Below are 275036 nucleotides of genomic sequence, written 5' to 3'. Positions count from 1 at the left end.
TGTCAGAGCTGACAGAGGCTTGGTGATAGAGGTATTGCCCTAACCCTGACACAGCACATTCTGATTTCATATGCTCATACAGTGCAGCAGGACATTAAAAAGATGGATAGGCAAAGTTGATTTCACAAAACAAACACAAAGCAATGTTTATTACAGTACCAATCAAAAGTTTGGACACACCTACTCATTCAATGTTTTTTCTTTATTTTACTATTTTCTACATTGTAGAATAATAGTGAAGACATCAACACTATGAAATAACACATATAGAATTGTGTAGTAACCAAAGAAGTGTTAAACAAATCAAAACGTATTTAAAATTAAAGATTCTTCAAAGTAGCCACCCGTTGCCTTGATGACAGCTTTGCACACTCTTGGCATTCTCTCAACCAGGTTCCTGAGGTAGTCACCTGGAATACATTTCAATTAACAGGTGTGCCTTGCTAATAGTTATTTTGTGGATTTTTTTTCCTTCCTAATGTGTTTGAGCCAAACAATTGTGTTGTGACAAGGTAGCGGTGGTATACAAAAGATAGCCCTATTTGGTAAAAGACAAAGTCCATATTATGGCAAGAACAGCTCAAATAAGCAAAGAGAAACAACAGTCCATTATTACTTTAAGACATGAAGGTCAGTCAATCATGAACATTTCAAGAACTTTGAAAGTTTTTTGCAGTGCAGTCGCAAAAAAGCATAAAGCGCTATGATGAAGTTGGCTCTCATGAGGACCGCCACAGGTGTCACGTCCTGACCTTAGAAAGCTGTTATTTTCTATGGTAGAATAGGTCAGGGCGTGACAGGGGGTTTTCTAGTTTAGTTTTTCTATGTTGTCAGGTTCTAGTTTTGTATTTCTATGTTGGGTTTGTTTGGGATGATCTCCAATTAGAGAAAGCTGGTCCTTGTTGTCTCTAATTGGAGATCATACTTAAGTAAGGTTTTTTTCCACCTGGGTTTGTGGGCGATTATATTTCTGAGTTAGTGTATGTTTCTGCCCTGCGTCATGGTTTGTTGTTTTTGTTCGTTCAGTTTAGTTGTGTATGTATTGCAAAGTTTCACAGTGAAAATAAAATGTGGAACGACACATGCTGCACTTTGATCCGCTTCTCCTTACGACAACCTTGACAACAGGAAAGGAAAACCCAGACTTATATCTGCTGCAGAGGATACGTTCATTAGAGTTACCAGCCTCAGAAATTGCAGCCTAAATAAATCCTTTACAGAGTTCAAGTAACAGAAACTTCTCAACATCAACTGTTCAGAGGAGACTGCGTGAATCAGGCCTTCATGGTCGAATTGCTGCAAAGAAACCACTACTAAAGGAAACCAAATAAGATGAGACTTGCTTGTGCCAAGAAACATGAGCAATGGACATTAGACAGGTGGAAATCTGTCCTTTGGTCTGATGGGTCCAAATTTGAGATTTTTGGTTCCAACCGCCATGTCTTTGTGAGACGCAGAGTAGGTGAACAGATTATCTCTGCATGTGTGGTTCCCACCATGAGGCATGGAGGAGGAGTTGTGATGGTGCGAGGGTGCATTGCTTGTGACACTGTCAGTGACTTATTTAGAATTCTAGGCACACTTAACCAGCATGGCTACCACAGCATTCTGCAGCGATACACCATCCCATTTGGTTTGCGCTTAGTGCAGGTGTGGGCAATTCCTGACTGGTGTCACAATTTTCCCCAGTCCCAGCTAACACACCTGACTCCAATAATCACCTAATCATGATCTTCAGTTTAGAATGCAATTTGATTAAAACCTCTTGAGCGTCTCGTCCCGTAAGCGGGATCAACATCCAGCGAAAAACTCCTAGCGACATTAGCATAACGAAATGTAATATATATTTTTTTCACATATAGGACTGTCTCATATCGTTTTATAGATACACCTCTCGTGAATCGACCCACGTCGTCCGATTTCAAAAAGGTTTTACAGGAAAAGCAAAACATTAGATTATGTTAGAGGAGTACATGGTAAAAGTAGCAACATAGCCATTTTCCGACCAACCACATGCATCACAAATAACCAAAAAAAAAAACAGTTAAAATGCAGCACTAACCTTTTACAAACTTCATCAGATGACACACCTAGGACAAAATGTTACACAATGCATGCATTCTTTTGTTCAATAAAGTTCATTTATATATAAAAACAGCATTTTACATCGGCGTCTGACGTTGACTAACTATTTTCCCTCAAATGCATCCCGGGAAAGAGTGCTACAATTTACTGAATTACTATTCGAAAACATTTTAACCTGTTAGGGCTAGGGGGCAGCATTGACACGGCTGGATAAAAAACATACCCGATTTAATCTGGTTACCACTCCTACTCAGTAACTAGAATATGCATATACTTATTACATATGGATAGAAAACACCCTAAATTTTCTAAAACTGTTTGAATGGTGTCTGTGAGTATAACAGAACTCAAATGGCAGGTCAAAACCTGAGAGATTCCTTTACAGGAAGTGGCCTGTCTGACCATTTCTGGAACTTCTTTGCCATCTCTATCATTTACTAAGGATCTCTGCTCTAACGTGACACTTCCCACGTCGTCCATAGGCTCTCAGAGCCCGGGAAAAAAGAGAATGTCGTCATTCCAGCCCCAGGCTGAAACACATTATCGCCTTTCTCAAGTGGCCCATCAAGAGACACTAGTTTATGCGCGTGACCCCGACCGCCCCCGCCTTTGGGATTTTTTCCTCTGTTTGCCGAAAAGGAGATTCCCTGTCGGAATTTTAGCGCTTTTCTACGAGAAAAATTACGTAAAAATTGATTTTAAACAGCGGTTGACATGCTTCGACGTACGGCAATTGAATACTTTGAATTTTATTGTCAGGAATTGCGCCAAGCGCGCGACACTTCTTTACTATTTCGGATAGTGTCTGGAACGCACGAACAAAACGCCGCTATTCGGATATAACGATGGATTATTTTGGACCAAACCAACATTTGTTATTGAAGTAGACGTCCTGGGTGTGCATTCTGACGAAGACAACAAAAGGTAATGACATTTTTGTAATAGTAAATATGATTATGGTGAGTGCTAAACTTGCCGGGTGTCTAAATAGCGAGCCCGTGATGCCTGGGTTATGTACTTAGAATATTGCAAAATGTGCTTTCACCAAAAAGCTATTTTAAAATCGGACATATCGAGTGCATAGAGGAGGTCTGTATCTATAATTCTTAAAATAATTGTTATGCTTTTTGTGAACGTTTATCGTGAGTAATTTAGTAAAATGTTAGCGAATTCCCCGTAAGTTTGCGGGGGGTATGCTAGTTCTGAACGTCACATGCTAATGTAAAAAGCTGGTTTTTGATATAAATATGAACTTGATTGAACAAAACATGCATGTATTGTATAACATAATGTCCTAGGGTTGTCATCTGATGAAGATCATCAAAGGTGAGTGCTGCATTTAGCTGTCTTCTGGGTTTTGGTGACATTATATGCTGGCTTGAAAAATGGGTGTCTGATTATTTCTGGCTTGGTACTCTGCTGACATAATCTAATGTTTTGCTTTCGTTGTAAAGCCTTTTTGAAATCGGACAGTGTGGTTAGATTAATGAGAGTCTTATCTTTAAATGGCTGTAAAATAGTCATATGTTTGAGAAATTGAAGTAATATGATTTTGAAGATTTTGAAAATCGCGCCACAGGATGGCAGTGGCTGTTACGTAGGTGGGACGAATTCGTCCCGCCGGTCCCATAGAGGTTAAAAATGTAATATTGTCATTCTAAGATTTATAGATGAATATCTCTTGAAAGCACCTGTCATACCAGATTTAAAAATAACTTTACTGGGTAATCACACTTTGCGATTAACCTGTTAGGGCTAGGGGGCAGTATTTGCACGGCTGGATAAAAAAAATGTACCCGATTTAATCTGGTTACTAATCCTACCCAGTAACTAGAATATGCATATACTTATTATATATGGATAGAAAACACTCTAAAGTTTCTAAAACTGTTTGAATGGTGTCTGTGAGTATAACAGAACTCATTTGGCAGGCAAAACCCTGAGACATTTTCTGACAGGAAGTGGATACCTGATGTGTTGTATTACCTTTAAACCTATCCCATTGAAAAACACAGGGGCTGAGGAATATTTTGGCACTTCCTATTGCTTCCACTAGATGTCACCAGCCTTTACAAAGTGTTTTGAGTCTTCTGGAGGAAGATCTGACCGAACAAGAGCCATGGAACGATGATGGCCCATTAGACACCTGGCGCGCGAGTTCATGTTGGGTACCCTCGTTCCAATACGTTATAAAAGAGTATGCATTCGTCCACCTTGAATATTATTCATGTTCTGGTTAAAAAAGGCCCTAATGATTTATGCTATACAACGTTTGACATGTTTGAACGAACGTAAATATATTTTTTCCCCTCGTTCATGACGAGAAGTCCGGCTGGCTTAGATCATGTGCTAACAAGACGGAGATTTTTGGACATAAATGATGAGCTTTTTTGAACAAAACTACATTCGTTATGGACCTGTGATACCTGGAAGTGACATCTGATGAAGAGAATCAAAGGTAATGGATTATTTACATAGTATTTTCGATTTTAGATCTCCCCAACATGACGTCTAGTCTGTATCGCAACGCGTATTTTTCTGGGCGCAGTGCTCAGATTATTGCAAAGTGTGATTTCCCAGTAAGGTTATTTTTAAATCTGGCAAGTTGATTGCGTTCAAGAGATGTAAATCTATAATTCTTTAAATGACAATATAATATTTTACCAATGTTTTCTAATTTTAATTATTTAATTTGTGGTGTTGACTTGACTGCCGGTTATTGGAGGGAAACGATTTCCTCAACATCAATGCCATAGTAAAACGCTGTTTTTGGATATAAATATGAACTTGATAGAACTAAAAATGCATGCATTGTCTAACATAATGTCCTAGGAGTGTCATCTGATGGAGATTGTAAAAGGTTAGTGCATCATTTTAGCTGGTTTTGGTGACCCTGTCTTTGAATTGACAAAACATTACACACAACTCTTGTAAATGTACTGTCCTAACATACTCTAAATTTATGCTTTCGCCGTAAAACCTTTTTGAAATCGTAAAACGTGGTTAGATTAAGGAGATGTTTATCTTTCAAAGGGTGTAAAATAGTTGTATATTTGAAAAATTTGAATTTTGACATTTATTTGGATTCAAATTTGCCGCTCTTGAAATGCACCTGCTGTTGATGGAGTGCACCACGGGGGGGACGCTAGCGTCCCACCTAGCCCATAGAGGTTAAAAGGGGATGCGATACTCAGAAAATTTGCTAGTAATTCCAGCTCGGCGCCATCTTGGAACAATCACATATCACATCTAATCTTGTATACTATTGTCAATAATCCCTTACCTTTAGTTGTCTTCATCAGAAAGCACTTCCAGGAATCCCAGGTCCACAACAAATGTATTTTCGGTCGAAAAAGTCCATCCTTTATGTTCCATTAGCTTGCTGTTGTTAGCGCGTCTGAAGGCTGTATCCAAATGCTCCGTCGGGCGCGGGACAGCGGTTTCGAAAAATAACATTTTTCCCCCCCATTTAGGTTCGTTCAAACATGTCAAACGTTGTATAACATAAATCTTCAGGGCCTGTTTCAACAAGAGAGCCAATAAGATTCGAGGGGGACGATTGTATTGTGTTTCAAAACGTTTCGAAAGGAGGGGGTAGACAGGGCCGCCGGCGTCATAATGGTGATGGCCCTCCCCCTGTGACCAATTTCCACAGCGTCTCATTCATTCAGTTTCGACAGTAGAAGGCTCAAACCACTGTGTAAAGACTGGGGACATCTAGTGGAAGCAATAGAAAGTGCTCAATGAACGATAGCTCACGGTGTGATTAATAGGGAAAGATGTGAAGTTGAGTCCACAATTCAGAATTCCACTTCCTGTTTCAATCGGTCTCGGGGTTTTGACTGCCATATGAGTTCAGACAGGGCACTTCCTGTATGGAATCTTCTCAGGTTTTGGCCTGCCATATGAGTTCTGTTATACTCACAGACACCATTCAAACAGTTTTAGAAACTTTAGGGTGTTTTCTATCCACAGGTATTAATTATATGCATATCCTAGCTTCTGAGTTTGATTAGTAGGCCATTGAAAATGGGCACACATTTTTTTCTAAATGCGCTGTGGCGTCCCCAATCCTAGGGTGAGCCCAAAAGGTTAATCAGCTGTGTTTGCTAGGGATGGAAAAAAGTGTGACACCAATCAGGCCTCTGAGGACTGGAGTTTCCCACCCCTGGCTTTAAGTAATTGTCCTTGTTTTTCAACAGGACAATGACCCAAAAGACATCTCCGGGCTGTTTAAGGGCTATTTGACCAAGAAGGAGGGTGATGGAGTGCTGTATCAGATGACCTGGCCCCCACAATCACCTGACCTCAACCCAATTGAGATTGTTTGGATGAGTTGGACCGCAGAGTGAAGGAAAAGCAGCCAACAAGTGCTCAGCATATGTGGGAACTCCTTCAAGACTGTTGGAAAAGGATTCCAGGTGAAGCTGATTGAGAGAATGCCAAGAGTGTGCAAAGCTGTCATCAAGGCAAAGGGTGGCTACTTTGAAGAATCTCAAATATAAAATATATTTTCATTTGTTTAACACTTTTCTGCTAACTACATGATGCCATATGTGTTATTTCATAGTTTTGATGTCTTCACTAAATGTTCAAACATTTTGAAAATAGGAAAAAGAAAGAAAAACCCTTGAATCAGTAGGTGTGTCCAACATTTTGACTGGTACTAATATATATATAGTGGCAAATCTCTTCAAAGTTAGGAGCGTTTGTCACAAATTAAGTGGGAAACTGTCACCAAAGTCAGCCCAGAATGAAAGTTCTTTCGAACATGACAGTACCTGTGTGTTTGTTTCGCTGTCCTGGTCCACACAGGCCGCAGGTAAGGTCAAGGATAGCAGGGTTCGGTACACAAATCTGGTTCTCGGTAGGTCCAGGTCTAAACGCCAACAGGTAAGTCCAAAACAGTCCAGCTCGTACACGGTAAATCCAGCCAATTTGGATTGTCTCTTTCTCTATGGTTCATAGATCCTTCCCGCCCTCTCTCTCTCTTCCTGGTTTTTCTTGACCTTTTATCTGTGGGTCGGCTCCACCTTCTGAGGGTTCCCCTTGCTTCTGGAAATTGTAGTTTTGGCAGTCGGCCATTTTGTGATCTGTAGTTCTGATCGGGGTGGCCATTTTAGTGATCGGGCAGAGCCCGTTTATTAGTTCTGCCCTCACATATCTGCCATTTATCACTCGACCCCCTTCTTTGCCACAATATATATACACTACCATTCAAAAGTTTGGGGTCACTTAGAAATGTCATTGTTTTCCATGAAAACATACATGAAATGAGTTGCAAAATGGATAGGAAATACTCAAGGAATTGACAAGGTTATAAATAATGATTTTTAAATGAAATAATAATTGTGTCCTTCAAACTTTGCTTTTATCAAAGAATCCTCATTTTGCAGCAATTACAGTCTCGCAGACCTTTGACATTCTAGTTGTCAATTTGTTGAGGTAATCTGAAGAGATTTCACCCCATGCTTCCTGAAGCACCTCCCACAAGTTAGATTGGCTTGATTCTTACGTACCATACGGTCAAGCTGCTCCCACAACCGCTCAACAGTGTTGAGGTACGGTGACTGTGCTGGCCACTCCATTATAGATAGAATATCAGCTGACTGCTTCTTTCCTAAATAGTTCTTGCATAGTTTGGTGCATTGTGCTTTGGGTAATTGTGCTGTTGTAGGAGGAAATTGTCTCCAATTAAACGCTCTCCACAGGGTATGGCATTGCATTGCAAAATGGAGTGATAGCCTTCCTTCTTCAAGATACCTTTAACTTTGTACAAATCTCCCACTTTACCACCAAAGCACCCCCAGACCATCACATTGCCTCCACCATTCTTGACAGATGGCGTCAAGCACTCCTCCCACATCTTTTCATTTTTTCTGAATCTCACGAATGTTCTTCTTTGTGATCCAAACACCTCAAACTTAACACTTTTTTCCAATCTTCCTATGTCCAGTGTCTGTTCTTTTGCCCATCTTAATCTTTTCTTTTTATTGGCCAGTCTGAGATATGGCTTTTTCTTTCCAACTCTGCCTAGAAGGCCAGCATCCCGGAGTTACCTCTTCACTGTTGACGATGAGACTGGTGTTTTACGGGTACTATATAATGAATGCCAGTTGGGGACTTGTGAGGCGTCTGTTTCTCAAACTAGACACTCTAACGTACTTGTTCTCTTGCTCAGTTGTGCACTGGGACCTCCCACTCTTTCTATTCTGGTTAGAGCCAGTTTGCACTGTTCTGTGAAGGGAGTAGTACAGTGTTGTACAAGATCTTCAGTTTCTTGGTAATTTCTCGCATGGAATAGCATTCATTTCTCAGAACAAGATTAGACTGACGAGTTTCAGAAGAAAGTCTTTGTTTCTGGACATTTTGAGCCTGTAATCGAACCCACAAATGCTGATGCTCCAGATACTCAACTAGTCTAAAGGCCAGTTGTATTGCTTCTTTAATCAGGACAACAGTTTTGAGCTGCGCTAACATAATTGCAAAAGGGTTTTCTAATGATCAATTAGCCTTTTAAAAAGATAAACTTGGATTAGCTAACACAATGTGCCATTGGAACACAGGAGCCATGGTTGCTGATAATGGGCCTCTGTATGCCTATGTAGATATTCCATAAAAAAATCTGACGTTTCCAGCTACAATAGTCATTTACAACATTAACAATGTCTACACTGTATTTCTGATCAATTTGCTAATATTTTAATGGACAAAAATGTGCTTTTCTTTCAAAAACAAGGACAATTCTATGTGACCCCAAACTTTTGAACAGTAGTATACATAACATAAATTATTTCAATGAATGTTTCATCCAAATTAACCAGATTTCCTGCATTTCATACATGATATTCACGTTGAATGTTTAATGAATAATGCACATTTTTTGTGGAACTTATGCAGATGTGCACAGCCTGATGGTCACATGAATAAATGCTGGGTGAGGCTGGGGCAAGGCCACAAGGCTAGAGCTACAGTGTAAGGGACAATTTGTGAAACTATTAGTATTCAACCCCTGTATGGTCGCATCATCCCGGGATGGAAGGGCTATCAGTTTACAGACTGCAGCAAGTAGATTGTGTTTTTGTGGTGACATTTTGTAAGTATGTTTGTGTGTATGTGTGTAATCTTGTCTGTGTGCATACGTGTGTGTATTGTAGGCCTTGCTCTGACTCACCCTCCACTATCAGCCTATGAGATTGTCAGTGCGCCCCACTGCAGCTCTTTCACGCAACTCTGGTCACATTTGTTCCTCCAGCTCTATAACTGGGAAAAGAGGCAGAAATAGAACAACTGACTGTGGTTAAAATCACCATCAGCAATAAACTTCCCACCAGTGAAAAGCCCATTCTTTACACTGTGATTAATTTGAATGTTTATGTAGATGTTTTTATAAAAGTGATAATGTATCTTTGCTGAGTATCTACAATACCTACAAAAAGTATTCACACCCCATGACATTTTCCATATTTTGTTGTTACAGCCTGAATTTAAAATGTTGTAAATTGAGATTTTGGGTCACTGATCTACACACAATACTCCATAATGTCAAAGTGGAATTATGTTTTTAGAAATGTTTAGAAATTAATAAAAAATGAATAGCTGAAGTGTCTTGAGTTAGTAAGTACTCAACCCTTTTGTTATGGCAAGCCTAAATCATTTCAAGAGTAAAAATTTGCTTAACAAGACACATAATAAGTTGCGCTCTGTATGCAATAATTGTGTTTAACATGATTTTTAAATGACTATCGCATCTCTGTACCCCACACGTGCAATTATCTGTATCCTTAAGTCGAGCAGTAAATTTCAAGCACAGATTCAATCATAAAGAACAAGGAGGTTTTCCTACGGTTCACAAAGAAGGGTACCTATTGGTAGATGGGTCAAAAAAAGCAAACAATGAACATCTCTTTGAGCATGGTGCAGTTATTATTTTTACACTTTGGATAGTGTATCAATACATTCAGTCACGAAAAAGATACAGGTGCCCTTCCTAAATCAGTTGCCAGAGAGTAAGGACATCGCTCAGGGATTTCACCATGAGGCCAATGGTGATTTTAAAACAGTTCCATAGTTTAATGGCTGTGATAGGAGATAACTAAGGATGGATCAACAACATTGTAGTTACTAATCTAATTGACAAAGTGAAAAGAAAGATGCTCTAAATTAGTACTGCAAAAACTGTGGCAAAGAAATTAACTTTTAATGTTTGGGGTAAATCCAACAAAACATATCACTGAGTATAACTCTATATATTTTCATGAATGGTGGTGGATCCATCATCGGCAAGGATTAGGGAGTCTCTAGGGGAAAAATAAATGGATTTGAGCTAAGCACAAGCAAATTACTAGAGGAAATCCTGGTTCAGTTCACCTTTCAGCAGGACATTAACTCAAAACATAATGTCAAATATAGACTGGAATTTAATGGTCCTGAGTGTCCTAGTTACAGTTTTGAGTTAAATCGACTTGAAAATATATGGCAAGACTGTAAAATGGCTGTCTAGCAATGATCAACAACCAACTTGACAGAGCTTGACACATTTTTTTAAAAGAATAATTGGCAGATCTTGTACAATCCAGGTGTGCAAAGCTCTTAGAGACTTACCCAGAAACACTCACAGCTGTAATCACTGTGAAAGTTAATCCTAACATGTATTGACTCAGGGGGTTGAATACTGATCTAATCGCAATGTAATAGTGTTTTGTTTTCCATTAATACAAAACAAATCTTCCACTTTGACATTACACGCTATTTTGTGTCGATCGTTGACAAAAATGTTGAAATAAATCAGTTTTAATCCCACTTTGTAATACATCAAAATGTGGAAAAAGTTAAGGGATGTGAATCTATTCTGAAAACATTATATATAGTGTTGTGTGACTTGCTCATTAGATGTGCTTGCTGAAAACAAGAACAACTCTAGAAATTATTCATACGTCTTAGTTGCTTTGCTGCGCCACCTGTAGCACCAAAACCTTAAAAGCTACCAACACCAAAACAACTTTTAAACATGCAGATTGGCACTGGTACTGTTGAATGAATAAACTTTTTAGATACTACTTATACTTTCACACTACAGCCATATTTGCATTAATCATAATTAATTTCAATGGCTATAGACTTGAATTATAAAAATGTCCATCTTAACTTCTGTTTTTTTCAATTTACTAAAGTTAGAAATACCATTCAAACTTTAAAACAGGTAAACCTGATCTGTTTCACCGGTCCTTGTCTCCACCCCCCTCCCGGTGTATCTTATTATCCCCAGTGTATTTATCCTTGTGTTTCCTGTCTCTCTGTGCCAGTTCGTCTTGTTTTGCCAAGTCAACCAGCATTTTTCCTAGCTCCTATTTTTCCCAGTCTCTGTTTTTTCCTAGCCCTGCTGGTTTTGACCTTTGTCTGTCCTGATGCCGAACCCGCCTGCTTGACCACTCTGCCTGTTCTTACCTCGAGCCTGCCTATCCCCTTGTACTGTTTGGACTATGACCTGATCACTGAACCCCTGCCTGTCCTGACCTCAAGCCTGCCTTTCGCCTGGTACTGTTTGGACTCAAACCTGGTTTATGAACTCTTGCCTGTCCCAGACCTGCCTTTTGCCTACCCCTTTTGTTATAATAAATATCAGAGCTCAACCATCTGCCTCCTGTGTCTGCATTTGGGCCTCGCTTTGTGCCCTTATACCGGTCTGGGATACGTTGCTTGTATGCAGCTTTTTGACACCATTTATACCTTTTGAATTAAACACATTTAAAATGTGCATAAACACTCCATAGGCTACAAAGGAACATTTTTGGGATTTGCCACTGTTCTTGAACCTGTAAAGATATAAACATCAAATTATTATTGACATGTACAGACTAACTCAACTTAGTTGATTCATACTTCATGAATTATAATGCTTGTTATATCCTCATTCATTTCAATGGTGGAATGCAGGCTTCAACATTCTAAACTGAAATAACTGCCACAAAACCTTCAGTGTTCAAACTAAATCATTATGAGAAAATAGGTCACTTCAACCCATAGCTTATGAAAACCCTATCACTACCATTAATACTACTACCATTATTACTGCCATCACTACCACTACTACTAATGTATTTCACAACCATACATACTTCTGGACTAGCAAGCACACACATTTACTTCAGGAAATGTCCTTTTCTAGATGTCATTGTTTATTTCCTACACATTCCAATATAAAGGTATAATTCATGGGTATGAGGGTTATTTCAGAATAGACAAGAGGCAATAGCCAAATTTCATCAGATAGCACATCATGCACAGAGAATGACTCCCGTGGCATCCATTGAAATGTGTGGCCTTTTCGTAGCTTTCTTTTGCTAATTACTATGAATTAACTGACTTATTTCCTAAATCTTGTCAATAATAAACATCTTATTAAAACCCAGTAAGGTCGATGTCCGTGTCCCTGCGGAAATCTAAGTAGCATAATAAAAACATCCCCATAAATATCTGTCAGTTTAAGCTAGAGATATCAGTTTTTTTTCTTTAGATGCATCTCAATCTCCGGCATCTGCCTATGTTGCACTTCCGCATCTGCAGTGACAGGTGACAGAGCTAGAGCGGTGTTTGTCAGACCATGAGACATCCTGAAAATCGGTCTTCTACAATGACCGCTCTATGGAAAGACTCTCATGAACACGACACCCACTAGCATGTTGGGACTCGTCTGAAGTCGATACAGCCAATCTGTCAACTTCTGTCTGTAGCATCTGAACAGTTTGGGCTACACAAGGTTGCTAATATGACCCATCTGTGGAAAGGTGAGACTCTCATGTTGGTTTTGCTCTAGGACCTCACAAGACTCGTCTGAAGGTCCCCCGGTACCAGTTGAAAATATGAACGGAAGCATATATCAAGTCTGTTTAGTGACAAAAATAAGGTGTCAAATACATGTACAGTATTGTTTTTCCTGATCTTTCTTATATCTCTCAGATATAGGACAGACACTTCAGAACAAACTTCCTTCAGATTTTTTGGGGGACTATCTGTTGTTCCATGTAGTGAATCTGTTACGCAATGCATTTCTATTGGCTAATAGCACTATAGCTATTTTTATATACTTTAAGGGGTCTTAAAACTCTAAATCAAATAGCAAAATCATCCTTGGTATGACCTTAAAACAATTCTATATAGCTAAGTAGAACCCCCTCTCCCTCAGCTTAGACAGGGCTTAGACTCTTATCGAACAGCTAGAATTTTCCATACACAATTCAACTGTGGGAACATGGTGGCTCTCAACAGCAGACAACAGAGAGAGCTAGCCTCTACTATACGAGAGATTGTTAATGAGTAGATTACCTCAGCATTCGACTTACAAGTGAATCATTGAATCATTGGCAGTGCTCACTGTTAAAGTCTTGAGAAGACATCCAATGTGACAGAGGTGCAACTCTATGATCTGGAAACAACACAGGCTAAATTGTAAGGGATAATCAAACTCCTAAAAGACAAAATGGAATCATTAGAACATAATTCCTGTAAATGCAATGTGCGGGTCACAGGACTTGAAACTGATGTGGAAGCGGGCAAACCAACTTCCTTTATGAGCAATCTTTTCTATGAACTGTTTGTGCAGGAGATGCTGGGTCCCATGCCACTGATTAACAATGCGCACAGCACGGGTCAACTCCGCAATGGCTCTCACTGTATGATTGTATGGATCCACAGCTTTGAAGTCAAGCGGTGAATTGTTTGTCTTGCAGCTGAATCCAGGGGTCTGACCTATGCAGGGAATAGGATGAGTATCTACCCAGACCTGAGTGCCGAATTGCTAAAATAGAGGGAAACCTACAATGAGGTGAGATCTCAGCTACGCTAGCTAAATCTGAGATACGGCTTCATGCACACTGCAAAACTCATCTTGACTTGCCAGCACACAACACAAACATGTTCCACTGCAAAGGAAGCTCAAGTGTTCTTCGAGAAGCACATCAAAGTCAACACAAAAGGGGACAAGCCGACAAATGGAACCCAATGACTGGCTCATTATTCAGGTATTCTATCCATGCACAATCATGCAGTCAAGCCTATGGCTATGACGCTATCCTCAGCATAAGACAACGAGGACACCCCTCATGTTTAGGTACAAGAACAATCATACTATTATTGCTGAGCAATGAACTTATTATAATTATATTGCCTATGGTCCAGGACATTTACACAGTGATGACACCATGCTAATTAATGAACAAAGGACAATATATGGATCCTACATCTATCTTAGTTGACTGTTTCGGCATTAGGCTTGCATGTCTGTCATATCTTCTTTTTTTGTTTTCATGTTTGTTTTTTTGTTTTCATTACCCACCCTTACTCGTCAAATTAATTGTAAATGTCTGAATTGGTTACTTATTTTGTTTTACTTTATTATTATAAAAATGTTTAATACATTAAGACCAAATATATGCTGCTTCAGAGATTTCATATGTAAGGCTGCCACTCGCCATTATGCTGCAACTCTGTAATTGGAGAAATGGGGGCAGGGAAGGGTGGAGGGGGAATAGTTTATAGAGAGGGTCTTCAGAGTGGGGAGTGACCAATGGGTGGGTTTCCCTGTGGGTCCTGCTTTTTATTTTACATACATGGGCTTATAAACACTAAAGATAACAATTACATTTTAGAACAACAATGGCAACACTAGCTGTTCTCTCATGGAATTTGAAAGAACTTAATATTCCTTTCAAACTTTCCAGCTGTCTTGATATTCTAGCAGGAAATCATATTGATATAGCAGTGTTCCTCAAGCTTGGTCCTGGGTACCCAATGGGGATCACATTTTGGTTTTTGCCCTAGCACTGTACAGCTGATTTCAATAATCAAAGCTTCATTTTTTAATTTTATTTCACCTTTATTTAACCAGGTAGGCAAGTTGAGAACAAGTTCTCATTTACAATTGCGACCTGGCCAAGATAAAGCAAAGCAGTTCGACACATACAACAACACAGAGATACACATGGAGTAAAACAAACATACAGTCAATAATATAGTCGAAAAATAAGTCTATATACAATGTGAGCAAATGAGGTGAGATAAGGGAGGTAAAGGCAAAAAAGGCCATGGTGGCAAAGTAAATACAATATAGCAAGTAAAACACTGGAATGGTAGATTTGTAGTGGAAGAAAGTGCAAAGTAGAAATATAAATAATGGGAATAATGGGGTGCAAAGGAGCAAAATAAATAAATGAATAAATACAGTAGGGGAAGAGGTAGTTGTTTGGGCTAAATTATAGATGGGCTATGTACAGGTGCAGTGATCTGTGAGCTGCTCTGACAGCTGGCGCTTACAGCTAGTGAGGGAGATAAGTGTTTCCAGTTTCAGAGATTTTTGTAGTTCGTTTCAGTCATTGGCAGCAGAGAACTGGAAGGAGAAACGGCCAAAGGAGGAATTGGCTTTGGGGGTGACCAGAGAGATATACCTGCTGGAGCGCGTGCTACAGGTGGGTGCTGCTATGGTGACCAGTGAGCGGAGATAAGGTGGGACTTTACCTAGCAGGGTCTTGTAAATGACCTGGAGCCAGTGGGTTTGCCGACGAGTATGAAGCGAGGGCCAACCAACGAGAGCGTACAGGTCGCAGTGGTGGGTAGTATATGGGGCTTTGGTGACAAAACGGATGGCACTTTGATAGACTGCATCCAGTTTATTGAGTATGGTATTGGAGGCTATTTTGTAAATGACATTGCCGAAGTCGAGGATCGGTAGGATAGTCAGTTTTACGAGGGTATGTTTGGCAGCATGAGTGAAGGATGCTTTGTTGCGAAATAGGAAGCCAATTCTAGATTTACCTTTGGATTGGAGATGTTTAATGTGAGTCTGGAAGGAGAGTTTACAGTCTAACCAGACACTTAGGTATTTGTAGTTGTTCACATATTCTAAGTCAGAACCGTCCAGAGTAGTGATGCTGGACGGGCGGGCAGGTGCAGGCAGCGATCGGTTGAAGAGCATGCATTTGGTTTTACTTGTATTTAAGAGCAGTTGGAGGCCACGGAAGGAGAGTTGTATGGCATTGAAGCTCATCTGGAGGGTTGTTAATTAACACAGTATCCAAAGAAGGGCCAGAAGTATACAGAATAGTGTTGTCTGCGTAGAGGTGGATCAGAGACTCACCAGCAGCAAGAGCGACATCATTGATGTATACAGAGAAAAGAGTTGGCCCAAGAATTGAACCCTGTGGCACCCCCATAGAGACTGCCAGAGGCCCGGACAACAGGCCATCTGATTTGACACATTGAACTCTATCAGAGAAGTAGTTGGTGAACCAGGCGCGGCAATCATTTGAGAAACCAAGGCTATTGAGTCTGCCGATGAGGATGTGGTGATTGACAGAGTCGAAAGCCTTGGCCAGGTCAATGAATACGGCAGCACAGTATTGTTTCTTATCGATGGCGGTTACGATATCATTTAGGACCTTGAGCGTGGCTGAGGTGCACCCATGACCAGCTCTGAAACCAGATTGCATAGCGGAGAAGGTGCGGTGGGATTCGAAATGAGGAGTTGATTATTTGAATCAGCTGTGTAGTTATAGGAAAGAAAAAAAGTGCACCCCTTGGGGTCCCCAGGACCGAGTTTGGGAAACAAGTTATATAGCAATGCTCCAAGAAACACACCTGTTCCAAATGGATGTACATAGAATAGAGAATAATTTGTACAAACTGTCTGCTTTTTCATCAGCCCCAAATAAAGCTAAGGGTGTAACGATAATGATAGATAAGAAACTCAAAATCACCTTCCTTGTTAAAAGTGAAGATCAAGAATGCAGGATTAAACATAATGGCAAGAAAACCACCTTTATTGTGTATGCACCAAATTCATATGATCCTACGTTTTTTGATTCTCCGAATAGCATATAGTTAGAATTAACTGTACATCTAATAAGACCAACTACAATCCACAGGCAACCAAGGTTCTTCAACATATACTCTCTGATTACAACCTCATTGATGCCAGGTTAGCTTAGAGCCACAAAATGGCGCTTAGATGTTTCCTTACAGCAAAATCATATTTTCTGTGAACAATTTGAAACTGAATTGAATTCATTCATAATGATCATCAACAATTCCGTTGATGATCCCCAGATTTTATTGGTTGCCATTAAAGGTTTTACTAAATACAATGCAACTGAATTAGCATCTGGGCTGAATAAATCACAATTAAAGAAGATATCAGATTTTTAAAAGTTGTAAATGACGTTAGAGTGTTATCAACAAACACATTTTTCAGACTGGGTAGCGTCTATTCTCTTAAACATTTTCAGGATTGGTGGGTCCCCTGTGGGACGGTTGAGCTAACGTAGGCTAATGTGATTAGCATGAGGTTGTAAGGAACAAGAACGTTTCCCAGGACATAGACATATCTGATATTGGCAGAAAGCTTAAATTCTTGTTAATCTAACTGCACTGTTCAATTTACAGTAACTATTACAGTGAAATACCATGCTATTGTTTGAGGAGAGTGCACAGTTTTGAACATGAAAAGTTATTAAACAAATTAGGCACATTTGGGCAGTCTTGATACAAAATTAGCATGTCATCCCATCTAAAATAGGCATAAACATGATTATTTTTCCCCGTTGCTGAGATAAATAAATCCAGAATAACAGCAAAGTAACTGCATTTATATTTGTTTAAGCTGTTTTCTAGTGACATTTATTTAGTACCAACATAACAATTAGATAATGATGCGCGATTTCGCCTGGTATAGAAAATGTGGTCACTAGTCAGGACACTGTTGTTCAGAAAAGATAGCCAACAACACAGCTAACACAATCACTTCAAACTGAAGCTGGAAAGACTGCAAACTAGCTGCACTTCATTTCGTTCTTACCTTTTTCAATTGACATTTATTTGTGTATATCCATAAAATGATGCCAGCTGATTCATGATTTCGAACTGGCTGAGAAATGCTACCTGCCTGCCTGTCTGTCTCATCCCGAGTCCTGACATGTTGATTACTATGGATCAGCTGAAGATCAAATTTGAATCTTGAAACAATGTTGTAAATGTCGGAGAGACAGACAGAAAAGTTTATTCAAATCTCCGCTGTTGAAAACTAAACGTTAGTCTAATAGAAATGTGAGATAATGTCAAGATGTTTTTTATAGTTGTTAGGGCTGTCGAAAGGAGGGGACCAAAATGCAGCGTGGTGAGTGTTCATGATAATTATTTAATAATACGAAAAACTTTAACAAAAGAAACAAAACGAAAGCCAACAGTTCTGTCAGGTCACATAATACAAAACAGAAAACAACTACCCACAAAAACCAGGTGGGAAAAGGCTGCCTAAGTATGGCTCCCAATCAGAGACAACGATAGACAGCTGCCTCTGATTGGAAACCATACCCGGCCAAAACATAGAAATAAAATACATAGAATGCCCACCCCATATCACACACTGACCTAACTAAACAGAGAAAAACGGCTCTCTCAGGTCAGGGCGTGACAATAGTGGAGATAAAGTTTATAAATTGCTTGGCTGGGCTGATGAGACAGTGAATTTCGCAGTCAGATGGAACAGAGTAAATAGATATTTTAACATCATAGATTTAGCCAGGGAAATTGTTTAAGATGAAATTGGCTCACGGTATCCCCTAAATCAGGTAGGCACAAATCTACATATGTGGGAGATCCCCGCAGTTAAATGCTTCTGGGACAAAGTTACACAATTCATTTTAAAGTGCATAAATTTAAATATTCAGTGTGTTGCATCTACTATGTTACTTAACAATAATAGCTCCTTGAATCTCTCAATCAGTCAGACGATTACTACTGGCAGGAGGCACTGCGCTAAATAAATATATGTTGGTTCTTAGATGGCAATCCACCCCACTCTCTCCCATGCAGGGGGTTGGATTGAGACATGTTGGGCTGGGGGGAATGGAATGGGGAGTTTGTTTATCTTTTCTATATACTCCAATTTTATTATTACTAAATCCTTTGTGATCAATATGATAATTTCTCTGTATGTATTTTTTGTTTGTTAAAGTGGCAGCCTACGGGCACATATATAAAGTAATTGTGTAAATATTGTACCTGTAAACCCCCCCGCCCCCCCCTCCCCATTTAAAAATAATAATAAACGGCAAAGCAAGTCAAAACTTTCTGAGAAAAAGAAAAAAGAAAAGAGAGAATGACTGGGTACTGTATTACACTGCAAAACAGTCCCTACATCTAGGGCCAAGTGGTGGCAGCTGAGAGATAAAAAGAGAATCATCATCATTATTTTGAAAATCAGGCCAAAGGCACTTGGTGTGTCCCCTAATCCTCTTGTGTAAATCTGAGTTATACATCCCCTCTCAAAGTTAATATTATGCCTTTGTTGAGCCCATAAAGCTCTAGTGAAAATGCTGGATGTGGTTAGGCCAACTCTATAAACAAGTACAATGGCTAACCTGTGTGGCTGGGAGGCCCTGTGTTTGTTGAGGTAATTAGCATGGTGGAATATGACAGCTCGGAAAGGGCATAGAACAGGATTTAAACAGCAAAGCTGGCAGGACTGTGAACTCTAATGTGCCTGACTCGTTTGTCCTGGGGGTTTCATAAGGGATCGTATTCCAGAGTGGGCCTACTGTTTCACTTCCCGTGTTCTATTTACCTTAAAGCTCCAATGCAGCCGTTTTTATCTCAATATCAAATCATTGCTGGGAAAATCATTGCTGGGTAACAATTAAGTACCTTACTGTGATTTTTTTGTTGACAAAGGAGAGGATCGTGGAAATAGCAGAGGGAGCACCCCCCTATCCACATCAATGGGACAGCAGTGGAGAAGGTGGAAGATTTTAAGTTCCTCAGAATACACATCACGGACAAACTGAAATGGTCCACCCACACAGACAGTGTGGTGAAGAAGGCACAACAGAAATTTAGTGTGTCACCTAAAACCTTCAAACTTTTACAGATGCACAATTGAGAGCATCCTGTCGGGCTGTATCACCAGCTGGTACGTCAACTGCACCACCCACAACCGCAAGGCTCTCCAGATTGTGGTGCGGTCTGTACAACGCATCACCGTGTAGGTGTCCTGCCTTCCAGGACACCTACAGCACCCTATGTCACAAGAAGGCCAAAAAGATCATCAAGGACAACAACCACCTGAGCCACTGCCTGTTCACCTCACCACCACCAAGAAGGCGAGGTCAGTACAGGTGCATCAAATCTGGGACCGAGAGACTGAAAAACAGCTTCAATCTCAAGGCCATCAGATCATTAAACAGCCATCACTAACACGGAGAGGCTGCTGCCTAGATACAGACTTGAAATCATTGGCCACTTTAATTAATGATCACTAGTCACTTTAATAATGCCACTTTAATAATGTTTACATATCTTGCATTACTCATCTCATTTTATACCATCTATTGCAACTTGCCTATGCCGCTCAGTCATCGCTCATCCATATATTTATATTTACAGTGGGGGGAAAAAGTATTTGATCCTCTGCTGATTTTGTACATTTGCCCACTTACAAAGAAATGATAAGTCTATAATTTTAATAGTAAGTTTATTTGAACAGTGAGAGACAGAATAACAAAACAAAAAACAGAAAAACACATCAGAAATGTTATAAAATGATTTGCATTTTAATGAGGGAAATAAGTATTTGACCCCTCTGCAAAACATGACTTAGTACTTGGTGGCAAAACCCTTGTTGGCAATCACAGAGGTCAGACGTTTCTTGTAGTTGGCCACCAGGTTTGCACACATCTCAGGAGGGATTTTGTCCCACTCCTCTTTGCAGATCTTCTCCAAGTCATTAAGGTTTTGAGGCTGACGTTTGGCAACTCGAGCCTTCAGCTCCCTCCACAGATTTTCTATGGGATTAAGGTCTGGAGACTGGCTAGGTGTTTCTTCCATTTGCGAATAATCGCACCAAATGTTGTCACCTTCTCACCAAGCTGCTTGGCGATGTTCTTGTAGCCCATTCCAGCCCTGTGTAGGTCTACAATCTTGTCCCTGATATCCTTGGAGAGCTCTTTGGTCTTGGCCATGGTGGAGAGTTTGGAATCTGATTGATTGATTGCTTCTGTGGACAGGTGTCTTTTTTACAGGTAACAAGCTGCGGTTAGGAGCACTCCCTTTAAGAGTGTGATCCTAATCTCAGCTTGTTACCTGTATAAAAGACACCTGGGAGCCAGAAATCTTTCTGATTGAGAGGGGGTCAAATACTTATTTCCCTCATTAAAATGCAAATCAATTTATAACATTTTTTACATGCGTTTTTCTGGATATTTTTGTCGTTATTCTGTCTCTCACTTTTCAAATAAACCTACCATTAAAATTATAGATTGATCCTTTCTTTGTCAGTGGGCAAACGTACAAAATCAGCAGGGGATCAAATACTTTTTTCCCCCACTGCATATAGTCTTATTCCATCCCTTTACTTAAATTTGTGTGTATTATGTATGTAGTTGTGGAATTGTTAGATTACTTGTTAAATATTACTGCACTGTCGGAACTAGAAGCACAAGCATTTCGCTACACTCATAATTTTATCTGCTAACCATGTGTATGTGACCATTACAATTTGATTTGAATGGATTGTTTTCAATACGGTAAGAAAAAAATGCTTCTTAGCAAAGGACAATTTCTCAAGCAATAATTTTGCTAGGACTGTCTATTTGGGGAGGGGAAAACTGAATATTAGTTGAGGTTTGGAACTCTTTTTCTTTTGGTCTATTAAAGGTGCAATATGCAGAAATCTCTCTGCAAAACAAGCAATGTATAATGTAGAGAATCATTATCCCATCTAAACAGCTGTGAAATATATTTTCAATAACCACAAATATCATTTTCAGATGTTTGAAGCTGGTGTACAAAACCAGAAGTAAAAGACACTTAAACAAAACTTAAGAATGCAAGCAAAGAAATACCACACATAGAACCGATATACTGCTTCTTAGACTTGCTTTTAATGAGAATGACAGATCTAGAACTCATATTTCTATGTGAATTTGGTCGGGTTGCCCGTAAAGTTACATACGCTGTATTGCAGCTTTGACTAATTTACCGCACGGTAGAGCTCTGCTATCCGAGCTGAGCACCACTGGCCCTGACATTATACATCAGGTTAGGGCCAGGTAGGGCCTGTTTTTTCATCAATAACTAGGGTACGGGCAGAGCTTGGGTATCACTAAATTGTCATTTACATTTTGAAGCTAAGCCATTTGCTCGTGCTCTGCTGTGCAGTACAGTAATACTTGACTAAGATCATAACACTGTGTCAGCAGTGGCGATTTTAGCATGTAAATCTTAGTGGGGCAAACTCAACACTTTTTTGTTGTTGTTGATGCATGCCAGGAAAACACAACACAACACCCCCTAAAGAACACATTAATTGCACTATAACGGTGAGAAACGGTGCCCACAAACTGTTCGGGCATACATAAAGTTGTCCCAACACCAGCGACTTCTTTTCAGCACCATGGAGTGAATCCTTACCTCCACTACACCTGGCTATCAGCAGAGCCTTGTCTAGGAGCGAAACAGTTCATTCAGCCTCATTTACTGCCTTATGGCTGACTTGCTTGAACAAATGTGGTTTCTACTGACAATTGATATGCACAAACTTTGGCATAAAGGAAAAATGAGTGGATTAGAGACAATACATCATTTTGATTAAGACAACGAGCGAGCTAAAACAGATGTAGTCAATATAACTATTTGTTCAGCACTTTAGAAATGTACAGTACAGCGACAGAATTCAGAACATGGGCCGTTCTTACAGTATTCTCCCTGTACACCAAGTCAGAACCGTCAGATAAATAAAGGAGGCATTTAAGCAGACAATGAAAGCTCTTACAATATTCGATTTTGACATTTCTCTAAAGCAGGCTATAGGCTACATGTGCACCTCCAAGTCAGAACAGTAGACTAAGTTATGAGGGGGAAAGGGACAAAATTATTAGGGTGAGGCACATGGGCTACTAACAGCTTACTACAAAACATAGACTTAGTATCACTTTCTTAGCTACATTATAAATATCTCCCTGGCATATTACATCATTTATTTGCAATTTCCAACTTGTTGTGTAATGTTTATGTCCAAAGGCCAATGAGCACCGATACGTTTTATCTATAATTTATGTTCATATGACAAGGATTGAAAAGGATTTGCCAGTAGATTGTGACTTGATTCATGAGGATGACTGCTTGTCTAGCTTGCTAGCTAAGATTTTGAAAGTATGATGTTGACATGATTAGTCCATTCAAAGCTACGGTAGATATAACGTGATTTGACGTCATTATATCTGTTGGCAATGTCCTTGAGCCTTCTTGGATGGGCACTTCTAATGTAAATCTATGGAAGCACCCAAGGGGCTTGAATTCTCGAGCTAACCCTGTAGATTTTGCGGTGATGTAGTATCCCCATAAGTGACAGAACACTGAGCCAATCATGGCACAAGTAGAGAACATTACCAACCCATACGCTCTGTATTTTCCGCTGGATGCCCACCACCACAGATAGAGCTAGCCTGAAACACCTGCATTTTGGAGCTGCCTTACTCAAGAAAACAAAACATATTTTTTTGCTGCTTTATATACTCAATTATATATATATTTTTACATTGTTTGCAAAATGATATGTGACATATTAATGACAAAATAACATGCAAAACAGGCTCTGCCCCATCTTTCCTGAATGATGGGTTACCACTGTGTGTCAGAACTGCTTCAATCTCATCAAATATAAAACAGGAGAGATTATTTCACAGAAAATAATAATGTACCTTCAGTTTTGTTGGAGTTTAGAGTGACGAGTAGCTAACAGCTAACTGCTCTCTAAAATATCGTCATTGAGCAGACCAGCCCAAGCTGGGCCATTGCTATGTATACTCACAGACCTAAAGCCGCCATGAGCAGAGCACATGCAGAGCACAGGAGCGAGTGACAGAAAGAGGAGCAGCTAATGGATTTACTAACAGAGGAAGTTATTTCAGATTTTGGGTTTCAGGCAGGGCAGGGCCGGGCCCCAGTCTCTATGGGGGTGCCACAGGGTTCAATTCTCGGGCCGACTCTCTTCTCTGTATACATCAATGATGTCGCCCTTGCTGCTGGTGATTCTCTGATCCACCTCTACGCAGACGACACCATTCTGTATACTTCTGGCCCCTCTTTGGACACTGTGTTAACTAACCTCCAGACGAGCTTCAATGCCATACAACTCTCCTTCCGTGGCCTCCAACTGCTCTTAAACGCAGGTAAAACTAAATGCATGCTATTCAATCGATCACTGCTCGCACCTGCTCGCCCGTCCAGCATCACTACTCTGGACGGCTCTGACTTAGAATACGTGGACAACTACAAATACCTGGGTGTCTGGTTAGACTGTAAACTCACCTTCCAGACTCACATTAAGCATCTCCAATCCAAAATTAAATCTAGAATCGGCTTCCTATATCGCAACAAAGCATCCTTCACTCATGCTGCCAAACACACCCTCGTAAAACTGACCATCTTACCGATCCTCGACTTTGGTGATGTCATCTATAAAATAGCCTCCAACACTCTACTCAACAAACTGGATGCAGTCTATCACAGTGCCATCCGTTTTGTCACCAAAACCCCATATATCACCCACCATTGTGACCTGTACGCTCCAATCCAAAATTAAATCTAGAATCGGCTTCCTATATCGCAACAAAGCATCCTTCACACTCGTCGCCAAACCCACTGGCTACAGATTATCTACAAGTCTCTGCTAGGTAAAGCCCCACCTTATCTCAGCTCACTGGTCACCATAGCAGCACCCACTCGTAGCATGCGCTCCAGCAGGTATATCTCACTGGTCACCCCCAAAGCCAATTCCTCCTTTGGTCATCTTTCCTTCCACTTCTCTGCTGCCAATGACTGGAAGGAACTGCAAAAATCTCTGAAGCTGGAGACTCATGTCTCCCTCACTAGCTTTACGCACCAGCTGTCAGAGCAGCTCACAGATCACTGCACCTGTACATAGCCCATCTGTAAACAGCCCATCTATCTACCTACCTCATCCCCATACTGTATTTATTTATTTATTTATTTATCTTGCTCCTTTGCACTCCAGTATCTCTACTTGCACATTAATCTTTTGCACATCTACCATTCCAGTGTTTAATTGCTATATTGTAATTACTTCGCCACCATGGCCTATTTATTGCCTTAACTTACCTCATTTGCACTCACTGTATATAGACTTTTTGTTTTCTTTTGTTCTACTGTATTATTGACTGTATGTTTTGTTTATTCCACGTGTAACTCTGTCTTGTTGTTTGTGTCGAATTTCTACGCTTTATCTTGGCCAGGTCGCAGTTGCAAATGAGAACTTGTTCTCAACTAGCCTACCTGGTTAAATAAAGGTGAAATAAAAAAAATATATATATATATATTTGGTAGAAGAAATCGGGCCTGTGTAGGGTAGGACTAGGGCTTAAAATACATGCCCGTGCAGGGCTCCACCACATGGTGATGTCACCAATGAAGGCCAAAACTCCAACTCACCAACAACAGCTCTTACACATAGCTCTTTTCCCAGTACTGTAGAAATATATATAAAACACAGAAAAATCTAGTTTTTAACTGCACTGGGCCTTTAACTCTTCTTCCTGTACACAAATACCAACTAAGACTTATTTTAAGTTATCTTTTCTTTTGTTCAGGTACTGCTTTGGTCACCATGAAATGGTAAGAACAAAACTATTTGGAGTACAATAACTACTGAACTTTTACATAATTACAAAAGTGACACATACTTTAATTCCTCCACTAATCTCCCACATCCTTTAATTTGACGTGTGTGACAGAGTTGAACTTCAGGTTGACCTACAGAAGCGGCCTGCAGATTGGGGGGTGTTACTGCGACAGTGACACCTGTCAACCACACGTATAAATGATTTAAAGGCCACAGATAATGCAGTGATATGGGAGGCTGAGGCTGCAGTAGCAGTGGCAGGGTAGTCAGAGTGTGTTGTTGGAATCAGAGCAGTAGCACGGTAGTCAGTGTGTTGGGATCAGAGCAGTAGCAGGTTAGTCAGTGTGTTGTTGTGTTCGGAGGGAGCAGTGTGCTCTCTGTCACATGACGCCAGACCTCAGAGCTGAGTGATGCACTATGACAAACTCAGGGAGGAGAGATGCTCACAGAGAAATAGCAACACAGTTTGTCACCCCACTCTCAACACCCACTGTCTGAGGCTGAGGCTGCATGGGGTGAGTCTAGAGTCTGTCATAGGGCATGCAGTACACTGTTTTATAACCTCTGAATTTCAAATCCATTTCCTGTGCTGAATTACTAGGAACATCTGAGTGCCTTTAATAATGTGCTTATGTCGTCTATAGATACACTATATATAAACAAGTTATGTTCATGTCTATGATGACCTCAGTGTAGCTGTTTGTGCTCTTACTTGCAAGTGTCTAGATAATGGCACTTATCAGAGTTGTATTGCTTTTCAGAGATGCATGTTTCTCTATGGCCATCATCCAACAATAAATGACCCATATCTAAACCATGTTGTTATTAACCATGAAGAAAAAACAGCACAGTTGTTGATGTTGTGAGAGAGAGCAAATACTCAGTCCTCCTTTGTTTTTCACATGTAGGAATCAACATGAGTTTGTGAGTTCATTTAAATTCATACCTGTCATGGCAGTTGATGGTTCTAGAGGCAAAATAAATGCACACCTATTTAGGCGAGGTGCTGGCTAGCGGAGTAGAACACTTGAAAAATGTGAGGAGAGCCGCACACTCTAGGAGCTCAGATGCAATCATTTAATAACCTAATATCCAACGTTTCGACAGACAACCTGTCTTCATCAGCGTATAAATGACAAACACTGCCAGGTGACTAGTTTATATACTGTCAAAGGACACACATAGGTGTCTGTAATCAAGGCTGGGTGTGGCCTGATATTATTGGTTAATTCTCAGATATAAAAATAACATACCAAAAACATGAATGGATAGCATACGATCATAGATACAATTTGGCTACATAGGCCTACAAACATGTACAATAGCAAAATCACAATAATCACAAGAATGGCTTCAGATCAAAGGCTACATTGAGACCGAAAAGAGCAAAGGTCTTTAAATTAAAGATCCAGGCAGCCTCTCGTTTTAACAATACATTGTCGAGGTCACCCCTTCACCCCTTAGTCCGTATCTCAGCTCCGCTGGCTGGTCCTAATTCTCAGGCCGGGGGTATTGGGGCTTGTAGCCAGAGGCTCTTTATCTTATCATTCATTTCATGCTTTTTTCATCCCTCCATTTCCATCTATCTGCAGCTGGAGACAAAGAAAGAGACATGATTGACTTGTTGTGACACACAGTCAAAAGGCCGGTTTCAGGTGTCACATAATTTTGGGGATCGTGTACTTCACTGAGGGCAGTATCAATGTCCAAGTGCACATACTGGAGGAAGCAAAGAGTAAGCCTATATGCCACACAAAAGGGAAATGGATTTTAGAAAAAGTGATTGATGGTGATTGATGTGATTGATGGAGATGAAAATGTTGATATTTTGTGTCACAGTTAAGGAGAAAATATACAGACACTAACAGTACAGACTGACTCTCACCAATTCATCTGTACAGTGTATCAGCCATTAAAACATGATCTTTGCTCTTTTGCTCACTTGTGATTTGCCCACTAGTCTACAATATGTGACCTTTCTCATCTAACAACATGGGGCATGAGATTGGGAAGAGACCCGTCTGTGCTGCCAACACTAACGAAGGGAAATGTGTGTGTGTGTGTGTGTGTGTGTGTGTGTGTGTGTGTGTGTGTGTGTGTGTGTGTGTGTGTGTGTGTGTGTGTGGCACAGTTACTGTGTCTGTTTAGGAGGGAGGGAAAGGTAGAGAGAGGTGAAATGGAAAGGCAGAGAGAGGGAGAGACAATTGGTGAGTTTGTCATATGATACAGACATTGTGTGTGTGTGCCAACCTGCCATGGGGTAGAGAGGGATAAGTTGGAATTGAAATGCTGGTTTGCTGTAGGGACCATATATACCATTCAAAAATATAATATAAAATATAATCAGTCAATTGAAATAAATGTATTAGGCCCTAATCTATGGATTTCACATGACTGGGCAGGGGCGCAGCCATAGGTGGTCCACCCACTTGGGAGCCAGGTCAACACACGAGGGATCCAGGCTCAGCCAATCGGAATTAATTTTTCCCCACAAAGGGCTTTATTACAGACAGAAATACTCCTCCGGTTTTTGTGCGTATGGAACATTGGGATGTTTTATTTCAACTTATGAAACATTGGACCAGCACTTTACATGTTGAGTTTATATTTTTGTTCAGTTTAGATTAGTCAAGAGTGCGGGGCTAGTGAATCCTTCAGGGGGATCTTCTATCCTCTGCATGTTCCTCTCCAGCCAGGAGTGAGACTGGGAGGGATTAGTTATGAGTGGGAAAGGAAGGCTTTAATGGAAGGCAGAGTTTTTGGAGCAAAGATTATGACAGTTGGCTGGGTTAGTGCCCTGTGCCGTGGATGCAGGGTCTTTCTAAGCAATCCCAGTAAGAGGCAGTGGCGCTGGGGTTCAGAAATTGGCCTGCGGTATGGTATTGCGTGCCGATGTATGTCATTGCCTGGTTATCACCCAAAACATAGGATTATCATGAGACCTGGGAGCATGGCTGCTGCTTGCTGACTTCTGTCCATCCTTCCTTCTCTGTCACTTTTTCTCTTGCTCCCTCTCTCACACATAATTGTTCTATCTAAGCACAAACACATCTTATCCCTTCCTATTGGTTGTGAAGTGCATTTGAGGTCACTGTTAGAGCTTGGGGTGGGTTAACATGATTAGTTCTCTGTGACCGCTTTCATGTCTGACACACAAGCTGCCACACACAAAGCTTTTTATTACTCGGACAGGAATATTCCACAGTTATTTGATTATATAGCTATGTTGCATATTCATTTTCTGCGCTAGTAATCATGGACTCATTAACCACCTCCAACTAAAAATCTACACTGAGTACACAAAACATTAAGAACACCTGCTCTTTCCATGACACAGACTGACCAGGTGAATCCAGGTGAAAGCTATGATCCCTTATTGATGTCACTTACTACATCCACTTCCATCAGTGTAGATGAAGGGAAAGAGACAGCTTAAAGAAGGATTTTTATGTCTTGAGACAAGTGAGACATGGATTGTGCATGTGTGCTATTCCGAGGGTGAATGGGCAAGACAAAATATTTAAGTCCCCTTGAACAGGGTTTTGGTAGTTTTTGTCAAGAACTGCAACACTGGTGGAGTTTTTCACGTGCAACAGTTTCCCATGTGTATCAAGAATGGTCCACCACCCAAAAGGCATCCAGTCAACTTGACACAAATATGGGAAGCATTGGAGTTAACATGGACCATCAACCCATGTTTGGGGGTGCTGCAATTACTTTGCAGAATTATTATTTAGCCCATGCTACAGATGGCTATATTGATCCACTATGGGACTAGTAAAGGCCCAGTGCACAAATTATTATTTCCCCAAAAAATATTATTTTGAATTATAAATGTTTTATTTAGATTTTTCAGGGGTGCTGCAGCAACCCTACTTGCCTTGCTTTCCCAATGTTTGGTGCACTCAGTGTAAGGTAGCAGGTAGCCTAGCGGTTTAAGAGCGTTGGGCCAGTAACTGAAAGGTTGCTCATTCGAAACCCAGAGCTGACCAGATAAAAAAAATCTGTTGATGTGCCCTTGAGCAAGGCACGTAACCCTAATTGCTCTTGTAAGCCGCTCTGGATAAGAGTGTCTACTAAAATGTAAATTCCTACTGAAACCATGCAATTATTCAAAGCAGAAAAGCAGTCATTTATGGTGGGTGGGGGGGGGGGGTTGTAAGTGCTGCATAAACATTAAAGCATCTATAAAGGTTGGGTGGTAAACATAGCTCAGTGAGCAGGGTTATACAGAACCACAGTGGACCACTGACCCACAACAAAAAGGAATCATGCTATCATGGTCACCTGTGCTCTTTGTGTGTTGACCCTCTTTGAACCATTTTGTGAAATATTCAAAGTGACACACTATCTGACTCACATAACCAGGGCCAGACTACCGCATTTGGGGCCCCGGGGCACATTTTTTGTGGGAGAAAACTACTAACTACCTGCATTCAAACACATCCTGTGTTGAAAAAAAATTAGAGGCTAAGAGAACATTTTAATTTCCTGAAATTCTACATATTTTGCCATGGGTCGGAGAGAAAGATGTGCTGTTTTATGCTCATCTCATGTTTACATTTTGCCATGAGTCTGAGAGACAATGTTGCAGTTTTAAAGCCAATTTCCTGCTATTTTACAAATTTTGTCATAAGGCTGAGAGAGAATTTTGCCATTTTAATGCTAATTTCCTGCAATTCTACACGTTGCTATCATATGATATCATTTGAAGATCAGGAATTTGGTTTTAGCTTGATATGATGCTCATCACTGGATACCACAGCCACAAAATCATAATTATGGCTAAACCCCGCATAGTTCTATAATTTATCTTCTTAAAATCTGATTTTAAACATAACCCATATCTTCACCCTAACCTTAACCACATTACTAACATTAAACCTAACCTTAAATTAAGACCAAAAAGCATTTTTTACAATATGGACACTTTGTGGATGTGGTAACTAGCGACAACCTGCTAAAATGGCGTCTGATGGGATTCTCAAGACATAACATGCACAGTTTGAGCTACTCCAGGAAGTGGTGTTGCAGGCTACAACCAGGAGAGAACGATGGCCCCTTCTCATTGAGGATCTCAAGTTAAAAGCCGATCGGGGTACTACAGGCTGCTGGTAGCAACTAAATTATTCTTATAACTTCTTCTGTGTGTGATCTAAAAAGTATTATGATTCTCTTCAGATTTGTATTTTACTTACATCAATAAATACCAGCACACGACTGGGAAAAATCCCCTTTAATGCCCCTCCAGCTGGTAATTACTAGTGGGAATCTTGTCTATCATCTCTGTGCTCAGACTTCTCCCACATGCTGAACTCTGACGTCACATACTAAGAAAATAAAGAAAATAACAGCATTTTTGGCAGTTAAAGGTTGTGTTCCCCTGGTTGCGTGTCACATCATCAACTGTGCGATCAGGCACAAGATTTCTGTAGCATATTATGGGGTTAACTGACACTTAAAATAACTATCCAGGCGTTGTAAGATCTGGCATGTGTCAGCAACTTCTGAGCATAGGAACAACACAACAACAAAACATGATCTAGGAAAAACAATCTATTAATATGGTTTCTGAACACTATAATTTGTTTGCGAGCATGATAGCTGTAATTTTTGTTTTTGGTTGACGCAGCTTGTTTGCTATTAGCCAATCAGCTTTCTCAACGAGTTCGAAGCACATGAATGCACACAGCTCCTTGAACCCCAGTTTACAAGTAGTATTTTCCGGGGTTTCCCACTTCTTATGAACGCAGCATTAGAAGTTTACCTCAAAGCATAAATCAGTACAATGGATTTCACAAAATAGCTTGTAATTTTTTAAATAGTGATTTGGAAAAGTTATCTACTCCGATAAACTAATGCAATTGAAAGGTTGCAACACACTCTTAAAAGGAGGGGAAAGAATGCATTAACTCTTTACTGTAGCTAATGATCATTTCTAAATGATAATGCAATTGAGTATTGACATGATTCTGAAAAAATGTATTAAGGTCTACAAATTTGACTTTGAGAAAAAGCTTACAGTGCATTCGGAAAGTATTCATACCCTTTGACTTTTTTCACATTTTGTTACGCTACAGTCTTATTCTGGATTAAATAAAACAATGTCCTCGTCAATCTACACACAATACCCCATCACGACAAAGCGAAAACAGCTTTTTTGAAATTTTTGCAAATGTATAAAAAAATCTAAAACAAAAACACCTTATTTACGTAAGTATTCAGACCCTTTGCTAGGAGAATCGAAATTGAGCTCAGATGCATCCTGTTTCCATTGATCGTCCTTGAGATGTTTCTACAACTTGATTGGAGTCCACCTGCGGTAAATTCAATTGATTGGACATGATTTGGAAAGGCACACTCCTGTCCATATAAGGTCCCACAGTTGACAATACGTATCAGAGCAAAAACCAAGCCATGAGGTTGAAGGAGCTCAGAGATAGGATTGTGTCGAGGCACAGATCTGGGGAAAGGTACCAAAAAATGTCTGCATCATTGAAGGTCCCCAAGTACGCAGTGGCCTCCATCATTCTTAAATGGAAGAAGTTTGAAACCACCAAGACTCTTCCTAGAGCTGGCCGCCCGGCCAAACTGAGCAATCGGGGGAGAAGGGCCTTGGCTAGGGAGGTGACCAAGAACCCGAAAGAACTCCAGAGTTCCTCTGTGGAGATGGGAGAACTTTCCAGAAGGACAACCATCAGTGCAGCACTCCACCAATCAGGCCTTTATGGTAGAGTGGACAGACAGAAGCCGCTCCTTAGTTAAAGGCACATGACAGCCCACTTGGAGTTGCCAAAAGGCACCTAAAGACTCTCAAACAATGATAAATAAGACTGTCTGGTCTAAGGAAACCAAGATTGAACTCTATGGCCTGAATGCCAAGCGTCATATGTGGAGGAAATCTGGCACCATCCTTACAGTGTAGCCTGGTGGTGGCAGCATCATTCTGTGGGGATGTTTTTCAGCAGCAGGGATTGGCAGACTAGTCAGGATCAATGGAAAAATGAACGGAGCAAAGTACAGAGAGATCCTTGATTAAAACCTGCTCCAGAGTGCTCAGGACCTCAGACTGGGGCGAAGGTTCACCTTCCAACAGGACAATGACCCTAAGCACACAGCCAAGACAATGCAGGAGTGGCTTCAGGACAATTCTCTGAATGTCCTTGAGTGGCCCAGCCAGAGCCTGGACTTGAACCTGATCAAACATCTCTGGAGAGATCTGAAAATAGCTGTGCAGCAACGCTCCCCATCCATCCTTACAGAGCTTGAGAGGATCTGCAGAAAAGAATGGGAGGAACTCCCCAAATACAGGTGTGGCAAGCGTGTAGCGTCATAACCAAAAGGACTCAAGGCTGTAATCGCTGCCAAAGGTGCTTCAACAAAGTAATGAGTAAAGGGTCTGAATACTTTTTTTTAAACATTTGCACAAATTTTTTAAAAGCTGGTTTTGCTTTGTCATTATGGGGTATTCTGTGGAGATGGATGAGGGAGAACAGCTATTTAATCAATTTTAGAATAAGGCTGTAATGTAAAAAAATGTTGAAAAAGTCAAGGGTTCTTAATACTTTCCGAATGCACTGTATGTAAGCACAGAAAATACTGTAGCCTACAAATCAACGATCCAAATAGCCAAGTCTTTGTTTCCAAGTAAGTGTGCATTGTTTCCTTTATGTAGGTGTGGGCTCAAAACACCATTCATGTATTGTTTATCGACATAGCACAATATGCTACATGCCCAACTAGAACTTAACAAACGTTTGCTAAAAATATTTTTTTAAATCCAGTAATGAGGCAGTCCTACAATAATGATAGGCTTTGGAAGGAATTATCTACATTTTCATTTTGATTGACTGTTCGTACAGAAATTCAGTAGCTTCAGCTTCAATTTAAGGAAATGTTTACTATCACACTGATTTTGAAAAAGTACAGGGATTAGCTAAGTTGTGGAACTATAGAATTTTGAACAAGGATATAACAAGGACCTTCTCAGTGAGGCAGACACAGCAAATAGCTCCGGTTGAAAAGTAGTTGCAATTCAGTATGATTGTGGTTACAGAACTGCTAAAATAGCACCCAGTTTCCACTCTGCACTTTCCACTTTGCATCTGTTCCCACTCCACACTTTTGCTAAATATTTTTCTGGCACAAGGTTGTGTTTACCCGACCTACTCTATGCCTCTCCCAAGCAGAAATGCAGGGTTCTAATATAGATTTTTTATTTATACTGTGAGTGGCCAGAGATCAAGTGTCTTTCTGCCAGCAGCTTTTTTCTCTGGCAATTTAGCTAGTGATGCAGCTCTTAAACTGATGCTAAAAGAGAAATGACTAAAAGCTATCTCTGCATTTCATGCTATGCACTGGACAATGTCCATGGCATTTCAGGGAGAGCTTGAGCCCTCAGCCTAGACTTCAATAATATCTCCCACATATGCAAACTTCACAGCTGTAATGTGTTTTTTATTTGACTGATGATTATTACTACAGGGGGGTTTTGTAGGATGTGTTGATGTTATCGGCCACTGTCTTTTTGATACAGTATTTTCACAAGAAACTATTGGCAATATATTGGCAATGACAGAGCTTTTGAATAGGGCATACGAATGTGCAGTTCATAGACTATTATGAGTTCTGAAATGTAATATCAGTGAAAGGAAGACAAATGAAAGGGAAATATATATTCTATGTCTCAATCTCTTTTATTAACAACCAGTGTCATGCACCGTGTCGTGAGCGTCCAGTTGACTTAGAGTTGTCAGACGGTGCTGAGAATACAGTCTCTCTCCAGTGCGGAGGAAGGACAGGGTCAAGGGCAGGTGGACTCAACAAAGATGATTTCATATGGCGGGCCAGAGGATCTAGGAGGGACAATGATAACCATTACACACTCACAGCCACAGCACTCCCATACCTAGGTGTCTGGTTAGACTGTAAACTCTCCTTCCAGACTCATATTAAACATCTCCAATCCAAAATCAAATCTAGAATCGGCTTTCTATTTCGCAACAAAGCCTCCTTCACTCACGCCGCCAAACTTACCCTAGTAAAACTGACTATCCTACCGATCCTAGACTTCGGCGATGTCATCTACAACATTTACATGTACATTTTAGTCATTTAGCAGACGCTCTTATCCAGAGCGACTTACAGTAGTGAATGCATACATTTCATACATTTTTTTTTTTTTTCCTGTGCTGGCCCCCCGTACAAAATAGCTTCCAATACTCTACTCAGCAAACTGGATGCAGTCCATCACAGTGCCATCCGTTTTGTTACCAAATCACCTTATACCACCCACCACTGCGACCTATATGCTCTAGTCGGCTGGCCCTCGCTACATATTCATCACCAGACCCACTGGCTCCAGGTCATCTATAAGTCTATGCTTGGTAAAGCTCCACCTTATCTCAATTCACTGGTCACGATAACAACACTCACCCGTAGCACACGTTCCAGCAGGTATATCTCACTAATCATCCCCAAAGCCAACACCTCATTTGGCCGCCTTTCCTTCCAGTTCTCTGCTGCCAGTGACTGGAACAAATTGCAAAAATCGCTGAAGTTGGAGACTTTTATTTCCCTCACCAACTTTAAACATCAGCTATCTGAGCAGCTAACCGATCGCTGCAGTTGTACATAGTCCATCTGTAAATTGCCCACCCAATCTACCTACCTCATCCCCATACTGTTTTTATTTCATTTACTTTTCTGCTCTTTTGCACACCAGTATCTCTACATGCACATCATCATATGCTCATTTATTACTCCAGTGTTAATCTGCTAAATTGTAATTATTCGCTCCTATGGCCTATTTATTGCCTACCTCCTCATGCGTTTTGCACACACTGTATATAGACTTTCTTTTTTCTACTGTATCATTGGCTTGTTTATTGTTTACTCCATGTGTAACTCTGTGTTGTTGTCTGTGTCACACTGCTTTGCTTTATCTTGGCCAGGTCGCAGTTGTAAATGAGAACTTGTTCTCAACTTGCCTACCTGGTTAAATAAAGGTGAAATAAAAAATAAATAACATAAAAAACGAGGTGGTGAAGAACATTGTTGTGACATATGCAATACCATCATGTCATTCCATAGGATGTTCACTAACAATTGATTCCCCGGGCCATCCGCTGAACACATCTTTAGGACAATAAATGAATGATCTGCTGGATCCTAACAATATTCCTTTCTATTACATTAAGTCTATAATTTCAAGTATACTCATCCTAAAATAATCCAACATTCAGCAATCAAGAGGCGCTAACTTCCAAAGAATTCCATTATTGCATGGCCTGATAGCTAATTAGCAGGTCAAAACTGTGAAATTTCATCATTTCTATTAATCAAATTTGATTGGAATGTTGAAAATGCACATGTTCCCAGTTAACATAATTACTGTAGTAAGGTTAGAGTTAAATGACTTTCATGGCCATTCCACTGTGTTTAATGGTTATGTGAAGTCACATTTGGCACCCACTTCATTCTTCACCTCTAGACTAATCCCTCTAAGAAATGTTACCTTGCTCATCATCTGTGGTCCTGGGGAATATATAGTTATGAATGTCATCAGTTGCCAGTCATTGACTCCTTAACTAGACTGTCAAACTACCTTTCTCTGGGAAGGATGAAAGTAATCATGACTTGTGTGATGTCTCTAAGTGGTTTGCCATACCTTTTCAAATGGGAACTCGATCTCTGTCATGTTCTGAACCCCACTCTTCTAATTTGACCCACACATGACTTAGTGTTGTTTCTACATTGAATCAGGAGAGATATTTCTATTCTAGTCACTTCAAGCCAACTCTTGAATATCCTTGGGGTTCTTATGATGCCAGCAGTAGAAAACTGAATGCATTTTTACGGAAACATGTATTGTAAAGGATGATTCTACAGACTGTCATACTGCAGTAACTCCCGACTTCGCTACTTTCTCAAGGTGTAAATATTGTACTAACTGTATTGCACAGTGTAAGTGTAACCATCGCACTAACACACACCTCTCAGTACCTCATTAAATGGCATAGCACGCTGTCTCCCATGAGCTTTCAGCTTCAACACATGTCCTCATGAGACAATGCCAATGTTCCTACCAAATGCAGAATCAAACATGCACTCTTCCAAACCATTATCTCTTCTGTAAGGTCTGTTCTTTTGCAAGGCTGTGTTCTTCTCAGAACCATGTATCTTTAATAGTTTCTCTCTTTGTGTTCCATGGCAGGGTCAATGAGGATGGAGGGCTGCTCACTCCACTGCCAACACGTCTGAACAGACACTGCTACACAGAGGATAAGAAAGGGTATCGCCATCCATCTCACAGAGGCCACAAATCTGCTACTCCACTCCTCACGACTGAATAGGTAGGCCATTATTTGGAGCGCTGCTTGGTTTTACCACAGTCAGAGACGCAGCCAAGGGAGAAAACAGGCCCAGATCTGAGTTTAGGCCATTCGAAGTCCTCTGTGATAGGGGATTACAAGGTTTTACTCCATGCTTAAAGAACCGTACCCTGATGTTAAGTCAAGATATAGAGCTTCAGTTTATGTGCTAGTATAGAGCATTAGCGTATCCCCTAACGTTACAAAACCACATGAAAACACGTGGTTTTCGGACACGTGTGAAGTTCATGTGTTTTCCCCTCATGTAAAAAAAATATTACATTTTAATTTCACCACTTCCAGCTACATCTGGTCTCCTGTCCAGGGACCAGCAGCGGGATGCAGGGTTGTATGTTGCTGGAATGAATGTGACAAAACTTGCAACTGCAAAAAAAGGCAGTGAAAGCAAAGGCCAGGTTTTATAGGAAAGAGGGAGGTATTTTATTTAATTGCGTTATCATCAAAACATTAAAATAATAATTCATCCATTTGCAAAACAAATTGGGGGGTGTTTTTTTTACATTATTTTCTTGCAATATTTAGTTTTGCTATCAATACTTTTGGGTTTATGTTTTGCTTTCAATATCATTATTTTTGTATGCTATACTAAGAATTGTGTTCTCAACTTCCTTGATATTTAACAGGCATTAACCTTTATACAGCAGAACAATGTCACCATTTGAACAAGATCCATTAACCTGCTCCCAAAAATATTATTCTGTCCACGGTTCCATCAATGTCTTGCAAAAGCGTTCCCTTGTCCTGCATTTGGGCTTTTTAGATGTGGTCACCCTAATTCCACCGGTGAAAACATTGCTACTGCAACATGTGAGGAGAATAATATTATTTCAATCTGCAATTCCACATGTGAAAGTGAGATTTACAAGTGGAGTGTTTTGGTACATGTCAAACGACAAATGTGATTTTCACCAGATTTTCTTTTACGTGAAAATGCAATTTCACATGTACACATGTGAAAGTGAGATTTTCCCAAGTGAATGTTTTTCAAATGTTAAACTGCATATCCAATTTTCACATGTGATACTGCAATTCACATGGGGGGGTGAAAACATGTTATTCTGCTCATGTGAAAAGGTGGTGTTAACATGTGAACTCTAAATTTAATACATGTAAATATATATTATGGTTTCACATGTGAAATGTAAGTTCAACATATGATAACAGCTGTTTCACATGTGAAAATGTATGGATTTCACATGTGAAACTGCTAAGTTGACCTGTTTTTTGTGAGGGTCTGCTTACTTAATATAATGTCTGAGTGATTTCACCCTTTTTCCCTTATAGGATGGCCCTCAGGTAGCATGACCCTAATTTGAACTCACCATTCAGTAGACATTTAAAACTGAATTCCTATTGTATTAGTAGAACTCGGTTATCTAAAATACTGCAAATACACACTCTACATATTTTAATTTGATATTAATTGAAAACCAATTCCAGTCTACAAATTTCCATTCAGTATTTGTGCATAATTTTGTGTAACAGACATACCAAAACACTTCACACAATAGAATGGGTGAATGAATATGAGTGCCCATTACAGACTGAGGAGAAATGGTAGAGAATTACTGGTGGTTTCTCATGCATAATCTCCTTCTCCGGGTTTTTGTTCACCTGCAGAAGAAACAGCTGGCTCTGTTTGACTCACAACATCTGAGCACAATACAGGGTGATATATCCTTTGAGAATTGCTTGCCTGGTGCCATTGAGGTTTTTCTGACTGAGGAAGTTGTGATAAATAGGACGGAAGAGCAATATCCCTGAGAGCTGTGCAAAAGGCAATGTTAGAGCCAGGGTTCCATGAGGACAAACCATAATATGTACCACTATAATTTCAAAACAACTATTCCTCCCCTCATCATCCCAAATGACGAATTCACAATTAGAGGGAACATTTGTTTTATAAGAGACTGTATTGTTTAGATTTAATGAGAGTAACTGTTGCTGTGTTGGTTGGTTTTTATTTGTTTATTTGTTCCATATTTTGTCATTTGAGGAAATCAAAAGAATGGGCTGGATCATAATTTTTTAAAGTGGACCCACTTTTAAAAAAAAGGTTGAACATTTTAAATAAAAAATAAAAAATGGTTGAATGGTTGATAAATTAGTCACATAGTAAAACTGTGTCACATAGTAGTTCCTCTTTATCTCACAGAAGAAGGCTTCCCAGTTTTCTATTTAATTAATTCAAAATACCTACACAAGGCCAAATAACAATTTTTACGCATTTTAGGACATGCCCAGCATCTTGAACCACTTGACAGAGTAGACTACACAGTGTGCCCCCACTACCTAGTCCACTTCAGAGCCTCTCTGTTAGTGATGGCATAATGTCACTGGCACAGTGCGGAACAGGGTACAGATATGCACTTTCCCTCATTGGAAGTATCAAATGTAATCTTCCAATTAGTGAACACTTCCCTAAAAATGGAGTTGACTCCAGTCCCCTAATACATGCATATTGTATAAGTGCAGACTCTGTTTCAGTTCAGTGCCGTTCTTTAACTCCACTTATAATGAATGACTTCTTCTTGATGGAGACTTATACATGCTCCATGCATGCATTCAAGTACCAAGTGATTGCATATCATCAGGAGTTGTCAGTCCTACATTATGTGGGCAACATAGTGATTGTACTAAGATGAGATTGCTGTGTTTTTATGTGTATTCTCCTGTTTGTTACTAATGGTAGTGCTTCCGCCTGTGGGCCTGCTGCTGCTGCTGCTGCTGAGGATGAATAATAAGGATGAATGTGATGATAGTGATTATGGTTATCATGATCATCATACATCCTGTCATCTGTCCATGTACATTATACTGCCCTTCTCCTTTCTCCTTACTGCAGCCAAAATCCAATAACCCTGCCAGTCATTAAGCCCTCCTTTACCTATCATATAGTGAAATTGAAGCAAGGTGGAGGATGTTATTAGGGTGGGCCCGGCTTTAAATTATTTAAATGTGGCCAGATGAAGGGGTGGAATAGAGGAATCAAGGCAGCGACGGGTGGCTACTGGCAGTGAGTTAAGAATTAGGAGTGTGCTGCTGCTCTTCGATCATGAGCCCTTTGGGCCAAAAGAATCCTTGGATGACGACTACAGTGAGAGATAAGTGTGGATCAAAGTGGAGATTAAACAGGATGGCAAATACATTGATGCGCCTAATTATAAATGATTTGAAATTTGCTGAACCCCTATAAATCGCAAAGATGCCGCTGAGTTGTTTGTGGGGATTTTACTCATTGAGTTTTCCACTATTTTGTATGGCAACATGTTTTTCCCCGCTCTGGGGAAGTACAGTGCATACAATATGTATCACCAGAGTCCTTGTTGTGCTGCTAGCTAATATTAGGTTGGAGGAACTAAAAGCATTACTGTAGCAGACAAGAGGAGCTGTCAAATGCTACCTTTCTCAACAACTGTGGCTTAACATTTACTGTTAGATTTACTGTTAGACAAGGCAGTGAAAACAAAGTGAAACAAAGGATGATAGATCAAAGAGAGAAAAACAGAGAGAGGAGATGAGTGAGAGAGGTATGCCCCTCACCACTGTAATCCCAGCTGCCACCAGGCCTGCTGGAGCAAATTTGAAGCCAATGACGAGTGGCACTCTCAGAGAGACACAAATTCAGGCTCTTGCCTCTCAACAGATGCCTCTTCATGTCCCACATTATTCTATTTGTCTCCGAGTCCCAGGAGGAATAGAGAAGTGGCGCTACTGCATAACCTCCAAAAACAACACCATAAATAATGAGAGCAAAGAACGTCGACTCCAGCAGCAATTTTTAGAGCCATTCAAGGGTGTTGTTTTGGAGGGAGATGTGGAAGTGGGACAAGTCAAGAGATGCACATACTCTGTTAGAGCCATGTCCAGTACGTGCTTCTGTACCAAGCATTTTCCTGTTTGCTGTGGCTTGCCTCATATTATTGTGCAGGTTAATCTCAGATTAAGGTCCCGCCTGACCATGAGACCAATTTTGTCAAAACAGACATGACATCATCGACAACAGTAATTTGAGCAATGTTCAAGTGAAGAGAGTCAGCTAGACCTACAGAAACATGGAATGAACAATAATTTGATGATTATTTTTCCTTCAGTATATATCTTCTTTAATAATGCTAGCTTATACTGTCTGGCATCACGTAACAATAATCACACAGCTGGAAGTTTGTATACTTTGATCACTCTTAATGGGAACTCAATATCATCCCCATATTTTGTACAATTTTCTTCCACCAAAAGAGGATGTTGAGCAGAGCAGATAAAGCTGAGCAATGTGTAGCACATTGCTTTTGATCGTTGACTGAATCATATGTGATATCCCCACCATGATTATTACATTATCTAATTCTAACATCCCAACACATTTTTTATTCAAGGCCTGACAATGCAATAGTCCCAGGGAGAGGAAGAGGGCTATGCGCCTTAAGCACTTTCTGAATACTGTCTTACTGTGATCATCTTCTCCCCTGTCATAACAATGTATTTTCTGAGCTGACTATCTAAAGGGACAATAAATAATGTGCGGCAGTGGAAGATTTTTTTTTTCTCCAGCCAACGCAGATGTTTAGTGTAATTTAATTAGCCTATATGTCATTGATGTGTTTACTGTACTGCCTGTATGTGTCTTACCCTTTTCTTAGCATGGTACAGTATGATCAATAATACATATACTAAGATTCAATAACATAACAATAAACCTACTTAAAGTTAATCTTGGCTTTGTGTATTTCACCTAACCTGAAACTATAATGTTACTTTTGAAGACACTTTACACTCATTCTGAGTATCCTAATATCCTAACATACACCAACACATCCTAACACACGCCAACACAACAAACTATCCTGATACATACTAACAGTCTTGAAGAAGGCACGACAACACCTCTTCCCCCTCAGGAGACTGAACTGATTCGGCATGGGTCCTCAAATCCTCAAAAAGTTCTACAACTGCACCACTGAGAGCATCTTGACTGGTTGCCTCGCCGCTTGGTATGGCAACTGCCTGGCATCCGACTGCAAGGCGCTACAGAGGGTAGTGTGTACGGAACCAGTACATCACTTGGGCCGAGCTCCCTGCCATCCAGAACTTTTATACCAGGCAGTGTCAGAGGAAGGCCCTAAAATTGGCAAAGACTCCAGCCACCCAAGTCATAGACTGTTATCTCTGCTACCGCACAGCAAGTGGTACCGATTTACCAAGTCTGGAACCAACAGGACCCTGAACAGCTTCTACACCCCACTTTATTCTTACCTATATGTACATACAGTATCTACCTCATACCCGTGCACATCGACTCAGTACTGGTACCCCGTGTATAGAGCCAAGTTATTGTTACTCATTGTGTATTTATTCAATATTATTATATATTTTTTATCTTTTCTCTCTCTGCATCATTGGGAAGGGCCCGTAAGTAAGCATTTCACTGTTAGTCTACACCTGTTGTTTACAAAGTATGTGACAAATACAATTTGATTTGAATTGTATTTGATTCTAATGATGATCCCAAGGGAGCGGGTCTTGCCCTTTCAGAGTACAAGGACACATAGTTCACAGAAATAAGACAAGACCCCTTTTAGAAGTGGTCACCAGAGAATCACAGGAGAGTAGTAAAATGAAAGCCTTAAATCCGAACTATTAGGCATGGCTGTTATAACATGACTGTTATTATTGCAGAGTGCTCAATGAAAGTGAATTGAAAAATACATGTGAACACCATGAATCTGCTGTGCGGGGGCAAGGGAGAGATTATTGGAAAAGGTTACTACTTTGCCTCGGTGGAGAGTGGCTGGCTGTAGCTGTGTGCAATTGTAATAGGTTACATTTGCACAGTCATTCTGAGAGAATGAATGTGCAGTATATGTGTGTGGAGGGATGAGAAAGACGGTGAGAGAGAGAGAGACCCTTTAATGTCAAACAATTAAAATGACTCAATCATAGGCAAAGAATGCAGGATGGCAGCAGTGTACGTTGAGAGATGAATGGTCAACAACTGGAGGCATGATGACAGTTATGAAGACTGATGAATGATGCAACACTTTCACCGTTGAGGGAGATGTGATGAAACGTTGACAGCTGGACAGACCTTGGTCTGGCATTTTAAAAGGACCAGGCAAGTGAAATGCTTCATCAACTCTCATATAAGCAAATAGTTATATCCATATTATAATGTCCAGTTTTAGCACAATTCTAGTCAGCATATTCAGTTGAAGTCGGAAGTTTACATACACTTAGGTTGGAGTCATTAAAACTAGTTTTTCAACCACTCCACAAATGTTCTTGTTAACAAACTATAGTTTTGGAAAGTTGGTTAGGACATCTGCTTTGTGCATGACACAAGTAATTTTTCCAACAATTGTTTATAGACAGATTACTTCACGTATAATTCACTGTATCACAATTCCAGTGGGTCAGAAGTTTACATACACTAAGTTGACTGCACCTTTAACACAGCTTGGAAAAATTCCAGAAAATGATGTCATGGCATTAGAAGCTTCTGATAGGCTGATTGACATCATTTGAGTCAATTGGAGGTGTACCTGTGGATGTATTTCAAGGCCTACCTTCAAACACAGTGCCTCTTTGTTTGACATCATGGGAAAATAAAAAAAAATCAGCCAAGACCTCAGAAAAATAATTGTAGTCCTCCACAAGTCTGGTTCATCCTTGGGAGCAATTTCCAAATGCCTGAAGGTACCTCGTTCATCTGTAAAAACAATAGTACGCAAGTATAAACACCATGGGACCACACAGCCGTCATACCGCTCAGGAAGGAGACGCGTTCTGTCTCCTAGAGATAAACGTACTTAGATGCGAAAAGTGCAAATCAATCCCAGAACAACAGCAAAAGACCTTGTGAAGATGCTGGAGGAAACAGGTACAAAAGTATCTATATCCACAGTAAAACGGGTCGTGTATCGACATAACCTGAAAGGCCACTCAGCAAGGAAGAAGCTACTGCTCAAAAACCGCCATAAAAAAAGCCAGACTACGGTTTGCAACTGCACATGGTCACAAAGATCATACTTTTTGGAGCAATGTCCTCTGGTCTGATGAAACAAAAATAGAACTGTTTGGCCATAATGACCATCGTTATGTTTGGAGGAAAAAGGGGGAGGCTTGCAAGCCGAAAAACACCATCCCAACCGTGAAGCATGGGGGTGGCAGCATCATGTTGTGGGGGTACTTTGCTGCAGGAGGGCATGGTGCACTTCACAAAATAGATGGCATCATGAGGATGGAAAATTATGTGGATATAATCAGGAGGAATGTGCCAAAATTCACCCAACTTATTGTGGGAAGCTTGTGGAAGGCTACACGAAATGTTTGACCCAAGTTAAACAATCTAAAGGCAATGCTACCAAATACTAATTGAGTGTATGTAAACTTCTGAACCACTGGGAATGTGATGAAAGAAATAAATGCTGAAATAAATCATTCTCTCTACTATTATTCTGACATTTCACATTCTTAAAATAAAGTGGTGATCCTAACTAACCCAAGACAGGGACATTTTTACTAGGATTAAATGTCAGGAATTGTGAAAAACTGAGTTGAAATGTATTTGGCTAAGGTGTATGCAAACTTCCGACTTCAACTGTACTGTATGCCACTCACTGCTGCTTATTGTTGCCCCTGTCAAACTCTCATATTCAGTTTATTGTTTAAGTAGTCCTATGTGTAGCAGAGGTAGTTCGGTGGGCTACAGTCATATGATGAGTAATCTTGTCTGAGACCTGAGGAGTCATAGCAAATGCATATTTTATATAATCATATAAAGCAATCCCAGAGGACCTAGAATACTTTCAGTATTATCAGTTGATTAGATTTTGGATTTTTTTACCTTCATTTAACTAGGCGAGCCAGTTAAGAACAAATTCTTACTTTCAATGACCGCCTAGGAACAGTGGGTTAACTGCCTTGTTCAGGGGCAGAACAAAATATTTGAACCTTGTCAGCTCAGGGATTCGAACTTGCAAACTTTCAGTCACTAGTCCAACGCTCTAACAACTAGGCTACGCTGCCGCCCCAATATTGTATCATAATTGCCATACATGTTAAACAATTATCTAGGCCTTCTGTTTGTTCTGCACTGTATTGACTGTAATTCCATTCTAGTGTTGAGAAATCACCCTGACACCCACTGCCTGATGATGAAGTGCATAATATTGAGTGAACTAGACAAAAGCGCTGGTTAACAGTCATTGCAATGATGATTTCTTATAATTCGGTACCTTAGTTCCCCGTTCATTGAATGTTTCCAAACAGTTGCGCATCCCAATGTGAATGGAATTGTAGACGCACTGAGGCCCAAATTATGGACTGTCTATTCAAGTGTAGCTAGCTGGTCAGATGCCTCAAATATTGTGAGTGTGTTAGTTTTGATGACTCCACTTTGCTGAATTATGTTTGCTAAAATGGGTTTGATCTTGAGTCGTGTCTGTTTGCATAATATGCAATAATATTGCTATAACCATGCAGGACATTCAGATGGCGAAATTCTTGCTTCCAAAAATGGACCCGTAGTCTACCCGGCTGCCCGTGGCTCTGATGGTGTCATAGAGGGGGAGGGGGAGTCGGTAGGTGGCAGTCGTGTCCCATCTCCCTCCCTCCTTCCCTCTTTCTTGCTCTCTAACACACACACAGACACAAATTCCTAAGTCTTACACGCACTGGAGCACAAGCGCGCTTACACGCACCCATATTACCCCCAGACGCATCGCTCCTTATGACATCAACTGATAATGCAATTGACCAATCAGTGGGTAGATGATGGCAGGAAACGTGATAATTGTATTTTACCCATCAAAAGTAAGAACGGGTGCGAGGGGAAAATATAGGGGGACGCCACACATGAATGCGCTTTAAAGGAGATATGTTGAGCCAGTATAGAGGGAGTATTTCTGGCATTAACTGCAGCATCCGCGCCTCTGATAGCAGCATCAATCCACCAGCACTGACTGGCGGAATACTGATGGTCTTGTTCTGAGTTAGGGAGGAAGCCAGTCCAGTGTGGGTGTGAGTCTGTCATCTCGCTGCAATTTAAGAAAACAATACTTCCCAGCACTGCACACTGTCTAGTGTCTAGCTCCGAACTTGAGCATGCATATGATTTATATGAGCGTTCACAAATGCATTGCGTATTTGAATTTGAGGTTGGAGTTTGGTGGATGTAAACGTATTCTTAGCCTGGTGATTTGTGGTCAGTATTGCCCATCATCTTAAACGCGCAATTTGAGTTCCTGAGGAGCGCGCGCCGAGGATCATCACCAGGTGGATCTTCGTTTCCTCTTGTGAGATATCAGTGAATTGGCTGTACTGGGGAGTCTCTGAGATGTGTATAGAGCCTGAGCGCAGAGAGAGGAGTCGATGATTGCTGTGGATGAAAACTGACAGGTGTAGCTTGTGGAACAAACGGCTCTCGAGATGCGATGAGAAGTCGGGACACGAAACCTTTGGAACTATAAGAATACTATAGCGTATGCTATGACATTTTGCATTTGATTGAAGAGTCACAGATCAAGGAAGGATGTTTTCGTGGTGAACAAGGCTTTAACGCATCTATGTGGTCTTTATAGGCTCCTTCTATAAGGAGACCTGCTGGATTTCCCACCTGACGCGCAGCAGTAGTTCCTACATCAAACATACAGTAGCCTATGGAAATCGATAGAGGAATCTATCAGAAGACAAAGATAAGCCTGACGACTTTATCATTCTTCGCCTCATCCACCTGACGAATTCATATGCTAGCATCTCTGAGATCCAATCCTACGACAATCAATACGGAGGCAAAGAGAAATAAGAATATTGAAATCCGCACTGGGTTGTGAGTTGAAATCTAATCAGATTCCTGGGGGGTTGCAAAGTAGCAAGGGACTGAAGAGGGAGAAAAAAGTTCTAGCTAAAAGTGTGACACCGGAATGACAACCATCAGCCACTTCATGTTTGCTCAATATGTGGATGAGCCGTAGATTATGACGAGGTTTCAGGATGTTATCAATCTGGGGGTCCACGGCTGCGTGAGACTGTGTCGTTAGTAGTCTGGCTCTGAAGAGGTTGGTTGTTTGTTTTATTGAAAATTAAAACATGAAGGGTGGATCTGGGAAGAGTTCAGATTTCTCCTAAATTCCTCACTGATAAACGAAATGGCACCGGACTGTGACAGATATATATATCGCTCTGCATTTAACCATTAGTTTCAACGGTGGCCCTTGTGGGTGCCTTCGTATATTTGCGTCTTGAAACATTTGAATGGGAATGGATAAATTGACTCTATCGTTGTTGTGCAAGTCCGAACACTCAACCGATTGATACTAATTGATGGATTAAACGCTACATCGTTTACAATGTGGGGACCGGATAAACTGTGTGAAAGTATCACAACGGAGTCTGACAAATTGCTTGAGAATTGCGGATGTAGCCTATTTTCGATGCAGTTTTCGAGGGCAAGGAGCTGAAGAGGGAACTGTCGTTGTTTGAATCATATCTGCTAACATCAGCATCTTTGGTGACAAGTAAGTTATATGTGTTTATTTGTTTAAATGAATTGATTCCTAAATGGCACCGACACCTTGCCCACAGTGTTTTACGGTTCTAGCTGAAGTCTATTGGTAACCTTATAGACTATTTCAAATCAGTGTTCCTTTGCTGCTCTATCCCACTTTGCCTTATTGTCTTACTACAAGCAACCAATAGCACTTCATCAACGAGGGCATAGCCTGAAAGCTTCATCTGACGTCATCGGACAAAACAGCTCATTTTTGTGTGATGTGATGAATGGACCATTCGATTTGGCGTGTGTGTGTGCGTGTGTGGAGGGCGCATAGAACTGCTTGTCGATTCAGCCTTTATTTTACTAACCTTGAAGATAAAGACTGCAATATCTGTTCATGCGATGCTGATACGATGCTGACAGGCTACTGATCATAATGTGTGAAGCGGCTGGTTGACTCCGTCGTAGTGGTGATGCAGTCTGTTGCAGCATCCCATGCTGTATTCGGACCGTTGCACTTCAGCATCTATACCTAAGGCCTAATAACATCCATAATGTTTAATATTTTTTTGCCGATTAGAATATTTATGGTAGGAAGCCCACCAAAGCTATTTGCAGAGCACATTGCAGTGCAATGGACTTTAAACTGTTGTATTTCTAAGGCTCACCGCATGCGCCCTGGAGAAAAGCCCAACGTATGAGCACCGCCATATATTTGAGAATTATGTTGCAAGAACACTATAGGGCTGCAGCTTATGCACTTTAATTTAGACCTAACCATGGAGGTGTAATGTATTTTTTAATGCTGAGGTGCTGCGCTCTAATGTATGCTCGAGTAAAGACTAGTTGGCTCGCTTTTGCCGACCGCGTTGCAGTTCGCTCAGTGCTGGCATTGAGGGAGCTGAAATTACAAGCTTTGTCTGCTCCTTGAGGCCGCTATGCAGTCTGTTGGCAAGAAAGAAAGTAGCATAATGTGTGGTATACACTGTGTACAAAACATTAACAACACCTGCTCTTTCCATGACATAGACTGACCAGGTGTATCCAGGTGAAAGTTATGATCCCTTATTGAAGTCACTTGTTAAATCCACTTCAATCAGTGTAGATAAAGGGGAGGAGACAGGTTAATTCCTTAGAGTCTAAGACGTTGCGGGGGGGGGGTACTAAACTGACATGTTGAATTGTTTGTAGATGGTCATACTATGGATCATTCGGCTATTTGACTTTGAATTTTAGGACAAATTTCGGTCTAAAAACAATATTTATTTTGGCCTTTTCTACTAAAGCCCATAGATACGCATTGGATAACACATTCATAAATTGAAAAAAGGACGGTTTAATGAGAAACACGGTTTTGAAGTGTATGTCCTAAATGTAGGAGATTTTTAAAAAACTCTAGAAATATATTTATTTTTTACACATTTAACCTCCCTTTTTTTGGAGGTAGGAACAAAATGACCTTCATATTTCCATAAGTTTTTTTAAACCAGTATTTTTTTAAACCGGTATTCTGGTGACACTTGTGGGGTTTGTAGCAAAACGGAGAACACCATTGTGTTCCTGAGAATCGCTCCTTTCCACAGTGGGGTCCCATTAGTTTGTAGCCCAAACGGTTCCGATGCTACCAGACAGACGTTGGCCCATCAACAGTACCAACTTCAGATGAGTCTCCTGACACTTGTGGGGGTCATAGAGCAAAACAGAGTGTGTAGGTCAAACCGTTCGGAGGCTACAGACGTTTTCGTGAGAAGCCCAATTTCCGTGATGTCTCATGGTCTGACAAAAATCGCTCTAGCTCTTCCACCTTTCACTGCAGATGCGGAAGTGCGATACTCCCCCCCCCCCCCCCAAAAAAAAAAGTATATCTCTAGCTTAAACTGACGGATTTTGATGGGGATTCTTTTATGTCTCAAAACAAATGTAAATGTTGAATTACTCTGCCATTTTTAAAGTAATGTCCCCCTCGTCCTTGACTTTTCCGAAATAAGTCTATATAACACTGTTGTTATTAGAATCTAAATATCACAAACAGAATTGGAGTTATAACCAGTTTTAGAAGGGGATGTAATTGCTTGAATGATTTTCCCCAGTCTGCTCCGCTCCTTCTCCCATAGTTGAATGTGACATTCCCAGTTGATAAACACCCCGATAATTGCCTCGAAACTGTACCTAAACTATACTGAAACAAATTTTACACATATACTGATACACCAGAATAAATAAATTAAGTATAGTATGATGGGGAGAATGGGTGAGTTGATGAGTGAGGGGAAGCGAACAATGCATAATTATGTAATCATCAATTGTGAATGAAGAACAGGGTGGGTCTTTCTATTGTATTCATCTATTCTAATTATAATCTGAAAACGGTGTAGCCGATATCAGTCCACCGAATCTAAGCAGATGTATTTGTCTACTTTAGGCCTACTTGGAGTAGGCTACACAGTGAGAGTGTGCATCATTTACAATGGCAAGACCAAGACGAATGGATACACATGCTGCGTAAGCGTTGTTACAAGATCTGAATGAAAACGACTCAAATGGCGGGGAAGAAATGGATCATGACATATGTATTATTCTGATTCATGCTGAACGGCTTTCCATATCTGGGAAAGGATCAATATCGGACAGCAGGTGAGCGAGTGTCGGATAATGGCTGTGCTAGGTGAAATGAGGAACTCGCCGCTGGCCTGTTGCTGTGTTCTACAACATGCTTGACTTGGCTGCTATCAACGCATGTGTTTTTCAAGCAGTGCATGAATAACACCCATGAGCAGAAGAGACTGCATCATGAGTCTGGCACACGGGCTACGTGAGAGACATATGAGGGCCAAGGCAGCAGCAAAGATTCCACGTGAGCTATTGCGCGAGCCAAATTGCGCACAGCTACCAGGATGGAGAAGCTGCAAGGTGGGCAGATGCAATCGGAACAGAAACCGGACACCTGTTTCAGCTCCAAGTCACTTGTTTGTTGGAAGTGTTGAAATGAAGTGAAAGTGACAAAGATTTGTTGTGACTGCTAGGACAAGGGATAACAGCATAATGAAATCAATTATTGTGTGAAGACGCACACCATACTGCAATCACAATCGACACTTATATTCATTGTAATGTCATTATTGGTTTTTGTTGATTTTCACTATTCACAAGCATGCTTGGCGCCTATACTGATATTTAGGCTACTGATATTTTCTTCATTCAATCAAACAAATGTATTTATAAAGCCCTTTTTACATCTGTAGATGTCACAAAGTGCTATACAGAATCCCAGCCAAAAACCCCAAACAGCAAGCAATGCAGATGTTGAAGCATGGTGGCATCTACAGATGTAAAAAGGGCTCGGAAAAACTCCCTGGAAAGGCAAGAACCTAGGAAGAAACCTAGAGCTGAACCAGGCTCTGAGAGGTGCCCAGTCCTCTTCTGGCTGTGCTGGGTGGAGATTCTAAGAGTACATGGCCATTTAAGGCCAAATTGTTCTTCAAGCTGTTCAAAACTTCATAGATGACCAGCAGGGTCAAATAATAATTGACCGCGTGTCTTGCGGTTTGGGTATTTTGTTGTGTTTCAATGCACAATTCATAGTTGTAACAAAGGCACTCCACAAATACAAAATTCTATTTTCAGTGATTTTTCAGTTTTACATATAGCCTACAGTAACATAAACACATGAATAGTGTGTTATGTTCTTTCCAATATTGACATTTGATATTCTAATGTTTCCAAAGACCTTCATAAACACTACCAAATACATTAGCACAAGTTCTAAGCCTGGCCTTTGTAACCTCATTTTTGTGAAAATGGCCTTTGAATTATTTGGTACCTACTGGAGAGCCCCTCTTTGTCTTCACCCATTCAGCATCGTTCACACCCTCTTAACCTTAACCTCTTACATCTAGACGTTCCGCTAGCGGAACACCTGCTCCAATATCCAATGATAGGCGTGGCGCGAATTACAAATTCCTCAAAAATACAAAAACTTCAATTTTTCAAACATATGACTATTTCACAGCATTTTAAAGACAAGACTCTCCTTTATCTAACCACACTGTCCGATTTCAAAAAGGCTTTACAGCGAAAGCAAAACATTAGATTATGTCAGAAGAGTACCCAGCCAGAAATAATCAGACACCCATTTTTCAAGCTAGCATATAATGTCACAAAAACCCAGAAGACAGCTAAATGCAGCACTAACCTTTGAGGATCTTCATCAGATGACACACCTAGGACATTATGTTATACAATACATGCATGTTTTGTTCAATCAAGTTCATATTTATATCAAAAAACTGCTTTTTATATTAGCATGTGACGTTCAGACCTAGCAAACTTCCGGGGAATTTACTAACAATTTACTAAATTACTCACGATAAACCTTCACAAAAAGCATAACAATTATTTTAAGAATTATAGATACAGAACTCCTCTATGCACTCGATATGTCCGATTTTAAAATAGCTTTTTGGTGAAAGCATATTTTGCAATATTCTAAGTACATAGCCCAGCCATCACAGGCTAGCTATTTAGACACCCGCCAAGTTTAGCCTTCACCAAAATCAGATTTACTATTACAAAAGTTTGATTACCTTTTGTTGTCTTCGTCAGAATGCATTCCCAGGACTGCTACTTCAATAACAAATGTTGGTTTGGTCCAAAATAATCCATCGTTATATCCGAATAGCGGCGTTTTGTTTGTGCGTTCCAGAAACTATCCGAAATGGTAAATCAGGGTCGCGCACATGGCGCATTTCGTGACAAAAAAATTCTAAATATTCCATTACCGTACTTCGAAGCATGTCAACCGCTGTTTAAAATCAATTTTTATGCAATTTATCTCGTAAAAAAGCGATAATATTCCGACCGGGAATCTCCTTTTCGGCAAACAGAGGAAAAAACACAAAGACGGGGGCGGCCAGTGCACGCGCCTAAGCCCACAGTCCCTTGATCGGCCACTTGAGAAAGGCGATAATGTGTTTCAGCCTGGGGCTGGAATGACGACATTCAGGTTTTTCCCGGGCTCTGAGAGCCTATTGGAGCTGTCGGAAGTGTCACGTTACCACCGAGATCCTTTGTAATTGAATGAGATGTCAAAGAAAGACAATAAATGGTCAGACAGGCCACTTCCTGTAAAGGAATCTCTCAGGTTTTGACCTGCCATTTGAGTTCTGTTATACTCACAGACACCATTCAAACAGTTTTAGAAACTTTGGAGTGTTTTCTATCCAAAGCCAATAATTATATGCATATTCTAGTTACTGGGCAGGAGTAGTAACCAGATTAAATCGGGTACGTTTTTTATCCAGCCGTGAAAATACTGCCCCCTAGCCATAACAGGTTAAGCCCCACTTATCACTTGATCCGAGCGTTCTGTCCTGACAACAGCAGTCAAGCACCCAAGTTATCTTGATCTTAGCTTGCTAGCTACTTCTAGACACAAATGAGAAAACAGCTCCCTGACCATTTTACTCGACCTAGCAGAGCTGGATAGGCTGTTTTTATATTATCCAGAGCGTTGGTGACTGCAACGGTGCTGCTGGCAACAATTTACGCTTTTTTTGCCAACGTTTACTGGCACCGGCCATATTCAACGGGTGTTGAGCGTTCCTAAATTCGTCAGTTATTCTGCGCTCTGGCACACTAAGACAAGAGTGCCCTGAAATTGGGGTAGATAGCCAGAGCAAATTTACCAGCTACATCAATCAACAGTTGTCGCAGTAACATTCTATTGAAATGTTTACTTGCATAGTAGAGTCTTTTGTTAATGCATGTAGCTAGCTAGCTAGGTAGACAATGAACCATAATCCAAACTCATGACATTACTACACTGCATTCATCTGCAGCTAGCTAACCAACCAGGTTTAATGTTAGCTAGCTAACGTTAGGCTAGAACGAGCAAAGCAAATGGCTCTGAGATACAAATAATATTACTACACAGATCATACAAGTAACGGTAGCTAGCAAGCCAGCCAGCTAACGTTAGCTAGCAAGCCAGCCAGCTAACGTTAGCTAGCCAGCTAACTGTAAACTTTAAATTGAAATTAAAATGACTTTCTGTCAAAATTAGAAACGTGTGATATCTGAAAATGTAACTATTTTAGACTTTCTTACCTGTACACATCATGGATGGATGCTTCTCCCTGTCACAGATGCCATGGTTGCCCTTAGTTTGATTGAAGATGGAGAAAACACCTGTTTCTGGATTACATCTCCTTAGCTATCATACTCTAATTCCACTGATTTCAAAACTCGGTCCTCCAGAATCTCATCTTTCGGCATGTCCGACACACTCATTATCTCAGACAATTATGGCTAGCGGGAAGGTTGTTTGCTTTTTCTGTGGCTAAACCAACTAGGCTCATAATTTAACAATTTTATTCGTATTTACAGATGGCATAACATTTTGTTATTAAAACCTCTTACAACACCAATCCCATTAGCGGGATTGAGTTTGACAATAGCCAGTGAAAAATCAGAGCGCCATATTCAAAACCACAAATCTAATAATTTCTATTTCTCAAACATAGGACTATTTTACACCATTTTATAGATACACTTCTCCTGAATCGAACCACGTTATCTGATTTCAAAAAGGCTTTACAGGGAAAGCAAAACATTAGATTATGTTAGGAGAGTACATCGACACAAATAACCACACAACCATTTTCAAAGCAACTACATGCATCACAAATACCCAAAACACAGCTAAATGCAGCACTAACCTTTGACGATCTTCATCAGATGACACTCCTAGTACATCATGTTACACAATTCATACATTTTTTTGTTCGATAAAGTTCATATTTATATACAAAAACAGCATTTTGGCGCGTGACGTTCAGAAAATATTTTCCCTCAAATCCTGCCGGTGAATCAGCGCCACAATTTACAAAAATACTTGTCATAAACATTGATAAAATATTAAATTGTCATTCAAAGAATTCTAGATGAACATCTCCTTTATGCTAACGCTGTGAAAGATTTCAAAAAAGCTTCACGAGGAAAGCACTCTTTGCAATAATCTGAGTACTGAGCTCAGAAAAATACACTAGGCTATATAGATAGCCGCCATTTTGGAGTCATCTAAAATCATAAATTGCATTAAAAATATTCCCTTACCTTTGATGATCTTCATCAGAAGGCACTTCCAGGAATCCCAGGTCCACAATAAATGTTGTTTTGTTGGAAAAAGTTCATAATTTATGTCCAAATAACTCCTTGTTGTTCGCGCGTTCAGTTCAGCTACTCCAAATGTAGGAAGCTCACGGACAATGTCACGACGAAAAGTAAAAAAAAGTTGTATTTACGTTCGTTCAAACATGTCAAACGTTGTAAAACATCAATCTTTAGGGCCTTTAGAACGTGAAGATTCAGTAATATTTCAACCAGACGGTTCCTGTGTCTTGAAAAAAGTTTTGGAACAGAGGATCCTCCCTCGTGAACGCGCACCAATGAAGTGATGTCCTTCCCTGGGTGACCAACTTCCCAGCCTTCTCATTCGGTCTCTGTTCATCGTAGACGCCTCAAACAACTTTGTAAAGATGGTTGACATCTAGTGAAAGCCTTAGGAAGTCCACAATTATTACTACGTCACTGTGTGTTCAATAGGAAACGACTTGAAGAGAGCCCATGCATCCAGATTTCCACTTCCTGGTAGGATTTCTCTCAGGTTTTTGCTTGCCATATGAGTTCTGTTATACTCACAGACATCATTCAAACAGTTTTAGAAACTTCAAAGTGTTTTCTATCCAAATCTACTAATAATATGCATATCCTAGCTTCTGAGTTTGAGTAGGAGGCAGATTAATATGGGCACATATTTTTTTCCGAAATTGTCAATACTGCCCCCTATCCTTAAAGAGCTGTGAGAAGTTTTAAGGTACATGCAAGTGTACATGTTCCGGAAGGCATTTCTGTCCAAAAAAACACATTTTGATAAAAAAGTAGTGACCCGCAACATATGCCTAGTTTCCTGAAATGAGTCACATATATGCACAGCACACTCATCAGGGTTATGGATGATGCTCTCTGCTGGTGCCACTAAGATAAGTTACTGTTTGCTCAAGTTGAGAATTTTGATAACCAAAAGACAGATTTTGCTCTTTTTATTGTCTTCTCTTTACAGCAGCCATTTGCTTTCCAAACTATGATTTCCCACAATGAAATGGGGGGTAGAGGAGAGACAAAACACAGGATGTTAAGACACTGCATATACTGTATGACTAAGATCATTTTTTATTAGTTTAAAAATCAAAACTTTGAGAACGGGGAATGGGAACAATATCACATTAATAACATGGCATTCTCTCACCCTCGGCTTGCAGGCATGTTCCTGCTAATGTCAAATATGTAGGCATACTAGCCCACAAAGCAATACAGTGCTAGGCGCGGCACAGCGAGAGGAGCTTTCCACCGACCGGTGCTGCATCAAGGTGAGAGCTTTTCTCAGCAATGGCTCGCATAGCTGTCCATGGTCCTTAAATCGTTTCTTTATGTGCTCAGTTTTATTATCCACAATCTTGTGTTCACTAATTTAGTTACATAAAAAGCATGAGCTGGCGCACACCCAAAGAAAATTATTTAGTGTAGAGGAGCTGACTAACGATAAATAAACTATAAGCTATAAAAACAAAGAGAGTCACACACTCCATATGTATAAACTCCTAGTAATTTATTGGGTAATACACCAACGTTTCGGCGTCACTGTACCTTCTGACCCTGAAGAAGGCACAGTGATGCCTTCAGATGCTCACTCACTCACTCTCTCACACACACGCACTCTCTCACACACACACACACCAATTGTAAATATGCAGTGCCTACAAAGAAATGTGCACGCTGTTCACAACAGGTTTTTTGCAGGCTTTTTTTACAAACAGCCATGAGTTAAATTAACTAAAGCTGCAGTGATACTGCTTGTATGCAACCATCTAATCTAGGCCTATGGAAAGGGAGACGTTGATAATTTTGATAACTGAAAACAGATTCATTTTTTCATTTTCTTCTCTTTCCAGCAATAGCCCTTTGTTTTCCAAATTATGTTTTCCCATGATTGTATTTGTTTTATTGTGTTATGCCTGGCCCTATTTTAGCTGCTTTCCACTGACATTCACAACTCAACAATCATCGATTTGATATTTGCAGTGCACATTGCCCAAGTTGCGGGCCTTCCAACTGCAGGCTATGCGCTTGAGATTTTTTTTTTTTAAGAAGCTAATGATCATATGGGGCCAAATCAACTAGCCTATTTTGAATGATACATTTTTGTTCTGTATAGACATGAGTAATTAAATAATGTTGGCAATTTTAATTACATTTACTTTGAATTAAATTGCCTATTGCCCTGCGTTTCCCCCTCTTTCTCTCCCCCTTGTGGTGAATATCAAGTGATCTGGAGCAGTGCTCGGCAACATCTTCCACTTGTACTTTATATTAATTTACAATTCTAAACTTGGCAAAAAGGGAATGGGAACAATACGGCATGGATTCAGGTGTGTTCCTGAAAATGTAGTTAAAGTGGAGGAGGTTCTGCTCGAATTTATAGGAACTGAATTTATACATTCCGCTTCCAGAATGAACAAAGCTGTGGTTGTGTTCATGAAAAGAGCAAATTTGGTTGGTAGGCTAATTGCTAGTGGAATATTTGTAAGGGGTGTGTTGGTGCCAATTTCGCCTCTTTCAAATATGCCTCCGTTTATTACGGATGATCAAATTATGAAAGAGTCATTTTGGTAAGTTTGCTAACGGTTTTCGTGTACTGTCGGCAGGTTTTCAGGCAGATGCCGTTAAGCACGTTGTTTCGTTCCGGAGGCAAGTGTTTATGTTTCTGAATAACAATGAGCAACAGCTAAATGTGCATTTTAAAGTCAGGCATGGGGAGGGACCCTACGCAGGGTTTGCCAGCACAGATAGTCTACGGTGTTTTGAGTGTGGGGATTTGGGGCATAAGAACTTTGCGTGCCCACATAAAGGCCATAAACAAGGTGAGGGCACAAGCGCCAGTGGGGGAAATCGAGGTCAACGTGCAGGGGGCAATGAGATGCAGACAGCAGAGGCTGGGCCTAGTCATGCAGTGATGGTGGTGTAGATGAGGCTGGGCCTAGTCATACCAGATATGGTGGTGTAGATGAGGCTGGGCCTAGTCAGGCCCGGTCCTCCCCGGTGTAGCTGAGGCTGGTTCTACTCATGCTATGGATGGTGGTGTAGCGGAGGCTGGGTCTAGTCAGGCTAGAGATGGTGGGGTAGCTGAGGCTGGGCCTCGTCATGCTATGGATGGTGGTGTAGATGAGGCTGGCCCTAGTCATGCTATGGAGGGTGGTGTAGATGAGGCTGGGACTAGTCAGGTTATGCTAGTGGATGAGAAGAGTATAGTGGGGAAGTGTAAGAGACTGGGGGGAGGAGGAGGGTGTCAAGTGGAAAAGGAAAAAGGGGGAGAATTAAGGCAGTGGGGAGGGAGAGGCAGGTGTGGCCAAAGGAACCTTTGCCTGGTGCTGGGGGTAAGCCCTGACCAGAGAAGAAGGGAAGGTGGTCAGGATGGGAGATGGAGATGACGAGGAAAGTGAGTCTGAGGAAGAGGATCATGAGGTTTTTTTCAGACTCCTCTTCAATGGGTCCGGAGCTGACAGCCAGTCAAGCAGAGGCGTCAAAGTACACGTCGATGGAATTGACAAGGTTCCTGAATGAGACCTAGGGGAAAAAAGTTAATCGTGAGGGTTTTTTTCTGATCCGAGAAAGTTTGTAAGATCAATACAACATGCTATGAAAAATGAGGGGCATGGTGTCCTTTCACCCAGGAAACGTTTTAGGATGAAGAAGTGGGTCACAACAGTGCGTAAGGGTCTACCTTCAGACACTGTTTAGATGTATAGTTTCTTTCTGGCACTGGGGCTTTTTGAGCTTTGCTATTGATCTCTTTCTTTGCTGGCTTTTCTCCCACTTCTTATGGAGACTCTTCGGGTAGGCTTGCTCAATATAAATGGCGCCAGAGAGGCGGGAAAGAGGAGTGTGTTGGGTGACTATGTAAAACCCAAAAAAGTACAGGTGTTGTTTCTGCAGGAGATGCATGGTGATGTGGTGAATGAAGTCGATTAGGGGCTCTGGTGGAAAGGGGCAAGTGTGTTGAGCCATGGGACACATTTTAGTGCAGGGGTGGCAGTCCTTTTTGTACTGGGTCTGTCTGTAAACAATTGCTCCTCAAAGGAGGTGTGTAGGCTGCTTGTTGTAAAACCAGAAATTAACAACATGGGTTTTGTCTTTATAAATGTGTATGCAGCTAACACATGGAGAGAGAGAGGGGTTCTATTTGGGTGTCTTAGACAGGAACTCTCACAGGTAGCGCCTGAGGAGATGCTGGTGGTCGCCGGGGACTGGAACTGTACAATGGATTTTACGAAAGACAGAAATGAGGAAGAGCCTCATTCAGTGTCAGTGGGAGTGTTAACGGACATCATTTATCAGTTCGACCTAGTGGACGTTTGGAGAACTAAACATCCCAACACAAGACAGTATACATGGGTGAAGGTTTTTGGGGCTAGGGTGAGTGCAGCCCGACTTGATCGTTTTTACATGTCCAGGAATCGGAGCAATAGGCTTTTAGGTGCTACCATTCTCCCGGTGGGTTTTTTGGATAACCACATTGGCTTCGCTGTCTATTTCACCAGGGCCCCTGCAGGCATCCTATTGGAAGTTTAATGTAAAGCTCTTACAAGATGCCACTTTTTGCTCAGGTTTCCAGACCTTTTGGGAAATGTGGGGGCAGCGAAGAGAGGAGCATGAGTTTCTGAGTCAATGGTGGGATATTGGGAAAATCCAAATGTGTCTTTTCTGTCAACAGTATACAGCTCTCTCATCCTCAGAGGCTAGGAGAGTATTGGGGGAACTAGAGCGTAGTATTAGTGAGATGGAGGTAGAGATGGTGGGGCAAGGCAATGTAGGCCTCCAGGCTAATTTAGCTGAATTACGTAGGGACCTGGGCAGTTTTTTCCAGGTTAAAACAAAGGGAGCACTTGTTAGAGCTAGGTTCTCCATGCTCAAGGAGATGGATGCTCCCAGCTCCTTCTTCTTTGGTTTGGAAAGACAGAGCGGTGAAGCCAAGGGTATGCATTGTCTATGGCTGCCTGATGGGCGGGTGACCTCTGTGTGTGGGAGATGCAGGAGAGAACTGTGGAGTTTTATACTGAGTTGTATAGGGCAGAAATGTGTGATCCTATGTGTGCTCAGGTCTTATTCGCAGAACTCCCTAAGGTCTCTGGCACAGATGGATGAAATGGACATTCCTCTGTTGTCTCATGAACTGGCAGAGGCCGTAACCCAGATGTCCTCCCCGGTCGTGCACTGGGGGTCGATGGACTCCCAGTGGAGGTTTATAAAAAAAATTGGGGAACAATTGGACTGGACTTCTTTTGCGTGTTGCGTTAATGCGTCGGGGTAGGAGAGTTGTCGATGAACTGCCGTCGGGCGGCTCTGACTCTCCTGCCCAAAAAACAGGACTTGTGTGAACTTAAGGACTGGAGGCCTGTGGCGTTGCTCTGTGCGGACAACAAAATATTTGCCAAGGTCCTCTCTAACAGACTGAAGTCCCATCTGGACTTGATAGTACATAAAACAAAACATATTGTGTTCCGGGACGCTCAATCAAGGACAACTTGTTCTTAAATCAGGGACATGTTGGACTTGTCAAGAGTTTCTAATGTGAACTTTGAACTGGTCTCTTTAGATCAAGAGAAGGCTTATGATAGATTGGACCATGAGTATCTGTTTAATGTGATATCTGTGTTTGGGTTTGGGAAGAGTTTTTTGACCTGTGTGAAGCTGTTGTATGCTGGGCGTCATGTGTGGTCAAGGTGGGAGGGGGGCTCAGTAGGCCAGTCTGGGTGAGACGGGGCATTAGACAAGGATGCCCTCTATTGGGGCAGTTATATACACTAGCCATTGAGCCTTTTTTGGGCCTGCTACACAGGAGACTGCAGGGAGTGTGCTGGACAGGCATGGGTGTGGTGACAGGCATAGCAGTGTCAGCGTATGCAGATAACGTTTCTGTGATGGTCAGAGATGGGCAGGATATGCAGGCACTAGAGACCAGTCTGAAGGTATACGAGGGAGCTTTGTCAGCTAAGGTAAACTGGGGCAAGAGCAAAGCTCTGTTATGTGGGGCATGGGGGGATAGGGCCCCTCTTCTGCTTCTAGGGGGTTTGCAGTGGGGTTGTGAAGGGCTTAACCTCTATGGGACCGGCGGGACGAATTCGTCCCACCTACGTAACATCCACTGCCAGCCTGTGGCGCGATTTTCAAAATCTTCAAAATCCTATTACTTCAATTTCTCAAACATATGACTATTTTACAGCCATTTAAAGATAAGACTCTCGTTAATCTAACCACACTGTCCGATTTCAAAAAGGCTTTACAACGAAAGCAAAACATTAGATTATGTCAGCAGAGTACCAAGCCAGAAATAATCAGACACCCATTTTTCAAGCCAGTATATAATGTCACCAAAACCCAGAAGACAGCTAAATGCAGCACTCACCTTTGATGATCTTCATCAGATGACAACCCTAGGACATTATGTTATACAATACATGCATGTTTTGTTCAATCAAGTTCATATTTATATCAAAAACCAGCTTTTTACATTAGCATGTGACGTTCAGAACTAGCATACCCCCCGCAAACTTTCGGGGAATTCGCTAACATTTTACTAAATTACTCACGATAAACGTTCACAAAAAGCATAACAATTATTTTAAGAATTATAGATACAGACCTCCTCTATGCACTCGATATGTCCGATTTTAAAATAGCTTTTTGGTGAAAGCACATTTTGCAATATTCTAAGTATATAGCCCAGGCATCACGGGCTCGCTATTTAGACATCCGGCAAGTTTAGCACTCACCATAATCATATTTACTATTATAAAAATGTCATTACCTTTTGTTGTCTTCGTCAGAATGCACACCCAGGACGTCTACTTCAATAACAAATGTTGGTTTGGTCCAAAATAATCCATCGTTATATCCGAATAGCGGCGTTTTGTTCGTGCGTTCCAGACACTATCCGAAATAGTAAAGAAGTGTCGCGCGCTTGGCGCAATTCCTGACAATAAAATTCAAAGTATTCAATTGCCGTACGTCGAAGCATGTCAACCGCTGTTTAAAATCAATTTTTACGTCATTTTTCTCGTAGAAAAGCGGTAAAATTCCGACAGGGAATCTCCTTTTCGGCAAACAGAGGAAAAAATCCCAAAGGCGGGGGCGGTCGGGGTCACGCGCATAAGCTAGTGTCTCTTGATGGGCCACTTGAGAAAGGCGATAATGTGTTTCAGCCTGGGGCTGGAATGACGACATTCTCTTTTTTCCCGGGCTATGAGAGCCTATGGACGACGTGGGAAGTGTCACGTTAGAGCAGAGATCCTTAGTAAATGATAGAGATGGCAAAGAAGTTCCAGAAATGGTCAGACAGGCCACTTCCTGTAAAGGAATCTCTCAGGTTTTGACCTGCCATTTGAGTTCTGTTATACTCACAGACACCATTCAAACAGTTTTAGAAAATTTAGGGTGTTTTCTATCCATATGTAATAAGTATATGCATATTCTAGTTACTGAGTAGGAGTGGTAACCAGATTAAATCGGGTATGTTTTTTATCCAGCCGTGTCAATGCTGCCCCCTAGCCCTAACAGGTTAAAATGTTGGGGGTGTACCTGGGCTCGGATGAGGTGGATCAGGAAGAACTGGGAGGGGCTGTCACAGGCAGTGGTGTCAAGACTGGCCAGGTGGAGGTGGCTCCTGTCCCAAGTGTCATATAAAGGGAGGGTGCTGATAATCAACAATCTGGTGGCATCTTCCATGTGGCATAAACTGGCTGTCCTCAACCCTCCCGCCGGTCTGATCGCAAACCTGCAACGCAAGCTGGTGGACTTTTTCTGGTTGGGCCATCACTGGCTGAGTGTTGTACATGACCATCCACGAAGGAGGACAGGGCCAGGGCCTGGTGAAACTGGAGAGCAGGGTGGCTGCATTCCGACTAAAGGCAGCGCAGAGCCTGCTGTACCATACTGATGTTGGCTGGAGGGAACCAGCATGCGGACTGCTGAGGAGAGCTGGCAGATTAGGCTTGGACCGGCAGCTGTTCCTCATATAGGCTGGAGAGGCTGAGTACAGCAGGTCTGTCTGATTTTTACTCTGCATTGCTGAGGGCCTGGCAGCTACTAAGGCCCACACGAGAAGGGGGTGTGGAGCCTGGGCTATGGGTGTGGGAGGAGCCTATCTTCCACAACCAAGCCATCCCTTTGAGATCGGTTCAGTCGGCCACCCTGCAGAGGCGACTGATGGCAGCGGGCTTACTAAGGCTGGGTGACCTGCGACTGCTGGGAGAGGTCCTGGCACAACAAACAGGAATAACGTCTCATAGGCTGCCGGAGAGCTTCCTGGAGGAGGTCCAGGAGGCACTGTCTGAGCCGGTAAGAGGGGTGTTTGAGCGACCAATGTTTCTGCCACTGCAGGTGATGGCAGAGACTGGGACTGGCAAGGGGGTCTAGAGGGCTTGTTAGATGTTAACACTCCGAGCCTGGGGGAGTTTGGGGGGGTGAGAGGTACAGTGGGGGAAAAAAGTATTTGATCCCCTGCTGATTTTGTATGTTTGCCCACTTACAAAGAAATGATCAGTCTATCATTTTAATGGTAGGTTTATATGAACAGTGAGAGAAAGAATAACAACAGAAATATCCAGAAAAACGCATGTCAAAAATGTTATAAAATGATTTGCATTTTAATGAGGGAAATAAGTATTTGACCCCTCTTCAAAACATGACTTAGTACTTGGTGGCACAACCCTTGTTGGCTATCACAGGGGTCAGATGATTATTGTAGTTGGCCACCAGGTTTGCAGACATCTCAGGAGGGATTTTGTCCCACTCCTCTTTGCAGATCTTCTCCAAGTCATTAAAGACAAGACTCTCCTTTATCTAACCACACTGTCCGATTTCAAAAAGGCTTTACAGCGAAAGCAAAACATTAGATTATGTCAGCAGAGTACCAAGCCAGAAATAATCAGACACCCATTTTTCAAGCTAGCATATAATGTCACAAAAACCCAGAAGACAGCTAAATGCAGCACTAACCTTTGATGATCTTCATCAGATGACACACCTAGGACATGATGTTATACAAGACATGCATGTTTTGTTCAATCAAGTTCATATTTATATCAAAAAACTGTTTTTTACATTAGCATGTGACGTTCAGAACTAGCATACTTCCGGGGAATTTACTAACAATTTACTAAATTACTCACGATAAACCTTCACAAAAAGCATAACAATTATTTTAAGAATTATAGATACAGAACTCCTCTATGCACTCGATATGTCCGATTTTAAAATAGCTTTTTGGTGAAAGCACATTTTGCAATATTCTAAGTACATAGCCCAGCCATCACGGGCTAGCTATTTAGACACCCGGCAAGTTTAGCCTTCACCAAAATAAGATTTACTATTATAAAAGTTTGATTACCTTTTGTTGTCTTCGCCAGAATGCACTCCCAGGACTGCTACTTCAATAACAAATGTTGGTTTGGTCCCAAATAATCCATCGTTATATCCGAATAGCGGCGTTTTGTTCATGCGTTCCAGAAAGTATCTGAAATGGTAAATCAGGGTCGTGCGCATGGCGCAATTCGTGACAAAAAATGTCTAAATATTCCAATACCGTACCTCGAAGCATGTCAACCGCTGTTTAAAATCAATTTTTATGCAATTTATCTCGTAAAAAAGCGATAATATTCCGACCGGGAATCTCCTTTTCGGCAAACAGAGGAAAAATCACAAAGACGGGGGCGGCCAGTTCACGCGCCTCAGCCCACAGTCCCTTGATCGGCCACTTGAGAAAGGCGATAATGTGTTTCAGCCTGGGGCTGGGATGACGACATTCAGGTTTTTCCCGGGCTCTGAGCGCCCATGGAAGACGTAGGAAGTGTCACGTTAGAGCAGAGATCCTTTGTAAAAGATAGAGATGGCAAAGAAGTTCAAGAAATGGTCAGACAGGCCACTTCCTGTAAAGGAATCTCTCAGATTTTGACCTGCCATTTGAGTTCTGTTATACTCATAGACACCATTCAAACAGTTTTAGAAACTTTGGAGTGTTTTCTATCCAAAGCCAATAATTATATGCATATTCTAGTTACTGGGCAGGAGTAGTAACCAGATTAAATCAGGTATGTTTTTTATCCAGCCGTGAAAATACTGCCCCCTAGCCATAACAGGTTAAGAGTGTGCTCCTAATCTCAGCTTGTTACCTGTATAAAAGACACCTGGGAGCCAGAAATCTTTCTGATTGAGAGGGGGTCAAATACTTATTTCCCTCATTAAAATGCAAATCAATTTATACAATTTTTCACATGTGTTTTTCTGTATATTTTTGTTGTTATTCTGTCTCTCACTGTTCAAATAAACCTGCCGTTAAAATTATAGACTGATCCTTTCTTTATCAGTGGGCAAACATACAAAATCAGCAGGGGAACAAATACTTTTTCCCCCCACTGTAAGCCCTCTACAACCTCTGCATTAAGGTGAGGAACATTAGGAGCCTAACATGAGTGAAGGCACATCAGTGGCAGGGGATGAAGGGGAGGAGAGTATGGTGTGTTTTAGATGGAGGGGGCTCTACAAAACATCAGCACCAAAGAGGTCGGGACCTCTAGTGGAGGGTTCTACATGGAGCCCTGGCCACTAACAGCTGGTTGGCACGGGTTGAACCGGGAGTCGGGCAGTGGTGTCCTTTCTGTATTATGAGAGAAACTGTGATTCATGTGTTTTCTGTGTCCGCCAGGTTAATGCTATTAATGTCTCTGTTGGAATGTCTGTGCGAGAGGTTGGGGGTGGTTTTTACTGTTGGGATGTTTATAATGGGGTATTCAAATGAGGAAAAGGCCAAATGTGTTTTGTTGAATTTTCTGTTTGCTCAGGTAAAGTTGGCTATTTGGATAACAAGGAGGAACAGGGTTTAGAAAAGATTTAGATGCACTATTGTAAAGTGGTTGTTCCACTGGATATCATAAGGTGAATGCACCATTTTGTAAGTCGCTCTGGATAAGAGCGTCTGCTAAAATGACTTAAACAGGGTCTAAGATGGGGAAATAACAGACCCTTTACAATTATTTAATGGGATGGTCTCTGCGTGCTTAGGGTCGAATTTGAGTTTTATAAAATTATAAAAAGTGTGGAGATGTTTCAGGAGATATGGTGTGTTGGGGGGGCTGTCTGTATAGCTCGGGCAGATGTTTTGGATATACGGTTGTAGAAGTTTTTTGGGGTTATTGTGATGTGTGGTGTTGTTTTTTATCATGTGGTAGAGGGCAAGGTGAGTATGGCACATGTATGCAGTACAGGATATATTTTGGTGTTTAATTTTTTTTTGGGGGGGGAGGGGGTGAGGTTTTAATGAAATGAAACATCTGTAGCACCCTAACAGTTTGGCCTACAAACTATCATGACCACTCTATTGAAAGTGTTCTCCGTTTTTCTCTACGACCCTCACAAGTGTCACAGGACTCATCCCAAGCCGGTTACGCTGATTTGCCAAGGCATTACAGTTATTTTATTTTTTATATAGAAACTTTGAAGTACTTTTTATATAAAAGAGCAGTCATGTTGTACACCTGGATTTCTGTTTGTTACTATTGCAGTAAAATGGACAACATTTCAGAATGTAGTGCCTTCGTCATAGTTATAGGTCCATGCTCCGTTAAACGTCAATGATACAATGACAACTTCCATATTCTCCTAAAGGCGTATGCACCCACAGTACCAGTCAAAAGTTTGAACACAACTATTCATTCAAGGGCTTTTCTTTTTTTTAACAATTTTCTACATTGTAGAATAATAGTGAAGACATCAAAACTATGAAATTACACATATGGAATCATGTAGTAACCAAAGAAGTGTTAAACAAATCAAAATATATTTTATATTTGAGATTCTTCAAAGTAGCCACCCTTTACCTTGATGACAGCTTTGCACACTCTTGGCATTCTCTCAACCAGCTTCATGAGGTAATCACCTGGAATGCATTTCAATTAACAGGTGTGACTTGTTAAAAGTTCATTTGTGGAATTTATTTCCTTCCTGCATTTGAGCCAATCAGTTGTGTTGTGTAAAATACCAAATTAATTTTATGGCAAGAACAGCTCAAATAAGCAAAGAGAGACAACAGTCCGTCATTACTTTGAGACATTAACCTCTATGGGCTAGGCGGGATGAATTTGTCCCACCTACGTAACAGCCAGTCTAATCCAGTGGCGCGATTTTTGAATCGTTTGAAATACTATTACTTCAATTTCTCAAACATATGACTATTTTACAGCTATTTAAAGACAAGACTCTCGTTTATCTAACCACACTGTCCGATTTCAAAAAGGCTTTACAACGAAAGCAAAACATTAGATTATGTCAGGAGAGTGCCCAGCCAGAAATAATCAGACACCCATTTTTCAAGCTAGCATACAATGTCACATAAACCCAAAGCCACAGCTAAATGCAGCACTAACCTTTTATGATCTTCATCAGATGACACACCTAGGACATTATGTTATACAATACATGCATGTCTGTTCAATCAAGTTCATATTTATATCAAAAAACAGCTTTTCACATTAGCATGTGACGTTCAGAACTAGCATACCCCCTGCAAACTTCCGGTGAATTTACTAACAATTTTACTAAATTACTCACGATAAACGTTCACAAAAAGCATAACAATTATTTTAAGAATTATAGATACATTACTCCTCTATGCACTCGATATGTCCGATTTTAAAATAGCTTTTCGGATGAAGCACATTTTGCAATATTCTAAGTACATAGCCCAGCCATCAAGGGCTAGCTATTTAGACACCCAGCACGTTTAGCCTTCACCAATATCAGATTTACTATTATAAAAGTTTGATTACCTTTTGTTGTCTTCGTCAGAATGCACTCCCAGGACTTCTACTTCAATAACAAATGTAGGTTTGGTCCCAAATAATCCATCTTTATATCCAATGCGCGGCGGCGCAGATCTTCAGTGGCCCGGTCGCCGCTGGCGCAGAACGGACACCCCCGCCGAGCTGCAACGCTGATCTGCCCGAGGCGCCGCCGGGAATCTGCAATAAGCTAAACAGCCTAATGAATATACTCCACGGGGGCTAATCGCGCACGCGCCTCATTCAATGGTCCTCTGATCGGCCACTTGGATAAGGTGATAATCTGTTTCAGCCTGAGGCTGTCTCGTCATCCTTCAGGATTTTCCCGGCTTCTGAGAGCCTATTGGAGCCCTGGGAATTGTCACGTTACAGCTAAGATCCTTACTCTTCAATAAACAGATGCAAGACGCACGACTCCTTGTCAGACAGGCCACTTCCTGCATGAAACCTTGTCAGGTTTTTGCCTGCCATAGGAGTTCTGTTATACTCACAGACACCATTCAAACAGTTTTAGAAACTTTAGGGTGTTTTCTATCCAAACCTGAACAATAATATGCATATTCTAGCTTCTGAGTTGGTGTAGGAGGCAGTTAAAAATGGGCACATATTTTTTCCCAAATTCTCAATACTGCCCCCTAGCCCAAACAGGTTAAGTGCAGCCGCAAAACGATCAAGCGCTATGATGAATCAATCCTAATCAAATTTTATTGGTCTCATACACATGTTTATCAGATGTTATTGTGGGTGTAGTGAAATGCTTGTGTTTCTAGCTCCAATGGTGCAGTAATATCTAACAAGTAATATCTAACAATTTCACAAAATATACACAATAAACACAAATCTTGAAAGGAATGGAATTAAGAATATATAAATATATTATTCTACAATGTTGAAAATAGTAAAAATAAAGAAAAACCCTTGAATGAGTAGGTGTGTACAAACTTTTGACTGGTACTATATGTCTTTAATTATTTTGTTATGTGCTGGTAGTAGAAGTAGTCTTAGAGCAGGTGCAATGTTGATACTGGACCAAGGGAAACATCTTGCTGCTGCCAGCATAAAGCCAGACCTCATTTGATTACATTGTCGCCTCTGCAAACGTCTGTTTCATGTCCAATTTCTCCCCTCGTTGCCGTCTCAGTTTTCCGCTCAAAATGGTGCCAAGCAGCCCTGTCAGAAATGTATTAACTTGTCATTCAGAAAAAGGTATAATTGCAACGAGGTGTCAGCCCCTTGTGAAATGACAGAACATATGCCCATGTCCTTTTTCCCACAACCTATGTAATTTTGTTTATTTTTTCAGACTGTGACTCAGTTTAGATTAGGTCCGTCACTTTGTGCCATACAATAAATGTTAATTTGGTAAATCGGATTAGGACACCATTAGAATTAATTTCTCTGACTGCTGGGGACTTCTATCAATAATGGAATCGCCCGTAAATGTTCCATCTTCTCTGGGTAGAAATGTTCTCTCGGGATTGGATTGGGCGTTAAAGGGAAATTAAACAGTCAGGCAGATCTGTGTTATCTACTCTCTGACTCTTTTGTCTAGCTGTTTTACAGAGCCGTACAGCAAGTCCCTGGCTGCTAGAGCAACAGATAGAGACGCCATGGCAGTGTTAGAGGAGAGGAGGGGGTGCTGTCGATAAGGCTATGTAGAGAGTGTGAAAGCGGAAACCTGAGGAAGAATAATGCCCTGTCATGTATTATGTCTTCGCTTTGTATTTGATGTTTTCATCCATGTGTTGCCTTATTTGGAATCTATTGTATTATTTAGGATCCATATCCTCTATTTGAGGTGTTAAGGTTCTGATTATCTTACGTTACTTCAGATGTGGAAAATGTTTTGTTAAAATGAGAACAGAATACAGAGTAAAAAAACATGTTCTACAGCACATCCTTTAGATCAGAAGAATGCATACAGCCCAGAGTGAGGGAGAGAGAGAGAGAGACAGAGAGAGACAGAGCGAAAGAGAAAGAGAGAGAGAAGGCAGATGAGTTTTCAGGTCAAGGCAGAGCCTGCAGTGCTGTGAGTATAAGCTCAAACTGGATGTATCATCTCAGATGTTTGGTGCTTTGTTACATGAGGTCAGTCCCTCGATGACTTCCCACTCCTAGATGCTGAGGTAGGCAGCAGTTGAGTCACCTCAGAACAAATTGACCTTAGAAATATGTATTTTTACCCCTGAAAGAAGCCGACACTCAAACCAACATACAGAAAGCCTCCACGGGATGTTGGAATTGTGAGCTGTCCTTGCACATTCTTTTCGATGAATTTATCTTTGTATTGGTTTGTTTCTTTTCGTAGTGGTCCTTTGTAGCTCAGTTGGTACAGCATGGCGCTTGTAACGCCAGGGTAGTGGGTTTGATTCCTGGGACCACCCATATGTAAAACATATGCGAGCACTACTGTAAGTCGCTTTGCATAAAAGTGTCTGGTAAATGGCATATATATATTATTATCTGTGGATGAAATGTTGAGTCATTCTTTGGTTGAAGAATGTCTGAGCTTAGATTGGACCATTTTGTGGAAAACTTTTTTTCTTAGTGTTTATTATTGCTTTGTCACCTCAAGCTAATTATGCAGGACTACAACGACTTAGTTAGGATGTACACTCATTGTTAGGGCAATGTACATCAATGCTAAATCAGCGGCATGGATGTTTTGTAGTTCTGAACATAATTAGCAACCCTGTGCAATAGACTTCTATTAGAGTAATTAGGAACAGCAATTTGCTTTCATTCATGTTTTTAATAGTAATTTTAATCAATGCAGTCTTCAAAGAGTTCAGTTCAGGTACTGCTGACATTGATCTAGATTCCTGTTAAGGACCAGAGTTACTATTTGAATCATGACGAGACTGAAGACTTCAGCCAGCTCTGGACTAACACACTGGCTTCTAAAATATACTAACTCGACAGACACGTACAGACATCCTGCACACACATGCCCAGAAATACAAGCAGTCATGCAGGCACATAAGAATGCAGCACGCGCTAGTGTGCACACACACCCAGGCGCTCTGGACACACACACAGCCCACAGATGCAGCCATTAACACACACACACACACATACACTAGAGGTCTTCACGGATCTACCTGTATCCAAATACCCGAGACCCGATCTGGGACCTGAGCGGGTCCGGATGCAGAATTCTAAATAATGTCACAGGTCAGGGTTGGATTTGATATGATTGCCAAGGGTCTCAGGTATGTGTAATTTTTACTGACATGTCCGGAAGGACCCATACAGATCCAAACGCGACTATTGCAGTAGAGCGAGAAAAATAAATGAATTTATTTAATTTATTCTGCTGCTGTTTGCTTTTCACAAGAGTGGCACTTGTAAATTGTTGTTGCTGTTGTTGGCAAATCGTAAGTCATCAAAGCGGCAATAGGCTACAGTCATAGAGCCTCCATGTGGGGCAAAATTAAGGAGATATCTAATCAATGGAAGATCCAATTAAAATTATGAAATTAAAATTTAAAGAATAATGGGCAAATGTTGCTCAATCCAGGTGAGGAAAGCTCTGAGAGACTTATGCAGAAAGACACACCTGAAATCACTGCCAAAGGTGATTCTAACATGTATTGACTCAGGTTGTTGAATACTTATCTAATCAAGATATATTGGTGTTTTATTTTTTATTATGTTTTACAATTGTTAGAATTGTTCTTCCACTTTGACATTACAGAGTATTTTGTGTTTATCTTTGAAAAAAAAGAGTATTAAAAACATTTTAATCACATTTTGTAACATAACAAAATGTGTAAAACGTCAAGGGGTGTGAATCATTTCTTTAGGCACTCTATATAAGTCTGTAATGTCTATGTTAATGTATTAAATGTATGCAAATTGATGGGATAAGGATAGGCTGCAACGACCAAGCGCCAACAGGTAGGCTGCTTCTTTATATTCTGAATGGAGTTGTTGTTTGTAACTGTGTAGGACGAGAAATTACATGCAGCCTCAATTAGCCATTTCTAGCCGCTAGCTAGCTAGCTTAACTAGCTTTTCCCGGTGTGATGCAGTCAAGAAAGGTACAACGGAATCACATTGGATGATAAATAACCTAGCTATGGCAGCTATTATTAGTCTACTACAGTGGCTAGCGAAAGTATTCACCCCCTTGGCATTTTTCCTATTTTGTTGCCTAATAACCTGGAATTAAAATGTATTTTTTGAGGGTTTATATAATTTCACTTACACAACATGCCTACCACTTTGAATATGCAAAATATAAGAAATAAGACAAAAAAAACATAAAACGTGAGCGTGCATAACTATTCACCCCCCCCCCCCCCCCCCCCCCCCCCCAAAGTCAATACTTTGTAGATCAACCTTCTGCAGCAATTACAGCTGCAAGTCTCATGGGGTATGTCTCTATAAGCTTGGTACATCTAGCCACTGGGATTTTTGCCCATTCTTCATGGCAAAACTTCTCCAGCTCCTTCAAGTTGGATGGGTTCCACTGGTGTACAGCAATCTTTAAGTCATACCACAGATTCTCAATTGGATTGATGTCTGGGCTTTGACTAGGCCATTCCAAGACATTTAAATGTTTCCCTTTAAACCACTCGAGTGTTGCTTTAACAGTATGCTTAGGGTCACTGTCCTGCTGGAAGGTGAACCTCCATCCCTGTCTCAAATCTCTGGAAGACTGAAACAGATTTCCCTCAAGAATTTCCCTGTATTTAGCACCATCCATCATTCCTTTAATTCTGACCAGTTTCCCAGTCCCTGTTGATGAAAAACATCCCCACAGCATGATGTTGCCACCACCATGCTTCACTGGTGTCTTGGGGTGATGAGAGGTGTTGGGTTTGCGCCAGACCTAGCGTTTTCCTTGATGGCCAAAAGACTAAATTTTAGTCTCATCTGACCAGAGTACCTTCTTCCATATGTTTTGGGAGTCTCCCACATGCCTTTTGGCGAACACCAAACTTGTTTGCTTCTTTTTTTTTGAGCAATGGCTTTTTTTCTGCCCACTCTTCTGTAAAGCTCAGCTCTGTGGAGTGTACGGCTTAAAGTGGTCCTATGGACAGTTACTCCAGTCTCCGCTGTGGCACTTTGCAGCTCCTTCAGGGTTATCTTTGGTCTCTTTGTTGCCTCTCTGGTTAATGCCCTCCTTGCCTGGTCAGTGAGTTTTGGTGGGCGGGCCTCTCTTGGCAGGTTTGTCCTTTCCATTTTTTATTAGTGGATTTGGTGGTGCTCCGTGGGATGTTCAAAGTTTCAGATATTTTGTTACAACCCAACCCTGATCTGTACTTCTCCACAACTTTGTCCCTGACGTGTTTGGAAAGCTCCTTGGTCTTCATGGTGCCGCTTGCTTGGTGGTGCACCTTGCTGGTGTTGCAGACTCTGGGGCTTTTCAGAACAGGTGTATATATACTGAGATCATGTGACAGATCATGTGACACTTAGCTTGCACACAGGTGGACTTTATTTAACTAATAATGTGACTTCTGAAGGTAATTGGTTGTACCAGATCTTATTTAGGGGCTTCATAGCAAAGGGGGTGAATATATATGCACGCGCCACGTTTCAGCATTTTTTTAAACAAGTTATTGTTTTGATTTCACTTCAACAACTTGGACTATTTTGTGTATGTCCGTTACATGAAATCCAAATAAAAATCCATTTAAATTACAGGTTGTAATGCAACAAAATAGGGAAAATGCCAAAGGGGGTGAATACTTTTGCAAGGCACTGTATAGTGCGAGTCGGCTTGCTGGTTGCTCTCTCGTCTCTCTCCCTCCTCCCTCTTCCCATGTCACTCGCTCACAGTCACTGTTGCCTACACACACAGCACGGCCCCTGCTTGAGCATCGCACCTCCTCTCCCTCGTTCTTTGTCAGCTCCGGTTAATAAAGTAACTTCAAAAATCGACTTTTCTGCTGCTTCCCTCACTCGGATCGGATCAGGTCTGGATCCGACCAGGTCTATACAGAACGGGTGTAGTTGTCCTTGGTTCTGTTTGGAATGGGTCTCTATATTTTACAAAATAATTTATGCATATCGGGTCTGGATGGGAAATCCCCAGGTCCATTTTCTAACATTCCCAATTTTTTGGACCCGCGAAGGCCTCTAACACACACACTCATGATCAACATGCACACACACTCATGATCAACACACACACACACACACACACACACACACACACACACACACACACACACACACACACACACACACACACACACACACACACACACACACACACACACACTTTAGTGAGCTCGCTCATCATTAGTCATTGTCTCTAGCTTGTCTCTGAATGTGCCATCCGTGGAAAGGACAGCACATCCAAAAGGCAGCAGCACTACATTCCTCCAGTCGATGGATGAATCAATGGGTGCTCCCGCTCTTCCCATCAATCTCAGGGAATAATCTAAGAGACATCATAAAAGCTCCACTCTGTCACACTGGAGGCCGGTGTGCACTGCTCCTATTACTGTCATTTAGTCTACTGCAAATTGTACTACTGGAGGGAAGGGAGTTTGGGGCAAGTAAGGTTTGGGTGACTGCAGCTATTGTGTGTGTATATTTATGAGGGGGTTGCAGTTGTGGTCAAGTAGTTTAGCCCATAACAGCTCTGTTTAATTAACCTCTCTAGGACATATGGGACGGTAGCGTCCCACCTCGCCAACAGCCAGTGAAATAGCAGAGCGCCAAATTCCAAACAACAAAAATCTCATAATTCAAATTTCTCACATATACCAGTATTATACACCATTTTAAAGATAATCTTCTCGTTAACCTGTTTGGGCTAGGGGGCAGTATTGAGAATTTTGGAAAAAAATATGTGCCCATTTTTAACCTGTTGGGTCTAGGGGGCAGCATTTGCACGTCTGGATAAAAAAAATGTACCCGATTTAATCTGGTTACTAATCCTACCCAGTAACTAGAATATGCATATACTTATTATATATGGATAGAAAACACTCTAAAGTTTCCAAAACTGTTTGAATGGTGTCTGTGAGTATAACAGAACTCATTTGGCAGGCAAAACCCTGAGACATTTTCTGACAGGAAGTGGATACCTGATGTGTTGTATTGACTTTAAACCTATCCCATTGAAAAACACAGGGGTTGAGGAATATTTTGGCACTTCCTATTGCTTCCACTAGATGTCACCAGCCTTTACAAAGTGTTTTGAGTCTTCTGGAGGGAGATCTGACCGAACAAGAGCCATGGAACGGTGATGTCCCATTAGACACCTGGCGCGCTAGTTCATGTTGGGTACCCTCGTTCCAATACGTTATAAAAGAGTATGCATTCGTCCACCTTGAATATTATTCATGTTCTGGTTAAAAAAGGCCCTAATGATTTATGCTATACAACGTTTGACATGTTTGAACGAACGGAAATATATTTTTTCCCCTCGTTCATGACGAGAAGTCCGGCTGGCTTACATCATGTGCTAACGAGACGGAGATTTTTGGACATAAATGATGAGCTTTTTTGAACAAAACTACATTCGTTATGGACCTGTGATACCTGGAAGTGACATCTGATGAAGAGAATCAAAGGTAATGGATTATTTACATAGTATTTTCGATTTTAGATCTCCCCAACATGACGTCTAGTCTGTATCGCAACGCGTATTTTTCTGGGCGCAGTGCTCAGATTATTGCAAAGTGTGATTTCCCAGTAAGGTTATTTTTAAATCTGGCAAGTTGATTGCGTTCAAGAGATGTAAATCTATAATTCTTTAAATGACAATATAATATTTTACCAATGTTTTCTAATTTTAATTATTTAATTTCTGACGCTGACTTGACTGCCGGTTATTGGAGGGAAACGATTTCCTCAACATCAATGCCATAGTAAAACGCTGTTTTTGGATATAAATATGAACTTGATAGAACTAAAAATGCATGCATTGTCTAACATAATGTCCTAGGAGTGTCATCTGATGGAGATTGTAAAAGGTTAGTGCATCATTTTAGCTGGTTTTATGGTTTTGGTGACCCTGTCTTTGACTTGACAAAACATTACACACAACTCTTGTAAATGTACTGTCCTAACATACTCTAAATTTATGCTTTCGCCGTAAAACCTTTTTGAAATCGTAAAACGTGGTTAGATTAAGGAGATGTTTATCTTTCAAATGGTGTAACATAGTTGTATTTTTGACAAATTAGAATTTTGACATTTATTTGGATTCAAATTTGCCGCTCTTGAAATGCACCTGCTGTTGATGGAGTGCACCACGGGTGGCACGCTAGCGTCCCACCTAGCCCCAAGAGGTTAACTGCCTCCTACACCAACTCAGAAGCTAGAATATGCATATTATTGTTCAGGTTTGGATAGAAAACATGCTAAAGTTTCTAAAACTGTTTGAATGGTGTCTGTGAGTATAACAGAACTCCTATGGCAGGCAAAAACCTGACAAGGTTTCATGCAGGAAGTGGCCTGTCTGACAAGGAGTCGTGCGTCTTGCATCTGTTTATTGAAGAGTAAGGGTCTTAGCTGTAACGTGACAATTCCCAGAGCTCCAATAGGCTCTCAGAACCCGGGAAAAACCTGAACGATGACGAGGCAGCCTCTGGCTGAAACAGATTATCGCCTTATCCAAGTGGCCGATCAGAGGACCATTGAATGAGGCGCGTGCACGATTCGCCCCCGTGGAGAAATTTCATTCGGCTCTTTAGCTTATTGCAGATTCCCGGTCGGAATATGATCGCTTTTCTACGAGATAAATGGCATAAAATTGGTTTTAAACAGCGGTTGACATGCTTCGAAGTACGGTAATGGAATATTTAGACATTTTTTGTCACGCCATGCGCCATGCGCACGACCGTTATTTACCATTCGTATAGTGTCTAGAACGCACGAACAAAACAGAGGATATTTGGATATAACGATGGATTATTTGGGACCAAACCTACATTTGTTATTGAAGTAGAAGTCCTGGGAGTGCATTCTGACGAAGAACAGGAAAGGTAAGAACATTTTTCTTATAGGAAATAGGATTTTGGTGAAGGCTAATCTTGCCGGGTGTCTAAATAGCTAGCCGTGATGGCTGGGCTATGTACTTAGAATATTGCAAAATGTGCTTCATCCGAAAAGCTATTTTAAAATCGGACATATCGAGTGCATAGAGGAGTAATGTATCTATAATTCTTAAAATAATTGTTATGCTTTTTGTGAACGTTTATCGTGAGTAATTTAGCAAACTGTTAGTAAATTCCCCGGAAGTATGCTTTTTCTGAACGTCACATGCTAATGTAAAAAGCTGTTTTTTGATATAAATATGAACTTGATTGAACAGACATGCATGTATTGTATAACATAATGTCCTAGGTGTGTCATCTGATGAAGATCATAAAAGGTTAGTGCTGCATTTAGCTGTGGTTTGGGTTTTTGTGACATTATATGCTAGCTTGAAAAATGGGTGTCTGATTATTTCTGGCTGGGCACTCTCCTGACATAATCTAATGTTTTGCTTTCGTTGTAAAGCCTTTTTGAAATCGGACAGTGTGGTTAGATTAAGGAGAGTCTTGTCTTTAAATAGCTGTAAAATAGTCATATGTTTGAGAAATTGAAGTAATAGTATTTCAAACGATTCAAAAATCGTGCCACTGAATTCAGGTGGCTGTTACGTAGGTGGGACGAATTCGTCCCGCCTTGCCCATAGAGGTTAATCCAAACACATTGTCCGATTTCAAAAAGGCTTTACAGCGAAAGCATAGCATTAGATTATGTTAGGACAGCACCTAGACAAGAAAAACCACACAGCCATTTTCCAAGCAAGGAGAGGCGTCACAAAAAAACTGAAATACAGCTAAAATTATTAATCACTAACCTTTGATGATCTTTATCAGATGGCACTCATAGGACTTCATGTTACACAATACATGTATGTTTTGCTTGATAAAGTTCATATTTATTTCCAAAAACCCCATTTTACATTGGCGTGTAATGTTCAGAAATGTTTTGCCTCCAAAACGTCCGGTGAAGAAGCACATCAATTTACAGAAATACTCATCATAAACTTTGATAAAAGATACAAGTGTTATGCACAGAATTATAGATAAACTTCTCCTTAATGCAACCGCTGTGTCAGATCTCAAAAAAGCTTTACGGCGAAAGCAAACTTTGCAATAATCTGAGTACAGCGCTCAGACATCAAAACAAGCCATACAGATATCCGCCATTTTGGAGTCAACAGATAACGTCATAAAAAAAGTCACAAATAACATTATAAATATTCACTTACCTTTGATGATCTTCATCAGAATGCACTCCCAGGAATCCCAGTTCCACAATAAATGTTTGTTTTGTTTGATAAAGTTCATGTGTATGTCCAAATACCTCCATTTTGTTCGCGCGTTTAGTCCAGCACTCCAAATTCACTAAGCGCATGAGTTTAGTCCAGACAAAAAGTCAAAATAGTTCCATTACAGTTCGTAGAAACATGTCAAACGATGTATAGAATCAATCTTTAGGATGTTTTTATCATAAATCTGCAATAATATTCCAACCGGACAATTCCATTGTCTTTAGAATTGAAAGGAAAGGCAGCTCGCTCTCACGGCCGCGCGCATGTTTGAGCTCGTGCCAATTTTCCAGACACATGACTGAATCAGCTCTTATTCTCTTCCCATTCACAATAGAAGCCTGAAACAAGGTTCTAAAGACTGTTGACATCTATTGGAAGCCCTAGAAAGTGCAATATGACCCCACAGACACTGTATACTGGAGAGGCAATCACTTGAAAAATGAAAACCTCAGATTTCCCACTTCCTGGTTGGATTTTTCTCAGGTTTTTGCCTGCCATATGAGTTCTGTTATACTCACAGAGATCATTCAAACAGTTGTAGAAATTTCAGAGTGTTTTCCATCCGAATCTACTAATTATATGCATATTCTAGCTTTTGTGCCTGAGTAGCAGGCATTTTACTTTGGGCATGTTTTTCATACAAGCTACTCAATACTGCCCCCCTTTCCTAGAGAAGTTAATGGCTTTAATCAAAAACAAGCTGAAATATTGTTGTTGTGTTGTGACTCAACGATGTCCATTCTCCTTTTCCTGTCCTCTCTCCCTCCCCAAAACTCAACTTAATAAAGCAGTGACCTGGATTCAAGCTGCCTTGTTAGTCACCACTGGCCTTACATCACCCACCTTGCCAGTCTTGCCAAGGTAGAACGAGGGGGCCTTTTCAACTTCATGACATTCCTTTCTCCTTCCCCCCTTACACCATACATGTATTCTACAAGGTGCAGATTTGAGAGAGTGATGGGATCTGAGGTAAGGTTCTGGGTTCTGCTGACGTGACAGCAGGGGTAAGGGAAGCACATGCAAACGCACAGGCACACACTCACAAAGCAACACACCACCGACACACGTGTGTCCAGAGAAGCCAATCCTCTTGCCTCCAGGGCAGAGTGGCAGCGTCTGCTAAACGTGATAGTGGCCCAGTTCGCCACATTAATTCCCGCTGCTAAATGAAAGGTTAAACGGGCTAAGAGAGTGTGACATGCTGTCTTTCACCTCTTCCCTCCAACTCTCAAGCCTTCTACTGAAGGTGAGCCTTCCCTGAGAAAAGGACAAAAAATGAACAGACATAATAGGAGGGGAAAACACAGAGGGAAATGTTAATGATGGGAGCAGGAAGAATATGCATTTAATAGGTTATTTGAAAATGCACAAAAAGGCTGCTGGAGTTGATAGTTCTTATCTGAGTTCATTAATGCAATTTATTCTCAAAGAGCGTGTGCAGAGCCTTTCAAGACAAAATAAATACAAAATCAGCCAGGGAGACTTGGCCTATGTGCTCTAGAAAAGACAATGTCATAGCATGCACATATGCATGCACTCTCACAAACACCCACACACACTAGAGGTGTTCTTGGGTCCAAAAAGTTTGACCCGTTACGAAATGTACACAGGGCTTTCCTCCCCGAACCCTAACCAGATAAATTAATGTTTTAAACATGGAGACCCGGTTCGAACGGACCCGAGGACAACCAGACACGGCCTCGTATAGACCAGTGGTATAGACCCGGTCGAGTCCAGAACCAGTCTGATCCGATCCGAGTGAGGGAAGCAGCAGAAAATATATATTAGTAGCTACGTTATTAACTGAAGCTGTTAATGCACGCACTGAGGGAGAGGGGAACGGAGCTTGCAGCAGGCTGGGGAGGGGCCGTGATATGCGTTTGTCATTGTGTGAGGCGCTAGGAGAAGGACGAGAGAGACAGAAGCAACCAAGCCAACTCGCATTAGTTATTAACTTCTAGCTGCCAAAGCTACTGTAGGATATTTGTCATCTAATCTGATTACATAGTACCTGTTTCGACTGCATCAAACCAAGAAGAGAAGCTAGATAGCCCTTTCCTGCAGTCAAATGACCTAGTGGTCTCATGGGTGGAATGTTATTCATATTTTTCATAATTTCATAATGAATTAACATTATATTAAAAACCCGCCGAATATCTGGTGTTTCTGTTTTTGTCAAATGGTTTTGTTATATTTCAGTCTTCTGTGATGTATATAAAGTGTAATATTGTAACGCAAACTCAAAATTGAATACATTTCAACTCTATATCTGACATGGTATAGGTGTTTGCTTCTTTTTCAGCCCATAAATGTGTGTGAAGTGAATTCATTTGTTTCAAAGTAGATTTGACTACCAAGAAACTCTGTGTGACCCTGATTTAACCCACTGAAGTAAATGGTTAAAGCTACACTACATGGCCAACAGTAGTGTAGCTTTAACCTTTTAACCGATTTGGCTATTTCAGCCACACCTGTTGCTGACAGGTGTATAAAATCGAGAACACAGCCATGCAATCTCCAAAGATAAAGAATTGGCAGTAGAATGGCCCATACTGAAGGGCTCAGTCAGCTCATCAAATTTCTGCCCTACTAGAGCTGCCCCGGTCAACTGTAAGTGCTGTTATTGTGAAATGGAAACGTCTAGGAGCAACAACGGCTCAGCTGCGAAGTGGTAGGCCACAAAAGCTCACAGAACAGGACTGCCGAGTGCTGAAGAGCATAGTGGGTAAAAATCATCTGTCCTCGGTTTCAACACTCACTACCGAGTTCCAAACTGCCACTGGAAGCAACGTCAGCACAACTGTTCTTTGGGAGCTTTTTTAAATGGGTTTCTATGGCTGAGCAGCCGCACACAAGCCTAAGATCACCATGTGCAATGCCAAGCATCAGCTGGAGTGATGTAAAGCTCGCCACCATTGGACTCTGGAGCACTGGAAATGCATTCTCTGGAGTGATGAATCACACTTCACTATCTGGCAGTCCGACGGACGAATCTGGGTTTGGCGGTTGCCAGGAGAACGCTACCTGCCGAATGTATATTGCCAAATGTAAAGTTTGGTGGAGGAGGAATAATGGTCTGGGGCTGTTTTTCATGGCTCGGGCTATGCCCCTTAGTTCCAGTGAAGGGAAATCGTAACGCTACAGCCTACAATGACATTCTAGACGATTCTGTGCTTCCAACATTGTGGCAACAGTTTGGGGAAGGCCCTTTCCTGTTTCAGCATGACAATGCACCCATGCACAAAGTGCGGTCCATACAGAAATGGTTTGTCGAGATCGGTGTAAAAGAACTTGACTGGCCTGCACAGAGCCCTGACCCCAACCATCGGACAATTATGGGATGAATTGGAACACCGACTGCGAGCCACTCCTAATCGCCCAACATCAGTGCCCTGACCTCACTAATGCTCTTGTGGCTGAATGAAGCAAGTCCCCGCAACAATGTTCCAACATCTAGTGGAAAGCCTTCCCAGAAGAGTGGAGGCTGTTATAGCAGCAAAGGGGGGACCAACTCCATATTAATGCCCATGATTTTGGAATGAGATGTTCGTGAACAGGTGTCCACTTACTTTTGGCCAGGTAGGGTAGCTAGCTGGGTTGGCTAATCATAGCTACATAGGCTGCGCTTTCCCTCATACTACACAATAACAATTCCTTCTCATGAACTTTTAATTCCGTCATTTTAATTCCGTCTTACATTGATCTGCTAAGTTGATTGCCACAACACACACAGAGCCAGAGGCTACTGACACTTTGATTACTTGTGACTAGGTGACAAAAACCTCTCTCTCTCACACGCATGCACACACATGCTACACTGCACACGTACGTAAACAGACTGTATCTCCTCTCAACAAGATTGAGATGGAAGGACTGTGTGTGAAGTGGGCCCTGGTGGTGCTATGGCTGGGTGACCTGACCTATTGCTGGGGAGAGATTGTGCTTATTTCTCCGGGTTCCGCAGTCCTCTCCTCTGCAGTCCTCTCCCTTTCAAAGTCATACTGTATATCAGTCTGGAGGGAGAATGGTAATGGTTGAACCCAACACTCAGTATGAGGACAGGCATAATATATCACCTGTGTGTATGCATTAACCTCAGAGAGTTTCTTCTGTCATGGGTTGTCTGGAGACGTCATTATTCATCAACGTTGGCTAAGAAAATAGGGCAACAGTGCTTGAGTCAAGCACATGCATTGAAAATGTAACTGACAACCAGGTGTTTGAATTGTTTAAGATCTACTGTATCTGGAAGCTCTTTTACTGTTGGTCAGCCAGTGATTGGTATGCACAATGCACCTTTCCTGTTCAGTCTACCATCTGGAAAAGTCAAGGTGCCTCATTATAGAATCTAAGGTCAAATCAAAATGCTCCATTCCACGGTTCATAAGAAAAAATCATAGGCATATTAAGTTACATTTTATATTTATGAGTGTGTCATTCCTTGGAGCCAAGAACCTTTGCTTTGTGGTGTGAAGCTGTAGCATAATCATGGACAAACCTCTGTTGCTATTACATCTTACTATGCAGATGGCAGTGCAATGCAGAGTAGAGGAGGGAGAGACAGAAAGATGGGAGAGAGAGAAGCCTGCTTTGCTGATGACTCAAACTCCCACATGTCTATTACCTCACATTTACATTCATCAGGGGCTGCAGAAAACTCACCAACGTGATTACAGAGCCTAATATAATCACCCCATATTCATAGTATGTAATGTAATCAGGTTTGTTTTCTGTGATATGATCATGTAGTTGGACTCCACTTTGAGCATTTTTATGCTCATGTCCTGCTGTCATGTGATGTGACAATGCAAACATCAGTCTCTCGTATGGGTCATCTTTGAGGTTATAGATTAGACTATTCATGTGGTATGTTTGTTTTGTCCTGTGTTTACCTAGGTGTGTCTCACCTGCACTGCAGTGTCTCATGATGAATATTGATGAGTTTCCCTACTATCTCAATGAGGCAGTGTTCTTCAAACCTTGTCCCGACATTTTTTTTCTTCTTCAGACCAGTGCTAACATGTCTAATTAAAGAAATCATCAAAGATTAAAAACACTAAGGTGAATCATGTAATGGCTGCAATTTCCTTCCCACCCTCCCTCCCTGGATATGTGTATGTTGGCCTTCTGTAGACCCAGGGGTGTAGGATGAGCGCCTGGGATCTGGACAGCTGGGGAGAGCTGCTCCGTCTGTCTCCCTGAGCCTCTCTTTAACTCCCAGACCCAATCAGCCTGGCAGGACTCAGACACTAGCGCAGCTAGCACACAGCTAGCACCACTCTGCTCAGCAGGAAGAACCTGGCCTGCCTGTCAGTTACTTAATATAAGAGTACAGCACAGCACACAATGTGCTAATGTCTTCCTCTCTACTCTAGTGCCTTTCCTCTCTACTCTAGTGCTCAGGCACTCTCCTTGGACGACCGATGCGAGACGAAAAGAGTGGAATGCTGAAGACTGTACGCACACATGAAAGAACACACACACACATCACTTTGACCTTCTACAATCCTTGTTTCTCCCCTTCTCTCTGTGTCTGTCTTCTCTACCTCACTTTTTCCATTCCACTTTCTTCATCACTATCAATCTACCCCTTTTTATCCTGACATGCTTTTTTAACTGGTACATTTGGGGCAGATCTCTCTCTCTCTCTCTCTCTCTCTCTCTCTCTCTCTCTCTCTCTCTCTGTTTCTGTCAGTCATTCAGCCATCTGTGTGTGGACTGGATTTGCCCTATGAGGGGTGTTTAGATCTGACAGGAATAGACTTGAACTTGATGTAATCCTGCATGTCTCTGGCGACTCTACTGAGGTACTAGTGTGTCTGCCTGGTAAGGTCAGGGCCCTGTGACAGAGACTGCCAACTCACTCCCAGACAAAATGGAGGACAGAGAAGGAACGATATGGTGTAAAGTGAAACCCACCTTGAGGAATCTTGCTATTGGTTTCATTACAAAGCCATCTAATATGGTTCTGAGTATCGGATAATCTTCCATGTGCCTCACCAGAATTGCAAATTCACATTTGACATATCCAATGTATTTGTAATTAGAGATTAGGGCTACATTTTAACAAACCTAATGTAATGGTAAATCTTAACGCTGGCAGTGGCGTAATAGGTACTGGGGTGTGTCAGAAATATTTTTGCTATTTTCACAACCATAATTATGCACACATCAGCTGATGGTAGCACGAAAGGGATGGGTTTTGATTAATAAACAAGTTCTGGGTTTGCCGAGTCTTGGCCCCTCACTGACAAATCAGAACGTGCTCCATGGCTAAATATGCGGCTGCTTCAAGTTGTTTATTTACGGTCTTTTATGTATTGCGTTGTCATGAACTCCAATTAGAATGTTAGTCCGTTATAAATATCCTGCCCCATATTTGCTAATATGTTGAACATGTTTGCATTCCACATTGTTCTAATTGCATTCCTTCAATATGGAAGTACATTGTTAAACATGGGCTAGAGCATTCACACTGATATAGGGGCTAAGCCTATTGTAAATTGCAGTCTGGACATGCCAAATGTAGTCAATAAGCAAGATTAAATTCACTAGTGTATTGATAAAGCATAAAAAGACAGAGTATAATTATAATCATATTGTGAATAGTGAATAAAGAAAAATCATTTTTCAAGGCACACTCAGTAGACAAAACCCTTTTTTTCATAGGCTACTAGACTAATGTCCAGGATAAAAAGATGCACATATGTGAAGGGGCGGGGAAACCATATTTTTTATGTTTCTAAATATGAAAGTCACCGGCACAGAAGACACATCTCTCTTCATGGGCACTGTGCGTCATGGCTGGATAGGCTGCACTTCTGCTCTCAAAATCTATGCCATTATCAACTACGTTACCGTTAAGACCTGCTTTTGACTGGTTTTAAAACTTCCCATTAGCGCTGCATGAAATTGTCACTTTTGCGCTTGTTTTTAAGGACACACCTCAAATATTGCCACCACTCCCACCTCAGCACATGGAAGCTTTTTATACACAGATGGAGTGGTGTTGTGTGCCTATCCTGTCATTTATCCTGTATATTGCCCTGTCCTCTCACCTCTCCTCTCATCCACAGTCACCCATTCCCAGATTTACCATCCCAGCAGGATTTAGGAAGAATGGTGTGATTGGTCACTTGGAGTGGCAGCAGGTGATAGGAGGGTATTATGGCTCCCTCTCTCAATCTCGCTGTTTGTGTGTGTGTTTGCGTATGCTTGTGTCTGTTTGAGGTGGTTCAAGAGAGGTAGCAGATGATAGGATGGCATTGGAGCGTAACCTGTGTGTGGTGTGTTGTTACCCCATGGCACGCTTCCTGCAGCCTTTGCCAGACCCATCACCATGAGGGGCACAATGTTTGGCTGCGACAGGCCCGTCTGAACAGACCAACACTGTCACGCAATCGTCAAGGCCTGGCCACATTTAATACTTCATCCGCTGGTAATGCTGCAATACAGCCTAGTACTTTATTCATGCACACATGTATATTAATATCTATAAAAACATACAACAGTTTGATGAAGTAAAGATAGCTAGTAAGATATGGTTGACTTCACTGTATTCATACACATCCCTGATTAATACCACTATACACTCACTATACTTTATGGTTGATAGTGATTGGAGAGTCTACATGAATGCATGTTTGATATTCTTGCCATGTATAGCCCTTCAGGAATGTATCGAAAAGGGAAAATCTGTCTGATTTGATCCATACCGCATACAATGCTGTATTGAATAATAAAAGTGATGATGTTTAGTAACAGGGGAACAGAGCAGGTACTATGTCGACTACTAATTGGCCTCCCGTGTCATGCCTGTGTCATATTAATGGCCCAGATGCATCACATCGGCATATTCATGAGCTGGGAGGCTTGCCTTTGCTATGGGACTGCAGAGGTGTGTGTGCATGTATGCGTGTGTGCATGCACGTGTCTTTCTCTGTGTCTCTGTGTGGTTGTGTGTGTGTTAGACTAGGGAGCCTATGCACTGTTCACTGCTCTGCTTTGATTTATGTTTTTGTCTTTCTGAAAAAGCAGTTACAAAGCTTGTAGTCTCTACATCATGTTTATTTATGCCACCTCTACTGAAATGAAAATATGTGTGTAGGTTTTTGGGTAGGTTTGTTTGTTTTATCCCTGTGGACATGCATTATAGAAAAACATGCATCTCTTTGTATCACAATGTCTGAACAAAGGGATGTAAAAAAAGACACAAAAAACAGAAACCAGGTTGTGCATGTTCAGCCATCAGTTTCAAATGTAAATCAAACTGGAGTTGGTTTTTAGGCTGCAGGATCAGACAGGGTAGCCCCTCCCTGATGGAAATTGTGTGTTGCTGCCAGGTTAAAAGGATCCTAAGCCTCTGATGGAAGAGGTGGAACAGCCTCAGTTGCTGGCGTACTTTGCTATCCCCCTTCACCCTCTCTCCTACCTCCCTCCCTACCGGTGTGGTGTGTATTAGCATAACACTGATGGGAGCATGAAAAAGACTCTGAGTCCTTCTACATCCATTAGTTTCATCTTGAGGTGTTTCATTTTATTCCAGCAGGGCACAATTACAGCCTGGCTATCACATTGCCTTCTCTGCACTACGCTCTAAGGCACAAATCTGCTGTGCTATTTATTTTTCTTTGCTTTTGAATTGAAAAGAGAGTCTCAGGTTAAAAGGGTCATATCAATGCGAGGTGTCCCTTAGGGGTAGAGGTGTAAACACGTTAAGAAAGGGGAGTTTTACTCTCAACAATATGGGCTCAGAGAAGCCCCTGTCCTTTTTGAGGAGCTGAGGTCCATTCCAATGAGGTGGTCATAGATGGTAGGTTTTGTTGAATGACAGCTCAAAGGATGTGTTCAAGGAAATTGTATCATAGCACACTGTCAGAGACACAGGGTTTATGCCTATCCTCCTCCGTCACACAGGGATCTGCATTATTATCCCTAATAAGACTACTTCCCTTGATTCACCTTGATTTTTTGACTGCTATACGGACCATGAGCTGCCCACTCCACTGTCGTCCCAAGCACTCCCCTCAGCTCTCTTCCCTCAGGTCTCCCAGGCACTGTTGGCTAATTGGGATAAGATCATCTCCTTGTCTGTTTGATTTCACTCCTCAGAATCAGGAGATTAACCTTAATGCAAAATGGTGTTTCCTTGTACAGAGTGAAATGACGCATAAAAAAGTGTGGGGAAAAATATTTGAGAGCCACTGCCTACCCAAAGACAAATGAGAATTTAATAAAGAATGAGAGTTTCTCTGTGGAGTGTTAGCCGTAGCGTCTGATCCAGCGCACTGACTTAGACGTGTTGATGAGACACTCATTATACCCATTTTGGAATGACAGCTATCAATCCGTAAAGGAGTCATAAAAATCATATAAATTCTGATGAAAGCGTGGAAAGCCTGTCCATAAGTGTCAAAATGCAAATTGCCTTTAATGGGTGACCAGGGGGATGGCTATAGCTATAGTTCTCCCTCATCGACTGTTAAAGTGATAACAGAAGTTCCAATCCGGGAACAGAGATCCTCAGATATATCAATGGGGGAGCATAGGGACACAGCTTTAAAATACTGCATTAGCAATTTTGGTTCTAGTTCATGTAACATCAAATACCTGGATGACTCTGATTTTAGAGCCTTATTGAAGGAATAGTTCACCCTAATTGGTTGATTTAGACATGCTATTTGGAGTACGCTAACAAGGGTTGTACCATTTCCTTGGTTTTTACATACAAAACTGTGGGTAAGTGAATTAAGGCACATTTTTGTCACTGGGTCTCTGGCTCCATAGATTACTTAGTACTACTGTATATGCTGTATACATTTTTACAGATGCACAATTGAGAGCATCCTGTCAGGCTGTATCACTGCCTGGAACAGCAACTGCACCGCCCACAACCGCAGGGCTCTCCAGAGGGTTGTGCGGTCTGAACAGCGCATCACCAGGGAGAAACTACCTGCCCTCCTGGACACCTACAGCACCCGATGTCACAGGAAGGCCAAAAAGATCATCAAGGACAACAACCACCCGAGCCACTGCCTGTTCAGTCCGCTATCATCCAGAAGGCGAGGTCAGTACAGGTGCATCAAAGCTGGGACCGAGAGACGGAAAAACAGCTTCTATCTCAAGGCCATCAAACTGTTAAATAGCCATCACAAGCACAGAGAGGCTGCTACCTATTTACGCAGACTTGAAATCATTGGCCACTTTAATAAATGAAACACTAGTCACTTTAATAATGTGTATGTGACCCAATAACATTTGATTTGAGTTGATTTATTTAAGTAGTTTGAACATGAAAAATAAAAACAGACACTTTGTCATTCACACTTACTTTAGTTTATTGGTGGTTCAGCAGGTATTTTGGTTGTAGCAGTGAGTCTCCAGTAAGACTGGGTAGTGATTTCAGACTCCAAGCCAAAGTCAATTACCTACCTAACCTATGCTGACTTGACTGGGAGGGTTGGTCTCCTGTCTCAAGCCACTGTAGCCCCATTTATTATTATTATTATTATTATTATTATTATTATTATTATTATTTACTTTTACTTCCACAGGGAGTCCCATTGAGACCAATGTCTCTTTCTCAAGGGAGCCCTGCATTTTATAATTTTATACATTTTACAAAATATAAATATGCAATATAAGAGAATAAAAAATTACGAAATACAGACACACTCAAGTACTATACCTATCCCTTTGGCTCCCACAGTCCTGGTACCCTAGATTGTAAAATGATATGTTCAAAACATGTTGATGCAACGGTTACTAAGATGGAGAGAGGTCTATCTGTGATAAAATGCTGCTCTTCTTTCTTGACATCACAATAAACTAAACAAGTCCTACGGGCCCTAGTTTTATCACACCTGGATTACTGCCCAGTTAGTTATATGGTCAAGTGCTGCAAAGAAGGACATAGGCAAATTACAGTCGGCCCAGAACAGAGCAGTAAGGCTGGCACTCAAATGTACACAGAGTACTAATATCAAGAATATGCATCTCAATCACTCCTGGCACAAAGTGAGGAGCGATTGACTGCATCACTACTGGTCTTTGTGAGAGGTATTGACATGAAAGCAGCTAACAAACAGCTCAGACACCCATCCGCACCCCACAAGACAAGGGGTCTCTTCACAGTCACCAAGTCCAGAAGAGGCTAGGAAACACAGTACTATTGTGCCTTCAGAATGTATTCACACCCCTTGACTTTTTCCACATTTTGTGTTGTAGCCTGAAATTAAAATTGACAGCAGCTAACAGGGATCCTAATAAATACTAAATATCCATCCCTTTGGCTGCCATTCAACTTCATCAGATAAATATAATTTTCAAAGGATTTACCTTATTACTCAAGTACATTAAGTAATGATGCACTGGCTTTTTCTAATTGAGTGGGCAGAATGTAGGATTGCAGGATGCTGCTGTTTGTGGTGTCTAAAGCTCACACATTTACTGCATGGGGATCCCTAATAAATACTAATAGTCACCCACCCACACAACACTACACAAACACACACCCAGGGATAGATTACTTAGTCTGTTTGGTGTGTGTGTGTGTGTGTGTGTGTGTGTGTGTGTGTGTGTGTGTGTGTGTGTGTGTGTGTGTGTGTGTGTGTGTGTGTGTGTGTGTGTGGTGTTCTATCCTTCTGGGGAACATAAGTCCTCACAAGGATAGTAAAACAAGGAAAATTGCTGGTCCCAAAAAGGAAAAAGGCTATTTTAGGCTTAAGGGTTAGGTTTATGTTTAGGGTTGCGTTTAGGTTTAAAGTTAGGGTTAAAGGTTAGGTTTAGGGTTTAGGTTATGGTTAGTTTAAGGGTTAGAGTTAGGTTTAGGGAAAATAGGATTTTAAATGGGAATCAATTGTTTAATTCCAACAAGGATAGTAAAATAAACGTGTGTGTGTGGCTGTGTTTGTGACTGTGTGTGTTTGTCGGCATGTACTGAAGTACCTACTCTGTGGTAAGCACTCTTTTAAGTGAAGATGAGGACAAATGTAATTTGTCATGTTTTTTTCACTGCATTCCCCAGGGCCCTGGCAGGCTTCCATAGGGTGTTGCTATCAAATAACTATGTGCTATGCTTGGTAGACCACAGGCTCTGCTTTGAAAGACCTCCTGCTAGTGCAGAAAAATCTGTCTCTTAGCATACCCGCAGGAATATGTTTTGAGTAGGGGGTGCTGACTGTGGTGGTGGGGTGTTTTTTAGTTTTTCCCCCTACATTTTCTTTTCCCTCTATGTCTCTTACTCAATTTCGATCCGAACGCTCCCGTACATGCATACACACGTGCTCCCATTAGGCTTACATAAATTACTGACTATAAAACATATCGAACTGATGGGATACGCAATCAAGACAAGCTACATTCCTTGCCAAATCACAACAGTTATGACAGATTCAAAATGGACTGGTTGATTAAAGTAGGGAAATATGTGTTCAACCACGAGCTGCAAATGCTAGAATGCCATTTAGAAGAGGTTACAACTCCCTCTAAACCTAGGCAGGCTCCAGACTACAATATTCAACAAAAATTATTGTTTTGATGAAGGTAAATAGCATATTCATTAGTCATCAAGCCATCATATCAATTTTAAGCTCACAAATCAAAAACACGGCAAAACAAAACACCCACAAAATGCAGGTATGTAACGGCTAAAAAATGAAGAATCTTAGCTTTCTAATGATGTTAACTGTATGTTTCAACTAGCAATATTAAGCAAATTACACCCTGTTAAAAGGGAGTACACGGTGAACAGTGATATTGATGAGAAAGACGCACCTGTTTCGGTAACACGAGTGGCGGCTCAAATGATGGAGCTGACAGACATAGCAGCTCTGCTTCTAGCTCTTAAGCAACTTGCATTATTAACACAGAAACGTTTTTGTGTTATTACATACAGCCAGAAAAAAAACATTTGAATATCAGTGTGGTGGTAACTCACCAACATTCGGAACAGAAATCAGACTTTCCAGAATTATATCCTTTGTTTGTACCCCCCAAGGCAATTTAATTTATCCCAGAGGCTGCTTCAAGACACCACCAGTGGAGAAGAGGTATTTGGAGTGGACTTCTAGTCTGACTCAGGGGGCATGCACACCATCCACCACATCCATGTATATTACTCGCTAATGTTCAGTCCCTGGACAATAAAGTAGACGAGCTCAGGGCGAGGATCTCCTTCCAGAGAGACATCAGGGACTGTAACATACTCTGTTTCACAAAATCATGGCTCTCTTCAGATATACTGTCCCTGTCCATACAGCCAGCTGGGTTCTCAGTACATTGCGCAGACAGGAATATAGAACTCTCCAGAAGAAGAAAGGCAGAGTTGTATGTTTTATGATTAACCTCTATGGGCTAGGTGGGACCCTTGCGTCCCACCTACGTAACAGCCACTGCCAGCCTGTGGCGCGATTTTCAAAACCTTAAAAATCCTATTACTTCAATTTCTCAAACATATGACTATTTTACAGCCATTTAAAGACAAGACTCTCGTTAATCTAACCACACTGTCCGATTTCAAAAAGGCTTTACAACGAAAGCAAAACATTAGATTATGTCAGCAGAGTACCAAGCCAGAAATAATCAGACACCCATTTTTCAAGCCAGCATATAATGTCACCAAAACCCAGCTAAATGCAGCACTCACCTTTGATGATCTTCATCAGATGACAACCCTAGGACATTATGTTATACAATACATGCATGTTTTGTTCAATCAAGTTCATATTTATATCAAAAACCAGCTTTTTACATTAGCATGTGACGTTCAGAACTAGCATACCCCCCGCAAACTTCCGGGGAATTCGCTAACATTTTACTAAATTACTCACGATAAACGTTCACAAAAAGCATAACAATTATTTTAAGAATTATAGATACAGACCTCCTCTATGCACTCGATATGTCCGATTTTAAAATAGCTTTTTGGTGAAAGCACATTTTGCAATATTCTAAGTACATAGCCCAGGCTTCACGGGCTCGCTATTTAGACACCCGGCAAGTTTAGCACTCACCATAATCATATTTACTATTATAAAAGTTTGATTACCTTTTGTTGTCTTCGTCAGAATGCACTCCCAGGACGTCTACTTCAATAACAAATGTTGGTTTGGTCCAAAATAATCCATCGTTATATCCGAATAGCGGCGTTTTGTTCGTGCGTTCCAGACACTATCCGAAATAGTAAAGAAGTGTCACGCGCATGGCGCAATTCGTGACAATAAAATTCTAAATATTCCATTACCGTACTTCGAAGCATGTCAACCGCTGTTTAAAATCAATTTTTACGACACTTTTCTCGTAGAAAAGCGATAATATTCCGACAGGGAATCTCCTTTTCGGCAAACAGAGGAAAAAATCCCAAAGGCGGGGGCGGTCGGGGTCACGCGCATAAGACCAGAGTCCCTTGATCGGCCACTTGAGAAAGGCGATAATGTGTTTCAGCCTGGGGCTGGAATGACGACATTCTGTTTTTTCCCGGGCTCTGAGCGCCTATGGACGACGTGGGAAGTGTCACGTTAGAGCAGAGATCCTTAGTAAATGATAGAGATGGAAAAGAAGTTCAAGAAATGGTCAGACAGGCCACTTCCTGTAAAGGAATCTCTCAGGTTTTGACCTGCCATTTGAGTTCTGTTATACTCACAGACACCATTCAAACAGTTTTAGAAAATTTAGGGGGTTTTCTATCCATATGTAATAAGTATATGCATATTCTAGTTACTGGGTAGGAGTGGTAACCAGATTAAATCGGGTATGTTTTTTATCCAGCCGTGTCAATACTGCCCCCTAGCCCTAACAGGTTAACTACTCATGATGTTATTGTGATAACGTACAAGAACTCAAGTCCTTTAGTTCACCCTTCCTAAAATACCTCAAAATCAAATGCTGACCGTATTACCTCCCGAGAATTCTCTTCGGTTATTGTTACAGCCATGTATTTTCACCCTCAAGCCGATACCACGACGGCACTCAAGGAACTACACTGGACTGGAAAACTGGAAACCACATATCCCGAGGCTGCATTTATTGTAGCTGGGGATTTTAACAAAGCAAATCTGAGGAAAAGACTACCAAAGTTCTGTCAACACATTGCGTGTAATACTTATGCTTTAAAAACTCTCGACCATTGTTACTCTCCCTTCTGGAATGGCTACAAGGCCCTCCCCTACCCTCCCTTCAGCAAATCAGATCACGACCCTTCTGGTACTCCCTTCCAATTAGCAGAAAATGAAACGGGAAGTACCCGTGCTAAGGTCTATTCAACAGTGGTCTGACAAATCGGAATCCATGCTTCAGATATGTCTATGTCCTGGGAAATGTTCTTGTTACTTAGAACCTCATGCTAATTGCATTAGCCTACGTTAGCTCAACCGTCCAGTGGAAGGGACACCGATCCCAAAGAAGTTTAAACAGGCAAAACATCAGAACAGAGAAAAATGGAGTCACAATTCAATGGCTCAGCTACGAGACGTATGTGGCAGGGACTCCAGACAATCACAGATTACAAAGGGGAAACCAGCCACGTCGCTGACACCGACATCTTTCTCCCAGACAAGCTAAACACCTTCTTTGCCCGCTTTGAAGATAACACAGTGCCACCAACGTGGGCCGCTCCCGATGACTGTGGGCTCTCATTTTCCATGGCGGACGTGAGTAAGACATTAAGCGTGTTAACCCCTGCAAGGCTGTCGGCTACGGAGCATGCGCAGACCAGCTGGCTGGAGTGTTTACGGACATATTCAATCTCTCCTTATCTGAGTCTGCTCTCCCCACTTGCTTCAAGATGTCCACCATTGTTCTTGTACCCAAGAAGGCAAAGATAACTGAACTAAATGACTATTGCCCCACAGCACTCCTGTCATCATGAAGTGCTTTGAGAGGCTAGTTAATGATCATATCACCTCCACCTTACCTGACACCTTAGACTCACTGAATTTCCTTTCCGCCCAAAAGATCCACAGATGATGCATTCGCCCTCGCATTGCACACTGCCCTATCCCATCTGGACAAGAGGAATACCTATGTAAGAATACTGTTCTTTGACTACAGCTCAGCCTTCAACACCATAGTGTCCTCCAAGCTCATCATTAAGCTCGGGGCCCTGGGTCTGAACCCCGCCCTGTGCAGCTGGGTCCTGGACTTCCTGATGGGCTGCCCTCAGGTGGTGAAGGTAGGAAACAACATCTCCACTATGCTCATCCTCAACACAGGGGTGCGTGCTCAGCCCCTTCATGTTCTCCCTATTCACCCATCATTGCGTGGCCACTCATGCCTCCAACTCAATCATCAAGTTTGTAGATGACACAACAGTAGTAAGCCTGATTTCCAACAATGACGAGACAGCCTACAGGGAGGAGGTGAGGGCCCTGGCGGAGTGGTGCCAGGAAAATAACCTCTCCCTCAAAGTCAAACAAAACAAAGGAGCTGATTGTGGACTTCAGGAGACAGCAGAGGGAACACGCCCCAATCCACATTGACGGGGCCACAGTGGAGGTGTAAAGCTTCAAGTTCCCCGGCTTCTCCATCACTGACAATCTGAAATGGTCCACCCGCACAGACAGTATGGTGAAGAAGGCGCAGTAGCACCTCTTCAACCTTAGGAGGCTAAAGAAATGTGGCTTGGCCCCTAAGACCCTCATAAACTTTTACAGATGCACCATTGAGAGCATCCTGTCAAGCTGTATCACTGCCTGGTACGGCAACTGCCCCGCACTATACACGGAAACAACCACCCACAAACACAAGAGAAAATTAACCCACTTAAATATGGCCTCCAATTAGAAGCAACGACAACCAGCTTCCTCTAATTGGAGGTTGTTCCAAAACCCCAACATAGAAATAGAAAAACCAGAACAACACATAGAAATAGAAAATATAGAACATACACCAAAAAAAACGAAACACACAAAACAAACACCCCCTGCCACGCCCTGACCAAACTACAATAACAAACAACTCCTTTTACTGGTCAGGACGTGACACACACACATTAGACACAAGCATTAGCGCACACACACACAACTCCCTCTCATTCTCTATTACAATCTCCCCCTATCTGTCACACACAAACACACAGTGAGTCTCTTTTTCTCCCATCTTTATTTACCCCTTCCTGACTCAGTATTCTTCTGGCTGGCTAATCTTAATGTGCTGTTTTCTATGCTCAGTAATTGGTTTAGAGAAGTGTTTATCCCTGGGCCCCACACTTCCCCACTCGCGCCACACCAAATCCGCTCCCCTGCGTGGCTTCAATCAGACAGCCATTCCAGGGAGCAACAATGCCTCGGCTGATTTCGGCACTGCCATCCTACAGCTAATGGGAGAGAGCTAAAGAAGTCTGCCGCCGGCCCTGCAAAAACAGCCCTTGTGGTCTTAGAATTGTAATAGATGAGCACTTTTTTCTCTCATCAACATGTGTCTTTATAACGTATTCCTGGAAGCGTGAGAAAACCAGGTCAAAGAACCAGGTTAAACGTTGACCCCATGCCTACACATGAACACACACCTGAACACACACACACGTGAAAACACATTAACCTGTTGGGTCTAGGGGGCAGCATTTGCACGTCTGGATAAAAGAAATGTACCCGATTTAATCTGGTTACTAATCCTACCCAGTAACTAGAATATGCATATACTTATTATATATGGATAGAAAACACCCTAAAGTTTCTAAAACTGTTTGAATGGTGTCTGTGAGTATAACAGAACTCATTTGGCAGGCAAAACCCTGAGACATTTTCTGACAGGAAGTGGATACCTGATGTGTTGTATTGACTTTAAACCTATCCCATTGAAAAACACAGGGGTTTAGGAATATTTTGGCACTTCCTATTGCTTCCACTAGATGTCACCAGCCTTTACAAAGTGTTTTGAGTCTTCTGGAGGGAGATCTGACCGAACAAGAGCCATGGAACGATGATGTCCCATTAGACACCTGGCGCGCTAGTTCATGTTGGGTACCCTCGTTCCAATACGTTATAAAAGAGTATGCATTCGTCCACCTTGAATATTATTCATGTTCTGGTTAAAAAAGGCCCTAATGATTTATGCTATACAACGTTTGACATGTTTGAACGAACGGAAATATATTTTTTCCCCTCGTTCATGACGAGAAGTCCGGCTGGCTTACATCATGTGCTAACAAGACGGAGATTTTTGGACATAAATGATGAGCTTTTTTGAACAAAACTACATTCGTTATGGACCTGTGATACCTGGAAGTGACATCTGATGAAGAGAATCAAAGGTAATGGATTATTTACATAGTATTTTCGATTTTAGATCTCCCCAACATGACGTCTAGTCTGTATCGCAACGCGTATTTTTCTGGGCGCAGTGCTCAGATTATTGCAAAGTGTGATTTCCCAGTAAGGTTATTTTTAAATCTGGCAAGTTGATTGCGTTCAAGAGATGTAAATCTATAATTCTTTAAATGACAATATAATATTTTACCAATGTTTTCTAATTTTAATTATTTAATTTGTTACGCTGACTTGACTGCCGGTTATTGGAGGGAAACGATTTCCTCAACATCAATGCCATAGTAAAACGCTGTTTTTGGATATAAATATGAACTTGATAGAACTAAAAATGCATGCATTGTCTAACATAATGTCCTAGGAGTGTCATCTGATGGAGATTGTAAAAGGTTAGTGCATCATTTTAGCTGGTTTTATGGTTTTGGTGACCCTGTCTTTGACTTGACAAAACATTACACACAACTCTTGTAAATGTACTGTCCTAACATACTCTAAATTTATGCTTTCGCCGTAAAACCTTTTTGAAATCGTAAAACGTGGTTAGATTAAGGAGATGTTTATCTTTCAAAGGGTGTAAAATAGTTGTATTTTTGAAAAATTTGAATTTTGACATTTATTTGGATTCAAATTTGCCGCTCTTGAAATGCACCTGCTGTTGATGGAGTGCACCACGGGTGGCACGCTAGCGTCCCACCTAGCCCCAAGAGGTTAACATGCATACACACGTGAACGCCGACACATTAACCTCTATGGGACCGGCGGGACGAATTCGTCCCACCTACGTAACAGCCACTGCCAGCCTGTGGCGCGATTTTCAAAATCTTCAAAATCCTATTACTTCAATTTCTCAAACATATGACTATTTTACAGCCATTTAAAGATAAGACTCTCGTTAATCTAACCACACTGTCCGATTTCAAAAAGGCTTTACAACGAAAGCAAAACATTAGATTATGTCAGCAGAGTACCAAGCCAGAAATAATCAGACACCCATTTTTCAAGCCAGCATATAATGTCACCAAAACCCAGAAGACAGCTAAATGCAGCACTCACCTTTGATGATCTTCATCAGATGACAACCCTAGGACATTATGTTATACAATACATGCATGTTTTGTTCAATCAAGTTCATATTTATATCAAAAACCAGCTTTTTACATTAGCATGTGACGTTCAGAACTAGCATACCCCCCGCAAACTTACGGGGAATTCGCTAACATTTTACTAAATTACTCACGATAAACGTTCACAAAAAGCATAACAATTATTTTAAGAATTATAGATACAGACCTCCTCTATGCACTCGATATGTCCGATTTTAAAATAGCTTTTTGGTGAAAGCACATTTTGCAATATTCTAAGTACATAGCCCAGGCATCACGGGCTCGCTATTTAGACACCCGGCAAGTTTAGCACTCACCATAATCATATTTACTATTATAAAAATGTCATTACCTTTTGTTGTCTTCGTCAGAATGCACACCCAGGACGTCTACTTCAATAACAAATGTTGGTTTGGTCCAAAATAATCCATCGTTATATCCGAATAGCGGCGTTTTGTTCGTGCGTTCCAGACACTATCCAAAATAGTAAAGAAGTGTCGCGCGCTTGGCGCAATTCCTGACAATAAAATTCAAAGTATTCCATTGCCGTACGTCGAAGCATGTCAACCGCTGTTTAAAATCAATTTTTACGTCATTTTTCTCGTAGAAAAGCGATAATATTCCGACAGGGAATCTCCTTTTCGGCAAACAGAGGAAAAAATCCCAAAGGCGGGGGCGGTCGGGGTCACGCGCATAAGCTAGTGTCTCTTGATGGGCCACTTGAGAAAGGCGATAATGTGTTTCAGCCTGGGGCTGGAATGACGACATTCTCTTTTTTCCCGGGCTATGAGAGCCTATGGAAGACGTGGGAAGTGTCACGTTAGAGCAGAGATCCTTAGTAAATGATAGAGATGGCAAAGAAGTTCCAGAAATGGTCAGACAGGCCACTTCCTGTAAAGGAATCTCTCAGGTTTTGACCTGCCATTTGAGTTCTGTTATACTCACAGACACCATTCAAACAGTTTTAGAAAATTTAGGGTGTTTTCTATCCATATGTAATAAGTATATGCATATTCTAGTTACTGAGTAGGAGTGGTAACCAGATTAAATCGGGTATGTTTTTTATCCAGCCGTGTCAATGCTGCCCCCTAGCCCTAACAGGTTAACACACTCCACACTTACACCGACTCATACTCACACACCCACCCACTCTCTTAGACAAAAATGGTGATATCCAGAACCTAAAAGGGTTCTTCGGCTGTCCCCATAGGATAATCCTTTGAAGAACCCTTTTTGGTTCCAGGTAGTAACCTTTTCGGTTCAATGTAGAACCCTTTCCAGTTCTACCTGAAACCAAAAATGGTTCTCCTGACCTATGTGGACAGCCAAAGAATGGAAGGGTTTTATAAGAGTGCACACACACTCACACTACCACACACACACTCAGATGCAGCAGCTCTGACTGATTAGAGTGCATGATTAATTAGGAGACAGATTGCTACATGCCTGCGTTCACGGTCTGACGTAAAGAGGTAAAGAGTCTCTGTGGAGATGAAACCCTCCTCTAACCTTTTTCTCTTTATCCTCTCGTTCCTCTCTCTCTCGCTCTCTCTTGCTCTCTCTTTTCTCTCTCTCTTTCATTCCTTCCTTGTCTATATTAAGCTCTTCTGGCCTAATCATTCCTAGAGGACGGCAGCTCAACAATACTGTCATGACACACATCTGTGTGCCGTCAGATCCCAACACCCTCCTTCTTATAGAATCCAACCACTGCTACAGTCAGAGAAGATGGAGAGCTACATTTTTCTCCCACACCTCTCACTATTTACTTTAGTTTTACTAAACTACTTGATCCTGTTTGTCCCTCTCTCTCACTGTAATCTCTACTTCTCACTTAAGCTCCTCTCCCTTTTTCCCCTCTATCTATTCTCTCGCTCTGTTTTTCTACGCACTCTTTCTCTCTCGCTCTCTCTCTCTCTGGATCCTCGGCTTTAGTTGAAACCTAGCCAGCTGAATGTGTCCCCTCAGTTGAGAATTGTTCTTCCCCAGTTGAAACCCTATCATTTGTGTACCAGTGATCAAATGGATTTGGGAGTCACAGCCCAGCAAATCCTAATTGGCTATGTGAAAGTTCCCAGAACATTCGTTAGCTTGCAGCTAATGTTCTCTTAACACAAAAACTGTCCAGTTGTGCTGATGATTACACAATGTTTGTGTAAAACATTCGCCTGATGTTGCAAGAACGTTCTCAGAACACATTTCATCTGTTCTTTAAAGGTTGCCAGAATGTTTCATTAGGTTGTGGGAACAGTCTGGTGGGAACATTGTAGGGAAATCACAAAATATATGTTCCCAAAACACAAAAAACTGTCCAGTTCTGCTGATCATTACAATGTTAATTAGGCTGAAAAAACATTTGCCTGATGTTACAAGAACGTTCACAGAATATAATGTTTTTATGTTCTTTAAAAGTTATTTAGGTTGTGGGGATACGACAAGAGGTTCCCAAAACACAACATCTGTCCAGTTGTTATGACATTCTTATATTGTTACAAATTTATACAAAACATGCCCTCAATGTTCTTCCTATATTCCCTGAATGATACAATGATTCTGTTTTGAACAGTTCATGGAGGTTTCTTTCTTGTGCTAGTTTACAATCCATATAAACAATCCATATAAAAACACACAACAATTTATTAATATATTGTACAAACATAGTTTAACAGTATTTTGTTTATAGTCACAAGCAGAGATTGAACATGGGAGCTTTGTAATGTTATTCCTGAAATGAATCCACTGTGCCTCTGGGACGATACTAACACAAATATACAGTTGCATATGTACCAAGACTTAAAGCCATAGTTTGGATCATAATTTAAGGATTTGAGTACCAAGGGGAATCCACTACAAACTTTAGGATCCTGGTGGTGCAGCAGACTAAGTAGCCTACAGGGCTTGAAGATGCCAGATCAGGGGTTCAAATGTACTTTATTACCATTCTTTAAAAAAGCTATAGCTACAGTTGAAGTCGGATGTTTACATACACTTAGGTTGGAGTCATTAAAACTTGTTTTTCAACCACTCCACAAATGTCTTCTTAACAAACTATAGTTTTGGCAAGTCAGTTAGGACATCTACTTTGTGCATGACACTAGTAATTTTTCCAACAATTGTTTACAGACAGATTATTTCACTTATAATTCACTGTATCACAATTCAGGTGGGTCAGAAGTTTACATACACTAAGTAGACTGTGCCTTTAAACAGATTGGAAAATTCCAGAAAATGATGTCATGGCTTTAGAAGCTTCTGATAGGCTAATTGACATCATTTGAGTCAATTGGAGGTGTACCCGTGGATGTATTTCAAGGCCTACCGTCAAACTCAGTTCCTCTTTGTTGACATCATGGGAAAATCAAAAGAAATCAGCCAATGACCATTATTATGTTTGGAGGAAAAAGGGGGAGGCTTGCAAGCCGAAGAACACCATCCCAACCGTGAAGCACAGGGGTGGTAGCATCATGTTGTGGGGGTGCTTTGCTGCAGGAGGGACTGGTACACTTCACAAAATAGATGGCATCACAAGTAGGGAAAATGATGTGGATATATTGAAGCAACATCTCAAGACATCAGTCAGGAAGTTAAAGCTTGGTTGCAAATGGGTCTTCCAAATGGACAATGACCCCAAGCATACTTCCAAAGTTGTGGCAAAATGGCTTAAGGACAACAAAGTCAAGGTATTGGAGTGACCATCACAAAGCCTGGACCTCAACCCTATAGAAAATGTGTGGGCAGAACTGAAAAAGCATGTGCGAGCAAGGAGGCCTACAAACCTGACTCAGTTACATCAGATCTGTCAGGAGGAATGGGCCAAAATATACCCAACTTATTGTGGGAAGCTTGTGGAAGGCTACCCGAAATGTTTGACCCAAGTTAAACAATTTAAAGGCAATGCTACCAAATACTAATTGAGTGTATGTAAACGTCTGACCCACTGGGAATGTGATGAAAGAAATAAAAGCTGAAATATATCATTCTCTCTACTATTTATCTGACATTTCACATTCTTAAAATAAAGTGGTGATCCTAACTGACCTAAAACAGGGAATTTTTACCTGGATTGAATGTCAGGAATTGTGAAAGATTGAGTTTAATTGTATTTGGCTAAGGTGTATGTTAACTTCCGACTTCAACTGTATGTATTTGCATGATTAATACCTAAGGAAATTCATTTTGATGTGTCCTTTCTGTGATTGGAGTTAAAAACGTTAAGCCAAAATAAGCTAAGCTAGCAGTGTTAATAAAAGTCTTATTGAAATATTCAATGAAAGTTTTTCAAAAACCTTCAATTAACCTATCATTTCCATTCTCAAATTGGTAATAAATCTCCCAGGAAAAATGTCAAGCAACCAGAGTAAAACATTCTCAGATCCTCCCTGCAACCTAAAAATAAACGTTCCCAGAACAGGCAAAATGTTCACTTCTGTTTTCAGAACTTTTAAGACACTTTCATCAGGAATACCGGTCAGGAAACATATGGATTCGTTCCAAAAACCAATGTGAAACCAAAAACATACGTTCCCGCAACTTCCAAGGAACCAAACGAGGGGCGCGGCTCTGTTGCTTCCTGCAGTGTGTGTGATGTTTAGTGTGGCGTGGCGTTTGGTGTGGCGTTCTTTTGTTTTTAATTTGTACACTTAGTTTACAAACAATCTGCCAAACCATGGATTCACAGTGGTGGGGTGTTGGACTGATCTTGTTGATCGTGTACATACCCGCTACAAATGGACTAAATTATGAAAACCTTGCTGGCAGCGGAATCCAATACAGCAGGGAGTTCTTACTACATTGCAACTCAAAAACAAACGTGATGGATATCCCAATGGCCCATCTAATCCCTGATTGTCTGCGAGTGCATTAAAACCCAAATGCAAATGTGGAAAATGCGGGGGAATGAGACAAAGACTTAAAAAATTAAAGAACAAACTTCCCATACCCACCACCTTGCTGATTAATGCCAGGTCACTGAGGGGGAAAGCGGATGAGCTGTCAGCAAATCTGCACTTCCAACACGAATATCGGGAGGCCTGTTTGCTGGCATTTACTGAGACTTCGCTAGATGACAAAGTCCCCGATAGAGAAGTGGCGCCGGCCGGCTTCACTCTGGTCAGAGCGGACCGTGATCTGACAGTCACAGTGAAACTTCACGGCGGGGGCGTCTGCCTGCTTGTCAGAGACCAGTGGTGTAAATCGATCCTGGTAAGAGAGAGACTCTGTACCCCCGACATTGAACTGCTCTCTGTGTCACTGAGACCCTGCTATCTGCCCCATGAGTTCCCCCAATTGTTTGTTACCATTGTGTTCATTCAACCTAAAGCTAATATAACAAAGGCATCAGAGATGATTTATAATCTGTCACAGAAACTGGAATCCATCTCCCCCGACTCACCCAAATATATTTTAGGGGATTTTAACAACTGTACCTTGCACAAAGTCCTTCGCACATACCACCAGTATGTGAAATGTCACACTAGGAAAAATAGGACTCTTGACTTGTGCTATGGGACAATAACAAATGCGTTCTCTGCCACCACCAGACCTCCCCTGGGGACATCAGACCACAATGTGGTCTACCTCAGGCCAACCTACTGTCGGCTCCTGGAGAGGGAGAAACCCACAGTTAAAACTGTCCAGATCTGGAATGACAACAGTATCAGTTGTCTCCAGGGGAGTTTTCTGTGTTGAGTCAGTTGTGTCTACTAAAACCTGTAAAATCTTCCCTAACAATAAGCCTTGGGTATCAAAACATCTAAAATCACTACTTGATAGGAAGAAGGCAGTTTATGCGGAGGGTGATAGACAGGCATTAAGAGAGTACAACGTGAGATCAAAAGACACATACTGGTGGACAAGGAGGCATAGAAGAAAAGGGTGGAGAGGACCCTCTCCTCAGGAAACGCAAGGGTGGCCTGGCAAGGGATTAAATCCATGGCTAGTGCCCCCCACATAGACAGGGGAAAAACCAGTGCTGACCTTGGGAGATATGAGGGCCGTAACATGGCTAATTAACTGAATGTTTTCTTCTCTAGATTTGAATCAGACAACTTTGTCTCGGAGGTAAAACAAATGGAATCATCATTACAAATGTTTGAGAGAGTTGTTGTTAAACAGTCTGATGTTTTAAAGTTGTTCAGGGGATGTAACACATACAAAAGCCCAGGCCCAGACAAAATAAGTGCTTTTTAAGTGTCAAAGCACTGTGCTGAACAATTGGCTGGTGTTTTTACAGACATTTTCCAATCCTCACTCGACCAGCAACACGTGCCAGTACTGTGGAAAAACTCAATAATTATACCAATTCCTAAAGCATCTAATTCCTCTGTGCTGAATGACTACCGCCCTGTCGCTTTGACATCCTTAGTAATGAAATGCCTTGAGAAACTTGTGAAAAGTCATATTCTCAGCGTCACCCAGAAGCTCTCGACCCATTTCAGTTTGCCTATCAGCCTAGCAGAGGAGTTGATGATGCCATTCTTACCCTCCTTAACCTGTTGGGGCTAGGGGGCAGTATTTGCACGGCTGGATAAAAAAATGTACCCGATTTAATCTGGTTACTAATCCTACCCAGTACCTAGAATATGCATATACTTATTATATATGGATAGAAAACACCCTAAATTTTCTAAAACTGTTTGAATGGTGTCTGTGAGTATAACAGAACTCATTTGGCAGGCAAAACCCTGAGACATTTTCTGACAGGAAGTGGATACCTGATGTGTTGTATTACCTTTAAACCTATGCCATTGAAAAACACAGGGGCTGAGGAATATTTTGGCACTTCCTATTGCTTCCACTAGATGTCACCAGCCTTTACAAAGTGTTTTGAGTCTTCTGGAGGGAGATCTGACCGAACAAGAGCCATGGAACGATGATGGCCCATTAGACACCTGGCGCGCGAGTTCATGTTGGGTACCCTCGTTCCAATACGTTATAAAAGAGAATGCATTCGTCCACCTTGAATATTATTCATGTTCTGGTTAAAAAAGGCCCTAATGATTTATGCTATACAACGTTTGACATGTTTGAACGAACGTAAATATATTTTTTCCCCTCGTTCATGAAGTGAAGTCCGGCGGGCTTAGATCATGTGCTAACAAGACGGAGATTTTTGGACATAAATGATGAGCTTTTTTGAACAAAACTAGATTCGTTATGGACCTGTGATACCTGGAAGTGACATCTGATGAAGAGAATCAAAGGTAATGGATTATTTACATAGTATTTTCGATTTTAGATCTCCCCAACATGACGGCTTGTCTGTATCGCAACGCGTATTTTTCTGGGCGCAGTGCTCAGATTATTGCAAAGTGTGATTTCCCAGTAAGGTTATTTTTAAATCTGGCAAGTTGATTGCGTTCAAGAGATGTAAATCTATAATTCTTTAAATGACAATATAATATTTTACCAATGTTTTCTAATTTTAATTATTTAATTTGTGGTGCTGACTTGACTGCCGGTTATTGGAGGGAAACGATTTCCTCAACATCAATGCCATAGTAAAACGCTGTTTTTGGATATAAATATGAACTTGATAGAACTAAAAATGCATGCATTGTCTAACATAATGTCCTAGGAGTGTCATCTGATGGAGATTGTAAAAGGTTAGTGCATCATTTTAGCTGGTTTTATGGTTTTGGTGACCCTGTCTTTGAATTGACAAAACATTACACACAACTCTTGTAAATGTACTGTCCTAACATACTCTAAATTTATGCTTTTGCCGTAAAACCTTTGAAATCGTAAAACGTGGTTAGATTAAGGAGATGTTTATCTTTCAAAGGGTGTAAAATAGTTGTATGTTTTAAAAATTTGAATTTTGACATTTATTTGGATTCAAATTTGCCGCTCTTGAAATGCACCTGCTGTTGATGGAGTGCACCACGGGTGGGACGCTTGCGTCCCACCTAGCCCATAGAGGTTAACATGGTCTACAGACATCTAGAGGGTGCCAAATCCCATATTAAGGTTCTGTTTGTTGGCTTTTCTTCTGCCTTCAACACAATCCAGCCCTACATTCTGGCACAGAGACTCATTCGGGACTTCTCCTTAGATGGGGGGCTGGATTTGTGGCTGTTGGACTTCCTGAGCCAACACTCACAGCGAGTCAAAATAGGTCCCCACGTGTGGGACATATGCAATACCAACACAGGCTCTCCTCAGGGATGTGTTTTTCCCCTCTCCTGTACATCTTGTACACTAATAGTTGTACTAGTTCCCATCCTGACAGACACCTCGTTAAGTTCGCTGATGACACTGCCTTGATCAGCCTGTTGAATGATGACGAGGAACATCATGGCCCGGTCCTAGATGACTTTGTAGAGTGGTGTGAGGAATCACACTTGGTCCTTAATACCAACAAGACCAAAGAGATGTGCATAGACTTCAGGAAGTGTACAACACCTACCTCTGCAACATCTATCAGAGGTCAGAATAAAGAGATTGTAGAGGAATACAAATGCCTGGGTGTCCTCTTGGACAATAAGCTTCAGTGGTGTAAATGTACAGACCTGATCTACAAAAAGAGCCAACAGAGACTGTACTTTCTCAAAAAGTTGGGATCTTTTAATGTAGATTGTACTATACTGACTCTGTTTTACAAATCTTTCATTGAGAGTATTTTAACTTTTTGTATTGTTTGTTGGTTTGGCAATGCCACTGTCAGCCAGAGAAATATGCTGAGAAGGATTATCACCACAGCAAGCAAGGTACTTGGAGTCAAACAGACAGGCCTGGATGAGATCTTTAAGGTCAGGGCCCTCCGCAAGGCTCACAAAATCATTTTAGACCCAAGCCACCCCATGTACCCAGACTTTGAAATACTCCCCTCTGGGCGCAGGTATAGGGCACCCCTCAGCAGGAAAAACAGAACCAGACAATCATTTGTGCCAGGTGTGATATCCCTCCTAAATAGCTCGGGCTAATGTTCCTATCGACTCAGTAAGGCAAGCAGGCTAGTCTTTATTTATTTAAAAAAACATTTTTTTAAATGTTTTATTGGTATGTAACTGTTATGGAAGTTGTATTGTCAATTTTGTTTTGTATTTAAATGCCACTTTAAATGTGTACATGACAATGCAACAAAATTTCCCCATGGGGACAATAAAGTCAGCAAGTAAGTAAGTAAGTACGTACGTAAATGTGCTAGCTGGGACAAGAATGGGATAAATATATGGAATAAAGAAGAGAGGGAATAACCTACTGTTTGCAATCCAGCCAATAAAGAATGTTTGCCCGGTGTGAGGACAATATCTGAAGACCTGACAACAATTGGCAAACCCCAATGGAAAATCAGTCGATGAAACATTTGAAAGACTTGTATCTGAATGGCTGTGCATCGCATTTACTTCATCTATCTCTATGAAGGCAACTTGAGGTTGACTAAGAGGTTGGGGAGAAACAGACAGCTTTTACCAGCTGACAGTGATAGTCATCACAGAGGAGTCATAACTAGGAGCTGATGGTGATCCATAGCATTTATGAGTTCTGTTTTATTTCTATCTTGATGTGACACAAATACAGAAAGGGATTCATAAGCAATGCTGGTTTATTTTAATAAATAATAAATACGTCTGGGGAGATGATGGTGATGAGATAAACAAATTAGGGACTTTAAGGTTGGAATTGAAAGGGATTTCATTTTTTTCTGTAACAAATAATATGATTTGGTAATTCTCTATGTTACAGGATCAGTGACTTAATGAAATTGAAATACAGCAAAATGTCTACTTTAATGTGATTTGTAATTAATACGTTTCTGAGCCATGTACATCATTTGTTTGAAGACAATTGGAGTGCTTATAGGCTATTTAGTGAAACTGGCAAAGGTTTTATGTGTATTGTTGTGTGTGTGTGTGTGTGTGTGTGTGTGTGTGTGTGTGTGTGTGTGTGTGTGTGTGTGTGTGTGTGTGTGTGTGTGTGTGTGTGTGTGTGATATTTGCAGCTTGATGTGTTTACGTATTCCATGTCATCACTGCTACTCACAACCACCAGACACCCTGCATGTACTACAGACAAATACGACACCATTATTTTTCACACAGGCAGGCTAACATAGAAGCAATGCCATGGCGCTTTAGCCAGATGTCCTTCTCCGTTATTGAAAATGAACACCTGCTTATTCTAAAGTAATTGACAAGCCTGCTGCATCTGGTCTCTCTCTCAACATCTCACCAGACCTCAGAAATACCATTCCTATAAAACCAATAACAAGAGGGATAATTACCAACAAAAATGAATGATGGACATTACCTTCCATGTTATATTAGCCATATGCTAACTGTTGCTAACTTCCCCAATGTACAACTACAGACATGGAGTCTATTTAATGGTGGTTACTTAACACGCTGTGTAATGCAGCTCCAGAAGGAGGGAGGGATCCTTACCTGCCTATCTGATATCTACACTGCTCAAAAAAATAAAGGGAACACTTAAACAACACAATGTAACTCCAAGGCAATCACACTTCTGTGAAATCAAACTGTCTACTTAGGAAGCAACACTGATTGACAATACATTTCACATGCTGTTGTGCAAATGGAATAGACAACAGGTGGAAATTATAGGCAATTAGCAAGACACCCCCAATAAAGGAGTGGTTCTGCAGGTGGTGACCACAGACCACTTCTCAGTTCCTATGCTTCCTGGCTGATGTTTTGGTCACTTTTGAATGCTGGCGGTGCTTTCACTCTAGTGGTAGCATGAGACGGAGTCTACAACCCACACAAGTGGCTCAGGTAGTGCAGCTCATCCAGGATGGCACATCAATGCGAGCTGTGGCAAGAAGGTTTGCTGTGTCTGTCAGCGTAGTGTCCAGAGCATGGAGGCGCTACCAGGAGACAGGCCAGTACATCAGGAGACGTGGAGGAGGCCGTAGGAGGGCAACAACCCAGCAGCAGGACCGCTACCTCCGCCTTTGTGCAAGGAGGAGCAGGAGGAGCACTGCCAGAGCCCTGCAAAATGACCTCCAGCAGGCCACAAATGTGCATGTGTCTGCTCAAACGGTCAGAAACAGAATCTATGAGGGTGGTATGAGGGCCCAACATCCACAGGTGGGGGTTGTGCTTACAGCCCAACACTGTGCAGGACGTTTGGCATTTGCCAGAGAACACCAAGATTGGCAAATTCGCCACTGGCGCCCTGTGCTCTTCACAGATGAAAGCAGGTTCACAATGAGCACATGTGACAGACGTGACAGAGTCTGGAGACGCCGTGGAGAACGTTCTGCTGCCTGCAACATCCTCCAGCATGAACGGTTTGGCGGTGGGTCAGTCATGGTGTGGGGTGGCATTTCTTTGGGGGGCCGCACAGCCCTTCATGTGCTCGCCAGAGGTAGCCTGACTGCCATTAGGTACCGAAATGAGATCCTCAGACCCCTTGTGAGACCATATGCTGGTGTGGTTGGCCCTGGGTTCCTCCTAATGCAAGACAATGCTGGACCTCATGTGGCTGGAGTGTGTCAGCAGTTCCTGCAAGAGGAAGGCATTGATGCTATGGACTGGCCCGCCCATTCCCCAGACCTGAATCCAATTGAGCACATCTGGGACATCATGTCTCGCTCCATCCACCAACGCCACGTTGCACCACAGACTGTCCAGGAGTTGGCGGATGCTTTAGTCCAGGTCTGGGAGGAGATCCCTCAGGAGACCATCCGCCACCTCATCAGGAGCATACGCAGGCGTTGTAGGGAGGTCATACAGGCACGTGGAGGCCACACACACTACTGAGCCTTTTTTTGACTTGTTTTAAGGACATTACATCAAAGTTGGATCAGCCTGTAGTGTGGTTTTCCACTTTAATTTTGAGTGTGACTACAAATCCAGACCTCCATGGCTTGATAAATTGGATTTCCATTGATTATTTTTGTGTGATTTTGTTGTCAGCACATTCAACTATGTAAAGAAAAAAGTATTTAATAAGATTATTTCATTCATTCAGATCTAGGATGTGTTATTTTAGTGTTCCGTTTATTTTTTTTAGCAGTGTATATATTTCTTTACTCTCTGCCGAGTAGAATTAACTCAGGAGAGATATGGGATTAATATGTCTGATTAAGTGGTTGACTGAATTAGCATGGGGATTCATAAGAGGGTTTTGAATGGAGGAAGTTAAAAGGGACGGTGAGACAGGGAATGAGAGAGGGAGGAAGGGATAAGAAAAATAAAGATGGCATTACAGATGGACAGCTTCCCACTGAGAAGATAATATTTTACCTTGTCTTCTCGTTTCAGTGGGGCCAGTCTCTTCTCTTTGATTAATTATTTTTGACAAGGAAATGTTTCTCCAGTTTATCTGACTGTGAAATGGATTCCTATTCACCCTTCTGTCTTAGGTTTTTAATAGTACACATACCAGCTGTCAATTCTTCATGAAGGAGAAGGTAATTGGTTTGGCCCCTTGAAAACGGAATATTCACCAAGTTCATTATGATCTATTTTTACTGAATGAGACACTGATATTAAACAAGAGAGGGCCTTATGAAGGTGCTTAGCTGGAGAGAAGAGACATCAAAGGAGGCACAAAGAGAAATCTTCTAAGAGAGAAAAAAGGAGACAATTCCAAAAACTCAAAAGGCAGAGGAAGAAAGTTTGGAAAAAGTAGTTTGTGAAAAAGCAGAAAGTCGTGAAGATGAAAGCCCTAAGTGGAGACAGGCCAGGGGAGAGGAGTAAATTACCAAATATGGAATCACCCACCCTTCAGAATGTCTGAGTCTCAAATGAAAGCCTGCCAAAAGCTTCAGAGAATGTCTGCAACACTGGAACATAGGAGGGTTTGGGGCTTTAAGCATGACACTTAGGGAGTCTGAAGACATTACATGCACATTTCAAGTGATTAGTTTAAAACGTTTTAACGGAGAATACCAGCTGAGTTGCATAAAACCCATATAATGTTACTTTTAACTGGTCTCAAATTACACTTTTATGACAGTTATTTCCTTTGGACCTATGGGGGTGGAAAGGGGTTAGGAAAAGTGGAGAGGCGGGAGGGAGTAAGAGGACAAAATCGTAAAAAGGAAGGCAGACGAGAGAGTGTGATGAGTGAGGAGTAGAGTAAAGGAGAGAAGTGAGTGGAAGAGAAGTGAGGGCAAAGAGTAAACGGGAAGTATAAGAGATGAGGGGCATAGAGTGTGATGAGAGAGTAGTAGAGTGATTGGCTCTTGATGATTCAGTACTCATCTGTCGCCCACTGAGGCTAGTCTGGGTGAGTCACTGGGCATGATGTCAGTCTGGCTCTCTGAGTCCGGGGGAAGTGATCACAGCATGTGCACACACACACACACACACACACACACACACACACACACACACACACACACACACACACACACACACACACACACACACACACACACACACACACACACACACACACACACACAGGGCCATGATGACTCAGGTTCCAGTTCTGCCATCAAAGTACTGGGTGATTACAAATTAGAGCAGCACCTCTGATGTTCTGCTCTTTTACTCCTCCAGGGATTGCTGCTGTTGATTCCTCAGCTGCCTCACAGGTTGGCTGGTGCTGTTATTCTACATGAAACATAGTCACATAAAGCAGTTCTTAGAATCAATGACAATGTTTAACCTCTAAAAGTCTAAGCCATTGGGAGGCGGGTTCTACTAAGCTAACATATGGAATTGTTTTAAGATGGACATAATATTTATCATTTAGCTATTTGATTTGGAATTTTAGGACCCATTTAAATATATATATAAAAATGTTTTTAAAAATATAAAAATGTTTTTATAAAATATTCAAGTTAGACTTTACTACTAACTGTTATAGCCAATAGAAACACATTGAATAACATTTATAAATGGCAAAAAAGACCGTTAAAAAAATTATTCATAAGGAATCAAATCAAATTAAATGTATTTATATAGCCCTTCTTACATCATCTGATATCTCAAATTGCTGTACAGAAACCCAGCCTAAAACCCCAAACAGCAAGCAATGCAGGTGTAGAAGCACGGTGGCTAGGAAAAACTCCCTAGAAAGGCCAAAACCTAGGAAGAAACCTAGAGAGGTACCAGGCTATGAGGGGTGGCCAGTCCTCTTCTGGCTGTGCCGGGTGGAGATTATAACAGAACATGTCCAAGATGTTCAAATGTTCATAAATGACCAGCATGGTCAAATAATAATAATCACAGTAGTTATCGAGGGTGCAACAGGTCAGCACCTCAGGAGAAAATATCAGTTGGCTTTTCATAGCCGATCATTGAGACTATCTCTACCGCTCCTGCTGTCTCTAGAGAGTTGAAAACAGCAGGTCTGGGACAGGTAGCACGTCCGGTGAACAGGTCAGGGTTCCATAGCCGCAGGCAGAACAGTTGAAACTGGAGCAGCAGCACGGCCAGGTGGACTGGGGACAGCAAGGAGTCATCATGCCAGGTAGTCCTGAGGCATGGTCCTAGGGCTAAGGTCGTCCTATATCAAGGAGATATAAGAAAGCTCAGGAAATATTTACGTTTTTTTTGACACATATTTAACCCATCCCTTATTTTTATTGGCACAAAACTACTTCCATACTTCCATTCATTTGTATGGATTACCTACAGAAGAGTCCCTTGACACTTGTGGGGGTCGTAGAGCAAAACGGAGAATACCATTGTGTTTGTGAGAATCATATTAGTTTGTATCCCAAACGGTTCCAATACTACAAACAGAAGTTGGCACATCAGAGTTACCAACTTCAGACGAGTCCCGTGGGGGTTGTGGGGCCCAAACCGTTCAGATACCACAGATGTTTTTGTGAGAAGACCGATTTTCTGGACGTCTCATGGTCTGACAAACACCGTTGTAGCTCGGCCACCTTCGGATGTGGCGGATTGTTTTATTAAAAAAAAATATATATATATTATTATTTAACCAGGAAAGTCAGTTAATAAGAACAAATTCTTATTTACAATGACGTCCTAGGAACAGGGGGTTAATTGCCTTGTTCAGGGGCAGAACACTAGGCTACCTGCTGGATGCGGTGGATTGAGTTGAACTTTTTAGGGTATAGGGGGCAGTATTTTCGATTTTGGATGAAAAGCGTGCCCAGAGTAAACTGCCTAATACTCGGGCCCAGAGTCAAATATCTGCATGTTATTAGTAGATTTGGATAGAAAACACTCTGAAGTTTCTAAAACTGTTTGAATGATGTCTGTGAGTATAACAGAACTCAAATCCCAGGAAAAAACCTGAGAACAATCCAACCACGAAGTGGGAAATCTGAGAATTGTAGTTCTTCTTTTGAATCGCTATCGAAACTACAGTCTCTGTGGGGTCACGTTGCACTTCCTAAGGCTTCCATTGGCTGTCAACAGCCTTTAGAAACTTGTTTCCTCCTTCTCCTGTTACTGGGCAGAGAATAGTAGCTCAGTCAATGAGTGGACTGCCTATGGACAAAGGGCTTGGGTTTGTGCGAGCCCGCGAGTGCGCCTTTCCTTCTTTTTCTCCTGGAATGAATACGCTATTGTCCGGTTGGAATATTATTGACGTTTTATGTTAAAAATACCCTAAGGGTTGATTTTAAACAACGTTTGACATGTTTCTACGACCGGTAATGGAACATTTTGACTTTTCGTGTCCTGATTTACGCTCGCACGTTATGGCTTTGGATAGTGATCTGAACGCACGAACAAAACAGAGGTATTTGGACATAAATATGGATTATTTCGAACAAAACAAAAATTTATTGTGGAAGTAGGAGTCCTTGGAGTGCATTCTGACGAAGATCAGCAAAGGTAAGAGAATATTTATAATACTAATTCAGAGTTTTGTTGATGCCAGACCTTGGCAAGTAGTTGTATAGCTTGCTTCGATGGCTGAGCTATGTACTCAAAATATTGAACAATTTGCTTTCTCCGTAAAGTTATTTTGAAATCTGACAAAGCGGTTGCGTCAAGGAGTAGTGTATCTATAATTCTTTCAATAACTGTTGTAAATTTTATCAACGTTTATGATGAGTATTTTTGTAAATTGATGTGCACAATACATTTTCTGAACATCACACGCCAATGTAAAATGCTGTTTTTGGATATAAATATGAACTTTATCGAGCAAAACATACATGTATTGTATAACATGAAGACCTATTAGTGCCATCTGATGAAGATCATCAAAGGTTAGTGAATATTTTAACTGTACTTTTGTTTTTTGTGATGCATGTCCTTGCTTGGAAAATGGCTGTGTGGTTTTTCTTGTGAAGTTTATGTCCTAACATAATCTAATTTTATGCTTTCGTCGTAAAGCCTTTTTGAAATCGGACAATGTGGTTAGATTAACGAGAATCTTATCTCTAAAATGATGTAAAATAGTTGATTGTTTGAGAAAATGAAATTATGAGATTTTTGCTGTTTTGTATTTCACTGGCTGTTGAATAGCGTGTTCCGCCATCCCACCTAGCCCATAGAGGTTAAACTGACGTATTCTGAAGGGAATTTTTTTATTAAACTAACTGCATAAAATATTTTATGGATTGGGATGTCACTGAGTGTGAACTGACATTCTGTCACCCCTAACAGAGCTGTCTTCTTCTAATTACCTCTGCTCACAAAGCATCACTCTGTCTCTCCCAACTCATACAAATGACCAACAAAAAGCAATTTCCACCCACTTCCATGGGTCACTAGCACACACACACACACACAAACAAACACACACACACAAACAAACATTTAGACGCACAAGCACACACACACCAAGTTCCTCAATCTGCATGCTGTGGTGGCTAATTTCCGCATTACCAAATGAGGAGTTACAAACACACCAGTCCAAGTTAAACTACATCTTTAATACTTAAGATACTTTTGCAAAAGTTCTTGACCCCCAATAATGCTATTCTCTCGAATGAATCATTGAACAAGGTGCTTACAGAATGGCTCAGGGATCTTTTATAGCAACGATACAGCCCCTTCAACGTACATTGACAAACCACAGATACTTAGTAACAGTTCACAAAGGTTACGTTTTGTATGACAGATATCCATAAAACACATCAGACAGTAACTGCTATGTCAACAGGATTAATTGTATAGGCCAGTATCTGTTCCCCTTAGAACTGTCCCTCCCTGGTACGGTATTGAACAAAAACACCATTTCATCCAATGGCATATATCAATTGTCAACTCTAGATACTCCCATCTCAAGCAAACCCCCTCTTGACCCCACTCCTGGACAGGCTCACTGGGGAGTGAGCCTCTAGGCCATATATTATCACAGGATAAGTGTGAGATCTAAGAGAGGACATACAAGGGTCCATTTACTGCCATAATCCTCCCCACAATAAAGAAAAGGAGGGAGTGACTTGCTCACAGACATTGTGGAGACAAGTCATTGGTTCCCCATTAATCACGCATCCCTTCACATGGTTTAAGAAATAGGTTAAGACACATTCCCATGACGACAAGTCTGACCTCTCCCCTCTCTGGGCCCAAGTGTCTGAGCCCCAGCTAAGGTAGACGTGCAACTGAAAAGACACCAGAGTCCAATGGACACTTTCTAATGACAAGTACCTCAAATAAGCATATTATACTAATAAAACATCTTAATTATCTATGTTACCCAACTAATTCTGATTCGTCCACGACAATGCTGTCTCAGTTGGGAGCAGCCAGTATTTGGGACTGAGTGTCTCAACCCACGCAATGTCTCTCAGAGCATGTAAGCCATGCGTTTCCACACGCTTACACCCTGCTTACACCCCTCTACTCCTCCTCAGCCTTATCTCCAAATCCTCACAGATACGTCTCACCACAAAGTGTGACATCACGCACAAGTCTTGTCGAAGCAGAGAACAAAACACGCGATGGGGAAAACTCTCAGCCAGAGAAAGAGAGCGCAGTGGGGATAGGTCCTGCTGTCGTTGCTGCTTCCTGAAAAGGATTTCAGATATCAGTGCTAAACAGAGCATTCATTACAGGTAGTGGAGTTAAGAGAGTGCTGACGTGGTACTAGAGCAGAGTGTAATGTACCATCTATAGGCCAGATTAGAAGACTGCCTCAAATCAGCTGGGAGCAAAAATACCACACACACAAATTCTCTAGAAGTTTAATGGTAACACACACCCCAGAAAACATGAGCCCATTGGTCCCATGTGGGTATTCAGTGTGCAAGGTCGGCACGGGCTAGCCCCCACCAAGCCCAACACAGGCTAATCAACAGGAAAGGGCCTTCCCCCAACTGTTGCCACGAAGTTGGAAGCAAAGAATTGTATACAATGTCATTGTATTCTGTAGCGTTAAGATTTCCCTGCACTGGAACTAAAGGGCCTAGCCTGACCCATGAAAAACAGCCCCAGACCATTATTCCTCCACCACCAAACTTTACAGTTGGCACTATGCATTGGGGCAGGTAGCGTTCTCCCGGCATCCACCAAACCCAGATTTGTCCGTTGGACTGCCAAATGGTGATGCGGGATTCATCACTCCAGATAACATGGTTCCACTGCACCAGAGTCCAATGGCGTCAAGCTTTACACCACTCCAGCCAACGCTTGCCATTGCTCATGGTGATCTTAGGCTTGTGTGCGGCTGCTCGGCCATGGAAACCCATTTCATGAAGCTCCTGACGAACAGTTCTTGTGCTGACGTTGCTTCCAGAGGTAGTTTGCAACATCGGCTGTGAGTGTTGCAATTGAGGATAGACAATTTCTACACGCTACACTCTTCAGCACACAAAGGTCCTGTTCTGTGAGCTTGTGTGGCCTACCACTTCACAGCTGAAAGGTTGTTGCTCCTAGACATTTCCACTTCAGAAAATCAGCACTTACAGTTTACCGGGGCAGCTCTAGCAGGTCAGAAATTTGACGAACTGACTTGATGGAATGTGGCATCCTATGACAGTGCCACGTTTCTATTTTGTATTTATTAACGATCCCCATTAGCTGCTGCCACGGCAGCAGCTACTGTTCCTGTGATCTAGCAACATTAAGGCAGTTACATTTACATTTTACATTTTAGTCATTTAGCAGACGCTCTTATCCAGAGCGACTTCAGTAGTGAATGCATACATTTCATTTCATGCATTTTTTTTGTACTGGCCCCCCGTGGGAATCGAACCCACAACCTTGGCGTTGCACACACCGTTATATACCATTTAAAATATTACAGGACATTAGATTTCATAACACTTTTCACAACACATTAAGTGTCTGCCCTCAGGCTACAACTCTTCTATCTGTCATGCCCTGATCTGTTTCACCTGTCTTTGTGATTGTCTCTACCCACCTCCAGGAGTCAACCGTTTTCCCCATTAGTCCCTGGGTATTTATTCCTGTGTTCCCCGTTTGTCTGTTGCCAGCTCGTCTTGTTATGTCAAGTCAACCAGCGTGGTTTTCCGTGCTCCTGCTTTTTATTAGCTGTCTTTTGCTAGTACTCCCGATTTTGACCCTTGCCTGCCGTGACTCTGAACCTGCCTGCTTGACCATACTGCCTGCCCTGACCTCGTGCCTGCCTGCCACTCTGTACCTCCTGGACTCTGACCTTGTTTATGATATTTTGCCTGTCCACAACCATTGGATTATAATAAATATCAGAGACTCTAACCATCTGCCTACCGTGTCTGCATCTGGGTCTCGCCCTGTGCCCTTATAATTATCACATATCTACAAAATCCATGTGTACGTGTGTGTAGAGTGCTTGTCTTATCATGTGTCTGTGCCTGTGTGTGTCTCTTCACGGTCCCTGCTGTTCCGTAAGGTTTATTTTTATCTGATTCTACTGCTTGCATCAGTTACCTGATGTGGAATAGAGTTCCATGTAGCCATGGCTCTATGTAATACTGTGCGCTTCCCATAGTCTGTTCTTGACTTAGGGATTGTGAAGAGACCTTTGGTGACATGTCTTGTGGGGTATGCATGACAGACACCTCGGTGCATTCAGCATGTCAACACTTCTTATCAAAACATCTCTCCTCCACTTTGAGCCATGAGAGATGTACATGCATATTATTAATGTTAGCTCTCCGTGTACATTTAAGGGCCAGCTGTGCTGCCATGTTCTGAGCCAATTGTAATTTTCCGAACTCCCTCTTTGTGGCACCTGACCAGACAACTGAACAGTATTCCAGGTCGGACAAAACTAGGGTCTGTAGGACCTGCCTTGTTGACAGTGTTGTGGCAGAGGAGCGCTTTATTATGGACAGACTTCTCCCTATCTTAGCTACTGTTGTATCAATATGTTTTGACCTTGACAGTTTACAATCAAGGGTCATTCCAAGCTTGTTAGTCAGCTCAACCTGCTCAATTTCCACATTATTACAATATTTAGTTGGGGTTTAGGGTTTAGTGAATGATGTGTCCTAAATACAATGCTTTTAGTTTTTGAAATATTTAGGACTAACTTATTACTTGCCACCCATTCTGAAAATAACTGCAGCTCTTTGTTAACCTGTTAGGGCTAGGGGGCAGTATTGACACGGCTGGATAAAAAAAACATACCCGATTTAATCTGGTTACCACTCCTACCCAGTAACTAGAATATGCATATACTTATTACATATGGATAGAAAACACCCTAAATTTTCTAAAACTGTTTGAATGGTGTCTGTGAGTATAACAGAACTCATTTGGCAGGCAAAACCCTGAGACATTTTCTGACAGGAAGTGGATACCTGATGTGTTGTATTACCTTTAAACCTATCCCATTGAAAAACACAGGGGCTGAGGAATATTTTGGCACTTCCTATTGCTTCCACTAGATGTCACCAGCCTTTACAAAGTGTTTTGAGTCTTCTGGAGGGAGATCTGACCGAACAAGAGCCATGGAACGATGATGGCCCATTAGACACCTGGCGCGCGAGTTCATGTTGGGTACCCTCGTTCCAATACGTTATAAAAGAGTATGCATTCGTCCACCTTGAATATTATTCATGTTCTGGTTAAAAAAGGCCCTAATGATTTATGCTATACAACGTTTGACATGTTTGAACGAACGTAAATATATTTTTTCCCCTCGTTCATGAAGTGAAGTCCGGCGGGCTTAGATCATGTGCTAACAAGACGGAGATTTTTGGACATAAATGATGAGCTTTTTTGAACAAAACTACATTCGTTATGGACCTGTGATACCTGGAAGTGACATCTGATGAAGAGAATCAAAGGTAATGGATTATTTACATAGTATTTTCGATTTTAGATCTCCCCAACATGACGTCTAGTCTGTATCGCAACGCGTATTTTTCTGGGCGCAGTGCTCAGATTATTGCAAAGTGTGATTTCCCAGTAAGGTTATTTTTAAATCTGGCAAGTTGATTGCGTTCAAGAGATGTAAATCTATAATTCTTTAAATGACAATATAATATTTTACCAATGTTTTCTAATTTTAATTATTTAATTTGTGACGCTGACTTGACTGCCGGTTATTGGAGGGAAACGATTGCCTCAACATCAATGCCATAGTAAAACGCTGTTTTTGGATATAAATATGAACTTGATAGAACTAAAAATGCATGCATTGTCTAACATAATGTCCTAGGAGTGTCATCTGATGGAGATTGTAAAAGGTTAGTGCATCATTTTAGCTGGTTTTATGGTTTTGGTGACCCTGTCTTTGAATTGACAAAACATTACACACAACTCTTGTAAATGTACTGTCCTAACATACTCTAAATTTATGCTTTCGCCGTAAAACCTTTTTGAAATCGTAAAACGTGGTTAGTTTAAGGAGATGTTTATCTTTCAAAGGGTGTAAAATAGTTGTATGTTTGAAAAATTTGAATTTTGACATTTATTTGGATTCAAATTTGCCGCTCTTGAAATGCACCTGCTGTTGATGGAGTGCACCATGGGTGGCACGCTAGCGTCCCACCTAGCCCATAGAGGTTAAGTGTTGCAGTGATTTCACTCGCTGTAGTAGCTGACGTATATAGTGTTGAGTCATCCGCATACATAGACACACTGACTTTACTCAAAGCCATGTCATTAGTAAAGATTGAAAAAAGTAAGGGGCCTAGACAGCTGCCCTGGGGAATTCTTGATTTTACCTGGATTATGTTGGAGAGGCTTCCATTAAAGAACACCCTCTGTTTTCACGGATTCCCCGGTACTGCTGCTCATTCTGTTCACCAGCACCGGAGGTCTACATCACTGTGATACTGAACTGGATCATCACCACAAACCCCAGACTGTCTTGTCTCATTACGCACACCTGGTTACCATTGCCCCTGATTAGTATGTGTACATATGTGCCCTCTGTTCCCCATTGTCCTTGTCGAACATTGTCCTATGTCTGTTGGTCTTGTGAGTACCTGTGCTCTGTTTTATTCGGTTTTTGGTGCTACATATATTTTTGTGCACTTGTTATTATGGGTCTCGTCCCGTGAATTATTTTAGAAGTTTACACCTCGCTCTTTTGTTTTGGGTCGAGAATTAATAAACCCTATTACGTATTCTTGCGCCTGTCTCCCATCTTTATGCAACGTGACATCTGTGTTCTGTTAGACAGGTAATTCTTTATCCTCAATATATCATGAGGTGTAAAGCCATAACACATATGTTTGTCCATTAGCAGACTATGATCGATAATGTCAAAAGCTGCACTGAAGTCTAACAAAACAGCACTGACAATCTTTTTATCATCAATTTCTCTCAGCCAATCATCAGTAATTTCTGCAAGTGGCGTGCTTGTTGACTGTCCTTCCCTATAAGCATGCGGAAAGTCTGTTGTCAATTTGTTTACTGTAAAATAGCATCTGGTCAAACCCTATTTTTTCCAAAAGTTTAATAAAGATTGGGAGCAATCTGATTGGTCTGCTATTTGAGCCAGTAATGGGGGCTTTAAAATGACTGGGTAGCGACTTTTCTTTTGCTTCCCTCCAGGCCTGATGGCACATACTTTCCAGTAGGCTTAGATTGAATATATGTCAAAAAGCAGTGGCAATATAGTCCCCTTTTATCCTCAATAATTTTCCACCCAACTTGTCAGACCCTGGTGGCTTGTCATTGGTGATAGACAACAACAAAAAATGACCTCTTCCAAAATCACTTTACGGAATTCAAAATTACAATGCTTGTCTTTCGTAATTTGATCAGTTATACTTGGATGTGTAGTGTCAGCGTTTACTGCTGGCATGTCATGCCTAAATTTGCTAATCTTGCCAAAGAAAAAATCATTAACGTAATTGGCAATATCAATAGGTTTTGTGATGAATGAGCCATCTGATTCAATGAATGATGGAGCAGAGTTTGCCTTTTTGCCCAACATTTTATTTAAGGTGCTCCAAAGCTTGCAGGCACTGTTTGCAGTATGAAGCTTTTTTTTGACTGGGCAGCTTGATGAAAACCAGTCACTACTTAAATCACCCCAAAAATATACCTCTCAGTTGCTATCACATACGTTATAAAGCATTTCACGTTGAAAGTCACTGAGCTCTTCAGTAAGGCCATTCTACTGCCAAGTGTTGTCTATGGAGATTACATGTCAGGAACAGGTGTGGCTGAAATAGCCGAATCCACTTATTTGAAGGGGTGTCCTCATACTTTGTATATATAGCGCATACTGTATGTATGATAGTAACAATTTGGTTGTCTTCCTAATACAATGTAGCATGTTCCCTAAATACCTTTAAGACTTAAACTATGCAATTCATGCATTGAGAATTAAATTCTAATAAATAAATAGTAAATACATAAATTCCTATTAAATAGCAATGGAGCATCGGCCCGCATTGGGCCTACATCATTGCAATGTGGGCATGTTTGCTGCGATAAGATGAGTTTATTTCAGGCGAAGTGTGTGCTGACCTAACCAGATATGATCTCCCCACACTGGGCAGGCAAAGGCCTTTGGGCCAACGTGGAGCCGATGAGCAAAGGCGCATTGGTCCAATGTGGGCAGTCTACATGGGACCGATATTTTAGCCCGCATTGGGCACACATCGTGCCAAGGTGGGCATGTTTTCTGGGACTGTGCCAACAATATGCTAATTGGGTAATCTTACAAATATGTCGGTTAAACAAAGCATGAATGATAAGAAGTACCATCATTGCCACTTGAATATGCACGATAATCATTGTTTCGCTTGAAATGTTGACACAAATGATGATGCTGACAATGATGTGGTTGATAACAGCTGTTATGCATCAACAACAATGGCAACATGCAAAACAAAGACCCATAATGTAGTCAGATGACATCAATCAAATTGATTAGCTTCTAAGCTTGAGACGAAATAAGGTGAAGAACAGAGAAGCAAGAGAAAAAGAGAGGGAGATAGATCTACAAAATATGAAGCAAACAAAGCCAAGAGAGACAGACAGAAACAGTCAGACAGAGAGGGAGACGGAGACGATGTATTGCTCGCCTGAGTTAGTGTAGTCTACAGCTTATCATGAGATATTCTATCTACCAAGAGAGTTCTCATCTATATTATTCGTAGATGTCTATTTACCACCACAAACCAATGCTGGCACTAAGACCGCACTCAACAAGCTTTATTAGGCCATAAGCAAACCAAAAAATGCTCATCGAGAAACGGCACTCCGAGTGACCAGGGACTTTAATGCAGGCAAACTTAAATCTGTTTTACCTCATTTCTACCAGCATGTCACATGTGCAACCAGACGAAAAAACCCTCTAGACCACCTTTACTCCACACACAGAGACACATTCAAAGCTCTCCCTCCCCCTCCATTTGGCAAATCTGACTATAATTATATCCTCCTGATTCCTGCTTACAAGCAGAAAACTAAAGCAGGAAGCTCAATACGGAAATGGTCAGATAACGCGGATTCTACGCTACAGGACTGTTTTGCTAGCACAGATTGGAATATGTTTCGGGATTCATCCAATGGCATTGAGGAGTATACCACCTGAGCTTCATCAACAAATGCATCGATGATCTCGCCCCCATGGTGATCCTCGTACATATATTCCAACCAGAAGCCATGTATTACAGGCAACATCCGCACAGAGCTAAAGGCTGGAGCTGCCACATTCAAGGAGCGCGATACTAATCCGGACGCTTATAAGAAATCCCGCTATACTCTCAAACGAACCATCAAACAGGAAAAGCGTCAATACAGGACTAAGATTGAATCCTACCACTCCGGATTTGACGCTCGTTGGATGTGGCAGGGCTTGAAACTATTATGGACTACAAAGGAAAACCCAACACGAGCTGCCCAGTGACGCGAGCCTACTAGACGAGCTAAATGCATTATATGGTCGCTTCGAGGCAAGCAACACTGAAGCATGCATGAGAGCACCAGCTGTTCCAGACAACTGTGTGATCACGCTCTCCGTAGCCGATGTGAGCAAGACTATTAAACAGGTAAACATTCCCAAACCCACAGGGCCAGATGAATTACCAGGACGTGTACTCAAAGCATGTGCAGACCAACTGGCAAGTGTCTTCACTGATATTTTCAAAGGTCTCCCTGACCAAGTCTGTAATACCTACATGTTTCAAATAGACCACCATAGTCTCTGTGCCCAAGAAAGTGAAGGTAACCTGCCAAAGACTCCAATCACCTAAGACATAGACTGTTCTCTCTGCTATATCACCCAAGCCATAAGACTGCTGAACAATTAATCAAATGGCCACCCGGACTTTGTGTTTACACTGCTGCTGCTCGCTGTTTATTATCTATGCATAGTCACTTTATATATTACCTCGACTAACCTGTTCCCCCGCACGTTGACTCGATACCGGTACCCCTGTATATAGCCTCGTTATTTTTATGTAATTTTCTTGTGTTACTTTTAGATTTTATTAAATTGTTTTACTTTGGTTTATTTAGTAAATATTTTCTTAACCTTAACTTCTTTGGGATAGGGGGCAGTATTTTCACGGCCGGATAAAAAACGTACCCGATTTAATCTGGTTACTACTCTTGCCCAGAAACTAGAATATGCATATAATTAGTAGATTTGGATAGCAAACACTCTAAAGTTTCTAAAACTGTTTGAATGGTGTCTGTGAGTATAACAGAATTCATATGGCAGGCAAAAACCTGAGAAGATTCCATGCAGGAAGTGGCCTGTCTGACAATGTGTTGTCCTTCTGTAGCATCTCTATCAAAATTACAGTATCTGTGCTGTTACGTGACACTTTCTAAGGCTTCCAATGGCTCTCTAAAGCCTTAACCTGTTATGGCTAGGGGGCAGTATTTTCACGGCTGGATAAAAAATGTACCCAATTTAATCTGATTATTACTCCTTCCCAGAAACTAAAATATGCATATAATTATTAGCTTTGGATAGAAAACACTCAAACGTTTCTAAAACTGTTTGAATGGTGTCTGTGAGTCTAACAGAACTCATTTGGCAGGCCAAAACCTGAGAAGATTCTGTACAGGAAGTACCCTGTCTGACCATTTCTTCCCCTTCTTGATTATCTCTATCCATTACAAAGGATCTCTGCTGTTACGTGACACTTCCTACGGCTTCCATGGGCGCTCAGAGCCCGGGAAAAAGCTGAATGACGTAATTCAAAGCCCTGGCTGAAACACACGAGCGCTTTTGCTAAGTGGTCTATCAGAGGACAAAGGGCTTAGGCTCGTGCACTGGCCGCCCCCGTCATTCTGTTTTTCCCTCTATTTACCGAAACGCAGATTCCCGGTCGGAATATTATCGCTTTTTTACGAGATAAATTGCATAAAAATTGATGTCTATATAGAAACAAGTTTCTTTCTTTTGAAACTTAACAAGAGGTGTTGAAAACACCATTTACATGCCATAACAAGGTTTGGCACTTTTTTGCAGAGGAAAGGTACAAAAAAATTGCTTGCTTTTTAAAAACAATCTCCCAAACAGGATGTCTAGCAACATGTCGGAGGAGATAGCAAAAGCTCAGGTTGCCCAGGCCGGCGGAGATACAATCTTCGGCAAAATCATTCGCAAGGAGATTCCTGCAAAAATATTATTTGAAGATGAACGTCTGTCCTGAATAGGTTTTAACTCTATTTCTTGAACCCCATTGTTGGTTAAGGGCTTGTAAGTAAGCATTTCTGTCACGTGTGCTCCCTCTCCGGCCGCTAGGTAACCAGGCTGCTCGTTATGGCACATACCTGTCACCATCGTTACGCACACCTGTGCATCATCAGACTCACCTGTGACTCCATCATTTCCCTGATTACCTTCCCTATATATGTCACTCCCTTTGGTTTCCTGTCTGTGCGTTGTTTGTGTTCCTTGTTTTGTTAATTTGTTTATTAAATTATGCACTCCCTGAACTTACTTCCTGAATCCCAGCACACTCGTTAAAATTTCACGGTAAGATCCACACCTGCTGTATTCGGCGCATGTGACAAATAACATTTGATTTGATTTGGAGAACAACGCTAGAGAAAGAGCAAAGCAGGGAGGCATCGTTGCCTTTTCTCTGTTAACCTCTTGGGGCTAGGTGGGACGCTAGCGTGCCACCTGTGGTGCACTCCATCAACAGCAGGTGCATTTCAAGAGCGGCAAATTTGAATCCAAATAAATGTCAAAATTCAAATTTTTCAAAAATACAACTATGTTACACCATTTGAAAGATAAACATCTCCTTAATCTAACCACGTTTTACGATTTCAAAAAGGTTTTACGGCGAAAGCATAAATTTAGAGTATGTTAGGACAGTACATTTACAAGAGTTGTGTGTAATGTTTTGTCAAGTCAAAGACAGGGTCACCAAAACCATAAAACCAGCTAAAATGATACACTAACCTTTTACAATCTCCATCAGATGACACTCCTAGGACATTATGTTAGACAATGCATGCATTTTTAGTTCTATCAAGTTCATATTTATATCCAAAAACAGCGTTTTACTATGGCATTGATGTTGAGGAAATCGTTTCCCTCCAATAACCGGCAGTCAAGTCAGCGTCAGAAATTAAATAATTAAAATTAGAAAACATTGGTAAAATATTATATTGTCATTTAAAGAATTATAGATTTACATCTTTTGAACGCAATCAACTTGCCAGATTTAAAAATAACCTTACTGGGAAATCACACTTTGCAATAATCTGAGCACTGTGCCCAGAAAAATACGCGTTGCGATACAGACTAGACGTCATGTTGGGGAGATCTAAAATCGAAAATACTATGTAAATAATCCATTACCTTTGATTCTCTTCATCAGATGTCACTTCCAGGTATCACAGGTCCATAACGAATGTAGTTTTGTTCAAAAAAGCTCATCATTTATGTCCAAAAATCTCCGTCTCGTTAGCACATGATGTAAGCCAGCCGGACTTCTCGTCATGAACGAGGGGAAAAAATATATTTCCGTTCGTTCAAACATGTCAAACGTTGTATAGCATAAATCATTAGGGCCTTTTTTAACCAGAACATGAATAATATTCAAGGTGGACGAATGCATAGCCTTTTATAACGTATTGGAACGAGGGTACCCAACATGAAGTAGCGCGCCAGGTGTCTAATGGGACATCACCGTTCCATGGCTCTTGTTCGGTCAGATCTCCCTCCAGAAGACTCAAAACACTTTGTAAAGGCTGGTGACATCTAGTGGAAGCAATAGGAAGTGCCAAAATATTCCTAAACCCCTGTGTTTTTCAATGGGAGAGGTTTAAAGTCAATACAACACATCAGGTATCCACTTCCTGTCAGAAAATGTCTCAGGGTTTTGCCTGCCAAATGAGTTCTGTTATACTCACAGACACCATTCAAACAGTTTTGGAAACTTTAGAGTGTTTTCTATCCATATATAATAAGTATATGCATATTCTAGTTACTGGGTAGGATTAGTAACCAGATTAAATCGGGTACATTTTTTTTATCCAGACGTGCAAATGCTGCCCCCTAGACCCAACAGGTTAATCTATTGCATAAAGGACCGTGGAGAGAAAGAGAGGGAGAGGGGGATATAGGGGGAGAGCGAGAGGCAGCTGATGATGAGGAGTACAGGCCACACAGCATCAGCCATGTGTCTCTGTCTCACTTAGAACATCAGCTTTCCGGTGCTTTCCGGAACAATCACGCTCCAGTCTCTACCCCATAGCCTCAGTGCCAGCACCAGCTGCCATCTCCCGCCAGCCCTCCCCATCCAGGGAGTGTATGCACCAAAGCATCAGAGAATTGCCAGGGCACTACAGTCAAATACTGTAGCAACGCTGTCTAACATGCAGTTTTCCTGACACCAAAACATAGCAGAGAGAGAGAGTTACAGTGAGGAGAGTAGGATTGGATGTTGTGTATAACATTCTGAATAAATAGGTTGCAGCTTTGACAAAGGGTGGGTTAGAGATGTGAGGAGGTAAGCGGATCAGCAAGAGATATAGGCAAAAGAGAGATGTAGAGAGACAAAGCGAGTGAGAACATGTGTGTGCGAGAGAAAGAGATATAAGGGAGGGATGAAGAAAAGTAAGAAGAATAGATTTGAAGAGAAACTGAAGGAGCTACAGTCCAGCATGAATATTCTATAGACATGGTTATCAAGACAGAATAGTTCTGCTAGTTCTGCTCATGTATGCAGGTGGGGACATCTGATGTATGGCAATGGGTCACATCTATTTGCGTAAGAGCGGAATAAAGGCCATATTTCAGTGAAACCAGCTATGCTTGCACTGGGCTTTTAGGAATGGATGGCTATAAGAGGCATGCCGGTGTATATTAACAACCGAGACCGCCGATTGGAAAAGCAGCTATATCCTGTTAGGGCTAGGGGGCAGTATTTACACGGCTGAATAAAAAACGTACCCGATTTAATCTGGTTATTACTACTGCCCAGAAACTAGAATATGCATATAATTATTGGCTTTGGATAGAAAACACCCTAAAGTTTCTAAAACTGTTTGAATGGTGTCTGTGAGTATAACAGAACTCATATGGCAGACAAAAACCTGAGAAGATTCTGTATAAGAAGTGCCCTGTCTGACCATTCCTTGGGCTTCTTGACTCTTTTTATTGAAAACTTAGGATATTTGCTGTAACGTGACACTTCCTACGGCTCCCATAGGCTCTCAGAACCCGGGAAAAAGCTGAATGATGTAATTCCAGCCCCTGGCTGAAAAACATTAGCGCCTTTGGTAAGTGGTCTATCAGAGGACCATCAGGCTGAGGCGCGTGCACGAGGCGACACCATGTTTTTATTTTCTCTCTCTTTGTACTAAAACACAGATTCCCGGTCGGGATATTATCGCTTTTTTACGAGAAAAATGGCATAAAAATGGATTTTAAACAGCGGTTGACATGCTTCGAAGTACGGTAATGGAATATTTAGAATTTTTTTGTCACGAAACGCATCGGGCGCGTCACCCTTCTTTACCCTTTCGGATAGTGTCTTGAACGCACAAACAAAACGCCGCTATTTGGATATAACTATGGATTATTTGGAACCAAACCAACATTTGTTATTGAAGTAGAAGTCCTGGGAGTGCATTCTGACGAAGAACAGCAAAGGTAATAACATTTTTCTTATAGTAAATCTGACTTTGGTGAGGGCTAAACTTGGTGGGTGTCTAAATAGCTAGCCCTGTGATGCCGGACAATCTACTTAGAATATTGCAAAATGTGCTTTCACCGAAAAGCTATTTTAAAATCGGACATAGCGAGTGCATAGAGGAGTTCTGTATCTATAATTCTTAAAATAATTGTTATGTTTTTTGTGAACGTTTATCGTGAGTAATTTAGTAAATTCACCGGAAGTTTGCTGGTTTTTGATATAAATATGAACTTGATTGAACAAAACATGCATGTATTGTATAACATAATGTCCTAGGGTTGTCATCTGATGAAGATCATCAAAGGTTAGTGCTACATTTAGCTGTGGTTTGAGTTTATGTGACATTATATGCTAGCTTGAAAAATGGGTGTCTGATTATTTCTGGCTGGGTACTCTGCTGACATAATCTAATGTTTTGCTTTCGTTGTCAAGCCTTTTTGAAATCGGACAGTGTGGTTAGATTAACAAGAGTCTTATCTTTAAAATGGTGTAAAATAGTAATATGTTTGAAAAATTGAAGGTTTTGCATTTCTAAGGTATTTGAATAACGCGCCACGGGATTACACTGGCTGTTGTCCCACCTAGCCCATAGAGGTTAATAACTTTTGATGTTCAAAACTGTGCACTCTCCTCAAACAATAGCATGGTATTCTTTCACTGTAATAGCTACTGTAAATTGGACAGTGCAGTTAGATTAACAAGAAGTTAAGCTTTCTGCCAATATCAGATATGTCTATGTCCTGGGAAATGTTCTTGTTACTTACAACCTCATGCTAATCACATTAGCCTACGTTTGGTCAACTGTCCCGTGGAAGGGACACCAATCCCGAAGAAGTTTTAACAATATGCCTCTTGCTCTTGCTCTCTCTCTTCCTCTCTCGCCCACCATTCTCCATCCATCTCCCACCTTTCTGATATTCACCAATGAGCTGCCACGCTCTGCTCATTTGAGTCTTGCGCCTCCTCCTCCCGGCCCCTCTCATTCAAACTCCTTTCAGCTCATGGCAGCCCTGATGTCCTGATGCGGGAGAGCACAAACTGCACACACACACACACACACACACACACACACACACACACAAACACACACACACACACACACATACCTACATACGCACGCACACACACACTTTTATCCCAGCCCTGCTCATTAAAGGTACCCCATCCCACTCCACAGTCATTAAAAATACCTTATCCCTCCGTAACCCCTTGTGTTTTCCTTTCATCCATTTCTGGGGTAGGACGAGGTCTGCAACGTAGATGGTGGTTCTGTTGACACCTTAACTCCGTCAGGGCTGCTGTGAGTTACACCTGGGGATTGACACGAGGCTGCATAGAGCAGGGTAAAGATGGGTCTCCCAGATATACTCTGGGCCTATTTGTGCCTTCGGGGATCCCAGTGAAACACTGCATCTCTGCCTCATACCTGCTAATAATGAGCTAAGGTGTCACTCGTAGAGAGATACGAATGAACATACTCTTCCCTGGTCGATGCAGGACTACCCTCATCCCCCCTCTCTTTGCAGTAATCTAGGGATGGTTCTAGGAAAGTTCGAGGGCCCTCCCCTCCGTCGCTGGAGGTTTTGGAGAAGCCACATAATTAAGGTGACACTGTGGCTCTGGTAAAGTTGTCCCATGCAGCCAGCCTTCCTGAAAATTCTCACCTAACTAGAGTGTGGTGCCCTGTGAGTTTACACTGCCTGACTGTTTCCTGATCACTGCCTTTATCACTCTGACCATCTGACCCAGAGCACACAAGCAACCCTCCTCCCTTTCCACATGTGTGCTGTGAGGGACACCAGAAGAGAAAGGGAGAAGAATGTCACACATAGCCCTATTCAGCAGTGCCGTGATTTGTCGTAGAGGGTGAAAGATCAAGAAAGGATGGAGAGAGAAGGAAAAAGATAAATGGATATTGAAAAAGAGAGGGGATGGAGAGAGAGAAGAGATTGAGAGAGAGAATAGATTGAGAGAGAGAGGATGGTGAGAGAGAGAAGAGATTGAGAAAGAAAGAGAGAATGGAGAGAAGAGATTGAGAAAGAGAGGATGGGGAGAGGGGAGAGAAAGAGAGAGAGAATAGATTGAGAAAGAGGATGGAGAGAGTGTGAGAGAGAAAAACCACTGTGAGAGAGAGCAGAGCAGAGTAGAGCAGGATTTGTAGACTCTCTTCATTATTCCTCAAAATAGAAACAAGCCCAGCCTCAGCTAATCTCTCTCATAGAGCCCAGAAAATGCCTCTCAAAGCCCTGGACTAACAATGGACAGAAAGGAAGGAAATCAAATTTGCACCACCCACCTAACACCCTCTTATTTACCTGCAAGCACACAAGCACGAACACGCACACACTGACTCACCACTCATTCCTTCCTCCTCTTTTCCCTCCCCCATCCCTCCTGCGTCCTCCCTCCTTCCCCCACCTAGTTCACTTCCTTGGTGAGGGGGGAAGAATGCTGAGGGTGCAGACTCAATTAGACTCTAAAGTGCACTTTGTTTTGGTCCTCTCCTGACAAATTAAATTACATAATAAATGAATATAAGCGCAATGGAGAAGAAATGAAGTCTACATTTAAAATAGCCCTAAACATGGGTCAGTGACTACCCTTACCCCAGTGTAATTATGTGTGATGGCACCATGCCACACAGTCTGCTATAAAATAGCCTCACATGCACAAAGACCTTGTTTATGTTTTGACAATATTCGAAACATCTGTCTATCATGACATCCCATAGGCTTGTGTCCTGGTTAGCTGTAATGTTTGGGTATTTCCTAAATCATGCTTGCCTGCAAACACGGTTGACTTCCTTCCACCACCCCCAAACGCACACGTACACGCACACATGCTCCAAGATCCAGGGAAGACTTCACAGTCTTAATTATTTCATAACATTCCTCGTCCCAGCAACAGAAACCTGTCCTACTTATGTATACTGAAGAATGGATGTGAGAGGAAGGTTAAACCACTAATAACAATGATATATTCTAATAATCCTGAAAACAATTGAATAACGTGTGAATGGATGAGGAAATAAATAGCTGGCAGCTAGATTAGCAGCAGTGGGCCAGCCTTGTCAAGAGCCCCCATTGTTTATTTTTTTGTTATATTTTCTCTCTTTTTTCGACTTGATTAGCATGTGCATAATATATTACAAAGAGTAAACTACTTTGATAATTCAGTTGAAAACAAGAGATGCAGTGGGAAACAAATGAAACAAGAGAAACTCGGTAGGCAGTAAGAGGCGGTAAGAGTGAGGAAGGGGTGATTATGCATGTAAAAAGGCGGTAAGAGTGAGGAAGGGGTGATTATGCATGTGCGTGTATGTGCACTGTGTAGACTGTGCACCCTCCAGAGCTTCACCTCTTGAACAAGGTTAGAATAGACAGGTGAGAAACAGGGAAGCTATAGTGATCTGCTGAAGTAGTAAGTAGTCATTGATTATGTGAACGTCAGGAAGACTAGTCTGACATATCAGGGCCAAAGGTGCTTCATTCACTCTCCGGTGTCAGATACACATGTCATGGATGGGGCTACACTGCAGTAGAACAGGCCCCAGGTACACACACAAACACAGAAACACAGATTTCTGTACTCGCTCACACACACGCGCACACACCTTCCTCCCTCTTGATCACAGCTTTACTACTTGGGGTCATCCTGGCACACATCCAAATCAGGAATACTCAGTAACACATTTATCTAGACCTGTTATACAATTATAGAAAACAGTGGGTGGATCATTGTCTTTCATTAGTGTCTGCACTTGGCAGTTTACATAAGCAGGATTTAGTAATAGAACAAACGCAGTAACGCTCTCCCTCTGTTCTACTCTGCTCCCGCCTGGGACGGACAGACAATAATAAGCAGGTCTGTAATACTATTTTCAGAATGAGGGAGAGAAGAGTGGAAAGAGAGAGAGAGAGAGGGAGAGGAAGGGAAAGCGATTTTATCTTATTGTGATTAAACCTGAATAAATGAAGTTGAAATAAAAAAATGTAAGGCGGGAGAGGGAGAGAAGAGAGAGAATGTCAAATTAACTGAAGACACACATTACTAGCGTCTTTACCTCCTCTGTGGTTTCAGATGCCGTGTTGTCTCGGGAGTTTGAAGCTTGTGCGTTTAATTTGGCATCCAAAGCTCAGATCAAAAGAACAGAGCACACGGCTTTATTTCAGATTTGCTCATGAGAAAGATCTTGTTACTGTTCAAACAGGAACAAATATCCCATTACAGATTATATCCGTACATGCAGCGCAAACAAGCACCTCTCTCTACACAGTTATGGCTGCATTTCCATATTGAAAGAAGTCCAGTAGGATTTGATCAGGCTCAGTGTGTGAGTTTGTTTGTTTGTTTGTTTGTTTGTTTGTTTGTGTGTGTGTGTGTGTGTGTGTGTGTGTGTGTGTGTGTGTGTGTGTGTGTGTGTGTGTGTGTGCCTAGCCTGTGACACCCACAAATGGTCAAAAAAACAAGCCCAGATCCAGATTGAGGAACAGCCAGAGGAGCAGGAGGAAATGTCTGAACCCCTGAGAGCAGCCAGTCTGCCATCAGAAACCTGGGCAGCTGGGTCCCCCCATGGGCACTGTTTAGAGACTCAACCAAAATATTTATAACACACCCAATACATGTAGACCCAAGGAGGGGTAGTCGTACAAAACAGATGCTGTAACTTCATGTTGTAAATGCCCTCTCAAGTGATGAGGTTAGGGTTGGGAAGAGAGTAAACAACCTTCTAAAACTATGAATAAGCTTTACATGGTAACACTCCTAGCAAACCAGGAACATTCCCATAACATTATCTAAGATTCCTATTAAGTTCTATTTGTGGGTTTTATCTAACGTTAGGAAGATACAACTTTGTTAGGATGATAAAACATTTAAAAATTCCCCCCAAAATATATACAATAATATAATTGAAATGTTCTCCTAATGGTCATTCAAATATTGTGCCGAACATTTGTAACAACCACCACAGACTTTCCCAAATGTTCAATTTTTTTCCAGGTAATGTAATAACACCAGTAGCAGTATTGTTTTTAGAAGGTACTGCACTGTAAAAAGTAACTGCCCAACTCATTAAAGAAATTGAGTAGTGGCTACTCAAACATCTCCAATGGTCAGTAGAACTCAAATCATAAAAGTGGTACTAACTCATATTGCCAATTACATTTCCTATCACATAATGTTTTTGAGCACTGTTAACACGTATTAGGTTATTGAGTAAATATAACTTTATTGGTGTTCTGATATTCTAAAGTTATTGAACTTGAATATTATTTAATATTTAAAAGTAAATTCATAATATATTAAATAAGTTGTTTTTACTTGATACTATTATGTTTTACATCTTTACTTAAGATAAAGTAGTAATAGAAAACCCTTCATTTTTCTGTGTTGTGCTGATATAGAATAGTTTTTGCAATTTATGAATACTTAATGTCGCTCAGTTTTTAGAGGATTGTGGGCAATTCAAAATGTTTAGACAGGTTTGAAGAAATACATTTGGATTTAAAAAAAATAATATTAAGCAGGTTATTGTGCTATGAAGTGTAATTGATCATGACGAGCAAGTTGACGCGGGGCGGTCTGCATTTTTCGTGCTGCGATTGGGAGCGGGCGGTCAGGCAGAGCACTTTGGAATGAAAATATTTTTGTTGTCCCTCAGAAGAATTTGGAAACAGCAACATCTTTCTGCTTTGTATGCGTTAGCCTGTCTATTGTATTAAAAGCACATCTTTGTCGCATTATTCACACACTCTCAGAATTTGCTGCTTCAAGTTAAGTAGCCTTCCTCTCCTCTCCCAGGTGGGTGTGCGAGATCAAGTGTGCCTAGTATACACTTAATTTACAAAACTTTAGGAACACTTTTCTAAAATTGAATTGCACCCCTTTTGACCTCAGAACAACCTCAATTCATCAGGGCATGAACTTTACCATGTGTGGAAAGCATTCGACAGGAATGCTGGCACATATTGACTCCAATGCTTTCCACAGTTGTGTCAAGTTGGCTGGATGTCCTTTGGGTGGTGGATCATTCTTGATATACAGGGGAAACTGATGAGCATGAAAAACCCATCAGCTTTGCAGTTCTTGACACACTCAAACTGGTGTGCCTGTCACCTACTACCACACCCCGTTCAAGGCACTTGAATCTTTTGTCTTGCCTATTCACCCTCTGAATGGCACACAAGACTTAAAAATAATTATGTAACCTGTCCTCCCCTTCATCTACACTAAATTAAGTGGATTTAACAGGTGACATCAATAATGGATCCTAGCTTTCACTAGGATTCACCTGGTCATTCTATGTCATGGAAAGAGCACGTGTTCCTAATGTTTTGTACACTCAGTGTATGTGTGGTCTCAATGAAATAGAGTAGGCTTCCTATGCATGGGCGGAGAATCACATGGCAGTTATCTTTCCAAGGAAATTAAATTAAATATGATGAAACTATAGTTTACTACAGTGTCTGTAAATAAATATTGATAATGGAAAGAAGTGGAGGGCACTCAACCAACGTGAGTCAAGGTGCAATCCAAAAATTGCATTATTTTTAAAAAGGAAAATGCTCAACGTGTGCATAGGCTACCATGGTGAGTGAGCATTGCGTCTTTTCATTGTCAATAAATATTGATTACCGATTTATTTGTCTCTGCCTGCAAATAATCCACCTAAAAGGTAGGCTATATCCTATCTGAAAAACGTAGCTCAAGAGAAAGTGCAAGTATCCACTCTCATCATCCTTGCTGTTTCAAGTTAAGCAGCCATAAATGCAAGACCAGGTGCATGTGTGGTCTCAATTAAATAGAGTAGGCTATAGCCTGTGCATAGGCGGAGAAGCACAGGGTAGTTATCGTTTCAAGGAAATTTACTTCATAAATATTTTAAGGCTATAGTTTATTACATTGCCTAGAAAAAAATATTGATCACCCATATTGATATCCGTCTGAAAATCCGTGGAAAGGGTTCACGAGGGGTAACAGCAGGTGTTGGTTTTAGACGGGGATGGAGGATGAAGCATCTCAAATCAAAATCATTTTTATTTGTCAAGTGAGCCGAATACAACAGGCGTAGACCTTACAGTGAAATGCTTACTTACAAGCCCTTATCCAACTATGCAGTTTTAAGAAAATACTGTAAAAAAAGTAAGAGATAAGAAAAACAAATAATTACAGAGCAGCAGTAAATAACAATAGCGGGGCTATATACAGGGGGTACCGATACAGAGCCAATGTGTCAATGTGCGGGGTCACCGGTGTCGAGGTAATTGAGATAATTATGTGCATGCAGGTAGGGTTGTTAAAGTGGCTATGCATAGATAATAACAGAGAGTAGTAGCTGCGTAGGGGGTGCAAATAGTCTGGGTAGTCATTTGATTAGCTGTTCAGGAGTCTTATGGCTTGGGGGTAGAAGCTGTTTAGAATTCTCTTGGACCTAGACTTGGCGCTCCGGTACTGCTTGCCGTGCGGTAGCAGAGAGAACAGTCTATGACTAGGGTGGCTGGAGTCTTTGACAATTTTTAGGGCCTTCCTCTGACACCGCCTGGTATAGAGGTCCTGGATGGCAGGAAGCTTGGCCCCGGTGATGTATTGGGCCGTACGCACTACCCTCTGTAGTGCCTTGCAGTCGGAAGCCAAGCAGTTGCCATACTAGGCAGTGATGCAACCCATCAGGATGCTCTCGATGGTACAGCTGTAAAATCTTTTGAGGATCTGAGGACCCATGCCAAATCTTTTCAGTCTCCTGGGAATAGGTTTTGTTGTGCCCTCTACACGTCTTGGTGTGCTTGAACCAGTTTGTTTGTTGTTGATTTCGATGCCAAGGAACTTGAAGGTCTCAACTTGCTCCACTACAGCCCCGTCGATGAGAATGGAGGCGTGCTCGGTCCTCTTTTTCCTGTAGTCCACAATCATCTCCTTTGTCTTGATCACGTTGAGGGAGGGGTTGTTGTCCTTTCACCACATGGTCAGGTCTCTGACCTCCTCCCTATAGCTGGTCTCATCATTGTCGGTGATCAGGCCTACCACTGTTGTGTCATCAGCAAACTTAATGATGGTGTTGGAGTTGTGCCTGGCCATGCAGTCATGAGTGAACAGGGAGTACAGGAGGGGACTGAGCATGCACCCCTGAGGGGCCCCCATGTTGAGGATCAGCGTGGCAAATGTGTTGTTACCTACCCTTACCACCTGGGGGCGGCTCGTCTGAAAGTCCAGGATCCAGTTGCAGAGGGAGCTGTTTTGTCCCAGGGTCCTAAGCTTAGTGATGAGTTTTGAGGGCACAGTGGTGTTGAAACCTGAGCTGTAGTCAGGTCTAGGTGGGAAAGGGCAGTGTGGAGTGCAATAGAGATTACATCATCTGTTAATTTTTTATTTTACATTTTTTTATTTCACTTTAATTTAACCAGGTTAGCTAGGTGAGAACAAGTTCTCATTTACAACTATTACCTGGCCAAGATAAAGCAAAGCAGTGCGACACAAACAATAACACAGTTACACATGGAAAAAATAAGCGTACAGTCAATAACACAATAGAAAAAAAAGAATGTCTATTTACAGTGTGTGCAAATGGCGTGAGGAGGTAAGGCAATAAATATGCCATAGTAGCGACGTAATTACAATTTAGCAAATGAACACTGGAGTGATAGATGAGCTGATGATGTGCAAGTAAAAATACTGGTGTGCAAAAGAGCAGAAAGTAAATAAAAAACAATATAGGGATGAGGTAGGTAGATTGAATCTGTTGGTGCGATATGCAAATTGGAGTGGGTCTAGGGTTTCTGGGATAATGGTGTTGATGTGAGCTATGACCAGCCTTTCAAAGCATTTCATAGCTACAGAAGTGAGTGCTATGGGTCAGTAGTCATTTAGGCAGGTTACCGTACTGTTCTTGGGCACAGGGACTATGGTGGTCTGTTTGAAACATGTTGGTATTACAGACTCAGACAGGGAGAGGTTGAAAATGTCAGTGAAGACACTTGCCAGTTGGTCAGTGCATGCTCGGAGTACACATACTGGTAATCCATCTGGCCCAGCGGCCTTGTGAATGCTGACTTGTTTAAAGGGCTTACTCACATCGGCTGCGGAGAGCATGATCACACAGTCGTCCGGTGCCAGTCATTCTGGTGCCAAAGGTTGCCTGTTCAAATCCAGTGATAGAATTAAACAAAAAAACATTTGTGCAGACCCGAGAGCAACTGCAGCCTCTCATGATGAGTTCACATTTTTTGTGGCCTCCAAAGTTGCCCATCAAAGTTGTCCATCCCTGGTCTAGCCCATTGGCTGTTATAGCCCAATAATACAGATCGAATCTCTGGAAATGTAACCTGTCTGGGCTAGGGGGCAGTATTTTCATGGCCGGATGCATATTATTAGTAGATTTGGATAGAAAACACTCTGAAGTTTCTAAAACTGTTTGAATGGTGTCTGTGAGTATAACAGAACTCATATGGCAGGCAAAAACCTGAGAAAAAGTCAACCAGGAAGTGGAGGATCTGAGAATTGTAGTTCTTCTTTCTAGTCCCTTTCGAAACTACAGTATCCGTGGGGTTACGTTGCACTTCCTAAGGCTTCTATTGGCTGTCTAAAGCCTTCAGAAAGTGGTTTGAGCATTCTCCTGTCACTGGGCAGATAATAGGAGCTCAGTTTCTGAGTGGACTGCCTGGCAACAAAGGGATTGGATATGCGCGGTCACACGAGCACGCTGTTCCTTCTTTTTCTCCTTAAATGAATATGCTATTGCCCGGTTGGAATATTATCGCAACTTTACGTTAAAAATACCATAAAGATTTATTTTAAACAGCGTTTGACATGCTTCTAAGTACAGTAATGGAACATTTTGACTTTTCGTCTCTGGTTCCACACTCGCGCGTTATGCCTTTGGATAAGTGATCTGTACGCACGAACAAAACGGAGGTATTTGGACATAAATATGGATTATTTGGAACAAAAACTACATTTCTTGTGGAAGTAGCAGTCCTGGGAGTGCATTCTGACGAAGATCAGCAAAGGTAAGAGAATATTTATAATACTAATTCTGAGTTTAGGTTGCCCTGAACTTGGTGGGTGTCTGTATAGCTCACCGTGATGGCTGAGCTATGTACTCAGAATATTGAAAAATGTGCTTTCTCCGTAAAGCTATTTTAAAATCTGACACAGCGGTTGCATCCAGGGGTAGTCTATCTATAATTCTTGAAATAATTGTTATATATTTTGTCAACGTTTATGATGAGTATTTTTGTAAATTGACGTGCACATTCACCGAACGTTTTGGTGGGAGTACATTTTCTGAACATCACGCGCCAATGTAAAATGCTGTTTTTGGATATATATATATGAACTTTATCGAACAAAACATACATGTATTGTGTAACATAATGTCCTAGGAGTGTCACCTGAAGAAGATCGTCAAAGGTTAGTGCTTCATTTCACTGTGTTTTGGGTTTTATTGACACATGTCCTTGCTTGGAAAATGGCTGTGTGATTATTTTTGTCTATGTACTCTCCTAACATAATCTAGCATCCCACCTAGCCCATAGATATTGCCTATAGGGCGCAAAATTGCACAAAATTGCTGCGATCATGGCTCGCAAGTGTGCTGCTTAAAATAATATTGCGGGACTAGGATTGGGTTCAGGACCAGTTCTTCTGGTTGCGGGTGAGAGTCAGACAGAAAGCCAGTGGGTGTGGGTGGGTGCAGTATGAGAAGCTGCAGGTGCATGCTGGAGCGGGATGAATAAATCAGTCCCGTTTAGACTTCTCATGTGCACCACTCTTAATAACAGAGGCTAATGCAGCATCCTTTAACCACCCTGGGCAAAATTCACACAATCTAACCTCCCTGGGCAAGCGTCCCACCCTAGTCAACAGCCAGTGGAATCGCGTTGCGCGAAATACAAATACCTCAAAAATGCTATAACTTCAATTTCTCAAACATATGACTATTTTACACAATTTTAAAGACAAGACTCTCGTTAATCTAACCACATTGTCCGATTTCAAAAAGGCTTTAAAGCGAAAGCAAAACATTAGATTATGTCAGGAGAGTACCCTGCCAAAAATAATCATACAGCCATTTTCAAAGCAAGCATATATGTCACAAAAACCAAAACCACAGCTTAATACAGCACTAACCTTTGATGATCTTCATCAGATGACACTCCTAGGACATTATGTTATACAATACATGCATGTTTTGTTCAATCAAGTTCATATTTATATCAAAAAACAGCTTTTACATTAGCATGTGATGTTCAGAACTAGCATACCCACTGAAAACTTCCGGTGAATTAACTAAATTACTCATGATGAACGTTGAATTAAAGAATTATAGATTTACATCTCTTGAACGCAATCGACTTGCCAGATTTAAAAATAACCTTACTGGGAAATCACACTTTGCAATAATCTGAGCACTGCGCCCAGAAAAATACGCTTTGCGATACAGACAAACGGCCATGTTGGAGAGATCTAAAATCGAAAATACTATGTAAATAATCCATTACCTTTGATTCTCTTCATCAGATGTCACTTCCAGGAATCCCAGGTCCATAACGAATGTAGTTTTGTTCAAAAAAGCTCATCATTTATGTCCAAAAAGCTCCGTGTTGTTAGCACATGATCTAAGCCCGCCGGACTTCACTTCATGAACGAGGGGGAAAAATATATTTACGTTCGTTCAAACATGTCAAACGTTGTATAGCATAAATCATTAGGGCCTTTTTTAACCAGAACATGAATAATATTCAAGGTGGACGAATGCATTCTCTTTTAAAACGTATTGGAACGAGGGTACCCAACATGACCTCGCGCGCAAGAGTCTAATCGGCCATCACCGTTCCAAGGCTCTTGTTCGGTCTGATCTCATAGTAGAAGATTCAAAACACTTTGTAAAGGCTGGTGACATCTAGTGGAAGCAATAGGAAGTGCCAAAACATTAATCAGCCCCTGTGTGTTTCAATGGCATAGGCTTAAAGGTAATTCAACACATCAGGTATCCACTTCCTGTCAGAAAATGTCTCAGGGTTTTGCCTGCCAAATGAGTTCTGTTATACTCACAGACACCATTCAAACAGTTTTAGAAACTTTAGGGTATTTTCTATCCATATATAATAAGTATATGCATATTCTAGTTACTGGGTAGGATTAGTTACCAGATTAAAATCGGGTACGTTTTTTTTATCCAGCCGTGAAAATACTGCCCCCTAGCCCCAACAGGTTAACTAACCTCCAGACAAGCTTCAATGCCATATAACTCTCCTTCCGTAGCCTCCAACTGCTCTTAAATGCAAGTAAAACTAAATGCATGCTCTTCAACCGATCACTGCTCGCACCTGCCCGCACGTCCAGCATCACTACTCTGGATGGTTCTGACTTAGAATATGTGGACAACTACAATACCTAGGTGTTTGGCTAGACTGTAAACTCTCCTTCCAGAGTCACATTAAGCATCTCCAATCCAAAATTAAATCTAGAATCGGCTTCCTATTTCACAACAAAGCATCCTTCACTCATGCTGCCAAACATACCCTCGTAAAACTGACCATCCTACCGATCCTCGACTTCGGCGATGTTATCTATAAAATAGCCTCCAACACTCTACTCAACAAATTGGATGAGGTCTATCACAGTGCCATCCGTTTTGTCACCAAAGCCCCATATATCACCTACCACTGCGACCTGTACGCTCTCGTTGGCTGGCCATCGCTTCATACTCGTCGCCAAACCCACCGGCTCCAGGTCATCTACAAGTCTCTGCTAGGTAAAGCCCCGCCTTATCTCAGCTCACTGGTCACCATAGCAGCACCCTCCCGTACCACCCACTCCAGCAGGTATATCTCACTGGTCACCCCCAAAGCCAATTTCTACTTTGGCCGCCTTTCCTTCCAGTTCTCTGCTGCCAATGACTGGAACGAACTGCAAAAATCACTGAAGCTGGAGACCCATATCTCCCTCACTAGCTTTAAGCACCAGCTGTCAGAGCAGCTCACAGATCACTGCACCTGTACATAGCCCACCTGTAAACAGCCCATCCAACTACCTCATCCCCATACAGTATTTATTTATTTATCTTGCTCCTTTGCAGCCCAGTATCTCTACTTGCACATTAATCTTCTGCACATCTACCATTCCAGTGTCTAATTGCTATATTGTAATCAGTTCACCACCATGGCCTATTTATTGCCTAACCTCCCTTATCTTACCTCCTTTGCACTCACTGTATATAGAATTGTCTTTTTTCTACTGTATTATTGACTGTATGTTTTTTCCATGTGTAGCTCTGTGTTGTTGTATGTGTCGAACTGCTGTGCTTTATCTTGGCCAGGTCGCAGATGTAAATGAGAACTTGTTCTCAACTAGCCTACCTGGTTAAATAAAGGTGATATCAAAATAAATAAAAAAATTGAAATAAAGCAGAACTCATAAATGCTATGGATCACCATCAGCTCCTAGTTATGACTCCTCTGTGATGACTATCACTGTCAGCTGGTAAAAGCTGTCTGTTTCTCCCCAACCTCTTAGTCAACCTCAAGTTGCCTTCATAGAGATAGATGAAGTAAATGCGATGCACAGCCGTTCAGATACAAGTCTTTCAAATGTTTCATCGACTGATTTTCCATTGGGGTTTGCCAATTGTTGTCTGGTCTTCAGATATTGACCTCACACCGGGCAAACATTCTTTATTGGCTGGATTGCAAACAGTAGGTTATTCCCTCTCTTCTTTATTCAATATACACTGCTCAAAAAAATAAAGGGAACACTAAAATAACACATCCTAGATCTGAATGAATGAAATAATCTTATTAAATACTTTTATCTTTACATAGTTGAATGTGCTGACAACAAAATCACACAAAAATAATCAATGGAAATCCAATTTATCAACCCATGGAGGTCTGGATTTGGAGTCACACTCAAAATTAAAGTGGAAAACCACACTACAGGCTGATCCAACTTTGATGTAATGTCCTTAAAACAAGTCAAAATGAGGCTCAGTAGTGTGTGTGGCCTCCACGTGCCTGTATGACCTCCCTACAACGCCTGGGCATGCTCCTGATGAGGTGGCGGATGGTCTCCTGAGGGATCTCCTCCCAGACCTGGACTAAAGCATCCGCCAACTCCTGGACAGTCTGTGGTGCAACGTGGCGTTGGTGGATGGAGTGAGACATGATGTCCCAGATGTGCTCAATTGGATTCAGGTCTGGGGAACGGGCGGGCCAGTCCATAGCATCAATGCCTTCCTCTTGCAGGAACTGCTGACACACTCCAGCCACATGAGGTCTAGCATTGTCTTGCATTAGGAGGAACCCAGGGCCAACCGCACCAGCATATGGTCTCACAAGGGGTCTGAGGATCTCATCTCGGTACCTAATGGCAGTCAGGCTACCTCTGGTGAGCACATGGAGGGCTGTGCGGCCCCCCAAAGAAATGCCACCCCACACCATGACTGACCCACCGCCAAACCGGTCATGCTGGAGGATGTTGCAGGCAGCAGAACGTTCTCCACGGCGTCTCCAGACTCTGTCACGTCTGTCACGTGCTCAGTGTGAACCTGCTTTCATCTGTGAAGAGCACAGGGCGCCAGTGGCGAATTTGCCAATCTTGGTGTTCTCTGGCAAATGCCAAACATCCTGCACTGTGTTGGGCTGTAAGCACAACCCCCACCTGTGGACGTCGGGACCTCATACCACCCTCATGGAGTCTGTTTCTGACCGTTTGAGCAGACACATGCACATTTGTGGCCTGCTGGAGGTAATTTTGCAGGGCTCTGGCAGTGCTTCTCCTGCTCCTCCTTGCACAAAGGCGGAGGTAGCGGTCCTGCTGCTGGGTTGTTGCCCTCCTACGGCCTCCTCCACGTCTCCTGATGTACTGGCCTGTCTCCTGGTAGCGCCTCCATGCTCTGGACAATACGCTGACAGACACAGCAAACCTTCTTGCCACAGCTCGCATTGATGTGCCATCCTGGATGGGCTGCACTACCTGAGCCACTTGTGTGGGTTGTAGACTCCGTCTCATGCTACCACTAGAGTGAAAGCACTGCCAGCATTCAAAAGTGACCAAAACATCAGCCAGGAAGCATAGGAACTGAGAAGTTGTCTGTGGTCCCCACCTGCAGAACCACTCCTTTATTGGGGGTGTCTTGCTAATTGCCTATAATTTCCACCTGTTGTCTATTCCATTTACACAACAGCATGTGACATTTATTGTCAATCAGTTTTGCTTCCTAAGTGGACAGTTTGATTTCACAGAACTGTGATTGACTTGGAGTTACATTGTGTTGTTTAAGTGTTCCCTTTATTTTTTTGAGCAGTATATTTATCCCATTCTTGTCCCAGGTAGCACATTTGGTTCCTTGGAAGTTGCGGGAACGTATGTTTTTTTGTTTCACATTGGTTGTTGGAACAAATTCATATGTTTTCTGACTGGTATTACTGATGAAAGTGTCTTAAAAGTTCTGAAAACGGAAGTGAACATTTTGCCTGTTCTGGGAAAGTTTATTTTTAGGTTGCAGGGAGGTTCTGAGAGTGTTTTACTCTGGTTCCTTGACATTTTTCCTGGGAGGTTTATTACCAATCTGAGAATGAAAATTCTAGGTTATTTGAAGGTTTTTGTAAAACTTTCATTGAATATTTCAAGATGACTTTCATTAACACTGCTAGCATAGCTTATTTTGGGTTAACGTTTTTTAAACTCCAATCACAGAAAGGACACGTCAAAATTTATTTCCTTAGGTATTAATCATGCAAGTACATACAGTTGAAGTCGGAAGTTTACATACACCTTAGCCAAATACATTTAAACTCAGTTTTTCACAATTCCTGACATTTAATCCTAGTAAAAATTCCCTGTTTTAGGTCAGTTAGGATCACCACTTTATTTAAAAAATGTGAAATGTCAGAATAATAGTAGAGAGAATGATATATCTCAGCTTTTATTTCTTTCATCACATTCCCAAACAGTTTTTCTTTCACTATTTTTGTTTCATCAGACCAGAGGACATTTCTCCAAAAAGTACAATATTTGTCCCCATGTGCAGTTGCAAACCGTAGTCTGGCTTTTTTGTGGCTGTTTTGGAGCAGTGGCTTCTTCCTTACTGAGCGGCCTTTCAGGTTATGTCAATATAGTACTTGTTTTACTGTGGATATAGATACTTTTGTACCTGTTTCCTCCAGCAGCTTCACAGGGTCCTTTGCTGTTGTTCTGGGATTGAGTTGCATTTTTCGGACCAAAGTATGTTCATCTCTAGGAGACAGAACGTGTCTTGGCTGATTTCTTCTGATTTTCCCATGATGTCAAGCAAAGAGGCACTGAGTTTGAAGGTAGGCCTTAAAATACATTCACAGGTACACCTCCAATTTACTCAAATGATGCCAATCAGCCTATCAGAAGCTTCTAAAGCCATAACATCATTTTCTGGAATTTTCCAAGCTGTTTAAAGGCACAGTTAACTTAGTGAAAGGCACAGTCGACTTAGTGAATGTAAACTTCTGACCCACTGGAATTGTGATACAGTTAATTATAAGTGAAATAACCTGTCTGTAAACAATTGTTGTAAAAATGACTTGTGTCATGCACAGAGTAGATGTCCTAGCCGACTTGCCAAAACTATAGTTTGTGGAATTGTTGAAAAACGAGTTTTAATGACTCCAGTCTAAGTGTATGTAAACTTCCAACTTCAACTCTAAAATATTTTATTGTGACACAGCATCAGTGAGATTAAAACCTATAATCTTCTGTTTTCTATCCATGGAATTAGTCGACTACAGCATCAGGATGGAGCTAGCATACAATGTTTTTTACTCATACAATGTTGTTCATTGTATTCTAACAGAACCCATTTCAAAGGAAACAAGTACTCATTAACCTCTCTAGGGTAGGTGGCACCAAATCGTCCCACCTACGTAACTGTAATCCCGTGGCGCGTTATTGAAAAACCTAAAAAATGCAAAAACTTCAATTTTTCAAACACATGACTATTTTACACCATTTTAAAGACAAGACTCTCGTTAATCTAACCACACTGTCCGATTTCAAAAAGGCTTTACAACGAAAGCAAAACATTAGATTATGTCAGCAGAGTACCCAGCCAGAAATAATCAGACACCCATTTTTCAAGCTAGCATATAATGTCACATAAACCCAAACCACAGCTAAATGCAGCACTAACCTTTGATGATCTTCATCAGATGACAACCCTAGGACATTATGTTATACAATACATGCATGTTTTGTTCAATCAAGTTCATATTTATATCAAAAACCAGCTTTTTACATTAGCATGTGACTAGCATGTGACTAGCATTCCCACCGAACACTGCCGGTGAATTTACTAAATTACTCACGATAAACGTTCACAAAAAGCATAACAATTATTTTAAGAATTATAGATAGAGAACTCCTCTATGCACTCGATATGTCCGATTTTAAAATAGCTTTTCGGTGAAAGCACATTTTGCAATATTCTCAGTAGATAGCCCGGCATCACAGGGCTAGCTATTTAGACACCCAGCAAGTTTAGCACTCACCAAAGTCAGATTTACTATAATAAAAATGTTATTACCTTTGCTGTCTTCGTCAGAATGCACTCCCAGGACTTCTACTTCAATAACAAATGTTGGTTTGGTTCAAAATAATCCATAGTTATATCCAAACAGCGGCGTTTTGTTCGTGCGTTCAAGACATTATCCGAAAGGGTAAATAAGGGTGACGAGCATGGCGCAATTCGTGACAAATAATGTCTAAATATTCCATTACCGTACTTCGAAGCATGTCAACCGCTGTTTAAAATCAATTTTTATGCAATTTTTCTCATAAAAAAGCGATAATATTCCGACCGGGAATCTGCGTTTAGGTAAACAGACGAAAGAAAATAAAGCATTCGGTCGACTCGGGCACGCGCCTAAGCCCATAGTACTCTGATCGGCCACTTGCCAAAAGCGATAATATGTTTCAGCCAGAGGCTGCCTCGATATCGTTCAGCTTTTTCCCGGGCTCTGAGAGCCTATGGGAGCCGTAGGAAGTGTCACGTTAGAGCAAAGATCCTCAGTCTTCAATAAAAAGTGCCAAGATGAAACACAACTTGTCAGACAGGCCACTTCCTGCATGGAATCTTCTCAGGTTTTGGCCTGCCATTTGAGTTCTGTTATACTCACAGACACCATTCAAACAGTTTTAGAAACTTTAGGGTGTTTTCTATCCAAAGCCAATAATTATATGCATATTCTAGTTACTGGGCAGGAGTAGTAACCAGATTAAATCGGGTATGTTTTTTATCCGGCCGTGTCAATACTGCTCCCTAGCCCTAACAGGTTAAGAATAGGTGTGGCCAATTAGTGGGCATGGCCAACACACCTGAACACACGTAAAAAGGTAAAGGATAGAGAAGGTTTTGTTGATGCTGAGAACGATATATGTTTTAAAATGTAAGTTTCTAAAGTTTTCCTGTGGTTTTTATGGAAAGTTGTCTTCACATTCTGAGAACAAAATGTATGTATTTTAATAACCTTCTTTGAACGTTCTCTGAACATTACTAAAGTTTTCTTGTTTCATATGGAAAGTTTTAATGTTCTCTGAACAATTTGAGAATATTACTTTAAATAGAAACATGAGGAAACCTGTAAGAAACATTATACTGAAGTGCTGAAATTCCCACAGAAGAGCGTTGTTTTTTAATGTTCTTGGAACAATCTGAGAACATTCCCAATGTCAAACCAGTTGGAGAACGTTCCAAAAACATTACTAACATTGACATTAAATGTAACCACGTTTGAACTTTGAGGAAACTCGCTGTTAAAGTAAAAAAAAATTGTAAAGTTCCTAGAATGTGCTGAGAATGTTCCAAAGCCAAGCAACTATCCTGCATCATTCCCAGAGAGTTGTGGGAAGGTTGTATGCAAAAGAACCATAGGACAATCACGCTCTCATCAAACACTAAGAAAAATATGGTTCTCAGAATGTTATGTCCTAGCTGGTGTCATGGAAAAATTGCAAGATTATGTTAAAATGCTTGTATTGCATTATAATGGTTGTTTTATTCGACAGAATAGAGTATTCTGTTAACTATTGTGTGTGTGTTCGACTGAGGATGGGCCTCTATGAGATAACACTGACAGAGGAGATTTACAATGTCTTTGGGTGATAAAACCTAAAGAGCATTCCAGAGAACATGAGTTAATGTTTCTGCTCTATAACCGTACCAGGGAGAGATGGTTCCAGTTTGGAGTCTTAACCTTGTGACACATTCTATGTATCTGTTGTTTGTCATGTAGGTTGAAAGCGGTGTATCTTGGCTATAAAAGACCTTTGTACTGCTACTCTCAACGGATCATTAGAAATGGTGAATCGTTGACAAGTCATTGCTATTGCAAAGCTCTCATTATTAAAGATTTAGTTTAAGTATAACTCTGACTTGTGTGATAAGTTGGTCTCTCCTCATTTGATAGTAAAGAAATAAACCACCACACTGGGTTCATTATTTTCTCTACCCCAACCTCACACATTTCCATCTATCTATATTATTCTATTTTTCTCTCTTTCTCTATAGATCTCTCTTCCTTTTTCAGTTTTCCCCCTTCTTTCTCTGTCTCTCTTTCACTTAGCTCCCCCTCTACCCTTCCTTGCTCTCTCCCTCCTTCTCTCCTGTTACTCGGTGGCGAGGTCAGTGTGTGTGCTGGCCTGGTGAGAGCGCTGGTCCAGACACAGATGGATTTACCATTAGGTGATGACTAATGGGTGGCCCAGCCCATCTGATTTCAGCACTCACCACCCCTCTGGGACCCCCTGTTCCTGACCATGTGGGCCACCACAGCCTCGACCCCCCCCCCCTCATCCCAGGCCTTAATTGAACAAGCAGCTGTGTGCTCCATTGATTGGGCCTGATGATGCTTTCTGGTAATTTCCACAGGGTGATGGAGGGTGACCTGTGGGTCAGACAGTGATAGGGGGGCCAAGGAAGTAGCAGGAGCGCAGGTCGCTGACATCTCTTGAATTGTTGGACTACTAATCCTGGAGATAGGCACCTTGTGTCCATGAGTTCAGGAGAGATAAAGAGAGGGAGAGATATGAGCCTGGTATCTGTTAGCATCACTGCTGTAGTGGGGATTGTGTAGCTAACAAGCATACTGTCCATCTCTCGAGACTTGGAGGAGGTATTGGGATCTCTATGCTTATTGGGCTGATATTGACATTGAATGTTGTGTGGAAAATTACGTAATGGGTTGGTAAATTCAGAGGTTGTTATCAGTAGGACAAAAACCAACAGTTATTGCTGTACTTATCCCATACATGGGACCCATCATTTGATACAATCAGTAGGAGTGCCATTCAAATCAAATCAAGTTATTTGTCACATGCGCCGAAAACCTTACCTTGAAATGCTACAAGTCCTTAACCATCAATGCAGTTCAAGAAATAGAGTTAAAACAATATTTACTAAATCAACTAAAGTAAAAAATCGAATCAAAAGTACCACAATAAAATACACATAATGAGGCAATATACAGGGGGTAATGGTACTGAGTGAATGTGCGGGGGTACAGGTTAGTCGAGGTCATTTGTATATATATAGGTGGGGTAAATTGACTATGTTTAGATAATAAACAGCGAGTAGCAGCATTGTAGAAACAAAGGAGGTGGGGGTGTCAATGTATATATCTGGGTAGCCATTTCATTAACCTCTTGGGGCTATGTGGGACGCTAGCGTGCCACCCGTGGTGCACCCTATCAACAGCAGGTGCATTTCAAGAGCGGCAAATTTGAAACCAAATAAATGTCAAAATTCAAATTTTTCAAACATACAACTATCTTACACCCTTTGAAAGATAAACATCTCCTTAATCTAACCACGTTGTCCGATTTCAAAAAGGTTTTACGGCGAAAGCATAAAGTTAGATTATGTTAGGAGAGTACATTGACAATAGCTGTGTGTAATGTTTTGTCAATTCAAAGACAGGCGTCACCAAAACCATAAAACCAGCTAAAATGATGCACTAACCTTTGACAATCTCCATCAGATGACACTCCTAGGACATTATGTTAGACAATGCATGCATTTTTAGTTCTATCAAGTTCATATTTATATCCAAAAACAGCGTTTTACTATGGCATTGATGTTCAGGAAATGGTTTCCGTCCAATAACCGGCAGTCAAGTCAGCACAACAAATTAAATAATTAATATTAGAAAACATTGGTAAAATATTATATTGTCATTTAAAGAATTATAGATTTACATCTCTTGAACGCAATCGACTTGCCAGATTTAAAAATAACCTTACTGGGAAATCACACTTTGCAATAATCTAAGCACTGCGCCCAGAAAAATACGCTTTGCGATACAGACTAGACGCCATGTTGGAGAGATCTAAAATCGAAAATACTATGTAAATAATCCATTACCTTTGATTCTCTTCATCAGATGTCACTTCCAGGAATCCCAGGTCCATAACGAATGTAGTTTTGTTCAAAAAAGCTCATCATTTATGTCCAAAAAGCTCCGTGTTGTTAGCACATGATCTAAGCCCGCCGGACTTCACTTCATGAATGAGGGGAAAAAATATACTTACGTTCGTTCAAACATGTCAAACGTTGTATAGCATAAATCATTAGTGCCTTTTTTAACCAGAACATGAATAATATTCAAGGTGGACGAATGCATTCTCTTTTAAAACGTATTGGAACGAGGGTACCCAACATGACCTCGCGCGCCAGAGTCTAATCGGCCATCACCGTTCCAAGGCTCATGTTCGGTCAGATCTCATAGTATAAGACTCAAAACACTTTGTAAAGGCTGGTGACATCTAGTGAAAGCAATAGGAAGTGCCAAAACATGAATCAGCCCCTGTGTGTTTCAATGGCATAGGCTTAACCTCTTACATCTAGACGTTCCGCTAGCGGAACACCTGCTCCATTATCCAATGATGGGCGTGGCGCGAAATACAAACTGCTCTAAAATACAAAAACTTCAATTTTTCAAACATATGACTATTTCACAGCATTTTAAAGATAAGACTCTCCTTTATCTAACCACACTGTCCGATTTCAAAAAGGCTTTACAACGAAAGCAAAACATTACATTATGTCAGCAGAGTACCAAGCCAGAAATAATCAGACACCCATTTTTCAAGCTAGCATATAATGTCACAAAAACCTAGAAGACAGCTAAATGCAACACTAACCTTTGATGATCTTCATCAGATGACAACCCTAGGACATTATGTTATACAATACATGCATGTTTTGTTCAATCAAGTTCATATTTATATCAAAAACCAGCTTTTTACATTAGCATGTGACGTTCAGAACTAGCATACCCCCCGCAAACTTCCGGGGAATTCGCTAACATTTTACTAAATTACTCACGATAAACGTTCACAAAAAGCATAACAATTATTTTAAGAATTATAGATACAGACCTCCTCTATGCACTCGATATGTCCGATTTTAAAATAGCATTTTGGTGAAAGCACATTTTGCAATATTCTAAGTACATAGCCCAGGCATCATGGGCTAGCTATTTAGACACCCGGCAAGTTTAGCACTCACCAATATCAGCTTTACTATTATAAAAGTCTCATTACCTTTTGTTGTCTTCGTCAGAATGCACTCCCAGGACTGCTACTTCAATAACAAATGTTGGTTTGGTCCAAAATAATCCATCGTTATATCCGAATAGCGGCGTTTTGTTCGTGCGTCCCAGACACTATCTGAAATGGTAAATCAGGGTCGTGCGCATGGCGCAATTCGTGACAAAAAAATTCTAAATATTCCATTACCGTACTTCGAAGCATGTCAACCGCTGTTTAAAATCCATTTTTATGCCATTTTTCTCGTAAAAAAGCGATAATATTCCGACCAGGAATCTCCTTTTAGCTAAACTGAGGAAAGTAAACAAAGCTTTCGGTCGATGCGGGCACGAGCCTGAGTCTCACAGTACTGTAACCAGCCACTACCCAAACGCGCTACTTTGTTTCAGCCAGAGCCTGCAAAGCCACGATTCAGCTTTTTACCGCCTTCTGAGACCCTATGGCAGCCGTAGGAAGTGTCACGGGACAGCTAAGATCCTCACTCTTCAATAAACAGAGACAAGAAGAACGACACCTTGTCAGACAGGCCACTTCCTGCCTGAAACCTTGTCAGGTTTTTGCCTGCCAAATGAGTTCTGTTATACTCACAGACACCATTCAAACAGTTTTAGAAACTTTGGAGTGTTTTCTATCCATATGTAATAAGTATATGCATATTCTAGTTACTGGGTAGGAGTGGTAACCAGATTAAATCGGGTATGTTTTTTATCCAGCCGTGAAAATACTGCCCCCTAGCCATAACAGGTTAAAGGTAATTCAACACATCAGGTATCCACTTCCTGTCAGAAAATGGCTCAGGGTTTTGCCTGACAAATGAGTTCTGTTATACTCACAGACACCATTCAAACAGTTTTAGAAACTTTAGGGTGTTTTCTATCCATATATAATAAGTATATGCATATTCTAGTTACTGGGTAGGATTAGTAACCAGATTAAATCGGGTACGTTTTTTTATCCAGCCGTGAAAATACTGCCCCCTAGCCCCAACAGGTTAATTGTTCCGCAGTCTTATGGCTTGGGGGTAGTAGCAGTTAAGGAGCCTTTTGTACCTAGACTTGGCGCTCTGGTACCGCTTGCCTTGCGGTAGCAGAGAGAACAGTCTATGACTTGGGTGACTGGAGTCTTTAACATTTTTTGGGGCCTTCCTCTGACACTGCCTAGTATATAGGTCTTGGATGGTTTGAAACTTGGCCCCAGTGAGGTACTGGGTTGTACACACTACACTCTGTAGAGCCTTACAGTCGGATGTTGAGCAGTTGCCATACCAGGCAGTGATGCAAACGGTCAGGATGCTCTCGATGGTGCAACTGTAGAATTTTTTGAGGATCTGGTGACCCATGCCAAATCTTTTCAGTCTCCTGAGGGGGGAAAGGTGTTGTCGTGTCCTCTTCACGACTGTCTTGGTGTGTTTGGACCTTGATAGTTTGTTGGTGATATGGACACCAAGGAACTTAACTCTCGACCCGCTCCACTGTAGCCCCGTCGATGTTAATGGGGGCCTGTTCGGTCCTCCTTTTCCTGTAGTCAACGATCAGCTCCTTTGTCTTGCTCACATTGAGAGAGATGTTGTTGTCCTGGCACCATGCTGCCAGGTCTCTGACCTTCTCGCTATAGGCTGTATCATCGTTGTCGGTGATTAGGCCTACCACTGTTGTATCGTGCTTGGCCACGCAGTCGTGACAGGGAGTACAGAAAGGGACTGAGCATGCACCCCTGAGGGGCCCCAGTGTTGAGGATCAGCATGGCAAATGTGTTGTTGCCTATCCTTTCCACCTGGGGGCAGCCCATCAGGAAGTCCAGGATTCAGTTGCAGAGCAAGGTGTTTAGTCCCAGGGTCCTTAGCGTAGTGATGAGCGTTGTGGTTACTATGTTGTTGAACACTGAGCTATAGTCAATCAACAGCATTCTCACATAGGTGTTCCTTTTGTCCAGGTTGGAAAGGGCAGTGTGGAGTGGGACTGAGATTCGATCATCTGTGGATCTGTTGAGGTGGTATGCTAATTGGAGTGGGTCTAGGGTTTCTGGGATGATGGTGTTAATGTGAGCCCTGACCACCATTTCAAAGCACTTCATGTTTACTGACGTGAGTGCTTCGGGTCGGTAGTAGTTTAGGCAGGTTTCCTTTGCTTTCTTGGGCACAGGGATTATGGTGGTCTGCTTGCGCCTCCCTGCTCCATTATCAGTGTGGGTCGACACACAAGTTAACCTGTTGTGGTATAGGGGGCAGTATTTTCATGGCCGGATAAAAAACGTACCCGATTTAATCTGTTTACTACTCCTGCCCAGAAACTAGAATATGCATATAATTAGTAGATTTGGATAGAAAACACTAACGTTTTTAAAACTGTTTGAATGGTGTCTGTGAGTATAACAGACCTCATATGGCAGGCCAAAACCTGAGAAGATTCCATACAGGAAGTGCTCTGTCTGACAATTTGTTGTCCTTCTGTTGCATCTCTATCAAAAATACAGCATCTGTGCTGTAACGTGACATTTTCTAAGGCTTCCATTGGCTCTCTAAAGCCGCCAGAAAGTGGAATGGGGTGTCTGCTGTCTCTGGGCAAAGAACAGCAGCAGAATTTGTAAGTGGTCAGCCTGGGGACAGTGAGACTGAGATGTGCGTTCACCAGACTACTCCATTTTTTCTTTCAGCCTTTGAATGAATACAACGTTGCCCGGTTGGTATATTATCGCTATTTTACGTGAAAAATCGCATAAAAATTGATTTTAAACAGCGTTTGACATGCTTCTAGGTACGGTAATGGAATATTTTGAAACTTTTTGTCACGAAATGCGCTCGCGCGTCACCCTTCAGATAGTGACCTGAACGCACGAACAAAACGGAGCTATTTGAATATAACTATGGATTATTTGGAACCAAATCAACATTTGTTGTTGAAGGAGAAGTCCTGGGAGTGCATTCTGACGAAGAACAGCAAAGGTAATCCAATTTTTCTAATAGTAATTCTTAGTTTAGGTTGTCCCAAACTTGGTGGGTGTCAAATTTGCTAGCCGGGCTATGTACTCAGAATATTGCAAAATGTGCTTTCGCCGAAAAGCTATTTTAAAATCGGACATAGCGATTGCATAAAGGAGTTCTCTATCTATAATTCTTAAAATAATTGTTATGTATTTTGTCAACGTTTATCGTGAGTAATTTAGTAAATTCACCGGAAGTTTTCGGTGTGTATGCTAGTTCTGAACATCACATGCTAATGTAAAAAGCTGTTTTTTTTATATAAATATGAACTTGATTTAACAAAACATGCATGTATTGTATAACATAATGTCCTAGGAGTGTCGTTCGTGCGTTCAGGTCACTATCCGAAGGGTAATGCGCGAGCGCATTTTGTGACAAAAAAATTAAACATATTCCATTACCGTACATAGAAGCATGTCAAACGCTGTTTAAAATCAAATGTTATGCTATTTTTCTCGTAAAATAGCGATAATATTCCAACCGGGCAACGTTGTATTCATTCAAAGAGAGAAAGAAAAACATGGCGAGTTCTCGTGACCGCGCATCTCCAGTCTCACTGTCCCCAGGCTGACCACTTACAACCTCTGCTCCTATACTTTGCCCAGAGACAGCAGACACCCCATTCCACTTTCTGGTGGCTTTAGAGAGCCAATGGAAGCCTTAGAAAGTGTCACGTTACAGCACAGATGCTGTAATTTTGATAGAGATGTAACAGAAGGACAACAAATTGTCAGACAGGGCACTTCCTGCATGGATTCTTCTCAGGTTTTGGCCTGCCATATGAGTTCTGTTATACTCACAGACACCATTCAAACAGTTTTAGAAACTTTAGAGTGTGTTCTATCCAAATCTACTAATAATATGCATATTCTCATTTCTGGGCAAGAGCAGTAACCAGTTTAAATCGGGTACGTTTTTTATCCGGCCATGAAAATACTGCCCCCTATCCCAAAGAAGTTAAGGGGAACGTACATCTTCCTCAATGATGACTACCCTGAAGCTATGTGCCAGAAGAGAAAATTACTTATCCCGACCATGAAAGCTGCCAGAGCGCATTGGGACATTGCTTACATCCGATGTGACAGGCTCATTGTCCACCCTCCTGCACAAAAGCCTGGAAGGGATGAGAGAGCAAAGCCTATGAGTTCTTACCACACAGCATACACACACACACACACATACATACATACATACATACATACATACATACATACATACATACATACATACATACATACATACATACATACATACATACATACATACATACATACATACATACATACATACATACATACATACATACATACATACATACACACACACACACACACACACACACACACACACACACACACACACACACACACACACACACACACACACACACACACACACACACACACACACACACACACACACACACACACACACAAACTGGTTAATGAACTGCTAAATGTATGTTTTTTTTCTCTTGCTTTGTTTGTTTTTTCCATATTATGTCTATCTCTGAGAAGCTACACAGGAAAAGGCTGAAAATAGCCCATATTGATACATGGAACCTTAGAAATAAGGATCATGAAATCAATAACTTGCTAACATCAGATAACATTCACGTATTAGCCATTTCTGAGATTCACTTAGATAATTCATTTGATGATACAGCAGTAGCAATACAAGGATATAACATCTATAGAAGAGACAGGAATGCTTATCAGAGTGGTTTTGCTATATACATACAGTGGGGAGAACAAGTATTTGATACACTGCCGATTTTGCAGGTTTTCCTACTTACAAAGCATGTAGTGGTCTGTAATTTTTTATCATAGGTACACTTCAACTGTGAGAGACGGAATCTAAAACAAAAATCCAGGACATCACATTGTATGATTTTTAAGGACTTGAATGATTGTATAACTGCCAGGTCAAAAATTACCCTTAGACAATCTTTGTACCCTGGTGGTGTACAGCTTTCATGGAAATATTAACCAAAGCGATGTTTAACTTTTTCTAATGTTGGGATCACTCTAGGAAAAGTTATCAAATTTCAAGTTGAAAAAATATCCTTTACGGGGTTTTCTCTGACGTTAAACATGGTGGCGGGTAATTTTTTACCCTTAAGACAACACAAGGGTTAAGCCGTAATGCCAACAATGAACAGTGAGCCATTGTATTCATGCAGAACAAAACAAATAATGAAAGAAAAGCATTGTAAGTTAGAATTTTTTATGTTAGTGTGGGACAGGTGGTATAATTATTGTTATTGATCAATAATGACAAACCTGCAGGCATTGACAACTTAGATAGCTACTGAGGATGGTAGCTGACTCTTTGGCCACTCCTATCTGTCATGTCATTAATCTGAGTCTAGAGAAAGGTGTTTTTCCTCAGGCCTGGATGTTCTAATGTTTTGCTTTCGCTGTAAAGCCTTTTTGAAATCGGACAGTGTGGTTAGATTAACGAGAGTCTTGTCTTTTAAATGCTGTAAAATAGTTTTCGGATTTTAGAGGAGTTTGTATTTCGCGCCACGCCCATCATTGGATATTGGAGCAGGTGTTCCGCTAGCGGAACGTCTGTGTAAGGGTCTAACCACACTGTCCGATTTCAAAAAGGCTTTACAACGAAAGCAAAACATTAGATTATGTCAGCAGAGTACCCAGCCAGAAATAATCAGACACCCATTTTTCAAGCTAGCATAAAATGTCACATAAACCCAAACCACAGCTAAATGCAGCACTAACCTTTGATGATCTTCATCAGATGACAATCTTAGGACATTATGTTATACAATACATGCATGTTTTGTTCAATCAAGTTCATATTTATATAAAAAAACAGCTTTTTACATTAGCATGTGACGTTCAGAACTAGCATACCCCCCGCAAACCTCCGGTGAATTTACTAAATTACTCACGATAAACGTTCACAAAAAACATAACAATTATTTTAAGAATTATAGATACAGAACTCCTCTATGCACTCGCTATGTCCGATTTTAAAATAGCTTTTCGGTGAAAGCACATATGCAATATTCTAAGTAGATAGCCCGGCATCACAGGGCTAGCTATTTAGACACCCAGCAAGTTTAGCCCTCACCAAAGTCAGATTTACTATAAGAAAAATGTAATTACCTTTGCTGTTCTTCGTCAGAATGCACTCCCAGGACTTCTACTTCAATAACAAATGTTGGTTTGGTTCAAAATAATCCATAGTTATATCCAAATAGCGGCGTTTTGTTCGTGCGTTCAAGACACTATCCGAAAGGGTAAATAAGGGTGACGCGCCCGACGCGTTTCGTGACATAAAAATTCTAAATATTCCATTACCGTACTTCGAAGCATGTCAACCGCTGTTTAAAATCCATTTTTATGCCATTTTTCTCGTAAAAAAGCGATAATATTCGACCGGGAATCTGTGTTTTATTACAAAGAGAGAGAAAATAAAAACATGGGGTCGCCTCGTGCACGCGCCTCAGTCTCATTGTCCTCTGATAGACCACTTACCAAAGGCGCTAATGTTTTTCAGCCAGGGGCTGGAATTACATCATTCAGCTTTTTCCCGGGTTCTGGGAGCCTATGGGAGCCGTAGGAAGTGTCACGTTACAGCAAAGATCCTCAGTTTTCAATAAAGAGAGTCAAGAAGAACAAGAACTTGTCAGACAGGCCACTTCCTGTAAGGAATCTTCTCAGGTTTTTGCCTGTCATATGAGTTCTGTTATACTCACAGACACCATTAAAACAGTTTTAGAAACTTTAGGGTGTTTTCTATCCAAAGCCAATAATTATATGCATATTCTACTTTATGGGCAGTAGTAATATCCAGATTAAATCGGGTACGTTTTTTATCCGGCCGTGTAAATACTGCCTCCTAGCCCTAACAGGTTAACAAGTAGTTGCAGTCAATTTTGGAATGGGTGGCCAGTAATAAACTGGTCCTGAACATCTCTGAAACTAAGAGCTTTGTGTTTGGTACAAATCATTCCCTGTGCTCTAGACCTCAGCTGAATCTGGTAATGAAAAGTGTTGGTGTTGAACAAGTCGAGGAGACAAAATTACTTGGTGTTACCTTAGATTGTAAACTGTCATGGTCAAAATATATAGATTCAATGGTTGTAAAAATGGGGAAAGGTACAGTACCAGTCAAAAGTTTGGACACATCTACTCATTCCAGGTTTTTTCTTTATTGCTGCAAAGAAACCACAACTAAAGGACACCAATAAGAAGAAGAGACTTGCTTGGGCCAACATCAAATTTGAGATTTTTGGTTCCAACCGCCATGGCTTTGTGAGACGCAGAGTAGGTAAACGGATCATCTCCGCATGTGTTGTTCTGACGGTGACGCATGGAGGAGGAGGAGTGATGGTGTGGGGGTGCTTTGCTGGTGACACTGTCATAGATTTTTTTTTCATTCAAGGCACACTTAACCGGCATGGCTACCACAGCATTCTGCAGCAATACGCCATCCCATCTGGTTTGCACTCATTTGTTTTTCAACAGGATAATGACCCAACACACCTCCAGGCTGTGTATGAGCTATTTGACCACGGAGAAGAGTGATGGAGTGCTGCATCAGATGACCTGTCCTCCACAATCACAAGACCTCAACCCAATTGAGATGGTTTGGGATGAGTTGGACTGCAGAGTGAAAGAAAAGCAGCCAACAAGTGCTCAGCATATGTTGGAACTCCTTCAAGACTGTTGGAAAAGCATTCCAGGTGAAGCTGGTTGAGAGAATGCCAAGAGTGTGCAAAGCTGTCTTCAAGGCAGAGGGTGGCTACTTTGAAGAATCTAAATTATAAAAAATATAAAACACTTTTATTGGGTGCTACATGATTCCATATGTGGTATTTCATAGTTTTGATGTCTTCACTATTATTCTACTAAGTAGAAGAAAAAAAAGAAGAAAAACCCTTGAATGAATAGGTGTGTCCAAACTTTTTACTGGTAGTGTATGTTCGTAATAAAGAGATGTTGTGCTTTTTTGACACCTCAAGACCTACAGGCTCTAGTTTGTTCTTATTTTGATTATTGCCCAGCCATGTGGTCAAGTACTGCTAAAAAATATGTAGTTAAGCTGCAGCTGGCCCAGAACAGAGCGGCACGTCTTGCTCTTCATTGTAATCATTAGGGCTAATATAAATACTGTGCATGACAGTCTCTCTAGGCTAAGAGTTGAGGAGAGACTGACTGCATCACTTCTGCTTTTTATAAGAAGCATTAATGTGTTGAAAATTCCAAATTGTTTGAATTGTCAACTTATGCACAGCTCGGACACACACACTTACCCCACCAGACATGCCACCAGAGGTCTTTTCATAGTCCCCAAATCCAGAACAAATTCAAGAAAGCATAAAGTATTATATACGTAAAGCCATTATTTCATGGAACTCCCTTCCATCCCAAATTGCTCAAATGAACAGCAAACCTTGTTTTAAAAAATGATAAAGCAACACCTCACGGCACAACGCCTCTCCCCTATTTGACTTAGATAATTTGTCTGTATATATTGATATGTAGGCTACTATTTTTTAATGTATGTAGTTCTGTCCCTGAGCTGTTCTTGTTCTGTAGTATGTCATGTTTCATGTTCTGTGTGGACCCCAGGAAATGTAGCTGAGGCTTTCGCAAAGCTAATGGGGATCCTAATAAAATACCAAATACCTAAAGTGATGCAGTGTTTTGTCAAAGTAGGAGGTGTGTGTGTGCTATAGAAATATAATTGTTGATGATGGCGATGATGATGATTAGCGTGGCAATGTCCATATCCATCATCTTCTTTGTGAGTATAATTAGTCACTCTCAGTTAAGTATTAGCTTTGCAGCGTCAGCTAGCTCCAGAGGGGGAGAGACAATTATTGGGCCCTCAGGGAGTGTATTGAGTTCTTTGTTGTACACAGTAACACACATATTCTCTCTCTCTCTCTCTCTCTCTCTCTCTCTCTCTCTCTCTCAAACACGCACTCATATACACACACGCATACAGACAAAGACACACACAAATATACACACGCATACAGACAAAGACACACACAAACATACACTCGCACACATATACACACGAGGCACTGTGCTCTGGGATGTGTTTACCCAAGGTCTTACAGCCATTAGCTGGCAGGGCCTGCATATAATGTGAAACAGAACTCACTGGGCTGTGCAGCATGGAGGAGATAGTGAGAGAAAATCCTGACCATGGCTCCATCTCAATAGTCTACAGTAGCTTCCTCTCCAGGTCTCCTTGCCTTCATCTGCTCATCTGCCTGGTAAGGTTAACCATATTGCTATCATCTGTTCTGTGTTTTCAGAACAGAATGGTGCAGATGATAGTGAGAAGACTAGGAGAGGAAGGCACTGTAGACTATTGAGATACAGCCCGGGTCTATGGACCCCCCCACCCATCTGAAAACAAAGACAGGGGTCAGACAGGGGTTCAGCTTTTATGTTTTATGAGCAGGTATTCCCAAACTGGGGTATGCACAATGCTGTCGGGGGTATTTATAAAAATATACAGTTGAAGTCGGAAGTTTACATACACTTAGGTTGGAATCATTAAAACTCATTTTTCAACCACTCCACACTTTTCTTGTTAACAAACTATAGTTTTGGCAAGAGGGTTAGGACATTTACGTTGTGCATGACACAAGTAATTTTTTTCAACAATTGTTTACATACAGATTATTTCACTTATAATTCACTGTATCACAATTCCAGTGGGTCAGAAGTTTACATACAGTAAGTTGACTGTGCCTTTAACACAGCTTGGAAAATCCAGAAAATTATGTCATAGCTTTAGAAGCTTCTGATAGGCTAATTGACATCAATTGAGTCAATTGGAGGTGTACCTGTGAATGTATTTCAAGGCCTACCTTCAAAATCAGTGCCTCTTTGCTTGACATCATGGGAACATCAAAGGAAATCAGTCAAGACCTCAGAAAAATAATTGTAGACCTCCACAAGTCTGGTTCATCCTTGGGAGCAATTTCCAAATGCCTGAAGGTTCCACGTTCATCTGTAAAAACAATAGTACGCAAGTATAAACACAATGGGACCGTCGTACCGCTCAAGAAGGAAACGTGTTCTGTCTCCTAGAGATGAACGTACTTTGGTGCGAAAAGTGCGAATAAATCCCAGAACAACAGCAAAGGACCTTGTGAAGATGCTGGAGGATATAGGTACAAAGTATCTATATCCACAGTAAAATAAGTCCTATATCAACATAACCTGAAAGGATGCTCAGCAAGGAAAAAGAGTACGGTTTGCAACTGCACATGGGGATAAAGTTTGTACTTTGTGGAGAAATGTCCTCTGGTCTGATGAAACAAAAATAGAACTGTTTGGCCATAATAACCATCGTTATGTTTGGAGGACATAGGGGGAGGCTTGCAAGCCGTAGAACACCATCCCAACCGTGAAGCACGGGGGTGGCAGCATCATGTTGTGGGGGTGCTTTGCTGCATGAGGAACTGGTGCACTTACAAAAACTAGATTGCATCATGAGGAATGGAAATTGATGTGGATATAATGAAGCAACATCTCAAGACATCAATCAGGAAGTTACAGCTTGGTTGCAAATGGGTCTTCCAAATGGTCAATGACCCCAAGCATACTTCCAAAGTTGTGGCAAAATGGCTTAAGGACGACAAAGTCAAGGTATTGGAATGGCCACCACAAAGCCCTGACCTGAAACCTATAGACAATTTGTGGGCAGAACTGAAAAAGCGTCAGCGAGCAAGGAGGCCTACAAACCTGACTCAGTTACACCAGCTCTGTCAGGAGGAGTAGTTCAAAATTCACCAAACTTATTGTGGGACATTTGTGGAAGGCTACCCGAAATGTTTGGGTAGCCCTAACCCTAACCCTAACCCTAACCCAAGTTAATCAATTTAAAGGCAATGCTACCAAATACTAATTAAGTGTATGTAAACTTCTGACTAACTGGGAATGTGATGAAAGAAATAAAAGCTGAAATAAATCATTGTCTCTACTATTATTCTGACATTTCACATTTTTAAAATAAAGTGGTGATCCTAACTGACCTAAGACAGGACATTTTTACTAGGATTAAATGTCAGGAATTGTCAGAAAAAAACTGAGTTTTAAATGTATTTGGCTAAGGTGTATGTAAACTTCTGACTTCAACTGTAATATATATATATATATATATATATATATATATATATATATATATATATATATATATACTGCTCAAAAAAATAAAGGGAACACTTAAACAACACATCCTAGATCTGAATGAAAGAAATAATCTTTTTAAATACTTTTTTCTTTACATAGTTGAATGTGCTGACAATAAAATCACACAAAAATAATCAATGGAAATCCAATTTATCAACCCATGGAGGTCTGGATTTGGAGTCACACTCAAAATTAAAGTGGAAAACCACACTACATGCTGATCCAACTTTGATGTAATGTCCTTAAAACAAGTCAAAATGAGGCTCAGTAGTGTGTGTGGCCTCCACGTGCCTGTATGACCTCCCTACAACGCCTGGGCATGCTCCTGATGAGGTGGCGGATGGTCTCCTGAGGGATCTCCTCCCAGACCTGGACTAAAGCATCCGCCAACTCCTGGACAGTCTGTGGTGCAACGTGGCGTTGGTGGATGGAGTGAGACATGATGTCCCAGATGTGCTCAATTGGATTCAGGTCTGGGGAACGGGCGGGCCAGTCCATAGCATCAATGCCTTCCTCTTGCAGGAACTGCTGACACACTCCAGCCACATGAGGTCTAGTATTGTCTTGCATTAGGAGGAACCCAGGGCCAACCGCACCAGCATATGGTCTCACAGGGGGTCTGAGGATCTCATCTCGGTACCTAATGGCAGTCAGGCTACCTCTGGTGAGCACATGGAGGGCTGTGCGGCCCCCCAAAGAAATGCCACCCCACACCATGACTGACCCACCGCCAAACCGGTCATGCTGGAGGATGTTGCAGGCAGCAGAACGTTCTCCACGGCGTCTCCAGACTCTGTCACGTCTGTCACGTGCTCAGTGTGAACCTGCTTTCATCTGTGAAGAGCACAGGGCGCCAGTGGCGAATTTGCCAATCTTGGTGTTCTCTGGCAAATGCCAAACATCCTGCACTGTGTTGGGCTGTAAGCACAACCCCCACCTGTGGACGTCGGGACCTCATACCACCCTCATGGAGTCTGTTTCTGACCGTTTGAGCAGACACATGCACATTTGTGGCCTGCTGGAGGTAATTTTGCAGGGCTCTGGCAGTGCTTCTCCTGCTCCTCCTTGCACAAAGGCGGAGGTAGCGGTCCTGCTGCTGGGTTGTTGCCCTCCTACGGCCTCCTCCACGTCTCCTGATGTACTGGCCTGTCTCCTGGTAGCGCCTCCATGCTCTGGACAGTACGCTGACAGACACAGCAAACCTTCTTGCCACAGCTCGCATTGATGTGCCATCCTGGATGGGCTGCACTACCTGAGCCACTTGTGTGGGTTGTAGACTCCGTCTCATGCTACCACTAGAGTGAAAGCACTGCCAGCATTCAAAAGTGACCAAAACATCAGCCAGGAAGCATAGGAACTGAGAAGTTGTCTGTGGTCCCCACCTGCAGAACCACTCCTTTATTGGGGGTGTCTTGCTAATTGCCTATAATTTCCACCTGTTGTCTATTCCATTTACACAACAGCATGTGACATTTATTGTCAATCAGTGTTGCTTCCTAAGTGGACAGTTTGATTTCACAGAAGTGTGATTGACTTGGAGTTACATTGTGTTGTTTAAGTGTTCCCTTTATTTTTTTGAGCAGTGTATTTTTTTTTTCTTCCAAACAGTCCATTTATATTTTCAAACGGGGCTATACATTTGGGTGAGATTTTTTTCTCACCAGCGTAACCTCGTTTCACTACCAGAAATAAGATTAAACCATCTAGTGTTCAGCGAAATGTCAAGAAAATGTCAAATACAGGTAGCCTAGTCAAATAATTAACATGCAATCACATTAACATTACCCTTTAAAACTATATATTTTACCTTTACTTAACTAGGCAAGTCAGTTAGGAACAAATTCTTATTTTCAATGACGGCCTAGGAACAGTGGGTTAACCTCTTACATCTAGATGTTCCGCTAGCGGAACACTGCTCCAATATCCAATGATAGGGCGTGGCGCGAATTACAAACGCCTCAAAAATCCCAAAACTTCAATTTTTCAAACATATGACTATTTTACACCATTTTAAAGACAAGACTCCCCTTTATCTAACCACATTGTCCGATTTCAAAAAGGCTTTACAACGTAAGCAAAACATTAGATTATGTCAGGAGAGTACCCAGCCAGAAATAATCACACACCCATTTTCCAAGCTAACATATAATGTCACAAAAACCAAAACCACAGCTAAATGCAGCACTAACCTTTGATGATCTCATCAGATGACACTCCTAGGACATTATGTTATCCTGTTAGGGCTAGGGGGCAGTATTGACACGGCTGGATAAAAAACGTACCCGATTTAATCTGGTTACTACTCCTGCCCAGTAACTAGAATATGCATATAATTATTGGCTTTGGATAGAAAACACTCCAAAGTTTCTAAAACTGTTTGAATGGTGTCTGTGAGTATAACAGATAAACGTTCACAAAAAACATAACAATTATTTTAAGAATTATAGATACAGAACTCCTTCATGCAATCGCGGTGTCCGATTTTAAAATAGCTTTTCGGTGAAAGCACATTTTGCAATATTCTGAGTAGATAGCCCGGCCATCATGGCTAGCTATTTTGACACCCACCAAGTTTGGCACTCACCAAACTCAGATTTACTATAAGAAAAATTGGATTACCTTTGCTGTTCTTCGTCAGAATGCACTCCCAGGACTTCTAGTTTACACCCAATGTTGTTTTGGTTCCAAATAATCCATAGTTATATCCAAATAGTGGTGTTTTGTTCTTGCGTTCAAGACACTATCCGAAGGGTGACGCGCCGGTGCGTATCGTGACAAAAAAATTTAAAATATTCCATTACCGTACTTCGAAGCATGTCAAACGCTGTTTAAAATAAATTTTTATGCGATTTTTCTCGTAAAATAGCGATAATATTCCGACCGGGAGATGTCGTTTTCGTTCAAAGACAAAATGGACTCTTCACGTGCACGCGCGCACCCGTTTCATTGTTCTCAGATCGACCACTATCCAAATGCGCTACTGTTTTTCGCCCAGGGACTGCAGAGTCATCATTCCCCGTTCTGGCGCCTTCTGAGAGCCTATGGGAGCCTTAGAAAATGTCACGTTACAGTAGAGATCCTCTATTTTCCATAAAGAGGCTATAGAAGGCCAAGAAATGGTCAGAGAGGGCACTTCCTGTATGCAATCTTCTCAGGTTTTGGCCTGCCATATGATTTCTGTTATACTCACAGACACCATTCAAACAGTTTTAGAAACTTTAGGGTGTTTTCTATCCATATCAAAAAATTATATGCATATTCTAGTTTCTGGGCAGGAGTAATAACCAGATTAAATCGGGTACGTTTTTTATACGGCCGTGAAAATACTGCCCCCTATCCTAAACAGGTTAACTGCCCTATTCAGGGGCAGAACGACAGATTTTTACCTTGTCAGCTTGGGGATTTGATCTAGCAACCTTTCGGTAATTGGCCCAACGCTCTAACCACTAGGCTACCTGCCGCCACTCTCTCGCAGGGAATTACACTAACCATCCGTATGTAGCCAAACGTAGCTGCTGCTCATTCCGTTTGCTCGAAAATGGATGAATGGTTAAAAAAGTAAGGCCCACATCCATAGAGACACATACCAGCTCTACTGGTCGTACTGCTAAAACCAGCAGTACTACACCTGCACCTGTCGATGACACAAGTTGTTCTGCTTCCACGAGCACATCCAATGCTTGCATCGGAAATTCTACATTTGTTGTTTGCCCAGCTAGCATTGACATTGACAGCTGTGAATCTGATGCAGCCGAAGAGCTACTGCCCCCTTACCCGGGAAAGCACTGAACAACAGACAGGGACGTTGGACCATCGAAGAGGCGCAAATATGATGAGTACGACATTGATTTGGGGTTCACTTATATTGGGAGAGGTGCCTTTCCTCAGCCACAGTGTGTTATATGTACAAAAGTACTATCGCACAACTCAATGAAACCTTCACTCTTGCACAGATATTTAGAAACCAAACATGCCAATTTGAAAAATAAGCCACGGGAGTTTCTTGAGCGATAATTAAGACGGCTTTCGAGTAGTAAGACATGTATAAAAGCAACAGATACCATTAATAAGAAGGGGCTATAAGCGTCTTATATGTTGAGCTACCAATTGGTATATGTCCGCTACGTTCATGGGGGGTCAATTAAGGAAGACATCCTCTTCTGCAAACCACTGGAAACCAGTACAACAGGAGAGGATATTTTTAAAGTACTGGACAGCTTTGTGACATCAAATGGACTTTGATGGTCAAGATGTGTTGATATCTGTACTGATGGCGCAAAAGCCATGACAGGGAGACATAGTGGAGTGGTAACGCAAGTGACGCCACTTGAGTACACTGCAGCACCCACCCAGAGGCTCTTGCTGCATTTTGGACACTACTGTGAAAATGGTTAACTTTGTTAAAGCAAGGATCCTGAACTCTCATGTTTTTTCTGCACTATGTAATGATATGGGCAGCGACCATGTAACGCTTTTACAACATGCAGAAATGCGCTGGTTATCAAGGGGCAAAGTATTGACAGGTTTTTTAAAATTGAAAGACGAGCTTAAAGTTTTTTTTACTAACCATCATTTTCACTTGTCTGACCGCTTGCATGATGCCGAGTTTCTCACACGACTGGCCTATCTGGGTGATGTTTTTTCTCACCTGAATGATCTGAATCTAGGATTACAGGGACTCTCCGCAACTATTTTTAATGTGCTGGACAAAATTGAGACTATGATTAAGAAGTTGGAGCTCTTCTCTGTCTGCATTAACAAGGACAACACACAGGTCTTTCCATCATTGTATGATTTTTTGTGTGCAAATGAACTCAAGCTTACGGACAATGTCAAATGTGATATAGCGAAGCACCTGAGTGAGTTGGGTGCACAATTACAAGGTACTTTCCCGAAACGGATGACACAACCAACTGGATTCCTTATCCCTTTCATGCCCTGCCTCCAGTCCACTTACCGATATCTGAACAAGAGAGCCTCATCGAAATTGCAACAAGCGGTTCTGTGAAAAATGAATTTAAATCAGAAGTCACTGCCAGATTTCTGGATTGGGCTGCGCTCAGAGATCCTGACTTGGCAAATTGCGCTGTTAAGATACTGATGCCCTATGCAACCACGTACCTATGTGAAAGTGGATTCTCTGCCCTCACTAGCATGAATACTAAATACAGGCACAGACTCTGTGTGGAAAATTATTTAAACTGAGACTCTCTCCAATACAACCCAACATTGCAGAGTTATGTGCATCCTTTCAAGCACACCCTTCTCATTAACCTGTGGTGAGTTATTCACAATTTCCAATGAACAAATAAGGTTTTATATGTAAGATGGCTAAACAAAGAGCAAAATTATTGATTATTATGGTGCCCTGGTCCAAAAAGAGCTCTTTGTCACTTCCCACAAGTCGGGTTGTGACAAAAACTCACTCATTCTTATGTTTAATGAATGTATTGTATAGCGTGTGTGTGGCAGGCTTACAATGATGGCAAAAAACAACATTTGAGAGTGCACTGACCCTGGTGCTAGAGGGGTACACAGCTGGAGGCTGAATGTTTGAAGGGTATGGGACTATACAAAGTTTGGGAACTACTGTTCCAGAGGATCAAATACTCCCTTATTTACACTCACCCCTTAGCACTAATGGATAGAGAGATGGATAGATAGAGGGCTTTATCTGGGGTTTTTTCCCCTCTATAATTTATTAATCGCGCATATCCTTTCCTCTCCTCTCTCTGTGTGTGGTTGGTTGTGACTGTCCCCTGTCTCTGGGATATGTGGAGTAGCCCACCCCCCACTGAGTAGAAAGCCTGCTTTTTGCTCCAGCTGTACGGTCTCTTCCCCAGTTAAGCAGTTTTGTAAAGCTTTGTTCCTCAAAAGCACGAAACCTGCCTCAGCAGAGAGAAGAGGGAGAGGAGGAGGAGGGAGGGGGCAGGAGAACCAGGAATGTAGAGAGCAATGATGGGAGAAGGAAGTGGTTTGGAGAGGTACACTACATGAGCAAAAGTATGTGGACACCTGCTCCTCGAATATCTCATTCCAAAATCTTGGGCATTAATATATAGTTGGTCCCCCCTTTGCTGCTCTAACAGCCCCCACTATTCTGGGAAGGCTTTCCACTAGATGTTGGGACATTTCTGCAGGGACCTGCTTCCATTCAGCCACAAAAGCATTAGTGAGGTCGAGAACTGATGTTGGACAATTAGGACTGAATGTAGGCATTCCAATTCATCCCAAAGGTGTTCGATGGGGTTGAGGTTAGGGCTCTGTGCAGGCCAGTCAAGTTCTTCCACACATATCTCTTCAAATCATTTCTCTATGGACCTCGCTTTGTGCACTGAGGCATTGTCATGCTGAAACAGGAAAGGGCCTTCCCCAAACTGTTGCCACAAAGTTGGAAGCATAGAATCGTCTAGAATGTCATTGTATGCTGTACTGTTGAGATTTCCCTTCGCTGGAAGTAACGGGCCTAGCCTGAACCACGAAAAACACTCCTAGACCATTTCTCGTTCTCCACCTAACTTTACAGTTGGCACTATGCATTGGGGCAGGTAGCGTTCTCCTGCCAGATGGTGAAGCGTGATTCATCACTCCAGAGAACGCATTTCCACTGCTCCAGAGTCCAATGGCGGCAAGCTTTACACTACTCCAGCCAACACTTGGCATTGCACATGGTGATCTTAGTGTGTGGCAGCTTGGCCATGGAAACTAATTTCATGAAGGTCCCAATGAACAGTTATTGTGCTGACGCTGCTTCCAGAGGCAGTTTGGAACTCGGTAGTGAGTGTTGCAACCGAGGAAAGACGATTGTTACGTGCTTCAGCACTCGGCGGTCCCGTTCTGTGAGCTTGTGTGGCCTACCACTTTGCGGCTGAGCCGTTGATGAAAGGTTGCATCCTATGACTGTGCCACGTTGAAAGTCACTGAGCTCTTCAGTATGGCCATTCTACTTCCAATGTTTGTCTATGGAGATTGCATGGCTGTGTCCTCGATTTTATACACCTGTCAGCAATGGGCATGGCTGAAATAGCCGAATTCACTAATTTGAAGGGGTGTCCACATACTTCTGTATATATAGTGTATGAATTATTTTTATCAGGTGGGTGGATAAGATTCTTATATTGTTCACTTGTTTAACACTATGAGCCGAGTGAATAATTTTGACTCAATATGAATAAAAAATTAAAATATCTTTGCCATTTTTTTAAAGTCATGCCCCCCTCCGTCCTTGACTTTTCCTAAATAAGTCTATTTAGCACACGTATGTTGTAAGAATTTTGATATCAGAAACAGAATTTCTGTTATATGCCGTTTTTTCCCCGGATGGCCAAAAAGTTACTTTTTCAAATCCTCCTACAGAGTCACATGCAGGTAAGACATTTTGATTTCTGTATATATACAGAACAAACATACTGTATAAAAGCAACATGCAACAATTTCAATAATTTTACTGAGTTACAGTTCATATAAGGAAATCAGTAAATTTAAATAAATTCATTAGGCCATAATCTATGGATTTCACATGACTGGGCAGGGGCACAGCCATGGGTGGGCCTGGGAGGTATAGGCCCATCCACTTGGGAGCCAGGCAGGCCCATCCACTTGGGAGCCAGGCCCAGCCAATCAGATGGAATTTTTCCACACAAAAGGGTTTTATTACAGACGGAAATACTTCACAGTTTCATCAGCTGACCAGGTGGCTGGTCTCAGAATATCCCGCAGGTGAAGAAGCCGGACGTGGAGGTCCTGAACTGACATGGTTACACATGGTCTGCAGTTGTGAGGCCGGTTGAACGTACTGCCAAATTCTCTAAAACAAAGTGGTAGAGAAATTCATTTGAAATGATCTGGCAACAGCTCTGGTGGACATTCCTACAGTCAGCATTCCAATTGCACACTCCCTCAAAACTTGAGAAATCCGTTGCCTTGTGTTGTGTGACAAAACTGCACATTTTAGAGTGGCCTTTTATTGTCCCTAGCACAAGTTGACCTGTGTAATGATCATGCTGTTCAATCAGATTCTTGATATAGAACACCTTTCAGATGGATGGATTACTGTATTTTGGCAAAGGAGAAATGCTCACTAAAAGGAATGTAAACAAATGTGTGCACAACATTTTAGAGAAGTAAGATTTTTGTGCATATGGACAATTTCTGGGATATTTTATTTCAGCTCATGAAACATGGGACCAGCACATTACATGTTGCATTTACATTTTTGTTCAGTATAGTATCAGAAAGATCAGATTGGGATGTTCCAAAACCCTTACCATTTCCAAGTAATTCAAAATTGAAGAGATGAGCTCTATTTCAGAAGATTACTTTCTCCAAGAATGAGTACTTGACTTGGGTTGAAAAAGGTGCCGGTACTTCTTTTGGGTTTCGGTACTGTTTATATTTAGGTGCAGGAGTTCCACAATACTTTTGAGACTATATTCTATAAGAGGTGAAGAAGCTAAAGCAGTAGAACATTTGAGGTGACGCTACTCAGCTCCGGTGAGCTCCTGTCCAAGTCAAGTACAGCCAAGAATAACCACTGTTCCATGCTCCACACGTGAGAATGCAACAACAGATATGCTACTGTTATCTTAGATTATAATTTTTTTCTCATATTCTGATGTTACCCAAGACCTTCATAAACCCAACCAAATGATAATTATTCTTATAGAAAATGTGGAATATATATATTAGACTGTTATAATGTTTAAGTCAAAATGACTCCTTATTGGCTCAAATTTATTTCAAATAAATTTTCTCCCCAATTTCATGATTACGATGTTGTCACATCGCTGCAACTCCCCAACGGGCTCGGGAGAGGCGAAGGTTGAGTCATGCATTCTCCGAAACATGACCCGCCAAATTGCGCTTCTTAACACCCGATCGAACCCCAGGCTGTAGTGACGCTGCAACACTGCGATGCAGTGCCTTAGACCAATGCGCCACTTGGGAGGTGAGGCCTGGCTTTTCTAGTGTTAAAGAAATTCTCCGGTAGTTTTGTATACCTTTTTGCCAGTTGTACTGAAAGTAGCGCTCACGAGCCAAAAGTGTTCTCCAAAAATTGCATACCACATCACAGTTTTGCAGATATGTGCACCACATCATTGCTCTTTCTCTCGTTCTGCTGTTTGTGCATCTTGCTAGCTGTCACTCAAATGGCGAGGGTCTGAAGCTCATTGGCTAGAACTCAAATTGCTAGGGGGCTGGCCCAAGTGAGGGAAAATGTAAGGAAAAATGACGTGGAATAGAATCCAGAAAGAAAGTTGCTTTCAAACCAATGATTTTGTGGCTAGGTAACAATAATTCTGCTCACAGATTATTTATGTACTGTATCAACTACACATTATCACACGTAGCCCAAAAGCAGGTGGTTAAAAAATACTTACTTGACCCCAAAGTTCAGGAGCATGATTTTGATGAAAACCGGTTCAGTCTGCCAACATGGTCTGCAGCCATTCTCGATATAGGCCTAACCTGTATTCTGTGTCGGTCTATAGCTTGAGTGGGGTGTACTAATACGATTCGCTGCGATTCCATGCCTATCTGGTAGAACATTTTCATTTGCTAAGCCCTTGCTTTGGCGGTACTACACTCTCCCCACTTCAACAAAGACCTTGGCACCCTCTCCTCGATATCAATGCCCTCCACTAGCCGCCATTGCCAAGTGAGGAAACAACGAAACTGAGTGTCATCCAAGCAGCTTGTCATTGTAAACACTTTTTTTTTTAAGTATTCATATTGAGTAATTTTTTCCTCTTCTCTTTTCAGGGTGAGCCAGCAGCCGAAAACGAGCAAACTTGAGGATGGGGAGAAACCAGAGGGATTGCGAATGAGTTGGCAGGTGAGAGCAAAATGAGAGAAAGAGACAACCAGGGCTACAGGCTGATGCTTGATCATCCTGATCCTCAGGGCCTAATTCTGCTCTATCTGATGAGGAGGGGAGTTTGAGTTACAGTGTTATTCCTTCATTGCCATGGCATGTTCAATGGTAAGGCTTAGAAACTAGGATTGGGTTTTGGGATGGTCTTTGCCAAGTACACTCGTAAAAAAAAGTGCTATCTAGAACCAAAGAAATATCTGGGTTATTTGGCTGTCCCCATAGGAGACCCCTTTGAAGAATCCCTTTTGGTTTCTGGTAGAACTCTTTTGGTTCCAGGTAGAACTCTTTTGGGTTCCATGTATAACCCTTTCCACAGAGGGTTCTACATGGAACCTAGAAGAGTTCTACCTGGAACCAAGAAGTGTTCTACCTGGAACCAAAGAGGGTTCTCTTATGGGGATAGCTGCATAACTCTTTTGGAACCGTTTTTCTAGAAGTGTAGTGGCATCCTATCACAATGAAATGGATATCTTAGTTCCAAAAATCTTCCTAGCAAAGCATACAGTAACACCAAAGGTCCTCTAATTAGTTACTCATTGTGGAAGTATGATTCTGTAACAACTCTTGCAACACAAAAAAATAGTATCATGTTCAAGTATTCTACTTTTGTTTGCTAAGCAAGTTAATGTTGTCTATAGTTAGCCCCTTGATGGGTAACACTCCTTAGCTCTTTGATAGCAATACATTTCTCCTCATTGTCTGTGTTGTCCCCTCTGTAATGGTGCTGCTGTGTTTGACAGATGAATAATAGCTTGCAAGAGTTCTAGACTAACCCCAGCTCTGCAGTTCCCTGGGACACAGCTCAGGTCAGCTGATTAAAAAGATAACGAATTGGTTTAATAGATGTTTGTTTTCCTCTGCAATATGTGTCCTTTTCCTCCAGACCCCGTGAGGGAGTCATTTTTATGAATAACAGATTGCGACATTGAATGGAAAGTGCTTCCCATCCCAACAAATTGGGCAAAAACTGGTTTAATCAACGTTGTTTACATGTCATATAAAAAACCAAATGATATGTGATGATATTGAATCAGCATGGAAAACTGATTGGATTTGCAAAACGTAATCAATGTAAGGTAATTTTTTTAACCCAACTTTTTACCTAAATCCAATGAGAAGGTGTATTTTCTTTGTTGGTTGACAACAACCAAATGTAAATCAAAACAAGACATTGAACTGACGTCTGTGCTTGGTGTGAAGTTGTCTTAATCAACTTGCTTGAGTCAACACCACATCAAGAAGGCTAAGGTCACTTTCTTAAATGTTACAAGTAAGACTTAGTACGCATCCTCTCAGAGGCTCATTTTAGCTTCTTTGGCACCACCCTCAGACAATTCTCATTTGTACACCAGATCCTGATGGATGGAAGGTAATTAGCATGTTATTTGGATTGTTTGTCTGGGTTGATTGATCAGCTTGGAAACTAGCAGACAGAATAGTAACATGTCTTGCATCATTTCTGATTATCCATGTTTTTGTTCGTTTTTTTGTAGTTGAAGTGTGTGTTTGAGTGTGAGTGAGTGTGTGCATGTTTCAGTATGTGTGTGTCTGTGTGCTCCTCTTGTGTGTTACTGATTGGCTAAATCCAGAACCACCATGAGCTCAGCGTAGCGCAATAACAAACATCAGTGTCATTGCTTTAATGTCCCCCAGCGCGTTTGAAAGGTAAACCTGGCAGAACACAAACAATAGCACCGGTGCATACTGAACGGGGAACAGGGCATGAGAGAGCTCATTTAGTTGTTATTAACTTAATAAAGGCACTCTATTGTGGGAATGACTTACCTCCAACCCCACAAGGCCACAGGCTTGGTGTCTGGATTTCTCAGTTAACTGTACTGCGTCTCTGGATTTCTTTTTGTCATCCTCCACTCCTCTGAAGGTGTATTGTAGCTCATTCAGCATGAGTTATTAAGCTCACTAACGGACACTTCAAGATGAAAATAACCATTAAAAAAAATGCCTCTGGTTTATATCCTGAAACAGAAATGTATGTAGTTGTTATTGTACCATGCTAATCCACACACACACACAAACACACACAAAGGATGCACACAGGACACACTCTTGGGGCTTCTGTCCTTGCCTATGTGATAGAGCTTTTTGACATTGATTGTGAAATTAACTGTATAGGGTGATTGATTTATACCGATACATATAATCTGGGGTATTGTGTGTTGTCATGACGTTGGCCTGTGGGTAAGGTTTATGACCCCCGCCATAAATACCTTTCTCCCTTCCCTCTCTCTCTGACTCCACTGAAGGACTCTTGAATAGCCTTTGTTAAACATAGAGAGTCTGGGAACATCAAACAAGTGGGGGGAAAGGAACCATATTTCGGTAATAGAACCAGTTGAAAATATGCGTTGGTACTTAATGTATATGATGTCTATTCGGTGGTCATCTGAGACATTATGACTGATGACAGGACGACATAAACTGTATCTGGGAAAGTCTACACATTCTAGTTATCAGATTCACATGGAATTGTTGTACAAATTAAATGTTTGAATATGAAACTATTTGTGATAAGATTAAATGTAATTTTAGCTTCCAAATGAGAGAATTGGGTTTTCATAAGGTTAGAGCCCTGCTCAATAGGTGAAGAGACATGGGTTATAAACTATGAAACACACCCTTCTCTCCCTCCACTATATAAGCCCTTGACAAAAATGTAACCTGTTCTGAGGACGATAGGACGATGGTCCATACGATAAAAGGGACTAACATGTCAACTACAGAACTAAGCCAACCTTAGCGTGAGCTTTGGTTGTGAATGGTATGAACTTTGAACTCTTATTCACTAAAGAAGTGAGACATCCTAGCCATTGAGTTAACAACAGCAGCTGTAAACGTGGGCTAGGAAAGGACGGACGACGTATTCAGTCTAACACGCAACGAAGATACTACAACGTATCTAATTTACCACCAGAGACATTCTTCCGAGGACAGGAAGATCTCTGTTGACCAAAACGGCCAGCATCTATGACCAACCTACCGAAGGATTCGTGAAGATAACCAAGAATTTACAACTTTCAGATGAGACTGAAATAAGGTGACGATTAATATTGACTGCTATTGATGTAAAATATTACTAGGTCTTTCAGAGTTTATTTGGAAGATAACAGCTCTATAAACACTCTTTCGTGGTGCCCCGACTTTCTAGTTAATTACATTTACATGATTTGCTCAATCAGGTAATATTAATTACAGAGAAAGGATTTTATAGAATAGCATGTCATATCACTTAATCCGGCATAGCCAAAGACACGACAGTGTGAACTGTCCCACACACAATACCCCATAAAGTCAAAGTGGAATTATGTTTTTAGAAATATTTAAAAATGAAAAGCTGAAATGTCTTGATTCAATAAGTATTCAACCCCTTTGTTATGACAAGCCTAAATAGGTTCAGAAGTAAAGCATTGCTTAACAAGTCACATAATAAGTTGCATAGACTCACTCTGTGTGGAATAATAGTGTTTAACATGATTTTTGAATGACTACCTCATCTCTGTACCTCAAACATACAATTATCTGTAAGGTCCCTCAGTCGAGCAGAGAATTTCAAACAGATTCAACCACAAAGACCAGGGAGGTTTTACAATGCCTTGCAAACAAGAGCACCTATTGGTGATGGGTGAAAATAAAATAAAAAGCTGATATTGAATATATTTTGTGCATGGTGAAGTTATTACTTACAGGAAGCTACTCTAACCAGGAAGCTTATAAGAAATCCCGCTATGCCCTCCGACGAACCATCAAACAGGCAACGCGTCAATACAGGACTAAGATCAACCTCTCCCTGTCTGAATCTGTAATACCAACATGTTTCAAGCAGACCCCCATAGTCCCAATGCCCAAGAACACTAAGGTAACCTGCCTAAATGACTACCAACCCGTAGCACTCACGTCAGTAGCAATGAAGTACTTTGAAAGGCTGGTCATGGCTCACAACAACACCATTATCCCAGAAATCCTAGACCCACTCCAATTTGATCCACAGATGATGCAATCTCAATTGCACTCCACACTGCCCTTTCCCACCTGGACAATAGCAACACCTATGTGAGAATGTTATTCATTGACTACAGCTCAGCGTTCAACACCATAGTGCCCTCAAAGCTCATCACTAAGCTATGGATCCTGGGACTAAACACCTCCCTGTGCAACTGGATCCTGGATTTCTTGACGGGCTGCTCCCAGGTGGTAAGGGTAGGTAACAACACATCTGCCAAGCTGATCCTCAACAAGGGGGCCCATCAGCGGTGCGTGCACAGTCCCCTCCTGTACTCCCTGTTCACTCATGACTGCACGACCAGGCACGACTCCAACACCATCATTAAGTTTGCCGATGACACAACAGTGGTAGGCCTGATCACCGACAACTACGAGACAGCCTATAGGGAGGAGGTCAGAGACCTGGCCCTGTGGTGCCAGGATAACAACCTCTCCCTCAACGTGATCAAGACAAAGGAGATGATTCTTGACTACAGGAAAAAGAGGACCGAGCACGCCCCCAATCTAGTGGCAAAGGTTGAGAGCTTGGTGTCCATATCACCAACAAACTAACATGGTCCAAGGACACGAAGACGGTCGTGAAGAGGGCACGACAAAACCAATTCCCCCTCAGCAAACTGAAAAGATTTGGCACGGGTCCTCAGATCCTCAAAAGGTTTTACAGCTGCACCATCGAGAGCATCCTGACTGGGTGCATCACTGCCTGGTATGGCAACTGCTCGTCCTCTGAACGCAAGGCACTACAGAGGATAGTGTGTCCGGCCCAGTACCTCACTGGGGCCAAGCTTCCTGCAATCCAGCGCCAAGTCTAAGTCCAAGAGGCTTCTTAACAGCTTCTACCACAAGCCATAAGACTCCTGAAGATCAAGTCAAATGGCTACCAAGACTATTTGCAGTGCCACTCCCCCCCCCCCCCCCATCACACCCTCTTTACACCACTACTACTCACTGTTGTCATCTATGCATATTCACTTTAATAACTCTACCAACATGTACATACTACCTCAACTATCCGGTGCCCCTGCACATTGACTCTGTATCGGTACCCCCCCTGTATATAGTCTCGCTATTGTTATTTTACTGCTGCACTTTAATTATAAACGCTGCCAATAGTGTTTCAACAAAGTATTGACTCAGGGGTGTGAATACTTATATAAATGGGATATTTCTGTATTTAATTTATTTTCAATAATTTTGAAAAAATTTCGAACATTTTTCCACTTTGTCTGTATGGGGTATTGTGTGAAAAAATAACAATATAATCCATGTTGAATTCAGGCCGTAACACAACAAAATGTGGAATAAGTCAAGGGCTATGAATACTTTCTGAAGGCACTGTACGTACTTTAATGTAATCTCAACTACAATCCAGGTCATCTGGCTTTGCTATTAGATGAAGCAGAGTGATAACACATTAAGTTGTTGTATAAATACAAATATCTGACATTGTATTCCCATTTTAACTTTCTTGTGCTTTTAAATGGTTGAAAGTGCAGTGATAATACATTGGGAATTCAACAAACTTCTGAATGTCTTTTGGAGTGGGTGGATAAAGGTTGAAATCTCATTGATCAATGTCTCATTGATCAACCAAAAATGACTGACATTTCCACGTTGAAATGACGTGGTGTGCCCAGCAGGATGAGAGGACATCAGACTACAACAACAGAAATTTGGCGGGAATTGAGAGAGATATGCACAATAGCAATGACAAAGAAAATGTGTGCAAGTGAAAGAAAGGGCAATATTGACAAAGTTTGTATGTGTGTGTAATGTGGGTTTGAATCAGCCTGTATGTGTGCAGAATGTGAACTTATCTTGACACAACTGTTTTTGCCTTCTGTCTGTGTGTGTGTGTCGATGTGTCAGTGTGTCTGTATATTCGTATATTTCATGAGTGTATGCGTGCATGTGTGCATGCATGTGCATGTCGCTGTAGCCCTGCATGTGTTTCAGGGCCAGCTGTCCAAAATGAGCTCTCGGTCCGACACTCATGTATGAAGAGACTAATCGGAATTACTGCGCCTCATTTCTCAGGAAAATGTTTAGCTCGGGGGATCGGCCGAGTGCTCCGACTCTGTGGCTGGCTTGGCGCTGTAGACATTGCCCGTGGAAATGATCCTGGCTCATCTGTTTAGTGAATGGGCTGCCCTACAGACACGTTACATAGTTATTTTTGTTATCCAATGGCCACATCGCCATCCCTGACACTGGCTGGAAGTAGGCCGATGGTTAGTGTTCACTCACAAGTGAGCCATCGTCAGCCACCCTAGTGGCAGAAATTGAGAAATGTCATACATATCAAAATAGCCTCAAGGAAAAGAGTGTGGTGAGACTGGGAATATGATTGAGTGTGTTGTTGTATTTGAGTGTCCGGTTCTTCACAGTAGATGTCTAGCAACAGACATACATAGAAACGGAGTTGAGCAGAAAAGTCTCCAGTGATCATATGTTGCTTCTATTAAACAAAAATATAAACACAACATGTAAAGTGTTTGTCCCATGTTTCATGAACTGAAATAAAAAATCCTCAATCTTACATTCGCACAAAAAGCTTATTTATCTCCAATTTTGTGCACAAATTTGTTTAGATCCCTGTTAGTGAGCATTTCTCATTTTCCAAGATGATCCATCCACCTGACAGGTGTGGCATATAAAGAAGCTGATTAAAAAGGCCACTCTAAAATGTGCAGTTTTGTCACAACAGAATGCCTCAAGTTTTGAGGGAATGTGCAATTGGCATGCTGAACACAGGAATGTCCACCAGAGCTGTTGCATGTTCCTTTCTCTGCCATAAGCCGCCTTCAACTTCATTTTAGAGAATTTGGCAGTATGTCCAACCACAGACCACATGTAACCACACCAGCCCAGGACCTACACATCAACCTTCTTCACCTGTGGGATCATCTAAGACTAGCCACCCGGACTGCTGATAAAATGTTGAAATATTTATGTCTGTATTAAAGCCAATTTGTGGGAAAAAAACGTATTCTGATTGGCTGGGCCTTCCTCCGTATGGGTGGGCCAGTACAAGTGGCTTACGAAAGTATTCACCCCCCTTGGCATTTTTCCTATTTTATTGTCGTACAACCTGGAATTAAAATAGATTTTTGGGGGGTTTGTATCATTTGATGTACACAACATGCCTACCACTTTGAAGGTGCAAAATATTTTTTATTGTGAAACAAACAAGAAATGAGAGAAAAAAAAACGGAAAACTTGAGTGTGCATAACTGTTCACCCCCCCAAAATCAATACTTTGTAGAGCAACTTTTTGCAACAATTACAGCTGCTAGTCTCTTGGGGTATGTCTCAAAAGCTTGGCACATCTAGCCACTGCGATTTTTACCTATTCTTCAAGGCAAAACTGCTCCAGCTCCTTCAAGTTGGATGGGTTCCGCTGGTGTACAGCAATCTTTAAGTTATACCACAGATTCTCAATTGGATTGAGGTCTGGGCTTTGACTAGGCCATTCCAAAACATTTAAATGTTTCTCCTTAAACCAGTCGAGTGTTCCTTTAGCAATATGCTTAGGGTCATTGTCCTGCTGGAAGGTGAACTTCCATCCCAGTCTCAAATCTCTGGAAGCTGCCAGTTAAGGACTTGTGAGGCATCTGTTTCTCAAACTAGACACTAATGTACTTGTCCTCTTCCTCAGTTGTGCACCGGGCCTCCCACTCCTCTTTATATTCTGGTTAGAGCCAGTTTGCACGGTTCTGTGAAGGGAGTAGTACACAGCATTGTACGAGATCTTCAGTTTCTTGGCAATTTCTTGCAAGGAATAGCCTTCATTTCTCAGAAGAAGAATAAACTGACGAGTTTCAGAAGAAAGTCTTTGTTTCTAGCCATTTTGAGCCTGTAATCGAACCCACAAATGCTGATACTCCAGATACTCAACTAGTCTAAATAAGGCCAGTGTTTTTGCTTCTTTAATCAGGACAACAAATTTCAGCTATGCTAACATAATTGCCAAAGGGTTTTCTAATGATCAATTAGCCTTTTAAAATGATAAACTTGGATGAGCTAACACAACGTGCCATTGGAACACAGGAGTGATGGTTGCTGAGAATTGGCCTCCTCACGCCTATGTAGATATTCCATAAAAAATCTGCCATTTCCAGCTACAATAGTAATTTGCAACATTAACAATGTCTACACAGTATTTCTGATCAATTTGATGTTATTTAATAGACAAAAAATGTGCTTTTCTTTCAAAAACAAGGACATTTCTAAGTGACCCCAAACTTTTGAACGGTAGTGTATATGATTTGTTAAGCCAGTCCTGAACTAAATTAAGTTTGCCTAAACAAAGTGGGTGAATACTTATGCAATTACTATATTTTTTTCTGTACATTTGTATTAATACAAAAAACATTCAACAAAAAAATATCAGTTTTCACTGACATTATGGATTATTTTGTGTAGATCAATGACAAAGAATCACAATTAAATCAATTTGAAATTCAGGCTGTAAGAAAACACAATGTGAAAAAAGTAAAGGAGTGTGAACATTTTCTGAAGGCACTGTATTTTAATCCCATTTTGTAATGGATCAAAATGGGGAAGAAATCCAAAGGGAGTGAATACCTACAGTGCATCCGGAAAGTATTCAGACCCCTTGACTTTTTTCACATTTTGTTGTCTTACAGCCTGAATTTCAAATTGATTTAATTATTTTTTTCCTCATCAATCTACACACAATACCCCATAATGACAAAGCAAAAGTTTTTTTGAAATGTTTGCTAATTTATGAAAAATAAAAACTCAAATCACATTTATCACAAGTATTCAGACCCTTTACTCAGTACTTTGTTAAAGCACCTTTGGCAGTGATTACTGCCTAAAGTCTTCTTGGGTATGACTCTACAAGCTTGGCACACGTGTATTTGGGAAGTTTCTCCCATTCTTCTCTGCAGATCCTCTCAAGCTCTGTCAGGTTGAGTGGGGAGTGTTGCTGCATCACTAATTTCAGGTATCTCCACAGATGTTCGATTGGGTTAAAGTCTGGGCTTTGGCTGGGATACTCAAGAACATTCAGAGACTTGTCTCATAGCCACTCCTGTGATGTCTTGGCTGTGTACTTAGGGTCATTGTCCTGTTGGAAGGTGAACCTTCACCCTAGTCTGAGGTTCTAAGCGCTCTGGAGCATGTTTTCATCGAGGTTCTCTCTGTATTTTGCTCCATTCATCTTTCCCTAGATCCTGCCCAGACTCCCAGTCTCTGCCGCTGACAAACATCCCCACAGCATGATGCTAACACCACCATGCTTCACGAAGGGATGGTGCCAGGTTTCCTCCTGATGTGACGCTTGGTATTCAGGCCAAATAGTTCTTGGTCTCATCAGACCAGAGAATCTTGTTTCCCATGGTCTGAGAGTCTTTAGGTGCCTTATGTCAAACCAACTGGGCTGTCATGTCCCTTTTACTGGGGAGTGGCTTCCGTCTAGCAACTCTACCTTAACCTCTCTTGGGTAGGGGGCAGTATTTTCACCTCCAGATGAAAAGCGTGCCCCAAGTAAACTGCCTGTTACTCAAGCCCAGAAGCTAGGATATGCATATAATTGAATCAAAATCAATCAATAGATTTGGATAGAAAATACTCAAGTTTCTAAAACTGTTTCTGTGAGTATAACAGAACTGATATGGCAGGCGAAACCCCGAGGACAAACCATCCAGTGAGAATAAAATTGAGGTCATAGGATTTCCCAATTGTTTTCTATGGGATACCCTTATTATTAGGAACCTGGTTGCAGTTCCTATGGCTTCCATTAGATGTCAACAGTCTTTAGAAATTGTTCGATGTTTTTCTTTTGAGAAATTAAGAAGTAGTCCTATTCATTGTAAGTGTCACTCCAGGTGGACTGTTTTGGTATGCGTCAACTGGAGCGCGCTTCACGTTGTTTTTATCTGGTATTAGAAACAGTTTATTCCGTCTTAAATTTGATTGATTATTTACATTTTAGGGTACCTGAGGTTGGATTAGGAACGTTGTTTAAAATGTTTGGACCAAGTTTACAGGTAACTTATTAGATACTTTGTAGGCATGTTGGGCGAGTTGAAACCGGTGTATTTCTGAATCAAACGCTCCAAATTAATTGACATTTTTGGGACATAAAGAAGGACATTATCGAACAAAAGGACCATTTGTGATGTTTCTGGGACATTTTGGAGTGCCAACAGAAGAATATCTTCAAAGGTAAGACATTAATTATATCGCTATTTCTGACTTTTGTGGCGCACCTGCCTGGTTGAAATATGATTTGCATGTGTTTGTATGCAGGGTGCTGTCCTCAGATAATCGCATGGTTTGCTTTCGACGTAAAGCCTTTCTGAAATCTACCGTCCCACCTGCCCATAAGAAGATAAAAGCCTGATTGGTGGAGAGCTGCAGAGATGGTTGTCCTTCTGGAAGGTTCTCCCATCTCCAGAGAAACTCTGGAGGTCTGTCAGAGTAACCATCGGGTCTTGGTAACATCCCTGACCAAGGCCCTTCTCAACCGATTACTCAGTTTGGTTGTGCGGCCAGCTCTAGAAAAGGTCTTGGTGGTTCTAAACTTCTTCAATTTAAGAATGATGGAAGCCACTGTGTTGTTGCGGACCTTCAATGCTGCAAAACATTTTTTGGTACCCTTCCCCAGATCTGTGCCTCGACACAATCCTGTCTCGGAGCTCTACGGACAATTCCTTTGACCTCATGGCTTGGTGTTTGCTCTGACATGCACTGTCAACTGTGGGGCCTTATATAGACAGATGTGTGCCTTTATAAATAATGTCCATCCAATCAATTGAATTTGCCACAGGTGGACTCCAATCAAGTTGTAGAAACATCTCAAGGATGATTTTATTTTGTATTTTTTATTTAACCAGGTATGCCAGTACACAACAAGTTCTCATTTACAAATGTGACCAGGCCAAGATAAAGCAAAGCAGTGTGACACAAACAACAACATAGAGTTACATGGGATAGATTCTAAGTCAGAACCGTCCAAAGTAGTGATGCTAGACGGGCGGGTGAGGGCAGCGATCGGTTGAAGAGCATGCATTTAGTTTTACTTGTATTTAAGAGCAGTTGGAGGCAACGGAAGGAGTGTTGTATGGCATTGAAGCGCGTCTGGAGGTTTGTTAACACAGTGTCCAAAGAAGGGCCAGAAGTATACAGGATGGTGTTGCCTGCATAGAGGTGGATCAGAGAATCACCAGCAGCAAGAGCGACGTCATTGATACATAAATAGAAAAGAGTCGGCCCGAGATTGAACCCTGTGGCACCCCCATAGAGACTGCTAGAGGTCCGGACAAAAGGCTTAACACTTTCTGTGAAGTAGTTGGTAAACCAGGTGAGGCAGACATTTGAGAAACCAAAGCTGTTGTGTATGCCGATAAGAATGCGATGATTGACAGAGTCGAACGCCTTGGCCAGGTCGATGAAGACGGCTGCACAGTACTGTCTTTTATTGATGGCGGTTATGATATCGTTTAGGGCCTTGAGCGTGGCTGAGGTACAGCCATGACCAGCTTAGAAATCTGATTGCATAGCGTAGAAGGTACAGTGAGATTTGAAATGGTTGGTGATCTGTTTGTTAACTTGGCTTTCGAAGACTTTAGAAAGGCAGGGTAGTATAGATATAGGTCTGTAACAGTTTGGGTCTAAGTGTCTTCCCCTTTGAAGCGTGGGATGACAGCGGCAGCTTTCCAATCTTTAGGGATCTCAGACGATTCGAAAGAGAGGTTGAACAGGCTAGGAATAGGGGTTGCAACGATGGCAGCAGATCATTTTAGGGAGAGGATCCAGATTGTCTATCCCAGCTGGTTTGTAGGGGTTCAGATTTTGCAGCTCTTTCAGAACATCAGCTATCTGGATTTGGGTGAAGGAGAAGTGTGGGAGGCTTGGGCAAGTTGCTGTGGGGGGTGCAGGGCTGTTGGCCGGGGTAGGGGTAGCCAGGTGGAAAGCATGGCCAGCTGTAGAAAATGCTTATTGAAATGATCGATTATCGTAGATTTATTGGTGGTGACAGTGTTTCCTAGCCTCAGTGCAGTGGGCAGCTGGGAGGAGGTGCTCTTATTCTCCATGGACTTTATAGTATCCCAGAACTTTTTGGAGTTAGTGCTACAGGATGCAAATTTCAGTTTGAAAAATCTAGCTTTTGCTTTCCTAACTGCCTGTGTATTTTGGTTCCTAACTTCCCTGAAAAGTTGCATATCGTGGGGCTATTCGATACTAATGCAGTACGCCACAGGATGTTTTTGTGCTTGTCAAGGGCAGTCATGTCTGGAGTGAACCAAGGGCTATATCTGAGTTCTACATTTTTTGAATGGGGCATGCTTATTTAAGTGAGGAAAGCACTTTTAAAGAATAACCAGGCATCCTCTACTGACGGAATGAGGTCAATATCCTTTCAGGATACCCGGGCCAGGTCAATAAGAAAGGCCTGATCGCTGAAGTGTTTTAGGGAGCGCTTGACAGTGATGAGGGGTGGTCGTTTGACCGAGGACCCATTATGGACGCAGGCAATGAGGCAGTGATCGCTGAGATCCTAGTTGAAGACAGCAGAGGTGTATTTAGAGTGCAGGTTGGTCAGGATGATATCTATGAGGGTGTCTGTGTTTACTGATTTAGCGTTGTACCTTGATAATTTGTGTGAGATTGAGGGCATCAAGTTTAGATTGTGAGACGGCCGGGGCGTTAAGCATATCCCAGTTTAGGTCACCTAACAGTACGAACTCTGAAGATACATGGGGGCAATTAATTCACATATGGTGTCCAGGGCACATCTGGGAGCTGAAGGGGGTCTATAACAAGTAGCAACAGTGAGAGACTTATTTCTGGAAAGGTGGATTTTTAAAAGTAGAAGCTTGAACTGTTTGGGCATAGACCTGGATAGCATGACAGAACTCTGCAGACTATCTCTGCAGTAGATTGCAACTCCACCCCCTTTGGCAGTTCTATCTTGGCGGGAAAATGTTGTAGTTGGGGATGGAAATTTCTGAATTTTTGGTAGCCTTCCTATGCCAGGATTCAGACACGGCTAGGACATCAGGGTTGGTTTAGTGTGCTAAAGCAGTGACTAAAACAAACTTAGGGAGGAGGCTTCTGATGTTAACATGCATGAAACCAAGGCTTTTCCGGTTACAGAAGTTAACAAATGATAGCTCCTGGGGAATAGGAGTGGAACTGGGGGCTACAGAGCCTGGGTTAACCTCTACATCACCAGAGGAACAGAGTAGGATAAGGGTACGGCTAAAGGATATAAGAACTGGTCGTCTAGTGCGTTGGGAACAGAGAATAAAAGGAGCCGATTTCTGGGAGTGGAAGAATAGATTCAGGGCATAATGTACAGACAAGGGTATGGTAGGATGTGAGTACAGTGGAGGTAAACCTAGGCGTTGAGTGACGATGAGAGAGGTTTTGTCTCTGGAGGCACCAGTTAAGCCAGGTGAAGTCTCCGCATGTGTGTGGGGTAGGACAAAATAGCTATCTAAGGCATGTTGGGCGGGACTGAGGGCTCTACAGTGAAATAAAACAATAAGAACTAGCCAAGACAGCGGTAGACAAGGCATATTGACATTAGAGAGAGGCATAAAGCAATCACAGGTGTTGATCAGGACAGCTAAGACAACAACGGGTAAATGGTGATGAATGGGCAGAGCGGGTCAGTTAGGTACATACAGGACCTGAGTTCGAGGCTGCGGCCGACAGGTAAACAAAATGATGTACCGTGTTATTGAAACAGTCCAGGGGGCATCAGCTGTGTAACCGAGTGATCATAGGGTCAAAAGAGCAGCAATAGGTGAGTCAGGGTGCCATTCGGTAATCACTACTACGCTAGGCGAGCAGGGGACACAGTGTTCAGAAAGCTAGCGTGCCGGGGCTAGGAGATGGTTCTTCGGTGACATCGTAACAGAATAGCCTGTTGAGACCACATCGGGCGATCATGTCGGCAGTCCAGTCGTGATGGATCGGCGGGGCTCCGTGTTGACAATAAAGGGTCCAGTCCAATTGGCAAAAGAGGTATTGTATCCCTAGAATTAGCTGGTATAAGGGCCTAGCTTTAGGCTAACCCAAGGCGAACTGGTGCTTGCTTCCGGACAGAGGCGTTAGCTAACAGTAGCCACTTGTTTGCAGCTAGCTAGCTGCAATGATCCAGTGTAATTATCCATAGCGGCAGGAATCCGGTGATGTGGTAGAGAGAAGCCATCCGATGTGCTCTGAGTTGATATCGTACTGTGCAGACTGGCAGGTATTGTCCGAGCTAAGGCTGGCTAGTGACCGAGGTAAAGGTGATGACCGCCAGCCGTGGCTAACAAAGTCTAGTAGCTAGTTAGCTGGCTAGCTCCTGATGGAGGATCCAGTTATAAGGAATAAAATAGCAGATCCGTACCACATTGGGTGGGGCGGGTTGCAGGGAAGTATATTTAGTTCGTAGATAGAAAGTGAGAATAAGATATATACAAGAAAAAAAGTATATTTACACGGGACAAGACACGATGATCAATGGGAACAGGATGCACCTGAGCTCAATTTCGCATCTCATAGCAAAGGGTCTGAATACTTATGTAAATAAGGTATTTTAGAAAAAGTCTAACGTAACAAAATGTTGAAAAAGTGAAGGGGTCTGAATACTTTCCGAATGCACTGTATTACCCACTGTATTTGATTTAAAGCTTTGACTGGTACTTAGAGGGTTGTATTTCCTTTAAAATAATACTTTCATAAACTGTATTCTTTCATGAAGTAATTTCATGCCAGAAAAAGCTTGCGTTGTGATTGACTGTGAGTCTCTTCAGAATCTTGGACAGATTTTGAAAAAAATAATGTGATTTTATAGCAGAGACTAAAAGAAAGATTTTATTTTGAAGGGTGCTTTTGATCCAGCAACCATAACCTTCAATAACCATATCATTGTGGAGTGTATTTTCATGTAAAAGCATCAGTAGGGTGCAACATCACTCAACTCTATTATGAGTTGACCAGTGCCACCAGAAGGTAAAATCTGACACAATGGCTGCTACTAAATCAATTGTAGATCATGTATTTCCTCATAGAGCTTTCAGAAGTGTGTTTGATTTGCACATTAGCTTATCCTGGATTGAGGCAGTTGTCACTTGATTTAGGATACTGGCAGTGCCCCATTTTTTTGGCCCATGCTTCATAGTAAGTGCCTTCATCAATTGACATTGTTAGTTTCCACTTTTCTAAGAAGCAATCATCATGTGTGTGCACATCTGTAGCACACCTACGTGCTATTTTACCTAGGAAATAATTATGTTGTTCTTTTGTTTCTTCCCACCATAAGTAAAATCACAATTTGGAATAAGGCCTGTTCCTTACAGCATGAGCTTTTATATGTTCAGATAAACTCCACAGTGTTATTGTTTACAGATTCAAAGTAAACACAAAATATATAAAACTATTGTAGTGGTAAAGATTATTTCAGGATAGAGAGGTTAGATATAGAAAAGATTCTCGCTATCATGGAGTTCAAGTCAAGCCTTCCAACTTCTCCTTTCTCGTTAGTGTGCTACCCACTGCCTATGAACCTCGGCACCCATTTTTTGAATCCCATTGTCAAGAGCTCACTTAAAATATAACTTTAACCTTAACAAAGCAAGCTGCTTCTCCCCATTTAACTTCTAATCATCTTTTCCCAGCATCGTAGATTGACACAGCATTCCAGTTCTGGCATGGTGTTTTTTTGTTGTAAAAAATACAATTGTCTCATTCGATACTCTAAGGGTGGACCATAGTACTGTATTCCCAATAGACACTTTTGTAGGTGTCCTCCAAACTAAAAAACATTTTGCTTCATTTCCACTCCTGCCCCATACGTGTCCAGCTGAGAGATACTGATCCTAACCCCTATCTGAAGGGCACAATCTCCATATTATATGACATGATACAGAACATTAATCTGCCTTCCTGGGCAATAACAAAATCTGCATGGGAGCAAGACATGAGTGGCGAGCTACCCGATGACATATGGCAATGTAGTATAGAGCGTATCCACACCTCATCATTTTGCATAAGGCATGGGCTCATTCAGTTCACCGTTTTACTCCGTCTCCATTACTCAAATGACATATTGGCAAAAACATTATTCAAATGTTGACCCAAAGTGTTTGAGATACCATCAGAGTCAAGAGGCTCATGCGCGTACCGATAGGACACATGGTGTGTGAGTAGCTCCGTTTTGTACCGACAAAACTGTGGTTATATGTAGAAACCAGACAACAAAGTTTAAACAAGCCTCAAAATTGATAAATCAACATATACATATACCCAAGCAACTCGTTAGTGTGCTTGGTTATATGTTGAACAATCAGTTATGTACAACAGAAAACCAATCAGTTGGTAAAGTGACATGGCAACATGAATCCAACAAGCCACGGCTTACCCCAAAGGAAAAGACAAGGAGCAACTTGGAGATGCAAATAAGAGAAATGAACAGTTAAGGTTATCCAACAAAACAGAAAAAAATAGACACATTCAAAAAGAAAACATATCTGAAGACTTAAGAAGATGAATTGGACCAACAAAAAAACAGAATGAGATGAAAAAACATGAGAATATGTGGAACGATGCCATAGGATCAGCGTGAAACAGAAGAACGCTAAATAGCCACGCATGGTGATCTTCAAACTGTGGAACTATCAAGTCAACATTCTGAAGGCACAACAGAGAAAGGAGATCAAAATCCATGGCCAGACCATTTGATTCATCCAGAACCTGTCTGCAAAGCTGAGAAAAAGATTAAAGGATTACATCCAGATCAGACAGTCACTGGAGGAAAAATGTATAAAATCTCAGTTACACTTCCCGGCAGTGCTGTGGGTACGGAAGAGAATGCGAAGGATCAAATTCACAAGTGCCAACAAAGCCCTAATCAAGCTGCAAGAAACCTTTCCAGGAGGAGTCCCCTGCACTGAGAAGAGGAAAAAGCGATGAGCACACTATAGGCTACATACAATGATGCCTAAGACCAGCTCATCGTAAGTTGAGAAAATATTATTTCCCCCTCGCCCCAAAATAATATACACTAGATTTTCCCCAAGTAACTGTTCTTCTCTATGAAGAAACAATAGAAGTAGCCAATGCCAATGGGCTACATGGACACTGAAAAGACAATTCAAAGGGGAATATATGGAATGTATGTCAATAACTGTTCTACAGTATGTGTGGTGCCTCCACTCATCTCACTTCGGCCTCTCGAGGGACCTAGTCTCCCCAAGTAGACCCTCACCAGCCACTATATTTTTTTTTTTACCCCTTGTTCTCCCAAATTTCATGGTATCCAATTGGTAGTTACAGTCTTGTCTCATCGCTGCAACTCCCGTACGTACTCGGGAGAGGCGTGGGTCGAGAGCCGTGCGTCCTCCAAAACACAACCAAACCAAGCCGTATTGCTTCTTGACACAATGACCACTTAAGTCAGAAGCCAGCCGCACCAATGTGTGGGAGGAAACAACGTACCTACACCTGACGACCGTGTCAGCGTGCACTGTGCCCGGCCCTCCACAGGAGTCGCTAGTGGACGATGGGACAAGGACATCCCTGCTAGCCAAACCCTCCCCTAACCCGGACGACGCTGGGCCAATTGTGCACCGCCCCATGGTCTCCTAGTCGCGGCCGGCTGCGACAAAGCCTGGACTCAAATCCAGAATCACTGCGGTGCAGTGCCTTAGACCACTGCCCCACTCGGGAGGCCGAAGCCGTTATACTTTAATTTAATTCACAAGGTAATACAAACTGACCATGGTGTTAAAGTGGCAGTTTTTCTCCAATGTATGCACAATGACATAATCCACAGATCTTTGGTACATTAGGAGAGGAGTTGGAGCTTGAAAGCCCTAAACAGGCACAGCACCTCAAGGTTCAAAGAAGTACTTTACTTAGTTTTTTGTTTGTTCACTTTTTAAATGTCTACTTAGTCTACATGCTCACACGCTCTATATATTCAATGTATACAATAACTATGTATTCAGACTTTGACTCTCCCATTCCATGAAATGTCCACCGCCCTCATATAACATGTCTGCTAAAAGGTTTTGTCTGGTTCTTCAATAACAGACAGAACATACGAGGATAACTTTGATTATATACAAGTAAAGACCAACAAAATCCAACTTATAACATGGAATGTTTACGGGCTCCATGATGGCATAAGGCTCTTGAATAGATTGTCAGCAGATGTGGTTTTCATGCAAGAGTTAGTGGCTTGCGAAAGTATTCACCCCCTTGGCATTTTTCCTATTTTGTTGCCGTACAACCCGGAATTAAAATAGATCTTTGGGGGGGTTTGTATAATTTGATGTACACAACATGCCTACTACCACTTTGAAGATACAAAATATTTTTGAATGTGAAACAAACAAGAAATAAGACAAAAAAATGAAAACTTGAGCGTACATAACCATTCACCCCACCAAAGTTAATACTTTGTGGCGCCACCTTTTGCAGCAATTACAGTTGTCTTGGGGTATGTCTCAAAAGCTTGGCACATCTAGCCACTGGGATTTTTGCCCATTCTTCAAAGCAAAACTTCTCCAGCTCCTTCAAGTTGGATGGGTTCCGCTGGTGTACAGCAATCTTTAAATCATACCACAGATTCTCAATTGGATTGAGGTCTGAGCTTTGACTAGGCCATTCTAAGACATTTAAATGTTTCTCCTTAAACCAGTCTAGTGTTACTTTAGCAATATGCTTAGGGTCATTGTCCTGCTGGAAGGCGAACCTCCGTCCCAGTCTCAAATCTCTGGAAGACTGAAACAGGTTTCCCTCATGAATTACCTTGTATTTAGCGCCATCCATCATTCCTTCAATTCTGACCAGTTTCCCAGTCCCTGCCGATGAAAAACATCCCAAAAGCACGATGCTGCACCACCACCATGCTTCACTGTGGGGATGCTGTTCTCGGGGTGATGAGAGCTGTTGGGTTTGCGCCAGACATAGCGTTTTCCTTGATGGCCAAATTTTAGTCTAATCTGACCAGAGTACCTTCTTCCATATTTTTGCGGAGTCTCACACATGCCTTTTGGCGAACACCAAATGTGTTTGCTTATTTTTTTCTTTAACCTCTTTGGGCTAGGTGGGATGCTAACACCCCATCTCGACAACATCCGTTGAAATTGCAGAGTGCGAAATAAAATATATATTTTTTAATATTAAGCATTCATGAAAATACAAGTGTCATACATCATTTAAAAGCACCTGTTAGGGACAGACGTTCCGCTAGCAGAACGCCTCACCAATATCCAATGGTATAGCGTGGCGCAAAATACAAATACCTAAAAAATGCAAAAACTTCAATTTCTCAAACATATGACTATTTTACACCATTTTAAAGACAAGACTCTCCTTTATCTAACCAAATTGTCCGATTTCAAAAAGGCTTTACAACGAAAGCAAAACATTAGATTATGTCAGGAGAGTACCCTCACAAAAATAATCACACAGCCATTTTCAAAGCAAGCATATATGTCACAAAAACCAAAACCACAGCTAAATGCAGCACTAACCTTTGATGATCTTCATCAGATGACACTCCTAGGACATTATGTTATACAATACATGCATGTTTTGTTCAATCAAGTTTATATTTATATCAAAAACCAGCTTTTTACATTAGCATGTGATGTTCAGAACTAGCATACCCACCGCAAACTTCCGGTGAATTTACTAAATTACTCACGATAAACGTTCACAAAAAACATAACAATTATTTTAAGAATTATAGATACAGAACTCCTTTATGCAATCGCGGTGTCAGATTTTAAAATAGCTTTTCGGTGAAAGCACATTTTGCAATATTCTGAGTACATAGCCCGGCCATCATGGCTAGCTAATTTGACACCCACCAAGTTTGGCCCTCACCAAACTCAGATTTACTATAAGAAAAATTGGATTACCTTTGCTGTTTTTCATCAGAATGCACTCCCAGGACTTCTACTTCAACAACAAATGTTGTTTTGGTTCGAAATAATCCATAGTTATATAGTTATGTTTGGAGGAAAAAGGGGGACGCTTGCAAGCCGAAGAACACCATCCCAACTGTGAAGCATGGGGGTGGCAGCATCATGTTGTGGGGGTGCTTTGCTGCAGGAGGTACTGGTGCACTTCACAAAATACATGGCATCATGAGGATGGAAAATTATGTGGATATATTGAAGCAACATCTCAAGACATCAGTCAGGAAGTTAAAGCTTTGTCACAAATGGGTCTTCCAAATGGACAATGACCCCATGCATAAAGTTGTGGCAAAATGGCTTAATGACAACAAAGTCAAGGTATTGGATTGGCCATCACAAAGCCCTGACCTCAATCCCATTGACAATTTGTGGGCAGAACTGAAAAAGTGTGTGCGAGCAAGGAGGCCTACAAACCTGACTCAGTTACAGCAGCTCTGTCAGGAGGAATGGGCCAATATTCACCCAACTTATTGTGGGAAGCTTGTGGAAGGCTACCTGAAATGTTTGACCCGAGTTAAACAATTTAAAGGCAATGCTACCAAATACTAATTGAGTGTATGTAAACTTCTGACCCACTGGGAATGGGATGATGTCACGACTTCCGCCGAAGTTGGTCCCTCTCCTTGTTCGGGCGGCGTTCGGCGGTCAACATCGCCGACCTTCTAGCCATCGCCAATCCATTTTTGTTTTTCCATTGGTTTTGTCTTGTCTTCCATCACACCTGGTTCCAATTCCATCAATTACATGTTGTGTATTTAACCCTCTGTTACCCCCCATGTCCATGTCCTTGTCCGTAATTGTTTGTTGTAGTGCTTGTGCACGGTATGCTGGCAGTTACTGGGTTTTGTTTGACCCATTTTTTGTATTATTCTGTTGACAGGGGGTTTATGGTTATTAAACACAACCATTGTAAATCAGTTTCCGCTCTCCTGCGCCTGACATCTCTGCCGCCAGTAGCATCGCATTACAGATGAAAGAAATAAAAGCTCGAATAAATCATTCTCTGTTCTATTAGTCTGACATTTCACATTATTAAAATGAAGTGGTAATCCTAACTGACCTAAGACAAGGAATTTTTACTAGGATTAAATATCAGGAATTGTGAAAAACTGAGTTTAAATGTTATTTGGCTAAGGTGTATGTAAACTTCCGACTTCAACTGTAAATCAGAATTAAGCAACAGTTGGACTGATCCTACAGCCTTCTTAAACCACAACAACCCTGAAGCAACTATCAGCAGACAAAAAATAATCACTAAAAATAGAGATTACCAAAAAATGTATATTGGACACCATTAAAACATTTGCGTGGAAAGAAGCACCAGGAATGGACAGCTTTCCCATCCATAGAATTGTATTTAACATTTTTGGACAAAGTAGCACCCTCATTTAACATTTTGGGACAAAGTAGCACCCTTATTTACACAAATGACAACACACTTCACTCAATTCAGTACTTCCAAGTTCCATGTATCAAACAGTTATTTCAGTTATATTAAAATCAGGAAAATCTCGACAATCCCATTAATATTACAGACCCATAAGTTTAATAAATTGTGAAAACAAAATAATAACAAAGCTCATAAGCAATAGAATGGCAAAAGTCTTACCAGACTTGACACTGCATACTGTATTTTCTTATTTATCTAACTGCACTGTACAATTTACAGCAGCTATTACAAATAATAAATAATAATAAATAATGCCTTGCTATTGTTTGAGGAGAGTGCACAGTTATGAACTTGAAAATGTATCAATAATCCAATTAACCAAAAATAACAAAATCAATTCATGTTTAATTATCTTTTACCAGGTCTAATGTGTTATATTCTCCTACAATAATTGCTTCAGGTCCTGAGCTACAGACAGTTCGATTTGGGTATGTCATTTTAGGGCCAAATTGGGAAAAAAAAGGTCAGTGCTTTAGAAGGATAGAAATATCCTAAGCAAAAATATACACAAATAATACATGATCTGATTAAATTGCTTTATAAAGGGGCACAAGACAGGGATGTTCTTTCTCTCCCCTCCTGTTTGCACTGGCAATTGAACCTCTTGCAGAATGAATTAGTCAGAACCCAAATGTAACAGGTATTAGTATTGGTAAACATGAATATCAACTAAACTTATTTGATCTCCTGACATACCTGACCAATATTGAACGCCCTCCTTGCTAAAAATATTTCCAGAATACTCTAGATTCTCAGGATATACAATTAGCTTAGAATGAACTGAAATAACGGCAGGAGGAAAAATAAAAAGTATAACTCACTATCTACAGCAATCCTTTAAGTGGAACACAAAACATATAAAAAACTTAGGATGCTTAATAAGTGACAACAAACAACACATATATAAAAATAACGTTATCCCATTACTCAACAATATTAAAGCAGCTCTATTTAAATGGAACAATCTTCCCATGAATATCACAGGTAGAATAAACGGCATGAATGGCATGGTTCTCAAAGTTTTTATATTTATTCTTGGTAATACCAATTACCCCACTGAAGACATTATTTAATAAGTATAATTGGCCATAACAGACTTTATATGTGCAAATAAAACTCATATAATAAAAAGGAACGTTTTACACCTCCCTAAGTCTGAGGGTGGAATTCTATCAACTCGCCACCCAAGGCTTTTACTTGCGACATATTGTTAAATGCACTAACTAGGAACAATGGGTAATTATTGAAGATGTGCATGTTCACCCACATAATCTTTTCACGTGTCTACAACTTCATAGTTATGAACACTAAAACAATATGGAAGAAAATGTTATGGATTCTAAAAGAACCAATATAATTACCCAAAAATACAACCCAATGGAAAAATCCTTGGATAGATTTTCAGAATGGAGTGATAAATTGGTCCACATGGAAACCTAAAGGTATAGGAACCATAAAAAAAGTATTTTATTTTAATTTTATTTCACCTTTATTTAACCAGGTAGGCAGGTTGAGAACAAGTTCTCATTTACAATTGCGACCTGGCCAAGATAAAGCAAAGCAGTTTGACACATACAACAACACAGAGTTACAGTAGAAAAATAAGTCTATATACAAAGTGAGCAAATGAGGTGAGATAAGGGAGGTAAAGGCAAAAAAGGCCAAGGTGGCAAAGTAAATACAATATAGTAAAACACTGGAATGGTAGACTTGCAGTGGAAGAAAGTGCAAAGTAGAAATATAAATAATGGGGTGCAAAGGAGCTAAATAAATAAATAAATAAATAAATACAGTAGGGGAAGAGGTAGTTGTTTGGGCTAAATTATAGATGGGCTATTTACAGGTGCTGTAATCTGTAAGCTGCTCTGACAGCTGGTGCTTAAAGCTAGTGAGGGAGATTAGTGTTACCAGTTTTAGAGATTTTTGTAGTTCGTTCCAGTCATTGACAACAGAGAACTGGAAGGAGAGGCGGCCAAAGGAGGAATTGGCTTTGGGGGTGACCAGAGAGATATACCTGCTGGAGCGCATGCTACAGGTGGGAGCTGCTATTGTGACCAGCGAGCTGAGATAAGGGGGAACTTTACCTAGCAGGGTCTTGTAGATGACCTGGAGCCAGGGGGTTTGGCGACGAGTATGAAGCGAGGGCCAGCCAACGAGAGCATACAGGTCGCAGTGGTGGGTCGTATATGGGGCTTTGGTGACAAAACGGATGTCACTGTGATAGACTGCATCCAATTTATTGAGTAGGGTATTGGAGGCTATTTTGTAAATGACGTCGCCGAAGTCGAGGATCGGTAGGATGGTCAGTTTTACAAGGGTATGTTTGGCAGCATGAGTGAAGGATGCTTTGTTACGAAATAGGAAGCTGATTCTAGATGTAATTTTTGATTGGAGATGCTTAATTTGTGTCTGGTTACAGTCTAACCAGACACTTAGGTATTTGTAGTTGTCCACATATTCTAAGTCAGAACCGTCCAGAGTAGTGATGCTGGACGGGCGTGCAGGTGCAGGCAGCGATCGGTTGTAGAACATGCATTTAGTTTTAATTGTATTTAAGAGCAGTTGGAGGCCACGGAAGGAGAGTTGTATGGCATTGCAGCTTGTCTGGAGGGTAGTTACATCTAGACGTTCCGCTAGCGGAACACCTGCTCCAATATCCAATGATAGGCGTGGCGCGAATTACAAATTCCTCAAAAATACAAAAACATACATTTTTCAAACATATGACTATTTCACAGCATTTTAAAGATAAGACTCTCCTCTATCTAACCACACTGTCCGATTTCAAAAAGGCTTTACAGCGAAAGCAAAACATTAGATTATGTCAGCAGAGTACCAAACCAGAAATAATCAGACACCCATTTTTCAAGCTAGCATATAATGTCACAAAAACCCAGAAGACAGCTAAATGCAGCACTAACCTTTGATGATCTTCATCAGATGACACACCTAGGACATTATGTTATACAATACATGCATGTTTTGTTCAATCAAGTTCATATTTACATCAAAAAACAGCTTTTTACATTAGCATGTGACGTTCAGAACTAGCATACCCCCCGCAAACTTCCGGGGAATTTGCTAACAATTTACTAAAATACTCACGATAAACGTTCACAAAAAGCATCACAATTATTTTAAGAATAATAGATACATAACTCCTCTATTCACTTGATATGTCCGATTTTAAAATAGCTTTTTGGTGAAAGCACATTTTGCAATATTCTAAGTACATAGCCCAGGCATCACGGGCTAGCTATTTAGACACCCGGCAAGTTTAGCACTCACCAATATCAGATTTACTATTATAAAAGTTTGATTACCTTTTGTTGTCTTCGTCAGAATGCACTCCCAGGACTGCTACTTCAATAACAAATGTTGGTTTGGTCCAAAATAATCCATCGTTATATCCGAATAGTGGCGTTTTGTTTGTGCGTCCCAGACACTATCCGAATGGTAAAGAAGGGTCGCGCGCATGGCGCAATTCGTGACAAAAAAATCTAAATATTCCATTACCGTACTTCGAAGCATGTCAACCGCTGTTTAAAATCAATTTTTATGCCATTTTTCTCGTAAAAAAAGCGATAATATTCCGACCGGGAATGTCCATTTAGCTAAACAGAGGAATGAAAACAAAGCTTTCGGTCGACGCGGGCACGAGCCTGAGTCTCACAGTACTGTAACCAGCCACTACCCAAACGCGGTACTTTGTTTCAGCCAGAGCCTGCAAAGCCACGATTCCGCTTTTTGCCGCCTTCTTAGAACCTATGGCAGCCGTAGGAAGTGTCACGGGACAGCTAAGATCCTCACTCTTCAATAAACAGAGACAAGAAGAACGACACCTTGTCAGACAGGCCACTTCCTGAATGAAACCTTCTCAGATTTTGGCCTGCCATATGAGTTCTGTTATACTCACAGACACCATTCAAACAGTTTTAGAATCTTTAGGGTGTTTTCTATCCAAAGCCAATAATTATATGCATATTCTAGTTACTGGGCAGGGGTAGTAACCAGATTAAATCGGGTAGGTTTTTTATCCAGCCGTGAAAATACTGCCCCCTAGCCATAACAGGTTAACACAGTGTCCAAAGAAGGGCCAGAAGTATACAGAATGGTGTCGTCTGCATAGAGGTGGATCAGAGACTCACCAGCAACAAGAGCGACATCATTGATGTATACAGAGAAAAGAGTCGGCCTAGGAATTGAATCCTGTGGCACCCCCATAGAAACTGCCAGTGTCCCGGACAACAGGCCCTCCGATTTGACACACTGAACTGTATCAGAGAAGTAGTTGGTGAACCAGGCAAGGCAATCATTTGAGAAACCAAGGCTATTGAGTCTGCCGATGAGGATGTGGTGATTGACAGAGTCGAAAGCCTTGGCCAGGTCAATGAATACGGCTGCACAGTATTGTTTCTTATCGATGGCGGTTAAGATATCGTTTAGGACTTTGAGCGTGGCTGAGGTGCACCCATGACCAGCTCTGAAACCAGATTGCATAGCGGAGAAGGGGCGGTGGGATTGGAAATGGTCGGTAATCTGTTTGTTGACTTGGCTTTCGAAGACTTTAGAAAGGCAGGGTAGGATAGATATAGGTCTGTAGCAGTTTGGGTCTAGAATGTCCCCCCCTTTGAAGAGGGGGATGAACACAGCTGCTTTCCAATCTTTGGGAATCTCAGACGACACGAAAGAGAGGTTGAACAGGCTAGTAATAGGGGTTGCAACAATTTCGGCAGATCATTTTAGAAAGAAAGGGTCCAGATTGTCTCGCCCGGCTGATATGTAGGGGTCCAAATTTTGCAGCTCTTTCAGAACATCAGCTGACTGGATTTGGGAGAAGGAGAAATGGGGAATGCTTGGGTGAGTTGCTGTTGCGGGTGCAGTGCTGTTGACTGGGGTAGGGGTAGCCAGGTGGAAAGCATGGCCAGCCATAGAAAAATGCTTATTGAAATTCTCAATTATAGTGGATTTATCGGTGGTGACAGAGTTTCCTCTCCTCGTGCAGTGGGCAGCTGGGAGGAGGTAATCTTATTCTCCAAGGATTTTAAAGTGTCCCAGAACATTTTTGAGTTTGTGTTGCAGGAAGTACATTTCTGCTTGAAAAAGCTAGCCTTTGCTTTTCTAACTGCCTGTGTATATTGGTTTCTAACTTCCCTGAAAAGATGCATATCACGGGGGCTGTTCGATGCTAATGCAGAACGCCACAGGATGTTTTTGTGTTGGTTAAGGGCAGTCAGGTCTGGAGAGAACCAAGGGCTATATCTGTTCCTGGTTGTACATTTTTTGAATGGGGCATGCTTATTTAAGATGGTGCGGAAGGCATTTAAAAAAAATAACCAGGCATCCTCTACTGAAGGGATGAGGTCAATATCCTTCCAGCATACCTGAGCCAGGTCGATTAGAAAGGCTTGCTCGCTGAAGTATTTCAAGGAGCATTTGACAGTGATGAGTTGAGGTCGTTTGACCGCTGACCCATTACGGATGCAGACAATGAGGCAGTGATCGCTGAGATCTTGGTTGAAAACAGCAGAGGTGTATTTAGATGGCAAGTTGGTTAGGATGATATCTATGAGGGTGCCCGTGTTTACGGCTTTGGGGTGGTACCTGGTAGGTTCATTGATAATTTGTGTGAGATTGAGGGCATCAAGCTTAGATTGTAGGGTGGCTGGGGTGTTAAGCATGTCCCAGTTTAGGTCACCTAGCAGCACAAGCTCTGAAGATAGATGGGGGCAATCAGTTCACATATGGTGTCCAGAGCACAGCTGGGGACAGAGGGTGGTCTGTAGCAGGTGGCAACAGTGAGATACTTGTTTTTAGAGTGGTGGATTATTAAAAGTAGAAGTTCAAATTGTTTGGGTACAGACCTGGATAGTAGGACAGAACTCTGCAGGCTATCTCTGCAGTAGATTGCAACACCGCCCCCTTTGGCCATTCTATCTTGTCTGAAATTGTTGTAGTTAGGGATGGAGATTTCAGAGTTTTTGGTGGTCTTCCTAAGCCAGGATTCAGACACGGCTAGGACATCCGGGTTGGCAGAGTGTGCTAAAGCAGTGAATAAAACAAAATTAGGGAGGACGCTTCTAATGTTAACATGCATGAAACCAAGGCTATTACGGTTACAAAAGTCATCAAAAGAGAGCACCTGGGAAATAGGAGTGGAGCTAGGCACTGCAGGGCCTGGATTCACCTCTACATCACCAGAGGAACAGAGGAGGAGTAAGGTAAGGGTACGGCTAAAAGCTATGAGAATTGGTCGACTAGAACATCCGGAACAGAGAGTAAAAGGAGCAGGTTTCTGGGGCGATAAAATAGCTTCAAGGTATAATGTACAGACAAAGGTATGGTAGGATGTGAATACAGTGGAGGTAAACCTAGGCATTGAGTGATGATGAGAGAGATATTGTCTCTAGAAACATCATTGAAACCAGGTGATGTCATCGCATGTGTGGGTGGTGGAACTGAGAGTTTGGATAAGGTATAATGAGCAGGGCTAGAGGCTCTACAGTAAAATAAGCCAATAAACACTAACCAGAACAGCAATTGATAAGGCATATTGACATTAAGGAGAGGCATGCTTAGCCAAGTGATCAAAAAGGTCCAGTGAGTAGTGAGGTTGGTTGCGGTCACGGCGATTCAGACAGCTAGCCGGGCCATGGGTAGCAAGTTGGCAGAAGATGGTCTGTTTTTAGCCACCTCGTGCGTTTCCGTCGGTAGATTAGTGGGGTTCCGTGTGGTAGAGGGGACCAATCTAATTGGCAAAAATAGTTATAGTTATAGTGGCCCAAGAAAATTGGCCAATAGACCTATTCAGATAGCAGCCGATAAGACAGCTAACGATTAGCTGGCCGCAGATGGGCGTTCAGGTTACGTCGCGATGGAGGGGCCAGTTGGCTAACTCCCTCGGGCAGATAACGACGGTAGTCCAGTCATGAAGGCCCGATGGGGCTCCACATCGGCAGTAAAACGGGTCCGGATAGGTGATTGTAGCCCAGGAGTGGTTGATGGAACTCTTCAACTGGCTAGCTCCGGAATAATTGATGTTAGCTACGGGACCGACGTTAGCCAATAGTCACTCGGATAGCAGCTAGCTAGCTGCAAGATCCAGGTGTAAATGTCCAGAGCTTGCGGTAGAAATCTGGGGATGTGGAGAGAAAATAGGTCCGGTATGCTCTGGTCTGAATCGCGTTGTACAAAAATGATAGCTTTTCGAGCTAAGGGATAGCTGATGACCGCCAACCGTGGTTAGCTGAATTCTAACATTAGCTAGTGAACTGGCTAACTTCTGGCTAGCTTCTGTTGTGGATTTCAGATTTGAGGTAAATAATACTTGTTTTTAAATTGGTGAGGCGAGTTGCAGGAGAGTGTTTTGAAGTTGAGTTTTTAGAAAAAAATATATAAAAAGATATGCGAAGAAATGATGTAAATATATATATATACACGGGACACGACAAGACGAGGACAAAGGACGTCTGACTGCTATGCCATCTTGGATTATCTTGGATTAAATGATTTAGAAATAGGAAATACATTTATTTCCATGACAGAATTATAACCAATTTTGGACTGACCAATGCAGACTTTCATATCACAGGTGGGTTTGGGCAGGTGTGATGTCGTTGATGTTTGTGTGGATCTGTATGTTGTCTTTTGTATGTGTATGTTGTACTGTTTAAAAAAAACAAATAGAAGATTGTAACCCAAAAAAAATCATCCCACAATTTTTTTTGGGAGAGCTTCCAGTCTTTGAGTGACTTTTGGCACCCCATTTTTGAGGCATTCTCACACGTGTGACAAAACTATTAGCCACAACCCGTTCACTGCTATTATTTGGAGTACTCCCCCTAGATCAATGGCATTTGCCTCGCTGCTAGCTTGCTGTCTTGTCCACTTTTATTGGAAGTAATCAAAACCACCGTACTTTATTCAGTGGGTTAAGGAGGTGAAGTCATCTCTGCCCCTGGAAAATATTAGGTACAAGTTTGACTTGACCTGGTCCCTGTGCACACAACATGTGGAGAGCCTGTCTTTTTCATAATGTAATTTGTATATTTTAGTAAGCGGTCATGTCTGATCTAGTGGCAATATTGTGCTGAGAAGATTACACTAAATGTAAGATCCCTTTAAAAAAAAAAATGTCATGCTCTATAATTATTTTTCTATTCTGTCTTCCGATGCTGCCTAACTGTTTTCTGTAGCCTGCCGTGTCGGCCTATGCATCTCGGTCCTGGTCCTAGGGGCCCGGAGGGTGCACATCTTTGTTCTTGCCCTAGCACTAGTGCACTCGACTCAACTTACCAACTCATTATCAAGCCCTTGATTGAAATCGGGTGTGCTGGAGGCTGGAGTGGTGGTGTGTGCCCATTTGAGTCCCTGGGACCAGGGTTGGGGGGCGTTGATATAAAGTAGATGTTGTTGGTGCTACTGTTAGAGTACAACATTCCGTCCAGCATTCTTAGTGTCAGCATGTTGCAATTACCATTAATTACTATCATTACCATAGTTTTTATTTTGTTTATGTTTCTATCATTGTCTATTTTTATTTTATTTTTATTTAATTTACTTTTTTGGTGGGGTGGGTGGGAGGGAGGGAGGGATGAGGGACTGGTGATGTTATACTGTTTTCAATGTATGTTTGTTCTCATATCTGACAATCTATAAGTTAACTATAACTTTTTTTTGAATGGGTTGGTGCTGTTTAGCATTAGCCATCTGCTATTGTTTCTCCAAATCATTCACTGTGCTTGAACAAATAGCACAATTCCAGCACCGTTGCTATGCTTGCTGTAGTCATGCAGAAAACAAGTTCTCTGGGTTTGGTCAACAGCAATAACCTGGGTTGTTTTTTAATCTGTAGACTTTGCCGCAAAGGAAAATTGTGCCCTCTCTTTCCACCAGTCAGATGCTCTCCATACACATGTTTAAGATTAACAGCAGCAAACCAATGCCAGCGATAACATCTATGGTAATCCCATCCATTGCATTGGTCACAGTTTGTTGTTGCTCATGTTCAGCTTCTGCTCACGGTTATGGGAGATGAAGAGTGGGAGTGGTGCAAGTATGTACATCAGCTACCACACTTCTAGTAGCAATCCTTCTCAGAGGCTTGAGCGACTAGTTTGCCTGCGGTTGTAATTCAATCAAATCCACGACAGCAATGTTTACACAATGTTACCTGGCGTTAGCAATAGGATTTGCAATACTTGTGATTTGTTTTGACCATGAGAAAAACAGCTCCTGCGTATATACTGCATTGAGGATTTGATTGATTGGGTCTTTTTGGTCCCGTTCTCTCTTCCTCTTAATTGGAGCGTTGTCTAAAACTCAAGCCTCTGCCTGGAGCTGACCTGATTCAGTTCGGCATCTCATTATTGTGTGTCTTTCTGTAGCTCCCTCACAGACTGGCATTATGTCATTCCCTTCCACCATCCACCAGCCCCTGCCTGAAGGTTCCCAACGTCCGCCTTCTCCCATCCCCCCATGCCATCCATATCACATGCCAAGCTCTGTCAAAGCCCCACCATGTGACTGGCAGCCATCACAAAAAACTCATAATGATTGCGCACTGAAGCGATGACCAAGTGAAAGAAGCCTCAGCAACGTTTCTTTGCCAGTTTTTTCTCTCCTTTTCTCCCTGCTCCATGGAAGCTGTGAATGTGGCTGCAGCGAAGGGAGAAAGGGAACGTTTGTGGGCCCAAAAAATAAAAAGCCATTCTACTTTGTGCTTTTCGCCCGGGGGTAGAAGCAGACACCCCTGTCACTTTTATGTTCTGCTGTTGTGGGAGCTGGAGAGGATGTGTGTGAGTTAGTGTGCTTGTGTGTGTGTGTGCACACGCATGTGCTTGTGTGCATTTGTCTCTGTGTGTGTGTGTGTGTGTGTGTGTGTGTGTGTGTGTGTGTGTGTGTGTGTGTGTGTGTGTGGTGTGTGTGTGTGTGTGTGTGTGTGTGTGTGTGTGTATGTGTGCATGTGTGTGCGAGTGTGTGTTTCCTTATCTTTTAGGCTCATCGAGGAGGGTATCTGACAAGCCAGGGCGGGCTGAGCTATCTTTTGTGTTTGCACAGTATGAGACCCTCCACTGGAGCGATATTGATTTGGTGTATCATGCAAAAGATGGGCCTTTTGTTTCTGCTGCTGCCAAAGTCTATTTCCTCTTGGTTACCTCCAGGTGCTTGGTTGACAGGTCCTCATTTTGCCTCCTAACATGTCCAAAAGAGAAAGCACAGTGATGGGGAGAGAGGTGAGGGGGAGTGAGAGGGAGTGTGAGAGAGAGAGGGGGAGAGAGCAAAAGGGGAAGAGAGAGACAGAGAGAGAAATAGAGAAAAAAGAGACAGACACAGAGAGAGACCCAACGAGAGACAGGGAGAAAGAGAAAACGAATGAGAGAGTGAGAAAGAGAAAGAGAGAGGGAGTGGGTGTGAGGCGGGTTCATACCAGGATGCTGTGAGTAGTTGTGCCGTGCCCTGTATGATGTAATAGAAATGACAGTGTTTTCAGACACTGTATGCATGCTCCTATGGACAGTAGTTATGTGTCACTCTGCTCCTTAAGTAGAGTATATCACATGTTAAATGGACATTGGTTCAAATTATAGCAGATAATATATCTTCACCACCACTTTTCTTACTTTATAGCATTTCATTTGCTGCGTCGACCATTGAAAAAAATACTGTTACAAATTATTATGAATTATTACATATTACTATGAGGTACTCCATCAACAGGATGAAGAAGATAACACATTTCTAAACATTTGGTTAGAACTAGATATTTGATACTGCATAATCAGCTTCCATGTTAAACATCAGGCTCATCTGAAAATAGATCAAAAGCTTGTCCTCTCCGATCGCGTATATCCCCTGCTGAACAAACGCAGCCTTCCTGGTGCAGCTTTATGTGGGCTAATTTCCTCTGTATTTAGTTCTGTATTTACATGATATGCTTTGACTCTAGGCTAATCCTATGAGCTGTCTTTTAGACCTCATACTAGCTTTATCTAGCGATGTGTTATTTTTCAATCTGCAGGTGTTGTTAGCTCCCAGGTGCCCATTTTCAAGTCTTTGCTCTGTGACATGAGCTCTATGAAATTTTGGGCTCCCGAGTTGCGCAGTGGTCTAAGGCACTGCATCTCAGTGCAAGAGGCATCACTACAGTCCCTGGTTCAAATCCAGGCTGTATCACATCTGTCTGTGATTGGGAGTCCCATAGGGCGGCGCCCAGCGTCATCCGGGTTTGGCTGGTGTAGGCCGTCATTGTAAATAAGAATTTGTTCTTAACTGACTTGCCTCGTTAAATAAAATATACAAAAATGAATGTGGCTAGTTCTGTTCCACTGGCTGATGATGTGTGGTCCTGTTTTTATTTGTCTGAACACAGGTAGAAGTGACCAGTGCTTTGGAATCTGCTAAATCTAGCCCAGTCTATTTGAGTCACATTTCTATTTTCAATGCATGAACCCAGGTAGGAGTGCATTCTAGTGACCTGTGCTTTTGCTATAATTTCAGTCAAATATGTATTTCAGTGGTTACTCCTTATATAAAAGATTTACCTTTTATATCCTAGTATTTGTATTCATGTCTGATGCTGTGTACATTTTTTTATCCCTTACCTCAAAATACTAAATGCAATCATTGCTCTGAACTAGTTCTCCATTGCCATGCTGTGCCTCTTTCCCTGCTGTCTGATGGCATGTGATTTAGTCAAAACATTTGAAGCCTTTGGCTACATTTGGTTTTGCCATTCCAAAGGGCATATACTGTAAATCCCCAAAATAAAGAGACTGAGCAGCAGCATGAGCAATCCCATAGCTCTGTCAGCCATGGTTCGCTACAGCCATGACCATGGCATGGCTACATTGATGGCCTCTTCTCCTGCTGCCTGATGGCACATAGACTGTATGTGCCATCACACCCACTGTGCAGTGTGGCTAGAGGACTCCCAAGGACCGTGACTGCATGAAGCTAGGCCATGACCCTAGGACATAATATCAGTACAAAGAGACACTGTACTTATCCGGGTAATTGGCCTCTGCAGTCTAGCTCTAGGAATCAGATGGTTTTATCGTGAATTGAGAACCAAAGAAATCAGATTCCCTCCGTCTTTCAAAGATTTCATCATCCACTTAATTTGAGGAAGATGACAGATTAAATACTTTATTAATCAAATGTTTTTTTGTGTTAACCTCTCTAGGGTAGGGGGCAGTATTTTCACATCCGGATAAAAACATACCCGATTTAATCTGGTTATTACTACTGCCCAGAAACTAGAATATGCATATAATTATTTGATTTGGATAGAAAACACCCTAAAGTTTCTAAAACTGTTTGAATGGTGTCTGTGAGTATAACAGAACTCATATGGCAGGCCAAAACCTGAGAAGATTCTGTACAGGAAGTGCCCTCTCTGACCATTTCTTGGCCTTCTACACTCTCTTTATCAAAAACAGAGGATCTCTGCTGTAACGTGACACTTTCTAAGGCTCCCATAGGCTCTCAGAAGGCGCCAGAACGTTGAATGATGACTTTGCAGCCCATGGCTGAAAAAAAGTAGCGCATTTGGATAGTGGTCGATCTGAGAACAATGAGACGGGAGCGCGCTTGCACGTGAAGAGGCCATTTTACATTTTCAGTCTTTGAACGAAAAAGACGTCTCCCGGTCGGAATATTATCGCTATTTTACGAGAAAAATCGCATAAAAATTGATTTTAAACAGCGTTTGACATGCTTCGAAGTACGGTAATGGAATATTTTGACATTTTTTGTCACGATACACGTCCTCGCGTCACCGTTCGGATAGGGACCTGAACGCAAGAACAAAACAGAGGATATTTGAACATAACTATGGATTATTTTGAACCAAAACAACATTTGTGGATGAAGTAGAAGCCCTGGGAGTGCATTCTGACAAAGAACAGCAAAGGTAATCCAATTTTTCTTATAGTAATTCTGAGTTTAGTGAACGCCAAACTTGGTGGGTGTCAAATTAGCTAGCCCGTGATGGCGAGCTATCTACTCAGAATATTGCAAAATGTGCTTTTGCCGAAAAGCTATTTTAAAATCTGACACCGCGATTGCATAAATGAGTTCTGTATCTATAATTCTTAAAATAATTGTTATGTTTTTTGTGAACGTTTACCGTGAGTAATTTAGTAAATTCACCGGAAGTTTTCGGTATGTTTGCTAGTTCTGAACGTCACATGCTAATGCAAAAAGCTGGTTTTTGATATAAATATGAACTTGATTGAACAAAACATGCATGTATTGTATAACATAATGTCCTAGGAGTGTCATCTGATGAAGATCATCAAAGGTTAGTGCTGCATTTAGCTGTGATTTTGGTTTTTGTGACATAATATGCTAGCTTGAAAAATGGGTGTGTGATTATTTCTGGCTCGGTACTCTCCTGACATAATCTAATGTTTTGCTTTCGTTGTAAAGCCTTTTTGAAATAGACCGTAGACCCACTCCAATTTGCATAGCGCCCAAACAGATCCACAGATGATGTAATCTCTATTGCACTCCACACTGCCCTTTCCCACCTGGACAAAAATAACACCTATGTGAGAATGCTTTTCATTGACTACAGCTCAGCGTTCAACACCATAGTGCCCTCAAAGCTCATCAATAAGCTAAGGACCGTGGGTCTAAACACCTCCCTCTGCAACTGGATCCTGGACTTCCTGACAGGCCGCCCCAGGTGGTAAGGGAAGGTAACAACACATCCGCCACGTGGATCCTCAACACAGGGGCCCCTCAGGGGTGCATGCTCACTCCCCTCCTGTACTTCCTATTCACTCATGACTGCAAAGCCAGGCACGACTCCAACAGCATCATTAAATTTGCCTATGCAACAACAGTGGTAGGCCTGATCACCAACAACGACGAGACAGCCTATAGGGAGGAGGTCAGAGACCTGGCCGTGAGGTGCCAGGACAACAACATCTCTCTCAACGTGATCAAGACAAAGGAGATGATTGTGGACTACAGGAAAAAGAGGACCGAGCAAGCCCCCATTCTCATCGATGGGGCTGCAGTGGAGCAGGTTGAGAGCTTCAAGTTCCTTGGTGTCCACATCATCAACAAACTAACATGAACCAAGCACACCAAGACAGTCATGAAGAGGGCCCCTCAGAAAACTGAAAATATTTGGCATGGGTCCTCAGATCCTCAAAAGGTTTTACAGCTGCACCATCGAGAGCATCCTGACCGGTTGCATCACTGCCTGGTATGGCAACTGCTCGGCCTCTGACCGCAAGGCACTACAGAGGGTAGTGAGAACGGCTCAGTACCTCACTGGGGCCAAGCTTCCTGCCATCCAGGACCTCTACACCAGGCGGTGTCAGAGGAAGGCTCTAACATTTGTCAAAGACTCTAGCCACCCTAGTCATAGACTGTTCTCTCTGCTACTGCATGACAAGCGATACCAGAGCGCCAAGTCTAGGTCCAAGAGGCTCCTAAACAGCTTCTACCCCCAAGCCATAAGACTCCTGAAGATCAAGTCAAATGGCTACCCAGACTATTTGCAGTGCCCAACCCTCACCCCCACTTTACACCACTGCTACTCTCTGTTGTCATCTATGCATGTTCACTTTAATAACTCTACCTACATGTACATACTACCTCAACTAACCAGTGCCCCTGCACATTGACTCTGTATCGGTATCCCCCTGTATATAGTCTCGCTATTGTTATTTTACTGCTGCTGTTTAATTACTTGTTACTTTTATCTCTTATTCTTATCCATATTTTTTTTAAACTGTATTGTTGGTTAACCTCTCTGGGCTAGGCGGGACGAATTCGTCCCATCTACGTAACAGCCAGTGTAATCCAGTGGCGCGATTTTCAAATACCTTAAAAATCCTATTACTTCAATTTCTCAAACATATGACTATTTCACAGCTATTTAAAGACAAGACTCTCATTAATCTAACCACACTGTCCGATTTCAAAAAGGATTTACAACGAAAGCAAAACATTAGATTATGTCAGCAGAGTACCCAGCCAGAAATAATCAGACAGCCATTTTTCAAGCTAGCATATAATGTCAAATAAACCCAAACCACAGCTAAATGCAGCACTAACCTTTGATGATCTTCATCAGATGACACCCCTAGGACATTAGAAGCTAGCTAGCTAACGAAGAACAACAAAGAATATCTAGTTAACAGAAGAAAAGAAAGAGAAAATCAGGACAGAAGAAAAAGGATATCAAAGTGAAACAGTTCTCTAAAGACACAAGAGACAATAATACAAGAAACAACACTTCTGTAGCTTGTCAACTATGTGTCTGTCTATCCCTGTTCTCTCCTCTCTGCACAGGCCATACAAACGCTTCACACCGCGTGGCCGCTGCCACTCTAACCTGGTGGTCCCAGCGCGCACGACCCACGTGGAGTTCCAGGTCTCCGGCAGCCTCTGGGACTGCCGGTCTGCAGCCAACAAGGCTGAGTTCATCTCAGCCTATGCTACCCTCCAGTCCCTAGACTTCCTGGCGCTGACGGAAACATGGATTACCACAGATAACACTGCTACTCCTACTGCTCTCTCTTTGTCTGCCCACGTGTTCTCGCATACCCCTAGAGCATCGAGCCAACGGGGTGGTGGCACTGGAATCCTCATCTCTCCCAAGTGGACATTCTCTCTTTCTCCCCTGACCCATCTGTCTATCTCCTCATTTGAATTCCATGCTGTCACAGTTACCAGCCCTTTCAAGCTTAACATCCTTATCATTTATCGCCCTCCAGGTTCCCTTGGAGAGTTCATCAATGAGCTTGACGCCTTGATAAGTTCCTTTCCTGAAGATGGCTCACCTCTCACAGTTCTGGGTGACTTTAACCTCCCCACGTCTACCTTTGACTCATTCCTCTCTGCCTACTTCTTTCCACTCCTCTCCTCTTTTGACCTCACCCTCTCACCTCCCCCCCCCTACTCACAAGGCAGGCAATACGCTTGACCTCATCTTTACTAGACGCTGTTCTTCCACTAATCTCATTGCAACTCCCCTCCAAATTTCCGACCACTACCTTGTATCCTTTTCCCTCTTGCTCTCATCCAACACTTCTCACTCTGCCCCTACTCGGATGGTATTGCGCCGTCCCAACCTTCGCTCTCTCTCTCCCGCTACTCTCTCCTCTTCCATCCTATCATCTCTTCCCTCTGCTCAAACCTTCACCAACCTATCTCCTGATTCTGCCTCCTCAACCCTCCTCTCCTCCCTTTCTGCATCCTTTGATTTTCTCTGTCCCCTATCCTCCAGGCCGGCTCGGTCCTCCCCTCCTGCTCCGTGGCTCGACGACTCACTACGAGCTCACAGAACAGGGCTCCGGGCAGCCGAGCGGAAATGGAGGAAAACTCGCATCCCTGCGGACCTGGCATCCTTTCACTCCCTCCTCTCTACATTCTCCTCTTCTGTCTCTGCTGCTAAACCCACTTTCTACCACTCTAAATTCCAAGCATCTGCCTCTAACCCTAGGAAGCTCTTTGCTACCTTCTCCTCCCTCCTGAATCCTCCTCCCCCTCCCCCCCCCTCCTCCCTCTCTGCGGATGACTTCATCAACCATTTTGAAAAGAAGGTTGACGATGTCCGATCCTCGTTTGCTAAGTCAAACGACACCGCTGGTCCTGCTCACACTGCCCTACCCTGTGCTTTGACCTCTTTCTCCCCTCTCTCTCCAGATGAAATCTCGCGTCTTGTGACGGCCGGCCGCCCAACAACCTGCCCACTTAACCCTATCCCCTCCTCTCTTCTCCAGACCATTTCCGGAGACCTTCTCCCCTTCCTCACCTCGCTCATCAACTCATCCTTGACCGCTGGCTACGTCCCTTCCGTCTTCAAGAGAGCGAGAGTTGCACCCCTTCTGAAAAAACCTACACTCGATCCCTCCGATGTCAACAACTACAGACCAGTATCCCTTCTTTCTTTTCTCTCCAAAACTCTTGAACGTGCCGTCCTTGGCCAGCTCTCCTGCAATCTCTCTCAGAATGACCTTCTTGATCCTAATCAGTCAGGTTTCAAGACTGGGCATTTAACTGAGACTGCTCTTCTCTGTGTCACGGAGGCTCTCTGCACTGCTAAAGCTAACTCTCTCTCCTCTGCTCTCATCCTTCTAGACCTATCTGCTGCCTTTGATACTGTGAACCATCAGATCCTCCTCTCCACCCTCTCCGAGTTGGGCATCTCCGGCGCGGCCCACGCTTGGATTGCGTCCTACCTGACAGGTCGCTCCTACCAGGTGGCGTGGCGAGAATCTGTCTCCGCACCATGTGCTCTCACCACTGGTGTCCCCCAGGGCTCTGTTCTAGGCCCTCTCCTATTCTCGCTATACACCAAGTCACTTGGCTCTGTCATATCCTCACATGGTCTCTCCTATCATTGCTATGCAGACGACACACAATTAATCTTCTCCTTTCCCCCTTCTGATAACCAGGCGGCGAATCGCATTTCTGCATGTCTGTCAGACATATCAGTGTGGATGACGGATCACCAGCTCAAGCTGAACCTCGGCAAGACGGAGCTGCTCTTCCTCCCGGGGAAGGACTGCCCGTTCCATGATCTCGCCATCACGGTTGACAACTCCCTTGTGTCCTCCTCCCAGAGTGCTAAGAACCTTGGCGTGATCCTGGACAACACCCTGTCATTCTCCACTAACATCAAGGCGGTGACCCGATCCTGTAGGTTCATGCTCTACAACATTCGCAGAGTACGACGCTGCCTCACACAGGAAGCGGCGCAGGTCCTAATCCAGGCACTTGTCATCTCCCGTCTGGATTACTGCAACTCGCTGTTGGCTGGGCTCCCTGCCTGTGCCATTAAACCCCTACAACTCATCCAGAACGCCGCAGCCCGTCTGGTGTTCAACCTTCCCAAGTTCTCTCATGTCACCCCGCTCCTCCGCTCTCTCCACTGGCTTCCAGTTGAAGCTCGCATCCGCTACAAGACCATGGTGATTGCCTACGGAGCTGTGAAGGGAACGGCACCTCCATACCTTCAGGCTCTGATCAGGCCCTACACCCATACAAGGGCACTGCGTTCATCCACCTCTGGCCTGCTGGCCCCCCTACCTCTGAGGAAGCACAGTTCCCGCTCAGCCCAGTCAAAACTGTTTGCTGCTCTGGCACCCCAATGGTGGAAAAAGCTCCCTCACGACGCCAGGACAGCGGAGTCAATCACCACCTTCCGGAGACACCTGAAACCCCACCTCTTTAAGGAATACCTAGGATAGGATAAAGTAATCCTTATAACCCCCCCCCCCCTTAAAAGATTTAGATGCACTATTGTAAAGTGGTTGTTCCACTGGATATCATAAGGTGAATGCACCAATTTGTAAGTCGCTCTGGATAAGAGCGTCTGCTAAATGACTTAAATGTAAATGTAAATTATGTTATACAATACATGCATGTTTTGTTCAATCAAGTTCATATTTATATCAAAAAACAGCTTTTTACATTAGCATGTGACGTTCAGAACTAGCATACCCCCCGCAAACTTCCGGGGAATTCGCTAACATTTTACTAAATTACTCACGATAAACGTTCACAAAAAGCATAACAATTATTTTAAGAATTATAGATACAGACCTCCTCTATGCACTCGATATGTCCGATTTTAAAATAGCTTTTTGGTGAAAGCACATTTTGCAATATTCTAAGTACATAGCCCAGGCATCACGGGCTCGCTATTTAGACACCCGGCAAGTTTAGCACTCACCATAATCATATTTACTATTATAAAAATGTCATTACCTTTTGTTGTCTTCGTCAGAATGCACTCCCAGGACTTCTACTTCAATAACAAATGTTGGTTTGGTCCAAAATAATCCATCGTTATATCCGAATAGCGGCGTTTTGTTCGTGCGTTCCAGACACTATCCGAAATAGTAAAGAAGTGTCACGCGCTTGGCGCAATTCCTGACAATAAAATTCTAAGTATTCCATTACCGTACGTCGAAGCATGTCAACCGCTGTTTAAAATCAATTTTTACGACATTTTTCTCGTAGAAAAGCGATAATATTCCGACAGGGAATCTCCTTTTTGGCAAACAGAGGAAAAAATCCCAAAGGCGGGGGCGGTCGGGGTCACGCGCATAAGCTAGTGTCTCTTGATGGGCCACTTGAGAAAGGCGATAATGTGTTTCAGCCTGGGGCTGGAATGACGACATTCTTTTTTTTCCCGGGCTCTGAGAGCCTATGGAAGACGTGGGAAGTGTCACGTTAGAGCAGAGATCCTTAGTAAATGATAGAGATGGAAAAGAAGTTCAACAAATGGTCAGACAGGCCACTTCCTGTAAAGGAATCTCTCAGGTTTTGACCTGCCATTTGAGTTCTGTTATACTCACAGACACCATTCAAACAGTTTTAGAAAATTTAGGGTGTTTTCTATCCATATGTAATAAGTATATGCATATTCTAGTTACTGAGTAGGAGTGGTAACCAGATTAAATCGGGTATGTTTTTTATCCAGCCGTGTCAATGCTGCCCCCTAGCCCTAACAGGTTAAAATAGCTTTTCGGTGAAAGCACATTTTGCAATATTCTGAGTAGATAACCCGGCCATCACGGCTAGCTATTTTGACACCCACCAAGTTTGGCACTCACCAAACTGAGATTTACTATAAGAAAAATTGGATTACCTTTGCTGTTCTTCATCAGAATGCACTCCCAGGACTTCTACTTCAACAACACATGTTGTTTTGGTTCGAAATAATCCATAGTTATATCCAAATAGCTCCGTTTTGTTCGTGCGTTCAAGTCACTATCCGAAGGGTGACGCGCTGGCGCGTTTCGTGACAAATAAATTCAAAATATTCCATTACCATACATAGAAGCATGTCAAACGCTGTTTAAAATCAATTTTTATGCTATTTTTCTCATAAAATAGCAATAATATTCCAACCGGGCGACGACGTATTCGTTCAAAGAGAGAAAGAAAAACATGGAGTCGTCACATGCACGTGCGCACCAGTGTCATTGTTCCCAGAAGGACCACTCTCCAAAACCCCTGCTGTTTTTCGCCCAGAGACTGCAGAGCTATCATTCCACGTTCTGGCGCCTTCCTAGAGCCAATGAAAGCCTTAGAAAATGTCACGTTACAGCACAGAGGCTGTATTTTCGATAAAGAGGCTAAAGAAGGACAAGAAATGGTCAGACAGGGCACTTCCCGTATAGAATCTTCTCAGGTTTTGGCCTGCCATATGAGTTCTGTTATATTCACAGACACCATTCAAACAGTTTTAGAAACTTTAGAGTGTTTTCTATCCAAATCTACTAATTATATGCATATTCTAGTTACTGGGCAGGAGTAGTAACCAGATTAAATCGGGTATGTTTTTTATCCGGCCGTGAAAATACTGCCCCCTATCCCAAACAGGTTAAACTTCACGCAATGTAACACTTTTGTACGACTTAAGAAAAAAGATGCTTGTGCATTGATAAACACACCAAAGCACACCAAAGACGTCATTAACGAGGATTAATAAAATAAAGACTGCACTTCTAAAAGTCTATTTCACACCATAGTTTGCTGAATTTGAAAGATATCAAAATGAAAGAAATGTTTTCAGCATAAATGAAAATGTGGCACTGACTCTCCCATGGATTGACGTTTCATATTGTCTCAATGAAGAGTGTGGCATTCGACTAGCAATGTGCGACGGGCACGTGCAGTTACAAGCCTGCTAGAGTTAGCGGCAGGTGGAAGAGCAATATCTACCATCGTATTACCAATGAAGCCTGAGCTGGAATGTGAAGTCAACTGAAACTGGTTAGATTTAGAAAACTCTGCGTAGATCTAGTTTGCTTCGTATCATATCCCCCTGGAATGGCCTCATTGTTGACATTATGGAGCCCTTTTCCTTTCATGACAGAAATGGCATGTTTTCAACAGCCCTCATCATCACCGGAAAGCTTATGTTGGTATGTTCTCCCTATTGTCAGCTACACAGGAAATTAACAGATATGGGTGCCGATCTGAGTCACGATTTAGCTGTTTCCCCTGCTCTCCATCTAATTCCCTCCCTGCTCTAAATCCAATTTCACTGCTTGCATTGTCAACGAGGAGATGGATTGCTTCGTAAATCAACTTCATCTTCTTTTCTCCCTTGTCATGAATTGGATTGTGTACCTCTGATTTCATGGTTTAATTTATTTCAATGCTCTATTGGTGGAGAATTGGGGATGAGGAAATAAATGGAGAATGTCATTGCATAAGGATATAAAGGAGACAGCTGTCTATGGGGTGATTTTAAAGTAGTTACTAATTTAACTTGTGTTGTGTGTAGGAAGTGAGTCTTACTGTATCTTATGGAAAAAAGCTTACATAATAATGTATTGCACTGAAATTATCCCCCCCAATATTCACCTCCAATACACTGTCAATCCACAGGCCATGGTAACCAATAAGTTCTGAGAGAGAAACCAGGCGACCCAAAATAAAGTCACACTAAATTCTACCCATGGTCAATTCCTTTTTGCATGGCATTAATTCCAACAAATTAGATCCATTAGCTTTAATGGAATGTGATTTTCAGCCTTGTGTGTGATCCCTGTCACAAACCACTATGTCCACCCTCAGGCTTTGGACTGATCAGAATTGGGGTTTGGTAATTAAATAATTATTGGTCTTGGTAATCATGCAATTAATTGGTAGTTACAGTAATAGCCCAACCATCCTCCAGCAAAGAAATTAAGTATTTTGTTCCAGAGCTAGCCCTATGGCTGGACACACACAGTGGAGAAAGCACTGTAGCTAAGTACTCAGAGCATGCGTGTACTCAGAGCAGGATGTGTACTCAGAGCACCAACTGGCAAGTGTCTTTACTGACATTGTCAACCTCTCCCTGACCGAGTCTGTAATACCGACATGTTTCAAGCAGACCGCCATAGTCCCTGTGCCTAAGAAAGTGAAGGTAACCTGCCTAAATGTCTACCGCCCCATAGCACTCACATCGGTAGCCATGAAATGCTTTGAAAGTCTGGTCATGACCCACATCAACACCATCATCCAGGAAACCCTTGACCCACTCCAATTCGCATATCGCCCCAACAGATCCACAGATGACGCAATCTCAATCTCACTCCACACTGTCCTTTCCTACCTAGACAAAATGGCGCCGTAAGAAAACAAAATGGCACCGGAAGAAATGGCAGCAGTTTTACGGGCACCCAATCAATTGTGCTATTATGTGGGGGTTTTTCGCGTTATTTGTAACTTATTCTGTACATAATGTTTCTGCAACTGAATCTTACGGCATAAAAAGAGCTTCTGGATATCAGGAGCGATCACTCACCTCGGATTAGACAAAGATTTTTTCTTCAACAAGCAAGATGCACAAGACATTCTCCAAACACCCCACAGGACCGACATCCCCGTTATTTGCAAGAGGAAGCGACGCAGGTACAAAGGAAAAGGCGGGTGGGAAAGCTGCCGTTACCGTCAATACTACTCGCCAACATGCAATCATTGGACGATAAACTAGACGAGGTACGATCATGAAAATCCTACCAACGGGACATCAAAAACTGTAATATCCTATGTTTCACGGAATTGTGGCTGAATGACGACATGGATATTCAGCTAGCGGGATATACGCTGCACCGGCAAAATAGAACAGCACACTCCGGTAAGACGGGGGGGGGGGGTCTGTGCATATTTGTAAACAACAGCTGGTGCATGAAATCTAAGGAAGTCTCTAGATTTTGCTCGCCTGAAGTAGAGTATATTGTGATAAAATGCAGGCCACACAACTTGTCTAGAGAGTTTTCAGCTATACTTTTCGTGGCTGTTTATTTACCACCACAGACAGGTGCTGGCACTGAGACCGCACTCAGTCAGCTGTATAAGGAAATAAGCAAACAGGAAACCACTCACCCAGAGGCGGCGCTCCTAGTGGCCGGAGACTTTAATGCAGGGAAACTTAAATCAGTTCTACCAAATTTCCATCAATATGTTAAATGTGCAACCTGAGGGAAAGAAATTCTAGATCACCTGTACTCCACACACAGAGCTCTCCCTCGCCCTCCATTTGGTAAATCCGACCACAACTCTATCCTCCTGATTCCTGCTTACAAGCAAAAATTAAAGCAGTAAGCACCAGTGACTCGGGCTATAAAAAAGTGGTCAGATAAAGCAGATGCTAAACTACAGGACTGTTTTGCTATCACAGACTGAAACATGTTCTGGGATTCTTCCGATGGCATTGAGGAGCACACCACATCAGTCACTGGCTTTATCAATAAGTGCATCGAGGAAATCATCCCCACAGTGACAGTACGTACATACCCCAACCAGAAGCCATGGATTACAGCAAACATTCACACTGAGCTAAAGGGTAGAGCTGCCGCTTTCAAGGTGCGGGATTCTAACCCAGAAGCTTACAAGAAATTCAGCTATGCCTTGCGATGAACCATCAAACAGGCAAAGCGTCAAAACAGGGCTAAGATGGAATCATACTACACCGGCTCCGTCGCTCGTCTTACGTGGCAGGGTTTAAAAACTATTACAGACTATAAAGGGAAGCACAGCCGCGAGCTGCCCAGTGACACCAACCTACCAGATGAGCTAAATCACTTCTATGCTCACTTCAAGGCAAGCAACACAGAGGCATGCATGAGAGCATCAGCTGTTCCGGACGACTGTGTGATCACGCTCTCCGTAGCCGACATGAGTAAGCCCTTTAAACAGGTCAACATACACAAGGCTCCGGGGCCAGACGGATTACCAGGATGTGTGCTCTGGGCATGTGCAGACCAACTGGCAGGTGTCTTCACTGACATTTTCAACATGTCCCTGATTGAGTCTGTAATACCAACGTGGTTCAAGCAGACCACCATAGTCCCATGTGCCCAAGAACACAAAGGAAACCTGCCTAAATGACTACAGACCCGTAGCACTCACATCCGTAGCCATGAAGTGCTTTGAAAGGTTGGTAATGGCTCACATCAACACCATCATCCCAGAAATCCTAGACCTAGACCCGCACACCACCCAAACAGATCCACAGATGATGCGATCTCTATTGCACTCCACACTGCCCTTTCCCACCAAGAAAAAATAAACACTGATGTGAGAATGCTATTCATTGACTAAAGCTCAGCATTCAACATCATAGTGCCCTCAAAGCTCATCACTAAGCTAAGGATCCGGGGACTAAACACCTCCCTCTGCAACTGGATCCTGGACTTCTTGACGGGCCACCCCCAGGTGGTGAGGGTAAGTAGCAACACATCTGCCACGCTGATCCTCAACACTGGAGCTCCCCAGGGGTGCGTACTCAGTCCCCTTCCTGTACTCCCTGTTCACCCACAACTGCATGGCCAGGCACAACTCCAACACCATCATTAAATTTGCAGACGGCACAACAGTGGTAGGCCTGATCACCGACAACGATGAGACAGCCTATAGGGAGGAGGTCAGAGACCTGGCCGGGTAGTGCCAGAATAACAACCTATCCCTCAACGTAACCAAGATTAAGGAGATGATTGTGGACTACAGGAAAAGGAGGACCGAGCACGCCCCCATTCTCATCGACGGGGCTCTAGTGGAGCAGGTTGAGAGCTTCAAGTTCCTTGGTGTCCACATCAACAACAAACTAGAATGGTCCAAACACACCAAGACAGTCGAGAAGAGGGCACGACAAAGCCTATTCCCCCTCAGAAAATTAAAAAGATTTGGCATGGGTCCTGAGATCCTCAAAAGGTTCTACAGCTGCAATATCGAGAGCATCCTGACTGGTTGCATCACTGCCTGGTATGGCAATTGTTCGGCCTCTGACTGCAAGGCACTACAGAGGGTAGTGCGTACGGCCCAGTACATCACTGGGGCTAAGCTGGCTGCCATCCAGGAGCTCTAGACCAGGTGGTGTCAGAGGAAGGCCCAAAAAATTGTCAGAGACCACAGCCACCCGTCATAGACTGTTCTCTCTACTACCGCATGGCAAGCGGTACCGGAGTGACAAGTCTAGGACAAAAAGGCTTCTCAACAGTTTTTACCCCCAAGCCATAAGACTCCTGAACAGGTAATCAAATGGCTACCCGGACTATTTGCATTGTGTGCCCACCAACCCCTCTTTTTATGCTGCTGCTACTCTCTGTTTATCATATATGCAGAGCCACTTTAACTATACATTCATGTACATACTACCTCAATTTGGCCGACCAACCAGTGCTCCCGCACATTGGCTAACCGGGCTATCTGCATTGTGTCTCACCCACCACCCGCCAACCCCCTCTTTTACGCTAATGCTACTCTCTGCTCATCATATATGCATAGTCACTTTAACCCTATCTACATGTACTGTACATACGACCTCAATCAGCCTGACTAACCGGTGTCTGTATGTAGCCTCGCTACTTTTATAGCCTCTCGACTGTATATAGCCTGTCTTTTTACTGTTGTTTTATTTCTTTACCTGCCTCTTGTTCACCTAATACCTTTTTTGCACTATTGGTAAGTTAGCATTTCACTGTAAGGTCTACACCTTTTGTATTCGGCACGTGACAAATAAAATTTGATTCAATTGATTTGGACAAAAGGAACACCTACAGTTTTCTTGTTAACAAACTATATTTTTGGCAAGTCGGTTAGGACATCTACTTTGTGCATGACACAAGTCATTTTTCCAACAATTGTTTACAGATTATTTCACTTATAATTCACTGTATCACAATTCCACTGTGTCAGAAGTTTACATACACTAAGTTGACTGTGCCTTTAAACAGCTTGGAAAATTGCAGAAAATGATGTCGTGGCTTTAGAAGCTTCTGATTGGCTATTGACATAATTTGAGTCAATTGGAGGTGTACCTGTGGATGTATTTCAAGGCCTACCTTCAAAGTCAGTGCCTCTTTGTTTGACATCATGGGAAAATCAAAAGAAATTAGCCAAGACCTCAGAACAAACAAACAAACAAACAAATGTATTTTTATATAGCCCTTCGTACATCAGCTGATATCTCAAAGTGCTGTACAGAAACCCAGCCTAAAACCCCAAACAGCAAGCAAAGCATGTGAAAGAAGCACGGTGGCTAGGAAAAACTCCCTAGGAAAAACTCCCTAGAAAGGCCAAAGCCTAGGAAGAAACCTAGAGAGGAACCAGGCTATGAGGGGTGGCCAGTCCTCTTCTGGCTGTGCAGGGTGGATATTATAACAGAACATGGTCAAGATGTTAAAATGTTAAAATGTTCATAAATGACCAGCATGGTCAAATAATAATAATCATAGTAGTTGTCGAGGGTGCAACAAGCACGTCCGGTGAACAGGTCAGGGTTCCATAGCCGCAGGCAGAACAGTTGAAACTGGAGCAGCAGCACGGCCAGGTGGACTGGGGACAGCAAGGAGTCATCGTACCAGGTAGTCCTGAGGCATGGTCCTAGGGCTCAGGTCCTCCGAGAGAAAGACAGAAAGAGAGAAAGAGAGAATTAGAGAGAGCATATTTAAATTCACACAGGATACCGGATAAGACAAGAGAAATACTCCAGATGTAACAGACTGACGCTAGCCCCCCGACACATAAACTACTGCATCATAAATACTGGAGGCTGAGACAAGATGATACCCCCGGACAGGGCCAAACAGGCAGGATATAACCCCACCCACTTTGCCAAAGCACAGCCCCCACACCACTAGAGGGATGTCTCCAACCACCAACTTACCGTCCTAAGACAAGGCCGAGTATAGCCCACAACGATCTCCGCCATGGCACAACCCAAGGGGGGGGCGCCAACCCAGACAGGAAGACCACGTCAGTGACTCAACCCACTCAAGTGACGCACCCCTCCCATGGACGGCATGAAGAACACCAGTAAGCCAGTGACTCAGCCCCTGTAAAAGGGTTAAAGGCAGAGAATCCCAGTGGAAAGAGGGGAACCGGCAAGGCAGAGACAGCAAGGGCAGTTCGTTGCTCCAGCCTTTCCGTTCACCTTCACACTCCTGGGCCAGACTATACTTAATCATAGGACCTACTGAAGAGATAAGTCTTCAGTAAAGACTTAAAGGTTGAGACTGAGTCTGCGTCTCTCACATTGGTAGGCAGACCATTCCATAAAAATGGAGCTCTATAGGAGAAAGCCCTACCTCCAGCCGTTTGCTTAGAAATTCTAGGGACAATTAGGAGGCCTGCGTCTTGTGACCGTAGCGTACGTGTAGGTATGTACGGCAGGACCAAATCGGAAACATAGGTAGGAGCAAGCCCATGTAATGCTTTGTAGGTTAGCAGTAAAACCTTGAAATCAGCCCTTGCCTTAACAGGAAGCCAGTGTAGGGAGGCTAGCACTGGAGTAATATGATCAAATTTTTTGGTTCTAGTCAGGATTCTTGCAGCCGTATTTAGCACTAACTGAAGTTTATTTAGTGCTTTATCCGGGTAGCCGGAAAGTAGAGCATTGTAGTAGTCCAGCCTAGAAGTAACAAAAGCATGGATTAATTTTTCTGCGTCATTTTTGGACAGAAAGTTTCTGATTTTTGCAATGTTACGTAGATGGAAAAAAGCTGTCCTTGAAACAGTCTTGATATGTTCTTCAAAAGAGAGATCAGGGTCCAGAGTAACGCCGAGGTCCTTCACAATTTTATTTGAGACGACTGTACAACCATCCAGATTAATTGTCAGATTCAACAGAAGATCTCTTTGTTTCTTGGGACCTAGAACAAGCATCTCTGTTTTGTCCGAGTTTAAAAGTAGAAAGTTTGCAGCCATCCACTTCTTTATGTCTGAAACACAGGCTTCTAGCGAGGGCAATTTTGGGGCTTCACCATGTTTCATTGAAATGTACAGCTGTGTGTCGTCCGCATAGCAGTGAAATTTAACATTATGTTTTCGAATGACATCCCCAAGAGGTAAAATATATAGTGAAAACAATAGTGGTCCTAAAACGGAACCTTGAGGAACACCGAAATGTACAATTGATTTGTCAGAGGACAAACCATTCACAGAGACAAACTGATATCTTTCCGACAGATAAGATCTAAACCAGGCCAGAACTTGTCCATGTAGACCAATTTGGGTTTCCAATCTCTCCAAAAGAATGTGGTGATCGATGGTATCAAAAGCGGCACTAAGATCTAGGAGCACGAGGACAGATGCAGAGCCTCGGTCTGACGTCATTAAAAGGTCATTTACCACCTTCACAAGTGCAGTCTCAGTGCTATGATGGGGTCTAAAACCAGGCTGAAGCGTTTCGTATACATTGTTTGTCTTCAGGAAGGCAGTGAGTTGCTGTGCAACAGCTTTTTCAAAAAATTTTGAGAGGAATGGAAGATTCGATATAGGCCGATAGTTTTTTATAATTTCTGGATCAAGATTCGGCTTTTTCAAGAGAGGCTTTATTACTGCCACTTTTAGTGAGCTTGGTACACATCCGGTGGATAGAGAGCCGTTTATTATGTTCAACATAGGAGGGCCAAGCACAGGAAGCAGCTCTTTCAGTAGTTTAGTTGGAATAGGGTCCAGTATGCAGCTTGAGGGTTTGGAGGCCATGATTATTTTCATCATTGTGTCAAGAGATATAGTACTAAAACACTTTAGTATCTCCCTTGATCCTAGGTCCTGGCAGAGTTGTGTAGACTCAGGATAATGGAGCTTTGGAGGGATACCCAGATTTAAAGAGGAGTCTGTAATTTGCTTTCTAATGATCATGATCTTTTCCTCAAAGAAGTTCATAAATTTATTACAGCTGAAGTGAAAGCCATCCTCCATTTGCGAAGGCTGCTTTTTAGTTAGCTTTGCGACAGTATCAAAAAGACATTTCGGATTGTTCTTATTTTCCTCAATTAAGTTGGAAAAATTGGATGATCGAGCAGCAGTGAGGGCTCTTCGATACTGCACGGTACTGTCTTTCCAAGCTAGTCGGAAGACTTCCAGTTTGGTGTGGCGCCATTTCCGTTCCAATTTTCTGGAAGCTTGCTTCAGAGCTCGTGTATTTTCTGTATACCAGGGAGCTAGTTTCTTATGACAGATGTTTTTAGTTTTTAGGGGTGCAACTGCATCTAGGGTATTGCGCAAGGTTAAATTGAGTTCCTCAGTTAGGTGGTTAACTGATTTTTGTCCTCTGACGTCCTTGGGTAGTCAGAGGGAGTCTGGAAGGGCATCAAGGAATCTTTGGGTTGTCTGAGAATTTATAGCACGACTTTTAATGCTCCTTGGTTGGGGTCTGAGCAGATTATTTGTTGCGATTGCAAACGTAATAAAATGGTGGTCCGATAGTCCAGGATTATGAGGAAAAACATTAAGATCCACAACATTTATTCCATGGGACAAAACTAGGTCCAGAGTATGACTGTGGCAGTGAGTAGGTCCAGAGACATGTTGGACAAAACCCACTGAGTCGATGATGGCTCCGAAAGCCTTTTGGAGTGGGTCTGTGGACTTTTCCATGTGAATGTTAAAGTCACCAAAAATTAGAATATTATCTGCTATGACTACAAGATCCGATAGGAATTCAGGGAACTCAGTGAGGAACACTGCATATGGCCCAGGAGACCTGTAAACAGTAGCTATAAAAAGTGAGTGAGTAGGCTGCATAGATTTCATGACTAGAAGCTCAAAAGACGAAAACATCATTGTTATTTTTTTTGTAAATTGAAATTTGCTATCGTAAATGTTAGCAACACCTCCGCCTTTGCCGGATGCACGGGGGGTATGGTCACTAGTGTAACCAGGGGGTGAGGCCTCATTTAACACAGTAAATTCATCAGGCTTAAGCCATGTTTCAGTCAGGCCAATCACATCAAGATTATTATCAGTGATTAGTTCATTGACTATAACTGCCTTGGAAGTGAGGGATCTAACATTAAGTAACCCAATTTTGAGATGTGAGGTATCACAATCTCTTTCAATAATGGCAGGAATGGAGGAGGTCTTTATACTAGTGAGATTGCTAAAGCGAACACCGCCATTTTTAATTTTGCCCAACCTAGATCGAGGCACAGACACGGTCTCAATGGGGAAAGCTGAGCTGACTACGCTGACTGTGCTAGTGGCAGACTCCACTAAGCTGGCAGGCTGGCTAACAGCCTGCTGCCTGGCCTGCACCCTATTTCATTGTGGAGCTAGAGGAGTTAGAGCCCTGTCTATGTTCGTAGATAAGATGAGAGCACCCCTCCAGCTAGGATGGAGTCCGTCACTCCTCAACAGGCCAGGCTTGGTCCTGTTTGTGGATGAGTCCCAGAAAGAGGGCCAATTATCTACAAATTCTATCTTTTGGGAGGGGCAGAAAACAGTTTTCAACCAGCGATTGAGTTGTGAGACTCTGCTGTAGAGCTCATCACTCCCCCTAACTGGGAGTGGGCCAGAGACAATTAATCGATGCCGACACATCTTAAAACAATTGTAGACCTCCACAAGTCTGGTTCAACCTTGGGAGCAATTTCCAAACGCCTGAAGGTACCACGTTCATCTTTACAAACAATAGTACGCAAGTATAAACACCATGGGACCACGCAGCCGTCATACCTCTCAGGAAGGAGACACGTTCAGCAAAGGACCTTGTGAAGATGCTAGAGGAAACAATCCTCAATCCAATTGACAATCTGTGGAATGACTTTAAGATTGCTGTACACCAGCCGAACCCATCCAACTTGAAGGAGCTGGAGCAGTTTTGCCTTGAAGAATAGGTAGAAATCGCAGTGGCGAGATGTGCCAAGCTTATAGAGACATATCCCAAGAGACTTGCAGCTGTAAATGCTGCAAAATTTGGCTTAACACAGTATTGACTTGGGGGGGTGAATAGTTATGCACGCTCAAGTTTTCTGTTTTTCTGTCTTATTTCTTGTTTGTTTCACAATAGAAAATAGTTTGCATCTTCAAAGTGGTAGGCATGTTGTTTAAATCAAATGATACATGCAAACCTCCCAAAAATCTATTTTAATTACAGGTTGAAAGGCAACAAAATATGAAAAATGCCAAGGGTGGTGAATACTTTCGCAAACCAGTGTACACATTATACTTGTATTTTATTTGATTCACCAGTAGAGACTATGGTTATATAACTTACCGCCTCCTCAAAGTCAGAGAGGAGAGAAAATACGTGTCAGACATCAATCTTTTTAGTGGTTTCTTTCCTCTCCTCCTCTCCTTATTTCTCCCCTGATTCTGAATTAAAATAACGAAGTGACTCACTGTCCAGTGACTCAATAGGAAATGTAATTTACTCACACCCCCTGCTACCATTGGGGCAACAATCCATCTGATTTATATCCTCAAATCTAGTTCACAATATGGAATGCTTATGCTGCACTGGATCGAGTCATGTTATTCCCTGAAATAACAATATTGTGTTCTGTTGTAAATATTGTTTGATGTTACTATAATTCTGTATGTCTGAAAGAGGGATTACTTTCCCAAACAGGTTTATGGGAATGTTTGCTGTTTTCATTGGACAATACTTTACTAGACACCAACTATTTACAGCAGATGAACCTGGAGATTATATAATATTGCTAATATAACAGATTATTATTTATGAATCATTAGATTTGGTAACACTTTATATTAAGTTGCCACTATTACTATGTTACAACAACATAGTCGTTACAAAGGTTGTAGGCTAATTACATGGTAATAGGGTTGTTGTGAAATCAGTTATTACGCAATTGGAACCAGGAATGTGTAATTACACATTCACTTGCTGAAGGTTATTGAACATATTTACAGTTGAATTCGAAAGTTTACATACACTTAGGTTAGAGTCATTAAAACTCGTTTTTCAACCACTCCACACATTTCTTGTTAAAAAACTATAGTTTTGGCAAGTCGGTTAGGACATCTACTTTGTGCATGACACAAGTAATTTTTCCAACAATTGTTTACAGACAGATTATTTCACTTAAAATTCACTGTTTCACAATTCCAGTGGGTCAGAAGTTGACATACACTAAGTTGACTGTGCCTTTAAACAGCTTGGAAAATTCCAGAAAATGATGTTGTGGCTATAAAAGCTTCTGATAGGCTAATTGACATCATTTGAGTCAATTGGAGGTGTACCTGTGGATGTATTTCAAGGCCTACCTTCAAACTCACTGCCTCTTTGCTTGAGATCATGGGAAAATACAAAGAAATGAGCCAAGACCGCAGAAAAACAATTGTAGACCTCCACAAGTCTGGTTCATCCTTGGGAGCAATTTCCAAATGCCTGAAGGTACCACATTAATCTGTACAAACAATAGTATGCAAGTATAAACACCATGGGACCATGCAGCCATCATACCACTCAGGAAGGAGACGCGTTCTGTCTCCTAGAGATGAACGTACTTTGGTGCGAAAAGTGCAAATCAATCCCAGAACAACAGCAAAGGACCTTGTGAAGATGCTGGAGGAAGGTACAAAAGTAAAATGAGTCCTATATCGACATTACCTGAAAGGCTGCTCAGCAAGGAAAAAGCCACTGCTCCAAAACCGCCATAAAAAAAAGCAAGACTACGGTTTGCATCGTGTTGTGGGGGTGCTTTGCTGCAGGAGGAACTGGTGCACTTTTCAAAATAGATGGAATCATGAGGAAAGGAAAATTATGTGGATATATTGAAGCAACATTTCAAGACATCAGGCAGGAATTTAAAGCTTGGTCGCAAATGGGTCTTCCAAATGGATATTGACCCCACGCATACTTCCAAAGTTGTGGCAAAATGGCTTAAGGACAAGAAAGTCAAGCTATTGGAGTGGCCATCACAAAGCCCCAACCTCAATCCTATAGAAAAGTTGTGGGCAGAACTGAAAAAGCATGTGCGAGCAAGGAGGCCTACAAACCTGACACTGTTACACCAGCTCTGTCAGGAGGAATGGGACAATTGTGGGAGGCTTGTGCAAGGCTACACGAAACGTTTGACCCAAGTTAAACAATTTAAAGGCAATGCTACCAAATACTAATTGAGTGTATGTAAACTTCTGACCCACTGTGAATGTGATGAAAGAAATAAAAGCTGAAATAAATCATTATTGCTACTATTATTCTGACATTTCACATTCTTAAAATAAAGTGGTGATCCTAACTGACCTAAGACAGGGAAATTTTACTAGGATTAAATGTCAGGAATTGTGAAAACTGAGTTTAAATGTATTTGGAAAAGGTGTATGTAAAGTTCTGACTTCAACTGTATGTGAGAATGCTGTTTATTGACTTCAGCTCAGCGTTCCACACCATAGTGCCCACAAAGCTCATCACTAAACTAAGAACCCTGGGACTAAACACCTCCCTCTGCAACTGGATCCGGAACTTCCTGATGGGCCAACCCAAGGTGGTAAGGGTAGTCGCAACACATCTGCCACGCTGATCCTCAGTATTGTTTCCCCGCAGGGGCGCGTGCTTAGTCGTCCGTCCCCCCCCGTACTCCCTGTTCACACATGACTGTGTGGCCAAGCACGACTCCAAGACCATCATTAAGTTTGCTGACGACACAACAGTGTTTTGCCTGTTCACCGACAACGATGAGACAGCCTATAGGGAGGAGGTCAGAGACCTGGCAGTGTGGTGCCAGGACAACAACCTCCACCTCAATGTGAGCAAGACAAAAGAGCTGATCATGGACTACAGGAAAAGGAGGGCCGAACAGGCCCCCATTAACATCGATGGGGCTGTAGTGGAGCGGGTCGAGAGCTTCAGGTTCCTTGGTGTCCACATCACCAGCAAACTATCATGGTTCAAACTATCATGGTTCTCCCTCAGGAGACTGAAAAAATTTGGCATGGGTCCCCAGATCCTCAAAAGTTCTACAGCTCCACCATTGAGAGCATCCTGACCGGGTGCATCACCGCCTGGCATGGCAACTGCTCGGCATACGACCGTAAGGAGCTACAGAGGATAGTGCGTACGGTCCAGTACATCACTGGGGCCAAGCTTCCTGCCATCCAGGACCTATATACTAGGTGTGTCAGAGGAAGGCCCAAGGAATTGTCAAAGACTCCAGTCACCCAAGTCATAGACTGTATATAGCCTCATTATTGTTAATTTATAGACTGTATATAGCCCCGTTATTGTTATTTTATTGTGGTACTTTTTTGTGTTACTTATTTTTTACAGTAGTTTATTGAGTAAATATATTCTTAACTGTATTTATTGAACTGCATTGTTGGTTAAGGGCTTGTAAGTTAGAATTTCATGGTAACGTCTACACCTGTGACAAATACAATTTGATTTGATTTGATTCTTCCAGTGCACTAGTGTGGCTCCCTCAAAAATGCTGTAGGCTGCACCACTGAAGTCAAGTGTCATTGAAGTACACGCTTAGAAAAAAGGGTTCCAGGATGGTTCTTTGGCTGTCCCCATATGAGAACTCTTTTTGGTTCCAGGTCAAACCCTTTTGGGTTCCAGGTCGAACCCTTTTGGGTTCCATCTACTACCCTCTGTTGAAAAGGTTCTACATGGAACCAAAAAGGATCATACCTGGAACCAAATAGGTTCTACCTGGATTCCAAAAATGGTTCTTCAAAGGGTTCTACAGCATAGTACAGCGCACACATCCCCTAACAGCATGACATATGATACAGACAGATCATCATTCCCTGTTATCTTTGTGCCCCACATACGTCTGAGCATCACTACAAGATGTAATCAGAAATTTCCTGATATGGCGGCTTGATTGAAGGACTGGTGGGTGGCAAGTTTCCTGTTATTTATGTCCCCCCCAGTCTGAAATATAATTCACACCACAGCCTCAGACATGACTATGCCTGCCCCCACTCCTCCCCACCACTGGAGAGATACAGCACAGAAGTTGGAGGCAATATTGTGATTTTGTTTTATGTGACTAAGATTGAGAGTGCAGGGGGCGACACACTCAGAAACAGAAACAGATATAAAACACACTGCCAAGGTCATCACTTATTTATATTGTGGCACACAGTGGGTGTTAATAAGTGAGTGTGTTGGAGGGGTGTGTGTGTGTGTGTGTGTGTGTGTGTGTGTGTGTGTGTGTGTGTGTGTGTGTGTGTGTGTGTCTGTGTGTGTGTGTGTGTGTGTGTGTGTGTGTGTGTGTGTGTGTGTGTGTGTGTGTGTGTGTGTATCTATTGATTTCTGAAGCCTCTTTTTCAGACAGATTATGTACAGTTTATCCTTGTAATGTCTCCTTGCACAAGAAACACATTAACAGGCTACAGTGAATATGTCATCACTTAAAAACCAATGTACATGTGATATTTATATCTTGTAAACATATTATAATACATGATGGGCTTGCATTTACATTCCTCCCTTTTAACCCATCCTTCCTCTCTCTGTTCTTTTCTCGTTTCAGCCAGCTCCACACCGCCTCTTCCCAAAAAGTGGACGACCCAGCCAATGAATTATGAATGTTGAGCAAGATGACCTCTTCTCGGCAGCAGCAGACGATGAGAGGTCCTAGGTGGAACCGGGCCCTGTCCGACCCTTTGTTTGTGCTGCTCCTAGCCCTCCAGCTCCTGGCGGTGGCGGGCCTGGTGCGCGCTCAGACCTGCCCCTCTGTCTGCTCCTGCAGCAACCAGTTCAGCAAGGTGATCTGCACGCGGCGGGGGCTCCGTGAGGTCCCCGACGGCATCTCCACCAACACACGCTACCTGAACCTGCAGGAGAACCTCATCCAGGTGATCAAGGTGGACAGCTTCAAGCACCTGCGGCACCTGGAGATCCTGCAGCTGAGCAAGAACCACATTCGAAACATTGAGATTGGGGCCTTCAACGGCCTGGCCAGTCTCAACACCCTGGAGCTGTTTGACAACCGCCTCACCACAATCCCCAATGGGGCCTTCGAGTACCTCTCCAAGCTCAAGGAGCTGTGGCTAAGGAACAACCCCATCGAGAGTATTCCCTCGTATGCGTTCAACAGGGTGCCCTCGCTACGGAGGCTGGATTTAGGGGAACTCAAACGCCTCTCGTATATCTCAGAGGGGGCTTTCGAGGGCCTCGGCAACCTGCGCTACCTGAACCTGGGCATGTGCAATCTGAAGGAGATCCCCAACCTCATCCCACTGGTCAAGCTGGATGAGCTAGAGATGTCAGGGAACCAGCTGACGGTCATCAGACCTGGCTCCTTCAAAGGGTTGATCCACCTGCAGAAGCTGTGGATGATGCATGCCCAGATCAAAACCATTGAAAGGAACTCCTTTGACGACCTGCAGTCGCTGGTGGAGCTCAACCTGGCCCACAACAACCTCACCCTGCTGCCCCATGATCTCTTCACCCCCCTGCACCACCTGGAGAGAGTCCACCTCCATCACAACCCCTGGAACTGCAACTGTGACATCCTGTGGCTCAGCTGGTGGCTCAAAGAGATGGTTCCGGCCAACACCAGCTGCTGCGCCCGCTGCAGTTCCCCAGCCAGCCACAAGGGACGCTACATAGGTGAGCTGGACCAGAACTATTTCCACTGTTATGCACCTGTTATTGTGGAGCCACCAGCGGACCTGAACGTGACAGAGGGTATGGCTGCAGAGCTGAAGTGCAGGGCCAGTTCTCTGACCTCAGTCAGTTGGATTACGCCCAATGGCTCCATCATGACCCACGGTGCGTACAAGATCCGCATTTCTGTGCTCAACGACGGCACGCTGAACTTCACCAATGTCACCATGCAGGACACGGGAACCTACACCTGCATGGTAAGCAACTCAGCAGGCAATACCACAGCATCTGCCACTCTCAACGTGTCTTCCACAGAGAACGTCCTCAGCTACTTTACCACAGTGACAGTGGAGACCATCGAGCCAGTGCACGACGAGGGGCGCTCCACCGTGTGGCAGAAGGTGGGCCCCACCCCCTCCGCCGGATCCTGGGAGACTGTGTCGTCCACCTCCACCACCACCACAACGGCCCGGACGCCCCTCTCCACCCAGGCCACAGAGAAGACCTTTACTATCCCTGTCACGGACCTGAACGACAGCTCCATGACCGGCCTGGATGAGGTGATGAAGACCACCAAGATCATCATCGGCTGCTTCGTGGCCATCACCCTCATGGCCGCCGTTATGCTAATCATCTTCTACAAGATGAGGAAGCAGCACCACCAGCAGAACCACCATGCGCCACAGCGCACCATCGAGATCATCAACGTAGACGAGGACTGTGTGACAAGCGGGCCGGCCATGGAGGGCCACCTGACTCTGCCCCCGCTGGAGCATGAGCACCTGAATCACTACAACACCTATAAGTCTGCGTACAACCACGTCTCCACTATCAACTCCATACACAGCTCGGCGCACGAACCTTTGTTAATCCGGGCCAGTTCGAAAGACAATGTACAAGAGACCCAGATCTAACATTTTTTTCATAATGAGATGAACTGATGAAATTACAAAAGGGACATTATTGGATATTAGTTATGAGGACTATGAATGTGAAGTGGAGGACTTGACTGACTGTGTGTCCAGCGAATCGGTGGTTGATGATGTTTATTCAATGACATTGGAAACTAGGGTATGTCTTATGTTTCAAAAAATGTCTTTACAAAAAAGAAGTTATTTATTTAAGAAAAAATCTATTGTGGCTAAATCAAGAAAAAACTGTATTCTGCAATTATTTTTCAGAACTTATTTCATCAGATGTTTAGTATTCTTCATTTGAGGGAGGATGGTTTACTAATATGCTTACAAACTCTATGTGAATCTCAAGCTAACCATCGATCCTCTAGACAAGATAGCTCATGTTCTGGTTTCCCCCAATCTGTAAGTGATGGCAAGTTGGCAACCTCTTTTTACCCCACATACTTAGATCATTTCTAGATCACATCAGAGATTTCCTCCTGCCACAAATTAATTGATTCAATATTTTGTGACAATCTGTTAATTTAGATGGATTAAAAGCTTGGTCGTTATCTGAGGGTGAATGCTGGGACTGTCAGGGATGAAATCTGATAACACAATATTTCATTAAATCTGTCACTCAAACGTATTAGATACAGATGTACCCTTGGCTCTGCCATCAATAGATTAGGGACGTTAAACGAGGGAAGTGTGTTCCAAACTATAGCATGGCAAACTGTAAGCAACAAGTGATTCATAGTTGTCTCACTGTGTTTATTACGCCAGAAAATCACGTTTCATACAGTGTTTGTCTCATTTACACGTTGTGTATTCATACTGTTTGTGATTCCTTCTCTATTCCACTAGCTCTGATCCATCATAACTTTGTGAGTCAAGGAGATCACATTGGCAAATAGTCAGGCATATGAGAGCTCCCCGAATGTCATACTGCCTTTTCCCATCCCACACCAGCTGTTATGTTGGTTTACCATATCGTCACAGATATGGATGCTGTTCCAGATCATCTTATTTGCAGTCTCATTGCAAATCTCTGAAAATTGCTGTATGATATTAATGTGGTTCTTGACACAAATGCTTTTCCAGGTGTTAAGAGATATACTGATTTGTGTGACTTGATTTTAAAAAAAGAGCCCTGGAACACCACCAAGGATACTGATGACTGTCCTGTATTACAGTGAGGGAAAAAATTATTTGATCCCCTGCTGATTTTTTACGTTTGCCCACTGACAAAGACATGATCGGTCTATAATTTTAATGGTAGGTTTATTTGAACAGTGAGAGACAGAATAACAACAAAATAATCCAGAAAAACACATGTCAAAAATGTTATAAATTGATTTGCATTTTAATGAGGGAAATAAGTATTTGACCCCCACTCAAACAGAAAGATTTCTGGCTCCCAGGTGTCTTTTATACAGGTAACGAGCTGAGATTAGGAGCACACTCTTAAAGGGAGACACCTGTCCACAGAAGCAATCAATCAATCAGATTCCAAACTCTCCACCATGGCCAAGACCAAAGAGCTCTCCAAGAATGTCAGGGACAAGATTGTAGACCTACACAAGGCTGGAATGGGCTACAAGACCATCGCCAAACAGCTTGGTGAAAAGGTGACAACAGTTGGTGCGATTATTCGCAAATGGAAGAAACACAAAAGAACTGTCAATCTCCCTCGGCCTGGGGCTCCATGCAAGATCTCACCTCGTGGAGTTGCATTGATCATGAGAACAGTGAGGAATCAGCCCAGAATTACATGGGAGGATCTTGTCAATGATCTCAAGGCAGCTGGGACAATAGTCCCCAAGAAAACAATTGGTAACACACTACGCCGTGAAGGACTGAAATCCTGCAGCGCCCTTAAGGTCCCCCTGCTCAAGAAAGCACATATACATGCCCGTCTGAAGTTTGCCAATGAACATCTGAATGATTCAGAGGACAACTGGGTGAAAGTGTTGTGGTCAGATGAGACCAAAATGGAGCTCTTTGGCATCAACTCAACTCACCGTGTTTGGAGGAGGAGGAATGATGCCCATGACCCCAGGAACACCATCCCCACCGTCAAACATGGAGGTGGAAACATAATGCTTTGGGAGTGTTTTTCTGCTAAGGGGACAGGACAACTTCATCGCATCAAAGGGACGATGGACGGGGCCATGTACCATCAAATCTTGGGTGAGAACCTCCTTCCCTCAGCCAAGGCATTGAAAAGGGCTTGCGGATGGGTATTCCAGCATGAAAATGACCCAAAACACACGGCCAAGGCAACAAAGGAGTGGCTCAAGAAGAAGCACATTAAGGTCCTGGAGTGGCCTAGCCAGTCTCCAGACCTTAATCCCATAGAAAATCTGTGGAGGGAGCTGAAGGTTCGAGTTGCCAAACGTCAGCCTCGAAACCTTAATGACTTGGAGAAGATCTGCAAAGAGGAGTGGGACAAAATCCCTCCTGAGATGTGTGCAAACCTGGTGGCCAACTACAAGAAACGTCTGACCTATGTGATTGCCAACAAGGGTTTTGCTACCAAGTGCTAAGTCATGTTTTGCAGAGGGGTCAAATACTTATTTCCCTCATTTAAATGCAGATAATAAAAAATTTAAAAATCATTTATTTTTCTGGATTTTTGTTGTTGTTATTCTGTCTCTCACTGTTCAAATTAACCTACCATTAAAATTATAGACTGATCATTTCTTTGTCAGTGGGCAAACGTACAAAATCAGCAGGGGATCAAATACTTTTTTCCCTCACTGTAACTTTCTATGACCCGTGACTTCAACCAGGGCAGCAAGGAGCAGACTGGTGAGTGGGAACGGGGGCTAAGGACACCGAACACACCTAGCACATTGCCTATCGTCTATTGTCTGTTCAAACATTGAGCACATAGGCACGACAGGCCCAGATTCACACCGTGCCCCTGCCATGCGCAGGACGAGGCCTAGAGGACAGAGTGCCAGGGTTTATGCAGAGAGAGAGAGGGTTTAGGGATGAGGTGTGTGGCTCCGAGCAGATGTTCAGGTCACACCTGCATCCTTCTGCCTCGACCATGGCACCATTTCTATTTTAATCGACATACCCTCAGGGCTTTGGGTGGACAGTGCTTCACAGGCACCCGCTCCCTGGAAAACGTTCAAAATGCCCCACAGTAAAAAATGGTTCCATAAATAAAGAGGCCAAGCAAATACCCTTCACATCCGAGGCTTAGCCACATACCCCAGGAGTCTTTTTATAGATTGTGCATCAATCTAAGTTACTAAACAACAAAAATCCCATCAAAATCCATCAGTTTAAGCTAGAGTTATCCGTTTTTTGTGAGAAAGTGGATACCCCAACAAATGTCACGGGACTTATCTGAAGGTAACCGGTTTAGAAAGCGAATGGAAGTATTAAGGAGTTTTGTGCCTACCCAAAAAAAGGGGATCAATATGTGTAAAAAAAATATATATACAGTACATATATTTCCTGAGTTAAAAAAAATGATCGACTACATTTAGGACATACACTTAAAAAACTTGTTTCTTATGATTTATTTTTTGCCATTTACGAATGTGTTATTCAATGCGTTTCTATAGGCTTTAGTGGTAAAGGCCCAAATCAATATTTTATCAAATCGTTTTTTTTATATATTTTTTTGCTACCTAAAGTGGTCCTAAAATTCGAAATCAAATAGCTAAATTCTCCCTAGTATGACCATTTTAAAACAATTCCATTTGTCAGCTTAGCACCCCCCTGCTTTTCTTTTTGGTCTCCACTCCCTCCATAATGTCAAACATCTAAGAAAGGTTATGCAACAGTCCTTTTTCCTTTTCGGGTCCATTTTGTTTCTGAGAAATAAATGATTGTGTTCTATTTGAAATTCTCCAGAAGAATGAGGGTACACAGAGGAAGCACTATTAATGATTTGATGTCAAATACAGGAGTGGGCTGATTCAGTCACCATGGAAACCATGACCTTAAGCAGAAAGGCATGCGCTAACAGAGCTCCCATTGGCTAGCTAGATGCTTTAACATTATTCAGAGTCAATTGGAAATGGTATGTCCGTGGATAATGTTAATTGAAATGCACCTCAACTATGAAACAATATGGTTACAGTAATGTAGTAGCATTTCATCCCCTTGCACTTGACCAGTGTTTAGTATTAAACAGCAGGCTATGGAGGTTGTCACAGATTATAATGATATGTAGCGTCACCCGTGTTACTTTCCACTTAAACCCAGACAGTAAAGGATGCAGAATCGGAGAATAGACAAATGCTGCAATCAGTTTTAAAAGTCACTTCTACTGTATACTTGGACAGAAAGACTAAATCCTCAAAGATGAGTGAATAACTTAATTTAATGTCATGTGGCACGTTATGACCTAATTATAATTCAGGTAACTCCATTTTACATGAGCTTCTTCAACACAGTTTTAGTCAACATTAAACAAACATGTTCATCAGTGTGGCATCCCTGCCAATACAATAACTAAAGATGTTTACATGGAGTTTAGCACAGACGTAAACCATCTCTGTTGTGTGAGTCATTGATTATGTGTTTGGGGTGATCATGTTGGGATCTGGATCTCAAATTTTTAAGTAAGAGAGTTTGTCCATCATCCCTTCTCTTTCCTTTGGTTGGTAAATCATTTGGAGACTTTTATGGTGCATTTATTGCAATTTAGTAAATCTATCTCATTCTTTATGTATTGTATATCAATGTTTTGGTTGGGTAGGAGGGACAAGATGCTTTTAGTTCCACATTATTTTCTCTGAGAGGGAATACTGTTCTAGTGGTAGATTTCTATAAAAACACATTTTTTTTAATAAAAAATCAAAATAAAAACGTTTTAAATTTTAATTTTACATGTGCCAACAACCTGTTTATTAAAGTGAAAAATAGAAACATGCTGTAAAATAATAAGACATTGATTTTCATGTTAGCATACTTTCATGACCTTAAAAAATATATGAAGATCGATTATAAACCAGGAGTTTGTAGTTCATACACAAATAAGTTACAAATAAACTATTGTTCTTTTTTGTATGGTCTGGTTCTTATTTACAACCTTTTTTTCCATCATTTTTTTCAATGCTAGTATTTTTGTTTTTTAACATTAGTTATTTTTCTCGATAGTAGTACTGTTGTTTTTTTTATTGTTTTTTTTTCATAGTAGTGACAAAACACAACACATACCACCCAGAAGTGTTTTCTGTGCAAAGAAGGTCATCCGTTGATGTTGCACTATAAGGAACTGAATCTGACATATGAGTACAGAGTGATAATTGCCTTTCCTTCTACTATTCATTGCATATAGGATCAGTCTCAGCCTATAATTAAGGAGATTGTCAGCAGGTTACCACAATGACTAATGTTCTTGTAAATGGTTGATCTACAGTGGGAATGATTATCAAATTACCACAAGCTTTTGTCTTTGCTAAGTGTCATTTTAAAGACCTGGAAAGTGTGAATGATGATGGTTGAATCATTGTACAATCTGCTGAGGAACAGGAAAATGTAACAAGGTAAAAAGGATACAATGTGCTAAGATGCCTCTCAAAATAAAAGGCTTGTGGTGTTACTTTAATAATTAACTCTGATTTAGCAACCATAATAGTGAAAACATTGTTACCATCCCCCTAAAACCCCACACCATCAGCAATTAGTGAGCACATGTCCTTACACTACTCTCATGGGAGGAGAGAAGGTCTGGATTTCCAACTGCTCTTGACTTTTTCACACCAAGGTTTATGAGATTAGGATTAAATTAATCACAAAATCTGATTGTAATTCCAGATAATCTAGGCGAGTCTAATGTTAGCACATGTTCCATAACTGGAGATTCAGATGCTTCGGGGGAGGAGAAGAAGCATTAGCAATGAAAGTCAATGCATTTCAAAATGTTCTGCAATTTGGATGGATTTTTGTGTGTGTGATTGTTTCTGTAATAACAGGGTGTACTACAGTGGCGGCTCCTCAAAGGAAGAAGGAGAGGACCATCCTCCTCAGTGAATTTCATTTAAAAAAAATACTGAAACATAAAAAAGTTATCATTTTTAGATACAACTACACTAAATATATTCACTTGTCTCCAAATAATTGAATAAATCACATTCTTTTGCAATGAAGGTCTGCAATAGCCTCAACAGCACTCTGTAGGAGGCTCATGGTTCTCACCTCCTTCCATAGACTTACACAGTAATTATGACAACTTCCGGAGGACTTCCTCCATACTAAGAGCTCTTGCAACATGAAGTGACATGTTGTCCACCCATTCAAAGGATCAGAGAATGAATGTAGTACTGAAAGCATACGCTACAGCTAGCTAGCACTGCAATGCATAACACTTGGTGATTAGTTGACTCAAAGAGAGAGAAACACAATAGTTGAACAGTTCTGAACAAATACATTTCTTCCAAAATTAAGGAGAAGCAAGAGAGAGAGAGAGCTACATTTTGTAGTATATTTTTGTTCACTTTCACTAACTTAGCAGGCATCGAATGCAGCTAGCTTGTTTCGCCTAATCAAACACCCAGCTCAAACAAAGAGGGATGCTATGTTAGCTAGTTGGCTATGGCTATACAACACTGGAGCTCTTCCAAGTCAAGGTAAGCTGTTGGTTTAATTCATTTATTGCCACCGGGGCCCACTGGTGTAACTGCTAAACTGCTTACTGACTGTACACTGAACTGCATGATTGGAGCGGGTTTACTAATGTGTTAGTTCTGGTAGCTACGTTGACTATGACGTGACAACGATGTAGGCTGTGTGTAATGGGTAGCGGTCATGATATGAAGGTTTGGCTCTGAATGTTTTTTTGCCTGGTCACACACAGTTGATGTGTTGCACACTGAAGTCCACAAGCGAAGGGAAAAGGTGAGTGGAGGAGAAAGCGTAGTAGATTTGAGAAGGAATTACAGGGCATTCAGAAAGTATTCAGACCCCTTAACCTTTTACATATTTTGTTACGGTACAGCTTATTCTAAAATGGATTACATAGTTTTTTCCCCTCATCAATCTACACACAATACCCTATGACAAAGAAAAACATTAATTTTTTTTTATTTGAAAATGTTTAAAACATTTTTGTTGTTGTTGAAATATCACATTTACATAAGTATGCAGATCCTTTACTTAGAACTTTGTTGAAGCACCTTTGGCAGTGATTACAGCCCAGAGTCTTCTTGGGAATGACGCTACAATCTTGGTACACCTGTATTTGGGGAGTTTCTCCCATTTTCTCTGCATATCCTCTCAAGCTCTGTCAGGTCGGATGTGGAGCGTCTCTGTACAGATATTTTCAGGTCAGTTCGGGCTCTGGCTGGGTAAACAAGGACATTCATAGACTTGTCCCAAAGCCACACCTGCATTGTCTTGGATGTGTGCTTAGGGTCGTTGTCCTGTTGGAAGGTGAACCTTTGCCTCAGTCTGTGGTCCTGAGCACTCTGGAGCAGGTTTTCATCAAGGATCTTTCTGTACTTTGCTCCGTTCATCTTTTCCTTGATCCTGACTAGTCTCCCAGTCCCTGCCACAACCATACTTCACCGTAGGGATGGTGCCAGGTTTCCTCCAGATGTGACGCTTGGCATTCAGGCCAAAGAGTTCAATCTTGGTTTCATCAGACCAAAGAATCTTGTTTCTCATGGTCTGAGAGTCTTTAGGTGCCCTTTGGCAAACTCCAAGCGGGCTGTCATGCGCCTTTTACTGAGGAGTGGCTTCCGTCTGGCCACTCTACAATAAAGTCCTGATTGGTGGAGTGCTGCAGAGTTGGTTGTCCTTCTGGAAGGATCTTCCATCTCCAAAGATGACCTCTAGAGCTCTATCAGAGTGACCATCGGGTTCTTGATCACCTCCCTGACCAAGGCCCTTCTCCCTCGATTGCTCATTTTGGCTGGGCGGCCAGCTCTAGGAAGTCTTGGTGGTTCCAAACTTCTTCAATTTAAGAATGATGGAGGCCACTGTGTTCTTGGGGACCTTCAATGCTGCAGACATCTTTTGAGACCCTTCCCCAGATCAGTGCCTCGACACAATCCTGTCTCGGAGCTCTACGGACAATTTCTTCAACCTCATGGCTTGGTTTTTGCTCTGAAATGCACTGTCAACTGAGACCTTATATAGACAGGTGTGTGCCTTTCCAAATCATGTACAATCAGTTGAATTTACCACAGGTGGACTCCAGTCAAGTTGTAGAAACATCTCAAGGAAGATAAATGTAAACAGGATGCAACTGAGCTCAATTTCATGTCTCACAGCAAACATCCTGAATACTTATGTAAATAAGGTATTTCATTTTTCTACATTTGCAAACATTTCTAAAAACCTGTTTTTGCTTTGTCTTTATGGGGTATTGTGTGTAGATTGAGGATGTTTTAGTTATTTAATCCATTTTAGAATAAAGCTGTAATGTGACAAAATGTGGAAGAAAGGAAGGGGTCTGAATACTTTCCAAATGCCTTATATATACTGAACAAATATATAAACTCAACATGCAACAATTTCATTGATTTACTGAGTTACAGTTCATATGATGAAATCAGTCAATTTAAATATCCATTAGGTCCTAAACTATGTATTTCATATGACTGGAAATACAGATATGCATCTGTTGGTCAGATACCTTAAAAACAAATGGGCCTCACAATGTGCCTCAGGATCTCGTCATTGTATTTTTGTGCATTCAAATTTCCATCGCTAAAATGCAACTGTGTTAGTTGTGCATAGCTTATGCCTGCCCATACCATAACCCCACCATGGGGCACTCTGTTCATAATGTTGACATCAGCAAACCGCTCGCCCACACGAAGCCATACACGTGGTGCCTACCAGCCTGTAACCAGATTTTGTAATCTAACACCTAGACTACATTCTGTAGCATTGTTGAATGCGAGACCAGTTCATCAGTAAGCACTGCGTGAGCTGCTGTCTGAGCCTGCAAGGAGAGCTTACAGCTGCCTTACAACACAGCAGGCTAATGGGCTGTTAGAAATGTTTAAATGTAACCAACCATTTTATTCTCATGTTTGAGCTCTCAAAACAGCATGACACTACTGTAAGTCGTCAGATATTAATACGTTTGCTTTGCTATTGATGAGAGTGGGGATATGATGACATAAAAAAGCAGCTTAAAGTAACAGTACAGTCTTTAAGTACAATCTGCAGTATGAACTACTGTTTACAAACATCTGCATATGTATGTACAGTACCTGTGGATGTATTTCTGTGATTGCTCAGCATGTCTCCTAAAGCTCTGTTTCCATCTTCTTGTTATCCTCTCTCCTCCAGTGTGGGTATACAGTAACAGTGCTGATCCATGGTGGAGCTGAGTTCACTACTGCCCAAGCATATCCAGGTAATTACTGAGCTGAAGGACTGCTTAGTGAGCCTTGCACTTAAAAAACCAACATGCATCTGAGACCATGCTGGGCAGAAGTCAGCTGCAAAAAGCAAGGTACTCTCTATTGTATTGTGTTCCCATAATCCCATTAATTCTCTTTAAATTGACAAAAACCACATGAAAACCAATTTACTGTTCCTAACATTGATCAAAGCAGTCACCAGAATTCAACAATTCATCAACAACTCAGAGGACTTGCACAGTGTAATGTAAAGAATAACTCATATAGTTAGAACCCATTTCTGCTTCTAATTAGGAGAACCAATATTTAACTGGAATTCTGTGTTGAATACGCTGCAACGTTGGGTGGGCGGTGGGTTGAAGGTGGACAGAGAATCAGAAGGAGAATCACCAGAAGAAGCAGTCTCTTTCCCAGGGGACTGACAGACAGCCATCATCCGCTTGCTGTGCAATTGGACAGTGATCTTTCACAAGCTGGAGTCAGCCTGACAAACAAACACATACACCACATACAGTACATGTATAGTACTTCGAGAGTTACAGTATGCCAAATTGAGGGCATTGAAAGGATTCATGATGGATAGGGTCCTGAGTTTCAAAACAACATCTCCTGATGAGGAAAACTCTGGGCCCTAGTAGTCTAGTATAATGATGGATACAAATAAATTGTGATGAGAATAAATTGACATTTCACCCTTGAAACAAAGTATTAAACATTTTCATTGTTTGGGAATGTCCTAAATTCGAGCTGTGTCTATTTCCCACTGCATTTAATATTAGTAAGGTTTGTAAATAGTAGAACTCATGCAGCACATGATATATGGTAATTTCACAGGCCACCATAATCACGTTTTTCAACTGGTTGTTCACTACAGTACTGTTTCCGTTGAATTCAACAATGCACTCCTTTCTGTTGTACTGAACGCAACCCTGGTTTTGCAACTTAGAAAATTATCAATGCTAAATGTTAATGAATATGAATTCAAGTAATGAGAACAAACTCATGGGAGAACGACTGTCCCCTCTCATTGAAGCCACGGAAGTGGCTTCCTGTTCAGAAAACAGGATCCCCATTATAGTAAATGTGAAAATGGCAATTTTTGGCGTCAATCTTCATGTAAAAAAACAAGCAATTAGAAGGCACTCATGGTAAAAATATTTGCTTCTAATACACCAGATGTATGTCCTTGAACCAGTTATCCTGTTAGGGATAGGGGGCAGTATTTGCACGGCCGGATAAAAAACGTACCCGATTTAATCTGGTTACTACTCCTGCCCAGTAACTAGAATATGCATATAATTGTTTGATTTGGATAGAAAACACCCTAAAGTTTCTAAAACTGTTTGAATGGTGTCTGTGAGTATAACAGAACTCATATGGCAGTCAAAACCCTGAGACAAATCCTGACAGGAAACTGAAATCTGATGTGTGGATATCACTTCAAACATTTGCCATTGAAACACACAGGGGCTTGTGAATCATTTAGCACTTCCTATGGCTTCCACTAGATGTCCCCAGTCTTTACAAAGTGGTTTGAGTCTTTGATGGTAGTAACTGACCCAAAGAGAGGCTGTTGATATTGGTCACATGGGATGGGCCATTACCATTGTGACGTCGGCGCCCATGGCTAGTCTCCCTTTTCGAAACATTTTGAAAAACAATGCAACCGTCCCAACGGAATATTATTGAAGCCCTGGTTGAAAAAGCCCCTAAAGATTTATGTTATACAACGTTTGACATGTTTGAACGAACTTAAATATATATTTTTTGCTCATTCCTGACTACAACTCAGACGCACACGGTACATTTTCACTAGCCTTCGGAGCGCACTAACACTATTGGGACATAAATTATTAACTTTTTTGAACAAAACTACATTTGTTATGGACCTGGGATTCCTAGAAGTGCCTTCTGATAAAGATAATCAAAGGTAAGGGATTATTTACAATAGTATTTTTGATGGTTGATCGTTCCAAGATGGCTCCAACATTTATAGCCTAGACTTTTTTTCTGGGCATACCACGTCGTTTATTGCAAAGCGTGATTTCCCAGTAAAGTTATTTTTAAATCTGGCAAAGCGATGGCATTCAAGACATGTTAATCTATACGTCTTTGAATGACAATATTACATTTTAACAATGTTTTCGAATAGTAATTTTGTAAATTGTAGCGCTAATTCACCGGAAGCATTTGAGGGAAAATATTTTCTGAACGTCATGCGCCGATGTAAAATGCTGTTTCTATATATAAATATGAACTTTATCGAACAAAAAAATGCATGCGTTGTGTAACATGATGTCCTAGGAGTGTCATCTGATGAAGGTTGTCAAAGGTTAGTGCTGCATTTAGCTGTGTTTTGGGTATTTGTGATGCATGCTAGTTGCTTTGAAAATGGCTGTGTGATTATTTCTGGCTGGGTACTCTGCTGACATAATCTAATGTTTTGCTTTTGCTGTAAAGCCTTTTTGAAATCTGACAACGTGGTTTGATTCAGGAGAGGTGTATCTATAAAACGGTGTAAAATAGTCATATGTTTGAGAAATTGAAGTTATAGCATTTATGAGGTTTTGCATTTAGCGCGACGCGATTCCACTGGCTGTTGATTAGGGTGGGACGCAAGCGTCCCACTGGCCCAGACAGGTTATACAGAAGAAGTTATAAGTGATTCCAAGATGGCATAGCAGTCGGACGTGTGTTTTGTCTTGTCCAGTCCTGTCCCGTCCCGTCCTGTCCCGTGTAAATATCGTTTTTCCTTGCTTTGTTTTCTTATATATTTCATATATATTTTAATATCACTTTCCATCTACGGACTGAATACACTCTCCTGCAACCCGCTTCACCCAATGTGGTACGGATCTGCTATTTTTATACTTAAGAACCGGAACCCCCATCAAAAGCTGGCTAGCTAGTAGTCAGTTAGCCATTGCTAGGCCCATCTGCTAAGCCCATCTCCCGGCTAGCTGAAGAGGTCCATCAGCCACTCCTCTGGCTACAATACCTACTTCGCCAATTGGCCTGGACCCCCGCCGGCCCATCACGACTGGAATACTGACTTAATCCGCCAGAGGGGGTTTTTCAACTGGCTCCTCTGTCGCGACGTCCCCTGAATGCCCACCCACTAGCCTGCTAGCCGCGGCCTTCTAGCTGTCTAGAGCAAATCGGACTGTTAGCTTAAGAGGCCCATTGGACAAATTCTTTGGCCACTATACCTATTTTGCCAATTGGCCTGGTTTACCACACAGAGCCCTGCTGATCCGTCCTCTGAACCGGAACCCACTACAGAAGCAAGTCAGCTAACTGGCTACTAGCTTGTAGTCAACTAGCCATTGCTAGCGGTCTTCAGCTACCTCCATATCTCCGGATTCCTATTGCAAGCTCTGAACATTTTTTCACCTGGATCATCGCAGCTAGCTAGCTGCTATTCGAGTGGCCACTCCTGGCTAACATCTCTGTCCCAAAGAAAGAACCAATTAGCCTGGAGCTAGCCTTGCTATGCCCATCTGCTAGGCCCATCTCCCGGCTAGCTGAAGAGGTCCATCAGCCACTCCTTGGGCTACAATACCTATTTTGCCAATCGGCCTGGACCCCCACCGACCCATCACAACTGGACTACCGACATAATTCGCCCGAGGGGGTTTCTCAACTGGCTCCTACGTCGCGACGTCCCCTGAATGCCCATCCACTAGCCCGCTAGCCATGGCTGTCTAGAGCATATCAGACTGTTAGCTTAACCTCTTGGGGCTAAGTGGGACGCTAGCGTGCCACCCGTGGTGCACTCCATCAACAGCAGGTGCATTTCAAGAGCGGCAAATTTGAATCCAAATAAATGTCAAAATTCAAATTTTTCAAAAATACAACTATTTTACACCATTTGAAAGATAAACATCTCCTTAATCTAACCACGTTTTACGATTTCAAAAAGGTTTTACGGCGAAAGCATAAATTTAGAGTATGTTAGGACAGTACATTTACAAGAGTTGTGTGTAATGTTTTGTCAAGTCAAAGACAGGGTCACCAAAACCATAAAACCAGCTAAAATGATGCACTAACCTTTTACAATCTCCATCAGATGACACTCCTAGGACATTATGTTAGACAATGCATGCATTTTTAGTTCTATCAAGTTCATATTTATATCCAAAAACAGCGTTTTACTATGGCATTGATGTTGAGGAAATCGTTTCCCTCCAATAACCGGCAGTCAAGTCAGCGTCACAAATTAAATAATTAAAATTAGAAAACATTGGTAAAATATTATATTGTCATTTAACCTGTTGGGTCTAGGGGGCAGCATTTGCACGTCTGGATAAAAAAAATGTACCCGAATTAAATAATTAAAATTAGAAAACATTGGTAAAATATTATATTGTCATTTAAAGAATTATAGATTTACATCTCTTGAACGCAATCAACTTGCCAGATTTAAAAATAACCTTACTGGGAAATCACACTTTGCAATAATCTGAGCACTGCGCCCAGAAAAATACGGGTTGCGATACAGACTAGACGTCATGTTGGGGAGATCTAAAATCGAAAATACTATGTAAATAATCCATTACCTTTGATTCTCTTCATCAGATGTCACTTCCAGGTATCACAGGTCCATAACGAATGTAGTTTTGTTCAAAAAAGCTCATCATTTATGTCCAAAAATCTCCGTCTCGTTAGCACATGATGTAAGCCAGCCGGACTTCTCGTCATGAACGAGGGGAAAAAATATATTTCCGTTCGTTCAAACATGTCAAACGTTGTATAGCATAAATCATTAGGGCCTTTTTTAACCAGAACATGAATAATATTCAAGGTGGACGAATGCATACTCTTTTATAACGTATTGGAACGAGGGTACCCAACATGAACTCGCGCGCCAGGTGTCTAATGGGACATCATCGTTCCATGGCTCTTGTTCGGTCAGATCTCCCTCCAGAAGACTCAAAACACTTTGTAAAGGCTGGTGACATCTAGTGGAAGCAATAGGAAGTGCCAAAATATTCCTAAGCCCCTGTGTTTTTCAATGGGATAGGTTTAAAGTCAATACAACACATCAGGTATCCACTTCCTGTCAGAAAATGTCTCAGGGTTTTGCCTGCCAAATGAGTTCTGTTATACTCACAGACACCATTCAAACAGTTTTAGAAACTTTAGAGTGTTTTCTATCCATATATAATAAGTATATGCATATTCTAGTTACTGGGTAGGATTAGTAACCAGATTAAATCGGGTACATTTTTTTTATCCAGACGTGCAAATGCTGCCCCCTAGACCCAACAGGTTAAGAGGCCCATCGGACAAATTCTTTGGCCACTATACAGTGAGGGAAAAAAGTATTTTATCCCCTGCTGATTTTGTACGTTTGCCCACTGACAAAGAAATGATTAGTCTATAATTTTAATGGTAGGTTTATTTGAACAGTGAGAGACAGAATAACAACAACAAAAAATCCAGGAAGACGCATGTCAAAAATGTTATGAATTGATTTGCATTTTAATGAGGGAAATAAGTATTTGACCCCTCTGCAAAACATGACTTAGTACTTGGTGGCAAAACCTTTGTTGGCAATCACAGAGGTCAGACATTTCTTGTAGTTAGCCACCAGGTTTGCACACATCTGAGGAGGGATTTTGTCCCACTCCTCTTTGCAGATCTTCTCCAAGTCATTAAGGTTTTGAGGCTGACGTTTGGCAACTCGAACCTTCAGCTCCCTCCACAGATTTTCTATGGGATTAAGGTCTGGAGACTGGCTAGGCCACTCCAGGACTTTAATGTGCTTCTTCTTGAGCCACTCCTTTGTTGCCTTGGCCGTGTGTTTTGGGTCATTGTCATGCTGGAATACCCATCCACGACCCATTTTCAATGCCCTGGCCCAGTCCATCGTCCCTTTGATGCAGTGAAGTTGTCCTGTCCCCTTAGCAGAAAAACACCCCCAAAGCATAATGTTTCCACCTCCATGTTTGACGGTGGGGATGATGTTCTTGGGGTCATAGGCAGCATTCCTCCTCCTCCAGACATGGCGAGTTGAGTTGATGCCAAAGAGCTCCATTTTGGTCTCATCTGACCACAACACTTTCACCCAGTTGTCTTCTGAATCATTCAGATGTTCATTGGCAATCTTCAGACGGGCATGTATATGTGCTTTCTTGAGCAGGGGGACCTTGCGAGCGCTGCAGGATTTCAGTCCTTCACGGCGTAGTGTGTTACCAATTGTTTTCTTGGTGACTATGGTCCCAGCTGCCTTGAGATCATTGACAAGATCCTCCCGTGTAGTTCTGGGCTGATTCCTCACCGTTCATATGATCATTGCAACTCCACGAGGTGAGATCTTGCATGGAGCCCCAGGCCGAGGGAGATTGACAGTTATTTTGTGTATCTTCCATTTGCGAATTATCGCACCAACTGTTGTCGCCTTCTCACCAAGCTGCTTGGTGATGGTCTTGTATCCCATTAGAGCCTTGTGTAGGTCTACAATCTTGTCCCGGACATCCTTGGAGAGCTCTTTGGTCTTGGCCATGGTGGAGAGTTTGGAATCTGATTCATTGATTGCTTCTGTGGACAGGTGTCTTTTATTCATGTAACAAACTGAGATTAGGAGCACTCCCTTTAAGAGTGTGCTCCTAATCTCAGCTCTTTACTTGTATAAAAGACACCTGGGAGCCAGAAATGTTTTTCTGATTGAGAGGGGGTCAAATACTTATTTTCCTTATTAAAATGCAAATCAATTTATTACATTTTTGACATGCGTCTCTCACTGTTCAAATAAACCTACCATTAAAATTATAGACTGATAATTTCTTTGTCAGTGGGCAAACTTACAAAATCAGCAGGGGATCAAATACTTTTTTCCCTCAATGTACCTATTTTGCCAATTGGCCTGGTTTACCACGTGGATCCGTCTGCCGGATCAGCAGGTGGGGCCACATCAGACTTTCTTCCGTTGCGATGTCCCTGTAAAGCCCTTCTGCTAGCTTGCTATCCCCGGCCCGCTAGCTGCCCGAAGCCACTCACTGGACTCCTATGATCACTCGGCTACGCATGCCTCTCTCTAACGTCAATATGCCTTGTCCATTGCTGTTTTGGTTAGTAATTATTGCCTTATTTCACTGTAGATCCTCTAACCCTGTTCAATATGCCTTAGGCAACACTTTAGTTCCACCTCCCACACATGCGGTGACATCACCTGGTATAAATTATATTTCTAGAGACAATTTCTCTTTCATCGTCACTCTATGCACAGGTTTACCCTCACTGTATTTACATCCTACCATACCTTTGTCTGTACATTATGCCTTAAATCTATTCTACCGTGCCCAGAAATATGCTCATTTTACTCTCTGTTCTGAACGTACTAGACGACCAGTTCATTTAGCCTTTAGCCGTACCCTTATCCTACTCCTCCTCTGTTCCTCAGGTGATGTGGAGGTTAATCCAGGCCCTGCAGTGCCTAGCTCCACTCCCATTCCCCAGGCGCTCTCATTTGTTGACTTCTGTAACCGTAAAAGCCATGGATTCATGCATGTTAATATTAGAAGCCTCCTCCATAAGTTTGTTTTGTTCCCTGCCCTAGCACACTCTGCCATCCTGGATGTCCTAGCCGTGTCTGAATCCTGGCTTAGGACGACCACCAAAAACCCTGAAATTTCCATCGCTAACTATAACATTTTCCAACAAGATAGAACTGCCAAATGGGACATGCTTAACACCCCGGCCATCCTACGATCTAAGCTTGATGCTCTCAATCTCACACAAATTATCAATGAACCTACCAGGTACAACCCAAAATCCGGAAACACGGGCACCCTCATAGATATCATCCTAACCAACCTGCCCTCCAAATACACCTCTGCTGTCTTCAACCAGGATCTCAGCAATCACTGCCTCATTGCCTGCATCTGTAATGGGTCTGCGGTCAAGCGCCCACCCCTCATCACTGTCTAAAGCTCCCTAAAACACTTCAGTGAGCAGGCCTTTCTAATCGACCTGGCCCGGGTATCCTGGAAGGATATTGACCTCATTCCGTCAGTAGAGGATGCCTGGATATTCTTTAAAAGTGCTTTCCTCACCATCTTCACCTCTCTAGGGGAGGTGGGACGAAATCGTCCCACACTATATAACAGCCAGTGACAAATCAGAGCGCCAAATTTAAAACCACAAAATTTCATAATTCAAAGTTCTCAAACATAGGACTATTTTACAGCATTTTATAGATACACTTCTCCTGAATCAAACCTCGTTGTCCGATTTCCAAAAGGCTTTACAGCGAAAGAAAAACATTAGATTATGTTAGGAGAGTACATAGACACAAAAATCACACAGCCATTTCCAAGCAACTAGCATGCATCACAAATACCCAAAACACAGCTAAATGCAGCACTAACCTTTGATGATCTTCATCAGATGACACTCCTAGGACATTATGCTATACAATACATGCATGTTTTGTTCAATCAAGTTCATATTTATATCAAAAAACAGCTTTTTACATTAGCATGGGATGTTCAGAACTAGCATACCCACCGAAAACTTCCGGTGAATTTACTAAATTACTCACGATAAACGTTGACAAAATACATAAATTATTTTAAGAATTATAGATACAGAACTCCATGATGCAATCGCTATGTCTGATTTTAAAATAGCTTTTCGGTGAAAGCACATTTTGCAATATTCTGAGTACATAGCTCAGCCATTCGGCTAGCTAATTTGACACCCACCATGTTTGGGACAACCTAAACTCAGAATTACTATTAGAAAAATTGGATTACCTTTGCTGTTCTTCGTCAGAATGCACTCCCGGGACTTCTACTTCAACAACAAAAGTTGTTTTGGTTCCAAATAATCCATAGTTATTTTCAAATAGCTCTGTTTTGTTCGTGCGTTCAAGTCATTATCCGAAGGGTGACACGCGAGTGCATTTCGTATCAAAAAAATTCAACCTATTCCATTACCGTACTTAGAAGCATGTCAAACGCTGTTTAAAATCAATTTTTATGCTATTTTTCTCGTAAAATAGCGATAATATTCCAACCGGGCAACGTTGTATTCATTCAAAGGCTGAAAGAAAAAAATGGAGTAGTCTCCTGAACGCGCATCTCAGTCTCACTGTCCCCAGGCTGACCACTAACAAATTCGGCTGCTGTTCTTTGCCCAGAGACAGCAGACACCCCATTCCACTTTCTGGCAGCTTTAGAGAGCCAATGGAAGCCTTAGAAAATGTCAAGTTACAGCACAGATGCTGTATTTTCGATAGAGATGCAACAGAAGGACAACAAATTGTCAGACAGGGCGCTTCCTGTATGGAATCTTCTCAGGTTTTGGCCTGCCATATGAGTTCTGTTATACTCACAGACACCATTCAAACAGTTTTAGAAACTTTAGAGTGTTTTCTATCCAAATCTACTAATTATATGCATATTCTAGTTTCTGGGCAGGAGTAGTAACCAGATTAAATCGGGTATGTTTTTTATCCGTCCGTGAAAATACTGCCCCCTATCCCAAAGAAGTTAAATAAGCATGCCCCATTAAAAAAAATTAACCAGGAACAGATATATCCCTTGGTTCACTCCAGACTTGACTGCCCTTGACCAGCACAAAAACATCCTGTGGTGTACTGCATTAGCATCAAATAGCCCCCGCAATATACAACTTTTCAGGGAAGTTAGGAAACAATATACACAGGCAGTTAGGAAAGCAAAGGCTAGCTAATATCAAACAGAAATTTGCATCCTGTAGCACTAATTCCAAAATGTTCTGGGACACTGTAAAGTCCATGGAGAATAAGAGCACCTCCTCCCAGCTGCCCACTGCACTGAGGCTAGGAAACACTGTCACCACCGATAAATCCACGATAATTGAGAATTTCAATAAGCATTTTCTACAGCTGGCCATGCTTTCCACCTGGCAACCCTTAACCCGTACAACAGCCCTGCACCTCTCACTGCAACTTGCCCAAGCCTCCCCTATTTTTCCTTCACCCAAATCCAGATAGCTGATGTTCTGAAAGAGCTGCAAAATCTGGACCCCTACAAATCAGCAGGGCTAGACAATCTGGCCCCTCTCTTCCTAAAATTGTCCGCCAAAATTGTTGCAACCCATATTACTAGCTTGTTCAACCTTTCGTATCGTCTGAGATCCCCAAATATTGGAATGCTGCCGCGGTCATCCCCATCTTCGAAGGGGGAGACACTCTAGACCCAAACTGCTACAGACCTATATCTATCCTAACTCGCCTTTCTAAGGTCTTTGAAAGCCAAGATAACAAACATATCACCGACCATTTCGAATCCCACCGTACCTTCTCCGCTATGCAATCTGGTTTCCGAGCTGGTCATGGGTGCACCTCAACCATGCTCAAGGTCCTAAACGATATCATAACCGCCATCGATAAGAAACAATACTGTGCAGCTGTATTCATCAACCTCACCACATACTTATCGGCAGACTCAACAGCCTTGGTTTCTCAAATCACTGCCTCGCCAGGTTCACCAACTACTTCTCAGACAGAGTTCAGTGTATCAAATCGGAGGGCCTGTTGTGCGGACCTCTGGCAGTCTCTATGGGGGTTCTTGGGGACTCTTTTCTCTGTATACATCAATGATGTCGCTCTTGCTGCTGGTGATTCTCTGATCCACCTCTACGCAGATGACACCATTCTGTTTACTTCTGGCCCTTTTTTGGACACTGTGTTAACTAACCTCCAGACGAGCTTCAATGCCATACAACTCTCCTTCCGTGGCCTCCAACTGCTCTTAAATGCAAGCCAAACTAAATACATGCTCTTCAACCGATCGCTGCCCACACCTACCTACCCGTCCAGCATCACTACTCTGCACGGTTCTGACTTAGAATATGTGGACAACTACAAATACCTAGGTGTCTGGTTAGACTGTAAACTCTCCTTCCAGACACAAATTAAGCATCTCCAATCAAAAATGACATCTAGAATCAGCTTCCTATTTCGTAACAAAGCATCCTTCACTCATGCTGCCAAACATACTCTAGTAAAACTGACTATCCTACCGATCCTTGACTTCGGCGATGTAATTTACAAAATAGCCTCCAACACTCTACTCAGCAAATTGGATGCAGTCTATCACAGTGACATCCATTTTGTCACCAAAGCCCCAGATACTACCCACCACTGCGACCTGTATGCTCTTGTTGGCTGTCCCTCACTTCATATCCGTCGCCAAACCCACTGGCTCCAGGTCATCTATAAGTCGTTGCTAGGTAAAGCCCCGCCTTATCTCAGCTCACTGGTCACCATAGAAGCACCCACCCACTGCATACGCTCCAGCAGGTATCTTTCACCGGTCACCCCCAAAGCCAATTCCTCGTTCGGCCGCCTTTCCTTCCAGTTCTCTGCTGCCAATGACTGGAACGAACTGCAAAAATTACTGAAGCTGGGTTGTATTCACTAAGAACCAAATGGAAGAAAACAGAATTAGACTGGGAGGGACCTACCTGAATTTGTCCATTTTGTTGCAAAACATTTTCCATTTGGAGTAAATGGTTTCTGTCGCTTTCATTGTAAAATGTCTTCCATTTGTAAATGTTTGCTTCAGTTTGGATTAATGATTACACTCCGGGTGTGCACTTTCTCTATTCCCTCTGGGAATCAAGACAACACAGGTTTTTATGGATATATGGAATACATGCTATGTTATGGACACAACTCAACTTTAGGACACTCAGAAGGTAAGAACATGTTTGACAAAGTTTGTTTTAAGGGTGAAATATAATTTTAAAGATAATGGCCTCTAGTAAAGATGATGTTTATAGTCTACCTTACACTAGCCTGTATGACTGCAGTACATAGTCACATTGTCATACAGCATCTGATGTAAATGTGATGTGTAACATACAGGGAAACAGTAGGCGTAATAGAGGCAACAGTGTTAGTGGCGCTTAGCGTACCTACTTTCAGTTTTTCAGAGATGCATAGCAACAGAGTACTTGCAATAATCATTATATACTGAAAAAAATATAAACTTAACATGCAACAATTTCAACGACTTTACATCAGTCAATTGAAATACACTGAACAAAAATATAAATGCAACATGCAGCAATTTCAAAGATTTTACTGAGTTACAGTTCATTTAAGGAAAACAGTCAATTGAAATAAATGCATAAACCCTAATTTATGGATTTCACATGACTGGGAATTTAGAAATGCATATTTTGGTCACAGATATGCATCTGTTGACCACCATTTTCCTCATGTAGCCCGATACATCTCCTTTGCATACAGTTGATCAGGCTGTTGATTGTGGCCTGTGTAATGTTGTCCCACTCCTCTTCAATGGCTGTGCAAAGTTTACCGATCACTGTACCTGTACACAGCCAATCCGTAAATAGCACACCCGACTACCTCATCCCCATATTATTACTTACCCTCTTGCACCCCAGTATCTCTACTTGCACATCATCATCTGCACATATATCACTCCAGTATTAATGCTAAATTATTATTATTTTCACCTCTATGGCCTATGTATTGCCTACCTCCTTACTCTTCTACATTTCCACACACTGTACATAGATCTTTCTATTTTTCTTTTCTTTTGTGTTATTGACTGTATGTTTGTTTATGTGTAACTCTGTGTTGTTGTTTTTGTCGCACTGCTATGCTTTCTCTTGGCCAGGTCGCAGTTGTAAATGAGAACTTGTTCTCAACTGGCCTACGTGGTTCAATAAAGGTGAAATAAAAAAATAAAAAGTTGCTGGATATTATTGGCGGGAACTGGAACACACTGTCGTGTATGTTGATCCAGAGCATCACAAACATGCTCAATGGGTGACATGTCTCGTGAGTATGCAGACCATGGAAGAACTGGGACATTTTCAGCTTCCAGGAATTGTGTACAGATCCTTCCGACATAGGGCCGTGCATTATCATGCTGAAACATGAGGTGATGGCGGCAGATGAATGGCAGGACAATGGGCTTCAGGATCTCATTACAGTATCTCTGTGCATTCAAATTGCAATCGATAAAATGAAATTTTGTTCATTGTCCGTAGCTTATGCCTGCCCATACCATAACCCCACCGCCACCATGGGGTATGCTGTTCACAACGTTGACATCAGCAAACTGCTTGCCCACACAATGCCATACACGCTGTCTGCCATCTAACCGGTACAGTTGAAAGTGGGATTCACCCGTGAAGAGGACACTTCTCCAGTGTGCCAGTGGCCATCGAAGGTGAGCAATTGCCCACTGAAGTCGGTTAAGACGCTGAACTGCAGTCAGGTCAAGACCCTGGTGAGGACGACGAGCACTCAAATGAGCTTTCCTGAGACGATTTCTGACAATTTCTGCACAAACTATTTGGTTTTGCAAACCCACAGTTGCAGGTGGCTGGTCTCAGATGATCCCACAGGTGAAGAAGCCGGATGTGGAGATCCTTGTCTGGCGTGGTTACACGTGGTCTGCGGTTGTGAGGCTGGTTGGACTTACTGCCAAATTCTCTAATACGACATTGGAGGCAGCTTATGGTAGAGAAATTCAGTTCTATGGCAACAGGTCTGGTGGACATTTCTGCAGTGAGCATGCCAATTCCTTTCTCCCTCAACTTGAGACATCTCTGGCATTGTGTTGTGTGACAAAATTTCACATTTTATTGTCTCCAGCACAAGGTGCACCTGTGTAATGATCATTATCTTGGCAATGGAGAAATGCTCACTAACTAAGATGTGTGCACAAATGTGTGCACAAAAGTTTAGAGAAATAGGATTTTTGTGCATATGGAACATTTATGGGATTCAACACTTTACATGTCGCATTTTATATTTTTGTTCAATATACATTAGCAGCTCAATATGTTCAAACATATCAGTACACATAGGGCTACCAACTCGGACCAAACTAATTCTGGTCGTTTTATTGTTTATTATTGTTTCATCAAACAGGATTTTGTTCAGGCAATAAAAAAATCTATCAAAATAACTTTAGCCTACAAGCTCACCGGGACACTCCAGACCAAGAAAGTGTTGGCAACCCTAAAACTATGTACAAGAGGACAAATATCACAATGTCCTCTCCTGAGTCTGAATCTCCAGGTTTGATTCAATAAAAAGGTTTATTGGGCATCACAAGGTTAGTGTTGTCTGCCAGTGCATTCACAACTGCAGTTTAAGGATCTTAATTTGAGCCAATTTGCTACAGCAGGAAAATAATCCTGCAGCAACAGGAAATGTGAGTTATTATGTGTCAAATAATTGTTTCGTGACGTGACTATCATAAAAAAATATACCACCAGGGGTCACTTATCCCTGAAAGATGAAATTACAAGGTATTCCGGCAGAGGCGGGACTTCCGTCAATACTGGATTAGTACTGTGGGAGTTGGCTCCAATGAGCTGGCGAAACGCGAGAGACAGAAAATGTACTACGTTTGGCCCAACTAGTCTATTTCTCAGAATACCTATGTCAGCCGGCACAGACAGTATGTCCTGGCTTGTAGCATTCAGTAACTGAACCTACACACTGACTTTGTCAGAGAAACAACAGTGGAGGCAATCTCTACGTATCTCTTTCAAATGGAAACCCACACACCTCAACAATTCCTTCCTACAACTCTACTAGTGTATAACGTAATCTGGGTGTATAACGTAATCTGATGCCCAATTTCATATAGGCTGAATTCAACATGAAGGCCTCATTCTATTTTATGTTCCTCGCACAGGGCTCCAATATGTCGTGATGTGACTATCATTAATGTATTGACAGTTATTTAGCTAATAATTACCTACATGCCGTTGGGGAGATCTTTGTGGGCAATACTCAGCCTTGTCTCAGGATAGTAAATTGGTGGTTGAAGATATCTATCTATTGGTGTGGGTGGGGTTATAAAGTGGGTGGGGTTATATCCTACCTGTTTGGCCCTGTCCGGGGGTTTCATCGGATGGGGCCACAGTGTCTCCTGACCCCTCCTGTCTCAGCCCCAGTATTTATGCTGCAGTAGTTTACGTGTCGGGGGGCTAGGGTCAGTCTGTCACATCTGGAGTATTTCTCTTGTCTTTTCCAGTGTCCTGTGTGAATTTAAATATGCTCTCTCTAATTCTCTCTTTTTCTTTCTTTCTCTCTCTCAGAGGACCTGAGCCCTAGGACCATGCCTCAGGACTACCTGGCTTGATGACTCCTTGCTGTCCCCAGTTCACCTGGCCGTGCTGCTGCTCCAGTTCCAACTGTTCTGCCTGCAGCTATGGAACCCTGACCTGTTCACCGGACGTGCTACCTGTCCCAGACCTGCTCTTTTCAACTCTCTAGAGACAGCAGGAGCGGTAGAGATACTCTCAAAGATCGGCTATGAAAAAGCCAACTGACACTTACTCTTGTGTTACTGACTTGTTGCACCCTCGACAACTACTATGATTATTATTATTTGACAATGCTGGTAATTTATGAACATTTGAACATCTAGGCCATGTGCTGTTATAATCTCCACCCGGCACAGCCAGAAGAGGACTGGCCACCCCTCATAGCCTGGTTCCTCTCTAGGTTTCTTCCTAGGTTTTGGCCTTTCTAGGGAGTTTTTCCTAGCCACCGTGCTTCTACACCTGCATTGCTTGCTGTTTGGGGTTTTAGTCTGGGTTTCTGTACAGCACTTTGTGAAATCAGCTGATGTAAGAAGGGCTATATAAATACATTTGATTTGATTTGGTGTGGGGGCTGTGCTTTGGTAAAGTGGGTGGGGTTATATCCTGCCTGATTGGCCCTATCCAGGGGTATCGTCGGAGGGGGCCACTGTGTCTCCCGACCCCTCCTGTCTCAACTTCCAGTATTTATGCTGCAATAGTTTGTGTTGGGGGGGCTAGGGTCAATCTGTTATATCTGGAGTATTTCTCCTGTCTTATCTGGTGTCCTGTGTGAATTTCTGTCTGTCTGTCTGTCTGTCTGTCTGTCTGTCTGTCTGTCTGTCTGTCTGTCTGTCTGTCTGTCTGTCTGTCTGTCTGTCTGTCTGTCTGTCTGTCTGTCTGTCTGTCTGTCTGTCTGTCTGTCTGTCTGTCTGTCTGTCTGTCTGTCTGTCTGTCTGTCTGTGGACCTGAGCCTCAGGACGACCTGGCCTGATGACTCTTTGCTGTCCCCAGTCCACCTGTTCGTGCTGCTGCTCCAGTTTCAACTGTTCTGCCTGTGGCGATGGAACCCTGACCTGTTCACAGGAGGTGCTACCTTGTCCCACACCTGCTGTTTTCAACTCTCTAGAGACAGCAGGAGCGGTAGAGATACTCTGAATGATCGGCTATGAAAAGCCAACTGACATTTACTCCTAAAGTGCTGACCTGTTGCACCCTCTACAACCACTGTGATTGTTATTATTTGACTCTGCTGGTCATCTATGCACATTTGAACATCTTGGCCATGCTCTGTTGTAATCTCCACCCGGCACAGCCAGAAGAAGACTGGCCACCCCTCATAACCTGGTTCCTCTGTAGGTTCCGGCCTTTCTAGGGAGTTTTTCCTAGCCACCGTGCTTCTACACCGGCATTGCTTGCTGTTTGGGGTTTTAGGCTGGGTTTCTGTACAGCACTTTGTGACATCAGCTGATGTAAGAAGGGCTTTATGACTACATTTGATTGAATTGTAATTAGATTAAATTAATCATGTAATTATTAACTCATTAGGAATTTGGGGCACCACAGGATTTTTTTTTTACCGACTTACTATCTCCCGACTTAAACTCTAAAGATACAGTTGAAGTCAGAAGTTTACATACAACTTAGCCAAATACATTTAACCTGTTGGGGCTAGGGGGCAGTATTTTCACGGCTGGATAAAAAAATGTACCCGATTTAATCTGGTTACTAATCCTACCCAGTAACTAGAATATGCATATACTTATTATATATGGATAGAAAACACCCTAAAGTTTCTAAAACTGTTTGAATGGTGTCTGTGAGTATAACAGAACTCATTTGGCAGGCAAAACCCTGAGACATTTTCTGACAGGAAGTGGATACCTGATGTGTTGAATTACCTTTAAGCCTATGCCATTGAAACACACAGGGGCTGAGGAATATTTTGGCACTTCCTATTGCTTCCACTAGATGTCACCAGCCTTTACAAAGTGTTTTGAGTCTTTTACTGTGAGATCTGACCGAACAAGAGCCATGGAACGGTGATGGCCGATTAGACTCTGGCGCGCGAGTTCATGTTGGGTACCCTCGTTCCAATACGTTATAAAAGAGAATGCATTCGTCCACCTTGAATATTATTCATGTTCTGGTTAAAAAAGGCCCTAATGATTTATGCTATACAACGTTTGACATGTTTGAACGAACGTAAATATATTTTTTCCCCTCGTTCATGAAGTGAAGTCCGGCGGGCTTAGATCATGTGCTAACAAGACGGAGATTTTTGGACATAAATGATGAGCTTTTTTGAACAAAACTACATTCGTTATGGACCTGTGATACCTGGAAGTGACATCTGATGAAGAGAATCAAAGGTAATGGATTATTTACATAGTATTTTCGATTTTAGATCTCCCCAACATGGCGGCTAGTCTGTATCGCAACGCGTATTTTTCTGGGCGCAGTGCTCAGATTATTGCAAAGTGTGATTTCCCAGTAAGGTTATTTTTAAATCTGGCAAGTTGATTGCGTTCAAGAGATGTAAATCTATAATGCTTTAAATGACAATATAATATTTTACCAATGTTTTCTAATTTTAATTATTTAATTTGTGGTGCTGACTTGACTGCCGGTTATTGGAGGGAAACGATTTCCTCAACATCAATGCCATAGTAAAACGCTGTTTTTGGATATAAATATGAACTTGATAGAACAAAAAATGCATGCATTGTCTAACATAATGTCCTAGGAGTGTCATCTGATGGAGACTGTAAAAGGTTAGTGCATCATTTTAACTGGTTTTATGGTTTTGGTGACCCTGTCTTTGAATTGACAAAACATTACACACAGCTATTGTCAATGTACTCTCCTAACATAATCTAACTTTATGCTTTCGCCGTAAAACCTTTTTGAAATCGGACAACGTGGTTAGATTAAGGAGATGTTTATCTTTCAAAGGGTGTAAGATAGTTAGTTGTATGTTTGAAAAATTTGAATTTTGACATTTATTTGGTTTCAAATTTGCCGCTCTTGAAATGCACCTGCTGTTGATGGAGTGCACCACGGGGGGGGACGCTAGCGTCCCACCTAGCCCATAGAGGTTAAACTCCATTTTTCACAATTCCTGACATTTAATCCAAGTAAAAATTCCCTGTTTTAGGTCAGTTAGGATCACCACTTTATTTGAAGAATGTGAAATGTCAGAATAATAGTAGAGAGAATTATTTCTTTCAGATTTTATTTCTCTCATCACATTCCCAGCTGGTCAGAAGTTTACATACACTCAATTAGTATTTGGTAGCATTGCCATTACATTTTTTAACTTTGGTCAAACGTTTTGGGTAGCCTTCCACAAGCTTCCCACAGTAAGTTGGGTAAATTTTGGCCCATTCCTCCTGACAGAGCTGGTGTAACTGAGTCAGGTTTCAGTAGTTCTCCTTGCTCGCACAAGCTTTTTCATTTCTGCCCACAAATTTTCTATGGGATTGAGGTCAGGGCTTTGTGATGGCCACTCCAATACCTTGACTTTGTTGTCTTTAGCCTGTTGAGGACAGACGTTCCGCCTGCGGAACCCCGTTCCGCCTGTGGAACCCCTAGCCAACAGCCAATGGCATCGCACGGCGCGAAATACAAAACCAACTACAATACCACAATTCAATTTTCTTAAACAATCAACGATTTTACACCATTTTAAAGACAAGACTCACGTTAATCTAACCACATTGTCCGATTTCAAAAAGGCTTTACAGCGAAAGCAAAACATTAGATTATGTTAGGAGAGTACATAGACACAAATAATCACACAGCCATTTTCCAAGCCAGCATATATGTCACATAAACCCAAACCACAGTTAAATGCAGCACTATCCTTTGATGATCTTCATCAGATGACACTCCTAGGACATTATGTTATAGCATACATGCATGTTTTGTTCAATCAAGTTCATATTTATATCTAAAACCAGCTTTTTATATTAGCATGTGATGCTCAGAACTAGCATACTCACTGAAAACTTCCGGTGAATTTACTAAATTACTCATGATAAACGTTGACAAAATACATAACAATTATTTTAAGAATTATAGATACAGAACTCCTTTATGCAATCGCTATGTATGATTTTAAAATAGCTTTTCGGCGAAAGCACATTTTGCAATATTCTGAGTACATCGGCCATCACGGCTAGCTATTTTGACATCCGCCAACTTCGGGTTCACCTAAACTCAGAATTACTATTAGAAAAATTGGATTACCTTTGCTGTTCTTCGTCAGAATGCACTCCCAGGACTTCTAATTCAACAACAAATGTTGTTTTGGTTCCAAATAATCCATAGTTATATCCAAATACCTCCGTTTTGTTCGTGCGTTCAGGTCACTATCTGAAGGGTGACGCGCGAGTGCATTTCGTGACAAAATAATTCAAAATATTCCATTACCGTACTTAGAAGCATGTCAAACACTGTTTAAAATAAATTTCTATGCTATTTTTATCGTAAAATAGCGATAATATTCCAACCGGGCAACGTTGTAGTCCTTCAATGGCTGAAAGAAAAAAATTGAGAAGTCTCGTGACCGCGCATCTCCAGTCTCACTGTCCCCAGGCTGACCACTCACAAACAGAGCTGCTGTACTTTGCCCAGAGACAGCAGACACCCCATTCCACTTTCTGGCGGCTTTAGAGAGCCAATGGAAGCCTTAGAAAGTGTCACGTTACAGCACAGATGCTGTAATGTCGATAGAGATGCAACAGAAGGACAACAAATTGTCAGACAGGGAATCCTGTATGGAATCCTCTCAGGTTTTGGCCTGCCATATGAGTTCTGTTATACTCACAGACACCATTCAAACAGTTTTAGGAACTGTAGAGTGTTTTCTATCCAAATCTACTAATTATATGCATATTCTAGTTTCTGGGCAGGAGTAGTAACCAGATTAAATCGGGTACGTTTTTTATCCGGCCGTGAAAATACTGCCCCCTATCTCTAACAGGTTAATGTTTTGCACACCCAGTGTATTTCCATCTTATTGAAATGTTTTTCATGCTTTTTTCTCGAGACATTGCCGTCTGACTGTCTACAAGAACGCAAACCCAAAATATGCTTCTTATGTTGCTCTTTTCTTAAAACAGCTTCATCCTAACAAAAGTATTTATCTAAATTCGGAGCAAGTTTGCCAGTTCACAGTAAGTGATGCATTATCCATGGATCAAAGGCACCATTCTGCCGAGCATTACAGGATGTTGAACCCTGTTAACATAGTCAGGTCCAAAATTATTGCCACCCTTGATAAAGATGAGCAAAACAGACTGTATCAAATGATAAGTAATAGTTGTGAAAATGATTGGCAACCCTGTTTTCAGTACCTTTTAATACCTCACCTTGCAAGGGAAAATGGCACTGATCTGGGGTGCCAACAAAGGATCTGTAATTATTATGTTTGAAGGAATGGTCTAAGATACATCCCAATGTGTTCTCCATTCTCATAAAACATTTTTGAAAAAGACTCAGTGACGTTTTCCTCGCATGGTATTGAAAACAGTGGTGCAAATCATTTTGAGATCTATCTTTTTGAGAGAAAAAAGTATTACTTGTTAAACAAATCACTTACTCTGAGGAATAGTATTAGTTTAAAATAATGTTCCCATTTTTTGTAGAATACAATGTAGCTCAGTATGTGTTATTTATTTTATACAATCTTTTTGGTCATTTTCTTTCAAGGGTGCCAATCATTTTGGATCTGACTATACATGGTGTCGTGTCTTTGGCTATGCCGGATTAAGTGATATGACATGCTAACCTATAAAATCCTTTCTCTATAATTAATATTACCTGATTAAGCTAATCATGCAAATGTAATTAACTAGAAAGTCGGGGCACCACGGAAGAACGTTTATAGAGCCGTTATCTTCCGAATAAACTCTTAAAATACTTAGTAATACTTTACATCGATAGCAGTCAATATTAACCCTTATCTTATTTTCAGTCTCACAATGAAAGTTGTAAATTCTTGGCTATCTTCACGAACCCTGGCTAACAAGTTGAATCAGCAATACCAAATTGGGTTTAATTATTTATTTACTAAATACCTAAACTAATCACACAGAATTAAATATACACAGAATAAAATGACGTCATACAGAAAACGTCCTGGTGGACGGAACCTGTATGATGGCTGGTTACACAAAGGAAAGGGGGTTGGGCTTGAATGAAAGAGCGGGAAGATTTAGGAACAAAGAAACAGCAGCTATGCTATGGTAAATACATTATCTTATGCATTCTAAATTACCGCCCATTTGGAAAAGGAAAATGCAATAAATATTTACTCTGAGCTGCGCTTCGGTAGATTAGTCGTAGATGCTGGCCGGGTTGGCAAACAGATCTTCCTGTCCTCGGAAGAATGTCTCTGGTGGTAAATTGGATACGTGGTGGTATCTTCGTCCATCTGTTAGACTGGATCTGTCGTCCGTCCTTTCCTAGCCCCCGTCTACAGCGGCCGCTGCTAACTCAACGGCTAGGAAGTATCACTTCTGTAGTGAATAAGCTCAAAGTTCATACCATTCGCCACCAAAGCTCACGCCGAGGTTGGCTTAGTTCTGTACTTGACATGTGTGTCCTTCTAACGTAGAGGCTGCAGACCTCACGTACTGGAACAACGTGGTTATCTTTTCGTCAAAGGCTTATATAGTGGAGAGGGGGAAGGATGTGTTTCATCGTTTATAACCCCTCCTCTTCACAGGGGTGGGCCACTGATCAAGCAGGGCACTTTCCTTATGAAAACCCAAATCTCTCATTTGGAAGCTAAAATTACATTTAATCTCTTAACAAACAATTTCAATATCAAACATTTCAATTGCATAACAATTCCATGTTACTCTGATAACTAGAGGGTGTATACTTTCTCAGGTACAGTTTATGTCGTCCTGTCATCAGTCATAATGTCTCAGATGACAACCGAACTGACATACATACTCATTACGTTCCCAAGCATATTTCCAACTGGTTTTATTACCAAAATATGGTTCCTTTTCCCCATTTGTTTGATGTTCCCAGACTCTCTATATTTAACACAGGCTATTCAAGTCCTTCAGTCGGGTCAGAGAGGGGAAGGGAGAAAGGTATTTATGGGGGGGGGTCATAAACCTTACCCACAGGCCAACGTCATGACAGTCCCCCCATGTTGGGTTCAATCTTGCGATTAAACTGCATGTTGTAAACCAACATAAAAATGAACGTGGGTTGTCCTGGTTGTGGATCATCGTTGTGGTCCCCATCTGGCAGTCGACCCGGGTAGGGTGTCTGCAAATGAAGAAGTCCGCTCCAAGGCTGGGCAGCAGATGTCCAGTTGGTGGTTGCTATTGCAGTCCCCCCTCTGGTGGTCAACCCGGGTAGGGTCTCTGCAAATGAAGAAGTCCGTTCCATGGCTCGGCAGCGGATGTCCGGATTGGGATCGCCGTTCCGGACCCGTCGTCTGGTCGTCCAGACTGGAATATCTGGGCAGTAACTTAGGCAGATGTTAACCTCTATGGGCTAGGTGGGACGCAAGCGTCCCACCCGTGGTGCACTCCATCAACAGCAGGTGCATTTCAAGAGCGGCAAATTTGAATCCAAATAAATGTCAAAATTCAAATTTTTCAAACATACAACTATTTTACACCCTTTGAAAGATAAACATCTCCTTAATCTAACCACGTTTTACGATTTCAAAAAGGTTTTACGGCGAAAGCATAAATTTAGAGTATGTTAGGACAGTACATTTACAAGAGTTGTGTGTAATGTTTTGTCAATTCAAAGACAGGGTCACCAAAACCATAAAACCAGCTAAAATGATGCACTAACCTTTTACAATCTCCATCAGATGACACTCCTAGGACATTATGTTAGACAATGCATGCATTTTTAGTTCTATCAAGTTCATATTTATATCCAAAAACAGCGTTTTACTATGGCATTGATGTTGAGGAAATCGTTTCCCTCCAATAACCGGCAGTCAAGTCAGCACCACAAATTAAATAATTAAAATTAGAAAACATTGGTAAAATATTATATTGTCATTTAAAGAATTATAGATTTACATCTCTTGAACGCAATCAACTTGCCAGATTTAAAAATAACCTTACTGGGAAATCACACTTTGCAATAATCTGAGCACTGCGCCCAGAAAAATACGCGTTGCGATACAGACTAGCCGTCATGTTGGGGAGATCTAAAATCGAAAATACTATGTAAATAATCCATTACCTTTGATTCTCTTCATCGGATGTCACTTCCAGGTATCACAGGTCCATAACGAATGTAGTTTTGTTCAAAAAAGCTCATCATTTATGTCCAAAAATCTCCGTCTTGTTAGCACATGACCTAAGCCAGCCGGACTTCTCGTCATGAACGAGGGGAAAAAATATATTTACGTTCGGTCAAACATGTCAAATGTTGTATAGCATAAATCATTAGGGCCTTTTTTAACCAGAACATGAATAATATTCAAGGTGGACGAATGCATTCTCTTTTATACCGTATTGGAACGAGGGTACCCAACATGAACTCGCGCGCCAGTGTCTAATGGGCCATCATCGTTCCATGGCTCTTGTTCGGTCAGATCTCCCTCCAGAAGACTCAAAACACTTTGTAAAGGCTGGTGACATCTAGTGGAAGCAATAGGAAGTGCCAAAATATTCCTCAGCCCCTGTGTTTTTCAATGGCATAGGTTTAAAGGTAATACAACACATCAGGTATCCACTTCCTGTCAGAAAATGTCTCAGGGTTTTGCCTGCCAAATGAGTTCTGTTATACTCACAGACACCATTCAAACAGTTTTAGAAACTTTAGAGTGTTTTCTATCCATATATAATAAGTATATGCATATTCTAGTTACTGGGTAGGATTAGTAACCAGATTAAATCGGGTATATTTTTTTATCCAGCCGTGCAAATACTGCCCCCTAGCCCTAACAGGTTAACCTCTCTAGGCTAGGCGGGACGAATTCGTCCCACCTACGTAACAGCCACGGCTATCCTGTGGCGCGATTTTCAAAACCTTAAAAATCCTATTACTTCAATTTCTCAAACATATGACTATTTTACAGCCATTTAAAGATAAGACTCTCGTTAATCTAACCACACTGTCCGATTTCAAAAAGGCTTTACAACGAAAGCAAAACATTAGATTATGTCAGCAGAGTACCAAGCCAGAAATAATCAGACACCCATTTTTCAAGCCAGCATATAATGTCACCAAAACCCAGAAGACAGCTAAATGCAGCACTCACCTTTGATGATCTTCATCAGATGACAACCCTAGGACATTATGTTATACAATACATGCATGTTTTGTTCAATCAAGTTCATATTTATATCAAAAACCAGCTTTTTACATTAGCATGTGACGTTCAGAACTAGCATACCCCCCGCAAACTTCCGGGGAATTCGCTAACATTTTACTAAATTACTCACGATAAACGTTCACAAAAAGCATAACAATTATTTTAAGAATTATAGATACAGACCTCCTCTATGCACTCGATATGTCCGATTTTAAAATAGCTTTTTGGTGAAAGCACATTTTGCAATATTCTAAGTACATAGCCCAGGCATCACGGGCTCGCTATTTAGACACCCGGCAAGTTTAGCCTTCACCAAAATCAGATTTACTATTACAAAAGTTTGATTACCTTTGATGTTCTTCGTCAGAATGCACTCCCAGGACTTCTACTTCAATAACAAATGTTGGTTTGGGCCCAAATAATCCATCGTTATATCCAAATAGCAGCGTTTTGTTCGTGCGTTCAAGAAACTATCTGAAATGGTAAATCAGGGTTACGAGCATGGCGCATTTCGTGACAAAATTTTTTCTAAATATTCCATTACCTTACTTCGAAGCATGTCAACCGCTGTTTAAAATCAATTTTTATGCAATTTATCTCGTAAAAAAGCGATAATATTCCGACCGGGAATCTGCGTTTCGGTAAATAGAGGGAAAAAAAGAAAGACGGGAGCGATCAGTGCACGCGCCTAAGCCCACTGTCCCTTGATCGGCCACTTGACAAAGGCGATAATGTGTTTCAGCCTGGGGCTGGAATGACGACATTCAGCTTTTTCCCGGGCTCTGAGAGCCTATGGGAGCCGTGGGAAGTGTCACGTTACCGTAGAGATCCTTTGTTTTGGAAAGAGATGTCAAAGAAAGCCAATAAATGGTCAGACAGGCCACTTCCTGTAAAGGAATCTCTCAGGTTTTTGCCTGCCATATGAGTTCTGTTATACACACAGACACCATTCAAACAGTTTTAGAAACTTTATGGTGTTTTCTATACATATCTAATAAGTATATGCATATTCTAGTTACTGGGTAGGATTAGTAACCAGATTAAATCGGGTACGTTTTTTATCCGGCCGTGTAAATACTGCCCCCTAGCCCTAAGAGGTTAAAAGATCCGCTTGAAAATGTAAATCTGGCAATTTCACTTATTAGTTCAATTGAATAAGACATCGATATCCGTCTGGATATCATGACTAACGACTTGAGTGTCACCTGACTAATTCTTCTTGAAGGAAAGTACTGGTGACTGTTCAGAGGTCCCTGCTGGCACACGCTGAAATCAAGCGGAAGGTTCCGCAAGACGGAGGACTTACCATGTGGCACAAAACAAAATGGCTGTTTTCCCTTTTGTTAGCTTAGCATCTCGTGTAAGCTAATCCTACTTTATGCCTGAAAAATGCACAACATAGCAAGGGAAAGGTGGCAAGGGAAAGGTTTTACTTATAACGTATTATGTTCAAACCCTTTTCGCCGATATTTGACGATGTTTTAACCTCTATGGGCTAGGCGGGACGAATTCGTCCCACCTACGTAACAGCCACTTGAAGCCTGTGGCGCGATTTTCAAAACCTTAAAAATCCTATTACTTCAATTTCTCAAACATATTACTATTTTACAGCTATTTAAAGACAAGACTCTCGTTAATCTAACCACACTGTCCGATTTCAAAAAGGCTTTACAACGAAAACAAAACATTAGATTATGTCAGCAGAGTACCAAGCCAGAAATAATCAGACACCCATTTTTCAAGCTAGCATATAATGTCACAAAAACCCAGAAGACAGACTTCTACTTCAATAACAAATGTTGGTTTGGTCCAAAATAATCCATCGTTATATCCGAATAGCGGCGTTTTGTTCGTGCGTTCCAGACACTATCCGAAATGGTAAAGAAGGGTCGCGCGCATGGCGCAATTCGTGACAAAATTTTTTAAATATTCCATTACCGTACTTCGAAGCATGTCAACCGCTGTTTAAAATCAATTTTTATGCCATTTTTCTCGTAGAAAAGCGATAATATTCCGACCGGGAATCTCCTTTTCGGCAAACAGAGGAAAAAATCACAAAGACGGGGGCGGTCAGGTCACGCGCCTAAGCCCAGAGTCCCTTGATCGGCCACTTGAGAAAGGCGATAATGTGTTTCAGCCTGGGGCTGGGATGACGACATTCAGGTTTTTCCCGGGCTCTGAGCGCCAATGGACGACGTAGGAAGTGTCACGTTAGAGCAGAGATCCTTAGTAAAAGATAGAGATGGCAAAGAAGTTCCAGAAATGGTCAGACAGGCCACTTCCTGTAAAGGAATCTCTCAGGTTTTGACCTGCCATTTGAGTTCTGTTATACTCACAGACACCATTCAAACAGTTTTAGAAACTTTAGGGTGTTTTCTATCCATATGTAATAAGTATATGCATATTCTAGTTACTGGGTAGGAGTGGTAACCAGATTAAATCGGGTACGTTTTTTATCCAGCCGTGTCAATACTGCCCCCTAGCCCTAACAGGTTAACCGGAACTCGCGGCAAACAACGAAATGCACCGTGGTCTACTCGCATCGAAACGCGAGAGAGACAGAGAGATACTTATCGCTGGTAAAGCTAATCTCTCCTAAATTTCAATCGGCTATATTTCCAACTGGTTTTATTACCAAAATATGGTTCCTTTTCCCCATTTGTTTGATGTTCCCAGACTCTATATTTAACACAGGCTATTCAAGTCCTTCAGTAGGGTCAGAGAGGGGAAGTGAGAAAGGTATTTATGGGGGGGGGGGGGGGGGGTCATAAACCTTACCCACAGGCCAACGTCATGACAATGGTATACATGAAATGCAAAGTGATGAGGTGGAAGCAGTGGGAGTTGGAGTCTGCAACCCATTGTCTACACCTTTGTCATGCCCTCTTGCCCTGAGGTAAACCCTTTTCTTGCCCTGAAGTAACTCATGTGCATGCATTGTTTCTGTATTCTTGTGTATAAATGTAGGATCTTAATTTGAACACCCTGTTGTTGCAAACGTGTAGTGTATTTGATGTTTAAAAAGGCTTCTAAAGTTTGTAATTTCCACTTAAAAATGTCAGACTTGATTTTCCCAAACTAAAAAATGTATCAAACCCATTTCCTGTTGCTACAGGATAATATTACTGCTGTCAGAAACTGGTCAAATGTGTTCAAATCAACTTAACAGAAATGCTCCTTTTTTATGTGCATATGTAAAGGAAGTCACGCTGCTTGCTTAGCGAGTACCACCTCTTCCTCATGAGTGTTTCACACATCCTCACACGTGACCGCAGTCGGTGCTTCCCGAAAAGCTAGCTATTCGGTGATGCAAGCGGGGACACACTCAGACTGAGGAGTAAGTTTCACACAACCCCATGTGCTATGCATACAGTACATAATGCTTTTAAGTGTTAAACCTGTCCTGATTGGTGACACTTTGTCACCATGCTAGATTACACTGGGGAACATATTTATCCATCTATTTTTGTCAGGAGAGAGATAATGTGTACAGAGAGAGAGAGTGAAAAGTAAGGTTATGTAATTCTAATTGAAAACAGAAGGTGGGTGACTTTGAAGAACCCTCTCTTTGTCCCATCTCAAGGTGAGTCCTCCAGAGTGTGTGTGTGTGTGTGGGTGTTGGAGGGTTATTGCCCCCCCACTGGTAGAAACACTGAGACGTTTAGTCATCACAGACAGTCAGACAGCTGTGGGTCTGCACCAGAAACCTGCTGTTAGATTAATGCCACTACTTGGATGGATCTCTCTTTCCGTGGGCACTGCTGAGGTAGCTGGCACTGGCTTTGTGGCAGAAGAGAACCATGGCATCTTAAGCATTTTATCACTGTGGCGCAATGTAAAAATGTTAATATTGATTACAATTTCTTGCCATAGTTGAATTTCATCTTAAATGTGTATTTTCAGTTTGCTTCAATAGGCAGCAATTGGATTAATTGAAGAGTGGTTGAGTCATTATAAAGTGAGATTGATAATGGTTCTGTCATTGTCTTTTATTTCCAGTAAATGTTTGTCTATTATCTAAGAAACTATACACATACTGTACAGTATCTCCCCCATGATTTACTGACCAATCCCACTATATGCCCATCCTTCATCGATAGGAAACTGTGCCTGCATGAATGTAGATATAGCATATTAGCATGTCATTACATTCTCAAGGACATACAAATCCTTTGAAATGATTCATTGTATATAATATAATCTAATATTATATAAAATAAGAGGGTCAGAGTTTATCATTGCATAGTGATAAAGGCAGAAGCAACTTCTGGGCCCAATGAGGAAAAAGAGGACATGAAGATACATGGCAATTAAGCCCAAAACAGATTAACTTCTTAGAGATGAGATCAGTGCTTTAGCTGGAAAGGCCTGAAGATGTGTCCGACCAACGCTATTTCATCCATATTTTCTCTCCCTCCACTTCGCAGCGTTTGGTTGATACTCTTGGGGCAAGCAGAGTAATTGTTTTAAGACAGCGAGACACTGGCGGAGAAGGAAGAGGAGAAGCAGCGTTCACCAGCAGTATGTCTCCTCAGAGAGGTTACCAACCCTGTAGGGAAGACCAAGTGAGGACAATGCTCCTCCATTACTCACACACAGTTTATGATGTTCTTATCTGTATCCATTACAACATAATAAATAAACATGTTAACCTGTATTTACTGCCATTTGTTATATAATGGGAGTAAATAATGTTTTACAAAATAGTGAAATCATCTATGAATAAGTAGTATCATTAGCAAATATCACTCTGATCCTAAAGTAATGTTAGTTCACATCGGAGTTTAATATTGTTTTATATTGACCCAAACAATTCTGGAGGGAGTAAATGCAGTATGCTTCTCTTTATTTTACTTGAAAAATGAAAGGAGAGCCGCACACTCTAGGAGCTCAGATGCAATAATTGAATAACCTAATATCCAACGTTGGATATCGTCAACCATTTTGAAAAGAAGGTCGACGACATCCGATCCTCGTTTGTTACATCTAGACGTTCCGCTAGCTTTTCCAATATCCAATGATAGGCGTGGCGCGAATTACAAATTCCTCAAAAATACAAAAACTTCAATTTTTCAAACATATGACTATTTTACAGCATTTTAAAGACAAGACTCTCCTTTATTTAACCACACTGTCTGATTTCAAAAAGGCTTTACAGCGAAAGCAAAACATTAGATTATGTCAGCAGAGTACCCAGCCAGAAATAATCAGACACCCATTTTTCAAGCTAGCATATAATGTCACAAAAAACAAATCCACAGCTAAATGCAGCACTAACCTTTGATGATCTTCATCAGATGACACACCTAGGACATTATGTTATACAATACATGCATGTTTTGTTCAATCAAGTTCATATTTATATCAAAAACCAGCTTTTTACATTAGCATGTGACGTTCAGAACTAGCATACCCCCCGCAAACCTCCGGTGAATTTACTAAATTACGATAAACGTTCACAAAAAACATAACAATTATTTTAAGAATTATAGATACAGAACTCCTTTGTGCAATCGAGGTGTCCGATTTTAAAATAGCTTTTCGGTGAAAGCACATTTAGCAATATTCTCAGTAGATAGCCCAGCCATCACGGCTAGCTATTTAGACACCCACCAAGTTTGGCCCTGACCAAACTCCGATTTACTATTAGAAAAGTCTGATTCCCTTTGGTGTTCTTCGTCAGAATGCACTCCCAGGACTGCTACTTCAATAACAAATGTTGGTTTGGTTCAAAATAATCCATTTATATCCAAATAGCAGCGTTTTGTTCGTGTGTTCAAGACACTATCCGAAGTGTAAATAAGGGTCACGAGCACGACGCATTTCGTGACATAAAATTTATAAATATTCCATTACCGTACTTCGAAGCATGTCAACCGCTGTTTAAAATCAATTTTTATGCCATTTTTCTCGTAAAAAAGCGATAATATTCCGACCGGGAAAGCGTGTATACGTACAAAGAGAGAGAAAATAAAAGCATGGGATCCCCTCATGCACGAGCCTGAGTTTCATAGTACTGTGACCGGCCACTATCCAAATGCGCTACTTTTTTTCAGCCAGAGACTGCAAAGCCACGATTCAGCTTTTTGCCGCCTTCTGAGAGCCCATGGGAGCCGTAGGAAGTGTCACGTAACAGCAGAGATCCCCTGTATTGGATAAAGATAATCAACAAGGGCAAGAAATGGTCAGACAGGCCACTTCCTGCATGGAATCTTCTCAGGTTTTGGCCTGCCATATGAGTTCTGTTATACTCACAGACACCATTCAAACAGTTTTAGAAACTTTAGGGTGTTTTCTATCCAAAGCCAATAATTATATGCATATTCTAGTTACTGGGCAGGAGTAGTAACCAGATTAAATCGGGTACGTTTTTTATCCGGCTGTGTCAATACTGCCCCCTAGCCCTAACAGGTTAAAATGGGCACTAATTTTTTTCAAAATGCGCTGTGGCGCCCCCTATCCTAGGCGACCGTCAAGAGGTTAAATTATTGCATCTGAGCTCCTAGAGTGCGGCTCTCCTTTAATTTTTCCAGTGTTCTACTCCGCTAGCCAGCATCTCGCCAAAACAGGTGTGTGTTTCTTTCGCCTCCAGATTGCTCTTTATTTTACTGCCATTTGAGTAAGTGACACAGAAGTACTTCCTCTTTCACTGTTTAATATTGTCCATGTACTTCCTCTGACCTCATAGAGCAATCTGCCAATCAATCCAAAATGAAGAGGATTACATTTACTTTAATTAAATTTTACCCAATTTCATTATGCATGGCATTTCAGTAAAAAGCATGCACTCACTAATTTCAATCTATTTATGAAGTAGATAAATAAGACCAAGAAAAGTCACTGACATATTAGATCTTTTTATAGCTGTCACGTCCTGACCAGTAAAAGAGGTTGTTTGTTATTGTAGTTTGGTCAGGGCGTGGCAGGGGGTGTTTTGTTTAGAGTGTTTCGGGGTTTGTTGGGCGATGTTCTTGTTAGTCTATTTCTATGTTAGTTCTAGTATGTCTATTTCTATGTGGTGTTTGTTGGGTTGACCTTCAATTGGAAGCAGCTGCTCCTCGTTGCTTCTAATTGAAGGTCCTATTTAAGAGGGGTGTTTTTTCTATGGGATTTGTGGGTAGTTATTTTCCTGTTTTGTGTTCATGCACCTGACAGTACTGTTTAGTGTCCCGCTGCGTTTTGGTCCAATCCCTACGACACCCGTGACAATAGCATAGTTTGCTGCCATCACTAAAGGTATGCAATGAATAGAAAGATATACAGCATCTGCTTGTACAAAGCAATAACAGCTGGGCTGAAATATCATACAACCATATCTGAAAAGTTAGGTGATATCTGGCAGAACAAATAATCTCCTGTCTACAGTGAGCTCCAAAAGCATTGGGACAGTGACACATTTTATGTTGTTTTGGCTGAAATGATAAAATAACTATGAGGTTAAAGTGCAGACTAAGCTTTAATTTCAGGGTATTTTCATCCGTAATGGGTGAATCATTTCGCCATTTTTGAAAAAGTTTGGACACACCTACTCATTCAAGGGTTTTCCATTATTTTGACTATTTTCTACATTGTAGAATAATGAAAACTATGAAATGCCACATGGAATCTTGTAGTAACCAAAAAGTATTATTCAAACTAGCCACGATTTGCCTTGACAGCTTTGCACACTCTTGGCATTCTCTCAAACAGCTTCACCTGGAATGCTTTTCCAAAACTTGAAGGAGTTCCCACATATTCTGAGCACTTGTTGGCTGCTTTTCCTTCACTCTGCCATCCAACTCATCCCAAACCATCTCAATTGGGTTGAGGTTGAGTGATTGTGGGGGCCAGGTCATCTGATGCAGCACTCCATCACTCTCTTTGGTCAAATAACCCTTACACAGTCAGGTGTGTTGGGTCATTGTCCTGTTGAAAACCAAATGATAGTCCAACTAAGCGCAAACCAGATAGGATGGCGTATCGCTGCAGAATACTGTGGTAGCCATGCTGATTAAGTGTGCCTTGAATTCTAAATAAATCAGAAATAGTGTCACCAGCAAAGCACCAACACACCATCACACCTCCTCCTCCATGCTTCATGGTGGGAACCACACATGCGGCGATCATCCGTTCACCTACTCTTCGTCTCACAAAGACACAGCGGATGTAACCAAAAATCTCACATTTAGACTCATCAGACCAAAGGACAGATTTCCACCGGTCTAATGTCCATTGCTCGTGTTTCTTGGCCAAAGCAAGTATCTTCTTGTTATTGGTGTCCTTTAGTAGTGGTTTCTTTGTAGCAATTAGACCATGAAGAACTCATTCACACAGTCTCCTCTGAACAGTTGATGTTGAGATGTGTTTAAACTGTGAAGTATTTACTTGGGCTGCAACTTCTGAGGCTGGTAACTCTAATGAACGTATCATCTGCAGCAGAGGTAACACTGTGTGTTCCTTTCCTGTGACGGTCCTCATGAGAGCCAGTTTTATCTTAGCGCTTGGTGGTTTTTGCGACTGCACTTGAAGAAAGTTTCAAATTTCTTGAAATGTTCCGGATTGACTGAACTTCATGTCTAAAGTAATGATGGACTGTCATTTCTCTTTGCTTATTTGATCTGTTCCTGCCATAATATGGACTTGGTCTTTTACCAAATAGGGTTATCTTCTGTATACCACCCTTACCTTGTCACAACACAACTGATTGGCTCAAACGCATTAAGAAGCAAAGAAATTCCACAAATGAACTTTAAACAAGGCACACCTGTTTATTGAAATGCATTCCAGGTGACTACCTCATGAAGCTGGTTGAGAGAATGCCAAGAATGTGCAAAGCTGTCATTAAGGCAAAGAGTGAAGAATCTCAAATATAACATATATTTAGATTTGTTTAACACTTTTTTTGGTTACTACATGATTCCATGTGTTATTTCATAGTTCTGATGTCTTCACTATTCTTCTACAATGCAGAAAATAGTAAAAATAAAGTAACCCTGGAATGAGTAGGTGTCCAGTCTTTTGACTGGTTCTGTATATATTTTATTCATGTTTCATTACAGAGGTCCGGACTTCAGTGTGCTAATATGTAGCTACGGCACTGAAAGCACACATCCAACAGAAACAAAAGTCGAACTGAGGGAGGAGCAGGGATTGCGTCCAACTCAACTTTAACTAGCTAGCGACAGCATGGCTGTGTTTTGGAAGCCTAGGGGTGCTTTCTTTTTCTCTTCCCAAATGCATGTCATTGTCAATAAAGTAACATACAGTGTCTGAATAGTCGCCTTATCCACTGCTCCCATTTTCTGATTACAGTCAAGCACACAGTCCATCAGATGGACCATCTTTCCTGTGGCTCTCTCTTCTCCTGTAGCTCCAAAGCATAGCGATTGGTCTCCTCCACCATGCCTCCCACCGTCTCCTCTGTCAGAAACATCTTGAAGCACTCTACCTCAGAGGGAGATGGCAAGGAGCTTTGCACTCCAGACTAGGACTCATCAAAGCCAACTGCAGGGCCAGAAGGGGTGAAATGGCTGGAGGCCTTCCAGCTACCACAGACCTGTCATACTTCACCCGCTATTGGTGTGCCCCCATCACGGCCAGCATCTTCAGAGGGACTTGGGACTCTGCTGGTGGGCAAGGGGTCCTCAGATTCAGGGTTCTCAATGGCCACGAGATTGGAGGGCAGCTCCTCACAGTCACTGTCAGAATATGACTCCTCACTGTTATACTTGTAAGAATTTACAAAAATCTCCAGAATTTCCAAATTTGTGAGTCATCTGTTTTTGAAAGACATTGCTAATTCAGCTTAGCCCACTAGCTTAATACAGTACATAAACAACAACATTTAATGGCTCCAAGTGAATGTCAGGGTGACTTGATTGGCTGCCAGTGTGGTGATACTGATGACTTGTTTCCACAGATGGTTTGTTTACATAGCAGGTTAGGATAATTCAATTGGCAGGTTAGGAAAATTAATGCAGCAGGTTAAGTGAATTAAAGTTGGTGGTTAAGAGACTAAGGTTAGGAAAGGGATAAGGTTAGGCTCAGCTACAATGCTAGGGTTGTCAAAAACTGCTGTCCACTAAAAACTGCTGTCCACTAGATAGAGCTGTTGTATCCCTAGCTACTCCATCTAGCCGCAATGATAGAAACATAAACAAACCATCTGTGGCATCAAATGATCAATATCATAACACTGGCATGGGCCACTTCTGTCAGTAAATCGCAATCAGAAAATTATTTGTATGGTAATAATTAATTAATTTACTGTTTTATTCACGTTTTCAAGTTCTGATGACAAATCATCTATTCCAATTCTTGCATAGATTGTAATTGACACCTATCATTTGTATATAGACTTTCTTTTTTTTCTATTGTGTTGAATGTACGCTTGTTTATTCCATGTAACTCTGTGTTGTTGTTTCTGTTGCACTGCTTTGCTTTATCTTGGCCAGGTCGCAGTCGTAAATGAGAACTTGTTCTCAACTAGCTTACCTGGTTCAATAAAGGTGAAATGAAAAAAAAAAGTAAATGATTTTAGAATCACCTTTGGCAGCAATTGTACACCTGGATTGTGCAATATTTGCAAATTATTTATTTTTTAAAATTCTTCAAGTTCTGTCAAATTGGTTGTTGATCATTAGTATGTAGCCATTTTCAAGTCTTGCCATACATTTTCAAGCCGATTTAAATGAAAACTGTATCTAGGCCACTTAGGAAAATGATGTATTCTTGGTAAACAACTCCAGAAACTACAGTTGCTTATTGAGTGTAATAACATTATGAACACCTGCTCATCCATGAGATAGATTGACCAGGTGAATCCAGTTGAAACCTATGATCCCTTATTGATGTCACTTTTTAAATTAATTTCAATCAGTGTAGATGAAGAGAAGCAGACAGGTTAAAGAAGGATTTTTAAGCCTTGAGACAACTTATACATGGATTGTGATTGTGTGCCATTCAATGGGTGAATGGGAAAGACAAAATTTTGAAGTGCCTTTGAACTGGTGTCACGTCCTGACCCTAGTAAGATGTAATTTTCTATAGTAGGGTAGGGCAGGGGGTGTTTTGGGTTGTTCTATGTTTTCTATTTCTATGTTTAAGTTCTAGTTTTTCTATTTCTATGTTGGGATTGTTTGGGGTTGATCTCTAATTGGAGGCAGCTGATCCTCATTGCCTCTGATTAAAGATCATATTTAAGTAGGGGTTTTTCTCTTCCTGTTTGTGGGTTATTATTTTTTGAGTAGTGTGTTTTCCTCTCTGCGTCATGGTTAGTTTTTTTTGTGTTCAAGTATTTCAGTGTATTGCATTCAGTTTCACTTTTAATAAATATGTGGAACTACGAACACGCTGCATTTTGGTCCGATCCTTCGAACAACCGTGACAACTGGGTATGGTATTAGATGCCAGGCACAACAGTTTGTGTCAAGAACTGCAACGCTGCTGGGTTTTTCACACT

The 275036-nt window shown here is 41.8% G+C and overlaps 1 protein-coding gene across 1 annotated transcript; it reads left to right on the top strand.

Annotated features, from left to right (window-relative positions):
- Positions 1-45868: 45868 nt before the first annotated feature.
- LOC106573348 (leucine-rich repeat-containing protein 4C) lies at positions 45869-234715 on the top strand. Its single transcript, XM_014148319.3, has 3 exons — positions 45869-47678; positions 171145-171217; positions 227890-234715. Exon 3 carries the CDS (start codon positions 227945-227947, stop codon positions 229880-229882), a length of 1938 nt encoding a protein of 645 aa, XP_014003794.1. The 5' UTR covers positions 45869-47678; positions 171145-171217; positions 227890-227944; the 3' UTR covers positions 229883-234715.
- The last annotated feature ends 40321 nt before the right edge of the window (positions 234716-275036 follow it).

Source organism: Salmo salar, chromosome 16 (assembly GCF_965601325.2).
Source record: "Salmo salar chromosome 16, fSalSal1, whole genome shotgun sequence".
NCBI lineage: Eukaryota > Metazoa > Chordata > Actinopteri > Salmoniformes > Salmonidae > Salmo > Salmo salar.
Note: the sequence above shows the minus strand (reverse complement) of the source record. Positions and strands in the feature narration are given on the sequence as shown.

Excerpts from the sequence above, each read along its gene's own strand:
- LOC106573348 (XM_014148319.3), top strand. The coding sequence starts at position 227,945 with ATGTTGAGCAAGATGACCTCTTCTCGGCAGCAGCAGACGATGAGAGGT.